Source organism: Caretta caretta, chromosome 1 (genome assembly GCF_965140235.1).
Source record: "Caretta caretta isolate rCarCar2 chromosome 1, rCarCar1.hap1, whole genome shotgun sequence".
Lineage (NCBI taxonomy): Eukaryota > Metazoa > Chordata > Testudines > Cheloniidae > Caretta > Caretta caretta.
This window is the reverse complement of record NC_134206.1, coordinates 288278028-288548403: the sequence shown is the minus strand read 5'-3', so window position 1 is coordinate 288548403 and position 270376 is coordinate 288278028. Positions and strand designations below refer to the sequence as shown.

Genomic DNA, 270376 nt, shown 5'->3' with positions numbered 1-270376 from the left:
GTCTCTCCCTTACTCTCACAGATATTGTGGAGCGCACAGCAAGCAGTAATAACAGTGGAAATATTGGTTTCGCTGAGGTCTAAGCGAGTCAGTAAACTGCGCCAGCGCGCCTTTAAACGTCCAAATGCACATTCTACCACCATTCTGCACTTGCTCAGCCTGTAGTTGAACAGCTCCTGACTACTGTCCAGGCTGCCTGTGTACGGCTTCATGAGCCATGGCATTAAGGAGTAGGCTGGGTCCCCAAGAATACATATAGGCATTTCAACGTCCCCAACAGTTATTTTCTGGTCTGGGAATAAAGTCCCTTCCTGCAGCTTTTGAAACAGACCAGAGTTCCTGAAGATGCGAGCGTCATGTACCTTTCCCAGCCATCCCACGTTGATGTTGGTGAAACGTCCCTTGTGATCCACCAGAGCTTGCAGCACTACTGAAAAGTACCCCTTGCGGTTTATGTACTCGCCGGGTTGGTGCTCCGGTGCCAAGATAGGGATATGGGTTCCGTCTATGGCCCCACCACAGTTAGGGAATCCCATTGCAGCAAAGCCATCCACTATGACCTGCACATTTCCCAGGGTCACTACCCTTGATATCAGCAGATCTTTGATTGCGTGGGCTACTTGCATCACAGCAGCCCCCACAGTAGATTTGCCCACTCCAAATTGATACCCAACTGACCGGTAGCTGTCTGGCGTTGCAAACTTCCACAGGGCTATCGCCACTCGCTTCTCAACTGTGAGGGCTGCTCTCCTCTTGGTATTCATGCACTTCAGGGCAGGGGAAAGCAAGTCACAAAGTTCCATGAAAGTGCCCTTATGCATGCGAAAGTTTCGCAGCCACTGGGAATCGTCCCAGACCCACAACACTATGCGGTCCCACCAGTCTGTGCTTGTTTCCCGAGCCCAGAATCGGCATTCCACAGCATGAACCTGCCCCATTAGCACCATGATGCATGCATTGGCAGGGCCCATGCTTTCAGAGAAATCTGTGTCCATGTCCTGATCACTCACGTGACCGCGCTGACGTCGCCTCCTCGCCCGGTATCGCTTTGCCAGGTTCTGGTGCTGCATATACTGCTGGATAATGCGTGTGGTATTTAATGTGCTCCTAATTGCCAAAGTGAGCTGAGCGGCCTCCATGCTTGCCTTGGTATGGCGTCCGCTCAGAAAAAAGGCGTGGAACGATTGTCTGCCGTTGCTCTGACAAAGGGAGGGGCGACTGACGACAGAAGGACTGCATGCCATCCACATCTCATGGCTGCTCGGCAGAAGATGGTGCAATAGGACTGCTAGCAATCCGTATCGCCTGTCTGCTCACCATAAGACGGTTCAATAGGACTGACTGCAGGACTAAAGAAAATGACCTGGTCAAGTCACTCCAAATTTAGTCTCTGCGCCCATGTCTGCCCAGGCGCTCCTGGCCGACGTGGCCAGGAGCACCTCGGACATGGCGATGATGGCTACCAGTCGTACTGTACCGTCTGCTGCCACAAGGCAAGGGGTTGCTGCTACTGTGTAGCAATGCAGTACCACGTCTGCCAGCACCCAGGAGACATACGGTGACGGTTACCTGAGCAGGCTCCATGCTTGCCGTGGTATGGCGTCTGCACAGGTAACTCAGGAAAAAAGGCGTGAAATGATTCTCTGCCTTTGCTTTCACGGAGGGAGGGAGGGAACGGGGGCCTGACAATATGTACCCAGAACCACCCATGACAATGTTTTAGCCCCATCAGGCATTGGGATCTCAACCCAGAATTCCAATGGGCAGCGGAGACTGCGGGAACTGTGGGATAGCTACCCACAGTGCAACGCTCCGGAAGTCAACTCTAGCCTCGGTACTATGGAAGCACTCTGCCGAGTTAATGCACTTAATGCACTTAGAGCATTTTCTGTGGGGGGGGACACACTCGAATATATAAAACAGATTTCTAAAAAATCTACTTCTATAAATTTGACCTTATTCCGTAGTGTAGACATACCATAAGTGTGAAACTTGCAAGCTGCTAATTGCGTTAGTACATTCTAAGACAGAGTCTGAATTCACAGAGAGAGAGACTCAAAGCAATACTCTAACAACAGAAACAGCACCCAGAGACTCCCCGCCCTTTTGTTGTATTAACAATTTTGATTAAAATAGAGATAGAGGATGTATGTGGATGGATGCTTGGTGTGGATAATAACTGAATGATCACGAGGTGCCAGCCTAAGAACGCAGTGTCCATTGGCTGAAGGAGGCGTCAAGTGGAAATATCCAGAGGACCCCCCGGAGGGCAGACTGGAATCCACCCAACAGCCTCAAGAATGGGAGAACAAAAGAACAAGATAACATCTAGCAGCACAGAGCCGTCAGGAATGTGCCATCTGCTGATTGATTCAGCAACAGCATGATGAAGCAATTCCCATAGACTGGCATAGGAAGAAACTCCTATAAAAATGGACTCTAGAAAGTGAGAACTTTGTGGGGTCTGATTCTGCAAACCAACTTCCAGGAGCATCATATGAGCATCTGACAAGGCCCTGGTCCCTCCTCATGTCCAGGCCACCTGGCCAGTGGCTTGGCATGAGCAACTCTAAGGGTATGTCTACACTATGGAATTAGGTCGAATTTATAGAAGTTGTTTTTTTAGAAATCGGTTTTATATATTCGAGTGTGTGTGTCCCCACAGAAAATGCTCTAAGAGCATTAAGTGCATTAACTCGGTGGAGTACTTCCACAGGACCGAGGCAAGCGTCGACTTCCGGAGCGTTGCACTGTGGGTAGCTATCCCACAGTTCCCGCAGTCTCTGCTGCCCATTGGAATTCTGGGTTGAGATCCCAATGCCTGATGGGGCTAAAACATTGTCGCGGGTGGTTCTGGGTACATATCGTCAGGCCCCCGTTCCCGCCCTCCCTCCGTGAAAGCAAGGGCAGAGAATCGTTTCGCGCCTTTTTTCCTGAGTTACCTGTGCAGACGCCATACCACGGCAAGCATGGAGCCCGCTCAGGTAACTGTCACCCTATGTCTCCTTGGTGCTGGCAGACGCGGTATGCCATTGCCACACAGCAGCATCAACCCCTTGCCTTGTGGCAGCAGATGGTACAGTACGACTGGTAGCCATCATCATCATGTCCGAGGTGCTCCTGGCCATGTTGGCCAGGAGCGCCTGGGCAGACATGGGCGCAGGGACTAAATTTGGAGTGACTTGACCAGGTCATTCTCTTTAGTCCTGCAGTCAGTCCTATTGAACTGTCTTATGGTGAGCAGGCAGGCGATACGGACTGCTAGCAGTCGTACTGTACCATCTTCTTCCGAGCAGCCATGACATGTGGATGGCATGCAGTCCTTCTGCACCGTCTGCTGCTAGCCAAAGATGTAAAAGATAGATGGAGTGGATCAAAACAAAAAATAGACCAGATTTGTTTTGTACTCATTTGCTTCCTCCCCCTCCCCCGTCTAGGGGACTCATTCCTCTAGGTCACACTGCAGTCACTCACAGAGAAGGTGCAGCGAAGTAAATCTAGCCATGTATCAATCAGAGGCCAGACTAACCTCCTTGTTCCAATAAGAACAATAACTTAGGTGCACCATTTCTTATTGGAACCCTCCGTGAAGTCCTGCCTGAAATACTCCTTGATGTAAAGCCACCCCCTTTGTTGATTTAGCTCCCTGAAGCCAACCCTGTAAGCCATGTTGCCAGTCGCCCCTCCCTCCGTCAGAGCAACGGCAGACAATTGTTCCGCGCCTTTTTTCTGTGCGGACGCCATACCAAGGCAAGCATGGAGGCCGCTCAGCTCACTTTGGCAATTAGGAGCACATTAAAGACCACACGCATTATCCAGCAGTATATGCAGCACCAGAACCTGGCAAAGCAATACCGGGCGAGGAGGCGACGTCAGCGCAGTCACGTGAGTGATCAGGACATGGACACAGATTTCTCTGAAAGCATAGGCCCTGCCAATGCATGCATCATGGTGCTAATGGGGCAGGTTCATGCTGTGGAACGCCGATTCTGGGCTCGGGAAACAAGCACAGACTGGTGGGACCGCATAGTGTTGCAGGTCTGGGACAATTCCCAGTGGCTGCGAAACTTTCGCATGCATAAGGGCACTTTCATGGAACTTTGTGACTTGCTTTCCCCTGCCCTGAAGTGCATGAATACCAAGAGGAGAGCAGCCCTCACAGTTGAGAAGCGAGTGGCGATAGCCCTGTGGAAGTTTGCAACGCCAGACAGCTACCGGTCAGTTGGGAATCAATTTGGAGTGGGCAAATCTACTGTGGGGGCTGCTGTAATGCAAGTAGCCCAAGCAATCAAAGATCTGCTGATATCAAGGGTAGTGACCTTGGGAAATGTGCAGGTCATAGTGGATGGCTTTGCTGCAATGGGATTCCCTAACTGTGGTGGGGCCATAGACGGAACCCATATCCCTATCTTGGCACCGGAGCACCAACCTGGCGAGTACATAAACCGCCAGGGGTACTTTTCAATAGTGCTGCAAGCTCTGGTGGATCACAGGGACGTTTCACCAACATCAACGTGGGATGGCCGGGAAAGGAACATGACGCTCGAATCTTCAGGAACTCTGGTCTGTTTCAAAAGCTGCAGAAAGGGACTTTATTCCCAGACCAGAAAATAACTGTTGGGGACGTTGAAATGCCTATATGTATTCTTGGGGACCCAGCCTACTCCTTAATGCCATGGCTCATGAAGCCGTACACAGGCAGCCTGGACAGTAGTCAGGAGCTGTTCAACTACAGGCTGAGCAAGTGCAGAATGGTGGTAGAATGTACATTTGGACGTTTAAAGGCGCGCTGGCGCAGTTTACTGACTCGCTTAGACCTCAGCGAAACCAATATTCCCACTGTTATTACTGCTTGCTGTGCGCTCCACAATATCTGTGAGAGTAAGGAGGAGACGTTTATGGCGGGGTGGGAGGTTGAGGCAAATCGCCTGGCTGCTGGTTACGTGCAGCCAGACACCAGGGTGGTTAGAAGAGCACAGGAGGGTATGGTACGCATCAGAGAAGCTTTGAAAACCAGTTTCATGACTGGCCAGGCTATGGTGTGAAAGTTCTGTTTGTTTCTCCTTGATGAAACCCCCCGCTCCTTGGTTCACTCTACTTCCCTGTAAGCTAACCACCCTCCCCTCCTCCCTTCGATCACCGATTGCAGAGGCAATAAAGTCATTGTTGCTTCACATTCATGCATTCTTTATTCATTCATCACACAAATAGGGGGATGACTACCAAGGTAGCCCAGGAGGGGTGGTGGAGGAGGGAAGGAAAATGCCACATAGCACTTTAAAAGTTTACAACTTTAGAATTTATTGAATGCCAGCCTTCTTTTTTTGGGGCAATCCTCTGTGGCAGAGTCTCTGGTTGGCTGGTGGCCCCCCCACCGCGTTCTTGGGTGTCTGGGTGAGGAGGCTTTGGAACTTGGGGAGGAGGGCGGTTGGTTACACAGGGGCTGTAGTGGCAGTCTGTGCTCCAGCTGCCTTTGCTGCAGCTCAGCCATACACTGGAGCATACTGGTTTGGTCCTCCAGCAGCCTCAGCATTGAATCCTGCCTCCTCTCATCACGCTGCCGCCACATTTGAGCTTCAGCCCTGTCTTCAGCCCGCCACTTACTCTCTTCAGCCCGCCACCTCTCCTTCCGGTCATTTTGTGCTTTCCTGCACTCTGACATTATTTGCCTCCAAGCATTCGTCTGTGCTCTGTCAGTGCAGGAGGACAGCATGAGCTCAGAGAACGTTTCATCACGAGTGCATTTTTTTTCTTTCTAATCTTCACTAGCCTCTGGGAAGGAGAAGATCCTGTGATCATTGAAACACATGCAGCTGGTGGAGAAAAAAAAAGGGACAGCGGTATTTAAAAAGACACATTTTATAAAACAGTGGCTACACTCTTTCAGGGTAACCCTTGCTGTTAACATTACATACATAGCATATGTGCTTTCGTTACAAGGTCACATTTTGCCTCCCCCCCCACCGCGTGGCTACCCCCTCAACCCTCCCCGTGGCTAGCAGCAGGGAACATTTCTGTTCAGCCACAGGCAAACAGCCCAGCAGGAATGGGCTCCTCTGAGTGTCCCCTGAAGAAAAGCACCTTATTTCAACCAGGAGACCATGAATGATATCTCACTCTCCTGAGGATAACACAGAGAGATAACGAACGGATGTTGTTTGAACGCCAGCAAAAATACACTGCAATGCTTTGTTGTACAATGATTCCCGAGTACGTGTTACTGGCCTGGAGTGGTAAAGTGTCCTACCATGAAGGACGCAATAAGGCTGCCCTCCCCAGAAACTGAAGGGTTCATGTAGCGTTCATGCACCTGGAAACAGTCAGGGCACACCCTGACTGTTGTGTAGGAGCAATGCGCACATTGCTCTGTTCTATCCAAGGACATGGACCATGAAAACATGGACCATCTGGGAAGTCAAAATAAGGACAGCAGCCGTGGGAAGCTTCCTCGGCCGAAACTCAAGGCCTGAGAATAAAGATTGTAGTAGATAGAGGCTAGTAAATAGGAATATTAATCAAAGTCATACTATTTCCTGAAGGGTTAATGTTTAGCTATTCCACCTGGAAGCAGGCGGGGCACACCCTGACTGTTTCGTAGAAGCAATGCACACATTGCTCTATCCAAGGACAAGGGCTAGATATGAACCATGAGAACTTGATTGTTTGGACAGCAACTGTGGGAGGCTTTCTTAGCCTGGGCTCAAGGCCTGAGAACCAGGATTGTAGTAGATAAAGGATGGTAACTAAGTATATGAATCAACGTCATACATTCCTTTGTGTAGCAGTGTGTAATGCTTAGGGGGAGAAATATAATAAAAGGAGAAGGTGGAAGGCGGGGGGAGAACAGCCCATCTCCGCTGACCAGCCTGTTTGCTTGCATAAAGCTGTGTTCTGTCTCATCACTGAACCGCCACAATTTCCTTTGTTGATGCCTTTTGCGGTCGGTTGGGGTATGTGATGCGCAGGGGGGAGAGAAATAAAAGAGGTGGAAAAGCTGACAGGGAAAATCCCATCAGCAGACCAGCCTGCTTGCTTGCCTAAAGCCGTGTCCTGTCTTGTATTGAACTGCCACAAGAAACCTTTTGCAAAGGCTTTGGGAGTACATCCAGGAGAGCCGCGAATGCCAGGGCAAATTAATCCTTTCACATGCTTGCTTTTAAACCATGTATAGTATTTTAAAAGGTACACTCACCGGAGGTCCCTTCTCCACCTGCCGGGTCCAGGAGGCAGCCTTGGGTGGGTTCGGGGGGTACTGGCTCCAGGTCCAGGGTGAGAAACAGTTCCTGGCTGTCGGGAAAACCGGTTTCTCCGCTTGCTTGCTGTGAGCTATCTACAATCTCATCAATCATCATCATCTTCTTCGTCCCCAAAACCTGCTTCCGTGTTGCCTCCATCTCCATTGAAGGAGTCAAACAACACGGCTGGGGTAGTGGTGGCTGAACCCCCTAAAATGGCATGCAGCTCATCATAGAAGCGGCATGTTTGGGGCTCTGACCCGGAGCGGCCGTTCGCCTCTCTGGTTTTCTGGTAGTCTTGCCTCAGCTCCTTCAGTTTCACGTGGCACTGCTTCGGGTCCCTGTTATGGCCTCTGTCCTTCATGGCCTGGGAGATTTTGACAAAGGTTTTGGCATTTCGAAAACTGGAACGGAGTTCTGATAGTACGGATTCCTCTCCCCATACAGCAATCAGATTCCGTACCGCCCGTTCAGTCCATGCTGGAGCTCTTTTGCGATTCTGGGACTCCATCATGGTCACCTGTGCTGATGAGCTCTGCATGGTCACCTGCAGCTTGCCACGCTGGCCAAACGGGAAATGAGATTCAAAAGTTCGCGGTTCTTTTCCTGTCTACCTGGCCAGTGCATCTGAGTTGAGAGTGCTGTCCAGAGCAGTCACAATGGAGCACTCTGGGATAGCTCCCAGAGGCCAATACCATCGAATTGTGTCCACAGTACCCCAAATTTGAGCCGGCAAGGCCGATTTAAGCGCTAATCCACTTGTCAGGGGTGGAGTATGGAAATCGATTTTAAGATCCCTTTAAGTCGAAATAAAGGGCTTCATCGTGTGGACGGGTGCAGGTTTACATCGATTTAACGCTGCTAAATTCGACCTAAAGTCCTAGTGTAGACCAGGGCTAAGGCTGGTAACTATGATAACAACCTTGCAGAACCTCTGTGTGTGTGTTTGTATGAATGAATGTGTGAATAAATATGAGATTGAATGGAATGTTATAGCTATAACTAACTGCTTACTATGATTCTTTCTGTATTCACAATAAATGGTGTATTTTGCCTTTTCGCCTTTAATAAGATCCTGCTGGATTTTAATTTATTGGTACAACATTTTGGTGGAGAATTGCGAAAGGGGGAATATTGGTAAAAAACCTCAGTTATTGTAAATATTGGTGTGCGCACCGCCAGCTCTATTGAGCTAGGCATTTCTATTAGGTTAACCAGACCTGCTGGCCTCCGGGAAGGTAGCAAGGGGACCTGCTGGCCTCCGAGAAGGTAGCAGGGAAGAACAGGTTAACCAGACCTGCTGGCCTCCGAGAAGGTAGCAAGGAGAAATAGGTTAACCGGACCTGCTGGCCTCCAGGAAGGTAGCAGGGGAAAAACGCATAGATTAAGCTATGATTTCAGAATCTAGGCTGTGTCACTTGCTAAGTAATACCAGCAGTGACAAAGAGATTGAAATATCCATGTTAAAAAGAAAACAGGGTAAGCCAGTACCAGAGGGAGGAATGGAGTCAGAAGGAACTCCAACCTCACCTTTTGTTAAAGAAATTACACCTTTTAAACAAATCCTTCAAAAATTTGGGTACAGTCCTTGGACTAAACAAGCCCTAGCCGATGTCTGCACTATTTTGGACCTAGAGGATAGACTGGCTCAGTATATCCTCATATACAAACCTTCTAGTGCTGCCAAAAGAGATGCAGCAGCAATTTGGTTGTTGTGGGAGGCATGTAAGGATTCTTCCCTCCGCTTGTCTTCATGTAAAGAGGAAAAGGCACAAACGGAAAAGGGAGCAGACAATTGGAAAGTGCTGGCTACAAATACCCAAAGCCAGCTGAAAATAGTGAAAGAGGCACTCCAAGAATGCAAAAAGAGAGTGAAAAAGTTAACTCTGCAGAGGCTGGAGGGACGCAGGTAAAGGGGGAGAAGGTCCTATGTACAGCACCCCCAGGCATAATTACAAAGAGAAAACAGAGTAAAAAGGTTAACTCTGCAGAGTCTGGAGGGAATTAAGCAGCTAAACTTTGTGAAAATGTTAAAAAGGAAAAGTGTTAGAGAAAGAGCATTCTTGGTTTCTTTGCAGCCATTCTGAAAGAAAAATGTGCCCTTTTCCAAAGGAATGTCTGTAAATTAGCCAGGCAAAAATAAACTATCTGATTAAAATCATTTGACTGGACAATTTAGTCAAATTTGCTAAAAGAACATAAGAGGGTTCTATTGGAACTTAACTGCCTCAAATGTAAAAGGGGAATGTAAGATGTAAAAAAACAAAACAAAACCAGAGCAGTGTGGAAGGGATGTTAAGGAAAAGAAAATGTGTATGTATCTATCTGTGTGTGTGTAAATATGTAAAGTTCTGAGGACCAATTGGTTTTGTTTTTGTTTTAAATAATGCCACTAAAAATCCATTTGACTCTTTAATTCAAAGTTGCAAAACTGACAGACCTTTTTGCTAGACACAGGTAATTAGTGTTGTTTGACTTTGGGATTTGGCATTTAACCTTTAAAAGGTAACTCAATGCTTTACAAAATTTAAAATGTTATTAAGTTGTGGCTGCAGCAGGGCAGTCAAAATCAGAAGAAAAAAAAATTTGGATTCTTTTTGTTTGGTTGGTTGGTTTTTGTTTGTTTGTTCTTGTAACAAAATAGCAGATGAGAGCTATAGTAAAAAAATAAATAAATACGAAATTTAAAAAAGACAGTGCCCCTCTGAAGCAACAGCAGGGGTGAGGTGCACAAAACAAAAAGAAAAGGAGTACTTGTGGCACCTTAGAGACTAACTAATTTATTTGAGCATGAGCTTTCGTGAGCTACAGCTCAAAAGCTCATGCTCAAATAAATTGGTTAGTCTCTAAGGTGCCACAAGTACTCCTTTTCTTTTTGCGAATACAGACTAACACGGCTGTTACTCTGAAACAAAAAGAAGCAATGTTAGAAACACTGAGTCTTAAAATGGCTCTGAGTAATCAGACTGTCACTTTGATAAAGATACATGAAAACTCTAAGCAAAAAAAGAAATAGTTACACCATATGTAAAAATTGATATGGATGTTATAAAAGTTAAACGATGGAAGGAATGTGCATTTGCCCCAGAACATGTGCAAGGTATATTGTAGAAGGGGCAAAAGAAATGCAAACATACCATGCTACTTAATTAAAATGCTATTAGGGCTCCAAAGGGAGCCACAATAGGTTGGGTTTTCTTTTTCAGATTGCTGTGTGTTTTGGAAGCAGAAGTTAAAAGTAATCAAAACTCTGGTGAAAGTTGATTGTGTCCCTTTTAAGATAGAGTCTCTGAGCTGCTGATGGCTTTAAATCCAAAAGCAGGAAGCGTCTGTGAAAATGCAAATTACCTAACTGATAAAGGAAGGAAAGAACTAGCAGCACCAAGGAACTGCAGATAAAGGACACACCTGGTCAGCAAACAAATTGTCTAAATAAAAGGCATGGGATAACAAGATAATTTTAATAAATTTAATGATAATCAGTACCCCTGTAACAATGTATAGTGTGTATGATTTTTGGAAAAACCCTTTAAGGTCGTATGGTAATGATGCTTCTCAGCTATTACCTGTAAATAAACTTAAAGCTTAACACAGCAGGAAAAACATTATAAACTTGATCTGCTGTATAAGGAGGAAAACTGAGGTACCCCACCTCAGGGATTTAATGACTAAACAGTGGGATAATTTCCCCATAATCCTTAAAAGATAAAAGCCATTGAAACCTGGCCTGCCTATAGAACAAAAACAGGAAAATGTGGGGGCAATTCCTGTTTTGCCTGCAATCAGCCAGGGTATTTGTAAAAGAAATATTTTAAGCAATAATCTGCCACCCGGAGCGCCCAATGCCGGCTCAGGCTTCCTCGGTGCATGGTGTCCCAGAGCCGTCGAGAGACCCGGCACTGGCTAAGCCCTGTAAACTGTCGGCCCCAGAGCACCAGACTAGGCCCCGGCACCACTCATCCTCCCCGGGGCGGCCCCCGGCGCAGCTGACAGGAAGGCGCTGTCATTCCCTGCACAGGAGGCCGGCGCCTCCCAAGGCCCCGAGTGCCGATAAGAGCGGGAAGGCCGCGGTTCCGGCAGCACAAGCCCCACCGAGCCCAGACCTAAGTGAGCTCAGTGTGGACGATGGGCTCGAGGGCATAACGGATCAGCCCTCCACGCCTGGCACCTTTGAGGCTGCAAAGGACCTCATCGAGCTGTCGGCGGCGAGCCCCCTCCCAAATGGGGAGAATCATCCAGCACCCCATGCCTCGGGTGCCATCGAGGGATAAGCCAGCAATGGTGTGCCGCTCGAGGACACCGTCCCGGCACCGCTCCTGGAGTTGGTCACAGTCTAGCTCCAACTCCGCGGACTCACAGTTGCCAGCAGCCCAGAAGGCCGGTCTCCGGCACCACCCAGAGACCGGCACTGGGAAGAGTCAAGAAGGCCCTCACCAGAGGACTCCCGCCGATGGTCCTGCTGCCGCTCGTTCTCCCGCCGGCACAGATCGTTGGCACTGTCGTAGCCTTCGCGATCAGCGTCACTGCAGTCCTGAGCCAACTCCGGCAGCTATAGCTACTCGCACCGGGCCCCAGACAGCAGGGACCCTCAGGTGGGCTGGCAACTCCAATGGGGGCCGCCAGGCCATTGGGTCTTCTGGACCCCCTGGGCCTATCAGGAGCACCAAGGGGCTCCGTCCAGGGCAAGTTACTCAATGCAGCGGTCCCAGTCCCCGCACAGATGCCAGACGGTGCAGGAGACTACAGTATCCAGGCCTCCAGCATCTCCCCAGGATAAACCGGAGAGACCGGCACCGATCCCGGTGCCGTCGCATGGACTCACATCCCGGCTCCAGGCGGGCCCATCCGAGGCGGAGGTGCGGGGCCATGTGGAGGTGGCCCTGAGATTGTTCCGCGAGCTGGGGCTCCTGGTCAATGTCCCCAAGTCCACGCTCGTACCCACGCAGAAAGTGGAATTCATAGGGGCGGTCCTGGATGCGGTGCAGGCCAGAGCAAGCCTTCCGGTATCCCGATTCTAGGTTATCCAGCAACCGGTGGCCTCCTTGCGCCAGTTTCCAATGACAACAGCCAGGTGCTGCCTGCGGCTGCTGGGCCACAGGGCAGCATGCACGCACGTGGTCAGGCATGCCAGACTGAGACTCAGGACTCTGCAGGCGTGGCTCGCTTGGGTGTACCGCCCAGGCAGGGACCCCCTGGACTTGGTAGTGACAGCCCCAAGGGACGTGCTGGACTCCCTGCTGTGGTGGCAGTCCCAGCCTGCGGTTTGCGAAGGCATCCCCTTTGCGGCCCCACAACTGGACCGGATGCTGGTGACGGACGCGTCACACCCCGGATGGGGGGCTCACCTGGGGGACCTCATGACGCAGGGGTTATGGTCCGGAGCAGAACAGTTGCTCCATATCAATGTGAAGGAGCTCAGGGTGGTTCGTCTCGCCTGCCAGACCTTTCACGTGATGCCCTCTCTAAAACTCCCTCAATAACATCTCGGGAGAAATTAACCATTCCCAGAAAGGATCTAAGAGCTGTGGCATCTGTGGGAATTGGTAGTTTAAGTATCAGTTCCACATTCTGTTGATCAGGGGAAATCTCAAAATCACTCCAAAATAGTCTACTTGTTGGGACCACGATTGGGTCTTTCTTTGGATTTATTTTAAACCCAGCTTCCTGAATCTTTTGTAACACCCTGTCCAATACTTCCAAATTCTCTTCCTTGGGGTCTGAGTGAAAACCAGGTTGTCATCCACATAAGAAATCACACTGTCTCCTTCAGGCATACCATCCCACATCTTGACTACAGGGGCATCTTGACAAATAATAGGGGCATTGTTCCAGCCCATGAGGACCGTGGCAAGACACAACTGTTTCCCTTGAAAGGTAAAAGGGTATATGATTCAGCCTTCAGGCTGGATATCTCTTTGTCTTTCTCAACTTTATCTTTCTTTAACTCCTCTATTTCTGTCATTAACTGATCTATCTCTGTACCTACTATCATCACTACCATCCGCTTACAGAGCCACAGGAAGCTCCCAGGCTTCCAGAGACCAATACCATGCTCCTGTACAAAATCATTCAAGCTATTTCCCAAGATCATTTCCAACTTTTCTTTCTTTCCAGATGTTCCCTTTCCTTCTAACATGTCTTCTTACCCGATCAGGCTGTCAGCCTGAGCCCTGAATCAGAAGCAGAATGTAACCATAAATCAACTCATGGGCTACAACATGGAAAATTACAGCTTGCGATCCTGTTCCACCATTCCCTTCCCTTACTGCAAACAAAAACTACTTGTATCAATTGTCCCCTCCTCTCCATCACTCCTGGCAACTGGCTCACCAGATCCATTACCCAGGGTTTTCAGAACCCAAACCAGTAGTAACTTAACTGTTTCATTCCAGTCAGTGTCAGGAATAAATCAATGGGAATACAGCGCTTCCAGCTGATGAAAGATTGATATAAGTAAGTGGGCTCTTACCTAAAACTACTATTTATTAGATTTAAGCACACACAGACATAAGCAATAGGTTTAGAACATTCCAAATAATTACCTAAACTCTGAGATGGTATTGAGTGATTAGCAGCAGATCAGCAATGGCCAGGCGCTTCCCTGCCAGAGAATATGGTGTTGGGAAAAAGTCTCTCAGGATAGCTTCAGAGAACTGCTCCAAAGTATACTCCATTATCTAGTTTTTTTATAATTAATTTTTACAAAACTCATAGCTCATTGTGACCCCTAGTGGGTCATCACTTCTCCTAACTTCAAACAACTACTTATTAACAAAACATTCCTAACAATCTTAGCCATAATAAGCTTCTATATCAAAAGCGCCCAAGCTCAAGGTCTGCATCCACTTATTTTCTTTCAGTCTCATAATTTGTTGATGCTTTTCTCCCCTCCTCCCATCACGATAAATAGAAACTGTAAGCTTGGAGCCTGTATTCTCCACAAGCCCTGCTGGTGCAAATTAACCCTTAACTATGTGGTGTTCTGTTTTATTAATTCATGGTGGCTGAATACACATAATATGGCTGTAATTAGCATAATCAAATTCTGGAATAACACACCTCTCAATTCTCGGGTAATACAGCCACTGGAAACCCACTCTAACTCCTAACCTCCCATGTCACATAGAGAAGAGCCATCAACATTAAGAAACAAAGGGGACTCAATACCCAACCAACGATCAACACAGAAGGGACATCACCCCAACCTACCACAACTGCTGCCTGAAGAAGCCACAGGCAGGCACCTGACATCATTGCTATTTCTGTGAGGAAGAGCTGTCATGTAGGGGACCCACCTCAAGGAGCCTTCTATGAGAGGGTGGTTTGGGGGAAAACGTGGTGACGCAAGAAGTACTGGGCCAGGAAAAGGGTAGTGTTGTGTCAGCTAGGGCTGTTTGTTGAGGGAAAGGGTGTAGAATTGAATTTTTTTATATTGGGGGCACGAGGAGGGTAAGGGGGAGTATTTTACCCTGGGAATGGCACACTTTTGAGGGAGCCCATTGTTAAAATATTGGCGGTACAGCCCTGCTTCTAAAGACCTAAGAAGAGTTAGCAGTCATAGTTTAAACTCGAGTCAGATTCCAATGGGGTGATTCCATTCTGGCTATCTATGTTCAGCTAGAACTCACAATGGACACAGAATTCTTCAATGTCATGCTGCTTTGTACTGTTTAAAGGTTTTCAGTGTCAGAGGTAGCTGCATTCAGGGGCGGGTGGAGTGTTCTCTGATTGCACAGTTTTATAGCTAGTCTGGTGCTTTGGCTTTTTTGGAGAAAAACACTATATAAATGTCTATCACACACAAAGACTGAAAGATCATACTAAAAATACCCCCAAAATCAACATTTAAAATGACAGAGTTGGGGTGTTATCTTCACTAAATTGCCACAGTTGACATTTTTTATACTTTCTGAAGTTAGGAAATCCTGAACAACATCGTTTAGGGCTCTCCTGTCTGGCCATACATTGTATGGAAAAGAACTCTCCAACTTTGGTCCAGATCCTCAGCAGATGTAAATTGGTGTAGCTCCATTGAAGTCATGGATTTGTTCCAGCTGAGAGTCTGGCCCTTGCTCTTCTGCTTTTGGGCCAGCCTGGGAAAAATTGCACTCGATAGCATTGCTGTGCAGAACATACACTTAGGCCCTGATGACGGAGACTTGAGGAAAGGGAAAAGCATCTTGTACCAGCAATGCTTCTGGCTGCACTGGTGCTGATGGCTTCTGGGGAGAGCAACCTTCAGCCCAGCATAGATTTCAATGGGAGTTAGGCACTTAAATACTTTTGAGCATCTGGGCCTAGGACTCCAATGTCTTTTGGATAGCAGGTTGAGAAGAAAATGTGAAAGTAGGAAAAATCTTGTGGCTCCAAAAATGGCTCCTCTCCCCATCAAGGAAGAACCTGTGATTTATAATGGAGACAGTGCTGAACCTGGAATTACACTGGCACAAATGGGACTAGAGATATATATTTACACCTCTCATTTTGTAAACTTCTGCAGTGCTTTGTTAAAATCTAATGGTTGACAGATGAATGAGGAAACGAAACAATGTATGTTTTTCTTTGAGTAACAGAAAACCACACATTTCTTAACAAGTAGTTAAAAATACTAATTCGGTATTTCCCAAAAGGGCTTTCTTCATAGTGCTGTTCTCTTCTCTGCCTGTATTTGCACAATTCTCCTAATTAAGATAAAAATCAATACAGTACTGTTCTGGTGTGTGGGGTTTTCCTTAACATATATAAATTGCATGTGCAGTAAGGTAACAATCTAGGCCTGGGGCCCAAGAATGGAGCATTTTAGCTGTATTTGTTATGGAAAAACAGAGGCCCATAGCACATAGAGTCCATCTATGGCATTTAAATGGCTCCCACCATCAAAGTATGTGAGCACTGCATGCCACCTCCATAATGTAGGGAGCGAAGACACACAGAGACCAAACAATAGAGGAAATCTGTGGCAGAAGAGGGAACTGTGTCCCCAAGCCACTGCCCTAACCACTGGGCCATCCTTGCTTTCATAATAATAAAGAACAGGGTGTGGGCTCTGGGAGGGAGTTTGGGTGAGGGAGAGGGGTCAGGCTCTGGGCAGGAGTTGGGGTGCACAGTGCAGGCTTTAGGTTGGGGTGCAGGAGGGGGTTGGCACTTACCTCAGGTGGCTCCTGAAAGTGACCGGCACACCCTGGCAGCGGCTCCTAGCCGGGGGGGTCTAGGGAGTCTCCGTGTGCCACTTCCCACAGACACCACCCCCAGTGATGGGTGCGGGGGGCAGTGTGCGGAGACCCCTGTCCCCTCCAGGGCCGTAGAGCCGTTCTAGCCAGGAACAGTGTGGAGTGAGGGCAGGCAGGAAGCCTGCCTTACCTCTGCTGCGCTGCCGGTGGCAGCGGCCGGGGCCCCCACGGGCCCTTTTAAACCACCTGGGTCCCTGGGCAATTGCCCCATTACTCCCTCGCTCCCCCATCGGCGGGCCTGGGTAAACCTAGGAAATTCAGGGAAACTCACACACTGGAAAGTTTGGAAAGTCATCATTAAGAAGCACAAACTAGATTTAACTCTGGGCCAACAGGCTAGCACACAGATGTACTCAGTAACCTTAATGTGATCTCTCCTCACTTTATTTTACTACAGAGGGACAAATATATATACACTAACCCCTCCTCCTTCCCCAGCCTCCCCCCACCCAAAAGAAGAATGTTTGTTTCTGAACTTCTGCGCTTAGGGTGTCCAATTCATTTCAGCTTTTTAGTAAAGTCTTCCCTCTCCCTCAGGCCTCTCCTACCGGTTTCGAAGCTGACACTCCTCTGGTTGGGCATTTTAGATGGAGTAGCCCAAATCAGGCTTGTAATGGGAAACTCAGTCACAACATTAACTACAGAGTCACTATTGTCATTCTGCAGTGTTACAGAAACAGAAATCTTAGCATCTGACCTTGTAGTTTTTACAAAAACAAAATTCACATTCATATTAATTTTTTTAAATTTACACATCAAAGTCAATGTCTGCAAAGTGCTATTGCGAATTTAGGTCTGCTGAGCAGGCCCTGTTGGTATCAGTAGTTGGTAGACAGCGCCAGGGCCCTAATTTAGCACACATCCCTGTAATAAAGGTGTTCTCCCACCCCTGGAGAAAAAGATATAGTATAAACTGTTCTCTTAGGGTGTAGAAAGCCAGTCATTACTGAGACTTATTAGTGTAAGTTTAAAATAGCACTTGCTCAGCATAAGAATACCTAGCAATACCTAGACAGAGCATATAGGCCACAAGCGAGGTATCATTATCCCCTTTCTGCATATGGGGAAACTGAGGCAGAGGTAAAGTAACTTGTTCAAGGTCACCCGGCAGACCAGAGGCAAAGCTTGCACTACAATGTAGGTCTGTTGGATCCCAGTCCAGTGCCCAGTCCACTAGGCACACTGCATTTCCAAAGACATAGCAGAACTTACAGATGCCACAGAGAACTAGACAACCTTTTAACCCACCTACCAAAGTATTTGCAGTTTATCATTCAAAGCTGAGAGCTGCAGGGAGGGGCTGCTGCTTTAGCTGCCCAGTGTGGCAGGAGGGACAACTGAGAGCTAAGGGAAGGGCCACTGCTTTCCGGGCGGAGCGTGATTTGAGCTGTTCCCTGTTGTTCCTCCCCACTATTAGCAGGCACACATCGTCTCTAGTCTCAGTGATAGGAGCCTGGGCTTGCTACACCACCAGCATGAAGGCTTTGCTAATCCTGGGGCTTCTCCTCCTGCCCCTGGCTGCTCGTGGGAAGACCTATGAAAGGTGTGAGCTGGCAAGAGCAATGAAAAGGCTTGGGCTGGATGGATACCAGGGCTACAGCTTGGGACATTGTAAGTCTGCTGCCTTGGAGGAGATGTCTATGTGATTCAGGGGGCGGGGAGGGAAAGGGGATAAGTTGACAGGTGCCCATTTTCCTTTGGAAAGTCCAGTCAAAAAGGGGACCCAGCAGTGTCCAGTCAGATGTACTGACTGGAGACCAAAAGTCCGTTTACCAGAGAGGGTGGGAGTGGGAGGGGAGGTACTGGGTCATCAACCTTTGACAGCCCCTGCTCAACTAGGGTCGCCTTCTATCTGCAGACAACCGTGCGGTAGGCTCTGAGTCTGACTGCAGCTCCTGTCCAGGCCCCGGAGCAGAGGGAGCCCAGCTGGTGAGGGAGGGAGGATGAGACAATCCAGCAACAGGGAGTGGGGAGAGCATGGAGCAATAGGGGGAGGGCGAGAGAAGAGTGAGTGGGGGCAGGGCTTTGGGGGAAGAGGTGGGGCTGTGGCAAGGCCTCAGGAGTTTGATTTTCAGCAATTAGAAAGTTGGCAAATCTACACCCCAAAACACTCACTGGTGTTTCCTTCAAAGATATTGGCCCCATGTGGTGTTCACATGACAATCAAAAGTTTTACATGTAGAATTTTTTTTCTTACTCTTCATATTAAATAAGGATTGTGAATCCGATCAATTTAATGGGAAGCAAAACTGCCTGTGTGTATTTTGTATTAAATAATCATTTACATCATCTACAAACCAGTGATATAGGGGCATTTAGATTCATATTTCTGTAAAGTATCAAGCTATGAGGAGTTTGTATCACCAGAGAAAATACATCAGTCTGTGTGTGGTTATTTTTTTTAAATAACAGGGGTGTGCGCAGCAAGATACGAGAGCAACTTTAACACAGGAGCCACGAACTATAACCCCGGTGACCAAAGCACTGACTATGGGATTTTACAGATCAACAGCCACTGGTGGTGTAATGATGGCAAGACTCCAAGAGCCAAGAACGCATGTAAAATCCAGTGTCATGGTAGGTGCAATATGTTCCTACAGGTAACACTATGAAGGGCAAATTCTGCCTGTTTGTGTGAGCCTATAGCATTGCAAAGTTATAACTGAGGCCATATTTTGCTCCTAGTAGCCCTACATTAAAAAACCAACCCCTTATTCTACAGACAGAAGGGCGAGGTTGCAATGTGTGGGGATGCATGTGTGCTATAAAAGGGGGATTCCCAAAGGATTTTTTAAAAAGGAATTGTGTTCCTTCTTTTCTGACTTTCTGTTTTATGTTTCTTTAGTAAAAACAATTCCCTTTTCGAGAAGCATTTACTACTTACCGGTTATGTTGATTTGAGTACATGTAACTTTGTTCTCAGAGGATGAAGTTCACCGCTGTGCAGAAGGCCAGCACAAATGCCGGTTCCTGCCCTTGCTTCATTATAAAAAAAAACATTTTAAAGTTTCTAATTTAAAGAGACACAATCAACTTGAAATCTAGTCCATTTTAAGAAAGAATTAAAAATAGTTTCAAGTACTACAATATACCTTCCCGTCCCCTGACAGTTTTTGTATTTTTACAATCCCTCTTTTTTTTTTGGACTTGTCTCCTCTGTTGCTGTGTGAGAGACCCACACAAACAACATAGAAAACTGTCTGTCTGACTATACACAAAACCAGCAAAATAGCTATTCAGAAAGAGTAAAACCAACCCTTTTGGAGAGGGTTAGCACAGAATTTATGGTCTCACCTAAGACATATTACACCCAAAAGCTGTCAAGGGCACCAAGGAAAGAAGATGGAAAAAATACCAAACAATATTTTTCTCTCATTTCTTTCAATTTCTGGTGACTTTTAGGTGCTACTTGTGGTAATAGTTGATTTAAAATTTTCAGACAAGTGTGTTATATTGAAGCAGATGGTGTGGTATCCCTTTATAGTACTAGAAGACATTTGTTCTGAAATAAAACCATTAAATAGAATTCAGCAAAGTCTAATAGAAACAGATAGAAACTTTAAAGAGAGAAACAGAGCAATTGCCATACTGGATCTAACCAGTGGTCTTTCTAGTTCAATACAATGTCTCCAATAGCCTCTTTACTCCTGGGGGAATTCTATGCCAAAAATTAAAAATTCTGTACACAATATTTTAAAATTCTGCAAAATTCTTCATATTTTATTTGTCAAAATAACACAATATAATCACATCTGTTTCAATCATTTTGGTAATTTATTTTGAAATACCTGTCAGCAAGTATGTCTGTAACAATACAGACAACAAAAAAGATTCAGGAAATGTTTTCTGACAAATAGATTCCTTACTAGGCATATTAATACAGGACTCTGAGTAATAACTCATTTAAACTATAGTACAGAACCATATTTCCTGCTCCCCTCAGAAGCAGTGCAAAGACTTGGGGGAGTCAGGGGTAACAGAGGATCTGAGGGAGAGGGAAGTAATTGCTGGGAAGGAGCCTGGGTGTGAACTTAGAAGGTTGTTGGGTATGGGTGGGAAAAGTATGGAACAGGTGTTTTTGGGAGGTGGGGAGGGATTGTTAGGGAGCTTCCCCCATGCAGACCCTGGCTGACCCCTAGCCTCTCCCATTCAGTCAGGCACTTATGCCCCAGTCCACATGTGTCCCTCCACCCCCACTTAGCCAGGCCCCATACCAATGTGTCCCTGCACCTCCTCCCCCTGTACCCATGTGTCCCTGAACCCCCTCAGCCAGCCACCTCCCCCCATCCTCATGCAGCCCTAAACCCCCTCCCCATCTTCATGTGGCCCTGCAACTCCCTCCCCACTGTGGCCCAGCACTTCCACTCCCATTCAGGCCCTCCCCCAGCTTGTCCTCCCCAACTAGCCCTTATGAGCTCCTGTCTGTGATCCCGCAGCAGCCCCATGATGTCTGTCTCCCCATGTCCCCTGTCTCCTGACCTGGCCCGACAGGCGCTGTGAAGAAGGCATTGCAGGCTCTTTCTCTTCCCTAATTGGCCGGGAGCGCCACAGCACCCTTTGGTGGGTAAAAGGTGGAACTGTAGCACCTTTCTGGCAGGAGCTATTTTCTGGGGGAAAAAACCCTAAAAATATGCATAGCACATTAATTATGCATGCACACAGTGACATAGAATTCCCCCAGGAGTGTATAATAGCAGTGACCATTATCACATGTGCCAGAGGAAGATACAAGACAACTTACAGTAGTTGCTTATGCTATAACTAGCCCACAGACCTACAGCATTCTAAAGCTAAGATCAAATTGTGGAACTAACATGATGCTTGACACCAGAAAATTGCTTACTCTGTTTGTGTGTTATATCCCTTTTCCCTACCCTGGGTCTATCTTTCTATTTAGATTCTAAGATCTTCAGAACACGAACATCTACGATTCTATGTTTGTACAGTGCCTATCACCACAGGGTCCTGTTCTTGGTTGGTCCTTAGATGCTACTGTAATCAACTTGATTAATAAACAATAATACATAAAATATTATTTCAGCATCCATTTTAAGATGACTGATTTTAAAAAAATGAAGAGGAAAATGTTTTTTTCTTCCTCCGCTTACCACTGTATTTCTTTTTTAGAGTTACTGACAGCAGACATTACAGCGAGTGTAAATTGTGCAAAGAGAGTTGTTCACGATCCTAATGGCATGGGTGCATGGTACGTCTAAAACTCTTACAAGAACTAATAACAGTGACATACTTGTGTATATAGTTGGGGGGAGGCTAGTTAAAAGAGAGAGACTACACTCTTCTTTTGGATAAACAAGCTTGTAGAGAAGCAACAAGCAGGTTGCTAATATTTGCATGCTTAATTATTAACAGATTTGAACTCAGAACTTGTACACTAAGGATTCACAGCACAATATATTTATGGACATTGAGGCGTCTCAGTTGTAGCTCTGATACACATGAAGGCGACTTGGACCTTTACAGCAGCAGTGGAGATAGCTCTCAGATCTTCCTCCTCGAAAAACTCCTACACTTGGACTGAAAACAACTCCCTATTCATTATTAAAGGTGTACGGTCTATGACATAGAGTTGACCAGTTTGGATTTCATCCAGTATAGAGCACTGGCACTGTGAATGGCAGTCTATCCCATTTGCTCTAAACAACAGTCCAAGTGCCCTCTCTAGGTTCACAACTCACCTACTTCTGGGGTTTGACTTTTCTAATGACCAATAAAACAGCACAAAGTCCAGTCTAAACCTCCTCCGCAGACTTGGCTGACCTGACAGTTCCTAGCTCAGGATTGCTCAGCCCACCCCTTAGGTCCTCTCGGCCTCAGACCCAAGATCCCTCTGTTAGGTGACTGGCTCTGAAGCCTTTTTCCTCCATTTTAATTCCCTCTAGACTTGTTACTTCTGGCAGGTGAAATGGGACCGGCTTCAGCTGCTGTCTTCAGGACAGACAATTAACCCCTTCCTGCCCAGGTTCGCCCTGCTTGTCCACCACATCAGAAGCACACACACTCTTCTACTTAGAGAAATGTATTTGGTGAGCATCTGTGGTTCCCAGGAATTCAAACACCAAAGTAACAAATCCAGAACCACCAAGGACTTCAAGATTACATCTATGCTGCACAACAGGGCCACTTGATCCTTCATATGGCAGTGGGGATGGAACTTAAATCACCTTTCTCCAGAAGTTTAGTGCCCTCCAGCTGGAGATAAAAGGAAATGTTCATTAATTTTATTTAGCAGGATAGTGCTTATGGCACAACACTGAACAAATTTGATTCCATCCAGTAGAGAGCAATTCACACAGGCCATCTTCCAATTTTCCCCAGGGGTGCTCAAACCCTGCTTAGCCCCAGGCCCTACCCTCGCTCCACCCCTTCCTTGTAGCCCCCACCCCCACCCAGCCTCTTTCTGCTCCTGGCGCACCTTGGCCCCACCCCCATTCCACCCCGTTCTCCAAGGCCTACCCCACCCACCTCTTCCTGTCCCTGCTCCACCCTCTTCCCGCCTCTTTCTGCCCTCCCCCCAGAGCATGCCCTGTCCCCACTCCTCCGCCTCCCTCCCAGCATCTCCTGCACGGCACGAAACAGCTGATCCATCGGGGCCGCTGGCGGACGGGAGGTGCTGGGCGGGGAGGGGGAAGCTTGGCTGTCAGTGGGTGCTAAGCACATGCTAATTTTTTTCCAAGGGTGCTCCAGCCCTGGAGCTCCCATGGAGTTGTTGCCTCTGAGCAGCGTCACAAACACACCAAATTTATGTGGCAGGAATAGCAGCTGGTAAGTGGGCCTTTTGACAACCATTTGACAACCTTTTAGGAATTGTTGGTAGACTCAGGATTTATTCAGGCATGGATAGCTCCAGGATCCAGCTGGGCCATTCAGACTAGGCAGGTGCTCTGCTGGGATTGGACCAGTAGCAAATTATTTGTTATATTAGCTCGGATCTCTGCAGAAAAGTTAATCATACAAAAATGTAATTGGTTGTTTTTTTCTTGGGTGGCTTTGCACTAATTGATGAGATGGCCATAATCAACTAATGTGATTTTTAACTCAACAGGGTGGCATGGAGAAAGAACTGCAAAGGACGAGATGTCTCCCTGTGGATCCGTGGCTGTGGGCTATAAAGTGATGGGGTTTATCGCATCTTGGTTCCCTTATAAATAAGGAGCTTTTCACATAGAGCAAAATATTCTCTTTGCTTGCTTCCCTTTTACAATTAATCATGTTCAGAATAAAAAAAATTCAGGAGAAAGGTTTGCAGGGCAACTGACTGGTAAAATGCAAATATTTTACTCCTTGCTGTGGATCGTTCCATGTGACCAGCTGCAGTAACTTATTTTGTGTTCTACACAGTTTTAAAGAGCTCCTATTAGCTCTGTATTATGTATACACATTAGAATAAGCCAGATCTGTTTTTCCTGTGAGATCCTGCTACTACTTTGTTCTGCTAATTAGTAATATTATGTCATCTTGCTTTCGAGCTCACATTCATTACACTCAATAAAATTACTTACTTTGCGCATCATTTTTGTGATTCTTGGTTAATATACAAAAGAAACTGAATAAGAGATTATGAACTTGGGCCCAAGTCTTCAAACATATTTAGGCTCTTAACTTCCATTGATGTTCATTCAATGGAAGATAAGAGCCTAAATACCTTTAAAGAACAGGGCCTGGTACTATGAGATAAAGATTGTGGGAGAAGAACATAATCAGGGAGACCTACATGTTTTATATTGACTATCATAGTTTGTAAAAACATGGTGCGGAATTGTAATCTGTTATATATAATTATGTTCCAAAAACATGAATTTGGGCTTAAAAAATATGTTAAGATTGTAGCAACTACACTGATGTCACTCATCACATCATTTACACAACCCAAGCACTTAAAAGCAAAGAAATTAATAGTTAAGAACACTGGTCCTCTTACATTGTCAACATGACAAACACACACGCTGGTCCCAGTTCAATAAGGTATTGAAGCACGAATCATCCACTGTCAGGTCAGAGGGAGAGGAGAGGTACTTCCAGCACTCCGGCAAACCCCAGCTAGCAGATGCTCCTTTGGAGACGTTACCAACTGGCAGAGTTAGCTCTCCATTGGAGCATACCAGGCAAGAGAAATCAGGGAGCTGACAAGGGCACTGAGGAACTATTGGGATTGCAGCTAGCGGTGTGCCCAAGACAGAGGTGCAGCTTCACAGCAAGGTGATCGTAGGAAGGAGCCCAGGGTACCAGACGATAGTCCAATTGTGTTGCCAGAATTCTGGTCAGCGTGTTGTGGTGGGATCCCCACTGACCACGTAGTAGAACCCCTGGGCTGGGACTGGGAGGAGTAGGGTGAAGCCAAGGTCATGCATGGATTCACCAAGGGCAAGTCATGCCTGACTAACCTAATTGCCTTCTATGACGAGATAACAGGCTTTGAGGATGAGGGGAAAGCAGTGGATGTGTTATTCCTTGACTTTAGCAAAGCTTTTAACACGGTCTCCCACAATATTCTTGCCAGCAAGTTAAAGAAGTATGGGCTGGATGAATGGACTATAAGGTGGATAGAAAGCTGGCTAGATTGTCGGGCTCAACGGGTAGCGATCAATGGCTCAATGTCTAGTTGGCAGCCGGTATCAAGCAGAGTGCCCCAAGGGTCGGTCCTTGGGCCAGATTTGTTCAGTATCTTCATAAATGATCTGGAGCAGTGTTTCCCAAACTTGGGACACCGCTTGTTCAGGGAAAGCCCCTGGTGGGCCGGGCCAGTTTGTTTACCTGCCGCGTCCGCAGGTTCGGCCGATCACGGCTCCCACTGGCCGCGGTTCGCCGCTGCAGGCCAATGGGGGCTGCGGGAAGCGGCGTGGGCCGAGGGACATACCAGCCGCCGCTTCCCACAGCCCCCATTGGCCTGGAGTAGTGAACCGCGGCCAGTGGGAGCCGCAATCAGCCGAACCTGCGGACTCGGCAGGTAAACAAACTGGCCTGGCCAGCCAGGGGCTTTCCCTGGCCAAGCAGCATCCCAAGTTTGGGAAACACTGATCTGGAGGATGGCATGGATTGAGCCCTCAGCAAGTTTGCAGATGACACTAAATTGGGAGGAGAGGTAGATACACTGAAGGGTAGGGATAGGATACAGAGGGACCTAGACAAATTAGAGGATTGGGCCAAAAGAAATCTGATGAGTTTCAGAGTCCTGCACTTAGGACAGAAGAATCCCATGTACTGCTACAGCCTAGGGATCGAATGGCTAGGCAGCAGAAAAGGACCTGGGGGTTACAGTGGACGAGAAGCTGGATATGAGTCAACAGTGTGCTCTTGTTGCCAAGAAGGCTAACAACATTTTGGGCTGTATAAGTAGAGACATTGCCAGCAGATCAAGGGACATGATCATTCCCCTCTATTCAATATTGGTGAGGCCTCATCTGGAGTACTGTGTCCAGTTTTGGGCCTCACAGTACAACAAGGATGTGGAAAAATTGGAAAGAGTCCAGCGGAGGGCAACAAAAATGATTAGGGGGCTGGAGCACATGACTTATGAGGAGAGGCTGTGGGAACTGGGATTGTTTCATTTGCAGAAGAGAAGAATGAAGGGGAATTTGATAGCTGCTTTCAACTACCTGAAGGCTGTGGGAACTGCCCTGGACTACTTGCTGTCTGGCCCTGGCCTAGGCAACAAGAATCATGGAGACTGCTAATCCCTTTTTGAGCCGGTCCTTCCAGAAATGCAGAGCTAGGGGCCTGGCCTCCCTCCAAGTCTGATGGGGAGGGACAGCCACAACCTCCTGCACCTCTGGTGAGAGCCTCCTCCAGCCCCATAGATTTCAACAGGAGTAAGGTGCCTTAGGGATAGCTCAGTGGTTTGAGCATTGGCCTGCTAAACCCAAGATTGTGAGTTCAATCCTTGAGGGGGCAATTTAGGGATCTGGGGGCAAAGATTGGGGATTGGTCCTGCTTTCAGCAAGGGGTTGGACTAGATGACCTCCTGAGGTTCCTTCCAACCCTGAGATTCTATGATTAATACTTTATAGGATCTGGGCCTAGGACTCCCAAGTCTTTGGAATAGTAGATAGAAAAGAAAATGGGAAAGTAGGGAAGATCTTGTGGCTTCACAAATGGCTTGAACGATTCCCTCCTCTCCTCATCAAAGAAAAACCTGTGATTTATATTGGAGACAGTGCTGGATCTGGTATTACACTGGCACAAACGGCACTGGTCACATACATTAATACACACAAGCCTGGCAAACTTCTGCAATGCTCTGTTTAAATCAAACTGTAGACCGATGAATGAGGAAATGAAACCAGCCCCTTCCCTGCTGTCCCCCCACCCCCGCAGCCATGCCAGCATGCTGGCAGTGTGGCTGGCTCCATCCGGGCAGCGGGGCTGTGAGCTCCTGCCGCTCTGAGCGGCATGGTAAGGGGGCGGTGGGGGTTTTGGGTTGGGTAGGGGGTCGTGGGGGGGGCAATCAGGGGACAAGGAGCAGGGGGTGGTTGGATGGGGCAGAGGTTCAGGGGGCCTGTCAGTGGGCAGGGGTGTGGATAGGGGTCAGGGCAGTCAAGGGACAGGGAGCAGGGGGGGTTCGATGGGGGTGGGGTCCCAGGGGGGCGGTTAAGGGTGGAGGGTGCCGGGAGGGGGCGGTCAGGGGACAAGGAGCGGGGGGTGGGGTTGGATGGGTTGGGAGTTCTGAGGGGGGCAGTCAGGGGCCGGGAAGTGGGTGGGGGTGGATAGGGTGCGGGGGCCAGGCTGTTTGGGGGACACAGCCTTCCCTACCCAGCCCCCATACGGTTTCGCACCCCGATGCGGCCCTTGGGCCAAAAAGTTTGCCCACCCCCGTCTTAGGGTGTAGAAAGCCAGTCATTATTGAGAGTTATTAGTGTAAGTTACAAAATACTACTAGATCAGAATAATAATACCTAGCAGTTATACAGAGCATATAGACCACAAGAGAGGTATCTTTATTCCCTTTCTGCATATGGGGACACCGAAGTGGAGGTGACGTGACTTGTCCAAGATCACGCTGCAGCCCAGTGGAAAAGCTTGCACTACAATGTAGGTCTGCTGGATCCCAGTCCAGCGCTCTGTCCACTAGGGCACACTGCATCCTCAAAGACCTAGCAGAACTTACAGCTGCCACAGTGAACTAGACAATCTTTTAACCCACCTACCAAAGGATTTGCAGTTTATCGTTCAAAGCTGGGAGCGGCAGAGAGGGGCGGCTGCTTTAACTGCAGGGAGCGGTAGGAGGAACAGCCGAGAGCCGCAGGGAGGGGCCGCTGCTTTCCGGGAAGGGTGGGACTCCAGCTGTTCCAGGTTCTGCCTCCCCCATGAGCAGGCACGCTTTGCCTCTGGCCTCAGCGGCAGGAGGCCTGGGGTCGCTACGCGGCCAGCATGAAGGCTTTGCTACACAGGCACCGACTCCGTTGGTGGCTTAGCATCCACCATCAGCCGGTTCCTCCCCGTGCCTCCCCCCGTCCTGCCCATTGCAGAGCAGCTGTTCTGCGGCCTCCAGGAGGCGCTGTGGTGGGGGAGGGGAAGGAGCGGGGACGGGGCGCGCTGGCAGGAGGCAGGGCCGGCTGCCGGCACCGGCGTGCCAGGCGGGCGCTGGGGGCGGCCCCGTGAAAGGGGCGGCGGCCCGTGTGCCGTCAGGGTGGCACTTGTCTTTCCACGGTAGCGGCAATGCGGCGGCGGCCCCACTCTTCAGGCCGCACCGCAGCGGCAGCTTCTGTCTTCAGTCGTCCTGCTTGGGGGCGGCAAAAGCTGTAGAGGGGGGCCCTGGGAGCGGAGGGGGTGGTGGAATTGGCCCCCCCAGAGGCCGGTCAGGGGGTGGAGCCGGGCCAGGAAAATGCGGGGTGGGGCGGGGGCCTTGTGGAAGGAGGAAGTCGGCGCCAGGGCTTCGCTAAGCCTGGGGCTTCTCCTCCTGCCCGTGGCTGCTCGTGGGAAGATCTGCGAAAGGTGCGAGCTGGCAAGAGCAATGAAAAGGCTTGGGCTGGATGGGTGCCCGGGCTACAGCCTGGGACGCTGTCAGTCTGCTGCCTTGGAGGAGATGTCCGTGTGTGGTTCAGGCGATGGCCAGGGAAAGGGGATAAGTTGCCAGGTGCCTGGTTTTCCGCTGGAAAGTCCAGATAAAAGGGGGACCTGGCAGTGTCCATTCAGATGTATTGACCAGACACCAAAAGTCTAGTGACCCGGGGGCGGGGGCAGGGGTGGGGATGCCGGTGTGTGGGGGAGAACTGGGTCATTAACCTGCGCCAGCCTCTGCTCAGTGAGGTTCGCCTCCTACCTGCAGGCAACGGGCAACAGGCTCCGAGTCAGACTGCAGCTCCTGTCCCAGGCCTGGAGAGCAGAGGAAGCTCACCTGGTGGGGGAGGGAGGATGAGAAAATCCTGTGACAGGGAGGGGGGAGATCAGCCAGCGATGGGGGAAGGGGGAGAAAGGAGTGAGTAGGGGGCAGGGCTTCGGAGGAGGAGGTGGGGCAAGGGCGGGGCCTCGGGAGTCAGGTTTTCAGCAATTAGGAAGTTGTCATCCCACCGCAAAACACTCACTGGTGTTTCCTTCAAAGTTATAGGCCCCATGTGATGTTCATATGACAATCCAAAAGTTTTACTTGTAGAATATTTTTTTCTTACAATGCATATTTAATAAGGATTGTGAATCTGATCAGATTAAAAGGAAGCAAAACTGCCTGTGTGTACTTTGTATTAAATAATCATTTGCATCATCTACAAACAAGGGATACAGGGGCACTGAGAACCATATTTCTGTAAAATATCAACCTATGAGGAGTTTTTATCACCAGAGAAAATACATCAATCTGTGTGTGGTTATTTTTTTTAAACGGAACCTTCCCAGGGTGCGCACAGCAAGATACAAGAGCAACTTTAACACACCTGTCATAAACTATAACCCAGGTGACAAAAGCACTGATTTATGGGATTTTACAAATCAACAGCCACTGGTGGTGCAATGTTAAAACTGAAGGCAGGTTTTGACCACAGTTGCCAATTTTCACGGGGTAAAGAAGCACCCCGATTTTCACAATAAGCCAAAAATCAAGCCAATCCCATTTTAAAACAAGGCCAAAACAAGCCAATCCCTAAGAACCACAACACTCTATGTGACTAGATCCCCCCAGTGTGCAGTCTGAGACTGTGGTGGGCCTGCTGTGCACTCCTGATGCTCTTCCCCCCATTGCCCCCGCTTGCCCCTGCTTGCCGGAAGCTGATCAAAAAAAGAAGCAACAAGCTACAAGCCAAAAACTAGCCAACAAGCAACTCACAAGCCAATTAAGCAAAAAACAAGCCCAATTTCTGTGTTGTTTTTTTTGGTGTGGGTTTGGCATGTCAGGTTTTGACCCTAGTAGCCCTACATTAAAAAACCAACCCCTTATTCTACAGACAGAGGGGCGGGGTTGCAATGTGTGGGGATGCATGAGTGCTATAAAAGGGGATTCCCAAAGGATTTTTTAAAGAGGAATTGTGTTCCTTGTTTTTCAGACTTTCTTTATTAGGTTTCTTTAGTAAAAACAATTCCCTTTCGGAGAAGCACTTATTACTTAGCAGTTACGTTGATTTAAGAACACTTAACTTTGTTCTCAGAGGATGAAATTCACCGCTGTGCAGAAGGCCAGCACAAATGCCAATTCCTGACATTTTGAAAATAAGCATTTTAATGGTTGTAATTTAAAGAAACCCAATCAACTTGAAATCTAGTCCATTTTAAGAAATAATTAAAAGTAGTTTCAAGTACTGCAATTACCCTTCACTCCCCCTACCAATTTTTGTATTTTTACAATCAGTATTCTTTTTGTTTTGGTCTTGTCTCCTCTGCTCCTGTGAGAGATGCCCATACAAAAAACACAGGAAGCTGTCCGTCTGACTATACACAAAAAACAGCAAAATAGCTATTCACAAAGAGTAAAACCAATCATTTTGGAGAGGGTTAACAGTAGCACAGGAATTATGGTCTCAGCTAAGACATATTTCATTCAAAGAGCTGTCAAGGGCACCAAGTAAAAAAGATACCAAACAATATTTTCTCTTATTTCTTTAAATTTTTAGTGGCTCTTAGGTGCTACTAGTTGGTTTAAAATATTCAGACAAGCATGTGACGTAGAAGCAGATGGTGTGGTATCCCTTTACAGTACTAGAAGACATTTCCTTTGAAATAAGATCATTATGTAAAACAAGCAAAGAAAGTCTAATAGAAACAGATAGGAACTATAAAGAGAGGAACATAGAAATTGCCATACCGGATCAGACCTGCGGTCCTTCTAGTCCAATACAGTATCTCCAATAGGAGTGGCCAGTACCACATACTCCAGAGGAAGGTGCAAGACACCTTACAGTAGTTAGTTACGGTATAATGAGCCCACAGACTGACAGCATTCTAAAGCTAGGACCAAATTGTGAAACTAACATGATGCTTGACACCATCACATAGTTCACTCTGCTTGTGTGTTATAGCCCTTTCCCCCACCCTCTGTCTGTCTTTCTATTTAAATTCTAAGCTCTTCAGAACAAGGACCATCTGCTATTCTATGTTTGTACAGCATCTAACACCATGGGTCCCTGTTCTTGGTTGGTCCTTAGATGCTACCATAATCAACTTGATTATCAAATAATAATAAATAACATATAATTTCAGCAACAGTTTTAAGATGACTGATTCAAAAAAATGAAGAAGAAAATGGTTTTTTTTTCTCCCTCCTGTTACCACTCAATTTCTTTTTTAGAGTTACTGACAGCAGACATTACAGCAAGTGTAAATTGTGCAAAGAGAGTTGTTTGTGATCCCATTGGCATGGGTGCATGGTACATTTAAAACTCTTACAAGAACTAATAACAGTGACATACTTGTGTGTACAGTTAGGGGGGAGGCTAGTTAAAAGAGAGAGACTACAATCTTCTTTCGGATAAACAAGCTTGTAGAGAAGCAACAAGCAGGTTGCTAATATTTGCATGCTTATTTATTAACAGATTTGGACTCAGAACTTGTACACTAAGGGTTCTCCAGAAGCCTAGCCACCTTTATCTGGAGCTGAAAGGGAATGAGCAGTATTTCTGCTTAGCGAGACAGAGCTTATAGCACAAAACAGAGCAAATTTGATTCCATCCCATAGAGAGCAGTTGTGCAAATACACCAAACTTCTGCAGCAGGAATAGCAGCTGGTAAGTGGGCCTTTTGACAATCGTGTTCGTAGACTCCAGATTTATTCAGGCAGGATGCAGGATCCAGCTGGACCATGCAGAGTAGGCAGGTGCTATGCCAGGATTGGGCCAGTGGAAAATTACTTGTTATATTAATTTTGCTCTCTGCAGAAATATTAACCATGTACATACATTTAAAATTTTTTTTAAGTCTTTGCACTAATTGATGAGTTTCCATAATCAATTAATATGATTTTTAACTCACACAGGGTGGCATGGAAAAAGTACTGCAGAGGATGAGATGTCTCCCAGTGGATCAGGGGCTGCAATCTGTAAAGTGTTGGGGTTTATCCCAGCTTGGTTCCCTTGCAAATTAGCAGGGATTCGCATAGAGCAAAATGTTCCCTCCACTTGCTTCCCTTTTACAATTAATCATGTTCAAAATAAAACAAACTCAACAGAAAGGTTTAGGGCAACTGTCTGGTGAAATGCAAATATTTTACTCCTTGATGGTAAATCTGTGGATCTTTCCATGTGACCAGCTGCAGTAACCTATTTTGTGTTCTATACAGTGTAAAAGATCTGTTATCAGCTCTGTATTATATAGACATATCAAGATAAGTCAAATCTGCTTTTCCTGTGAGATCCTGCTACTATTTTGTTCTGCTAATTATAGTAATATGTCATCTTGCTTGTGAGCTTACATTCATTACAATCAATACAACTACTTACTTTGCACATAGTTTTTGTGATTATTCGTTAATGTAGAAGAGAAACTGAATATGAGACTATGAACTTGGGCCCACTGAAATCAATGGAATTTAGGAGCCTAAATACCTTTGAAGAGCTGGGCCTAGCACTACGAAATAAAGAGTATGAGAGAAGTGCATCATTAGGGAGACCAAAATATTTTATCTCAACAATCATAGTTTGTAAAAACATGGTGCGGAATTGTAATCTGTTATAGATAATTATGTTCCAAAACCACAAATCTGGGTTTAAAAAATCGTTTTAGGTTCTCATTCAAACACGCTGAGTCACTCATCACAGCATTTACAACCACCCAAGCACTTAAAAGCAAAGAAATGAATAGTTGACAACACTGGACCTCTTACACTGGCCACATGACAAACACAAACGCTGGTCCCAGTTTAACAAGGTATTGAAGCACATGAGTAATCCACAGAAGTCAGGGGAAGAGAAGAGGTACTCCCAACACTCCTGCAAACCCCAGCTAGCAGATGCTCCCTTGGAGACCGTTGCCAGCTGGCAGAGTGAACTCTCCACTGTGTTGCCAGAATTCTGGTCAGCGTTTTGTGGTGGGATCCCCACTGACCACGTGATGGACCCTCTGCTACTATTAGGGACCTGGCTGGGACCTGGTGGAGTAGGGTGGCCCAGGTCCCCCATCCCGTCCTGCCAACCCTGCCCCTGGGGTGGCAGCCTCCCCGCCTTAGGCCAAGAGACCTACGTTTGTCGGCCATCTCCCTGAGCCAGGATATCAGGTACTAGACTGCTTCCTGCTCCGCCCCGCCCAGGGGGCCAGAGTTCCTAGACTGCTGGCTGCTCCGCCTTGCCCAGAGGGTCAGAGCCCCTAGATTGTTGGGTGCTCCGTGCTGACCAAAAGGCCAGAGCCCCTAGACTGCTGGCTGCACTGCCCTTTGTGAGGGCCTGTGCCCTGGACTACTTGATGCCTGGCCCCTGCCTAGGTGATCAGGATAGTGGAGGACTGCTAATCCCCCTTTGAGCCAGTCTTTCCAGAAACGCAGGAGTGAGGAGGCCTTCCCTCCCTCTGAGCCTGATGGGGAGGGACAGCTGCAACCTCCTACATCTCTGGTGAGAGCAACCTCAGCCCCATAGTTTAAATGGGAGGTAGGCGCCTAAATACCTTACAGGATCTGGCCCTAGGACTCCAAAGTCTTTCGGATGATAGGTAGAGAAAAAAATGCGAAAATAGGAAAGTTCTTGTGGCTCCAAAAATGGCTTGAAGGATTTCCTCCAGCCGAATCATCAAGGAAACACCTGTGAGTTATAATGGTATTAGTCACATATATGAAAACACACAGCTTGGCAAACTTCTGCAGTGCTCTGTTGAAATCAAACTGTAGACAGATGAATGAGGAAATGAAACAAGGAGTTAGAAATACGAATTTAGGATTTCCCAACAGGACTTTCTTCATAGTGCTGTTCTCTTCCCTGCCTGTATTTGCACAATTGTTCCGATTAAGATGAAAATCAATACTGTCGTGTTCTGGGGTGGGTTTTGTTTTTAACATCTATCAATTGCATGTGTAGTAAGGTACAAATCTAGGCCTGGAGCTGGCAAGAGCAGTGAAAAGGCTTGGGCTGGATGGATACCGGGGCTACAGCTTGGGACACTGTGAGTCTGCTGCCTCGGAGGAGATGTCCAGGTGGTTCAGGGGGCGGAAAGGGAGGCCCCGTCTACACTGGCTAGTTTCTGCACAGTAAAGCAGCTTTCTATGCTGTAACTCCCGAGGTGTACACGCTGCCAAGCCACTTAGTGCTCAGAAGCTGCTCAGTTGTAGCATTCTATAAAAACCACCCTGATGAGAGGCGTAGAGCTTTCTGCGCCAGGACTACAGTGCCGCTGTGCCAGTGTAGACACCATGGTGATTACAGCGCTGCAATTGGCCTCCGAGCAAGGGCGGCCTGTCCATACAGGTGAAGTAGGCGGTTGCCTAGGGTGCCAAGTTGAATGGGGCACCAAAGTTGAGGAAAAAAATCAAACTTAAAAAAAAATCAAATGAAAAAAATATGAACAACGTGAAAAATATACAAATAAAATAATGACGATATCATTATTTCAATTCCCATGCACGTACGGAGGGGATAGGAATTATAATTCATTTCTCTACATTTCTGAGAATTTATTTATATGTCAAATCTTTTATTTACTGCAAAAATAAATATTTTAGCGAAAAAAATTTCAATTTGCAACGTAGGGTTAAGATGACCCACTCCGCAATTTTGATAAGCAATAACTCGGCCACATTGAAACAGAAGAGCTGCAATGCTAGTGACGCTTAACTCGAATATACATCAAGGTCGCATAGCCGGAAATTCATGTTGAGTGGAGATATCGTGAGTTGATACATGTCAAACGGTCATTTTAACATACGTCGCAGGTAGATGGTTAAGAATCAAGCGAATACTGTGGAAAATTGTGTTTCTTGGTAATAAAGAATAACATCTTTCAGCATTATCAATCCAAAATGTGAGTATCTTTAAGCGTTATTAAACCTTAGCGTTATTATCGGGCTGTATAATTATGAACTATGCTTTGTTATAACTGATTCACATGTAATAAATAAGGTCCATAAAAGAAAAGTAACAGCGTTAATGCTTAATAGACTACGAAAGTGATGACGTCACACTCCAAGCAGGTAACCTTGAGGAAGGGGATTACTTTCCAAACAACCAGTGTCGGGTTATAACGTCGAAAAGGTCATTTTGTTTCTGTGTAAACGCTGTAACTAACTGTTTTAATAGGTAAGTGAGTGTATGTTACTAATCACTGAACCTTTAAGCAGTGAAAAGACGGGTTGGGATGGCTGCAATGTGGTTTAAATCGCCAACCATGTGGTGTGTCAGTCATCCTTAACGCTATAATGTTTGCAGTCGTGAGCACAGTACATAACAATATTCAAATGTCCCATGGCAGAAAGAGGAAAAAGAAAACCCTCAGGAGCTGAGTATCATAAATGAAAGGCTGAGAAGGAGAAGGACCAAGCAAAACAGCAGGGATCCTTCCTGAAATATCTTCTCTTTAATCCAAATAAATCTGGAAGCAGTTCACAGCATCCAGATTAAGGAATTTTATTTGGAGAGGAGGTTAGCTCACATCCGCATGGAAACAGTTTGGAACATCAAGATGAAGTAAACTTACTTCTAGATGAAGGCAGCTCACAGCATCAGATTGATATGGAAGTGGAGAAAATTTATTCACCTTCAGAGACACATGCAGAAATTGAAGTAAATGAAGTAGAAAGAAGAAAGGATGAGGAAGTTACAAACAAGTCACAGTATGGGGATCCAGCTTCATAGCCCAGATGTGATGACAGTGTGCGGCCAATTCTCATGGAACATAGACCCGAACAAGTTCATGAATTTCCCTTCCCTAAGGATGGAAATAAAAGAAAATTCTCTGCTCAGCATTACAACAGGAAACTCATTAATGGGGAAGAAATTCTTCTAAACTGGTTACAATATTCAGTCAAAGGACTCTGTGTTTTGCTTTTGCTGCAAGTTGTTTAGAAATGAAGCAATTGGTACATCACTTACTGAAAATGGTTCGAAGGACTGGAAAAACATATCTTCAATTCTCTCCTCACATGAAAGAAGTACAGAACATTTGGAATGTTTTCAAAATTGGAAAGAACTTGAATTACGATTGAAAAAAGGAAAAACTATCAATGAAGAAAATTAACGTGTGATCAAGGAAAAAGAAGAATATTGGCAACAAATATTAGTGCATCTGATTGCTTTATTGAGAGTTATTGGTGGGCAAAATTTAGCATTCCGCGGCCGTGGTAAAAATGAAAAATTATACACTCCAGATAATGGAAACTTTTTAAAATTTGTTGAATACCTAGCTTTGTTTGATCCAGTCATGAAGGAGCATCTATGTAAAATAACAGATCATGAAACACAGGTTTATTATTTAGGAAAAAATATGCAGAATTAACTGATTCAAATCCTAGCAAATGCCATTAAAAAGAAAATTGTAGAAGCTGCCCATTCTGCAAAATACTTTTCAATAATACTGGACTGTACACCAGATATGTGTCATGTTGAACAAATGATGATGATCGTTCATTTTGTGGACGTGGAAAAGTCTGCAGATGAAGATAATATTGAAGTGCTCATAAAGGAACATTTTTTGGGGTTCATACCACTGAAAGAGACCCCTGGAGCATTTATGACTAAAACTATTCTACAAGAGCTTGAAACAATGTCATTATCTATTGAAAACTTACGTGGCTAAGGCTATGTTAATGGGAGTAATATGAAGGGGAAAGACAATGGTGTGAAAAGGAGAATGATGGAAATCAATCCTAGGGCCTTTTTCGTTCCTTGCAGTGTGCATTCTCCAAATTTGGTTGTCAATGATGCTGCTAGATGCGGTTTGGAGGCAAGCAGTTTCTTTGACCTGTTGCAACATGTTCATGTGTTTTTCTCAGGCTGAACACGCCGTTGGGAGATTCTGACTCGCCATGTGAATTCTCTAACTCTGAAACCACTTAGTCAGACAAGATGGGAGAGTCGCATTGATGCTTTGAAACCTCTTCGCTGTGAACTTGGAAATATTTATGATGCCCTAATTGAAATTTCTGACGATACTACCTTTACTGGATCATCTGGCAATACGGCATTTTCAGATTCAGAAGCTCTTGCAAACGGCCTTTCCAAGTTCAAATTTGTGACTTCACTCATTTTGTGGTATAATATCCTTTTCAAGATTAACCTCACTAAGTAAGCAGCTTCAGGAAAAGAACTTGAACATATATTCTGCTATTCAAAAACTGCAGCAAACTAAAAATATTCTGGAGGAATTCAGAAGTGATGAAGAGTTCGAAAGAACACTGGTAGATTCTCTTGAGCTTACTGAAGAAATAGAATTTCCGACAGAATTTGAACCAGAGCCAGTTCGCATTCGGCAAAAGAAACAGCAGTTTTTATACGAAGGACGAGACACACCCATTCAGAACCCAAAACAAAGGTTCAAAGTGAATTTCTACTTTGCAGTCCTTGGTACTGCTATTCACTTGGCTGACAAAAGATTTCAAAGATGCAGCAGCTCGAGTCAGTATTTGGCTTTCTATATGATATCCACAGCTTGCAATAGAAAACAGCAAAACAGATAAGAGAATTTTGTAGAAAACTGAAGTCGGCATTGACTCATGAAAATTAAAAGACATTGATGCTACAGATTTGTGTAGTGAGCTTCAGGCTATTTCAAAACGACTTAAGAAACATTCCACTCCTGAAGAAGTACTGAAGTTTGTTTGTGAAAATAAACTCACAGACAGTTTTCCAAACATTTTTATAGCTCTACGCATTCTTTTAACTTTGCCAGTTTCCGTAGCTAGTGGGGAACGTAGCTTCTCAAAGTTAAAATTGATAAAAACGTATCTGTGTTCAACAATGGTGCAAGAGAGACTTGCTGGACTTGCCACAATGTCAATAGAGCATGAAATAGCTGGAAAACTGGATCTAAAAGAACTAGTCACTGAATTTTCAAAACTTAAAGCAAGAAAAGCCATGTTTTAAGAGCACAGAGTGTTTTTTATTTGGAGTGTTTTGTAAATACAGGTTAAAGTTCATTGAAGAGTTTTCTTATTTCTTTCTATATTGGATGTGGTGGTAATGGCAGTTAAAGCAGGATAGTATAATGGATGATTTTGGATTTGTAATAATAAAAATTATAATTAACACTTTTAATGCATTTTTATTTGAAATCAGACTGAAATATCATCTATCTGTCGTGTACAAATCTATTCTGCAAATTTCATATCTCTATTTTATCTGATCTCAGAAACATTGGTTGGACAGATGGACGGACAGACAAACCGAATAATTAAGCCTCTGTTTAAAAAAAAACACTTAAAAAACATTAAAAGGAAAAAAGGGGCAAAATGTTTCCCAGTTTACCAAAAACCTCAGCCTAGATCTGCCCTTGGGGATTGGGGGTGGGGGGCGCCAATTGCGTGGTTCACCTAGGGTACCAGTTGCTGGCAGCTAGTCTAGGGCCACCCCTGCCTCCGGGAGTGTCCCACAATGTCTGTTCTCACCTCTTTGGTCATCGATTTGAACTCTACTGCCCTGCCCTCAGGTGACCAGCTGTCATCCCCACCCCATACATTCCTTTGCAAATTTGAAAGTCCCCTTCCTGTTTGCTCAGTGATGCGTACAGTGGTCTCAGCGTATCTTTCCAGGTGACCATGCCTGCTCCATGCACCAGGCAATCCCCAACTTGAAGCAACGCTGAGCTGCTGGACCTCATCAGCATTTGGGGAGAGGAGGCTGCGCAGTCCCAGCTGAACTCCAGCCGTAGGAATTATGATACCTATGGACAGATTTCACGATGCATGATAGAAAGGGGCCATGACTGGGACACACTGCAGTGGAGGGTCAAAGTGAAGGAGCTGCGGAACGCCTACCACAAGGCGCAGGAGGCAAACTGCCGCTCTAGTGCTGCGCTCATGAGCTGCCGGTTCTCCAAAGAGCTGGACGTGATACTCAGCAGTGATCCCACCTCCACTGCGAAAGCCCCTGTAGATACTTCGTTGGTTCGCGTGCCAGTCGAGAGTGGACCGAGCCAGGTGGAGGAAATCTTGGACGAGGATGTGGAGGGGGACCCAGAGATGGAGGATGGCTTGGAGGCCAGAGATGCATGCAGTCAGGAGCTCTTTTCTACCCCGGAGGAGCCTAGCCAGTCACAGCAGTCGGATCTTGGCGAAGTGCAAACAGGAGAGGAGGCCTTGGTAAGTGGATCTAAGCTGAAGCGATCTGCTGGGGGTAGGAGGGTTGCAGAAATCAGGCTTTTCTCCCATCGCATGCCTATTCTGAGTGATGGAACAGGCTGTTGATAGAGTCCCTCACTTCACGGGAATCTGCCAAAGAGATCTCCAGGAAACTCTCGTGGAGATACTGGGCAATCCGCTGCCGCAGGTTCCTCGGCAGAGCTGCTTTGTTTCTTACCCCATTAGCAGTAACTTTCCCATGCCACTGTGCCATCAGCAGGGTTGGGGGAGGGCATTGCTGCACACAGGCGAGCCACATAGGGGCCAGGAGGAAAGCTGCTGGCTTGGAGAAGACCCTCCCTTGATTCCCTGCTCACCCTCAGCAGCAAGATATCTGCCATAATAATCACATCCTGTGGAAAGTGTGGGGACAGGAACGATTATCAAGCCCCCACGCCCCACACAGTGCTAGCTTGCCCCAAGAGCCACATGCCCAGCTTACAGCAGGGTCTGGGAAGAGTGATTCACCCTGCCCCTGCAGCTATTCACCATTTTGGGGATCTTGTGGCTCATGTGTGCTTGCCTGGGGTCAGCCAGTTAGTGACAGGTGTGTGAGTACTGGCTGTGTTTTAAAGCATTGAATCAGTGTTGTCTGTGTTGCAAACAATAGTGCTTCTGTAAAATGTTGCATTTACGTTTCACAGAGATGACCTTGGGAGACCAGCCTCCCTTATCTGTGGCAGAACGGCTGCGCAGAATTAGAAAGCAGCCATGAAGAACTAAGGAGGACTTTCTCTGTGAGGTTATGATGCACTCCGCCACTGAGAAACAAATTGAAGGAGTGGCAGGACAGTGAGAAGAGGGACCGAAAGGAGAATGCAGCACACCAGAAAGAAGCCACGGAACGGCTTTTAAACATTATGGAGCGCCAAGTGGACATGCTCCAGGCGATACTAGCTCTTCAAATCGAGCAGCTCCATGCCCGCCCTCCCCTGCAGCCGCTGTCGCAAAACTCTTTCCCATGCGCCCTGCCCCCCACACCGCCAACACACTGTTATCAACCTCCTGGCTCCATTCTCTACCTACAGCATTCCACTTCTCCCTCCTCACAGTCCAGCACTGTGGACGTCCACTACCCACTGCACTCAACACCCATCCCTCTGCAGTTTGGCCCTGCTGAAGTACTGCACCCGCTGCACTGTACTCCAAAGAAGAAGGTTGGGTATGATCCCTGGACATACACAAATCTGTAGCCATCCCGGGACCCCTCCTCCTCGTGAAACCTTCCCTTCCCCCATCCCTGCTGATGATTTTTTTCATTTGACTTTCTCCTCCGGTTGTTGTCTTTTCATAAAAGAATTGTGTGTGTTTGTTTGAAAGCAATCTTTATTCTATTAAGCGAAATCACAAAGAGCACTTCAAAGCTACATACAATTATGTTAAGGTCCCTTCTTGCATCCTGTGCACCAATCACCTCCTAGCATTACACGCACTGCAATCCCAAGCATAGCAACGAATATTAGTGGCTTTCAGCCTCAGATTGCTTCCTCAAGGCATCCCTGATACTTACGGCCCCACGCTGTGCCCCTCTGATAGCTCTGGTCTCTGGCGTTCAAACTCAGCCTCCCGGCGCTGAGCCTCTGCGGGCTCTGAATGAAGCTTTCACCCTTCCCTTCACAAATATATGGATAAATAGCACGTGGCTATAAGCATAGGAATATTGTCATCAGCCATGTCGAGCTTCCCACACAGGCCTCGCCAGTGAGCTTTTAAACGGCCAAATGCACACTCAACAGTCAATCAGCACTTGCACAGCCTGTTTTTGAACTGCTCCTTGCTGCTTCATAAGCCATGGCATTAAGGGATAGGCAGGGTCTCCCAGGATCACAAAATGGGCATTTCGACTTCCCCTACGGTTATCTTCTGGTCCGGGAAGGAAGTCCCTGCTTGCAGCTTCCTGCATAGGCCAGTCTTCTGAAAGATGCGTGCGTCATGCACCTTTCTGGACCAGCCTGCATTAATGTCCATGAAACACCCACGGTGATCCACAAGTGCCCAGAGAACCATTGAGAAATACCCCTTGCGATTAATGTACTCAGTGGCTAGGTGGTCTGGTGCCAGAATTGGAATATGCATGCCATCTATCGCCCCTCTGCAGTTAGGGAAGCCCATTTGTGCAAAGCCATCCACAATGTCACGCACATTGCCCAGAGTCACAGTCTTTCAAAGCAGGATGCAATTAATGGTCCTGCACACTTCCGTCAACATGAGTCCAACGGTTGACTTTCCCACTCCAAACTGGTTAGCGACCAATCAGTAGCAGACTGGAGTAGCCAGCTTCCACAGTGCAATCGCCACGCACTTCTCCAATGACAGGGCAGCTCTCATTCTCATGTCCTTGCGCCGCACGGCTGGGGCGAGCTCATCACACAGTCCCATGAATGTGGCTTTTGTCTTCCGAAAGTTCTGCAGCCACTGCTTGTCATCCCAGACGTGCATCACAATGTGATCCCACCACTCAGTGCTTGTTTCCTGAGCCCAAAAGCGGTGTTCCACTGTGGTCAGCACCTCCGTGAACGCCACAGCAATTTCATGTCACAGCTACTATGTGTGGTGAGATCAACGTCGCATTCCTTGACTTTGTAGTTTAAGGAATAACTCCACTGCCCCTCGTGACGTGTTAGTGAGAGCGAGCAGCATACTGGTCAGCAGTTTTGGATCCATTCCTGCAGCCTGAAAGAGGCAGGGCGCGCAGTACACAAACCGTTGAAAGATGGCGCCAAATGCGGACAGAAGCACAGGGACTGCTGGGATGTGAAGCAATGCATCATGGGACATTGGGACTGATCCCAGGATGCCCCGCAATCCCCTCTGCCTTCCCACAAGTCTTAACAGCAAAAGAGAAAGAGGTGCTCTGTGGGATAGCTGCCAGAGTGCACCACTCCAAATAGCGCTGCAAGTGTGAACACGCTATTGCGCAGGCAGCTGTCAGTATGAACATACAACTGCGGTTTTCCTTCTGCCCTCTCTGAGCGGCGCTGTAACTGCTGGCGCTGTAACTTTGCCAGTGTAGACGTGCCCCAAGTGTGGCAACAACCACCACCACAACAGCCTTGCTCATATGGGAGGCACACTTCACATTTTTAAAGCCAGTCATCTTCCCTAGAGCTAGAACACACTGCTCCACAGAGGCAGAGTCTGGAGGCAAAATCCATAGCCCCCAGCCATGGATTAAACCCTCAGAATCCACAATAAACTGCGGTCTATTCCCACTGAACTGGCCAGAGGCCAGAAAAAAGCCTGCTAAAACAAACAAAACCCTTGAAATTAATCCCACAACAAACACAAAAAACCAAAAGCCCATTTCCCAACAAATAGAAAAGCAGAGAGAACAGCAAACCACACACACTCTCAGCCTCCCTCCCAAACATCCCACCCCAACAGTCCTCTCAGAGAGAGAGAGAGAGAGACTGAAGAAACAGCTGAAAGCATGCGGTGGCTGACCCTGGAAGAAACCTAGGTGGGGTTCTTGGGTCAAAGGTACAGAGTTCTCTTGGTGCTGTATGCATGTAAGCAGAGTCAGGATGAGCTCTACCCTGACATCTGGTGGCGAGTTGTGGTGGGTTGTGGAAAAGAACTTCATGGGCTAATCTCATTTGCATAGGCACACCCACCCCACCCAGATGGTCACTTTGGCTGTTGTAGGAGCCCCAGTTTCTCTGTTATTGGGGCAGAAAGAATAAACTGTTATTATCCTGATTATACGAATCAAGGACAGTGGAACTGTACTTGGCCTTTTGTTATGATGGAGGGACTCGCCATCAACTGAGCAGCACTCACTAGGCAAGGGTCATGGGTTCCAAAACCCAGTGAATTGAGAGAGAGGTTGGGGGGTAGGTATTAATATCTTGTGCTATGGACTTTGCCCTGCCCACCTCCTGGATCCCAATAAGGCTATGGACTCCTAGGGAAGGCTCTATATGCTAGTTATACACCCCCTGCCCTGCCCTTGTGGAATATCAGAGCTAGTTTTGATTCTACTGCAAGTCTAGTTACAGGCTGCTTAGCTGAATTCACTTTGGGTCAATGGTGCACCAGCAATGAGGTTCCCCTGCTACAAGCTGAAATCACTAAAGAGCTAAAATTATTAAGAGCTGAAATCACTGAGTGTTGTGTTAAGTAGTGGTGGGGTCTGAAGATATACTGTGGGACATATCACAGGATGGCTGGCAGAGCGAACTGGTTGGTGGAGTGGAGCAGTTAGCGGGATGGCTGGTGGAGCAGAATGGCTGGCAGAGCAGAGCAATTCATGGGACAGCAAGTAGAGCGGAGCCACCTAAGAGAGGTGGAGCAGTCGACTTTGGATCACATAAGGTGCCCCTTCACCCCCTCCCCATTTCCACCCAGGCTGGGAAGTAAAACTCTGCAGATAAACTTTTGAACTCTGGGGCTGCACTTACCAGGGACAGAGACTTTTGGGTTGTTGGACTTTTGGGACTTTGGGTGACTTTGGGTTGCTGGACTCCAGAACCAAAGGGAAAGGACATGGCCCAATTTGCTTGGGGTGGGTTTTTGCTCATGGGTTGTGTTATGAACCCTTTTGGTGGTGTTTCCCCAACATAATGCCACATTGTTTCTCTCTGTTATTAAAAGACTCTGTGCTTGCGAGAGGGGAAGTATTGCCTCTTAGAGGTGCCCAGCAGGGGTGGTATATATTTGTCCCAGGTCACTGGGTGGGGGCTCGAGCCGGTTTTGCATTGTGTTATTGGAATGGAACCCCTAGATACTGAACCCGGCCCTTGTTGCTGCCAACTCTGACGGGCAGAAGGGTTACATGCATCCAATGAAGTGAGCTGTAGCTCACGAAAGCTTATGCTCAAATACATGTTAGTCTCTAAGGTGCCACAAATACTGCTTTTTATGCAAAAGAACCTGTTTCCTGATATTTGATTTCTTCTGCATTTGAAGATACAGAGCTTTGTACATTTTTTGTAAATAAACTGCCTCAGAGAAATACCTCTCTCCAATTTTTGCCCAACTGGAACACCAACAGGGCCCAAGACTTTGACTAGCTGCTTGGGTCAAAAGGGGCAGCAATATGTACAGGAGATTGTCAGTGATCCCCCTATACTTGCACATATGTACATTTTAAACTGTTACAATATGAAAAAAGTAGTGGCATACAATGACTATTTTTCCTACAAAATTTGGCCAATTTTCATGAAAATTTAAACACAATACAGACACACTAATTTCAAGCATTTCCTATTATTCTGTGAATATTTCACAAATGCTAATATACAGCCCTCTCCATTATAGAAACTATAGGTGAAAGCCTGGCCCTATTGAAGTCAATAGGAGTTTGCTGTTGATGTCAGTGAAATTGGGATTTCATTCTGCGGAATTAATTCAGCCCTGCCAGTGTAAGCCAGGGCACAGGATCCCTCATGTGAGAAAATCCTGGAGTAGGAGTTGCAGCTACACAAGGCATATTCAACTTGAAACATAGTGACAAGCCCTGGCCATGCAGAACTGAAAAATACATTATCCCCTTTCCACCATTAATGCCATACTGTAGCTACTCCAGCCCGTTTGATCCTAAGGAGAGTTACGGGATGTCTACACTGTTAGTGGTTTGTGTCAGGTAACTTGAATTTGTAGGACTCAGGCTGTGGGGCTGTAAAATTGCAGTGTCGAAGTTCAGACATGGGCTCCAGCCAAAGCCCAAATGTCTCCACTGCAATTTTATAGCTCCGGATCCCGAATTCCATGAGCCTGAGTTAGCTGACATGGTCCAGCCATGCAGACATACCCTTAGATTTTATGCAGAAGAGGGCGAGAGGGGCTCCTTGCCCACTTTATGTTCTGGACATGCACAGCTGCTATGGGAAAAGAGAGCTTTGCTGGTTGCAAAGTTGGTAAGGCATTTTGATATACTCAGTGTCATCCACAGCATCATCCCCCAAAACCTAGGTGGCGCAAATGTATGGACTTCACAGCGGAACAGTTAGTAAAGTGGGGTTAGATTAGCACAAGGTGCTGTCACAACACAAATAACAACAAATAAAGCATCAGCGATTCAGAATTGCAGAGAAAGAGATTTGCTTAAAAATAACTATTGAAATTATATATGTACAAATAAAAATAAGCTTGAATCTGTTTTGTTGGATTATTTCTCAGGTAGTAATGTATAAATGACACATTTTATTCACATTTAATAGGGTGATTATTGTAATAGTGTGGGGAGAACCGAACAGTATTGATTAGTTCCTTAAAGAAAGCAACAGTTGAAACATTGATTATCATACACATTTTAAAGAGAGTGGTCACTTTGGATGGGCTATTACCAGCAGGAGAGTGAGTTTGTGGGGGGGGGGGGGGGGCGGAGGGTGAGAAAACCTGGATTTGTGCTGGAAATGGCCCAACTTGATCACTTTAGATAAGCTATTACCAGCAGGACAGTGGGGTGGGAGGAGGTATTGTTTCATGATCTCTGTGTGTATCTGATGAAGTGAGCTGTAGCTCACGAAAGCTCATGCTCAAATAAATTGGTTAGTCTCTAAGGTGCCACAAGTACTCCTTTTCTTTTTGCGAATACAGACTAACACGGCTGTTCCTCTGAAACCTGTGTGTATATAATGTCTGCTGCAGTTTCCACGGTATGCATCTGATGAAGTGAGCTGTAGCTCACGAAAGCTTATGCTCAAATAAATGTGTTAGTCTCTAAGGTGCCACAAGTCCTCCTTTTCTTTTTGCGAATACAGACTAACAAGGCTGCTACTCTGAAACCAGTTGAAATATTGCAACATTTTGCTAAGTACATTTCACTTAACTATGATATAAGGCAGGTGTGTTAAACAGACTTACCCACAGATCAACAAGACAAATATTTAGCAATCACACTGTTTCAAGGGCTCTGTGGTTAGCTGCATCTGTGGCCAGGTTACCCCTCTGCCGCCCCCCGCGTATGACCCCGCTCTAGCTTTCACCCCCAGCCCACCTGCCTTCTGGCCAGCCTCGACTCCCCGTCCCCGCTCCGCCCCTTTCTCCTCTTCCCCTGGCGGGCGGGGCAAGGTGACATCACGGACCCGGTGACACCCGACTAGTGTTGGCGGCGGCTTCTTGCCATAGGGGGGCGGGGTGACCTCGCGCTGCACGCGGGCGGGCTGCCTCCCTGGTGACGTAGAAGCGCCAGGGGCACGGGCCGGGGTCTGGCGGGTAACCCACCCCCACCTGATCTGGCGGCGGGGAAGGAAGGCGCGAGCCGTGGCCGGAGCTGCGCGCGGGCCTGGCCTCGCTGCCGCGGAGCAGGGGGCTGAGCGCGAGCGGCCGGCGCGGCCCCGGGCGGTTCCCCGCGCTGCAATATGTTCAAGAGAATGGCTGAGTTCGGGCCTGACTCCGGGGGAAGAGTGAAGGTGCCGGCCGGGGGCGGGGCCGGTGCCCGGGGGCGGGTTCCTTTCTCCGCCGGGGGCGGGAGGGCGCCTGTCCCCACCTCCCCCGGGCGCGCTCGGCTTGCTGGGGGCTCCGCACGGGGAGGGGCTGCGGAGCTGCGCCCAGTGCCCGCCGCGGGGTGCAAGCAGCCGCGGGGGGTGGCGGCCCCGGCGCGTTCACCGCTTGGCAGCCCCCCGCCCCAAGGGCCAGTGCCGCCGCCACCGCCGCAGCAGCGCGGGTAAAGCCCGCGTCCCCGCCAGAGCCGGCCGGGGTGAGGAGCAGCAGCAGCAGCCGCCGGGGGCCGGAGGGAGCCCCGCTCGCAGCACGCGGTGGTAGAGACCAGCCTTAACCCGCGGGCGGGGCACCGACGTTTCCTGTCTGTACCACAGAGCGGGTCCCGCCATGCCCGCTCTGCGGGGCTGGGCGGCTTGAGCCGGAGGGCAACTCGGTCTCCCAACGTCACCTGGCTCTTGGCCTCTGCTGTGGGGCAAAGAGATTGGTTCAGCACGCTGCAGGCGCTTCATAACTGCTGTGCTGGTCTTTTGGAAAACGCATTTTTCACCCCTTCTTTTCCCCCCTTGCCACTGGTAGCCTCCATACTGGAAGGTTTCAGAGGAACAGCCGTGTTAGTCTGTATTCGCAAAAAGAAAAGGAGTACTTGTGGCACCTTAGAGACTAACCAATTTATTTGAGCATGAGCTTTCGTGAGCTACAGCTCACTTCATCAGATGTTTACCGTGGAAACTGCAGCAGACTTTATATACACACAGAAATCATGAAACAATACCTCCTCCCACCCCACTGTCCTGCTGGTAATAGCTTATCTAAAGTGATCAACAGGTGGGCCATTTCCAGCACAAATCCAGGTTTTCTCACCCTCCACCCCCCCACACAAATTCACTCTCCTGCTGGTGCTAGCCCATCCAAAGTGACAACTCTTTACATAATCAAGTCGGGCTATTTCCTGCATAGATCAAGGTTTTCTCACATCCCCCCCACCCCCATACACACACAAACTCACTCTCCTGCTGGTAATAGCTCATCTAAACTGACCATTCTCCAGGTTTAAATCCAAGTTAAACCAGAACATCTGGGGGGGGGGGGGGTAGGAAAAAACAAGAGGAAACAGGCTACCTTGCATAATGACTTAGCCACTCCCAGTCTCTATTTAAGCCTAAATTAATAGTATCCAATTTGCAAATGAATTCCAATTCAGCAGTTTCTCGCTGGAGTCTGGATTTGAAGTTTTTTTGTTTTAAGACAGCGACCTTCATGTCTGTGATTGCGTGACCAGAGAGATTGAAGTGTTCTTTATGCGGCTCAGAAACGTTAATTTCTCTGTCAGATGGAGTCTCTCAGATCTCAGAATGATAAAATACATGTTTTAAACAAAACAGATACAAATGGCAGAATAGCTTAAATTGTGAAGTAAAAATAGCAGCTGTTATATATCATGTGGCTTCTCAACAGGATTAGTTTCAGTTATCATTTATGAGCTGCTGATCATTTTTCTTTTTTAAAGGGTGTTACTATTGTGAAACCTATAGTTTATGGAAATGTTGCACGTTATTTTGGAAAGAAGAGAGAGGAAGATGGACACACACATCAGTGGACAGTTTATGTAAAGCCCTATAGAAATGAGGTAGGCAAAAAGTTGATTATTGACCAAAAGATGAACTAGAAATGTTTACCATAAATTGTCATCTGTCTAGATATAGGCCTTAATTCTGCAGACACTTAAGGCATGGCTACACTTGCAGATGTAGAGCGCTTTGAGTTAAACCAGCCTTTGTAGAGTGCAGTAGGGAAAGCGCTGCAGTCTGTCCACACTGACAGCTACAAGCGCACGGGTGTGGCCACATTAGCAGCTCTTGCAATGACCACAGAGAGAGCAGTGCATTGTGGTAGTTATCCCAGCATGCGGGTGGCTGCAACATGCTTTTCAAATGAGGGGGAGGGGTGGAGTGTGACAGGGAGTGTGTTATGTGTATGCGGGGGGAGAGAGCATGTCAGCATGCTGTCTTGTAAGTTCAGACAGCAGCAGACCCCCCACACACACACACACCGCCCCTCTCTCTCTCTCACAGCATTCCACAGTCATGGTTGCTTTGTTTCAGAGCACATAAGCAGCCGGCTGTCAGAAACGGAGCTTTCAAAGGGCATATCCGCATTCCTGCAGCGATTCCAAAACAATGAGAAGAGTGACCACTTGACTTAAGGGGATTATGGGACGTTTCCAGAGGCTGATCAGAGCGCAGTAATGCAACACCTTGTTCACACTGACAACCGGGCGTTTCAGCCAAGGCGCAACAAGTGTTTAATTTTCTTGCCCAGGTGGAGTACCAGGAGCACTCTAGCCGTGGAGTCAGAGCACTCTACATGCCTTGCCAGTGTGAACGGGTAGTGAGCTAGGGCGCCCGGGGCTGCTTTAATGCGTTCTAATTCGCAAGTGTAGCCAAGCCCTTACATTCATATTTAACTTTAAGCATGTTAGTGGACCCATTGACTTCAAAGTTAAGCACATGCATAATTGCACAATTGGGGCCTTACCTGTTAAAATATAGCAAATGTTGTAATGACAGTGTCACTCAAGAAATGCCAGAAAGGCCCTTAGCATTGTGTTGGGTCAGAAGAAAATACAGGCACAGTTAGAATAGCTTCTTCATCTCCAGTATAACACATTAATTATATGTACAAATTTAGAGCTGGCATTAGGGAAAAGGTGTGCAGATAAGTGTTTGGCAAAAAGTGAGTTATATAGACTGGCAGTTAAAAACAATCTATATTTCTGCAAGGATCATATAGAAAATAAATTACATTGATGTCATCAGAGAGAAATGTAGCAAGAGATTTAAAAAATCCACATAATCTGGAGTATAGCTTGGTTTTGGCAGATAGGTTGCCACATTAGTAAACATAATAGATATGTGGAGGGGAAGAAACAATGAGAGAAACTGTTCAGTGTGCTTTAATATCTGGAAATAATTGGCCACAGTGTTTACATTTTAGGATATGTCTGCTTATGTGAAGAAAATTCAATTTAAACTACATGAAAGCTATGGTAATCCTTTAAGAGGTAAGTTTGTTTTTTTATGGTTTGTACATAGCTCTCACATAATGAGACTATAAGTCATCCGTCATCTGTGTTCCTGCCACTATTTTTTCCACTGCAGTTGTTACCAAACCACCATATGAAATCACTGAAACGGGTTGGGGTGAATTTGAAATCATCATCAAGATATTTTTTATTGATCCCAATGAAAGACCTGTAAGTACATTTTTTGGCTTTTAATAAACCTTTATTTATGTGTAGTGTATTGTGCATTTATAAAACTTTGACATGGGATGCAGTTGACCAGAAAAAGTTCTAATACTAAGTCTCAGCATGTTTAATGTCTTCATTACTGTATGCCTACCCTTCACTTTTGGATGCATCTTCAAGATAATGTGTGCTATTACTCAGCTTTTGGAGTCATTTTTTATTGTGCATTGAATCCCAGTGCATAGCTGGCTTTCACACTTTTAAACTAAGTTTAGATAGGGAAAGCACGTGTCAAATAGCACTGTGGTGCCTGAAGGTGGGAAGGGAATGCCTACTTGTTGAAAACAGAATTTGTAAATTACCATGATCACAAGAGCTTAGTCCTTTCTCCTTGTCCAAAACTCTCAAACTCTTTATGCTTTCCTTGACCTGATTAACACTATGGAGGAATATGATGGATTACACACTTTTTTGAATGGTGTTGAAGGAAGGAAAAGAACTGTAAGGTGTTCCAAAGAGGATCAAAGTAGATAAAATAGCCTGGATTGTCTCTTTTTTCCCTCCCTGCCCTCCATTATGTACAATTCTTCCAACTGGAAGCAGGTATCGGCCATCTCTGTGGCACTTAACTGGTTTGCTTAAGGGAAGGAGTGGAAAAGGCAGAGTTGTTGGGATTTGTTGATTAGAGCCAGAGCCATTGTGAATCCATGTTGCTTCCACATGGATGGTCCTGGCCTCCCATGAATAACCAGGGGTTTGTAGGTAGGCTCACAGCCTATTCCATTACCTATCACCTCCCACAGAATAATAGAAAAGGAACTCTTGGAGAAGAACTTCATCGAGGGGTGATATAAATCTAGATTAATATTGAGAAGCACTTCCTAACTGTGTTTTGTTAGGCATCCGTATGCATAGGGTCCCACATGAACCAAGTGATCTTTTCTGTGCTCAGAGTTTGTCTACATGGTGAGCTGGTGCACAGAAACCTAGCGTGTGAATCTATAGCCAGCTACATCATGCTTGCAAAGTTCTGTAGTGTGCTTTGACTTACTGCTGTTAGTGCTGTAGCTGTGTCCACATGGGATATTGTTGTGTGGCTAGCTAGTGTTCTGCAGATGCACTTCCTGGCTTATTGTGCACCAACTCATTGAATGCCTTAAAAAAGGTAATTATTATAGTAGCATTTATAGATCAATCTTCGTTTATCTTATTTTCTATTTTACTTTCCCTAGACCCTTTCCAAATCCAGCCAAACATTTGGCTTCAGGATGCTTAAGTTGTTTAACAAGTAATATAACAGAATAACTGAATTTAAAAGTTTAAACAGTATCAGAAGATCGGTTTAGTTCTTGAATTCTTACAGGGTTTTAAAAATCCTATATGCTTGCACAGCAAAAAGAGCAATGAATGTTTTAATTCCATTGTGGTGTATCACTTATTTTTTCTTAAAGTGCATATTACATTTATTCAGGTCTATCTGTTTTCCTTGCACAGGTAACTTTGTACCATTTGCTGAAGCTGTTTCAGTCTGACACCAATGCAATACTGGGAAAGAAAACTGTAGTATCCGAGTTTTATGATGAGATGGTAAGAAAAGAGAACATATTAAAGGTTTTGTTTTTAAATAGTGAGATTGATAACAGGTGTGTATTTTTCTCCTCTATTAGATATTTCAAGATCCTACTGCTATGATGCAGCAGCTTTTGACAACATCTCGTCAGCTAACACTAGGAGCTTATAAGCATGAAACAGAGTGTAAGTGCCAACTGATAATTCTAATGTCACACATGAATTTTAGAAGTTAAGATTAACCATTAATGTTTTTAATTATCTTTGTCTGCTGCTGTAAAGTGAAATTTGTATGTGGAAAGATCTCTATATGTTTTTGAAAAATATCTCTACAGACATATCTATTAAGTATTATACTAATTTTAGGATCTGAAGGTTTCAGATTTGTACATTATTCACAATTGTTTACTTGTGAATAATTCTATATGAAGGCTGATAGAAATATTTATCGTTCATGTAATTCCAGTGAAGTCGGAGAGTAACACAAGGAATGAAAAAACCCCTGAGGGGTCCTTGTGCTACAAGGACTCCTTGTTGTTTTTGCTGGTACAGACTAACACAGCTACCACTGTGAAACCTCTCACAAGGAATGAAGTTGCCCAATAGATTTGAGGTGTGAACTTCCCCCGTTCATCTAAATAGGATATTAACTGAACTCAGAGATTGAACTTAGAATTGCAATATTTAATGTTAATATTTCAACACCTTTACCTGAAGCGAGCAGCTATTTTGGGATGGAGTGAATAGTTACCATTACTTGTTTTCTAAATGAAGTTCTCAAACTTTCATGCTGTAGACCATTTCTTAAGATAAGACTTTTATAGAGTCACCTCCCTATCCAACCTCTTTCCTAATTCTTTGTTTCCTTTGCAACTATAATGCTTTCTTTAAGTATTGAGGGCATTAAGGCGATAAAATGAAAATAAACTTTATTAATATTGACTGGTGTGGCTATTTGACTTATCCCCTCCTTCAGATTTTGAATCAGCTTTCTGATTTCCTATACCCAGAGCATAGATTTAATATATATTCATTCCAGATCTCACATTGCTGTCTATAACTCTGCTGCTCTAATCTCTCCAGGACACTTACGCTTTGGTTCTGTCCTCCTGTCTGTATGTTACCCCTCCCATTTAAGTATTGTCAGTAAATTATATTACTTAAGATACTTTTGAGATACCTAAAACTGAGGACTAAGGGAGTACATATAGCTTTGAAAGCCAGAAAATGCTGGATTCTAATCTCAGCGTTGCCACTGTAGTGCTGTGTCGACTTTGGTAAATCACTTGACTTTCCTGCCTTAGTTTTATCATCTGTGCGGTGGAAATAATGTCTTTACCAGTTTCCTCATTTGTAAAATACCTATCTCACAAAAGTACTGAGGATTATTTTTTGTATTTGTAGCTTGTTACTTTGTTAATTGGACAGTAGAAAATGTTTTATGACTTTACTTTTGAGCATGTCAAACTTTTACATTTAAACTAAAAAAATGGCTACATGTTTCTACTAGGCATGGATAGAAGTGATTTATTGCTCTACAGCCAAAGTATTAGAGGTGTTTCCTTATTTGCATTTCTCATAAATATGCTTGTGGAAGAAGATATCGAGTAGGACCTTCCTGGAGCATGGGCTGTTTAATTTAATATCCCACAAATGGGAGGGGTGATGTTTTTGCGATGCAGTGGAGTGCCAGTGTTCTATTCAGATTTCTGTTGCCCTGCCAGCCCAAAAATGGAGATATGGGGAAAGTAACATTCTCACAATGTTTTTGTGCATAAGCTAAAAGCTGGAATTTACAGTATTTCAATACTGCAATTTCTGTAGGATACTTGGAAAGACAGATTCTGTGCCACTGTATATCTGAGACATGTAGAATAACTATTATGGTAAGGCATTGAGGGCAAGGTGCTTTTTTTGCACCTGGTAGGGAATAGGAGCCCAACTTCCAGCCATGCAAACTCCAAAATGGGATCTGAAGGTCCTTCTGGATTCTTTTAGGGTCCATGCATTACCAGTAGTGAAGATTCTGTGAAACAGATTCTGCCCTCTGTTACATTATATTGAGTAATTGCAGTTTTGCAGTGCACTAAAAATTTTTTTTCTTTGTCACCATCCCAGTTGCAGATCTTGAAGTTAAAACCAGGGAAAAGCTGGAAGCTGCCAAAAAAAAAACCAGTTTTGAAATTGCGGAGCTTAAAGAGAGATTAAAAGCAAGTCGTGAAACTATCAACTGTTTAAAGAGTGAAATCAGGAAACTTGAAGAAGATGACCAGTCTAAAGATATTTAACAAGTTATCAATTTGATAGAGACTTAGCTGTAAATAAAGGGACTTAGATCATGGAACAATGTTAACATATTCCCTCAAATTCATAGAGGGGACTATGTACAGTTTCATCCTTGAATTTCATTTCAAAAGATGGGTGTACATGAGGCCAGCTTTATAGATGAAAAATGTCTAGTGTTTAAACTATCGAAGTATGTGCAATTTTTACTTTTCTATCGTTTTAAAGAATGTAATTCTTTGAGATCAGACTTTTTTAAAATTGCATTGAGTGCAGCATGGTAACTTTGTAATAAATCTCAGGTTACTATAATTTACAAAATGTAATCCGTTTTCATAATCCATTTACTCTTTCTAAAGTATTGGAGACAAATCTTTAAAACTGAACATTAAAATAGTAGTAGCCTTTTCACTGTTGGGAATCTGAAATTCCTCTGCTTAGTTGTTGGCTTCACATCCAGTGTGATGAGTAAATTTGAAGGGAGAGGTTAAAATCTTTGGTATGCAGGTAGATTAAGCCTGTCAGTTTAAAATTACATCTGCACTTCTGTTTTCTGATATTGGTATTGGTATGAGGAAACAGTGGGCTGGCAGAGATTCAGGAAGATGAGATTCTTTAAACTAGCAGTACTACTGTACAAATGTACAGAGACAAACTATAAAAATGTAGATCAGACTTATATAAATGCAGCAACCACATTACTTATATTTCAAGATGTAAGTTGACTTGTCATGTTTTGCAACTTTTTGTTGGCCTAATATATTATTATTATACTGTATTATTTGTTACCAACTCCAGTAACTCTAGCATACGTCCTTACCGAAAAAGCAGTACATATTCCCCTTGACAGCTCTGACTTTATTCATAGGAATAAAATGTGACCTTGGAATGAAAAGGGTTATCTTCCCTGCTATTTTTTAAATTACCACTATACAATAAAATCACCTGTTAAATACACACACAAACCCCAGGAATTAATGTGAGATTTTAAAGACTCAAAGCATTGGGATTGCTTTAAATTTGAGATTAATATGAACCGCCTGTTGACCATGACTTTAGTAAACTAAATACATTTAAAACAGTTTCATAGAAGTAATTTACTTCAAATAATGCAGTTTTTTGATATCTGCACTTAATATAGAATTGGAAGGATTTTTCCTTCATTCTCTGACCCCACAGTGCAGCTAAGATACGTGGGAATCAAATGAGAAGGCACAAGCCAAGACTCTTTGTTTAAAGGTGTTTCAAAGAGTTATAACTCCCATGGAACCAACTACTGTCTAATGTTCAAATAAAGCTGGCTGACTCTAAAAGATGGTCCAAGTGGCTTCCGTCTACAAATTGTTGCTGATCTGATGCCTTTCAAGACTCATGAGAGGAGAATAGGAGTGGAAATGTACTAAACTGACGGGAAGTAAAATAGATGTCTATATTCCAGAACAGCAGCTCCTCTGACTCCTTGCAGCTGCTAATCTGGGTTTGAGTGTGGGCTGAAGTTGGAAAGATAGGATTTAGATAGGGCAAGGGTTCTCAAATGGGGTTGTAAGTTTATTAAATGGGGGGGGGGGTCGCGAGCTGTCAGCCTCCACCCCCAAACCCTGCTTTGACTCCAGCATTTATAATAGTGTTAAATACAAAAAATATTTTTTTAATGTATAAGGAGGGGTCGCACTCGTAGGTTTGCTGTGTGAAAGGGGTCACCAATACAAAAGTTTGAGAAATATGGGGCCAATGGCTTACCCAAGCCCCATCAGCTCAGATGATGCCTTGTCACTCTCCCAACCTCTGAGTGAGGGGTGACCCTTAAAAGAGCCACTATCCAGAGGAAGGATGGCCCAGTGGTTAGGGAACTAGTTTAGGATTTGGGAGACTATGGTTCAGTTTCTTGTTCTTCCACAGTGTGTGACCTTGAACAAGTCACTTAGCCTCTCTGTGCCTCAGTATCCCTTGTGAAATGGGGATAATAGTATACCTGTAGCTCATTAAGGATTATGAGATGCTCGGATACTACAGTGATGTGGACAATGTAAGCAGCTTAGGTAACTTTTCCTGACTGTGATTGTAAAGGGTTCTTGGAGCTACTTGCTAGATTTGGACCTGTGAGGTGTCACTAGAATTTCAGGAGTACCATCACACAAGATTATGGGGAATTGCATTCCGTTTCCTGAGGTAGCTTTTAAGACACTGGAATTTTTTTCTATTTTGGGAATAGGATGTAGATGGGGAGGTAAAGGAAACCTGGGAATTTGCAGCAGTGGTGGGACAAAAATGGGTTTAGAACACATATTGAACCAATACTTACTCCTGCACAGCCCTGCCACACGAGATTGTGGGGGAATGAGGAAATCCTCTCAATTTTTTTAATCTTCACACTGAGCCAATATGTGTGACATCTCCTGGTTTGAGAGTTGAAGTTGTGAATCCTAATTCTGGAGTACATAAGTCAACATAATGAGACTAATGGGAATATGAGTAACTTACAGTCAGAATTCTAGAGCCTCCAAAGTGTTGAAACAGATCTTGAAAAGCTGTGTCATAAGTAGCCTAGCACAATTTGATTTTTATTTTTTATAATTTTGACATATCAATGTTTAGTTTTAAGCATTTTTAAAATTTTTATTAACTTAAATTTTTAATTGCAGGAAATTGGGGTGGGGAGGAGGGGTCAGGCAATAGGTGAGATCAGACCATAATTCTTTAATGACAGTAGAGATTTGAGATTTCAAAAAGTTAAAGCTTTATTGCCATCAAAACACAATTGTCCACATCACATCAAAATATACAAAATAAATATTCTTAAATCAAACTCTTCTCAAGCAGCATTTTTCTTATTTTGCCTATCTGTAAACTCTGGTTATTACAGATGTAAATTTTTGTTAATGTGTCTGGTGAAATGAACATCTACTGTCACTTACTGATGATCTAATCCTCCCAAGCCTAGTGAGAAGAAAAGCTATGATTCAGATATTATTTCTTCTTAAGAACCTATAAACACTATCCAGCTGTGTTTTTATACCATCATTATCACCATAGTATTAGAATACTTTATTTAAGTGCAGAACTCGGCCTTAAAAATGGACCCAAGACTGGTGCTTTCATAATACACAGCATTCCCGTAATAGACCAGTGATCTTTTTTTTTTTTTCCTCCTTCTGAGGCAATCAAGATTTTTTTTCTTGTCACTGTTCCCTCAACTTCACTTTTTATGCTTTTCTTTCTCTCCTTCCTTCCTTGCTGTTCCTATGGGAGGAGGAGACAGAAATAATACTCTTAACTTGGAGGGAAAAAAAATAGTCACAAAATCTTTTCCTGAGCAGATATGACTGTCTCATGGAAAACAAGAAACTATTTCATATTACACTGTTCAAATTCCTTGTGTGTATTCTGTATTTTTCTTCAATAGTAGAAAATTGTTTCTAAGGATGAAGAAAACATGCTTGAATTCAGCAGTATCAGGAAAATTCAGTTTTCCAAAGAACCTGTCTACAATTTTCTATCAGAATTGCAGAGCCTAAGCATTATGATTTTTATTGGATTGTAAGCAGTATGAGAAAACAAACTTTTCCAAAACTTGTGTGAAACTAAATATTGTGCCTGCATGTGACTACATGTGCATATATGAGTCATGGAGTTGGTTGGACACATGAATATGTATTCACCTTTCTAATCATGTGCCCATCTAAATCCCCAAGCTTGCATATAGTGTATACACCTAAAAGTCAACACATTTGAACTGAGATGAAGCAGCACATGCTGGGACCTGTAGTCTGCATGATCTACATTATCTGGAGAAAGCAGCTGTGGGTTGTAATGGAAAGTTAAGGTCCATAGACTGTACTTTGGCCACCCCTGAGTAAGATGTTTTTCACATTATTCGAGACAAATAGTTATGGTTCATGATTTCTGGGGATGTGAATTTAAGTGGTAGCTATGTACATTGTTGACTCTGACTTTCTGCCTTCAGAGAGTGGTTCTATCCTGAATTATAATGATGACACAGAGTGGTATTTTAAAATCTCTTCAAGAGGGGGAAAAAATCCCTGATTGTGCCATATGTAAAACAAAAGACTTCTTGATCTCACCCAGATGTATGATAATTTAGTCTCAATAATTGTCTAGCACTAAAGCTTCAGACTCTGTTTAAACTAATCCTTTGGTGGGTGAGGAGAAATATGGTTTATTTCCATTGTCTTGCTAGGTAAAATGTTCTGGATTGGGAGATAAACTTGTCCCATAATAAATCATGTTACAAGTTAACTAGTCCAGATCTGTTATCCTACTTCATGCATCAAACAGGTAGCTTTATAATTAAGCACAGTTTGCTATTTCCATTGCAAACTCCATTTCCCCCCAACCCCAAGAATTTTAACCCATTTTAACTCACAGCTGTCCGAGATGTGAGATCTAAATATTTACGTTGGATGAGAGAGGAACTGCCAACTACCTTCCATGATCACCTTCCCTTTCACTACTTTTCAGTAGTAAAGAAAAACTCACTAAACTGCTGATCTGAAAGTTTTATGCTTCACTGTCCCTCAGCTTTTTCAGCATGGGGATGGGGTTGATTCTTCTGAGGGGGTGGTGGTTAGCATATCAGCCCGTTTGTTAGTCTGAGATAGAATTTTGGGTTTGACTTTTTCATATCCATATATCTTACGCTGATATGTGTGAAGAACAATGAACAAAGATACTGTGTGTTGAACTTCCCACAACCAGATGGGGTTTTTAGTACAATGGGAAGAGATAAGGGATAGAGCAGTTAAAGTGTTACCAGGCATAGTGGGAGTGTAATATATGAGCTCCTTTCTCAAGCCAAGGTCAAGCAACCAGTTGCGGGGAGGGGGTGGAGGCATAAGAAACACTAAAAGCCAAAGAAAAGCCTGGCATTGTCTAGAACACAACCTCACTCCTTACCCCCACATGGGATACAAAAGAGGTGGGACGAAGACCCATGACCCTGCAAAACAGAATGTGACCATAAGTGTAAGGAGTGTGATTAGGGGTGTGCACTGCAGGTATATTTGGGCCTGCTAAGGAGGAAGAGGTGGGAATGGGGAACAGGGACATAAGCAAGACTCTGCAGTGTCAGAGCTGGGAAGGGGGACATGGGGTAAACACTGCGGCGTCAGAGCTGGAAATGGAACACTGGGAATCAGACTATGCTGACATGTAGAACTATGGTATCCATGTTTGCTTGGAACTAACCCCAGTAAACATTGTATTGCCTGCACTTCGGACTTCTGGTCTTCTGCTTTCTGTCTGTGTGACGAGAACCAGGGGAGAGGGTGACGGGAAAGCCCTCTAACAGTGGTAGCTAGACAAGAAGTGCAGCTCTGTTGGGGCAGCCTGCCCGGCCTCATCCAACAATGCTCTAGGACAGTAAGTAGGTCACTGGTGGCCAAGACCCATCCTTGTTGGAGGGGGCACCCAGACTGGTGGTCAGAGGCCAAACTGAAGATATGGAAGCAAAGAGCCTTGTTGGCATGAGCCAGAGCGATGGATACTATTCTTCAAATGCAAACCTGGTGAGATCTGAGACCTCTGAAGTATCTAGATATAGCAAGGTGAAGTATCTCCTCTCCCTCTTACTCATTTTCTTTTGTTGTCCTTCTGTATTCTGTCTGTATCTTTTGCATTCTCATATTCTTTTATCCCGTTTCATTCATTTACCCTGCCTTGTCCTTCTTTTTAGCAATTTAGGACTGGTAACAGTTGTCAGATTGAAAGCCTTGAAGAATAAAACCCAGCACAGGAATAATATGGATAACTAACTACCTGGTTGTTGTAAGAAACATTGCTTTATTTAACTTCTTCCGGAGAGTTATTCTTCCGGCTACACTAACTCATCTGTCCTTTTGGCATGTAAACTACACTGCTGAACCACTTACAACTTTATATCATTTATCACCATTCATTTTCAGACCTGCTTAAACCTCATGTGTAACTTACACCTCCATTTATATCACCGTTCAGTTTGGTCCTAGTATTCCCACATCTTTAATACCAAGCCATTTAGAGCTGTACCCTTTGTAGATTTCACTTTAGAATGCCTAGGATCTGACATGAAGTCTATTTCAGGGGTTTACTCTAAGAATTTTCATGGTCAAAGGGAGAGATGGGGATGGTGTTGGGAAGTTTTCCCCTAAATGTATGTTTAATGACGTTAATGTTTATGTTTGAATTAATGTGTTTGCTGTAATGATTAGTATAAAATGTGTTAATTATGGAACAGAAATCAATGGAGTCCATGATTCAAGATGGTGTGCCTGAGCATTCTTGCCATCCACCAGAGCGGCAGCCAGGTATCACATTGATTCCCGTGGATGTCGAGGATCTCCTCAGTGACTTCGGGCCCACACCGTTGGCCAAGAAGGCATCACTTACCATCACTCATGAACTATAACACCTACCTATATCCTGATTCCAGCGACTCCTTTATCTGCAATCCTGGTTCCAGTAGATCTTCGCTGAGGGTCCTATGCTCCTCTCTCCCGTAGGCCAAGTCAGGCTGCGAAGCTTGGTTTGGGGTCCAGGATTTGGAACCCACAGTGTCAAGCTACAACGAGATACTCCACCATCAGTTGTTTTGTCTTACCTGAAGTTGTCTCCTCTGACTCAGTACAGTCAGGGCCATTCCTATCCATACGCAAAATTCGCAGCTGTGCAGGGCAATGGGAAATTTGGGGCACCACATTTCCTGGTGCCCTACGCAGCTGCATGCTGCTCCAGCCCCTGCTCTGCCTCTTCCCACCCCAGCCCTGCCCCCCACTCCCTTGAGGACTGCAGCAGGGGTTGGGCCTACACTCACCGGCGGTGGGAAGTGGAGCGACCCGGCCCCAGCCCGCTCTGCGCTGCTGGCTCCCAGCCGCGCCACCGGTGAGTGCTGGGGGGGCGGTAGCCCCCTGCCCCCCAAGCCGCAAGTCTGGGAGCCAGGGGAGCAGAACAAAGCAGGCTGGGGCCCGGTCGCTCCACTTCCCACCGCCCCGTGAGTGCAGGGTCGGTCCTGCCCTGCACTCACCGGGCGGCAGGAAACGGAGGGACCCGGCTCCAACCCGCTCCACTCCACCGGCTCATGCTGTGGGGGCGGTTTCCCCCCGACCCTCAAGCCTGCTCCTGCCCCCCCATGGAGGCCGCCCCCCCCGTGGAGGCCTGGGACCCCACATCACCCCCCCCGGGGGGGGGGGGCTGAGTAGGGCACCAAAATGGCTAGGGACAGCCCTGAGTACAGTATTGGGGTAGATTGTGTTTTCCTTTAGTTTAGTTTAAATATAGCCACGGTTAAGGGTTGTATGGGTCTCCGGGCTTCACGTCCAACTGGGGGCAGCCACACTTGCATTTGTATTGGGTTGTTTATTCTAGTTATCATTCCTCTTTCCCTGCTATTGTCAATTTCCTTAATAAATCTTTAACTGTTTTCGAAGCATACATATCTCTCTGTCTCTTTTCTGTCATACACGAGAGGTGTATGGACTGACAAACTGCTTCCGCAGGTGATCAGATACTGTATGCCAGCTCAAGTTCCTAACCCTGTGGGCTAGGTTGAACGGAGGGAATACTCGGTCACTCTCTTTGTTGATTTGTTCCTTCCCACATTGGCTTGAGGTCACTTTCAGCGATGTTGTCGTGAAGACTATTTTGTTTGGGGTTTTTAATATATTTGTCATAAATCCTGAGTCCATTTCAGAATAATATTACCTTGCTCCTTAAATAGGAATACAATTTCAATAGCACTCCAGGCTGCTTTCCAAACACCAACAGGCAAACGTGTGCAAAATTGTCCTAACCATCTCAATAACAACTTAATAATTTGGTTTTGGGCAGGGAAAGGGGAACTTCTCACTGGGCCCATAAAGTAGCTTTTTACACTGAAGATTTTTAGCACTTTTTAAAAAATTCTGGAAGGATAATCAGTAGTGACCTGTGTCCAGGGGCCACTGGCAGGTACAGAAAAAAAATACTCTTGAGTCAGACAACTTGCTACAATCTTAGGAACTATTTTCCCATTTGGGCAATGTTTTACTGCTCTTGGCCTTCAAACCAATACATTTTTGTGTTTATGGGCTTTAGGTATATTCATATATCTTACACGTTTTTATCCCTGAGCAACATGAAGGTCTGAATATATCATGCTCAGGGGGTGGTCATTGAGCCAGACCTTTCAGTATGATTTGTTCTTGCTTCTGTAGAGGGGATGAAATCACATCTAGCCTGCTGTGAAACTTTTACAGCCCTGTGAGCCAGCAATGCCAATTCAGACATTTCTTGGAATGGGGGGCAGATTCCAATCCACATCCCTACAGCTTCCTCAGGGATCCCTGGACAGTTTCCCATCTCTTACCTACAGAGCGCATGATCAGCCAATGCTGCCATGGGTTGAGTTCTCAGTGGACTCTCTTACCCTCTGGATGGAGGGGCAGCTGGGTCAAATTTAGTGACAATGTAACCATGCACTCAAATCCATCTTCTGGATTGCTGCAGCAGCAGCCATACTGTACTTACCCCTGCTACTGAAATTAATTAAAGGACAAATCCTGAGGGTGAGTGCAGGGGGGAGGACGGGGCATTTGCACCTCACTGCTGTGAGCTGAATTTAGCCTCAAGTATTTGCCTGACTGCAGGGCTCAGTCATAGGAATTGTGTCTGGGTCCAAATGGAGATAATTATTGCATGACAGGGACTGCAACTCTCATTTATTTGTCAGGGTCCAGTTTTTATAACCCATGCTCCCTTTTTGTGTGCTTTTTCAAGGGGATATTATGTACCTGCAATTATATGCAGACAAAAATGATGTCACACAGATGTCCTATTACATGGCATAATTTGCTTGTGCACACAAGTATTTGCATCTATAAGAAAACCAGGTTTTAAAATTTTGACTTTAACATTCAATTGTTGGCCGCTGAACTTGTCTAATAAGAACTTAAATAATAAATAATGCCATAGATGTGTGTAGGGTGTGCAAAACTAATAGATGGAGTCCCTGCTCTGCACAGTTTGCAATCTAAGTTGAGATAAGTGTAACAGGAGTAAACATAGGTGGATTCACAGGAATATAGGAACATAAGAACTGTCATACTATTTCAAACTAGAGTCCATCTAGACCAGTATCCTATCTAACTGTGGTCAGTACTCCATACTTCAGAGGGAAATGGTTAAAAAACATTCTTTATTTAAGTATGGAAGATATGAAGTAGACTGATGGCAGGAAAATGGTGACAACAGTGAAAGATCATGAGATGAGCTTATTGTTTCATATGCATCTTGTTCCTCTTTGGACTTTTAAAATATAATGAATTAGTATGGATTTCTTTTTTTAACCTGGGGTTTACGGTACACAGCATGCAAATAATTCATAATGGAATGTTTCAGTTTTAAGAGGGTCTAAGCCAGGACTCTAAATGATATAAGCGTCTAGTAAAACAGTTCTTTTACAAGGAGATATTACATGACAGAAACTGAAATTTACATTTAAACATTCAGGGGAAAACATCTTGGAAGTCCTGGAGAATAAGTCACAAAAAGAGTTCATCAACATCAGGATGGATAGCTCGTCTCCTTTTTTCCTGGATAACTACTTTAAATTCTAAGTCACTTGAGTGTTGAAATAATAGTAGTTGGCATCTTTGCTCCATCTTCTACTGCAGTGTTTCCCAAACTTGGGACACCGGTTGTTCAGGGAAAGCTCCTGGCAGGCCGGGCCGGTTTGTTTACCTACCGCATCCGCAGGTTCGGCCGACCGCAGCTCCCACTGGCCGCGGTTCGCTGTGCCCGGCCAATGCGGGCTGCGGGAAGCGGCACGGGCCGAGGGACGTACTGGCCGCTGCTTCCCGCAGACCCCATTGGCCGGACACGGCAAATTGCGGCCAGTGGGAGCCGCAATCGGCCGAACCTGCAGATGCGGCAGGTAGACAAACCGGCCCGGCCCACCAGGGGTTTTCCCTGAACAAACGGCGTCCCAAGTTTGGGAAACACTGTTCTACTGTATTCTCACAGCAGTGGACAACTGCTATAATTTATAGCACAGAAAACATCTATCTGATGTTCTTCCCTCTGCTGCTTAAAGAGTATTTTAATCTGAAATGTTGGCAGTTTTTCTAAGGGTCACAGTTGAAGAAATATTTCAGCTTATTCCTATTTTTGTGGTGTTTCCCTTTCCAGTGTTCTGTACATCTTTTGTACATTTTCCTATAGAAAATATTGTTGGTGACAGCTTACGGTACAATGTAACTTCAGTTTAAAAACTCATATTTCAGACAAACTGTAGCCTAAAACGTTTTAATGCATTCAGAATTGTGTGTTCCTAGTATATGGTATAAGTTGCATAAAAGAATTGTGTAGAGACATTGTTCGGGGAAACAAATTATAGTATTCATTCATGAGCCCAAAAACAAAGAAAGAAAAAATTTAAGAGGCATATAAGCAAGAGTTTTTCAGCTGATATTTGAAGTAAGATGAGAACTGGCAGGCAAAGCTACTGCTACTACTACTAATTCTATATTGATGTAATGACTTTAATGCCACAGGATCCCAAAGTGCGTCGCAGGTTTATACCCCGGTTTGTAACTTTGCATCTGCCATCACCAATATGGTGGCTGATTACCTATTTTTGCTGCAAGTACAGTATTTTTATTAAGTTATAAGAGGATAAGAGTTATAAATGGGGGGAAAATCAGGCTCTATGCCTTTTGTCTGCATGTTGTATAAAAAGAAAAGGAGTACTTGTGGCACCTTAGAGACTAACCAATTTATTTGAGCATGAGCTTTCGTGAGCTACAGCTCACTTCATCGGATGCATACTGTGGAAAGTGTAGAAGATCTTTTTATACACACAAAGCATGAAAAAATACCTCCCCCCACCCCACTCTCCTGCTGGTAATAGCTTATCTAAAGTGATCATAGAATCATAGAATATAAGGGTTGGAAGGGACCCCAGAAGGTCATCTAGTCCAACCCCCTGCTCGAAGCAGGACCAATTCCCAGTTAAATCATCAATCATCACTCTCCTGTTGGTAATAGCTTATCTAAAGTGACCACTCTCCTTACAATTACTATTACCAACAGGAGAATGGGTTTTGGGGGGGGGGGGGAACCTGGATTTGTGCTGGAAATGGCCCAACTTGATTATCATACACATTGTAAGGAGAGTGATCACTTTAGATAAGTGTGTTGGAGTGCATGGTGTGGTTGGAAGTGATCAAGGAGCAAGCTGGAGGTGGAGAGGGAAGGTCCGTGACCATGTGGTCCTTCCCATTCCCTGTAGAAGGGATTCACTAGCTCTGTGCTGCTTGGGGGAAGGATTGCTTCCTTCCCTGCCTCTTTCCAACCCTCTCCTCTTTGGAAATGGTCATTGTACAGCAGAGTGAGATGAGCCCTGCTTGGCACTGGGTCTCTGCTGGAGCTGGAGAGTGGTAGTAGTCCACACAGGTGATCTGGCCTCCAGGCAAATCCCTACTCCATGCCTGCCTGTGGGGCTGGGACCACTTCTAAAGGTGGGAAGGTAGTTCAGCTTCTTAATGTTCAATCTTTGGCCTGTCCGCTGGTGCTGAATTTGGCAATGTGGACTGCCCACTAGGATCTAGACTGAAAAAATACTCTAGGTCATTACCTACCTGTTTTGGATTCAACCTGATGCCTTAAAAGTTAAAGGTTGAGTCCCATTATCTTCTGAGTGATCCATTTCCCTGAGAGGTAGATCATCTCTGCATGTATTTAAAAAGTTTTACTTTCAAGAGAACAAAGACTAGCAGACTTTTGTCAGGAATCTTCACAACAGTGTAAGTATTCTCCATTGTTTAAACTGCTCTTCTCTGAATCTTTGATGTGCAGGCCATCTGCTGGTCTTGTGCAAATCTGTGTATTACAAATCTGCCTCTATTATTGTCTAGTAATTTATTAAGCTCACATCAATGTAAATAACATAACAACCATTAACATTTGTATATGTGGCTTTCCTGTGGAAAGACTTGAAATCATAGAATCATAGGACTGGAAGGGATCTTGAAAGGTCTTCTAGTCCGGTCCCCTGCCCTTAAGGCAGGACTAAGTATTATCTTCACCATCCCTGACAGGTGTTTGTCTAATCTGCTCTTAAAAATCTCTAATGATGGAGATTCTACAACCTCCCTTGGCAATTTATTCCAGTGCTTAACCACCCTGATAGTTAGGAAGTTTTTCCTAATGTCCAACTTAAACTGCCCTTGCTGCAATTTAAGTCCCTTGCTTCTTGCCGTATCCTCAAAGGTTAAAGAGAACAATTTTTGAAAGAGAACAAGTTTTCTCCCTCCTCCTTGTAACAACCTTTTATGTACTTGAAAACTGTTATGTCCCCCCTCAGTCTTCTCCTCTCCATACTAACCAAACCCAATTTTTTCATTCTTTCCTCACAAGTCATGTTTTCTAGACTTTTAATTCTTGATGAGATTCGAAATGTCAAGTATTTTTCAGTCATTGTTGATATCACTCCAGATTGTTCTCACAAAGAACAGACTACTATCGTTATTCGATATGTTAAGATTGTAGACAGCTCAAAATTTTCACTTGAAGAAAGGTTTATTTTGTTTGATAATTTTAAGAGAAAAACTGGAAAAGAAATTGCTGCTCGAGGCCTAGCAATTCTAAAAGGTTTTAAGTTAGATTTTCAAGTCTGCATTGGTCAAGCCTATGACAATGGATCTAATATGGCTGGGAAGTACAAAGGTGTACAAGCAGTTCTGCTTGAGCATAATTCAAACTGTATTTTCTCCAGCTGTGGAAACCACACACTAAACCAGAGGTTCTCAAACTGGGGGTCAGGACCCCTCAGGGAGTCGCAAGGTTGTTCTAGGGGGGTCGCGAACTGTCAGCCTCCACCAGAAACCCCACTTTGCCTTCAGAATTTATAATGGTGTTAAATATATAAAAGGGGTTTTTAATTTATATGGGGGGGGTCGCACTCAGAGGCTTGTTATGTGAAAGGGGTCATCAGTACAAAAGTTTGAGAACCGTTGCACTAAACCTTGTAGGTGTTGACTGTGCTGAATCACGCAAGGAAGCAATTACTTACTTTGGAACTGTTCAGCAAATGTACAATCTCTTCAGTAGCAGTCCACAAATGTGGGGAATTCTGAAGCAATATCTTCCTGTTTCACTGCATGGGATGTCCAAAACTAGATGGTCTGCACGGATTGATGGTGTTTAACCAGTTGTGCATCATCTGAATTCAGTGAGAAAGGCTTTAAATGAGCTTGAATCTCTCAATCTCACTGCACAGGCTCGAACTGAACTTCAGTCTATTCAGAAGCACATGTTCAAATTTGAATGCATTCTGTTGTCATCTTTGTGGATGAAGCTGCTTACAATGATCCACCAAACTAATCTGGTAATTGAAGCATGCAGTGTTACACTTGATGTTGAGAAGGATAAAACTGAAGGTCTTATCAATGACATTCAACTGGTTCTTGAACAATGGGATGCGATCCTGACTGAGTCCAAATTAGTAGCACAGAATATTGGCATTTCATCTGAGTTCTCCACCAATCGCAACTTACCTACTGAATCCGATGCCAAGCAGCTTTATAGGGTCAATGTCTTCCTTGTCATCATTGACTATATTCAATCAGGTCTTACGCGTCCATTTGAATCACTGCGACTAATCTGTATCCTTTTGGGGTTTCTTTGACAGTTCCACAGACTGAGTAATGAAGATCTACTTTCTGCAGCTGAACAATTTCAGCAACAGTACAACAAAGAAATCTCAAAAGATCTCAGTGACGAGATCATCTTCCTCGAACGAATCTATTCCACGAACTTTAAATTGGATTGCAAGCCAAAGGAATTGCTTCAAGAAATAATCAAACTTGGACTCTCTGGGGTGTTTCCTAATATCACAATTGCATTGTGTATTTTTGTCAGTTTGCCTGCATCAGTGGCTTCAGGTGAATGCACTTTCAATGTATTGAAGCAGGCAAAGAACTATTACCATTCAACTATGGGACAAGAGTGTTTGAATGGGCTCGCCATGCTTAATATCAACTGTGACATTGCATGAAAGCTAGATTTTTCCTCAATAATTAGTGCATTTGCACAGAAAAAGGCTAGAAAAGCATTTGTTAAATAAAAAATTATTCAAATTATGTCTCACTCTTTTTTTGGTGCCTTATTTTGTTTTCATGTGTCGTCATTTTTTATTTTTATTATGGCTAGGGGGCCTCAAAAGCTGGAAGTGGCCCGGGCCCCTTTGGACCTCTGAGAGGGCCTGAATGGATGTTAAGACTGAATCACTTTCTGAGGAGGTCTGGCCAGGTCAGGGCAGAGACGCATTGATGAGGCAGTGGAGGGAAGCTTGCACTGTATCTGCCTGTTCTGTGGGACAAAGTGGGTGAGGTAATATCTTTTATTGGACCAACTTCTGTTGGCGAAAGAGACAAGCTTTCAAGCCACACCGAGATCTTCTTCAGGTCTGGGAAAGGTACTCCCAGAAACCCTCATGCTCAGAGCTGGCAATCTTGCACCTTTCACAACCGCTAAATTCACTAACAAAAAATATTCAAAATTAAAAAGTAACACAGTAGTATGAATTTGGCTTCCCTCTGGAAACTTACTGCTAAGCAGACAGAGTTATGAAAAAGAGAGAGACAGCACTCTGTTTCTTACTCTGTGATATTGGTCTCTTTGGGGAAGTTCTGCCTTTTTTCATAAGGGGACTTATCCAGCCCAGGGAAACTTCCAGAAGGACTTACAGGCCAAATTCACGTTGGTGTATTGGCACTGACATCAATAATTACATCAGGGTTAATTTGGCCCAATATGTATTCCTTCTTCTCTTCTAGATTACTAACTCCTGAGTGAAAACAAAAGGAGAACTATCTAATTTGCACTGAACCAGCTGCTCTGCTTTTGCAGAGTCACAACAAGGAAAAAAAAAATTCTTGACCACCATTTAAATATTTCTTCCAAAACACACCAAAGGGAAATGAAAATCAGGGCAGGGAGAGATGCTTCTCTGTGTATCTTAGGGGAAATGAAAGTAATTTTGTACATTAGGAGAGGAATGCTATATCAAAGCTTAAGAAACCTAGTTATAGAGAATTAGATACATAAAGTACGTCAGAATATACAGTAATACTAAGAAGAAAAGGAGGACTTGTGGCACCTTAGAGACTAACAAATTTATTTGAGCATAAGCTTTCATGAGCTACAGCCATTTCGCAGAGATACCTCTCTGATTGTGCTGGCTAAAACCTCCAAATGCATGTTCCAACCACCACAATAGAGATATATACGTTTTTGTGGGCACACCCATTACCCCCCTAAAATCTTGGCCTTAGGAGTTTCCTGACACTTTGAATTACTTTAACAATCCACAAGGACTAGAGAGCGTTTATTTAAGTGCGCTCTTTGATTCTGGAACAGTAAATCCAGCCACAAAAGATAAATATCAGCAACATGCCTACAACGTTTTAAAAAAACAAACATGAAAATTCTGTATGTAACAATGCAAAATATATATCAATAATGGGTATTTCAGTAAAAGTTCTCTTCACTTTCTCAGCTCCAAAGAGTGGCTGTGCTATGGTTGGACTTTCTGCTAGCACAGAGATATCCCAGTACGCAGTGTACTGTTAACCTGAGTAGCACCTCTTATTCATAAGGGAACAGGGACAAGGAAGTGTTGGGGGAAATAAATCAAATGTTATTTTTAATATTTTCTATGTAGTAGTCGTCATAAAAGCATACAATGTAAATACAGAAGATCTTAGAGATCTGTTGATGATTCATTTAAATTTGGCTTACTTTTTCCCCATAAGCAAACACCCCATGCCTGATCAATCATATTCAAGCATGCAATTGTCCATACAAATCCCTCGTTACCAGTTGCACAAGAAGCTTAAACTGCTGTTGCAAAAATATTTAGATTTGCATATAACCACACCTTATGGAAAAAAGAAAAGGAGGACTTGTGGCACCTTAGAGACTAACCAATTTATCTGAGCATAAGCTTTTGTGAGCTACAGCTCACTTCATCGGATGCTGTAGCTCACGAAAGCTCATGCTCAGATAAATTGGTTAGTCTCTAAGGTGCCACAAGTACTCCTTTTCTTTTTGCGAATACAGACTAACACGGCTGTTACTCTGAAACACACCTTATGGTTTCCTCTGAATACATAGCCCGTCATCTTAACCCCACTACCTGTCTACTCTCCAACAAACAGACAGACAACTCCTGTTGTTTTTATTCAGTCCTTACTCCAATTGAAGTCAAAGTAAGTTTGGCTTTAGTAAAGGCTGCAGGACTTGATCCACTGCGTCTGAACATTCCTAGCTTCTCGGACAAGATCATTCTCAAGGAAGCTAGCTCCTCCTGCTGCTCACCCCCTGCGGCTACACTTCCATTTATAGTGCAATTGCTCAATGAGAGTGAGCATGGATATGTCTCCTTGAGGTAGAAATTACACTTCCAATTCTAAGTGTGGACATTCCCTAAGTATTTTGTGTGAGTGTATTGTTGTACCTCTGCTGAGCACTAGCTGATTCAGGCCTTGCAAGTCAGTTTCCTGTTAGAGGAGAAATCAATGATGCAGAGCGTGGGTGTTTTCTTAATGCACTTTGTTTATTACACTATGTATGCCTGTCCTTGAACAGAAGTGGACATCAACAGCACACAGGTAATCCCCTCTTTCAGAAATCTCAGTCCAGATACCAATGCTCAGTTCCCAGGAATCAACTTTGCACTATGAATTGACTTCAGTTAGAGAAATTAAGGTAGTGAGCCAACCCCTTATTGTCAACATTTTCCCCAAAGAACATACATCAAAAAATAACAATATCACTTTTCTTCAAAGACTATGCTGCTCTCATGTTAAGAAAAATAATTTATGTGCAACAATGCCATTAAGGGACTTCTGCCATAGCTCTGTTATGGAAGGTGGGGGGAGGGCCTTGTAGTGACCCATCAGGTTAAGTTACCCAATACTTTCCCTTATAAAAAATTCTTGTAACTTTTTTTGAAAAGCTCTAATGTAACCCATGTGCCTAGTAGTGAGATATCTCTTTAAGAGACCCATTGGGGGGAGGTAGGAGTGAGTTGTGTCTGAGTCATTGTTGTGAGGCAGATTTAGCACTCCACATCCAGAAGCTTCTGGAATTGGGTCTGGTAGTTTTGGGTATGCTTCAATAGGTTCCCTGTTCCTGGGGTCAGACTCCAGGAGGGCAAGCAGTCAGGGCAGCTGCTTTGCAGAAGGCCAAGTGCCCTGTGTGAGTTGGGAGAAGATGAGCCCAGGAGCAGAAAGCAGGCTGTTGTCCCTAACTCTGAAGCATTTTGCAGCAGGCTAGTGATATTGTTAACCCTCTAACAGGGAAGCATGGGCAAGGCTAATTATAGCAAGGGGAAATTGGGAGGGAAAAATAACTTCTATTTTAGTTGTATGCTTTGAATGTTTTGATTTTAGTCAAACTGTTCTAGTTATATCAACTAGTCGGATTCACCAACTTTTCTTTAAATGTAGTAATGGGGAAAGAGTCATTTATATTTTGCTATTCTCAGTTTTGTATTTTCTTGTAACAGTTTTCTTTAAATCTATACACTTTAACTGAGTGATTGGTTAATCAGTTAGCTGACTGACTAGCAGTGATTTCAGCAGAGGAAGAGTCTGCATGGATTCCAACTGAAGATTCCTACAAGCAAGTGGAAGGAAGATGTTGTTTTAGACTCAGCAGACTGTATAGATTTGGTGCTCAAAGTGAGGGTCAATGCTAACAAGGCCAATTCAATCAGGGTGGATGTGGCCCATTCCCAACAGGTGACAAGAAGGGGTGAACATCAACAGAGGGCAAATTACTTTTTGTAGTGACCCAGCCACTCCCAGTCTTTATTCAGGCCTCATTTGATGGTGTCAAGTTTGCAAATTAATTCCAGTTCTGCAGTTTCTCATTGAAGTCTGTTTTTGAAGTTTTTTTTGTTGAAGAATGGCCACTTTAAGTCTGTTATTGAGTGTCCAGGGAGATTGAAGTGCTTGCCTACTGGTTTTTGAATGTTACAATTCTTGATGTCTGATTTGTGTCCATTTATTCTTTTATGTAGAGACTGTCCAGTTTGGCCAATGTACATGGCAGAGGGGCATTGCTGGCACATGATGGGATATGTGCAGGTGAACGAGCCCCTGATGGCTAATGTGGTTAGGTCCTATGATTGTGTCCCTTGAATAGATATGTGGACAGAGTTGGCAACAGGTTTGTTGCAGGGATTGGTTCCTGGGTTAGTGTTTCTGTTGTGTGGTGTGTAGTTGCTGGTGAGTATTTGCTTCAGGTTGGGGGCTGTCTGTAAGCGAGGACCGGCCTGTCTCCCAAGGTCTGTGAGAGTGAGGGATGGTCCTCCAGGATAGATCCTTGATGATGCCCTGGAGAGGTTTTAGTTGGGGGCTGTAGGTGATGGCGAGTGGCATTCAATGACTTTCTTTGATGGGCCTGTTCTTTAGTAGGTGACTTCTGGGTACCCTTCTGGCTCTGTCAATCTGTTTCTTCACTTCAGGAGGTGGGTATTGCAATTGTAAGAATGCTTGATAGAGATCCTATAGGTGTTTGTCCGAGCGATCGGAGCAAATGTGGTTGTATCTTAGGGCTTGGCTGTAGACAATGGATTGTGTGATGTGATCTGGATGAAAGCTGGAGGCATGTAGGTAAGTATAGAGGTCAGTAGGTTTCCAGTATAGGGTGATGTTTATGTGACCATTGCTTATTTGCACTGTCTGTGGGTTATAAAATAGCCATGTTATGCTGTAAAAATTAGGTTTCAGAATGGTAGCCGTATTAGTCTGTATCAGCAAAAAGAACTAGGAGTACTTGTGGCACTTTAGAGACTAACAAATTTGTCTGAGCATAAGCTTTCGTGGGCTAAACCCCACTTCATCAGATGCATGCAGCGGAAAATACAGTAGGAAGATATATATAATATAAATTAATTATATACACATATAATATAAATTAATATATACACATATAGAGAACATGGAAAAAAATGGGGTTGCCATACCAACTCTAACGAGAGTAATTGATTAAGGTGGGCTATTATCAGCAGGAGAAAAAAAACTTTTGTAGTGATAATCGGGATGGCCCATTTGACAAGAAGGTGTGAGTAACAGTAGGGGGAAAATTAGCATGGGGAAATAGTTTTTAGTTTGTGTAATGACTCACCCACTCCCAGTCTTTATTCAAGCCTAATTTAATGGTGTCCAGTCTGCAAATTAATTGCAGTTCTGCAGTTTCTCATTGGAGTCTGTTTTTGAAGGTTTTTTGTTGAATAATTGCAACTTTTAGGTCTATAATTGAGTGTCCAGGGAGACTGAAGTGTTCACCGACTGGTTTTTGAAGTGGGCTTCAGCCCATGACAGCTTATGCTCAAATAAATCTGTTAGTCTCTAAGGTGCCCCAAGTACTCCTCATTCTTTTTGTAAAAATTAGATTATTATTTGTTTCTTTATCATAAGATTTTATAAACTTATTTAATTAAATTCATTTCTTTAGTTCCTTTTGGGACTTGAATGTGGGAAGGTTGACCCTGTGCAATTCTTGCTGAAAATCCTTAGAGACTAAACTCTGGGTCTCCAGCTACTTTTCTATGGGAGTTGGGGTTTTTTTAGACACTGGAGAAGGGCAATGAAGTGAACTCTAGCCCACCACCTCCGTTTCTTCTGAAATGCCATTGTCACTTTAAGTGTCAACAAAACTTTGGCAGCATGCCACAACAATAACTCAACATAAACATTCAAATTTAAGGTCAGGCCCACACAACTGCTACTGCAGCATCAGCAGACCCAGGGAGAGAGCTAGACTGGGCTCCCCATGACAATCTCATCCGCAGATTCAGCACGTGGTACCAGTATCCCATCCTCTTCTCTGAGAACACCACATGGAGAAGGAATTCCCCTCACTTTCTGGGGTTGGAAAGAAGAGAGTGATTTGGGCCATGCTTTTCCCAAATACATGCCGAGACCCAACATGTGGTGCCAGCAGCTCACTTCTCCCTGGGATAACAGCTTTTTCCTTCTGCCAGCTAAGGTAGTTAGTACAGGTTTCAGAGTAACAGCCGTGTTAGTCTGTATTTGCAAAAAGAAAAGGAGTACTTGTGGCACCTTAGAGACTAACCAATTTATTTGAGCATAACCTTTCGCGAGCTACATCCGATGCATCGGATGAAGTGAGCTGTAGCTCACGAAAGCTCATGCTCAAATAAATTGGTTAGTCTCTATGGTGCCACAAGTCCTCCTTTTCTTTTTGTAGTTAGTATAGTAGCTCAAGCTGTGCTGAAGATGTAGGATTCAAATTCTACCAATAATGTGTTTTGGGGGAGGGTTTGGTAAGTACAGCAGCACATAATAAAATTTGTTAACCTTTAAAAGAATTCTAAGAAATTAACTAAATTTAAAAAAACATTAAAAAACACATGTGGCAAACTCAAGCATTCAGAAGTTAGGAAATGCCAGATCTAAGGTTGCCCATACAACCTTACTCTTGGGGGAGTTCTGCGCCAAAAAAATAAAAATTCTGCATATTTTATTTGTCAAAATCACACAATATAATCATGTCAGTTTCAATTATTTTGGTAATTTATTTCAAAATATCCGTCAGCAAGTATGTCTGTAACAATATAGACCCCCCCCCCCCAAAAAAAGATTCTGGTAATATTTTTGTTTTGACAAATAGATTCCTTACGAGGCTTATTAATACAGAACTTTGAGTAATTCATTTAAATTACAATACAGAACTGTACTTCCTGCATCTGTCAGAAGCAGTGCAAAGGCTTGGGGGAGTCAGGGGTAACAGAGGACCAGAGGGAGAGGGAAGGAGCCTGGGAGTGAACCTGGAGGGTGTTGGATGTAGGTGGGAGAAGGGTTTATTGGGGGCGGACGGGACTGTTAGGGAGTTGTGGAGCCTCCCCCATGCAGACCCTGACTGACCCCAAGCCTCTCTCATTCAGTCAGGCACATCTATCCCTGTCCCCACAACCCCCCATCCCCATGGGTCTCTGCAGTCTTCTCCCCCATCCCCATGTTCCGCGCAGCCTCCCTTCCCCATCCCCAGGCTCAATGCTGCCACCCCACGAGCTCCTGAGCCCAGGCGCCAGTCTGTCCCCGCCCCCAGCCATTCTGAACCCCAGTCTGAGACACGCCCCCAGCAGCCGTGTGTGCCCTACTCTGTCCTAACCTGGCAGAGTGCTATGATGAACTTCTGCTGCTGGGGGAAATCGGCAGCACTGGGCACACAGAGAAATTTCTTTCCCCCACAGAAAATACATTCTGCCCCAGAAGTGCTGCGGTTCTGCCTTTTGCCCACACGAGGCCGCTGTGGTGGCAGAACAGCCGGGTGCATTCATGTAGCTGTCTGTTCTGGCCCCACAGCAGCCTCTGGTGGGCAAAAGATGGAACTGCACCACTTCTTGGGTAGAATGTATTTTATGTAGGGGGAAAAACAAAATTATGTGGGACAGATTAACATCTGCAGATACACAGAATTCCCCCAGAAGTAACAACCTCAGTTCTGCCCCTTGTGCATATGGCATTATGACAGAGTCTCCAGTTTCATTATCATATACTATTTTTCAATAGGAGTTCTTGCTCTTTCAGTGCACAGGATGGACTGTGCTAAAGGCATGAATCAGGGTTGATAGTGAATGAGGCTGTTTGTAGGATCTCTGCCTCATTTGCTCTAGAATTTGGAAGATGTACAGTGAGCAGGTAGGGGACTGCAGAAAGAACATGCGCTCCCAATGTGATGTTGTATTTAGCAGGGTGAATGCAATCCTTGGATGTATGAAGAATATCCGGTAGGAACAGGGAGATGGTGTGACCTCTGTATACAGCATTAATAAGGCTGTTACTGAACTACTATGTCTAATTCTGATCACACTTGAAAAAAGATGTTGAGAATTTGGAAAGGGTTCAGAAAAGTGCTATACGAATGATTAGAGATCAAAAACCATGCCTTCTACCGACAAGCTAAAAAAACTCTGTCTGTTTAGTTTAGCGAATAGAAGGTTAAGAAGTAACTTTTTCACAGTCTATAAGTACTTAAAGAAAGAAGAAATTTCTGCTAGTTGTGGACTCTTTCATCTAGCAGAAAAAGGCATAATGACATCGAGTTTGGATGCGGAAACCAGACAAAATACAGACTAGAAACCGGGTTGCAAATTTTTAACAGTTAGTGTAATTAACCATCGCAACAACTTTCCTAGGGATGTCGTGGATTCTCCATCCCATTCAGTCTTTAAGACAAGAGTGGAAATCTTTCTAGAAGATACGCTGTAGCTCAGGTAGAAGTTATGGGCTTGATGCAAAAAATATTCATGATGCTCTATGGCTTGTGTTATGGAGGTCAGACTAGATCAGGGTCGGCAACCTGCGGCTTCAGAGCTGCATGTGGCTCTTTGGCTGCCCCCTTGTTGCTCTTTGGCTGCCCAATTGCTGGCTGCCATTTTCTGAGGGGGTGCGAGGTGCAGGCTCTGGCCAGGAGGCGCTTACCACAGACTGCCTGCCTGCCCTAGACCCACGCTGCTCCGGGAAGCAGCTGGCTGCTGGCATGTCTCTGCGCACTCCCTGGGGGAAGGGAGGTAGCCCGCAAGCACCACCCCCGCAACTCCCATTGGCCAGTTCCCAGCCAATGGGAGCTGTGAGGACGGTGCTGGGAGTGGGGACAGCGCGCAGAGCTGCCTCCCCCCTGCACAAGGGGTGCGCAGAGGCATACCAGCAGCCAGCCACTTCCGGGAGCGGCATGGGGCCAGGGCAGGCAGGCAGCCTGCTGTGCTGCCAGCCGGGTGCCGCCTGTGGTAAGCGCATCCTGGCCAAAGCCTGCACCTCGCACCTCCTCCCGCACCCCTGCCCCAAGTCAGAACCCCCTCCTGCACCCAAACTCCCTCCCAGACCCCACACCCTCTCCTGCACCACAGTCCCCTGCTTTGTAATCAAGGAAGACTGGCACTCAGCAGAAGAGGTGGGAGGTTTGCATGAAGGGGATTCGGAGTCTGATACAAAGCCAGGGTGAGGCTCTCATAAGCACATAATCCACCGCAGCACGGGTGTAGTTATTGTGTCCTCTCGGGTACACAATGCTCCAAGCACCCTGTGATTCAGAAGGGCAGAGACCACTCAGCCTCCAGGGAGCTCACATATTGTACAGTGACATCGCATTACTGTGACCCCCTGCCAGAATACTGGCCTTATTCAGAGCCTCACTTGAGGGACTGTAGCCCTGCAGGCCCTGTAGAAAATGCACTTTAACAAACCCAAATCTGAATGCAAGTATTTTCCAGAGAGCTGGGTCCAAACTTATTTGAATGTCAGTAACATCAGTAGGCCCCAACTCAGATCAGGTCCTGATTGTGCTAGGTGCTGTACAAACGCAGGGGATGTGCCTACATTGCATTCAGAAGCATGACTGCAGCTCTGCTAGCTTTAATCTAGCTCCCCTGGCTAAAGATATCAGTGAAGATGCAACGGCATGGACCCAGCATGGTTTAACACTGCAGCTACATACCCTGGCTGTGGGCAGTCTGGTATAGTCCTCGCTGAAGCACCTAGATTCTAGTCAGATTAAAAGTATTGGTGAGTAGTAATAACTTTAACATGTTCAATTATTATTAGTTGATAAATTCTAACTCTACAAGTAGCTTTGTGTGTGATACGGCTCTCGAAATATTTTGGTCAAAGACAAAAACAAAAAAATAGCTCTTCTTCGAAAGGTTGCTGACCCCTGGACTAGATGATCATAATAGTTCCTTTATAATCTATGAGCAAAGATTCCCTTGTAGTTAAGGAAGGTGAATAATAGAGTATAAAGGAAGATTCAGATCTATCTCTGCTGCAGCCTTCATATGCAATGCAGAGCAAATCATTCAAACAAAAATTTTGCCAGGTGACCACTAATTGTATACTTCTGATTTTCTGTGTGCACAACTTGACACAATGGGGGCCTGCTTTGCAGAAATGCTGAACACTTACAGCTGGAATAGAACTCAGTGGTGCCACAGATGCTCAGCACCTCTGCCAATAAGACTGTTTTCACGGACACAAAGGTGTGGGGGTTTGTACAGCGAGATAACAAATATAGAGTGGTTATCCTGCTATAAAATCCTAAGAGAGACATGTAGTGTTTGCTGTGAGGTACCTAGCTGAGGTCAGCATTATATACCTGTGTTTGATCTCGTGATAAACACTACAGGTGTCTTTTCTCCACTATGGTAAAGCAGGATAGTTAATGTGGTTAGGTATCCTATTGGTAAAAACATACCTTTTTGTCAGTGACATCATAGTACAAGAGAGCTTGGTATGGAGATGTGGGCACAGGCTTGGGAATCTTGTGGTGCTGAGCTCTAATCCTAGCTCTGCCCCTGATTCACTGTGTTCCTGCAGAGAAGTCTTTGTCTGTTTTTCCCATCTATAAAATGAAGATAATACTCTTATCTTGCAGTGGCGATATGGAGATAAATTCATTAATGTGTGGGAAGCACTCAGACATTACAGTGATGAGTGCCCTAGAAAAGACCATAAGAAAATTAATAATTATATATTCATTGCATGGTATACACTAAATAAGGCAGAGGATACTAACTGTATGTTGAGGATAAAAATATTAAACAGCAGCTTCATTCTCTGAACCATTCGTTTTTTAAACAGGTTTACAAATCCTTGCCATGTAAATATCAGAGACAAAACACTCATTACAACAGTGAGCTTTTGGTTAGTGAAACAGTATACAGTTAATATAATCATCAAATCTCTCCATTTAAGCAGGGTGTTACCATGTGACAGAGTGAGCATCTTTACACTACTCATGACCTAGCATTTCTAGTGAATTTGTTAAATTGAGTGAAATCTCTGATTACACATATTTAACAAGCCAGGCATGTCTATCAAATGCTAATATTCAAAAAGATTGGACAGGTGTGCCAAGAGGTTTTTTGCAGGTGAATGTTCTTTTGTTTGAGTACTGAGTGTATATAGTAACCAAATATCTAAGTATCTATTTGTCCTCTGTCTATTATCCTGAGCACGTAACTGGTGCATTAATTTTTCCATAACAACCTCTCATATTTTGTGAACCATTCCGCTAGAGTTGGACCATTTTTCTTTTCCCAATGAGAGGCTATCAGGAGCCTAGCAGCTACTAGCAGATGACAGATTAATTCTTCATTTCCTTTTGTATGACCATTTCTGACAGGAAGCCCAGGAGGATTACTGAAGGATCATTGGGTAATAAATATCCAACAATTTGTGATAAATTATTATGAATTATGTCCCAGTACTTTCTAATGAATAGACATGTCCACCCTGTGTGTGTAAAATCTCCTCGTTCACTGTGGTTTCTCCAGTATTTATCCACATTTAATTGCTATATATAGATTTTAACCTGACTGGCATGAAATACCATTGAAACACTATAGTAAAGAATTTTTCTTTTATCATGCTGAAGACTGAGGTTACTGGTCCTCTTGTATCATATCAACCTTCATTCTTCTGGGGTAATTTGTTTATCCAGATCCTTTTCCCATCATGTCATATATAGACTTCTTTGGTTAGGAAAGTTGTCTGCAAAGATTGATATAAATTAGTTGCAATTTTTTGTTTCCTAACTGACCGGATGCTATCGCTTCTATTAAAGTCAGCTTTTTGTATAAAACAACTTTTCTAGGAAGTTGAGCAACATAATGGCTAATTTGAAAGTACTGTACCAGTATCAGGGAAGAATGGGCTGGTTAGGGTTTGTTTTGATCTCTACGTAAATTAGAAAAGTTTCTTTATTGAATAGCTGGGAAATTGCAGTCTTTAAAACTCTCTGGTTCATGATTTGGGTTAAGAACTGGATTATTTGAAATGGGTGTCATTAGTGAGGGAAAAACACTTATTTTTTATCTCTAGTTCTATCCTAAACCCATGGAGTAGCCTTTGCTAAAGATGTATGTACATTTCTGGAGGGCATGTTCAACCTTCATTCTGGCATTTTCTAACTTTTGGGAGCTTGACTTTGCAACCTTAATAATGTTCTTTTAACACAGTGATTTGTATGTAGTGTGTGTTCACGCATGATTGTGCACACTGGCATGCACACAGCCACAACACGTGTGTCTATTATGCACAGTTCTGAGACCCTGCAGTTCCAAAGTACAGCAGGGTGAAATAAGGACAGAATGGGAACTTTAACTTGGAATTTCCTTGCTTTTGTCAGTTTAATTCAGACCATGAATGTTATTGCAACATACGGCAACTTTTTGTATTTAATTAGATTTACATCCCACTCAGTTACCACAGGCTGGTTGGAAACAGATGTGTGTGTACTTTCCTATGGTCAGCACATTGATGCTGCCACTGGAAAATAGCCAACAAGAAGTTAAAAAGAGAGGACTGCATGTGGCAGCTCCTGTTAGGGGAGTGAAAACAGTTGAATTTGGTTAAGTATAACGTTCATTTTGTGAGGCCACCTGGGCTTGAATATGGTTTTGGAAGCCTCAGAAAAAGCTTCATTTGTAATTATGTTTTCAGTCTTTCATCATTAATGTGTCTGAAAGATCAGAAAAAGCAGAGCATGACTATCTCAGCAGGCTCAGAATCATTTTATTATAACACTAAATAGGTCTTCTCTGACCTCATGAGCTTTAATTTACATTTTCAGTTGTTTTCTCATTGTCACTGTGTGTTCAATTCTTACAGCTGAAATACCGCTGTGCCTGGAGCCTTAAAAATACTATAACAGACAGTACATTGTTTGTATGCAGCAGGTAGATCTTTTCAACAATTCCATTGCTCGCAGTTCAATATGCATAAGGCACTTTACTTATTAGGCAACCCAATTCAAATATTCCCAGTATGGGCACCTATCTCAAGGTCCCCTAATGATGTGAGTACAGTTCTATTCCACCTTTCTCAAAAAGCCACATCCATTAAACGCAACGGATTTATCACTCTCAAGCAGTCACTTAGGACAAGTTTTACTGTGTAAATAAAAATAATCTGTCAAGATGTAGGAAATACATTAATATTGATTTTTACATACACAGCGGCAACTGCACTAATGATTACAATATTCAGTGATACAGTGGACCAATGGTTTAAGACCAGGGCCCAATCTTGTATTCCTTACTTAGACAGAAATCCTATTGACTTCAGTAGGACCTTTTTCCTAATTAAGAATTGCAGGGTCAGGTGCTAGGTGCCTGGAGCATATCATCCATTATCTGGGAGGGTTTGTTCTATCTTGTTCAACTGCGGAGAACAAAAACTTCTTGAACCTTGATACACAAAGGCTCATTCTACTGAGCATACCCACCGTGAGGGGAGGCAGACTGACCTTACACTGTTCAACTAGCACACTAAGTACAACTCATTCTCTCTGTAAACCGGTCTTCAAGCTTCTGAAAGGTTTGCTATAGACTCAGAAATGTGTGTTTTAAAAGTTGTATTTGTTAGTGTCAAATCGCATTTGGAGACGGACACAGAAAAATTACACAAGAGGCCGCCTCCTACAGTAGAGAGAGGGAGATTTTCTGTATAAAATTTCAGCCAAGAAGTGCTTTTAATGGCTGAGTCATAAACACTGCAAAACACAGTTCATAACAGACTCGCAACACTGGTCGCATACTCATCTATAGCTGTGCTACCAAGCACTACTCTAATGAATGCAATAATAATAAAGGCCTATCTTAAACAAAAGTGATTGCAAAGTTTTGTAAAAGTGCAGATTAGAAACAAGAGAAATTAACTTTTTAAATTTAATTGAAAATGTCTTCTCAGCCTAGCATAAAAGACTAGCTTTAGGTCCTAATCTGAATCTTTAAATACTGTGTAAATGAGTCTTGCATTGTGTGACAGGGTGTACCAACCCCGCACTGGGTCAACGGGGCCTGACCAATCACTGTGGGCCTAGGAGACAATGCCCCCTCACCCCTGTTGCACATGCTCCAGGTGGAAGGGACAGATAAAAGGAGGCAGCCCAGTTCAGTGGGGGCTGACTGAGGAGGAGGAAGGACATGTGCTGCAGGTTCCTGCAGAGGAATCTTCAACTCTTCAGGCTGTTGAGACCATGGACTCAGACTATGCTGTGGATGACCAGCTGACCATGGAGACTGACTGGGATGCTGAGCCCCTGCCAGCAGAAGAGATGCCCTAAATGGGCCTTATGGTAGGAAGTACCCAGGGAATGTGTTAGGGGTTCAAGCATAGGGAATTTACCAGCTTCTTAGGGCCCTGGGCTGGAACCCAGTGGAGTAGGGTGGCCCCAGGTTCCCCCTGTGCCCTCCTCTGCACTTGCCACTAGGCAAGCTACCTGACAGCTAGCTGGGAGGAGGAGAGAGTTTAGGTGTGTCCATGTAAATACAGTTTGCTCTTGCTCTGCTTAGATATCCATCAGATAGAGCAGTGTTTTGCCCAAAGTAATCAACTTTGACTCATGTTGGGTTACAAATCACTTTACTACTGAATGCAGGGGTAGTGAAATGCTGTTATCAATGTGTTGTAATTATTGTATGAATAAAGGGGAACAGAACCTGTCCCAAATGAGGGGGTCACCCTCAGCTGAAAGGACCTTGTTAAGCCAGGGGCTCGAATGCCAGAGCCCTGTGAAAGTAAGAGGGGTGGGGACAGGTGTCCCAGTCAGGAAGTGTAGACCTTCCCCAAGGATCTTCCCTGGACTAGTTTAATGTGTTTCTCTTCCCCTGCTGCTCAAAGAAAGAGCTAAATTATTTTTTATCAAGGTCCAAATTTCTTGGTCAAGGTATAGTCAAGATCCAGACTCCAGAGAAAATAATAATAATTTAAAAAATGACAATAAGTTCATAAAAAGATTTTGGAGTCTGTTTAAAATCATCAGGTGGTCTGGATTTGGCCTGCCATCTGCCTATTGACTATCCCTGCTATAGACTGAGTGTTTGCTCTGCTCCACCCCAGGGGCTGATGACTGACTTTTTGCCGTGACCTGCCCAGAGGGTCAGAGCCCTCCACTATTGTCTGCCCCAGCCCAGAAGGCTTACGAGCCATAGACTAAGTGTTTGCTCTGTCCTGCCCCCGGGGCTACAGACTGGTTGGTTGCTTGGCCCTGCTAGGGGTCCTGAGTTCTCCAACTGCAATTGTTTGACTCAACAGGGAATCCCAATGACCGTGTGACGGTGTACCAAGCCCAAGCTTAATATTAAAACTGCAACACTGATCAATAGATACAAGCCTTTCCTAGCTGCCTTCTTTGTCCAGTCCCCAATCCTAATTTTTTTTTCTGGAAAGTCTAAATCTTGTCGTTGGGCTGCTGCTGTGGTTTTATTTTTTAAAATAAACTGTTTCCTTTTTTGCTTTTACCTCAAGAGCAGAATTTACAATAGAAAAATTAAGAACATGAGAACTAATACCCTTACCAAAAAATGTACTCAGTCTTAAGAGAGTTATACAGTAATACATATGTTAGAATTATGGAAAGGTATCCCATCCTCCTTTAAGTAGACCAAGTCGCATACCGATAATATTGTATTTATTTTGTACATTTTACCTCAAGATATCAGGCCACATCCTGGTCTGTAATATCCCTTTGCCTCTCTCTGGCCCTTAAGATCAAACTTATGATTTTTCCTTTCCACCAAAGTTGTCTTTTTCTTGGCAAACACTTGAAGTGTAAGGTTGTCCATATTAGCAGTTCTCTCAGCTTAACAACCTTAGGCCCCAATTCTACATATATACTTAACTTCATGTACTTTGAACAGAAATCAATGGGACTACTCACTGTGTATCCAGTTAAGCAGGTGTGTTATACCCAATGTAACTCATTCTTGCACCAAAATTCAGAGCGATACCCTCTGGCTATTCTCACTAAAAATGAGAGAGAGAATATTTGGTACAACCTGAATGTCAGAAGGGCTAGGAAAGATATTGTTACCTTCCACCTGGCCACTTTGCAGGCCATATGCAAGGACCACAGGCAATCATATTCCCTACATTTGCGGAGAAAATAAGGACCGCTCCCTCTTTGCACCTCTGCGGTGGCAAGTGGCAGGATCCATGAAGTTACTTGGGTACTTAAGTCCTGTTTTTTAGACACCACTGAAATCCACAAAACTCCCACTTGGCTGCTGGCTAATCCTGTAGGCATCTATGTATTTTCCCCTAGGAATGTACACTACATGCATGCTGCAGCCTCACTATAGGCATTGTAATAGAATAAGAATGGCCCTACTGGGTCAGACCAAAGGTCCATCTAGCCCAGTATCCTGTCTTACAACAGTGGCCAGTGCCAGGTGCTCCAGAGGGAATGAACAGAACAGGTAATCATCAAGTGATCCATCCCATGTCCCTCATTCCCATCTTCTGGCAAACAGTGGCTAGAGACACCATTCTTGCCCATCCTGGCTAATAGCCATTGATGGACCTATCCTCCATGAACTTATCTAGTTCTTTTTTGAACCCTGTTATGGTCTTGGCCTTCACAACATCCTCTGGCAAGGAGTTCCACAGGTTGGCTGTGCATTGTGTGAAGAAATCTTACTTTTATTTGTTTTAAACCTGCTGCCTATTAATTTCATTTGGTGAGCCCCTAGTTCTTGTGTTATGAGAAGTAGTAAACAACACTTCCTTATCTACTTTCTCTACACCAGTCATAATTTTATAGACCTCAATCATATCTCCCTTTAGCTGTCTCTTTTCCAAGCTGAAAAGGCCCAGTCTTATTAATCTCTCCTCATACGGAAGCCGTTCCATACCCCTAATTTTTGTTGCCCTCTTCTGAACCTTTTCCAATTCCAATATATCTTTTTTGAGATGGGATGACCACATCTGTACACAGTATTCATGGATTTATATAGAGGCAACATGATATTTTCTGTCCTATTATCTATCCCTTTCTTAATTATTCCCAGCATGCTGTTCACTGTTTTGACTGCCGCTGCTTATTGAGTGGATGTTTTCAGAGAACTATCCATAATGACTCCAAGATCTCTTTCTTGAGTTGTAACAGCTAATTTAGACCCCATCATTTTATATGTATAGTTGGGATTATGCTTTTCAATGTGCATTACTTTGCATTTATCAACATTAAATTTCATCTGCCATTTTGTTGCCCAGTCACCCAGTTTTGAGAGATCCTTTTGTAGGTTTTTGCAGTCTGCCTGGGTCTTCACTATCTTTAGTAATTTTGTATCATCTGCAAATTTTGCCACCTCACTGTTTACCCCTTTTTCTAGATCATTTATGAATATGTTGAATAGGACTGGTCTCAGAACAGATCCCTGGGGGACACCACTATTTACCTCTCTCCATTCTGAAAACGGACCATTTATTCCTACCCTCTGTTTCCTATCTTTTAACCAGTTACCAATCCATGAGAGCACCTTCCCTCTTATCCCATGGCAGCTTACTTTGCATAAGAGCTGCCATAGCAACTCAGCCAGCGTCTTTGCCAGCAGCAGCTACCAAACATCTGCAGTGACCAACAGGCTTCCATATTTGTCACCAGAGGGCAGCTTTCGCCTCAGCAGCATTGGTCTCTCTCTGGCGGCAAACAATATTAAGCACCAGCAGACAGCGTTTCCTTTTTTCACAGATCAGAAGGACCTTATTGATGATTCAGAGGAATCTAAGAATAGTAGAAGTAAGTCTAGTCTTCTATTCACTGTCAAGGAACGTATGGGTTTCTCCTGTAAATAAAGTTGTATGCCAGTGGTCTTAGTGAGCTCTTCCTCTACCCATCTAATAGTCCCTTGGCCAGTGCTTATTGGATGTTCAGTGCTACATGTTGAATGTTAAATGTTAAAAGTCAAATAGAGTTAAGTGAATGGTTACATTGTTATAATTTATATAGTCTACGTTTTTACTTGCTGCATTGCTTTATTTTAAACTGTAATTCTATTATGTTTTATCATGCTTTACTCATTTCTTCTTCTTTTTCTGTAAATACCTAATTCCTTCAAGAAACAATTATTTCTGTTTTTGAAGAATTACTGTTTGTGTGTCCATTCCTGAGCGGAAGGCTGTATTCATGTCCTTTCAGGGGTTAACAAGACTAGCTTGCTCTGGGGAGCTCTCTACGAGTCAGAGACAAGCCCCCCTGGTAATATTCTGGTAATTCCTTTAGGGCAGGCCACAACCTTGTTTACCCTTTTTATTAAATTTAAAAAATTGTAGGTAATTTAATTAGCTTCCAATTTTTAGGGTAACAGTTGGGGGAGAAGAGCTTACGAACACTTTTACAACGTTGATGCTCAATTAGAGAACTGCTGAGCCTAGAACCTGGTTACTGTGTCTGTGTTCAATTGGATGGAGAAAAAGGATGGATAACTCCAGCAGTCCTAAAGAAAAAGAATTCGCCAACCAGATCATTTGTGATCAAGACCAACAGTAGAGAGTTCAACAGAAACTGTCAATATCTAGTTTGTGCCTCAGAAAGAACAATCAACAGAACAAACTCTACATATGGCAGATGACGATTCAAGGATTCCAAACTGATCACAGGCTGTTGTTACAACTAATGGATAGCCAGATGATCAAGTTGTTACATGTTTGGGCTGTGTAGTGAGAAAACCAATCCGATTCAGATACATTTGACAGACTAGTCTGTATCAAACTTCAGAAATAGCGTGACAGTGTAAATTTTGTAAATGGTAGGAATATAGAACTTTTGGGGGGAGAAGTAATGGAATGCTAATTTGTATTCCACTGTACAGCCACAAGGTGGCAATATGTGTAACATACCTTATTTAAGCTAACCTCAGCCATGCTTGGCAGAGCATTAAAGGATCTTATAGTGAACACATCTGGTGTATATCTCTGAGGGAAGGAAGTTCTGTAGCCAGACCATATCTGATATAGAAGCCTGATCTGTTCGTAGCAGCCCTGCAACCTACTGGTATACATGACAGGCAACCAGACCCTGTTTCCTGCCTAAGCATGCATTCTACTGTTTCATGATAGGCATCCAGACACCTATCTCCCACCTAAGCTCAGAGCAATTGTCAACCCAGGAAAGATATGCATTTGGCTGCTCAAGTTGCATGTGAGGGCACAGTCAGGTACGCGGTCTCTGAGCACACCTACTGGACTGGGTCCCTCAGGCAAGTTCACACAAAATAGCTGCGGGGAGGCCAGCAACCTCCCTTATCTTTAGCCTACTGGCTAGAGTATTCACACAGGGTATGGGAAACCCCCAGTTCAAGTACTCCCTCCTTGTGTGGGAGAAGGGATTTGAAATGTGATCAGCCATAGATGCCAACTTCTCCTGGCACCAGTAGGTGGTCCCACCCTGACTCCGCCGCTGCCCCCATTCCAAATCCTTCCCCAAAGTCCCCTCCCCAACTCTGCCCCCTCCCTGCCCCTATTGGGACCCATTCCCCAAGTCCCCACCTCTTCCCAGCCTCCCCCCCGAGCGCTCCATGTTCCCGCTCCTTCCACTCCTTCCCACAGCTTGTTATGCCTTGAAAAAGCTGTTTCCCAGTGGAAGCCTGGGAGGAGAAGCGGGGACATGGCGTGCTCAGGAGAGGAGGCAGAGGTGAGCTGGGGGGGGGCGGTGGGGGAAGCTTGGCTGCTGGTGGGTGCAGAGCACCCACCAGTTTTCCCCATGGGTCCTCCAGTACCGGAGCACCCACAGAGTCGGCACCTATGTGATCAGCCACTTCTCAGGAGAGTGTCCAAACTGCTAGGCAATGGAACAGTCTGATGTGGGGCTCCCTCATTCTCTCCTGTTGAAGTTGTTCCACTCCAGTTGAACAGTGGAATACTGAAATGTTAATGGTATCAAAGAAAGAATTAGAATAACTCTGTAGTCTAGTGGTTAGGCACTCCCACTCAGGAGGAGGGGAAACTTCAACTGGGGGTCTTCCACATCTTGGGTGAGTACCCTAGGCTAAAGGTTATAAAGGAGGTCCTCCTCCTTCTTCTCCCCCACTCCCTGGCTGTTTTGTTTTGGGTTCTGCACAAGATAGGTGCCTCTGTGATGCCCAGATTTAGGCACCTGTCTCTGAGAGAGGGGCAGAGCTTAGCATACACCCGTCTAGTTGACATGTCCCATTGACGAGCTTAGATGGCTTCCCACCTAATGTACTGGCTTTGAGGATTGTTTTCTAAGCTGTCTCTCCCCATTCATTGTATAGGAGCCTAGCTGTCTAACTCGGCCTTGTCGATCAGTGTTATTCCTGTGATATTTTTTTTTCTAGGCCCTAAAAGTTAGGCGCCGTGTGATGCTCAGCACGGCAACACTAACGTCCTGTTGCAGATCTCACCCTAGGTGCCAGGCTTCTTCCCTTCACCCCTAAAGGCCAGCAAAGCAAGTCAGATGCACTGGCAGAGCAGGCTGCATGCAACATTGTGCATGCAATCTGCTCACTTTCATGTGCACTGTGGAGCTGAGAGGAACTGGTTTTGTCTGTTTTTTTCCTAGGTGCAATTCCACACCTCTGGCTCAGGCCTGTGTCTGAATGGGTGAGATTGTGCTAAACACTGTTTTACCAAAAGCTTCAGCCTTTTCACTGAGAAATTTAGAAATGGTTCCTTCTGTGTTTTAAATAAATCAATCGTATTTCTCATCCCAAACATTCTTTTGCATGACACTGCTGTTACAAGGTCTACCCAAAATGCTTTTATACTTAATATTCTTTATCCTTTCAGTGGAAGGGATTTACAGGTATGAGACAAACTATACAGTAAAAGGAAAACGTTCAGAAGTCCTTGGTATTCCTTCACCTCTCCCACTCCTCCTCCCACTTTACAAGTTTCATTCTCAGGAATCCCTAAGCAAATAAACAGAAGGAAACTGCAGGAAACCCCATTCTCTGGTGTGCAGTTCTCAGAGATTCCCTTCTTCCTCAGACCCCAGACAAGAATTGGGAAAGGAAGGGGGAACAATTTCTTAAACAGATAAATCCCACTGTTATAAAACCCTATATACTGCTTGACTGCTCTCTTGAGTGCAGGATTGGCTACTTGCTAAAACAGGTGAAAATGTTTAGTCCACCAAGTAAATCTAATTTCCATCACAATACCACCACACAATGGCAGTCTTTTCTCTAAAAGACTAGAATAACAGGAACAGATATTGAGATGCTTTTGGAGAGCAAGATTCAGATGCTCAGATAGTACCCACCTGCAGGATACCTGGCTCTTCCAATATTATTAGCGCTTCAAAGAGCAAAACATGTGAAAATATATCTTTAGTTCAGAAGAAGAAAAAAAACTTTTCAAGAAACAAACAGGTGGTACACCACAAACTGATAGCTGGGGTATAGATTCATTGTCAGTAAAATACTTAATTCTCAATTGTAATCAAATCCAGCACATAAATACAATATTTAATAGAACAAGCTGGCCTTAAATCAGAGCGAGAGCAGTGAAGTTGTGTAACCACTCCAGTTACCTCAGAAAAGTCATCATGGTTGCTGGATGTGCTAAATCGCTTGGAAAATTTGTTTACCTGGACATTTTTTTCATCCTCCCAAAATATTCTGAGTGATTAGCACAAAGGCTATTAGCTATAAACTCATAAACTACAATAAGATTAAGCAGTGAAAGTCTTTAAATAAAAACAATGGTTAGTTTTCATTGCCTTAGGCTCTATTCTTGCAAAGACTTACACGCATGCTTTACTTTATGCACATGAAGAGTACGACTGAACATTTGGGTAAATCTTTGCAGGCTCAGAGTCTAAGAGGCATTAGAATAAATCAAGCTATTTTAATGTAAAGACTTACAATGTTTGATCTTACTCTGTAGTTCATGTATGTATCAGTTTATGTGTAGTATGAATGGGACTGCTCACATATGTAAAGTTAAGCACATGCATAGGTGTGGCGGGTTGTACCAGCCCCGCTCTGGTTTCGCAGGGGTTAATTCTACTATGTGGGCTGAGAAGGTCACCCCGGCCTGGCTTGCTGGGCATGCTCCATCTGGAAACAGAATATAAAAGGGAGTAACTCTGCTCAGTCTGGGCTGACTGCTGGAGGGAGTGGAGGTGTGCTGCGGATTCTGGCACTTCGGGACACGAAGGCCAGCCAGACTGTGCTGACCCACGAACCCCAGGCTCCTGATACCACAGAGGGAGGAGAGACCATGGGAACCCCAAGATGCCAAACTGCAGACTCACGGAAACTTTGCAGGGAATCGGTTGTAAAACCATAATTAGATTAGTGTGTTTCACTTGCTGAGCTGGTGGCGGGCAACCCTGCCACCGCAAGGGCCCTGAGTTGGGACCCAGTGGAGTAGGAGGACCTGGGTCCCCCTACCCTGGCCACTGCCCACCCTGGGGTGGCGGCCCACCTCTCCAACCCTATTGACTCTGGTTGCTAGACCACACAGCTCGAACAGTAAGGGCAATCCTATTGACTCTGGCTGGTAGGCCACATAGCCTGGCATAGGAGGACCACCTTGACGAGCCCCAAACATTAGGCCACACTGCCCTGAGACTAGGGGTGGTCATTCAAACTCAGCCGTGAGGCCATAATGCCCCTTCACCTCTCCCCCAAAATGTGACTGGGTGAACCAGCTCCAGGACAACAGGTCTTTAAAGTATTGGCGCTTAGAATAGTTAAGTAGATAGCTGATAAAATATGTTTTAAAAATAATTTTAAACCTCCTTTTTCAGAAATATATTTTTTTGTTGAATTGTTTTGGCTAAATGCAGCACCAGACTTCTAATAAACATAGCTAGAATTGTAACCATGAGGCTGCGGTTTATTTCTGTCATGAGGGAATGAGTATATTGGTAACTGAATGGTTCTGGCGTGTCTCAATAGGACAGGAGGTGCCATTCTGCTGTTACCAGTACCTGACAGCATGAAATTCTGTCTGCTGATGCGTAAGTCTCTGACAAAGAAATTGCTGTGCAGTGTATGATTGTATAATGGAACCGGAGACTTTCACATTTATTTTAACACAAGTTCTATTTTGGGTAAAAAAAACCAACAAAACTAAGTGGATTACGTTCAATCCTTTTTCATACTAAACCAATTTCAACAAACTTATTTCCAATAAGTAATACAATTTACCTTAAAACATCTGGGAGAAGAGCCTCAGAAACAGATAGTAGATAAACAAGATTGCAACTTCTTGTTTCTTTAGAAATCTTTGTTTTTTATATGTAACTGTACATATTTTTACAATTAGATAACGTAATTGTCAAAATATTCTAATTAAACTCTGTTCATTTTTTTAAATGGCATCTTATCCTTTCTATACTGTCAATAGCTTGGTGTGCAGTTTTCTAGTGAATAGCAAAACTACTAATTTTAAGCATGCAGGGCTGGGCCCACGATTAGAAGAGACAGTGATTTCTTTCTTTTTGTCAGGGACAATACATAAACACTTCATTCAGTGCTGTGGATATCTATTTAAGGTTTCAAGATTTCCACACATTAAAATTGTGGTCAATTGGTACCTACAATTTACAGCCCTTTCTTTCTGGCTGTTACCAAATTCAACCCTAATGTTTGAGAAAAATGTAATAAAATGGGGGGTATTATATAGCTATATCTCTCTAAAGGAATGAAAAAGTGGATAAGGCATGTGTACAATGTCAAATGTTTGATTAATATAGCTTTGGATTCTAGAATCAGTCATCTGACTTTTTCCCACTATTTATTTATTAGAGTCCATTATGGAAACATACTAGCTAACATATTAAGAGCTTTATGTATCTGGTAACTTAGTGCATAAGCTTATTTGCTTCTGTACAGCCAATAAAATGCTACTTCAAAGGGCAAATTAGAGTAATTAGTTTTAGCATTACACATATCATCCAAAGCTCCACAGGCTCCTAGGGAAAATGAATGGGAAACCTGGCCAAAACAAAACTTAAAGAGTGTTCCGCACACATCTGCCAAGACAATTTCTCAGTGTAACCTCAGAGCAAAGATCCTTCAGTTACACACGTTCATGCATACTTTTAGTGCAATCTCAAGAAAGAAGGGAACATCACGTTATGATGAAAGTTGGGAGAAACCTCATTGAAGTTGGTGAGAGAGAGCTGCTATTCGTTCAGGATAAACGTAAGTCGTAGTTAAGCTCCCTTTTGGATAAGATAGCTGAAACAATAGGAGCTACTGCCCAAAACACAGGCCACATGCAAGGCCAGTTAGTTACAGAGCTAGGTGGGTGGAGGGGTTTTGCTGGGGGCTGAATGCAAACACAGGGAGCTGGATATTGTTGTTTGTAGGAGTTCGCAGCCAGATCCAGACATAGTAGGCAGCAAGAAAGCCAAGGAGACAGTGAGAGAAGTACTTGTCAAGTGGCCCTGAGAGAAAGACAAAGCTTTTTGCGCAGAGCATTGGCTGGAATGAGGCTTGTAAGTCCCGGCAAAGAAACTGCCTCCTGTTGTTTGTTTCCCACTCTGTTCAGTGAAACAGGACTTGGTGTACATTCTTTGCAAATAAACAAGATTGCATTAAAGAAATACTTGCTTCCATCATCAATTTCTCCTAAGAGAAACAACCTGCAAGATCTTCAATACTGGCTAACTGCTTGAGTCAAAAGAGGTAATAATTTCACATGCATTCATAGTCCATTTTAGATTGTAAAGAACAAGCCTCCTTACAGGATGATCTATAAGTAAAAATAGTGTGATCTCAAAAAAGAAAATTTTGCTTTAGCTGCACCTCACAGAGCTGCACCTTGCAAAGGAAATTAAAACCAATAGTGAAAGGTTCTTTAGTCATATAAATAAAAAGAAAACAAGGAAAGAAGTGGACTGCAGAACACTGAGGACAAGGTAGAGATTAAAAATAATCTAGGTATGGCCCACCATTTAAACAAATACTATGCCTCGGGTTTTAATAAGGGTAATCAGGAGCTTAGCAACAGTGGCAGGTTGGCTAATGGGTACAGGAATATGGAAAAAGAAATTGCCACATCTGAAGTGGAAGTCAAACTCAGACAGTTTAATGGGAGAAAACTGGGGGACGATCCAAGAATATCGAAATAATTTCATGTGGCAGTTCCAAATCCAACAGCAAGGATTTTTAACAAATCTGTAAATTTGGTGGGGGTACTGTGACGGAGTAGGGCGTATTGACCTGGGGATGTTGCGTGGAAGTTTTACTGGGACTGTCTGCATTGGTGATGGGGATATCAGGTGTGACTTCACTTGAAGGAGGATACCTGAGCATGTAACCTGAGCCCAGGAGGGGGGTTGGGGCCAGGTTACACCTTTGCTCAGGAAACTGGACAAAGGCTGGAGGAGGAGCCAGGGGGAGGCTGGGCAAGACTGGGCGAGATGACTAGAGGGGGTTTCAGTTTGGAGCTAACTGGGGAAATGGAGGGAGGCCCAGATGTGGCTCTGGGCTCCCTACCCCCCAAGACGGACCTGACTGAAAGGTCCTGTTCTCTGTACCTACAAGCTCTGTTTTAGACTGTGTTCCTGTCATCTAGTAAACCTTCTGTTTTACTGTGTCTGGTGTTAACAAATATCTCCAGCTATGAGACACTAGATGGGGAGGGCTCAGAGTTACTACAGAAAATTCTTTTGCAGGTTTCCAGCTAGTGGGTCTTGCCCACGTGCTCAGGGTCTAGCTAATTGCCGCATTTGAGGTCAGGAAGGAATTTTCTTCCAGCTCCATAGGTACTGACTCCATGGGTGCTCCAGCCTTGGAGCACCACGGAAAAAAACTAGTAGATGCTTAGCACCCACTGGCAGCAAGCACACCCCTCCTCCCACAGCGCCTCCTGTCTGCCAATAAACTCCTCCTCCTCCCTCCCAGAATCTCCTGCCTCCCGTGATCAGCTCTTCCGCAGTGTGCAGGAGGCTCTGGGGTGGGGAGCGAGGACAAGTGGGGATGGGGCATACTCAGAGGAGCAGGGGTGGGGACTTGGGGGAAGGGGTCAGGTAGGGCAGGGCCTAGGGTAGAGCAGGGGGTTAAGCACCCCCCGGGCCCAGAGGAAGCCAGTGCCTGTGTCCGTGACCAGGTCAGATTGGCAGAGATCCTAGGGTTTTTTCCATCTTCCTCTGCAACATGGGGCACAGATCATTTGATGGCTTGAACTAGAGGAAATAGTGGATTCTCTGTAACTGTAAATCAAGAATTGAGGACTTCAGTAACACAGCCAGGCATTATGGGCCTGCAGCAAGTGTAACACCAACAGACTTTGGTTGGCAGCAGGCAGGATTGAACCTGGGACCTCTGGAGCTAAATGCATGAGTCTCTACTGCATGAGCTAAAGTCATGTAGCTGTTAGCTAAGGCTTAATCTCTAAGTGATCTCAGTGCCACTAGAGGGGACAGAATACCACACCCAGCAGCAGCAGGGGTGGCAGGTTTGTATAATTTTTGGTGGTGCCCAGAATGGTCCAAGTTCTGCCTTCCTCCCTCCACCTCCGGGAGGGAGTTTGGGTGCAGGACGGGGAGGGGGTAAGGCTCTGGGAGGGAGTTTAGGTGTGAGCTCTGGGCTGGGGTGCAGGAGGCGGGCTCTGGGAGGGAACGAGGGTGCAGGATCTGGGCTGGGGCAGGGGTGTGGGAGAGGGTAAGGAGTGCAGCGCTTACCTTCAGGCGGCTCCTGAAAGCAACTCACACCCCCCTCTGGCAGCAACTCCTAGGTGGTGGGCTAGAGGGGTCTCCATTTGCCGCTGCCCGCAGGCACCATCCCCACTGCTCCCACTGGCCGCAGCTCGGGGCGGGGACAGCACACAGAGACACACACCTCTCCCACCCCCAGGGGCTGCAAGGACATGCCAGCCACTTCTGGAAGCAAAATGGGGGGGGGGGGAGCCGCCTTAGCCCTGTTGCACTGGCGGTGGGGGCCCCAAGCCCTTTTAAATTGCCCAGGAGCGGCAGGCAGGGCCAGGGGGGATACTCCCGGAGTGGCAGGCCTGGCTGGGGAAGGGACCTGGCCCCAAACTTTGGTTAAGCTGGACCCCCTGCTCTCACATTGGTGAAGCACAGGCACCATGGGCCCATAGAACTCGCCGCCCCTGCCCAGCTGTGTGGTGTGCACTTTACCTTTGACTCTTTTTTGTGTATGTCTATACTGCAATTAAAAACCGATGGCTGGCTCATGCAGGCTTGGGCTAAGGGACTGTTTAATTGCAGTATTTGGGCTGGCACTAAAGTTCTAGGATCCTGCGAGTTGGGAGAGTCCTAGAACTCTGGATAAAACCAGAGCTGGAACCTCCCTACACCAGTAGTTCTCAACCTTTCCAGCCTACTGTACCCCTTTCAGGAGCCTGATTCGTCTTGCATACTCTTAAGTTTCACCTCACTTAAAACGTACTTGCACTGCTTGAAGATGGTACAGTGCTCACAAAAGCTTTTTTCATTTTAAGCTGGCAAGTCTGGAACTCAAAGCTTTCTTTGAAAAATCTACTGGCTTATCCGCATACAGAGGTTGTTTTGTCTTCAGACGTCATGGCAAATGTGCCAGCTTCAAACTGTTGTTTGACAGAGTTTCTTTGCAAAGGAAACACAAAGCTTGAAGTGGATTGCTATTTGTAGACATGAATCCAAAAGCAATAGATTCCTTGCAGAAGCGACAATTTTTTTTCCCCGTCATTTTCAATTTCTTACTATTTTCAGTCGCCACTACCACTGCTTCCAGCTTGTTTTAAAAAATTCTATCCATTTTTACATTGCAACTGCATACACTCCATGACAACTTCAATCTCATTAACGTGCTTGCCTGCATAAGTAAATGACATAGAACATGTCTAATACAGTGCGTATACATGTTACTTTACCGTATAATATAGTATATAGAGCAGCATAAACAAGTCATTCTATGAAATTTTAGTTTGTACGGACTTCGCTAGTGCTTTTTATGTAGCCTGTTGCAAAACTAGGCAAATACCTAGATGAGTTGACATACTCCCTAAAGGACCTCTGCATACTTCCAGGATATCCCTGATTGAGAACCAGGGCTCTACACCACACTTAAACAGCCCTGAAGCTAGCTGAGGGTGTCTACTGAACTGCAGACATACCCATCATTTCTATTTTCATCATTCCTCCTTTTTCATCTTCTTTTATTAATTATATTGCTCCCTCTTTATAATTTTCTATACATCAACAGTTAAAAAAGAACATGAAGATACATTTGTACAGTGTTTGAAGACTATAAAGCAACATCTAAACACGACAGAAACCAACTTCTTGGTGCCCAGTCACAAGTAATAAAAAAAGCAAATTAAAACCCCTTGTACCTCATCTTTTCAAACTTGCAAAATCAGGAAGTTTCTACAAGGAAACTGCTGGCGGCCCTTCTCGGGAATGGGCCTGGCAACGCACTTCTCTGGTGCCCAGCAGAAAACAAGTATTTGTGGCACCTTAGAGACTAACCAATTTATTTGAGCATGAGCTTTCCTGAGCTACCGCTCACTTCATCGGATGCATACTGTGGAAAACAGCAGCTGACACACACAGAATTCCTAGTTCTTCCTCCCAGGCCGCTGAGCTGTTTTCTTTAGCAATTTCTTTGAGGCATGGGCTGCGCCTTTTACACCACCAAAGCCACTGTCAAAGCCACAGACCAGTCTCCAGGGGCGGCGGCTGCATGAGATGACCCAGCAGCCACTCGCACAGCCCAAGCGCCTCACTGCGTTTTGCACTGCGAGTCAGGCTGCGCCAGCAGGGCAGTGACACGCCGGCTCCTGGAGCCTGCCCGAGCCCAGCTGGGGCGCGACGGCGGCGGGGAGGCTCAGCCCCGCGCGACGGCCGGGGCACGGGAGTTCAGGGTTACGTAGGAATATGTAAATGAGCTCAGGCAGGCCCCACTTGGGATAAACCGTTGGCGTGAGAGCGAGGCTCCGGCTACCCAAACGCGTACTCCCAACGAGCGGCTCCTCCCGCCCCGCATGAGGCCAGCGCGCTCCCCGCCAGAGACGCCCCCGGCCCCCTCCCAGGACCACGCCCCCTCCCTGGCCCCGGAAGTAGTTGTGGGGCTTGCCCCGGAAGTTGTCCCGGGCAGAGTCCGGCCCAGAGCGAGGCCCTGCGGCTGCCGCTATCGAGAGTTGCAGTTGTTCCTGGGGCTGTGAAAGGACCCAGCGCCGCGGTCGCCCAGCCCCCGGCTGCTCGGCCCGGTCCTGCCCCTACCGGTTTCGCGGCCAGTCCTGGGCTCATGGAGAATGTAAGTGCTGGTTAGGGCCCGGCTCTGCGCCCGGCGCCTTCCCCCGGGTGTCGGCAGCCGGCTTCTGGGGGCGGGGGGCGCAGCGTCCTGGGGCCCGGCTCGGCTCGGCTCGGCTCGGCTCTGCTCTGCTCTGCTCCGCTCTTCCTGGCGGTGACTCGTGCCAGCGGGAGCGTCCTGGGCTGCGGGAGCCGCTGCTCCCTATTGGCCCTGTTCTGGGCTGCCCTTGGGGAGAGACGTGCCGCTGGGAGAGGGGGGCCGGGCTGGGGACGTGTTTCTGTCAGTGGGGGGAGGGGGCGCTGCTGGGACCTGCCGCCGTGCTTGGGGGCCTGGGCGTGGGGTTGGCAAGTCGCTGATGCGAGCGTAGGGCTGGAGACCATCGCCGTGTAGGGCTCAGGTGAGGGGTTGGGTTTGGTTTGCGGGGGGGCTAACCTGCAGTTGCGTGTGTTGCCAGTGGGGATAGAGTGTGTGGGGGTGGGGGGAGAGGTGAGAAATGACTGTGAAAACAAAGGTGAGCCCTTAAAGCTGTCTTGACTGAGGGCTTACTGGAGGCAGCTCCTGTACGTTGTGGTCCCTGAGCTTGCTGACCATTCACCAGCTGATTTGCCTGCTGGGTCAGCCTTATCCTGTGTGTCCTGTCAAGGTTCCCTCTGTAGCTTTAACTGCTTCTATAATGTGCGTTTTAGGACTAGTATATTTGCTGTTGCATGCCCCTGATTGTGGTGTATTAATGCCCAGTAGTCCTGGAACTTTAAAGGTGCTATTCCTGACTCTCAAAACTAATTCTGAGTTTGGCTAGATTGATGAGTTAGTGCCAAAATAACACAAGTGTCTGATATATGTGGGTGGGGAGGGGAGAGGAGAGGATTCTGAAAATTTACCCAAAAATGATCCTCTGTGGGTGAAAATATATTAGACGTTATACTTAACAGAATATATTTCAAGAAGAAAATTCCCTTTTTGTAATCTCCTGCTAGGATTAGTTTGGTGGGGATTGGCCTCAGAAAGTTAAACAGTGCAAATGGTGCCTCACATCCTAGTTAATTATAGTGGACCACCAGGTCTGCTATAGCTAAGGTTTAGACCAGCTTTTTGTTTAAATCAGTTCTCTGACAGTTTTGCAACTTTGTAAGTGCTATGTCTGCAATACTGAGCTTTAACATCTTGAATTTTTTTAGCTAATTTTAATCTTCCTTTCGTTGGCAATTCATAGAAAGCAATGATCATATTCAGGTATCACTTAAAATTTTATTTGACACTTAGTCATAGAATGATATACCTTTCAATTGCGGTGCATGTAAATAATAGAAGTCAGGCTTAATATTGGGAAGAGTTTTGTATTTGTCATTTTCTCCAGTGTAACCACAATATTTTGTATTAGTATTTTTTTCTGATGATTTCATTTCCTAATGACACTTTTGTAACTATACTTCTCTAAAACTACTTAATTCTTTTGTCTGAACACTAATATGTAAGTGACATCTAGCATAATGTGCATATAGTTTTTCTGAATAACTTATTTTGATCTTAAACAGTTTTAAAATATTCGTAGCCATTCTACATTAAAATACCATTTTTATGATCTGATAACTATGTTGTCATTTTTTTCTTTTTGGGAGATGAACTGTATACATTATTGCATGTTTTTGTGGTGCATTTGTGATGCTCTGGTACTAAGACATGTGGGTTCAGATCCAGTAAATGCCCTGTATTCCTACTGAAGTCAGCAAGAATTCTGCAAGTTGACTCTGTTGTGTATTTTCCTTGGTTAAATACTGCACTGAAAACATACAGTGCTTTATAAATGTATTTGCTGGGTTTTTTTGTTTAAAAGGAAATGTTTATATTGGAATAAATTTACCAGTCCAATGCTAATATTCATAAATTTAGTTCCCTTCCTTATTTGACTCTAATTTGGATGTCGCGCCTTACCTAACAACCCCTTAGTTCATATGATTCTGTGTCAATAAAAAATGAAAATGCTTATTGAAACAACATTCCTGCAAATATATGTGTAGCTAAACGTCTTTCCATGATTTTTGCTTACTTTCATGCTTGTTTATTTTAAACACAAGTTGGTCAATTTTGTTGTTTAAGATTATACTGCAGTTTTTCTGTGGACCATCTCTTTGTAATGTCGTCAAGGCTTCAGATTTGAAATGAGTGTGGTGGAAAGAAGTTTAATCTAATTTTACCTGAAAATGTGGTGAAATTATGTATGCTCAGAGTAGCAAGGCTAATCAGCTCATTAGAGGGCAACCTGATCCTTCCCAGGGTCATCCCCCTGCAGAGCTGCCCGCAAGCACTACTTTGAGACTAAAAGTAATTCAGCACTCAGACTGATAAGTGACAAATAACAGAGTCATCTGACTTAGGTAGGTGGGGAGAGGATTTTCAAGATGTACCAAAAAGTAATCCTGTATGTACACATGTATGAAAAGACATACCTAACTGAAATATATTTATAGTGGCAAATTCCCCCTGTCTGTTTATTAAGTAGTCTATAAATAGTTCTAGCTTGTTTTGACTTACTATGTTCAACTACTTCATTTCTTTGTCTTCACAGGTACTCTACCACTGATTCATGTTTGCCATTTTGCCATCTTTTAACATTAAAAATAACTCAAAAATAAATAAGTGCTGATCCTGTCTGTTGCCAATCATTTTTGTCAGGAAAAATAAAATATTTGACACTTAATGTATATTAACATTTGTGTTAGTATAATCTGTCCTGCAAACACTTTTACATATGTGTTTAATTTTACACTGTAGTTCCTTTGAAGTCAGTCAGGCTATTCGGGTTCGTAAAATTAAGCATGTAAATTTGCAGGATTTTGTCTGCTTGAATTCATATGCTTATACATGTCTATTCTGTGTTCTGTACTGTTAGTGCTCAGTCAGTGAACTACATGGAAATTGTACCCTCCTAAATCTAATGTTCTAAAAATAATAGTTACTTTTTGTAACATAATTTAATCTTGCTGTATAGATTCTTTATTCTTATTCAGTATTCTTAGAGACTTTCTGGTGGTTCCAAACTAATTATGAATGCAATTACATCCATTTCACTGTGTGTCCTATTTAGAACCTGTTGAAATCAGTTCATTCCCATTGACTGCAGTGAGCAATGGATCAGGCCTTATAGTTTAAAGAATGCAGCTCATAAGAAAGATAGTGGATGAAATTAATGCCTGATTAGAAGGGCCAGTTAACAGGGCACTTCCTAAGGCAACATTTAAATCCCATATAACTTTAATTTGGAGTTGAAGTGGGCATAAATGGTGCATAGGGCCTTGTGTGGATGTTCGGCACATTAAAAAACTGCAGTCAGTTTGAGCTGTGACTCTTTGGATCTCTCAGTTAGGGGTATAATTGTTAACTCAACACTTACGCTGCTGCTGTTTTGCATTTTATTCAACATGGAGAGTGAAACTAAAACAGTGAAGTTGATCAATTTGTAGATTTCATTTTCTGGGTTTTGCACACCAGCAGTTGTTCTTAAGTCTCCAAAAATTTAAAACAACACTTAAACTTTAAATTGAAAAAAGTTTATTTTTTAACTTACTAAAATAATGAATAGAGCTCTATTTGTGTTAAGTTTTGATAAACTTTTTAGCAACCTTATACTGAAAAATACTACATCTCTTTAGTTCTGGGGTGTCAAACTCATTTGGCTCAGAGGACTGAATTGCAAGTTAAATTATTGTTCATGGTCTGGGGCATAAATAGAGGACTTCAGACTCCTCTTGATCCAGAGCAGTCTGACATTGATGTCACTAGGAGCTTTGCAGTGAGATCAAGGGAAGGATATGGCCTTTGTGTAGTAACTAAACTTATATATTCTTCATTTAGTACCTTATTGTCATATTTAGCAACGTTCAGTGGGAAAAATATGTCCTCCTTTTAGAGCCACTGTTATTTCTGCCCGCTGTTTTTTTTCCCAGTCTCCTTTCTTTCTCTCTCCATCTTCCCTGTGTGTTTACTCTGTTTTTCCCTCTGCATTTTCTTACCTGAAGCAGCTCCCAGTTCCCACCTCCTTGTAAGCTTAATTTTCACACCTCCTTCCCCATTCTATCCATGAACATGATCAGCTGAAGATAGTTGGTGTTAACACTGAAATGTTGTTGCTGGATTTTAGATCTGAGACACCAGCTCCCCTCCATGAGATTAATAGGAAGAAGGGGAGTTCATGCTCCTCAGTCACTGTTTCTACCTGTCTGCAGACTCAGGCACCTGGCATTGCAGCAGTTTAGCTAAGTTCACATTTACAAACTTTTTTTTAACCATTAGGGTTAGGAACTTATTTAAAGAAGAAAAAGAGAGCTGAAATTCTACAGTCTGAACATGTCCTGTGGGAAATGTAAATACATCAGGCAGACCATATCCAGCCCATGGGCAGTATGTTTGACGCACCAGCTATAATCAGTTTAACTGAGAAACTCTTGGTGGTGAGGTTAGAAGGGACAAATCTGTTGAACATGTGCATGTTCTTAAGGGCATGAAGAATCACAACATCCCTACCCCCTAAATTAATAAGAGGCTTCAGTATAAGTTGAACTTTTCAGTGTGTTGCTACATTTGTTATAATTTTCTATGTATTTACATTAGTGTGGTTTAATATTTTGGCAGTGATCATTCATAATGCAAATAGGTTCCTGAAACAATGACTTAGTTTAGCATTTATGGCAGATGCAGCAGTGAATTAAAACGTCTACCAAGGAAATGGTAAGACTATACAATGTGGTAAAGGGTGTGTGTGTGTGTGCGTGCTCGCTCTCTCTCAGTAAAATTGATCACATTGACATCTTCAAAATAATTGAAATGTTTTTCTGTGTATGTGAAAGTTAAGGTGATAAAAAACGATGGTCAAATTTCTTGGTGTAGACAGAGATTAATATTCTGATTGTGTGGAAGTTGAAATACAGCAGCTTCCACTGTAAAAATGTTTAAGGGGGATAGATTTTAAATTTTCTGTTAATAGACTTTTTCTGTAGTAATCAGTGTATACAAACTCATTCTCTTTATACTTGGATCTGTGATGTATTCTCTGGCATACTACCATCTTCATTGCTTCTAGCTGAGTTGCAAAACAAAAGTTTCTAGTTGTCATGGTTGGGAAGAAGAGTTTGAAAATATGAATGCTAATGACTCAAAAACCAAAGGGTAAATAAAAAGAACCCCACATTTTATTAATTTTTTTTTTAAATCTCATGATTTGTTTGGGGGCTTGGCTCATGATTTTGGTGTGGTTGGCCTTGGCAATATTCTGTACACTGCTTGGTGAGGACAGAGTGGTGCTCCCGCATTGTTGTGACCAGCTGCTGCTTTTCTGTCCAGGACATCTGCTACCTGGACAACTTGTTTTGCTTTTACCTAAATCCATGAGCATGGTTCAACGGTTGGACCAGAGAATTGGGTGTCAAGACCTGGTTTCTGTTCCCATGTGTCACTGAGTTGCTTTGTGTCATTGGACTGTCCCTTAAACATTTCTCTGCCTGATTCCCAATGTGCAAAATAGAGGTAGGACCCATCTTTATAGAACCTTGAGAGCATTTGTGTCACTACAAAGTGGTGGTGGCATTGCAAAATATTGTAGCTTCAACACTAGTGTTGCCTGTAATTTGGAGTAGATTTTTGGTTAGAGTCTGAAGTTGCATTAATTTTCCTTTCCATTTACCCAAATAGCAGTGTGCATTTAAGTTAGGGATGCCTGGTTTGTGTGGAAACAGTCCTATTACAGTACACTTCTGAATCAAGGTCTCCAGTACATTTTTAGGTTTTTTTCTACCTTCTCTTTCACACTACTGTAAGTGAATTAGTTTGTTGGATGTAAGCTTCATTTTTTAAGCTTATGTTCAATAGGCATTTGGCTTTCTTTCAGGTATTCAGATTTCTTTCTGTGTATATTTGACTTCGTGACTCTTGTTCAGGAAAATGTGTGCTTCAGAACTACTATTTTTTTGAAATATCTATAATAAAAGCCAAGTACTATACGGCAGTTGGCATATTTGTAATACTGCAGGTTTTTTGGATGACTACTCAAATTCAAGAGGGGTTTGATCATTACATTTTTAGTTCTAAGAGAAGACCTTTTTTCATTGACTCCTCTCCGTTGGTTTTTCTTCATGGTGGTATTGGTACTGGCAGAGCTGAGATGCTGCTGCAGTCATTCATATAGCAGATGACGGTTAGTGTAAACCACTGATCCATTACTGTGTGCTGGCTCAATGGTGAAAAGTTGCTGCAATTTCCTGCCTCTCTTTCAAAGAGAAAATGGACCCTCTATCCTGGTATGCTGGAATCTGGAATTCTGTCGTTTGCAACAGTTAATCAAAGTTTTTAAACTTGTCTTCAGAGCTGTAATTTAAATCATTTTGCCTTGCTGATAATTCTGGTGATTACTATGGTGTGGCCCAACAAACTGTTACGTCACACCACAGACTTATTTGCCAAATTGCTTATCCTTGATTGATCCTATAACTGCTAACATTATTTTTCAAGCAAGTTGGTCTGTAAACACTGTAAACATGGAAGGCCATGCCTTCCAACATGTTTGTACAGCATCTATCACAATGTCATCCCATTCTGGGTGGAGACATTTCAGCATTACCGCTATACGATTACTAATAATGATCATAATTAATTGCTTAAACATTTGGATGATTGTACTTAAATGTTAAAATATGGATGTCAATCAATATAATACTAGTTAAGAACCTGACAATTGTACTTTCATCTTCATGCTTAATCTAGTTGACAACATATCCTTAATTTTACAAGTATTCCTAGTATGGAATGGCTTTATTTTATTTTTTGTGTGGTAGAACAAGAGTTCTAGAGGAAATCTTGAGTGTGATGCAGAGTTGGCTGTTTTTGCTATGTCTTTAGAAACTAGTGACACCTTTGCCCCGCGTGGAGACATTGAAGCAATAATTTTAGAGGATCTCCCACTATACTTCACAGAAATGCAAACTACAGTTTTATATATAAACTGTTTCAAGTGAAGAATGAATGATCTAGTGTTTGCTATATTCCAGTTCAGTACAAATGCATCGTACGCTGAGCTTACTTGAAGTGACAGCAATAGTTCTTTATTTAGTTGCAGAGCAGAGCAAAACAGAGCTGACTGTACAGCAGTTGTCTTTCAGACGTGTCTAAATTTTTCAGTCTATTTATGACTATCAACAAACACTTTGTACATAGTTTTGCCACGCATTGAATGCTTCTATTTTCCTTTAATTTAGCTTAAAACTAGTAATGGAATTCCTGAGGTTTTGAAAGGAATAGTTCTTGGCAAGCCTACAGTTTTGAAACCAAAGGCAAATTAAGATACCAAGCAACACGGAGGACTAGGATAGGACTACTTCAGAGAAGAATGTTAAAATTCTTCTGATATTTTAGAGACAGTTCTTTCATATAAAAAAAGACTTCTCTTCTTTTAAATAAGTGTTTAAAACTGCAAATGTAAATATTATAAAAATGTTTTTTTTAAAAAAATTAAATAAATAAATCCTCTAGCTCTATTCAGTGTCACTTAAATGTTAGGGCTTTTCAGCCAAGCATTAACACTACAGAGTATTTCACACTTTTGAGGTTTTTTCTCTGGTGGACTGTATTAAATATTTCAAATATTGATTTGCAGATGTAATTATTTCCTTAAACTATAGTATGATATTGCTTTTAAATTACAGCAAAATGGTAACTGAAAAACAAATCTAATCCTCCTCGGTCATAAGAACTGTACAACTATCAGAGGGGTAGCTGTGTTAGTCTGGATCCACAAAAACAACGAGGAGTCGGTGGCACCTTAAAGACTAAGAGATTTATTTGGGTATAAGCTTTTGTGGGTAAAAAACCCACTTCTTCGGATGTATTGAGTGAAAATTACAGATGCAGGCATAAATATACTGACACATGAAGAGAAGGGAGTTACCTTACAAGTGGAGAACCAGTATTGACAGGCCAATTCAATCAGGGTGGATGTGGTCCACTCCCAATAACTGAGGAGGAGGTGTCAATACCAAGAGAGGGAAAATTGCTTTTGTAGTGAACCAACCACTCCCAGTCCCTATTCAAGCCCAAATTAATGGTGTTAAATTTGCAAATGAATTGTAGTTCTGCAGTTTCCCTTTAAAGTCTGTTTGTGAAGTTTTTGTTGTTGAAGGATGGGTACTTTTAAATCTGTTTAATGTCCAGGGAGATCAAAGTGTTCTCCTACTGGCTTTTGTACATTACTATTCCTGATATCTGATTTGTGTCCATTTATTCTTTTACATAGAGACTGTCCATTTTGGCCAATGTACATGGCAAAGGGGCATTGCTGGCACATGATGGCATATATCACATTAGTAGATGTGTAGGTGAATGAGCCTCTGATGATGTGGCTCATGTGGTTGGGTCCTCGGATGGTGTCGCTAGAGTAGATATGGGAACAGAGTAGGCAACAGGGTTTATTATAAGGATTGGTTCTTGGGTTAGTGTTTCTGTGGTGTGTGGTTGCTTGTGAGTATTTGCTTCAGGTTGGGGGGCTGTCTGTAAGCAAGGATTGGCTTGCCTCACAAGGTCTGTGAGAGTTAGGGATCGTTTTCCAGGGTAGGTTGTAGATTGATGATGCGCTGGAGAAGTTTTAGCTGAGGACTGTACGTGATGGCCGGTGGTGTTCTGTTGTTTTCCTTGTTGGGCCTGTCCTGTAGTAGGTGACTTCTGGGTACCTGTCTTGCTCTGTCAGTCTGTTTCCTCACTTCCCCAGGTGGATATTGTACAGTTATCAAGCATTCTTAAAACTACAACTATTAACCAGTGCAATACGCCAGTCCAAAATTTATTTAAAACAGTTAAAATGCACTCCTACTCTTTAAAGTGTAGGTCCAGGCACCCTATCAGTGGGTGAGACACACATGACTGCCCCTCTACACACCCCTTTATGCACCATTTCTATGAATCATTTACGCAATACTCAGGCTTTTTTGGTGACTGCATCTTCTCAGACAGCTTCAACTCCTGATTTGTGTGCCACCATCCAGTCTTGTTTCTCCTTCTCGATTTCTTGCAGTCATCTTAAGACTAGTGTGGCCTAAACTGGAGTCCTCTTCCTTTCCTGTCTCTGCTCATTTCCCTCACCGTTCTCAATTACTTCTGACAAATACCACCATCCTCCCTCTCACTCAGGCCAGTAACCTGGGAGTCGACTTTGGTTACATCCTCTCCCTGGACCTGGACAAAAAACATGGATGTGCAAATACAGCTGCCTGTTTCTCCAGAATGTTTCCAAGATGAGTCCTTTCTTTTTCTCTTCGCAGCTAAAGGTCTCGTTCAGGCCCTTATGTGACCTTAGGTGTCAGGGTAACCCATACTGAAAATGCCAAAGGCAGGGCAGGCTGCAAAAAGGAGAGCAGATTCTCCCCAAACTGGTGGCTAACTAGTTAGTCGCCAGTCAGTCACAAACTGAGCTCCTGATCCCTCATACTGGTTATCAAGAAGCTTAGAAAAAAATAAATCGCACAGTCCCCTTTATTGCATTCCAGTCGCCGGCTCCCAATCAGCAGATAGGTCCAGTAAAGTGCGAAGTTATTTAAAGCTCTAGACACTACAAAATGTTCTTCTGATCCCGAAGGGCCAGCCACACTACCAGTTCAAGATGAGTCTGGATCTTACCCAAAATACCACACTGCCAGACGATCCTTGAGTATCTAAAACTAAAGGTTTTATTGTAAACAAAAAGAAAAGGAAGAAGACAGTTGTTAAATGGTCAACACAATCAGATACATATATATGACTTCAGAGTCCATATTTCAGGTTCTTAGCCGCATTGGTGAGATTGCTGTTGTGTAAAGTCCCTTTGGAACATAGACCATCCAAACTTTGCACATCAGTCCTTTGTTCAAAGCTTCAGTTTGTAGGGAAGTTACTCCAAGGTGAGAAGCAGGCTTGAAGACAAAATGGAGAAGATGCAGCTGCCTTTTTATATTCTTTGCTATGTGGCTTGTACATCATCTGTCTCAAACATAAGCTCTCAGCAAGTGGAAATGCACTTGGAGTCGTGTGTCCCCCCCCACTAAGAAGCTTCTCTCAGTGGGTTCATTGTACAGGTGATTGCCCTTGATGGGCCATTAAACAGGCTGGATAGTGCTGATGCCAGTCTGTTTTGGTGTGCCACCCAGATCCACAGCACACATTTAAACTCGTGATACAAAGATGATACATATAAATAAGCTTATTTAGCAAATCATAACTTTTCCACTGATACCTTACATAGCACCTCTTGTAAGACTTATTGCGGTCACCCATATTCCATATAGCGTCACACCTTGACTACTGTAAGTGCCTCTTCCCCAGCCTTCTTGACATCCATATTACTGCAGTCCACACAGAAGAAAGATGTTAAGAATCACTTCTGTAGTTGCTAGGTCCTCCTTGTGTACTGCATCAAGTTAGAGCCCTTTTTCCTTACCATGAAAACACTGTTTAATTCTTATCCTCCCTCCTTCTCTGCCCTTGTCCTTTTGTGCATAAACCCAACCCCACTCCTCTGCCATTGATTTCACTCACCACCCTATGTGTCTGTTTCCTTTCCTTCCATGCCACATTTTATACCTTCAGAAAAGGGACTATCACTTAATGTGTTGCACAGCACCTATCAAAGTGGAGCCCTGATCTTAGTTGGAGGACTGTTAAATATTAATAATAATTAAAATATATCTATGCTTATGCACAACAAAAAGACCAAGTTGTTGTCCTAGCTATCTCTCAACCAAGGGTAGGTCGACATAGCTATTGTGCTCAGGAGTGTGGATTTTTCATGCCCCTGAGTGGGGTAGTTATATTGACCAGACCTCATGGTGTTCAGGTACCCTAGCTTGTCAGTCTGTGTTTATAAAGCACCGAATCCTGAAACCTGCAATGGGCTGCCACCTTGCCTCCTTAAACTGATAAGGATGCAGGCAAACTATGCACTTCCGATTATAGACACACATCTGGTCTCTGTCTTGTGAGTGCAAATTATTTCTACTATTAGGTGCGTCCTACAGTCTTATGCACATAACTAACCTGCCTGAAAAAGTGTTTGGGTGAGTCTTCCAAACCTGGTTTCCTTTCCTAGTGATTCAAAGTGCTTTTAAGCTAGGGGAGCTCATTGGTGACACTATGACAATGCCATACAATAAAGGTTTTGTGGGAGGGGAAGATGACTTTTTCTAACCCTAAGTAAATGGTTGCGAACAGTGATTTCTTGCATCTGGTTGGTCTCTGAAACACTTTTGAGCCCAGGGTATATGGTCTGGTGAAAAAAGTAATACAGTAGGTTGTCATCCCTGATCTGCTGACCTAGGTGAAAATGACCTAAATATTTGTCTAAAACTTGAACAAAATCAATATCAGTAGGTTGTCCTTAAAATGGTCTTACTGCAGAATTAATGAGGGAAACACATTTTTTGAAATTGGGAAGGCCAAGTAGGTATTTTGGTCACAATGTTGCCAACTCTCATGATTTCATTACAAGTCTTATAATATTTGGTGTTTCTTCTTAAAGTCCTGAGCTCTCGGAGTTAAATGATTATGTTTAACTCTCTTTCTCTCTCTCTCTTTTTTTTTTTTTTTAAAGTTCCTAGACCTCACATTTGTGGAGAAAAGATTAAACATGAACACTAAAGGCTCAAAAAGTAAAAGGTAAATAAAAACATCAGAATATTTTTTTTAAAGTTTTAAATCCATTCCAATTACTGTAAAGAGTTTGAGGCCTGAATGTTTGCGGTGCACTGACGGTGAAAAGATGAATTTATTGTTAAGCTGTCAGTTGAAACATAGTTACAGTTTCTAAACTCATTTTAAAAGCAGTTTGGTTCCTTCTACAGTAGGAGGTCAAACTGTTAGAAACAAGACCTACTTTTAAATCAAATTAAAATCTGTTAAAGGCCCTCTGTTAGGGGTATAAACAAGATAGACAAATGCTACAAAAGTTACTCCAGCAGTAGCTTTTGAAGATGTCCTCTTGTTGCCTCTTTCTTCAGGAATTTTCATTTTGTTGACATTCAGATTGGTTGGGACCTAGATTCATTAAACATCTGACAAACTTTACCTCTCATATCTACCTTTTTATAACTTAACTTAAAGGGACAGATCCTGATCTGTGTTTGCCTTTTGGGTGCTTAAAACCTTTAATCAATTAGGATAGCACTTAATATCTCAGCATTTATTGTGCAGCATTTAGGCTAGTCATTGGTTTGGGAGTTTCCAGATAATAAATTGCAAAACTATATAAGACATTGGTCATTTGAGTGTAAATTTTCTTTTTATACACAAAACATGACCAAAAAAATCTAACTGGGTTAATATGGTAAACTGGATGGTCCTCATCTCCCTACACGATACTCATATTGGTACAATGGATTATAGTTAAAACAAGTAATTTATTCTTTAACCTCTGCTCTAAATTTTTAAAAAGTATTTAATAAGGCATGGTTGGTCTGAGAGGATGCCAGCTTTTACTGCGTTCTGGGATCTTGCCGTTATAACTGACTGCTGTTTTTCTTCATTCACTGTGGGGTTTTTTTTTTTAAGAAGTTCTGATATCCCAGTTCCTGATTTCTCCCCCGCCCCCCTGAAGTTGGAGTTTGTGGGACAGATAAATACTACATGAGCCTTATTAGTTAATGAGGAGAGCTGAGTTATAGACACTTCAGATATTAAATAAGATAGTTTAATTTTAATCTTAAACTGGAATTTTAAAGTAGCGATGTTTACTTCTAGGTAGGTAGTTGTTTAGGGTATTTGTGGGTCCCACTTCTGGAATGGGTTGAAGCATTGCCCAACTCTGTACCAGACCTGTATGGCATAGATAACCTGATCTTGGCAGATATTTAGTATTATACAATTAAGGAAAGGAGTTGCATTAAAAATGGGGATTGACAAGGACAGGACACATTTATGCTAATAAATGGAGTGACATTAACCAGCTTGTTATGCCTTCTGTATGTTGTAATATAAAGTGCTTTTCTGTTAATTATATAAGGTGAATGGATGAAATGGAACTCTACAGATCAACTGGCTTCTATACTGATTTAAAGTCAGAATAGGATTGAGTGTAATACTTTTCTGAAATGTTAAATCCTAGGCATAAGTTACTAAAATTTGAATGAATGCAACAGTGTATGTATAAAGCAAGTAGTTATATTGTTCAGTAGGAATGTCTTCTGCTTTATGAAAATTCTGAAAGTTATTTTTGTTCCATTTGCTATATCTTTAGGTGCCGCAATGTTTGACAACCATATACAGTTGCATTGTTCCTTTCTTAAAATAACAGTCAACATTTTATTCCAAAACCTGTACTCTGTTCTTCATGCCATAAAATCTAGAATGGATGTTCAGATTTTTACTTGCAGTCTCAAATATTCTACGTAAAAGCTTGTGGCTTTTTTTAGACAGATACTTTATTCTAGTTATGAAAGGTAATTGTCTTTATGTAGATTTATATCTAAAATTATGGTTTTGTCAAAAGAGGCAATTTGCTACAATTTAGATAACAAATTATCTTCTGTTTTCTTGATAATGCTGATAGGTTAATGATTGTATACTTTTTTTCTGTAAAACAGATTTTTAGCTTTCTCTGTTTCATCATATGGGTGCATTCAGGCTTAAATAAATTCAGCTCTTCCACTACTAGAGTATACAAATGCTAGTCATTCAAAATGTCAAAGTTTGGATGTAACCCAGGAACTGAAAAGAATGTAACCTTTCATGTATTGAGAGATATTAAGCCTTCCTAGTGGGGAGGGATAAGTGAGATACTGTATTTATGAGGTTATTTAAACAGTTAGGCTTTAGAGTTGTTGTGTGCCAAATGTCTTTCTGAAGTGTGTGGCATACTGTACCAATTAAAGAAATGTAGCTGCAGAGTCCTTCAGTATTCTCGACTTTTTAAGATTAATCATGGAACCACAGCAGAATACTTTGAAAGAATGATGGAACGCTAAAAACTAGCAATTTATGGTGAAAAGTTGCAGTATTTCTGTGTCTCTGCCACTAACAGTAAACATTTTGGGCTGTCAGTTGGAGTGCTTTGAGAATGAACTTTTTTTACTTACCACTACAAACGTTTGATATTAATCAACTCCAGCACCAAACAAAGCATTAGTGGATTTTTCAGTCAGACTACCTTCCATGAATGTTCTACTTGAGGTATCAGAGTAACAGCCGTGTTAGTATGTATTCGCAAAAAGAAAAGGAGTACTTGTGGCACCTTAGAGACTAACCAATTTATTTGAGCATAAGCTTTCGTGAGCTACAGCTCACTTCATCGGATGCATACTGTGGAAACTGCAGAAGACATTATATACACAGAGACCATGAAACAATACCTCCTCCCACCCCACTCTCCTGCTGGTAATAGCTTATCTAAAGTGATCATCAAGTTGAGCCATTTCCAGCACAAATCCAGGTTTTCTCACCCTCTGGCCCCCCCCCCCCCACACACACACAAACTCACTCTCCTGCTGGTAATAGCTTATCCAAAGTGACCACTCTCCCTACAATGTGCATGATGATCAAGGTTATGGTCATTTCCAGCACAAATTCCCCCCCCCCACACACACACAAACACACACACAGCAGGAGAGTGAGTTTGTGTGTGTGTGTCGGAGGGAGGGGGGTGCATTTGTGCTGGAAATGGCCCACCTTGATTATCATGCACATTGTAGGGAGAGTGGTCACTTTGAATGAGCTATTACCAGCAGGAGAGTGGGGTGGGAGGAGGTATTGTTTCATGGTCTCTGTGTATATAATGTCTTCTGCAGTTTCCACAGTATGCATCCGATGAAGTGAGCTGTAGCTCACGAAAGCTTATGCTCAAATAAATTGGTTAGTCTCTAAGGTGCCACAAGTACTCCTTTTCTTTCTACTTGAGGTAGCTAGTCAGGTATGAAACTTCAAATTATAAAGTGACCATGTTTAACATTGTGGCATTTAGGAAGATTATAGTAATGGAAGGAATGAGAAGATGTCTTGTTTTGCTCATAAACCTATAGTTGCTGTAAATAAAACTATAGCAAAGACTGTTAATAAAGTATGGTGTTTAAATTCTTTTACATCAAAGGAAGCCTGCTGCCAGTGCCTCATAACTTAACCCTATTGACAAATGTAAATTAACTCTCTTCTTGCAAACTCTAATTCTGGATTGATTGATTGGTTGCTTTTTCCCAATCTAGATTGACAGGGAGCAGAGACTGGTAATCTCAGGAGTTTTGGTTCAATTTCAGTCCATTTTCCAGTGCCTCAGGAGACAGTGGTACCACACTGCTGCCCCTTCACATTTAATTTCAGCATGAAGAGAAAAGCTGCATATTTAGTCTTGAGAAAAGAAGGCTGGTGTGGGGGGAAGTTGATAACACATTTCAAATAGGGCTGTTATAATGAGGATTATAATTCACTGACCTCCATGTCCACTGAAGGTAGGACGGGAAGTAATGGGCTTAATCTGCTGCAAGAGAGAGTTAGGTTAGGTATTAGGAAAAACTTTCTAACTATAAAGGTAGTTAAATTCTGGAATAGGCTTCCAAGGGGGGTTGTGAAAATCTTTATCATTGGAAATTTTTTAGAACAAGGTGGACAAACACCAGTCAGGGATGGTCTCTGTTTACTTGGTCCTGCCTCAGTGCAGGGAGATGGGCTTGATGACTTCTCATGGTCCCTTCCAGCCTTCCATTTCTATGATAAAATGGTCTCAATCTGAGTTTTCAGCAGAACAGTTTACAGTTCTGGCATTTGGGACTCTGCTTTTAGTGCAGGAGCCCAAGTTAGAACTGAACTTTGAGATTTCCTAGCTTCATGTTCAATTTCTTTTTGGTGCTACTACAAGATGAATCCCACTCATGCTTCCGCTAGATGAGTTTCTGTTTTTGGAAGTTAACCTTTTGTCCAGCACCCTTTAAACGTTAGCAGCTGTTCTATGAAAAGGGGTAAACAGAAAAGGTTTTTCAGATGCCATCCATTTAGTGATACGATAGGCAGCATCTTGATTAGATCTCCAGCTATAGCACTAGTTATTTCCTGGAACCTCAGTTTGGCTCAGAGGAAACTCTGAGAGCTGCCGTTTTAATTGCCTGGTTGTGTATATTAGACTGCATCTTCCATAGAGAATTGAATGAGTGGGATATGTGGTACTATATATACCATGGTAGCTCTGCCATTTTAGGTGCAGTTTTGTCCTGAATCTGCACTTTCACTTAATTACTCCATTGCAGTTGCATTGGTTTTTTGGGTACCTATGCCATAATTTCTGGCACAGGTCTCTGAAGCAGTGATCTGAGAGAGATTTTGAAAGGCTTTTAGGGAGTCGCGTAGAATTGAGGAAGATGTCAACCTCCCATGATTCTAAGGAAACTTCTGTAATTTAATGGCCACTATGGAACATTCACTTCTGTTAGTTGCACTGACAGCCAGTCATAAACCAAAATGATCCAAGTGACTAAATTCAGGTGGGCCTATCGGCCAACTGACAGTAGTACACTAAATAGGAAGGTTGAAATGGGCTATAGGTTGAAGCAGAACAAAATCTAATGCAGTTGAAGAAATCAGCCACTCCTTAAATAGTGCATAAATGAATTCCAGTGTTTGTACAGGGAAATGTCTTCTACCTAACTCATCCCCTGTGTAGTAGAAGGTTGAAACTATACCACAGACCACGTTAGCAATTTGGGGTAAATGCACGTGTGGTAGGGTGGTGGGAGGGTTATTTTACACTATTCGTGCCCATCCAGACTGGCTCAATGCTGGTGGATGTTAGTATGGTGGAGGATTATTTGCTGATTAGTCTTGCTTGAAGAAAGTCTAAATCAAAATAGTGGTATGACTGCCTGTCTGCTGTTGGAGAATTTTATGTGAATGAATGGAGCCAGATCCTTAGCCTATTGTAGACTGGCATAACTCCATTTACTTTAGTGGAGTGACAACAGTTTACACCAGCCCACGATCTTGTCCAGTTGGTGTTACAGGTGTGCTATAGGAACCAGTTGCTGATTGTCATGCTAAGGTTTTTTTTTAGGATAGACTCAGATTTAGGTTTCCTACTTGAAAAGTGACTCTTCTGTTAGTCCTATGCTTACTTATAGAATGATAGTTAGGTACTTTATCATATAGATTACAATTTATAGTTTTATCACTGGTAGGAGGACATGGCTTAAAACTTCTGGGAAGTTGGCTGTTTGAAACTCCCAAGATATTGCTCTTCAGAGTTTCAGCAGTCGTTCTACTGTAATACTGAAGGTAGTCATTTAGAATACTCTTAATTGCAGTATCTCGGTGCCTTTCAGAATTCCTATTAACTGAACCTTGATTTGTTGGTGTGGAAGAAGCAAATAGGTAGTGATGAGCAGCTTGTATGCTTTCTGTTTGTATGGAGCAGGGAGAATACAAATCATGATTTAAAAAATCAAAAATTTTATTTAAATTTTTCTAGTTTAAATTTGCTAGTTCTTTTCTTCCCATTATATTGTCTTAAATTAATATGGATATCCTGTTCTTGTTCCTTTAGTTTTCTAATGTTCAGATTTTACTTAGATATTTTTTCTACTAAAAAGTTTCAAACTTAAAATGTTCGTATATGCTGAAAAAGATGAGTCCAGAAATTCAACCCCCATCTTCCAAAATATTGAACCATCACAGTTCAGGAAAGCCAAAATGCATTGATCAGGCTACACTCCTGCATCAGGGTTTGCAGTTTGAAGTCAATTAAATTTGTGCTCCTAAATCACTTAAGTGATTTTGAAAATCCCACTAATGGGTACCTAAATATGAGTTCAGGGGCCTTGCTTTAGGCTCCTGTTTTTGTTAACTTTGGGTTGTGCATATATAAATCATTGTACAGCAGATCTAAGTAACTTGAGCAATTTTGATCTGAAGTGACAAAGATTTTTGTCACTCAGAAGTTTTTAATAAAAATACTTCACTTTCTGATGCTGGAAGCACTTATTTGATTATTGTACTTTAAATACTTAAATAATCCCATTGGAATCCACAGGACTGTACATGTGAGTAAAGTTACGTTCTAGTTTGTGTTTGTGGCATCAAGGCCTTAATTTTCAATATAGTGTGTTTTGCTTTTGGCCTATAGCAGTTTTGTAAAATTCAAATAAGAGACTTTCTGTCAGTATTGGCATTTAAAAAACCTCAACAAGATATAATTGATTATACCTATTAATCTAAAGTTGGTATAGCAAAATTTTCAATATAGTTTTACGAAGCCCCAATCTGATTTAAATCAGTCACTTCAGTTGCTCCACCCAGTTATGGATACTGAAAGTTTTAATAGTAAACTGCCAAAACCATCATGACACACTACTAAATCAGTTGAAGACATCTCCATTGAGCAGAACAACTGTCCTGTGCCAAATATATCAGAATATGTGAGGAAACCTTTGTTGAAGGAGTTCCATCTTCTAACATCCTAAAGGCCCATTTCACTATTTGTACTTTTTATATATTTTAATACAGTATCATTCTGAGCTCTAACTCTGGTAGAAAATTAAACACCCAACAAAGATAAATAGTCAGAATTCAATAACAATACCTATACAAGGACATATGGTCTACATAATAGTGTGGTTGTATGACAAGCAGCAATGATCATGGATCAAAGAACCCATATGTAATGTACCTGTTGCAAGGTTAGTGAGCCTTTCAGATGGTTCACATCCCAGCTTTCACTTGTGCTTAGGTTCCTCCCTGATCATGTGACTGTTGGCCTCAGCAAGGCCTGGACTGGGCTAGAAAATATCTGCCTCTTGCTTCTTACTGTTAGTACTCTTGTAGCAAGGGGTCTGGAGCCAAGACTGGTGTGGTTCCGTGCTGAGAGAGAGCTGTAGAGAGAGCCATAGAGGTCTCTGCACTTAAGACACCTAGGAAGAGCCTGGGGAGAAGGTCTAAGAGGATACGAGCAGGTATTTGAAGTGCCCTGGGGAAGAGTAAAGTAAAGCAGTTTGGAGTGAACAATCACTTCACGGTTTTGGGTCCTAAGGCCATAGATAAAAGAGAGAAGCTCCTCTGTAATGCCATAGATAAAAGAGAGAAGCTCCTCTGTAATGCCACATGTAGGTTGTATGAAAACCCCTGTAGTTTAGGGGAAGGACTTGGAGGAAGCTGTGGCCCACTGACAGCGAAGTACTTGTTTGTGAAAGGCTTTGTTGTGTTTTTGGTCTTTCCTTTACTCCAGAAAGGAACTTTTTGGTTTGGCTGCAGTCACAGGGAGCCCAGGACTGGTGGGGAAACCAATGCATGGCCGTCCGGCTCAGATAAGGTAAGCTATATCCTTATGGTGCCCAAATAAAGTGAAACAGACCTCTAGAAATAGGGCATCATACAATCGCTCCACATCTTTCATTGTATACTTCCTAGGAAAGCCTAGAAGAATAGATATGTCTTGCATCATGCCTGGGAAGTTAACAGACTTGGGGTCTCTTGGACCAACAGGAGAATTGAGTTCGAGTCAAGAACACATTCTCAGTTGTAATTAACTTTTTTAATGAAGTGGCTGTGAGCTTGGTTGCCTCTGATCGCAGCTTCTGGAGCAGGTATCGGCAACCTTTGAGAAGTGGTGTGCCAAGTCTTCATTAATTTAAGGTTTCGCGTGCCAGTAATAAATTTTACATTTATAGGGGCCCCCGACGGAACCCCAGACTGGCAGTGGGCTGAATGGGGCTGGTGGCCAGGACCCAGGCTGGCAGCAGGCTGAGCGGGGCCGATGGCCAGGACCCTGGCTGGCAAGAGGCCGGTGGCTGGAACTCCAGACCGGCAGCCTGCTGCCGGTCTGGGGTTCCCACTGCCGGCTCCTGCCAGCTGGGGTCCTGGCTGCCAGCCCCGCTCAGCCTGCTGCCAGCCAGGGTTTCCATTCGCCCAGGCAGGCAGCGGGCTGAGTGGGGCCGGCGGCCGGGACTCTGGCTGGCAGCAGCATCCGAGTAAAAATCGGCTTGCATGCCGCCTTTGGCACTTTAGGTAGTCTGGGCCCAAGCATTTGGGCAGGGATTTTCAAAAGAGCATATATGGGAGTTAGGAACCCAAAACTCATTGAAATTTGGGCTTATGGCTCACTCACTTATGGTTTACAAGTCATAACTAATGCCTTAAATTCCCGCTGGAGATTAATTTGAAGCCAGTGCAGCTCTGGGGGCATGCTAATGTACTGTCTGTATAAAGCGCTGCTTGTTTGTTTTCTGCAACTTAAATATCACCTCAGTCTTCATTGAGTCTCAGCTGGCTAGCACTTCTCCATCCCTCGGTCTCATAAATTAGGTAAGTAACTCAACTGCTTCAAGTTCAGATGAGATTGAGAAATAAGGGTGGGGTTTAGTATGAGCTACAGCAGATTTAGTACACTATCTCGCTAATTCTCCTAGCATCCTCGCATACATGCTGAATGTGACCAGCTGAGAATCCTGTAGCTCTGTAAATGAAAAAGCTTTGGGGAGCGGAGTTATTATTCAGCATAATCAAAGTGACTCCATCAGTCGCTGCTAGTGACTCCAGGCATGTGACCAAAAATCTCATGATCAGTAGTAACAAAGGCAGTATCTGCTTGTATAGTTGATCGTAATCCATCACCATAAGGAGATTTACCAACAAATCCATTCCAGTGACTGTATTATCTAGGCTTTAAACCAGGGATATTTGAGGATCCCAGATATAAAAATGCTGTCTATCTTCTCCCAAAAATATTTCTGTAGTTCCTCCATATTACCTTTCCACAATGGTAGGCTTATGAGTTGTGCCTAAAGGGATCTGGAAATACCTGAAGTGAATTTAAAGATACTTTACCATATGAAAAGAGAGTTGCCCATTCTTCAATTCAGAATTGTTAAGATGAAGTAATCAAGCAGGTAGAATTTTCCTTTTTGTACTTTAGATTCACTAATCTGGTACCATATTTCTGTGTTGAGGGTTTTTTGACTGGGGGTGGAAGGAAGGAAGTGTACGTTTTTGTATATTTTTCTATCATATTTTTTGTGAAGGAAGGTTTTATGTGAACTTCCTCGTAGCTATCAAAATCAGGAATAAATGTAAACTATTTCTTAAGTATACTGTGGAAGCTGCAATTTCGGATGTCTAGTGAAGGCAGGAGTGAAAGTTCCTAGGGTACATGAGAACCTTTCTGAGGCACTGGTTTTGCTACCTTTCGATGTAGACAATAAATGCTAAGCTGACTAGTTTCTAAGCTGGTATACTGATATGCAAATGGGACAAAATTCTACTGGTTCTCCTCTAACAGCAGTTGGCCACCATATTTTTATAGTTGCTGTTCTAAACTACTTTTTTAACTTCTTTAATATTGCTTGTACTGTTAAACGGCTGCTGTGCTCTATTTTGGAGGTAGCTGTCTTCCAGTAGAGGGCAAAATAATCACAATATAATTTGTAAAGCATCTTTTGGATCTATTTGGATGAAAAGTGCTATGTAAATAAATTTCTCTGAAAATAAAGTACAATACAATGGTACATCAGGTGTTTAAAATAAGAAATTCTTATGAATGCTGAATGAAAGGGCCAAAAGTTGTCAACTGTATGCATATAATGCTCGTGGTGGCTATGAACTATAGAGCTTTATAGTCCTGTTTCAGTACAGAGCTTTATGTCAAGAACTATTCTTATAAAGCTTCAGAGGGGTAGCTCTGTTAGTGTGGATCTGTAAAAGCAGCGAAGAGTCCTGTGGCACCTTTTAGACTAACAAATGAAGTGGGTATTCACCCACGAAAGCTCATGCTCCAATACGTCTGTTAGTCTATAAGGTGCCACAGGACTCTTTGCTGCTTGTAAAATTTGCTTCCATCCAAGTGCAGTCCTATTAGGGGAAAAATTCTTTTCAAGCCACTGAATGGGAAAAAATTGTTACCTTCTTCCTCTATAAAAATGTGCTTGCTTGCTATTGTGAAGTATCTGAAATGTGTGGTTTTACTACTAAGGCTTAATTTCCTCTGTGAAGAATAATACAGAGAACTTTGTTTGCTTGAGAGAAGGGAGAGCGGAGGGATGAAAATCTTCCCCATGTTTGTAACCACCTTCATGTTGGTCATAATTGGACAGACGTAACAAATACAGAATTTCCAAAGGGAAGGTCTGTTCATTAATGCCAAGTTTTACATAAATGCAATTTTTACTGAGTCAAGTCAACATTTTTGAAGGCAGCCCTTTAAAGGTTTGGCTTTAATTTCAAAGCTGCTGAGCACCCACAGTTCCCATTGACTTTTTAACGATGTTGGAAGTGCACAGCATATCTGAAAAATCAGGCCAGTAGTTTCATTTTGATGGGCAAAGGTTTGACCAGAGCTTCGTGTTTATTCAGGTGAGAACACACTCTTACTTCAGAGAAAAAAAAGTTTGGAGCATTTAGCTTTATCTGATAAACATCTCCCTACTAGTTAAGTGGGCTATACTCTAATTCCTAGATATCTGGAATTTTGTGTTGGTGCTGTCATTTTTGCATGGTATATAGTTTTTGATGCTTCTAATGCAACATAAATATAAGTTAAAATATAGACAGTGACAATTTGAAGGGTACCATGCTGTTCACATATGTCTTGATTTGCCAGTTTGAAGGGTACCATGGTGATCACATATGTCTAGATTTGCTAAGTTTTAAAAAATGTATAAATGCCATTTCTGATATCAGAATTTAAATTTCTATCATAAGCCCTATTTTTCAGGAGTTTATAAATGGAGTTTCCAGTATTTGTTTGAAATGAAACTTTGTTTATGTGACTGCAGATTTGTGCAAACATAGAAAAATCTTATTAAGCAAGTCTAACAAACTGGATATTTTTATTTTATTTTGCTGTAAGCTTAATATATTTTGGTCAAACTCTATTTGAAAAGTCTAAACTACAAAAAGTCCCAGTTTTTCTTAAATTTGATTAGATGCCTCTTGGTATCTTTCTAAACAGTCCTAGTTATTTTTTGTTTTTAAACAAAATGAGATACTGAACATTCATAGTAACTTTTAAAAGTAACTGCTCTGGGGGAAAAGATAAAGCCTTAATTTTATTCTTATTGGCAGTTGATCAGCAATAGATGATTCATCAACACAAAATACTTTAACCGGTCTTTTAGAATTGTTAAGATATGTCACCTTGGGTCTGCTTAATAACATCCCTATATTATAGACCAAGGTGCTTTTTTGTGTGTGGGTACTCTGTTTCATGTAACTGTCTTAAGAGAGGTTTCAGAGGAACAGCCGTGTTAGTCTGTATTCGCAAAAAGAAAAGGAGTACTTGTGGCACCTTAGAGACTAACCAATTTATTTGAGCATGAGCTTTCGTGAGCTACAGCTCACTTCATCAGATGTTTACCGTGGAAACTGCAGCAGACTTTATATACACACAGAGAATATGAAACAATACCTCCTCCCACCCCACTGTCCTGCTGGTAATAGCTTATCTAAAGTGATCAACAGGTGGGCCATTTCCAGCACAAATCCAGGTTTTCTCACCCTCCACCCCCCCACATAAATTGGTTAGTCTCTAAGGTGCCACAAGTACTCCTTTTCTTTTTGTCTTAAGAGAGAAACTACAAAACCTGTTTTAAAACATTTAAGGTTTCTGACACGCATCCAAAGCAAACTATTTCAATGCTCTAGCCTTCTTTCTAGGTTGTAGTAAAAACAGTATATAAAATCAAATTTTTAGTAGATCCATGCAATACTGTTAAAAAATCAGTGAGATAAAGGAAAGAGAGCCTTAATGTAGAATTTCCTGACTTAAGATTTTGACATGAGTGTTTTAGCATTTTAACATTTATTTTCATTCAACCCTTGTATGTCCTTACCTGATCTTTTCTATATGGTTGGAGTATCAGACCCCCCACAACCTCAGCTACAGTTTTGTTATAAATTTAATTTGTATTACCATAGGAATAGAAGAGTTTACCTTTTGATATGTGCATACTCATAATTACTGAAGCTTGTATAACGTACAAAAGTTTCAATATTTTTTGGTATACTGACTTTCCCTAAATGTCAATGCTGACCAAAAAACCACAACCCCAGCAAGTTGTTTGGGTGTGACTAAAGTATGTAAATATTAATCCTGAGTCACTTGGATTTCTTTTGAAGTATTGAAGATTATAGCAGGAAAACTACTCTGAAGTTAAGGTAGAAAAAAGAGCTGGTAATATAATGGTTTGCTCAGTAGCCCTCTGCAATATTTAGTCTATGAGCTGTATTGCATCTTTTGTCTCTTATAAAATGCAGTTGTTGGGTTGTTTCTGGAAATTCACAATATTTTGGCTTGGTTAGAATTGGCTTTATAACATATTTTCAACTTTAAAATATAGTACTGGTGTTGCTTTTATTGAGTAATATCAACTGCTCTTGTTGCAGTACACAGATTATACAGTAATGGGTGTGATAAAAGAATAGCATATCACTGAATTTCCATTACAAACCTGATTTTGGTCCCTTCCTCATTCCTCCTTGCTGTCAAACCACCATCATCACCACACATTCTTCAAAATGGCCAGATTTCAGATAGTTTGGCTTCCTTAACTGTGAATTTCCAGACCTTTCAAACGTTTGAGTTTCGTGTATGTTTTGAACACTGAATTTATGGGAATTTAACTTTTTTGCTAGCGCTAACATTTTTGAAATAGAATATATGGTTTGCAAAATTAACTTCACTTGAACAAAACCTTTTTGTGGTAGGGGTATAAAATATGCAAGCTGCTCAGCTAAATTATGAACAAGAGCAAAAGAAACTTGTTTCTGGAGTCTTTGGTATTCCTCTTCCTCTCGCCCCAATATGATGACTTGTTCCTCTGGATAAACTTTGGGTGCCTTTGCAAACTAGATGTTGTTCTACCTTGAAGTGTGAAAGATCATATAGCCTGTAATTATGTTTTCCTGTTTTTTAAGATTTCCCTTTGTTAGCAGAGGTCAAGTTTGCATTGCATGGTGTCCGCTCACTCACCTTGTGACTATAGACCATTAAATTTTTTTGAAGGGATCCACCTATCAGTGAACCAGGCAGAGTGACCCTTATGTCAGATGCAAGATGGGTACAATGGTGGAGGCCCAAACAAATCCCAGTTCAGTCCAAGGAATAGGTACGGGAGAGTGTGTGTGTGTGGCATCCTCCAGCTGAAGTACTGTGTGCAGTTCCGAGCACCACACTTTGGGAAAGATGTGAACAAAATGGAGAAAGCGTAGAGGAGAACAACAAAAATTATTAAGGTTCTACCAGATACAATCTATGAGGAAAGATTGAAAAAAAAATGGGCTTGTTTTGACTGGAGAAGAGATGAATGAAAGGGGACATAACCTTTTATGTACTTGAAGACTTGTTATAAAGAGGATGGTGATACATTGTTTTCCTTATCCACTGAGGACAGGGCAAGAAGCAGTGGGCAAATTGCAGTAAGGGAGATTTAGATTAGGCATTAAGAGAAACTTCCTATCTGTAAGGGTAGTTAAGCCCTGGAGCAAATTACCTAAGGAGGTTGTGGAATCTGTCATTGAAGGCTTTTAAGAACAGGTTAGACAAACACTGTCAGGGATGATCTAATCTAGATAATATTTGGGACTGTCTCAGCGCAGGGGACTGGATTAGATGACCTATTGAGGTCCCTTCCAGTCCTACATTTCTATGATTATATGACTGGAGGTTTGCAAGCACTTTTCCTTCCATGGATATAATGGGCTTGGTCTGGTTTTGGCAGTCAAAATGGTTGGTGCGGTTTTCATAAATCAGCTAGGAAAAACACGATTGGCCCAACTCCATAGAAAGTAACTCTGCTCTGCCCAGGACAGAAGTTTCCTTTCTCTGTGTACGCTACCCCCAAAAGAGACATGGAACACCAAGGCTTATGTAAATCAATTTGATAGGCTGATGATTGACTTCTTTGCATCTGGAAACAGCAGTGAAGTGCCCTGTGGTCTCTTCATATGTCAGAACTGGATGTGAGGAATTGAATGAACAGTTCTAAAACTGGGTGATGTCTCTGTCTTACCACCTCTTCCACTACTCCTCAGGACCATACATGCATAGTAAGGAGAGAGCAGCAGTCCTACTGTTTGCTTTTCTGGCTATAGAATTTATGGCTCTCTAGCCTTATGAACCTACTGTGACCATTTGGAATCTCTGTGTGAATTCATGAATTCCAGTTAGATTTTATGAACTCTTTATTTCTGCCTAATGAATTTCCTGACTGTCTTTCACTATATCTCTTGCATCATATTTATTGTAATAAAGGGAGGGCATTGGCACATTGTGTCTGCTCCTGAATGGGACAGTGGGAAAGGACCATCAGCAAATGAAAACTTTGCCATAGACCTGAGGAAGAGTTCTGTGTAACTCAAAAGCTCGTCTCTCTCACCAGCAGAAGTTGGTCCAATAAAAGATACTCACTCACCAATCATGTCTCTCTAATTTGACATAGCAGGACAGATAGTGAATGCTCAGTGTAACCTGTTCTTCCAGGTAAGCTGGGTAATCAAGCAATGGATCACTTGATGAGGGATTGGGAGTCACTGAAAGAGGTCACCTGACAAAAGAAACTGCAACTTTATAAAGGGGGGCCTTCTGACTGGACACTTTAGAGAGAGAAGTGAGCAGATCAGGACCCGAAGCAGGTAAGGTGAGTAGGAGTAGAGGAAGTATCCTGCTCCCCTGAAAAGGCAATACCATATCCCAAAGGGCTCTTGGAATTGTTAAGAAATCGAGACAGGGTTTTGTTGTTTTTTCATACCTCTGTATATCTCTTGTATTTTCTCCAAGTGCATTCACTGTCACATTCCATGAATGGGGGAGAGTGAACTGGAATGCAGCAGCTGCTTGTCAGGTTTGGTGCCAGTTTCAGGGCCTAGGCAATTGGACTATAGGATCTCTGCAGCCAAGAGGAGCGTCACTCACAGGTTCTGCACCTAGTGAGTGTGCCTAGAGGCACAGAACTAGAGAGATGGTGTCTAAAGTCTGCCAAGCCGCAGCAATCCAAGGGCACGTGGGATCATGGTTCCACCAGTAAACAAGTAAAACATAGCCTTGAGTTTCTCTAGGAGGGTCTTAATGTAGTTATGAGTATCCAGGGAAAAAGTCACATCTCCATAGCGTATTATCAGCATGTTCAAGAAAAGGAAGTTTTGTACAAATCCCATCCTTAAATGCTTTATTTGGACAATGATCCTTATTCCAGCCCCATAAGGTCATACAGAACGGCCTTGGAACCTGGTTCTGCTCCTTACAGCACTGCTCTAATTGAGTTCCTGCAGGAGGTGTCATATTTCCTGTCCATTACGGAAGACCTCCCAATTGACACTACCTCCAATCATGAGGTGTGGGGTTTTTTGGTGGATTTTTTTTTTAAAGTTGGGAGCTTTCTTGGAAACTGGGTTTTCTTAAAACCCAGTATTGTACTTCTAATTCCAATCAGTAGTCCTTTCAACTGTCATAACATTAGTTTGCAGAGTAAATCAAGAAATATTCTTCCTTTGGCTAAGCATCAAAGTCCAGTCCTTTGGAGCACTGAATCTCAGAGAAGAATAGTCATGTCTCCCCTATTGAGAATTCCAGGTGGCCACCTGGCCATGAATACAGAAGTTCACCTAATTCTATACATCTGTCATCCAGTCTTTAACCAATGCCATTTTTTGGCATAACTCATTCCACATCTTAATGCCAAGTGGAAGGTAAGGGGATGTATAAACCTTATGTGCCTCAGTTACTCCATCTGTAAAATGAGGATAATGCTACTGACCATCTTTGTAAAGTGTTTTGAGATCTGTGGGTGAAAAGCACTATATAAGAGTTGTGTTATGTATTATTATAATATACTTCACTTTAGATTTCCATTTTTTAAATGATGATCCTGCTTTCCATCCTGGAGATGTGCTGCTTTGAGAATCCCATTGTAACAAATCTGTTGACTTCAGCATGATGAATAGGAGAATATATCTCTGCTTGTCTGAAAATTTTCTTCAAGTATTAAGGTCCACCGATCTGGGCCACCTGGAGACAAACGGAGCATTCAGAATAGAGATGGAAACTGACATCCAAACTTTTGAGAGAGTTTTCCACACTCTACAGTAGGAGAAATTATTGTGCTTTTTCCTAAAAGTATACTTAAGTATACTTAAAAAGAAAAGGAGTACCTGTGGCACCTTAGAGACTAACCAATTTATTTGAGCAGAAGCTTTCGTGAGCTACATTGTAGCTCACGAAAGCTTCTGCTCAAATAAATTGGTTAGTCTCTAAGGTGCCACAGGTACTCCTTTTCTTTTTGTGAATACAGACCAATACGGCTGCTACTCTGAAACCTTAAGTATACTTACACAATTTGTAAATTAGGAAATGAGAACTGAATTAATCTGATTGTGGAAGTTCACAACAGTAATGAACCTTAGTGGTGGAACGCTTTTGTTTCTAGTGACTGACAGTTCTGGTGCTGTTCCAGGAAGTACCTATTGCATCGGTTCTCAAACTTTTGTATTGGTGACCCCTTTTACTTAGCAAGCCTCTGAGTGTGACCCTCACCTGCCATATAAATTAAAAACACGTTTTTAAATATTTAACACTATTATAAATGCTGGAGGTGAAGCTGGGTTTGGCGATGGAGGCTGACAGCTTGTGACCCCGCCCCCCAACGCAATAACCTCGTGACACCATGAGGAGTCACAACCTCCAGTTTGAGAACCTCTGACCTATTGTAACAGATTTGTGGACTTCATTATTCAAAGGAAGGAACTTTTCAGATAAGAACCGATAAATTTCCCTATTTGGCGTACATTTTTATGTTTATGTGAATTAAATGTTGCACAGTAATTCTCTCTTCTTACTCAATTGGAGCAAGTGATTTTATTTTCTCTAGATGAGGGGCTTGATTTTTTTAATGAGTTTTCCCCCTGCAACTGGGTGGATTGATTTTAAATCAAAGCTATTTAAACCATCAATTGTAATCACAATTTAAATCAGCAAGCAGGAAACCTTGATTTAAATAAACTATTTTAATCATGTTGTGCAGTAGTACTTTTTTAGTTATTTTCCAAAGGAAAGGTTGATTCTCATTGGTTGGTAACCATTAAAAAATGTTAATTTGCAACTAATTACAGTTTTTACTCTAAATTTGGTGCTGCTTTTTACGAACCAGGAGGATACATTATATCTATAGACTTTTGTAGTTTAATATATATTCATGCACATTCTTAATTTTTATATTGCTAGAAAGTGGTGAATGATGCATTTCTTTAATTTTTTATTCGTGATTTGTGTCAAGCGCTGGATGGAAATTCAAATTCAATTAATGCACAAAACAGAATTTTTAAATAAAACATTAAATGTGCTGGATACATTAAAAATTTATTAAAACATGTTTTGCATTTAAATTGATTTATTAAACAAGGGAAGTATTGTCTGTAGTTGGTGAATGGAACTGATTGTTTCTGGTCACTAGTCCTTTTTTTAGAACTACTAGATCTCATCCTTTCACACCTACTTTTTACTCATAGCTTGGAAGGGGAAAACAAGCGTTCCTGATTTATTTATTTATTTATTAACTCCCATTGGCTTCTTAACTTTGAACAAGCTAGTTAAAAGAATGGAAGAAAATATTCCTTCTGCATCTGCAGAAGAGTCTGCTGTTGTAACGTGGTTTAATATGTCAACATGCTCTGGTTACCAGCTACTTAGTCAAAGTTTTCTACCAGACTTTCTTTAAAATTTTGACAGCGAACATGTACTGCTTTAATATATTTTTTTATATAACTTAATAGACTATAGTTAGTTCAGGCCTTAACATAAATTGTGTTAATTTCAAATATAATTTTAAATAGGTTTATTTTTTAAAATCCGATTTAAATAAATCCAGTTATTCTTTTTAAAATAATCTCCTCCCTCCCCCACAGTCCACTTTACCAGGCAGTAATTAATCAGATTTGTTTGTTCTGGACTGGAATGTGTGACAATAGCAACATTCACCATATTAGTTGAAAATATATGTTTAAACACTTTTTTTTAACTCCTGCTATCCTATCTTTGTATCCACAGAGGTATACTTTGAGTGATAGTCATACCATTATTTTATCATACTTAAGCCAGTATGTCATGAATCTGAAGTCAAAACTAGTAGGCATCAATCATCAATGGAAGGTAATCTCATGTTTTTAATTACACTGTACATATACATAGAATTTTCTTGAGTGTGTCATGCTTAACAAATATATAGTAAGAGTCTTTCCCTAGTAAATCTAGTTTTATACTGTTCAGGCCACCCCCCTACCCCCCCCCCCCCCCCCCCGGCCACACAAATAACCTTGATAGAAGAACATTTATGAAGGTTTGAAAGTCAAGGATTTAGAAGTTAGGGAATGCCAGTATTTTGTCTTATTGATTTTACTCAAAACCTACAAGTGGTGTTGGGGCGCACACATATATCGCTAGTCCGTCTCTAACCACATTTCTGTTGCTGACACCTTGTCTTCCTTCTGCATCCTTTGACTGTACAAAGAGGGTCCTCTGCCATTGCTTTTTCTCTGTCTGCTTTGCTACTGTAGCCATTTAAATTAAAGGGAGAAAAAATTGAAGCTACTGTCAACTCAAAGTTATTGAAACAATACAGTATAGATACAGATCTTCAAAAGTCTAGACTAAAGTGAATTCAATGACTGTAGTTGTACCAGTTACCTAAATGCATCAGCTATTCATTTGGCACTTTTAGAATTGTGGTCTTCAGTGTTTTTATGTGCATACTATAGAATTTTAATATCTGTGTCAACTGTTTATCTGTAGAATTGCACATAAAATCTCCTCGGTGCTGCTATTTCAACGTGAGGTGAACTTTCAGAAGTGTGATCAACTTAATAAATGGAACCCTTTCTAACATCAGTGGAAATTACAGCCTGCTTAACAGCAGCTGTTGCATACAACAAACTTTTACTGTCTGGGTAGTCAAAGGCAACAGGTTACTCCTGTTGTGAGGAGAGGAGTGCAATAAAATGGGCCAGCCCAGTTAAACAGACCTAGATTGATGGAAAGCGCTGCTCCTTAGGGAGCTAGATTTTCAGGGAATTTTGACTGTTGGCACAGCTCATCGACGAAAATAGTCACCAGTCTGATGCACGTCACCCCATTGATTTGCTGAAACCTCCATTTGTTATAGGGGAGCCAGTTGCTGCTGCCAGGTATCACTCAGCTGAATCGGAAATTCCCTTAGGAGAAGGAACAGTGTGTTTTCTCTTTTGAGGAAAAACAGAGGAAAAACATGTATAGATAGGGCAAGGGTAAGAAAGAGAAGGAAATTGAAGAGATTACTGTTCTCAATAGTTAAGTTTAAGGGATCAATTATTACATATATTATAGCTTAGTTGGAATATGCACTTCTTGAAACTGTTCCCTTATTTGTAATTACAGTGAGTCTTGATTTTTATTTATTACTGTCTGAACACACTGTAATTGGCAAATTTGAAAATAAAGGCTTGGGCATGCAGTGTATATATTTAACTTTTATAACCTTGCTGCTTAGTGAAGACTTTATGTATGAAATCTGTCTAAAATATATATTTGGTACTCTTTCAACATTGCCTTCCCCTAAGCTAACAGTTTAATTTGGTCGTCCAGTGGCCACTTTTATGTTTAGTCAGTCTGAGAAGTCTGACAGTGGGATATTCCAAATCTTACTGAACACAACAACATATAAGGTAATTTAATGTTGCAGTGTAGTCACAGACTATTCAACCTTGCAAGGTAAAATTTGAAAGATAGCCTTTACTTTTATGCATCAGAATTCTTTAAAAAGCCTGCGTGTAGAAGTTCAGTAGTATTTTTGTCTTATGGTCTTTAAACATTTTGAAGCACGATAATGAAGCACAATTGAAGTTTCAATAATGTAGACTGTGTGTCAGATTCAGAGTGTTTAAGGTCAGAAAGGGCTATTATCTAATATAGTCTGAGCTCCTGGTTCTCACAGGCTATTGCATTTAATCATTTACCCATTTATGGAGCTAAAACAGGGGTGGGGAACTTTAGCTTGTTTGGCTAAAACAGATGGGGAGCTTACAGCCAGCGGGCCGGATCTAGCCCATTGGTTAATGTCATTCGGTCCATGGCAGACCCCCACTCCCTCCACAGGGCTGGAGCTGTGAGCGCCTGCTCTCCCCACCACGGGCTGAGGGTGGAGAAAACCCTGAGTCTCTGTGTGCCCCCTCTCTCCCCCCCCAGGGCTGGAGCCACAAGCACCAGCTGGCCCTGCTGCAGGGGGAAGCCTCGAGCCTCTGCGCCACCCTGAGCCGGTAAGTGTTCCGCGATTAATTTCCCCAAATACGTTCTTCCTGAGTTCTTAATTACCAGATTGGACTGTTCCTCTCTATTTTGTTACCTCCCAGAGGTGTGAAACCAGTCCCCAGTTATCGGTTCACTTTGGGATATGGACTCCACACAGTTTGCACATCAGAGACCTGCTTATGATAAAATTAAACAAAAACCTAATTTAATACAAAAACCACAGATTCAGAGATGAAATAATGAGGAAAAATAAACATATACATTTATGCATAAAGTCAATGTTCAAGATGCAATCTCAGGCTTTACAATTTCATATTAGATAAAATCACTTTTCTAATAAGAATTACCTATTGCCTTAAAGTAGTTTCATAGCATAATCCTAATTATAAGAGGGATCCACTGTTCATGGACAACCTTCTGCCTTGACTGTCCCCCCAAGTTCTGGATACTCTTTAGTTCAAACCCCTTCCATTTTAAAAGGCTTTACATTTTTTTCCCCTTTAGTCACTATAGACTGGGGTTTTCTTTTCAGTTTCAAGCTGTTCCTGTTTGCTTTGATGATTCCTCACTCTTCTTTTCTGCTCTGGACAATGTCTAGGTGCTTGCGGCTAGTCTCATTGGGTAGGAGAGGTAGCCCTTCCCTGTCTGATTGCTTCACAGCGCTGTTTTGAGGTGATGCTGAAGTTGTATCACAGTTACCATTACAGGTGTGTGTGTGGGGGGGTACACATACATTCACACCATCTGTATACATATCTCATAATGACTGTTAAGTTCTGTGCATTACAAGCTTTCATAAGAGTTTACTTGATGTACTTTTACAGTAAAGTAGTTGGTTTAGCTGCTTACTTTTGGAGATTTAAACCTTCTGATCTCCCCTTGGTGTCTGTACCCTGATTGTCATAGTTGTCTTTTTAGAAAACATAGTGTTTTGGTTTTTAGTTATTTGTGTTTTTAAATGACGCTTACTCTTAAAGGTGCTACCGTGATGCCATGGGGTGTAAGCAAAGGAGCAGCTCTGTCTCCATTTCTAACACATTTGAACATTTGGGGTTGGCAATACTGTCTAGATTTCTAAATCTAGAAATCTATTGCCAACATCTTATTTAGGGCTCATTTGCTCATACTGGTGACATTCACATGGGCTATAATATTGTACATCTCCTGTGAAGACATTATAAATCGTTATTGCCCTCCTTCACAAAATAATACAAAACCAATGTACATTTCTCACCTGACAATGTTCAGCTGGAAAAGGCTACATGCAGTGGCTCCCTAGTAATTGCTGTTAGATTAGTGTACATAGTTACTAAAGTCAGCTAATTATTCCAGTTAAAATCACTATCTGTATTTTGAATGCTGTTTAAATTTGATTTTAGGATCTCTGAACCTATATTTGCTGATGAATGGTAAAACATGTTACCTAAATTGTCCTTTGTTCTGATAGATGGACCACTAGATCTGGGTACCTCTATCAAAAGCAGAGAGAGAAATCTAGTTAACTGTCTCTATTTTGAGTTTAGTTTTCCTGTCTCTTCATTAGAGCCTTCTATTTACAAACAAAACCAGTTAATTCTGTTAAATGTTTGATCTGTCATAACATAAGATATACTAGCTTTCACAATTGTGGCACTGAGTCATCAATGAGTGAGGCTTAGCACCACGCTAGTAACCTACAGATGTCTCCCTTGAGAGCTACCTAAAGTAGTGTCTGTGGATCTGCCTACTAGAAGAAAGGGATTTTTGAGATAAGTAAACACATTTTCCTATTCCAGTTAGCACATGATCGGTAAACTGATATAAGATCCATGGTGATACTTTCCATTTCTAATTTGATTACTTTGATCAGAATCTCCCCATCAAAAATAAACAATGCGTTAAAAGAGCAAAGCCCTTCCTGGTTTCTCATGGTCTTAGTTATATTTAATATCACTGGCTTTCCTGGTGGACTGAAAAATGTTCTGGAGTGTGAAAAGGTGTGGATATTAAAATAATGACAAGAAATTTCTTTTAATTGAAACAATTTTAGTTTTAACTGTACAGCTTTATTTCAGAAATGGTAATAAAGATAGAAGCTAAGGGCTTGTCTGCACTAGCGAGCTTACAGCAGAGCAGCTGTGCTGCTGTAAGATGGCTCATGTAGCCGCTGTAAGCCAATGGGAGAGAGCTCTCCCGTCGACATAATAACACATCGCTATGAGCCATGGTAGCTATGTTGGCAGGAGAAGCTCTCCCAACGACTGTCCACCCTGCGCTTCTGTTGGTGTAATTTATGTTGCTCAGGGGGTGTTTTTTCACATGGGTGATGTAGACAAGCCCTAAGCCAATGAGTGAGTCCACTTTTGATTGTAAGCTCTTGAGGCAGGGGCAGTCTTTGTTCTGTTTGTACAATGCCTAGCATAGTGGGGTCCTGGTCCAGGACTAGGGCTCCGAGGTGCTACAGTAATACATACATTAACAGTAATTCAGAATATATGCATTCTGCTGCTATGCTTTCTCACCTAGAATAGTATATATATAGAAGACAATTACTCTTGAACTTCTAAATTGAAGTCTGAATTTTGTCTAAATTTGACTTGATTTATGTTTAACATTCTTTTGGATCTTATCTTTGTATATTTCTTTTCTTGAATTAATGTATAGCTAACTGAATTCTAGTATAATTTTTGGACCATGTCATCTAGTTTTAAATTATGCTGGTATTAAATGGGTGTGTTAATGTTAGGCACATTTGAACTTGTTTCTTTGAGCAGACTGCAGTGCAAACACTTATTACTTTGTGTGTGTGTGTGTGTGTATATATATATATGCAGGCTTATGTTTTTTTTAAAAAATACTTTTACTACTAAAAATATTTTAAACCAGTGTGTTAGGTCTTGAGTCGATTAAAACAAAAGTCTGGCATCTGCTTTGCTCCAAACCCTTTGTCTTCAGTCATACGATCACATTGCTGAAGCTGTGGGAGCTATTTTGTGTGGAACTTGGGGCAACTTTTAATAATGCCCTTAATATGTAACCGACTTATTATTCAAAAAAAGCTTGTTTAATTGGAAACCTCTAAATTTTCTAGAAAGTGACTGTCATAAAAGAAAATTGCACCCACTTTGTTCATTCCCGTGGCTCAAAATTCAAAAGATGAAAGGATCATTATGAATGAAGTGTGAAACTTGTTTGAGAATAAGTTTTAAAATATAAATTCTATTCCCCTTTTCATCAAGACAGCAACCAAAAATAGCAAAGCATTTATCATACATTCATAGGAAGAGACATATGCGCAGTGGAAGCAAATAAGGTTTGGGCCTCGACGGTGGAGTGTACTTTTGCCAACTCTTGCAATATTTGGTATTTTTCTTAAAGCCCCAACTCCTGGAATCATGTAATTGATTACATGAAAATCTCAACATACATTTAAAAGAAAAGTATCTAGCTCTCCTGGTTGCAGAGGAAAAACTTGAAAATGTGACCGTAAAGGCTCAAAAAACAGATGGTAAGTAAAAAGACCCCAAATTTTATTGTTTTAAACCAAACTCATGATTTTTAGCACCTTTTGGAACTGGGAGTATGATGTGTGAAGCTTCAATTTGATGCAAAAGAAAAGGGGATTTGAAGAGGCAAATTAGTGTATTGACTATGTCAATCCTGCATATTGTGTATTGACTGTCAATCCTGTCAATAGGGCCCGACCAAATTCACGGTACACTTCAGTAAACGTCAGTCATAGGATTTAAAAAGGGTAAATTTCATGATTTCAGCTATTTAAATCTGAAATTTCATGGTGTTGTAATTGTAGGGGTCCTGACCCAAAAAGGAGTTGTGGAGGGTAGGGGTCGCAAGCTTATTGTAAGGGGGGTTGCACTATTGCTACCCTTACTTCTGGGCAGCTGCTGGCTGGGAGCCCAACTCTGAAGGCAGAGCTGCTGCCAGCAGCAGCATAAAGTAAGGATGGCATGGTATGGTATTGCCATCCTTACTTCTGTGCTGCTGCCTGCAGAGCTGCGCCCTTAGTCAGTAGCCGCCACTCTCCGGCTGCCCAGCTCTGAAGGCAGCAGCGTGTGGTATGGTATAGCCACCCTTACTGCTATGCTGCCGCTGGCGGGGCGCTGATTTCAGAGCTGGGCAGCGTCCAACAGTCACTGCTCTGCGGTCGCCAAGATCTGAAGGCAGCACCAAAGACAGAGTGGCAATACTGCAACACCCCTAAAATAACCTTGTGACCCACCTCCCCCACAATTCCCTTTTGGATCAGCACCCCCAATTTGAGAAATGCTGGTCTCACCTGTGAAATCTGTATAGTAAAGTGTAAAAGCACACGCACAAGACCAGATTTCATGATCTGTGACACGTTTTTCATGGCTGTGAATTTGGTAGGATTCTATGCATAAATCCATGCAGATGATTTGATATTTAAATTTATTTTAGGATTTTTTTTTCTTCTGGTTAACTGGGTCCATCTCTTCTCCCAGTACCCTCTGGGCCCAGAACTATATTGAAGAGACCCCCACATACTATGGTGGCTCTAGGACCCAGGTGGTGCCTCCCCTCCACCCCACAATCGAGATTGGGAGGGGCGGGGGAGGTTTGTAGAGAGGAGCCAGCTAGAGACTCCAGATGGTAGGATAAGGAACAGCTAAGCTCTTTGGGGTAGGGACTGTCTTCTAGCATTGTGTTTCTACAGTGCCTAGCACCATAGTGCCCCATTCTTGGGTGCCCCTTAGGGAGTGCCGTAATAAACACAATTAATAATAATTTATTATTAAACCAGTATTGTGGAATGTTGTAATCTGGCCTACATTTTGATTCTGGGCTTCCACACCACCAGACACATGAATGATGTCACCTCTTAGCCATAGAGTTGCTCTGAGTAGTGGCTTAAGAAATGCCAGTTATAATTAAAGCTTTTATTTTTCTAAGTAACTTGTGTGTGTTCATGCAGAACTTTTCTTACCTTTTGAACTTTCAAACTGCTGGACTGAGGAAAATGAGCATCATTTTCTTTTATGCTTGGGACTATAAAAGGATTCTTCAATCCTTCTATGCAACCTAAATTGGCTGCATAGTTGAATATGTTTAAAGGCTATTTTTGAGTCATAATCATATTTAAATAAGCTGTTTTTAGCCAATTGCCATCTAATTAGATGTTCTTTGGATTGAATATGAAAATAAGTGCTGTTCTAACTAGAAAACTGTACTTCACTGTTTTTCTTAGTGTTGCCTGTCCCATGATCCAGATTTTTTCAGACTACTGTTTTGTTTGTTAGAAACCATGCAAATCAGAGAACAGTTACTCTGTATACAAGTAAATAATTAGTCCAAAAATTCTTCTCTTATGGGCTTAAATTTCAGCTTTTAAATGTTTTTTTCATGAATCAGGAACTGCAGTGGAAAAGGTTGTCTCATATCCCTCCCCTCCCCCCCGAGTTTCCTTACTGGTTCTGCACCACCTGAATCTAGTGTCATTGTGAATGTATCTTTCATTGTAGTACAAGATGGTGTGATGGCATCTTCCATACATCTTTGTTATGTATGGAGGGTTGGAATAATACTGTTGTGATGTTGTCCAGTGGGGGGCAATTTGTTTATGGTACTCCTTAAAATGAACATAATGGTATTGTTTCTTTATTTTAGGCCTGGATGTTATGAGTATAAGCCAGGAAGGAACAGATTTGTTCTGAGGTGTGCTCGCAGAATGTTTTGGTCAGGTACTTAAGAATTATTTGCGTAGCCCTCCTGGCTAGTATAAGATAATTAGGTTTAATTGGGGCTTGGGTTTCAATAAGCTGGCTGGGAGTCGGTCCTAATAAGACTGAGGTGATGCTGGTTGTTTGAGAGAAGTAGTGAGTAGGTATGAATGGTGACTGCCTTCATGATTGAGGCATCTTGCCTGTTCCTAGTCAATGAAGAGCATAATTTCAGGGTATTACTGGATCCCTATTAGTTCCTGGAATTCCAAGTGGCTTTGGTAGCCAGAAGTGCCTTTTTTGGTGTCTGCAGTAACTGATTATCTGATGTGGACCGTGCTGTAAGCATCTGTGCTTTTGTAACCTCTAAATGAATGCGTTCTATCTACAGCTACCATATGAAAATATCTTGGATATTACAGCTGACACTGAATGCAATGAGTTGTCTCTTTGCTTACTTATATTAAGTGAATAGAACATAAACTTGAACGCTGGCTGTATTATTTAGCTGGTGCTTGTAAACTAATTTTTGTACTATTTTAGCATGTCCTCTCTGGCTGGCTGCCATGGGCCGACAGCAGGAGTCCCAGAACAAATGCTAAATAGCAGCTATGAAACTGACAAGAATGACAGTTTCACTGCTAGTGGGCTCCCTGTTGTGAAGCTGAGCCCTGCCCCTCATCAGGCTCACAGTTTAAGCTGTCAGCTGTGGGTGGGGCTCCTGCTTTGAGCCCTGCTGCCAGGGTAGGGAGCCGGGCTCGGGCTTTCTCCCCTTCCTCACTGGGAGGTGGCAGCGGGGCTCCAGGCTGCCAGCCAACAAGCGATATAAGTAGCACAGGGTCTACATGGACACTGCGTTGCCCTAACTACGTGGACCTAAGCACTACGCTTCTCAAAGAAATGGAGTTATTAGATTGATGTAGTGGGCAACTTACATCGGCGGGAGCACCATTCTAGTGTAAACACTTACATAGTTAGGTTGAGTAAGCTGACTTACGTCAACCGAACTCTGGAATGTAGACCAGGCCTGAGTACCTTTCCCAGACCTGAAGAAGAGCTCTGTGTAGTTCAAAAGCTTGTCTTTCATCAATAGAATTAGGTCCAATAAAAGATATTACCTCCCTCACCATGTCTCTCTAAAGTTACTATTTGTTAATTTGTACATTATTTTGTTAATTACATTACATTACTAACTTTGATCAAATTTTCATGTGTGTACATCTGTTTTAATTTTGGCATATACATTCTGTACAATAGTTCTACAGGGGATAAAACATGGTTTTAAACTGCTTAATAAACAAATGCTTAGAATAAATAAAACATTGGATAAGACACAGAACCTAATTCCTTATTTTTAATAATAAAGGCAGAAGAGTGAAATTAGAGGGCTTTGAGACCTTACGTTATTTTTGAAGTATTTTGCAGAATGTTAACACCCACTACCAAATTTAATTTTTATCCATATGAAATATTGTTAGAAAAACAAGCTGTTTTTTTCTCTTCACCTGCAGAGCAGTTAATTATTATGCACCCCCTTAAAAATAGCAAATAAGGAAATCCCATCTTGCCAAGAATAAAACTGGGTCAATTAGAATAGCAAGGTTATTTCAGTTCAAGATTATAGCATGTGTCCAAGTGAATAAACAACAAATGAAAGTTTCTCTTAATTTGCAGTTTTTGACGTATTCTTCTCTACTCTTTTCTCTCTTCTTCCCCCCCCTGCCTCCTCCGCCCCCGGTCCTTTACCAGCTAAGAACTGGAAACCTTTGCATCTTATAGTAATATGTATTGGACTGTGCAGCAACCTTCTTGGAATGTTGGACTGTCCAGCCAATGAAAGGGTGTGTGTGTGTGTGTGTATACACACCCCCTTCCTCAACCCTGAATTGCTTTATTTCTTTAAAAAACGAGGAGTCCCTGTGGCACCTTAGAGACTAACAAATTTATTTGGGCATAAGCGTTTGTGTGCTAGAACCCACTTCATCAGATTCATGCATGCATGAATCTGATGAAGTGGGTTCTAGACCACGAAAGCTTATGCCCAAATAAATTTGTTAGTCTCTAAGTTGCGACAGGGACTCCTCGTTGTTTTTGCTGATAGACTAACACGGCTACCACTCTAAAACCTTTATTTCTTTAGTAACTTGTGGTGATGCACACTAATGCTAAGGTCTGCAGCTCTGTTACAATGGGTATTGCAACTTAGGGACAGAACCAAATCTGTCAGAATTGACAGCATTTGAATGTCCTACCACAGTAGTTCACTACAGCTTTATTTGCCTCCACAGTGACAGGCACAAACAAGCAGATCTCTCTGCTTCAACGCTTTTTCTAAGGAAAACGCTAAACTTTATTTCAGTTTCCTGACTATTTGGCTCAATAATTTGGCTGATTAATTCCCAGCTGGTTGCCAGGGCTGAATTTCCCTTTTCTCACAGTGCAGTTGGGTGAATGATTCGCAGCACCTGGTTACATTGTTCACCTTCCTGGAGTGTAACATGGAATATAAATGAAGAAAAGACCAGATTATTTCTGTGGCATATGTGCATACATATAAATAGGAAAATTCTTCCTTTGGGGAGGAAGGCCAGCAGAGTACCGTTTTAACCACGGTCAGGTCATCTGCAGCTGTCCTAAACAATAGTTTATATACCCCTCCTCATTTTCTCTAGTAAAATGTAATAGAGGGATGGGGGGAAATATTGGGCTGTCATCACCTGCCGCTTCTGTGGATTTCCATAGGCTAACTACTGGGCTGTCATTTCCAACTGACTCTGTGGGTCACCACACTTTAACGTCCAGGATATTGTCCCCAGCGTCTGCCTTCCCTTCCAATCTGTAAGCAGCTGGCCGTGAAGTAATGAGAGGGCCAGTAACCCAGGTGTGGAAAAACAAGTAGGCAGTAGGAGGCCCACCATTTATCTTTCTAGTCCCACTGTACACCATTTTATTAGGCCAGAAGATTCCTTTGTGTGCGCCAATCCATATTCAACGTGGTGTCACTAATGGAATTAAACATGGCTGTCTTTCCTGGTGACCAGGGTTCAACATTTCTAAGTGGGGAAGACTTTCCGTTGAAAGTCTGCTGTACAGGCCCTTCTCAGGCAGCTAACACCAGGCAGGCATCACCTCCGCCCTCTCCTTTGGCTATGAAAGCTCTGAGGTGGCATCATACCAACCCAATAAAAAAGAAAATATTCTGAACTGCTGTCTGACACTGTGAGTGCCTCCACATGCTTTCACAAGGAGGGATAGTATTGCAGGTATGGTCCCCCTCAACCTAAAGATCTTATGACCTAACTGGGTTTTTCCTGGGAAACTGTGTGGGTTACAAATGTTACAAGGGGCTTTGAACCTTGAGATTAGGCACTTAGGCAAATGAGTTTCTAAGTCTTAGTGCTACAGTGGGAAGCTTCATGGACAGCTGAGGCTTCTCACAGTAATTGGAAATGTCTGTTTACAATTTTTGGCTCCTGACAGACACTATAGAAAGAAATACATGTAATATAGCTAGTTGAAACTGAAGTACACAAGAGGAAAGACCACTCTGCAAGTTGTAACTAGAATAAGTACAGGGTGCTGAGGTAAAGTCAGCAGTGGCTCTCAATTGGCAGACGGAGGGGGAACCAATGGATGGAAGGAAAGAGAAGGGTAACATGCTGAAAGAATTCATAGATATTTGGGTTTTTTTATAGTACATATCAAAATTACACTGCCTTATTTTTGGTAAATTCTGCTGCATTTACTGAATCTTCTAATAAGAGGGTAGAACTAACATTTAAAAAACCAAAGATCTACTGTGGTTTTAAAAGACTGTGCAGACTCTGCTCAAAAAATTAAAACAAAGTTTAAAGAATCTTTATAAAAATGTTTGGATGAGTAATATTCATCCATTAAAATATAAAAAATAAGTCTTTTCATGCCACTTTTATTATGAGATTTGGCACTCAAGTGGCCTTGGAGAATCTGCCTGGGCTGTGGGCTCAAGTTTGGGAGGCATCTGACGTAAAAGTATTGGAGAGCTAACTCACTCTTTAAGTCTTTGCAGGCCATTTCTTCCCCCCCCCCCACCCCTGCAAATAATTAATTTAGGCTCCATTGTTTTGCCCTGATAAGTGTAACCTCCTCCATTCTCCCTACTTCTTTCTCTCCTCCCTCACAGTTTACCTAAAATGCGGCTTCTGAAGTATAATATACTACTTCCCTTTCTCCAGCCATGGCGCTCACTACTTGAATCCTATCACTGCCTCTCTTACTGCAGAATATTCATGCTCCTTGTCTTCACGTAAACCTCCACTATAACTTCCTCCTCCCTGTATTTTGCTCACTGCTTCCTTCTTTTCTTTCTCCCACTACTTTGATTTTATGGGTTCATTTCTGCTATCCCTATACTTGGAACAGTCTGCCAAAAGCTTCTTCTCCTTATCCCTTCTTAAAACTTACTTCCAGGAAGTCAGCATATGTCAACCCTCGTCTATGCCAGGAAGATGTTTTTTTTTTTTCCCCTTTATAACCTAAGGTTTGAATTTAAACTGATATACCTATACTGGTATCATCCTTTGTGTGGATAATCATCTTCTGGCGTATGAGTGGCTTTTTTCAGTTTAGTTGTTTGCTTGGGAAAGGGTTTAAGCTAAACTGAAAAGAGAAATTCTGATACCAGAATAATACTGTCCATACAGGGATACAAGCTATTTAACTGCATTTGTTTTCCCTGGTAAAATTTTCCTGCGTAAGGAAGGTCTTAATTTCCTCACCAGCATTCTCTGTTGGTTGACCTTTAACTGGATGGTTTTGGTATATTTAGGATTCTTTCACTGCAGATGGGGGAAATGAAAAAAAATTGAGGTCATAAAAATATCTAGGTAGCTTGAATTAGCTGGTAGATTACTTCAGCATATACATAGTTCTTTATTTCTTTCAGGTATTCACCTAAACCAGCCACTGTGTCCTGATGCATGAGCTCCAAGGAGAAAATGTTGCACTTTACATATAAATTATCATGTTATATTTGAAGAGGACCAAGAATTTCCAAAACTAAAATAATTTTAATAGTGCTTCCTTGGTCAAACAAACCTCAAAAGCCAACATTGAGGTTTCTCTTCTGGCCTTTTCTTTCAGAAAGATATAGTTTAAACTGACAAGAATTCAGAGGAGACTAATACAGTGATTAGGGGTCTGGAGGGATTGTTCTATGAATTAAGATTAAAATAGTTTACACGGGTGTGGACTGGCTAAATAATTATATCAGATGGGGTGGACCTGGACATATTGGTCTATAAGTATCTTGAAGATGTGAACACCAAGAAAAAAGAGTAAATTGTTCAGAGTGGCACAAAGGAGTGGAACAGGGCATAGTGTGACTAAATTAAGCAAAAGAAAATTTAGACAGAATATTAGGAAAAACCTTCCTAACAGAAAGATGTATTTGATTATGGAAAAGTCTCCCAAAATAAGTTGTGGAAAGATCATTGAGACTGTTAAAACTAGGCGTACAGAGGACTGAAAAACAGAATGCATAGAACAATCCTACGCTACAAAGGAGGGATGGGCTACATGACCTAATTGGGTCTCTTCTGTGTCTAACTACTGGGACAATAGTGTGGCTTAAACAGCTCAAAATCCTCTTGGAGTTGATGTCCCCTGGCTCACATAGAGGATGGACCAGTCCAGCAGCCTACAATGGTGTAATCAAATCACAGGAATGAATTGATTATATTTTATAAATTTTGTTGTGCATGTTCCCCCAGTTCTCACAACAAACTTGTCATTAAGATTAATTTAGATTTCCTGCTTCATATATAGGATTTATTTTAATTATTTCTATTTTTATCCCATTTAATTTTTATGATTTGTATTGTGGTACCATCCAAAAACTGCATTCAGGATCAGGGTCTCACTGTGCTAGGTGCTTTACAAACACAGGACTCCAATCTGCAAGTAGTTATTTCCCCAGTCCTGTACTGAGGAAGTAAATGGGGACTCCACATGTGGTCTCTGGGTGGATAAATGTGAGTAGCTGTAGGGTCCTGTGTCCAGTTCTGGTGTCTACATTTTAAAAAGGATCTGAAAAATAGAAGGTGCATAAAAGAGCCATACAAATTATTTGGGGGCTGGGCTTTACAGTGAGACACTTTATATATAGTCTTTTTTAATGAGTTTTTAAGTCTTGACCCGTCTTAGTATTTGTCTTGCCATTTTCTACTTTTATATTTAATCTTATCCTTATCTAGCTGTTCGAAGTATACCCTTTTTAATGTAATCCTTGTCTTTTACTATTGCATATTTTACCCAAGTCATTTCTATTTTTAAATTTTGTTTTGAACTCTTGCCTGTTTTCAAGGTGGATGACAGATGAATGATGGAAAGTTTGTTGCTGCTGAAGGTGTTTGAATTGCTGCTGAACTTGATAGAATGCAAGGTAAATCAGAAGAGTAGATTAATAAAGTCCAGAATCAAGGTGCTGTGCCACTGGGGAAGCCGTGGCCTTTGAAAATTGTCCTGTAGTATATTGCCTATGTTGTACTGAAGTATGATGGAATAAATGAGTGAGTGCTGTCATCTGAGGACTTTAATAGAAACTCTGTGTATTTAAGTAAAATTTTAAACAAATAGACTGGTGAAGATTGAAAATTGTGTTTAACATAGAGGAACTTCTGCATTGCTATTGAATATAAAAATTCATATCCAGTTCTCCTCTCAAATCCTTGGAATTCTGAAATGAAAAGAATGGTTACCTCTTTTACCACCTGAAGATATGCCAGAATGTATTTACCTTACTTGATGTATATATTCCCTGTGGTAGAATTAAGGGAGTAAATGTTATGCTTTGAGTGGAAAAAAGAATCATAAGAGAGATCTTATGAAAGAGATGTCATATATTTGATAAGTTCAGCTGTGCACAAATCTTGGTTTTTATTAATCCTGAAGTATTTTGAGATTAATCTTAAATTTTGTCATCAATGGCCAGTTCGCCACACACTCCTATACCAACCCCTTGAGACCCTCTCCCCCCCCCCTTTTTTTTTCTTTTTTTTTTTTTTTTTTACAAGAATACAAGAGCACAAAGGCATCTTCCAAGTGATTGCCCTTGCATGGGTTAAGTATGTGTTTGTAAATGGTCGTTAGTCAGGAATAGTTACGGAACAAAAATGTAGATAGCTTCTTGCAGGTTACTAAAATCATTATTTTCAGCTTTGAGAAAAATGCTTTGGGTGTTTGCAGCTTTACAATTTAATATACTGGCACATCAAGATTTTCAGTTTATTTTTACAGTAGGATCTTCAGAGATCTTTCCTTACAGCTTAGTCTGTTCTCTTTCCTTCCCTCCCCCAAATATTTTCTCAAACTGTGTTTTATGTACTATGACACTTACTTTGATTAACAATGTTTGAAAAATACATAGGAAATAACTCCTCAGGTTTTTTTAGCTCAAACAGATTGAAATGCTGCACAAATCTCTGGAACTGAACAAAAGTGCTAATCAAGTTTCAAAATTTTAAATCAACCCCTGTGATTAGTAGTTTGGGAATTAAGAGGACGAGCTCTTCCGAATTTGAGGGAACAACCATTTTCGTTGCCAACTAGGGCTGACTCTAAATGGACCAGCTGTCCATATTAGGAGCAGAGGGTTGCTAAGGTTACAGTGGCTGTTTGAAGAAGAATGCAGCTGAGAGGGCAAGTTCTTGATGTGTGAGCTGAGGGAAGGAATTTAGTGTGATCATGCATCAGCCCTCCTAATCACATGTTCAAAAAGTGCTGTGTGGGCGGTATGTAGAAACTACAATTCTGTGTGCTGGCACTTGTGTGTGGTTACAATAATTTTGTTTTTCTAGGAGTCAGATTCATTGTAGTTTTATCATAAAAATGTCATGGTTTTGTTTTGGGCAAGGGGTAGAGAGAAAAGCAGTCTAAATTCAACATAATTTGAATAATTAGTCTGTGAATGTATTTAATTTAATTATAAAAAAATTCTTATACTTAAACACTTATCATAGACAAATATATAAAGTACACTTTTTTTAATACCTTCAGCTCCACCATTCAGGATTGTAGATTTTATTCACCTTTCATATTCAGGCCACAGCTCCAACCAAAACAATTTTCCAGTACCGTTACTTCCCACTTGCATCTCCTTCGCTGTAGTTTTTGGTCTGTTTTAGTTTGATATTGGCAACACTGCTTTTTTCCCCTCAAGTACTTGTTCTCTTTTTGTTATGACTGATGCCAGATAGATGAAAGTGCAGGATTATGCTCAGTGACCCAACTCAGCTTTCTTAACTGTTAAAATGCCCCTACTGTCTCTCAAGTAGTCAAAATGGGAAGCTAGTTGCTGTTAGATCTTCATGTGCTGGAGAATGCAAGGCAAGGACTCAGCAAGACATCTTGAAGAAACAGTTAATTTGAAGAAAGGCTGCATACGTGGGGATGTATGGGAAAGAACATCATGACCCTTCTGAATCTTCTTTCAAGGGTTTCTGTCTTTTTAAACTACTCTGTTTCCATGGGAGAAGTTTCCTCCTCTGAAACCTGTTACTTTTTCTCTGTTCTATTTCCAGACTCCTAGTGAATTTTCCAGTCTGGGCTAATAAGCACAAATCTGGTTTTTCCTCATTAATTCTTAAGAAGTTCACCCCTGTGGGCCAGCTCCAAGAGGCTTGCCTGCACAGCCAGCAATTACTGGTTTGAAGCAAAATTTTGATACAGAAGAGATGTTGCATGTGATGCCTTATCCCAAGATAACCTCATAGCAGCAACACATGCTCTCATGACCGTGAACTCAATTGCAGTCCCCTTTACACAGGGCTTCTCCGGAGCTTGTGCAGTATGTGACGGCACTTACCTATTTTCAGCATTTTACACCAGCCCTGCCGCCTTTATATTGCCCTAAAGTGGTGAATGGACTCTAAATCGATACTGTTGTTGTTTTTTTCAGACTTCTACACCACAAATTGTAGAAAATAATCTAAAGAATTTGGCATCATTCTAGGACAGAGGTGGGCAAACTTTTTGGCCTGAGGGCCACATTGGGGTTGCAAAACTGTATGGAGGACTGGGTAGGGAAGACTTTGCCTCCCTAAACAGCCTGGCCACCCTTCCCCCCCCCCCCCCGTCTCCCCTCCCGTCTCCTGACTGCCTCTACCCCTATCCACCCCCCTGTCCCCGGTCTCCTGACAGGCCCCCGGGGACTCCCATGCCTATCCAACTGCCCCCTGTCCTCTGACTGCCCCAGAACCTCTGCCCCATCCAACTTCCCCCTCCCCCGCAACCTTCACATGCTGCTCAGAGCAGTAGGAGATCGCCGCCCAGACAGAGCCAGCCGCGCTGCCCAGAGGAGTGGCGGGCCAGAGCGCTGGCAGCGCGACGAGCTGAGGCTACGGGGGAGGAGGGACAGCAGCGGCGGGGCTGGTGGCTACCCTCCCTGGCTGGGAGCTCAAGGGCCGGGCAGGACGGGCCCGCGGGCCATAGTTTGCCCACCTCTGTTCTAGGAAGCCACTCTAGCCAGAAAAAAGACAAAGGTCAAAGTAAGAACTACTTAAGCCTAAATAGGATACTAGGCTTAATAGGATTTGCCACATCTGAGCAACCAATGGTCCTTCTTTTCTTTCACATTTTATTCTACCACAGTGTCTACTACTAAATTATTCAGCTGAAGCCTAGAGAAAGAATCTAGTGCCAACAAGTAAGATAGACATCAACTAAGTTCAGAGGGTTGATTGCATTGTCACCTTATCTTCTGGAGGGAATAAGGTGCTTCTTAAAGGCTGCTCCCTTTGTTTTACTCAATAGCATTTTTTTCTATATGGTAGGTTTCTCATCTGTTTCCGTCTATCCAATTGCTGACACTAACTTAGTGTCTGGAGGGCTTTCCAGTTCTATCTGAACATGCATCTGTGTTCTGTATAGGCCACCCAAAAACGTCCGCATTTAGAACACTAGTTTCTTGCCCAGAGAACTGAGTGGATTCCCATGCAGCCTATCTGCTGCATTATATAGCAGGAATCTGACATAATGTAGTCACACAATACAGCCCCTCATTTTGCAGACCTTCTTTGAGGTGTCAGTATTTCAGTGGAAACCCTGCGTTTCACTGAATATTGATAAATGCCACAGTGGAACAGTGATTTTGGTGGGAGTCGGGAAAATTACAAGATTTATTTTAAGTTACATAGAAGCCTGGCTGTATTTTCTCCAGACACTACAGAGTTTGCACTTTTTTTCATTGGGCTGTTTTTGGTAATAGGGTCCTTAAAGCACATGGACTCTGGGTATAAATCTGTCCCATCTAGGTTTCATAAAGTTGGGGTTCCAAGTAAAGACAATGTTAACCACTATCATAATAGTCAAACAAATAAAAAGCAAATAAGGCAATTAAAAAAAAGTTGCTGGAGGGAAAGGAATGAGAGAAATATAACAGATGTGGGGCCAACTATGATTGTTCTTTTCTAAGGGAGGAGATGATAACTTACACTATTTGCAGGCAGATAAAAATATTTTAGGCATTTAAAAAAAGAAAAAGTGAAATAAGTACTGGGATGAATTTCAGGGTATAGTAGATTCCATACTCTGGAACCCTCCTCAGTAAAGGCATGTTTGTTTTACCAACCTGAGATGCAAAGATGGTTCACTGAAAGGCTATTGGTGTATGACTGCAGACACCTGTCAAAATGAGGCCTCTGCGTCTAATATAGCTTGGGCCTATAGCATTAAAAGTTTGAAAAACCAACATTGTCAGTTTATAGTCCATCCGTCAACTTAGGGCAATGTAAAGAAGGCAGGACTGGTGTAAAATACTGAAAATAAATGTGTGCTGTTGCATACTGAACAAACTGGAAGCTCTGGAGAAGCCCCATGGACAGGGAATTGCAATTGAGTTTATGGTCATGCGATCATGTGTTGCTGCTACAAGGCTACCCTGGGATAAAGAAAGATGTAGTCTGTGCAAATTGTGCAACTGTAAATTTGTTCCATGTATAATATGGCAACTGTTGTGGCAAACTGAATGTACCTTAAAAGGGGAATGTTTGAAATGCGGATTTCATAACTCATTAACTCAATCCTTTAAAAACACATTTTTTCCTTAGCTCTGTGAGAGCACCCAGTACTCAAGTATTTTTCATTAAGTATGTAGGTTGACTTATAAAATACACTCCTTATATGCTACTTAAGTATTTTTGCAACACAAAAGAATTTGGTGTTAAACAAGGTTCAGTAAAAGGGATGTAACTAAACAAATAGCAAGTAATCTTAATGACTAAAAAGTCTAAGACAGTTGTGGATGAAAACAAGAGATGTCAAAACTGAAGGAAAATCAATTACAATGTAACTAACCTCTAGATAATTTTAAAAAAATCTTTTTTTAGGCACGACCTATTACATAATCCAAAGCCAAAACAAAAAACCTCTTGCTCTCAAATTTAATTACTGTGTTATTGGAAGAAGTCAGCTAGTGGTGATTTGAATCAGTAAATGCTGTTAGTGATGTGACATTCCATATTCTTGAGATCAGAGCTAGTTTACTGTTAGAAAACTGATTTTAGAAGTATATGAGAAGCTCGTTAAGGTGGGACAACAGTGGGGATTTCACCCTCTGAAGCCAATCATCCAAGTACGGTAGAAGTGTATTTCTTGTCATCTTGGATGTGCTGCTACTACCATCAGATATCTTGTGAAAACTCTTAGGTTGTAGGCAGACGGTAGTGATAGTGGTTGAACTGAAGAGATATTCCAGTGGTTCCAAACCTGCAGCCTAATCAGCACACAGCTGTGGCCCATATGACCTCCTCAGAGCCATACAGGTAGTATTGGATGAGGCCCACAATGGTAAATTAATTGAGAACCACTGATGTATTCTGGGGGCTGGGTGAATCACTACTTGAAAATAAGCTTCCTGAAGGTTAAGAGCAGAAAACCAATTCTGCTTCCAAAGAGTTGATTATGGAAGCTAGTGTCAACATTCTGAATTTGAGCTGGTGTATGTATTCTAATTGTCTGAGGTCTAGGATAAGATGCACTCGCACGCACACCTTTTCTTTTTTTTTAATAGGGAAGTAGTGTGAATAGAATTCTTGAGTTGGTACTTCTGTTGCTTTCTAGTTGAAATAAGGAATCCACTTTCATCCCTCATTTTTTTTTTTCCCATGTAAGGTTGGTTCTTGAAGAGGAATGGGGGAGGGGACTAAAAAGGGGGCAAGGACTATAATGTAATGTTTTCATGCATAAGATACCTACATTTAAGAATATTTTATGCAGGAATTGTTTGGCAGAGAATAAGCCCTTTTTTCAACATACTGCTCTTTAAAAGAGTTCTTCAAGAGGCAGTGTCCAAGCAGCAATAGGGTTGTCATTTTTAGAGCTATGCTAATTTGAGTTCTCAATAATAGAGTTAAATATTAAGTATTAAAAATGGTCCATTCTCAGGCCCCTCCATGGCATTTTTCAAAGTGGGATGTTCACCATCTCCATGACAACTAGAGCCTTTGCTCTAAGGCTGAGCTCCAGAGCTGTCTGCCTACAAGCTGCGTGCACATGAGATTATTGCAGAAGCTTCTGCAGGATTCTTAAAAGATTATCAACAAGTGTGTCTCAAATTCTTCAATGGCTCTGAGGCTTTTCCTCAAAAAGACTAAACTTAAAAAAAAAAAAATTAGGTTGGCTTTCTGAGGAGGGTTTGGAGAACAGCACCTCGCCTTCTCACCCTCTCCAGAAATGGCAGACAGCAGACCACAGGAATTCAGCTCCCAGCCAGCACGTGGGCAAGGTCCATGTCAAGACAGTTGAGCAGACTGCATGGAAGCTTCTTTCATGGAGACCAGGCCAGAATCATTGTCAAACTTGGGGGTAAGTTTTTCCCCTTCCCCAAAATATGGGATCCCTTTTCTTTTCTGCTTGTCCTGAAGGCTGAGAGTTTTCACTGGAGACTCCTGAATCTTGGGGTAAGACATGGTCTCACCCCATGACAACCAGGAGGATGAAATTCCTGTTTCAAGCTAGTTAGTAGGTGTGGATTGTGAGATGGCTGAGAAGGCTACAAAGCATCTCCCCTTTCACACAAGCTATTTTACTTGCAAGGCCACAGCTGTCTCATTTCCTGTTGCCTCCCTGATACCAACGGGTCCCTTGTCTCCAGTGGCTCCAGCTCACACCTCATTCTGTGCAGTTGGTTCTTGCTCAGCTTGGACCCAGCAGCAAGGAGCACGGGGTAAAATGATTTGAATTCCCTCCTTGGGAGATGAGCCTACTATATCTCCCCTTCTATCCTCCAGAATTCACACAGGAGGTCATAAAGTGGCTACTCTTTTTTTCCTTGTAGAGAAATGAGGGATATATGCCTGCAGACTGTCCTTTCAATCTCTCTGGTAATGCACTTTCCCCCTCAGAGGGCTCCTCCCCACTTCTCTTGAAGGTTTGATCCAAGGTCTGGTGAAGAATGTTTCTCACAATCAGATCTTAAAAGGAAATTGCAAAGTCTTAACACGTCTCATGAGTGTCCCATCTAGGTCTCTAGGAGAAATCTCTAAAGTTGAGGCTTTTGAGCAAGATGCTCAGACTAAGCTTTCCATAGTTAAGCACAAATTGCACAGGGAGAGGATCTAACTTCACAAGTGCTTATGGATTTTTAGAAAATGAAACACAAACAAAATAACTTGCAAAGTTGAAGAGCCGTGTTGTTCATCCCCTTATTTGAGGGTGTGATTTTAAGATGGAGTGGCAATTCCCTACCTAAAGTCTTCATTAGTCTGCCTAAGGTTAAGCCTGTTGTGACTTTGTTAAAGGGCATAGTCATACCAGTTGAAGAGAGTAATCTTGCTAAACCCACAGATGAGAATAAAATCACTCAGACTAAACTTGGATACAGTAGTCTCAGCCTGAGCGTCTGGGTGTAGTCTTATTGTGGAGGTCTATGCTTAACTGTTAGCAGCTTGTGAGCATGTAGGGGAAAAAGAAAAACAATCTATTCTAAACTAGATTTCTTTATTAGCTTTTTTAGGACTGATGCTTCACCTGATTCTGACTTGCTGTATGTAATGTTGTAGCCATGTTGGTCCCAGGATATTAGAGAGACAAAGTAGGTGAGGTAATATCTTTTTATTGGTCTGAAGCTCTGTGTAAGCTCGAAATTTTGTCTCTCTCACCAACAGAAGTTGGTCCAATAAAAGAGATTACGTCATCCACCTTATGTCTTTGACTTGCTGAACATTCAAAGCTTCAAAGTTGTGTCCCGGGGGCAGCTATGGCTGCACTTGAAGAAACTGGAATTACAGGCTAAACTCTGATACCCTTCCAAATACCTTGTTGTGAGCATTTTGGGAGCATAGAAGCAAAGCAGACACTGAGACTTTAGACAAGGGGTTAAGTCCTTGCCAGTGAGAGACACTTCAAATTACCTTATTTCAGCAGATATTTCCTTTGAAGCAAATCCTCCTCCAGATTCCAGCATGGATATTACAAATTGGGAAGCGGCCGTTCTCTCTTGTGGACTTGGAAGACCAAGACTGGGATTCTCTGGAAAACCATCCAGCCTTCAAAGCTTCTTATTTTTTGGGTTTCCCAGTTTTGGGAAGAACTCCCTCCCCTGAGCAGGGATGCTTCAGGGTGGGCCCTGATCTAGAAGTGAATCACCTCCAGAGAATAGGAGCTTGAGATAATCAGGGAAGGATATTCAGTAGAACTCACTTATTGTCCTAGGGAGAAGTTTATCCTTTACTCACAGTAAATTAAAATAAATCCACACTATCAGCAAGAACCTTTATAGCATCAGAAGATGAAGCGTGCATAGTCCATCTCCCACACATTGAAACAATAAGAACCAGTTCTGTGAGAGATGAATATTTTGGAAGAAGTAAAAGATTCTTTGTGGTACAAATTTTAGATCTCTGGTTCCTCAGAAAGTCCAGAAGGAGATCATATATTCCAGTTAGAAATACTAAAATCCATCATTGCAGCATTTTCTTTCCAAGACTTTGGAATGTGAAAATAAAGCTCCCAGAGATCTACTGAAGATGTGATTGGGGAGACTCACCCAGAGATACTTTAGTCTCTGCTACAACAAAGTATTCCCTTTTTGGACTTGTAACGTCTACATGGATATTCACAATTCATCCCTTCCTTCAAGTGAAAGGGATACATGTTTACCCTTGTCTGGACAGCCTTCTTGTCATATTACACTGGACCCAGCAACCATTGCTAAAAAGCCATCAGAAACATGGCTTTGAGCAAACAGGTTTGAAGAGCCAATTACAGCCCTCCTAAAACTCCAGCATCTAAGTTATTGTCCGGGACAATCTCTTTATTTGGGGGAGGCAGGAGGGAGAGAAAAGAAAATAGTGTCTTATTTGCCAAACATTAGCACATTTCTCATAGGAAAAATCTGACTCAGCTCCTGGGCTAGTTGGTCTTGTGCGTATGCCTGGCACAATTCTTGCTTTGCTTCCAGCCAGCAATTGCAGCAAAATAGTATATAAAGTTCTTGGTCCAGATCCAGTATTGGTATCTCAATGAACTCATTCTTAATATTATTTAACGGCTGCCTGATGTTGAGTCTGGACGAACTTGTCATCTGCACAGATACCAGACCCCATGTAAAGGGAACATAGCTGGACCCCTCATTGACTTGGGAGAGGGATATAGCCCAGAGACGAGATATAGAGTATAACCTGTCTCGTTCTGTGAGCCATCAAGCATACACCTGCATTTCCAGCATTTTTGATTCTTTGGAAACAGTCTGTATGTGCCTGCAAAGGCTGAAGATCTTCAGCCCTGCTGGGAGAAATATTCTTGCTTGTGCCCTTGGCAGAAACATGCGTGTATGCTCACTTGCTCTCCTTCCCTCCCACCATGGTTCTACACAAAGAAGGAAAGTTGGCATCTGAAGATGAACTTAGAACCAAAGGAATGCAGTTTACAACAGCTAGCCTTTCTGTGCCTCACGGGTCAGACTTAAAGCCTATTTGTGAATCCGTTTGCATCCAACTCCATTTGGAAAGCCAAGAGGTACCATGTGAGATGCACACTCACAAGCGGAGGCTGTGGTCCCCATATCTTTGAAAGTGGGCTAAAAGTCTCTTTTTTTTTGTTTTCTTCCTATCCCCAACTCCCTGCAGCCACTGAGGATCAAAATGGTAACACAGATTGTGAAGGAGCAGACTACAGTGATTACACCTCATTAACCCTCACGGCTTGGTTCTTAGACCTGACCCATTGGAACATCGTCTCAGATCCCACCCCTGCCCTTCCCACCCAATACTGCAACAGGGACCCATCTTGAACAAATATCCAGTGCTGCCTAATCAGTCAGCTGGGAAACAGATAGGAAAGAATTACAGGTGCTCATTCTAAGAAGTTGATAAACATTCTCCTAGAGAGATAAGGTGGGTGAGGTAATATCTTTTATTGAATCAACTTCTGTTGGTGAAAGACACAAGCTTTCAAGCTACACAGAATTCAAGTCACATTCTGGGGTGCAGTCCAGCCCAGTGAGGGGTTGTCACTGTCTGCCCTGTTAGTGCCTCAAAATGCCTTCCTGCTTCTCAGCTCCTCAGAGCTAAGATCAAGCATAGGTAGTCTCTTGGCTTATCAAAGGCTGTGATCAAGCGTCTTGATGTTTTTGGGCTTTTGGCCCTGAGATGAAAAACCTTGTCTGTGTCTCTTGGACCGTGAAGTACAAACATTATCTCCTAAACTAATATCTGTTCTTATCAGTTTAATGTCTGCTGTAGCTCTCTTGACAGGGTGTTTCCAGCCAGCATACAAGCATGCACTGAGTAGCTGTGTTAAGGAACTCTGGTTCAGCGCTCTGATTCCAGTAGCCTGCTTGTTATACCACTGCCACTCTCTGGCTTCCATCAGCCTTGGTTACACCTGGGAAGATGACCTGAAGAAGAACTCTGTGTAGCTCAAAAGTTTCTTTTTCACCAACAAAAGTTAGCCCAATAAAAGATACTACCTCACCTACTTTGTCTCTCTAATGTCCTGGAACCAGTGTGGCTACAACAGCAGTGCAAAAAACCATTCTCCTAGCATCTCGGAGGAAATTCACAAATGATGTCTATGTATCACATGATGATTATATATTGGTGTTACAAGGGATACATATCAGGGAAGGTCAGATGATGCAAAGGACACAGTGGTTTTTTTTGCAAGACACCCTGACCATGGATGTCAAGGGCAACACTTTTTTGTTTTAGAACAGTGGTCCCCAAACTTTTCATGGTTGCCCCCCTGACCCCTGTTGCCCCCCCCCAAGCTGAGGCCACTTCTCCCGGGGAGGGAGGGGGGGGAGGAGAGAAGGGCACAGACAAGGGTAAGGGGAGCCCCGGCTGGGGTCAGGAGCGGAGCCAGGATTGGGGAACTGTGGTGGTTGGAGACCAGGACTGGAGCAGAGCTGGGGATAAAGAGGGGCTGGGTGGCACTCCCTCCCTGCCCCCCATGGGGGCTGGCCCCAGGCCTCACTGTGATCCCTGAATGTTCCTCCATGCCCTTCTAGGGGGGCGAGCCCCACAGTTTGGGGACCACTGTTTTAGAAAGACAAGTCAGTTTCTGTTGGTATATCGCACTGTAAGAAATGCATAAGAATTTCTCATTATTGCCATGTAATAGATTCCTGACAGCCGCCACTCTTATCAGTCCTCTGGCAATATGCAGGCTCTTGGCATGATCTTGATCTATGTCCTACAAGTTCGAATAGAACTACCTTTCAGTCTTGCAGGTGCTTTTCCCTTCTCACTGAAAGTATCTTGCTTATTCACCACTTTCTTGTCGAACAGTGTTTGTTTTTGGCAGGCTCTCGATGAAACCTGACTTATACTTTCTCTCAAACATGGTAGTTCTGTGAATTAGCCAGCCCTCCATCCCCAAGGTGACTACAATCTTTCTTATATAATAGGAAGTTTTATGTTGCCCTTCTGGTTGAATCCAGACATCCTAGGGAAGTAGAAATGCATAAGTTAGACATGAACAGAGCCTACAGGTAAAGATATTCATAGCAGAGACATTCAAAGCTCTTCTCCTTTTGTTTCTATGCACTCTGTGAAAAGAGCAGTGACTTTTTTTGTGGATGGAAATCTTAAAAGGAAATCTGTAAGGCTACTAAAGGGTTTTCCATCTGCTTTTTCAGACACTAGACTTGACATCCTGAAGCATTTGGTAGCTGTAGCTCACAAAAGCTTGTGCTCAAATAAGTTTGTCTATAAGGTGCCACAAGTACTCCTTTTCTTTTTGTGGATAGACTAACACAGCTGCTACTCTGAAACCAAGGATTACTGGGGTACCCTGTTCTGTAAATTCCTTTTCAGTTCTACAGGAGAAAATGGAATCCTCCCTCCCTAGGGATGATTTACTGCTTCCCACTATGAAGACTGCAACATGGAGGGGTCTGAAAGGGAAAATTCTGTTTTATCCATGAATTTTCATTTGAGGAACCTCCATGTTGCAGTCTGACCCTCCCTCAGAGAATTGATTAATGTCCATTTCTCCTTCCCTTCCCCCCACCACACACACTTCTTTCTTAAGAAGTTTGAAACAGATGAGGGTATTCTTCCAGGAAACTCCTAAATTTCTTGTAAAGGCTCTGCTGCAAATGGTTTGTGTTGACTAGCACTTACAAACTTTTATACAGCTTCCAAAGCTGGAAAAAAAAAATCTCCAGAATGATCATTAGTTCTTCCTGAGGTGTGCCGAAGCCCACGCTCCCGAAAGAGATTTAGTATGCTTCCCCTTGCCATAGAGATGGGGACTGCCCTACTACGAAGACTAGCTGACATGGAGGTTTCTAAAAAGAAAACTCACAGGTAAGACAGAATTTTCCCTTTCCAGTGAAGGGACTTGAAATACTGTACACTAAATCTGAAGTCTGAACAGGTTGCAGACTCAAAAGCTTGTTTTTTGTTTTTTTCTTGTTTCAAGAATTTAGAAAAAATAATCAGTCACTTTTTTGTTTTTTCCCTTTTGTAATTTGGTGCTGGTGTTACCACTGGTATTTTCAGCAGAATGCTTCTGTTAAATAATTGACAAGTGGTTTTTTTTTTTTTCCCCCACATAGTTTCCCAGGATTTTTAAATGATTTCCAGTTTTAAAAATCAAGTTATGATTTTACCAAGAAGAACCTGAGAGCAGAAAATATGTTTAGTCATCTGCTTTGTGATGGTGCTACAGTCTCATACTTAATTTAACCTGAAAAGTGAGCAAACCAGACACTTAATAAAAATGTGATTAAATGGCAGAGATTACTCTGTAGCTAAAAGAGCAATTTTGTAAAGTGAGTTTGAAAATTATTTGAGGGATTGTTGTATTTCAGTTTAAGTAGAAGTAACTGTCCAGCAGGCCGTGACTTGAATTCACTGCCCAGAGGGGACGCCATGAAATTCTTCCCAGGTTCAATCCACATCACAAACATAACATGTTTTTCCAGTTATTCAACTTTCCTCCTTCAAAATCTCAAGGATTTATCCTGAAGCTTCAAATTAAACTAATTTCCAAATTTTTTGTTTAATGAGCTGGCCCTAGAATTAAACTATGGCATTTAAGTGGGGGACAAACAGAAATTGGACTTACTGAGGATGAAACCTTCAATGTTTCTGCTATTTTAAGAATGTCTTCATAAAGTTCCAAATTGACTATAGTCCTTTTTCTTGGTTTGACAGCAGGCAGTTGTGAAAACCCAGTTAGGTATTTCTGAAGCCTTTGACCATGGTAGTACTGTTTCATATTGTTTCATATTCTCTGTGTGTATATAAAGTCTGCTGCAGTTTCCACGGTATAAATCTGATGAAGTGAGCTGTATCTCACGAAAGCTCATGCTCAAATAAATTGGTTAGTCTCTAAGGTGCCACAAGTACTCCTTTTCTTTTTGGTAGTACTACTGCAACTGAAAAGTCTTAATTGTAACATTCAGAGAGTGCTTGTAAGCTTTTTTTTTGGTATTGCGCATTAAATATTTGCTTTCAACTCTGGTACAAATGTATTATATTAAATTCATTGTTGGCTAACTAGTTTAGAGTTTAGACAGACCATGACTTTCATTTTACTGTTTTAATATGATACTTATTTTGAGAAATAATATTTAGGAATGGGAAGAATTAAAACTGAGGATTTGATCCTTGTTCTGTTACATTTGTATTTTCTTGGATTTTAGTACCCAGGTATCCCAGCATTAGTTCTATTATTAAAACATGTACTGTAATGTAAATTAGTGATCTCAAAAACATTCTGTTTATCCAGTATCTCAAATTAACTGTTAAAGAAATGTACATAGTGGAAAAAATAGTTTGTTAGCTTCATTCTCTTCACTCTTTGGTCACAAATTTGTGGCCCTAATGGAGATCCTAAGTTTAAAAACCAGCAAACAAAAAACCTCACACATCACACACAGCTTTAAGCTAAAGATGAATTAATGCATCTCAGGAACAATGGAATAACTCTAGCTATTCTGTTTTTTGGTGCTAGATAAGTTAATGTTCAAAACCACTTTAATTTCACTATCCTTTATCTTCTCTACCTTTTTAAAATCAAATACATATGATATGTAATGTTAGAATTTAGGGTAAGCATAACATTACAATGTTAGAATTTAGGGTAAGCATTAAAATAAAAACACAGCAGTTCTGTGTTCTAGTTTCAGGACTCAGGGTTAAGCCCCTTCTTGAAGAAAAATATAAATTAGAAAGCTAGATTTTGTGTGTGTGTGTATACATACATGTGTATACATGCATGTTTGCCCTTTAATTTTAAGGTTAAAAAGTAGACGTGGTCTGCCAAATTGTTGCATTTAGAATGCTCTAGGTGAAAATGATGGATGTAAGTATATTTAGCTTTTAGCTGTGGTCAGCCGTTCTCATGACTGAATACAAAATCTACCGGCGGGAATGGTTAAAAAAAAAAAAAAAAAAAGGCTAGACTTCCTTGAGGTAAAAGAATGTGCTAGAGAAGGAAAGGTATCTTTCAATGTCTTTTGACTGAAATAATATTTTATAGATGTTTTGAAATGCAAGAATTTAAAATTGAGTTATTGGGCAAAGTGTGTATGATCACAGGACTACTCATTGCTCAGTCAGAACTGGAAGCTAAGAGCAAATGGACCTAGCCATGTTGTAGCTATTGGATTTGAAGAGCCATACTCTCCTTAACCAACTCCCAACCAGATGATGGGAGAGCTTGCAAAGGGTGAGGGCTAGAGAAGGAAGGCTCCTTTTCTTTCCCTTCCCACACTAATCACTTTATTTTTTTTTAACTTACTTCCTCCCCTCTCCCCAAAATTAACAGGTTGCAAAGTCAAGCAATCAAAAATTAGGAATTGCCAGATTTAAGGTTGCCTATTCAACTTTAACTCTGCCCCCTTGTGCATCGAATAAGGTGGAGGTCTTGTGCAAAAATTTGTGTAATTTAAAACTGTATCATAATGCATGGATGCAAGGGGCAGGATGAAATTATATCAAGACTGGAAGATGAGACTCATGGAGGGCAAAGGTAGTGAAGTTTATATAGTCTAGTAAAGAAGATTGTGAGGAGGACATGAGTTTACAAATCACTAAGTTACAGTAAAAGCTAGAGTAGGCAAACTTCAGGTTGGGTGTTAGGCAGTTGTCCCTGAAAGAGCGCTTTGACTGGAAATTTAGTGCAATTATAGAAATAATTTATACATCCTCACTTGCTGCAAGGCTTTGACATTGACTACCACATGTCTTTGCAGCAACAACATAGCCATGTTAACCGTGTTTGCACTCTATAAATTCCTTTCCGTGTATTTGTGTGTCTACACACACCTAAATGTACAGCATATGACCAATGGTCATCCTACATCTATGCACAAGTCAAATTTGATTGAAGTTCAGCAAAGCTTGTGCAGTTTTGTATGTGATTTGTAGTGTCTTAAATGTGATCACAAGTTTTTGTTATAGCCTAATGAAAAACATAGGCAGCGTTATGATAGTCTGCTTTTGAATGTCCACTGTAGCTACTTTACTTTTTAATCTATATAATTTAAAGATGGGTTATCCATACTATCCCTAATTATTAACTTGTATTACCTTGTCACCCAGGAGCCTTGCCATGGATCAGGACCCTGTTGTGGTAGGCACTGTAAAAATACAGGACAAAATGATAGTCCCTGCCCCTAAGAGTTTACAATCTAAGTATAAGACAGCAGATGTCTAAAGATATATAAATGAATACAAGGGAACAATGACAGAGCATTGGTCAGCTTGATAAACAGTGCTATCACCAGCCTCATCATTGTCAAGTATTTGTAGGCATCACATCAAAGGAGGTAGCTGAAGGTAGTTAAAGGGGTAGCTTTACAGATGTTCCCAGGGGGTACCTCCCAAGAGTGAAGGACAACATGGGAGAAAGCACAAAGGTGCTTGTTTGAAAACAGGTGAGCAGTGGAAGTTGGCATCATGGCCCGACTGAAGGTGGGAGTCAACCTTTCAGTATTCAGAGTAGCAGCCGTGTTAGTCTGTATTCGCAAAAAGAAAAGGAGTACTTGTGGCACCTTAGAGACTAACAAATGTATTTGAGCATAAGCTTTCGTGAGCTACAGCTCACTTAATCGGATGCATTCAGTGGAAAATACAGTGGGGAGATTTATATACATAGAGAACATGAAACAATGGGTGTTATCATACACACTGTAACCAGAGTGATCACTTAACGGTGAGCTATTACCAGCAGGAGAGCGAGGGGGGGGGACCTTTTGTAGTGATAATCCAGGTGGGCCATTTCCAGCAGTTGACAAGAACGTCTGAGGAACAGTGGGGAGTGGCAGTGGGGGAGGGGGGGGGAGATAAACATAGGGAAATTGTTTTAATTTGTGTAATGACCCATCCACTCCCAGTCTCTATTCAAGCCTAAGTTAATTGTATCCAGTTTGCAAATTAATTCCAATTCAGCAGTCTCTTGTTGGAGTCTGTTTTTGAAGTTTTTTTTGTTGAAGTATAGCACTTTGAGGTCTGTAATCAAGTGACCAGAGAGATTGAAATGTTCTCCAACTGGTTTTTGAATGTTATAATTCTTGACATCTGATTTGTGTCCATTTATTCTTTTACGTAGAAACTGTCTAGTTTGACCAATGTACATGGCAGAGGGGCATTGCTGGCACATGGTGGCGTATATCACATTGGTAGATGTGCAGGTGAACGAGCCTCTGATATTGTGGCTGATGTGATTAGGCCCTATGATGGTGTCCCCTGAGTAGATATGTGGACACAGTTGGCAACGGGCTTTGTTGCAAGGATAGGTTCCTGGGTTAGTGGTTCTGTTGTGTGGTGTGTGGTTGCTTGTGAGTATTTGCTTCAGGTTGGGGGGCTGTCTGTAAGCAAGGACTGGCCTGTCTCCCAAGATCTGTGAGAGTGATGGGTCGTCGTTCAGGATAGGTTGTAGATCCTTGATGGTGTGTTGGAGAGGTTTTAGTTGGGGGCTGAAGGTGATGGCTAGTGGCGTTCTGTTATTTTCTTTGCTGGGCCTGTCCTGTAGTAGGTGACTTCTGGGTACTCTTCTGGCTTTGTCAATCTGTTTCTTCATTTCAGCAGGTGGGTATTGCAGTTGTAAGAACGCTTGATAGAGATCTTGTAAGTGTTTGTCTCTGTCTGAGGGGTTGGAGCAAATGCGGTTGTATTGTAAAGCTTGGCTGTAGATAATGGATCGTGTGGTGTGGTCTGGACGAAAGCTGGAGGCATGTAGGTAGGAATAGCGGTCAGTAGGTTTCCGGTATAGGGTGGTGTTTATGGGACCATCGCTTATTAGCACCGTAGTGTCCAGGAAGTGGATCTCTTATGTGGATTGGTCCAAGCTGAGGTTGATGGTGGGATGGAAATTGTTGAAATCATGGTGGAATTCCTCAAGGGCTTCTTTTCCATGGGTCCAGATGATGAAGATGTCATCAATGTAGCGCAAGTAGAGTAGGGGCATTAGGGGACGAGAGCTGAGGAAGCGTTGTTCTAAGTCAGCCATAAAAATGTTGGCACACTGTGGGGCCATGCAGGTACCCATAGCAGTGCTGCTGATTTGAAGGTATACATTGTCCCCAAATGTGAAATAGTTATGGGTGAGGACAAAGTCACAAAGTTCAGCCACCAGGTTTGCCGTGACATTATCGGGGATACTGATGGCTTGTAGTCCATCTTTGTGTGGAATGTTGGTGTAGAGGGCTTCTACATATATAGTGGCCAGGATGCTGTTTTCAGGAAGATCACTGATGGATTGTAGTTTCCTCAGGAAGTCAGTGGTGTCTCGAAGATAGCTGGAAGTGCTGGTAGCATGGGGCCTGAGGAGGGAGTCTACATAGCCAGACAATCCTGCTGTCAGGGTGCCAATGCCTGGGATGATGGGGCATCCAGGATTTCCAGGTTTATGGATCTTGGGTAGCAGATAGAATACCCCAGGTCGGGGTTCCAGGGGTGTGTCTGTGCAGATTTGTTCTTGTGCTTTTTCAGGGAGTTTCTTGAGCAAATGCTGTAGTTTCCTTTGGTAACCCTCAGTGGGATCAGACTTCAAAAACAGACTCCAACGAGAGACTGCTGAATTGGAATTAATTTGCAAACTGGATACAATTAATTTAGGCTTGAATAGAGACCGGGAGTGGATGGGTCATTATACAAAGTAAAACTATTTCCCCATGTTTATTCCCCCCCCCCACTCCCCACTGTTCCTCAGACGTTCTTGTCAACTGCTGGAAATGGCCCACCTGGATTATCACTACAAAAGGTCCCCCCCTCGCTCTCCTGCTGGTAATAGCTCACCTTAAGTGATCATTCTGGTTACAGTGTGTATGATAACACCCATTGTTTCATGTTCTCTATGTATATAAATCTCACTGTATTTTCCACTGAATGCATCCGACTAGGTGAGCTGTAGCTCACAAAAGCTTATGCTCAAATAAATTTGTTAGTCTCTAAGATGCCACAAGTACTCCTAACGTTTCAGTAGTAAGTGAGATGATAATTCATGAAGGGCCTTGTAAGTGAAGACAAACCGCTTATGTTGTGATAGAGAAGGAGAAGCCAGTGGAGGGTTGCAAAGAGGGTTGACATGCTAAGAATACCCATTGATACTATCCTACGCGTTCTGTAGGATATGGAATAAGAGACATATTGCTCCTCTGTGCAGCCTCCCCAATGTGTCTGCTATACCCTACATGTCTGTGTATCTGGTACTTCCCTTCTCTCAGGTAGATGGGGTATCGGCAGAGAGTGGGCATAGTCCCCCATTGCAATGATTCTCAACCGTTCCAGACTATTGTACTCCTTTCTGGACTCTGAATCCCAAACCCTGCTGCCTGGGGCTGAAGCATGTAGCTTAGCTTTGCGGGGCCCCATGTGGCATGAGGCCCCAGGCAGTTTCCATACTTGTCACCCCCTAATGCCAGTTCTGCACTTTTAATCCCCTCAAAACCTCTCCCGTAACCCCCCTAGGGCTCATGACTCCCAGGTTGAAAAACACTGATCTAGATGAATTGACGTAACCCCTGGAAGACCTGTGCATACCCTCGTTGAGGACAACTGCTCCAGTGCACCAGTATTAGCAGATTTCTTCTCTCTGCAAGCAAGATGGGAACAGGAAATGTATTGTGATTCTGAGACCCTGGGGTCCATGACATAAGCACCATTGCGCAAAGATTTGCCTCTTATACAAAACTATAGCAGTCTAGCCCTATACAGTGCCTCCAAAATACACTGTTGACTATGTATAAATGTACATTAATAGCAAGTTTTTGCTGAAGGAAAGTATGTATAAAGACAAGTTGTTCAACTTTCCCCCCCCTCACTTATATTTTTAGTTCAAGTGGTTGCTAATGTGAGAAGACAACATGCCATTTTGAAGTATGACAGAAGTCCTGATGCTGCAGCAGAGGCTAGGAATATTAATGGCCAAATCTAGGTGAGTGAATTTAGTTAAGTTCCATCAGTTCTCAAAGTTCCATACTGTGGGCCTTTTAACCTCAATTCCACATTGTCTCTTAAACAGCTTTAAGTGCTTTGTGTCCTAAAACGTTAAGGAGGTAAAACCATAAACTCCTCTGACTATTGAATTATATTTCCCTTCTCCCTTTCTGTATCTGTTTCCTCTTCTTGGGAGGGTAGTGTTGAAATTTAAGTACCAGATCTCTTCACTTCATCTACAACTCCCTTTGCTCTATATCTGCTAGTCACTTTGCAGGTTGATTTTGTTGTCCTTCAAAATCGCTCGCACTGGCATCCCAGTTCTGCCGTTTACAGCTTTGATCAATGTAATTTTTACACCAAAGAAAGAAAGAGTGAGTGCATCACTGCTGCTTAGTTCTGTTATCAGTTTGTCAAAAAGGTTAAAGGAAGCCCTAAGACTGGGCATACGTAGCTACAGTATCTCTGTTTAAAGACTGACAAACACTTCCCCAATGTAACTGAAACAGCTCTGCATCCATCTGGAAGCGCTCTGTGGACCACAGAGCGAGAACTTCTGTTTTAAATGTGTTTATTTGTATTAACTTTAATATCTAGGTGCACTATAGCTACCTTTCATAATTGTTTTCAAGAGTACTTCCTCAAAATAAATGAGCAGGATCAATAGACTACAGGACCCCTGCGCCCCCCCCCCCCCCTTTGTGTAAGGATCCATAGGCTGTCTCCACAGTTCCTGTGCTGGGGAAATTCTCCCTGAGCCAGAACTTGGGCTTTTAGAGCCTTTTGGCCCAGTGTGAAGAGTTTGGAGGGGGGTGAGGGTCTCACCACAAAACGTTTCCAAATGTCATGAGAATTCAATTCACAACTCACATGAGTTGGTTACTGCAAGTTTTACTTATGGCAGGATTCTCACAACTTTGTATTGAGAGAGGTTTTTTTTCCAGTCAAATTGTAAGAAAATAAAATTTTAAAAAGTGGAATGTTATCATTATTTTAATATTTTTATAATAGCTTGTGTGATTACTGCAAAATACTTCAGACATTTGTCATCTCAAGGAGAACTATTAGTGCATTTGGTTTTGTTGTGTCAATGAGATGTGTATTTATAGGTTTCAGAGTAGCAGCTGTGTTAGTCTGTATTCGCAAAAAGAAAAGGAGTACTTGTGGCACCTTAGAGACTAACCAATTTATTTGAGCATAAGCTTTCAATGAAGTGAGCTGTAGCTCACGAAAGCTTATGCTCAAATAAATTGGTTAGTCTCTAAGGTGCCACAAGTACTCCTTTTCTTTTTGTGTATATATAGTTAGTGGATGTTATTGGGGTGTATGAAAATTTAAATTAAATTCCTTTTAAAACTTAAAATTAATAGGTATATTTAAAAATATATTTAAAATTGACAATCTAGCCTAAACTTACTAAAATGTATTAAATCATTTAATTAAAAAAAAATCAAGCAGTACATATTAGATGCTGACGTTTAAAAGATAGAACACTGACTTGGTGAAAGCCACTGATTAAGTACCTAGAACCAAAGTGTGTTGAAATGTGAAACCAACTCTTGATAGCAGTAGTCTCTTCTGCAGATAAGAGAAAATATTTTCTTCAAATCAGTTTATTCCACTAGTTTTAGTTCAGTGACAGGTTCATTCAAAGTTAAGAAACTGGTTGGTAATCAAAAAAACAGGAAAACTTGTTTTCCTCTTCCAATCTGTGAATAAAAATGAGATACGAGAGAGTGAGTTGACTAGTTTTAAAATCTTGAAAGACATGATGACCAGAAACTATCACTTCAATTCACTAACTCAGGTACTTATTTTGTTTAATAAATCAAATTTAAATACAAAATATGTTTTGGTAAACTTACTTTCTCCCTTAGATATCTATCATATTCAAGGTAGTTTTATTTAATTAAAAACAGAATTTTAAAATTATTTTATTAATTGAATTTCAATTTCCGTCCAAATACAACTTGACTCAAATCACGAGTAAAATATTAATCTAGTAAGTAAATTCATCATTAACTATTTTCTAGCATAACAGAATGTAAAAATTAGTAATCTGAAATGTTAAGCTATATAATTGCTTAAATAAATACAAACAGATATAAGGTATACTCCTGATTAGCAACAAGTACCAAATTTAGTGTAAAGGTTATATTTAGTAGTTGCAAATGAACACGTTTTTAATGATTACATCAACCAGTAAGAATCATCTTTGGTTTTTTTGCATTTGTTCTTTTTGTTTTCCTAACAATGACCTTAAATCAAGGTTTCCTGTTTGTTGATTTAAATCATGATTAAAATTGTTGATGTAAATGTCTTTGATTTAAATCAGTCTACCCTGGGTATTCTTGGGTTCCCTTCCCCCAAGTAAATTACCACTTCCTTTTTTGGCTCTAGAGATTACATGGTCTTCTAAAGAAGCCATGGGTAGCTGTTGTAGCTGTCCAGATAAAGAGACTGTCCCAGACAACCATCGAAACAAGTTTAAGGTAAGCAGTTGATTTTTTTGTGTTGCAATCTATTTTGTCATTCCCTTGCAAAATAGAATTCAGATATAAGAATTGGAATGAAGAAAGTGTTAGTAATGTTTATGAAAATCAAGCCATCAGAGACGTATCAGTTTGTAAGGCTATGAATTCCTCTTTATCCCTAAGGATATATTAGGTCCAGTAAAAGGAATATTTTAAAAGGTCTGATTTTCAGTAGTGATGGATATTCATAGACCTCTGATCTTCTGTAAGGTGAAAAGCCATGTGTCTTAGGCGGTGAATCTCCATTTAAACAGAAGGTCAGTATTATTGTAGCATTTTTCAGAAAACGTCTTTTATTTGAAGAAGAATAGTCCTTGTTGTCACACGCAAAGAATTCCTAGGAGTTTTAGACCTGGAAATACATGTGCTTAACCTTAACCACAAGTAGCCCCATTGACTGCAATGGCCTCATTTTGCCCAGTTACACAAGATTGATATTTGATTTTCTGTCCCTGTCTGTCTCACCAAGATCCTAGAAGAATGAGGGCAAGTGGCTGTGCTTTCCATCATGAACAATGACTCTTGCAGACAACTTAAGGGGATGCTGTTATCTTAAATACCACATTAATGTCTGGACTTTTTTACATAGTTTTGTTACAAATAACACCTAATAACCGAAAGATCAGAGACTTTATTTCTGTTTTTCAATTTGTGCTTCAACAGCATTTTGTTTGGTGGTCAGTTTCTCTTTTCCCCCTATACAGTTAACTCCCTTGTTTGTGTGAGTCTTACTTAAAAACCGGGGAGAGAAAAAAAGAGACTATTTTTGCAAAACCACAGAAAATGTCAGGAGCCTCAGTGGCAGGTGAAACTATTTCTCCTTTTTTAAAACTGACTAGATTTCAATTTGACTATCTCTTTTTAAGAAGAAAATTAATTATAACCAGTCTTTCTATTGAGTAAGGAGTGGTTGGGACAAAAGGCACTGAAATAGGGGCTGTTACAGTGTGAATAAATGTGGCGATTGTCCAAGTTCTATCAGAGATAAAGAGGATGTGGTGACTGTTTGTTTTAATGCACATATTACATATAAAAAATACAGACTCTTAGATTTATTGGACTTACCTTCAAACTTCTGTAGTGTTGAGGTAACAAGTCACATTAATGATTTGCACCCTTTGATACACACTGCTTTAAACATACACTTTTTTTAAAAAAAAGAGGCAAATACTCTCATCTAGAGAATTAACACTTCCTGACTTGCTCTTATACAAAAATGTTTTGTTTTCAAAAATAGTTAAACCTGTAATGTTTTGTATCTCACCAGGAGCTATAAACTCTTTTCAAATTTGTATTTGATGGGTCAGATGCTTTATGTTAATGAAATGTCCAAGAAGCTTATATAATGGTATAAAACTCTTATTTTAAAGGTCATTAATGTAGATGATGATGGTAATGAACTGGGTTCTGGCGTAATGGAACTTACAGATACAGAACTAATTTTATACACCCGTAAACGGGATTCCGTAAAATGGCACTACCTCTGTCTCCGTCGCTACGGCTATGATTCAAATCTCTTTTCTTTTGAAAGTGGTCGAAGATGTCAAACTGGACAAGGTAGGTAGCATCTATATGTTTGTATATATAAGTATTTTAGCAACCTGTTCCACAAGTCTTTAAATGAAATACAATTCACTCAGTTTTTTCTTCCTGAGAGCAAGAGTGGAAAGCGTGGGCTTTTTCTCCTTGAATGTAGGCATCACAGAAAAATCTTATAAGTAGCCCTTTGGGGAACAGTTCTAGTTAAATGGCCAGCATTTTAAATAGGATGGGCCTGATTGCTCTGGAGCAGTTTGTCTGCACTATATGAAAGAAGATCTGGGAGACTTCTAGTTTCTGAAATCACCAAAGACGTGGAATACTTTGTACTTCTTTGCAGTGACATCACTAATCAGTTTAAGAGCTGATTTAATGGGTTTTGTAGAGGGTTGAATCCAACTCTCCTGGCTCGAAGTGTTGACTTTCCTGATGTTTCTGCTTTTGGGGAAGGAGAAATGTAAAAATGAAGATTTCAGAGAAGCCTTTCTGAAAACTAACAGATTATTTTAGCTAAATTCATCACTACACCTGTTATGAGGGCAGCAAATGGGGGGGGGGTAATAATAAACCTGAGCACTTGCAGGATCAGGTCTGTCTGCCTTGTTTATTTTTAAACATAGTATTTAAATACATACTTGCATTTTCTATCCTTCTCCCTAAAAAAAAAAAATCACAAATGTTTGTTTATAAAAGCCAAAACATCAGTGAAATCATCCTGTTTCCTAAATTCTGTTTTCATTTTAAATATGAAGCACTTAATTTCAGCACATTTGAGAAGAATGAGGGATAGGTGGCTCCTACTTTCCGTTCCCTTAATCGTGAGCTGACTGGGGAGTCAAAATGGCTCCCAGTTGATGGGCCAAACAGCTACACTAAATTACACCCACTGCAGCAGTCCCTATGCGACAACTGCACTGGCCAAGGAACAGGTGAAGTACCATGTGCTCCATGACACCCTTTCTATGCTTCCCTACCCCTGATGCACCACCTTCATGAAGATATTGGGTGGTGGCTACCCCATCTCCGACATTCAAGAATTCCTCTGTGTCAAGGGTAATCTATGGCTGCCTGATCATTGCAGATTCCTGCAGCACAGTGCAGCCAGACTGGGGCTGGAGATCTGGCTTGAAGTGTTGATTAACTTAACCTTTTAAAAAGCAACCACTATTTAAAGCAGGTGAGAGTAGTTAGTCACCCATTTTTATCATTTTGTTAGGTTAAGTTGCATTCTTAACTGCCGTTAACATTGTTTACTCACTATTTTTTTTATTATGAGGCTCGTAAAAAAACAAAACAAAAAAAAAACACCACAACTCCATACTCCTGAGCGACGTAGTTATACCGATTGAACTCCTGCTGCAGACAGCACTATGTCGATGGGAGGTCGTCTTCTGTCAACATAGCTGCAGCCTCTTAGGGAGTTGGAGTACCGATGCTGACAGAAGTTCTCCAGTCAGCAAGGTAGCATCTTCACTTAAGTGCTATAGCAGCACAGCTGCATCAGTACAGCTGCACTGCTATATGTGTAGACAAGAACCAGATTATTTGTTGTCTTTCTAAACTTGAAGCCCACTTCAGAACTTCACTGACCATGCAACATTGTTTCTGTGTCGGTAAACTGGGTATAGTAAGTACATGTTATGAAAAAACCCATGGCATCCTAGCTAACTTGAGTGGGGGGAAGGGAGTTGCTTTTTCATAGTATGGCTTTTAATATGAAAATATTTGAGAAATTGCTGCAGTAAGAAGTCTTGATTTTTGTTTTTCTTTCTTTCTATATATGCAATTTAATTGCACCTCATGTTCCGAAGTACTAACAATTTGGGAACAGAACGTGTTTTATTCTTCCTTTTTAATAGAAGGGCAAATTTGAATTTCTCAAGCGTACACAGTTATTTTCTGAAGTATATCAAGCAAAATGTCAAATTTTTGGAGAGGTTTCACAGAAATTGTTTAGACCAAGAGTACTGCACATCTTGTAAGCTTCTACCTTTGGAGCATTTTTTAAGTGATTAACGCCAAAATATAGTCGATATGTTAGATTGCTCTTTGTTCCATGGTATTCAAATCAATCAAAAGTTTGTAGATAACAAGAAGTGAATGTCATGATTGATTGCATTGTCAAAATGTAGTAGGATATAGGTATCTTAAAATAAAGATACTTTTTAGATGTATCCAGTCTTCTTAAAAAAACAAAACCACATACACACTCTTCTTTTAACAAGAATATGTCAACTTTAAATTAATGCTTTCAATGGAAAGAATAACCAAAGCTGCGACTTCACTGCTTGTCTCTTTGCTTGGGATGGTAAGTTGGGCTCCCTCTACTGTTCAAAGACAAAGTGGCACAATACTTGGACAATATACATAGTATTGATGCCAACTTTGTATTTCGTGTCTATCCCTAAGGCAGGAAAAAAATGGTTTGTTGCTGTTTATTTCACACAATCTGTCTTCTAGCCCTTCATTTTAACCTTCTTTAAGAACGTGGACTTTTACCCTGTGTCAAAACCCTTCTTCCCTGTTGTGCAGGTATTTTATTTTTTATGGTAACTCAGTATAAACCTGATAAACACATAACCTTGCAGCACCAAAGTTCTATTCTTTTTACAGGTCTACTTATTAGATTATTCATTTTAAAACTTCGCTGTTTCATGAAGTGTTTTTCCTCATTTACCCAGAAATTTTAACAGATTTTCTCTTATTGGGTCTGTTTTATTTTCCAGTCTGTCCTTTGGTGCATTGGAAGCTTATTCATTTATCAGGTACTAATTTAAAAGGGCCTCACTATATATTTTTGTTTTGGTTGGTGCACAAAAAAGATAATAGCTCAGTTCCTTTAACAGGTATTCGTTAAGTGGACTCCTGTTTAGTTACTTAAAAATTAATTACATAACTGTTTTTAGAAGCAGTTCTTGTTTTCACTTAAAGGGATCTAAAACAATTTGTTGTATGTTTATAGGAATCTTTGCCTTTAAGTGTGCTCGTGCGGAAGAATTATTTAATATGCTACAAGAGATCATGCAGAACAATAGCATAAATGTGGTAGAAGAACCAGTAGTAGAAAGGAATCATCATCAAACTGAGTTGGAAGTTCCAAGAACCCCTCGAACACCCACCAGTAAGCATGGTTCTGCTCTCAAAGTATAATTTCTGTGTGTAACGTGACACCTTGCTTTAAATTTGATTTAGCTCTTCAGTTAGCAGCATGCAAGTAATCTCGTTAATGAACGAATACTGATTTAAATGCTATTGCCAGCTAAAGTGTTTGCAGTAGGTTTTTTTCTTTAAATACCGTCACAGAATTCTCACTTCTAGATCTCCTTGCTCTGGGGCAGGACTGGCTAGGACTCCCAAAGCTGAAGAATTTGGCTAGGCTGTATTGGGACCTAACATCAGTGCACAAAAGCACCACTTCAGTATGTGCACATATGGTCGCTTTATGAGATCTTGTCTAAGGATTGCCTGATTACAACCACAGAAAATTATACGACAATTGTAAACGTCAGAATCCTTGTCCAAAATGTTCATGCTTTGTGTCAGCAGGCCCTGAGGGGCTGAATGAAGGTAGAACAGCAGAATTCTTCCTATCAGCTAAACAAGAAATTACTGACCTTTTCTTTATAGGGAAGGCTCCTGTAAGCATTTCCACCACTCTGTAGCAGCAAAGGGCTTGGCAAAGCTTGAATCTTCTTTGAGTATTGTCCCTTTGGCACCTTTGACTGGAGGTTTTCAGTAACAGTGCCCATTTGGCTTGTACGTGCATTCCAGACATCCTCATGCCCGTACCAACGATATATAGAGCTGCATAGGCAAAATGCCCTCTGTTCCTTTTTAACTGCCCTTACATTTGAGACTGAGCATCAAGTGTGCCTGGTACACTTTAGGTGTAATTTAGCTTGGTTTGTTCTTTTGTTAAGTAGTTTTCTTAAATTTAATCTAGTTGTTAGTATTTAATTTTGGGGGTTCTGTTTGTTTTATTTTCCCCTCTTCTTTCCCCTCTTGAGGGGTTATTTTGGAGATCAGCACTTCTGGGGTACACCAGGATCCCTAGGCTTTAAGCACTCTCTCTCCTGCCAGGAGGTAATCTGTGTCAGTGACGGCTATTCTCAGTGCCTCCGCTGTTTGGGAGACATCCATATACTGACTAAGTGTAAGATCTGGACGTCTTTTAAAAGCAGAACTCATTAAGAATAGTGTGAGAGAGTTTAGACTGCTTATGATGGAACAAGTCCTAAGACTGGCCTCTGATCCAGGCTCAGAGAACCCCCCTGTACACTGGTCTCCCAGCACACTTAATGGCTTCATCTACCTCTGAGTTCAGGTCAACAAGAGCCTCATGGAACAAGACTATGGGTGCCAACAAGAGGATAAGGAGTACTAGGTTTCCTACCTGAGAGTCCTTGTCTTTTCTTAAAAAAAAAAAAAAAAATCTCTATCACTGGTTTATAATTAATGTTCTGGAGACCTCTCCCAAAGGGAGTACCATTGAGGCGCCGACTGGCTCCAGTACAGAGAGGTCATCTCTAAGACATCATCTAAAAGCCCTGCCCAGTAGTGACACCTCCCTTGACATCAGGTCGTCATGTCCATTCCAGGAGACATTGTACTTTGAAGCAGTCAGTGCCATTAGACTCCTGCATACCTTCTCTGAGACTTTATACCAATGTCCCAGTCTACTTCATTGATATCATCTGAGTCTACTAGATGTATTTGTTCGAAGTGTTCCATGTGCTCAGTACTGGCACATTCTAGATGAGCACCTATCCTGGTACTGATGACAGTTTCTGCAGAATCCTATTCAACTTCTGCTCACACTCCATTGGTACCACAGGAATTTAGCTATTCAAAAGATCTTTTTGTCTCAGACAAGCCTGTCTCCACTATTTATTGGTACCATACAATTGCCTATACTGAGATCTTCTGGGTCACCAACACCACATCTCTTGCCCAGATCTCCTACCTCTTTGATACCTACCGTTCAGGATGAGCAGTTATCACCGCCACTGGATTATGGTGAGGAAAAGTCCGATTTCCAGATTTCTGTCCAGGGGACCCCTCTCTACTTGACAAGACATTTACTCTCTTGCCACCTACACTGAGGGGGAGAGAAAGGGGGTTTAGAGGTTGGGAAATGACTTTGACCTCCATTCCATTGGTGCTGCAGATGGATGCCTCCTCCCATGCCCTATGGGCCTCCTCAGTGGCAACATCAAGATTCCTCAGTCTTTTTTTCCTCCCCTCAGATTAAACCCCAATATGGGATTTGAACTTCATTCTTAATTGTTTTACAAAACATCTCTGAGCCATTAACTACATGTTCTTTACTTCCCCTCTCTATGAAAATGGCTACTTTTTTTTTTTTTGATGGCCCTCACTTCTGCTCGAAGGGTCGGAGAACTGGGATCTTTAATGGCAGATCATCCCTTTGGTGTTTTTCAAAAAAAAGTTTTGTTATGGCCCCACCCTAAGTTTATGCCTAAAGTATCTTCTGAATTTCAGATTAACCAGGTCACTTATCTCCCAGTTTTTTCCCCAAAACTACATCAGACCAGGGATGTCTTCTATACCTTGAATGTCAGAAGGGCATTAGCCTTCTATTTGGACGAAACTAAACCATTTAGAAAGTCTCCCAGACTGTTTCAGTTGTAGACAGATCCAAAGGACCCACAGTCTCCTCCCAAAGACTCTCAAGGTGGATCTCTAGGGGTATTATTTCATGTTATGAGTCTGTCAAATCCATCCTCCTTCCAGGGTGCTAGCCCATTGTACAGGGCCTCTACCTATTTCTGTGGCATTACTGAAACCTGTTCTGGCTATTGAAATCAGCAAAGCCACAACCTGGACCCCTCTATATGCTTTGGTTCGTGCCTATAGATCAGATGTTGGAGCTGGTAATGCATTTTTGTCTTCACTATTCGACTTCGCTCTGAAGCTCCCTCCTCTGGGTGAGGACACTGCTTGGGAGTCATCTGAAGTAGAGAACTTGTTCCAGGGAAACTACTCAATGAAGGAGAGGTTACTCACCTTGTGCATAACTGAAGTTGTTTGAGATGCCTCCCTGAGGGTGGTCTGCTACAAGCCCTCCTTTCCTTCTGTTTTGGAGCTTCCTTTCATGGAACTTTGTGGTAGAGAAGGAACTGAGGGCAGTTTGCCTGTGCAGCTCTCTGTATCCCCAGTACAGGCAACCAGGATGTTTGGAGAACATACATGGGCCAAATGGGCACTGCTACTGAACATCTCCGGTCAAAGGTTCATGGGGTCATGTGCACCTCAAGTGGAGCACCCATAGGGACACATACCTTGAAGAACTCCAGCCACTGCACAGTTGAGTTACCTCTCCTTTTCCAATATCCCCATATTAGCCAAGACTGTCATTTTTGACTTTATAAATATCTAAGATGAGCTTTCTCAGGCTCAGTGTGTGGCTTTGGATGACTGCTCAGAACTCCTGTGACCTTGTCCAGACTGAGCTGTCCTCTGACACTTTTTTTTTTTTTGACAGAATGTAGTTCTGAGGGCATGGTATGTATAGCTGAACAAATGGCTTGAATTCTGGCTTTTTGGAAGACCATTACCTCACAGATGTAGTCCATAGATGTCTGTGTCATTCATGGCTTGCAGTCAGCTTCCATCTCTCACGTCTGCAGAACATATTTCATAGTAGCGGAGCCCAAACTCTCCCATGCCTATGAGTTTTGTTTCTTAGGATATCTTTATCTGGATATATTTGTGGATAATTCTTGCTTATTGAGCGCTCATCCTCAAATCCCTCTGCATTGATGCTTCTTGGTTAGCAGGAGGTGACTCATCCTCCCTTTTTATTAAAGAAAAAAAGAGCTGCTTTGCATCTTGCCTAAGGTACATGTTAATCATTGCCTGATGCAGTGCCTTTGGTTTTATTTTGAAACATCACATCCTTAAGCTCCTTACTCACCAAGAGTGGGAATCCCATAACGATTGTATCTTTAAATAAGAGAAAATTCTTTCTTCATCTTTGAACATATCTCACATGATTCTCACCCATGCATCTCCTTTCAGAGTGTAGGAGTTCTGCCTATGAAGAGGTGTGCTCTGCTTTGTGGTGATTGTGTATTTCTGCATATTTATATACAAAAATAACATTGTCTACTGAATGTGGGTTTTTTAATATGAACTCACCCTTTATCCTTGCAGAGTTAATGATATGTTGGTACTGGTCATGTTCCAGCCTTTCGCTCTCTTTCGCTCTCGCTCTCGCTCTCTTTCGCTCTCGCTCTCAAAAGGGAATTGGCAGTTAAGCTGTACCTTTCGTGCTGCGGGGTTGGAATGTTTCTTCTGATGTGGGGAGGGTGTGTGTGTGAAGCCCTCCAAAACTCTGTTTGTGGGAGTTCTGGCCAATCTCAGGTTGGAGGCTTGAGATCGAACAGTGAGGATCCGGTGGTGGTGGTGGTGATTTAAAAAAGTAGAATTACAGGCAAGTAATTTTCTTTTCCTTAAGGAGACAGCTTCATGTTACTAATGGCAATATTGAAAAGAAGTTTGATAAGGGTTATGGTTCCTCCTCCATCGAGATCTAAAAATGTAAACTTCTTGTTTCAGTGTTGTCTATACATTCACTTCAGATAACCTAGAACTGTAAAACTGTGAATTTGAAAAGTGGTGGAATGAAGTTCTCAAAAGTAGATACTCTTGTGACTAGTGATGTTACAAGAATATCTCTTTTGACAATCTTATATACTTAACTGGAAAACTGCATTAAAATTTGGCAGTGTGTGAAAACCTGAAATTGGCTTAACAATTTTTCTGATGAAATACTTGTAACCAATGAAACTAACTTATTTTCCCATTGTATATTTAGCTTACCCTTTGTTGAATAAAGTAAATGAGTTTGCAATCTTTGCTGTCATTCTGTATCATAAATATACTGACAAACAATGCAATGCAATTATGAAAAACAAATTAATTTTTCAGTAGTGTTTATATCTAAGGCCTGGGCGACACTGGGGGGTTCGAACTCATATGCCACTTCAGCTATGCAAATAGCATAGCTGAAGTCGAACTATCTTAGTTCAACTTATCTGGCCGTCCTCACGGTGGCGAGTTGACGGTGGCGGCTCCCCCGTCAACTCCGTTTACTCCTCCTGCAGAGGTGGAGTACAGGCGTCAATTTGGGGATCGATTTATCGCGTCTAGATGAGACGCGATAAATCGATCCCCGATAGATCGATCACTACCCGCTGATCCGGCGGGTACTGAAGACGTACCCTAATATACATTCCCGTAAATGTATATTGTAAAATGTATATTCCCGTTCTCTTGTTTATGCATGCAGACAATACAGTTTAAGAGGGCTGAACTTAAGAAAATGAATGTTGATGCCAATTCCACTTTGTTACTCAGCAGTAGTTGCTTTTCATATTTTCTTGAGGGGATTAAAATTTTTGGCACATGGTTTGTCAGTTAAATATTGAGGAGATCCAATCTAGATATATATTTTTTTAGGCACATATCTAGCCCCGTGAGCATTTGGCATTTGTTAAATATATTTATTTTGATAGTGTCCACAATGTACAATGCACTTTCCAAAGACAAAAGAAAGCAGCTGAATGATACATAAGGGGGCACTTTGAATATCTTTTTAATGCATCTTTTCTTAAATTGAATTAGCTCCTGGGTTCAGTGCACAAAGTTTACCTAATGGGTATCCAAGATATCCCTCCTTTGGAGATGCTTCATCACATCCTTCCAGCAGACATCCCTCTGTAGGAAGTGCACGGCTTCCGTCAGTAGGTGAAGAGTCAACGCATCCATTGCTTGTAGCAGAGGAACAAGTAAGCATAGTCTTTATTTTCACATATTTTGGGTTCAGCATTAATTCTACTGCTCTTATACTGACCCTGTAGATTTGTATTTGCACTTATTTTCCTAGATCTGTTTCCATGATGGAAAAATGTGTGGTTTTTTCTGATCTTGGCTGTGTATATCTGCATAGTATGTTGTATTACTGTAAAATGTTTGCATGTGGTACCATTTTAGGATGATGATTAAAGCTAAGATTTTGTCATGGGTATTTTTAGTAAAAATCAGGGACAGGTCCCGGGCAATAAAGAAAAAATCATGGAAGCCCATGACCTGTTCCTGACTTTTACTAAAAATATCCATGATAAAATGGGAAGGTACTGGGGCAGCTGGGAGCTCTGGAGTCCCACTACCCATGCGGGCTCAGAGTTCCAGGTTCCCCCTGCAACCAGCAGTGGAGGGAAGCTGCAAGAATCCCCCCTCCCCAGCCGTGGAGAGGTGGGGGGGTCCCCCGCCTCCTCTCCAACTGTGGGGAGCTGCGGGGGTCCCCCTGCCCAGCCATGGCCATAGCTGGGAGCTGCAGGGTACACCCGCTGCCCATGGCATCTGAGAGCTTGGGGGCACACTGCCTCAGTGGCGGGGGTACCTCACAGCTCCCTGCCACCAGGGCTGAAGTCACGGGGGTCTTTAGAAGTCATGGATTCCGTGACAAAACTGTAGCCTTGATGATAATGTATATGGTGTGCATCTGGTGAAAGAGCAACTTTGTTTTCTTAGCTACTTGATTTAAAATACACATTATTATGCATTTATTTGTATTGTAATAGTGCCAGGAGTTCCCAATCATGAACTTAAGATAGGTGGGTAAGAGTCATATGGGGAGTCAGCATGGAAAAGTCACTGAGGATGATGATGAGAGACTGGGAGGAGAAAAAGTGGCAGAGCCAAAAGTCAGAGAGGAAGATAGATGGAGTTGAGTCAAGTGAGCACCTGCAGAGCAGGAAAAGGAGAGAACAAATGGTTGGAGTGTTCAAAGGAGCATGAATTAGGTGAGGGAGGGAGAACAGGGGTTGAAAGCAAGTGGAGTGGGAGAGAAGCTGAGTGCCTCACCATGGCTTTTTGAGCATGTCACTGGGTAAGTGTTGTGGGAGAAATTACATCTGTGTATTTGACTCTCAGCAATGCTCTTTGGTAGAAGCAAATAACTTGAAAAATGAAGAGACACATGACTGTTGATGTGTGAGGCAATCCAGAAAAGTAATAGTTATCATCTACTAGTGTGCCCTACACGCACTCAGCAGGCAAATCCTGGCAGAGATCTGGTATAGTGTGGAGCACAGAAGGGAGTTGTTCTCAATCATTACCTTTGCCCTCCAAGTTTCCAGATCCAGGAGTGGTATAGGGGATGAGAGAATTCCGTCTATCCATTCCCTTTAAAGCAAGGGGTTGGAAACACTGAAGGGATGAAGTGTGAAGCTAGTGGTGCACTTTTAACTCGCCCAAAGCGCATCTGCTACCAACACCCTGATCGGCACTTTTAATTCCGTAAATGTACAATTTAACATACCAGTCTGACCTCTTCAATCTTTATTTCTGAAACAGTTTTATAATTTGACAATTAATTGACTATATGCTCTTCGGTGGAAGTGCTGCTACCTAACCCTCCAAGTATACCAGTGGCTTTAGTCAGAGCAGCCCCAAGGCTGTTCTGACCAATGTTGGGGCTAGCCTGGCACTGGATCAGGGAGCTGTAACCTCAGCAGAGCTCAGACATAAGGTAGAATTGAGCTTATTAATAAATTTAATGGTAGAAATAGGTTCTCACTGGTTCGTCTGGGCACCTTTTGACATTATTTAAAACAACACTGCAAAAATAAGATGAGTAGCAAACCTCTGACAAAGCTCCATGCTCAACACAACCCAACAGGCTGGACTTTTACCCCAAAACTCTGTCCCCAAAACACAGTTTCCTTCACTCTTCAGACAGCCAGGCAAAAAGATTGCAAGTCTTTGAGGGAAGGGAAGGAGTAAGGAGATTAAGAAAAAGTGCAACTAATGTTTGAATTTGTCCTCTACAGGTGCACACCTATGTCAACACTACTGGTGTACAAGAGGAAAGAAAAAATAGATCAAGTGTGCATGTACCGCTGGAATTAAGGCTTTCTAATGTTGAAACAAGCAAGACAACAGAAGATCAGAATTGCACTGATGACAGAGATGCTCAGGTTCTTCTGGAGCCTGAAGGAGTCAAATTTGTTTTAGGACCAACACCTGTTCAAAGACAATTAATGGAAAGAGAGCAACTGGAGCAACTTGGGAGAGACCAAGTTAGTGGCAGCAGTACAAACAACTCTGAATGGGACACTGGGTACGACAGTGATGAACGTAAAGAAACACCTTGTGGTAATAAACTAGTGTATGAAAATCTAAACAGGTTATCAATCCCTAGTGCCTCAGGGGTCAGGAGAGGTCGTCTGACATCAACAAGTACCTCAGATACCCAGAATATTAACAACTCTGCTCAAAGGAGAACTGCATTGTTAAACTATGAAAACTTGCCATCTTTGCCGCCTGTTTGGGAAGCCCGCAAGCTAAGTAGAGATGAAGATGACAATTTAGGACCAAAGACCCCATCTCTGAATGGCTACCACAATAACCTAGATCCAATGCATAATTACGTAAATACAGAGAATGTAACTGTGCCAGCAAGTGCTCATAAAGTAGAATTTACACGACGTCGGGACTGTACACCAACAGTCTTTAACTTTGATATTAGACGTCCAAGTTTAGAACACAGGCAGCTCAATTATATACAGGTTGACTTGGAAGGTGGCAGTGACTCCGACAACCCTCAGACTCCAAAAACTCCTACCACTCCACTTCCACAAACTCCAACCAGGCGCACAGAGCTGTATGCTGTGATAGACATTGAAAGAACTGCTGCTATGTCAAGTTTGCAGAAAGCACTGCCACGAGATGATGGTACATCTAGAAAAACTAGACATAACAGTACTGACCTGCCTATGTGAAACCGGGAAGCATTAAATCATTTGCACCTTTTGTGAAGTTTATAAAATTGAAGATGCAAATACTTCATTTGCATTTCTTAACAGTAACGCTTTTTATAGAGTAATAGACTTTTTTCTGAATACTTCATGTGCTTGTCTAACAAAAGGGAAATAATGTAGAGCAGGTACTCATTAAATGACACCATTTTATTCTACAGTAATAGTAATTGTTGTGCAGAAGCATTGCCACTTTTCACAGTGCCTCTTTACTTGGTTAGAGCTGGAGTGACTGCTAGTTCTGAAGTTATCAATATTCTGGCCATGTGCCTATAGTCATTGTTATAACATTTTATAAAGCCTCTTGATGTGCATTATTAGCTGATAGCCCTAATCTTGCAAGGTTGATATTTGTACCTTCACTCTCTTCATTCATGTGGCCTCCTCCGATATGAGAGGTGTGAGTAATTCATTATTCAATCAGTTTGACTTACATAATACATATTGTCTCATGTGAAGGGATATAAACACCGTGCTTCCTTGTATATGTCAGTTCATTTTTTGAAGTAATTTGGACAAGCTTCAAATTCTTGAAGGTTTTTTAAATTTCTGTAACATTGAGGGGTTACATCAAGTTCACTTGGTCAGAGATAGAGTTGGGTCTGAAATAAGCCATAAGTCATTTCCACTAGAAAAGATATTTCCAAGTGGTAGTATCAAGCTTCCTGAACAGTTTTACCAAATTTTAATCTGAGTTTTCTGAAGGAATTCAAAGGTTGATTATATCTGTGATTTTAAGGTGTTCTCTAATTTCACAGTTCTGCTCACCTTTCCATCTTCATGTGTGGGATGTCTTTTGACCTATTTTGTATTGTCTGTAGCTTAAGAACAGTTAAGTTTTTGTGTATAACTTGAATGATTGTTTAGGGTTTTTATGTGTGTTGCTCCTATTCAGTCTGCACATTGTCAAAGAAAAATCTCTTGAAGGTTCAGTGGGAACCTTTTTTACTTAACAGGGTTGCTTTTGTCCAGTGTTCTATTGTTCTACTTTTTATGTCTGGCAGAAACATCCCAAAAGTGTTAGTGTCCAGCAGCATACAGCATCGCACAAGTGGAAAGGTGTATTATGCATTTTTGTCTTCCTCTGAAGCATCAAATATAGGTCACCATGGGAAGCAAGGTACTGCAGTTGGTAGTTCAGTGTGCCAAATCTTAAATTCTAACTGTGTGGATCTGTAGATGATGTATTTGGATTTAGACCGAATTAGTTACTTACAATATGTAGAGAATTTTCTGAAGGTAATATCTATGGGCATATATATTTTCCCTTTGCAGCTAGTTAAATCAGTTACTCTTATGGCTTAACTGCTGCTCGATGTTATGGTACATCCAAGTAGAACGCATCTGCTGAACGTGCCAGGTATGCCCTTGACAGTTCCTTGTTCTATACTGAATATTAATAGAATTGATAGCAGTACAGCAGGTGCAGCGCAGGACCAGAAAAAAAACAGATTAAGCTTGAGCCTGTGATTTCAAAGGAACTGACCACTATGTGAACTGGTGTGACGAATAATAATCCTTGAGCTGTGGGTGAGAAAAATCACATGCAAGAAACCATAGGGGAGGTCTGAAAAAATGCTTAGGGTCCTCATGTAATATTTGAGCTTTCATATAAAACAAAACACTATTTCCAGGTCTTTGAATTTTGTGGAAGGTGTTCCTGTTTCCCTATTAAATTTTCCTTTTGTCTTCAGCCAGATAAATAGTAGGAAGAGTGATAGCTGAAATACATTTTTCCTGTTCACCCCAGTGAGATAATGGCAGCCTCATTTATATAGGTCAGGCCTTTTTATCCTGAAAGATTTCCAGTGTTCTTTACAAACTTTATAATTCTAAAATGCATCTAGGTGCACAATCCATATGCTTCACAGTAGTAAGGGAACAGGAGCCTTAGTTGGGACGTTGTAAGAAAACTTCATTGAGATCAAGAAACTTTTCCATAATCATTTCACCATTAGTCTATGCACTTGTATACATTTTTTTTTATTTAGGTGCTCAAAAAGGTGAGGGACTAGTAGCATTTCACTAGAACCAGAGGTAGTGCAGATGCATGGTGCTATAAGTGTCCCTTGCTCCGCCCTGACATTGCACCTCTGTTGTGATTTGCATCACACCATGCATATACTAATCCTGGGTCTGTCTTGAAGCGTGATTGCCAATTGTTGCAAACTGTGTGGTGGGTGTGTGAAGTGGGCTAGGAACTAGAATCAGACCGACAAACTGTTGCGAATTTGTAAACTAAGACAAGATTTCAGCACTATATTTCAAGCAGTTAAAAAGCTAGAACACTTAACTCATCAGCTATCTTATCTAGAGACTTATATGGCTCCGTCACCATAATCTCTGAGTGTCTTAATCATTAATGGATTTTATCCTCAAACACCCCTGTAGAGTAAGTAAGTACTGTCCCCAATTTACAGATGGGGGAACTGAGGGCCAAGTAAACTATACATGACTTGCTGAAGGTCACACATTGAGCCAGGAGTTCAACCCCACTCTCATGAGTTTTAGTCCAGTGCCCTTTCCACTAGATCATCCTTCCTATCCAAGACCTACCATGGACCATTCAGAATAACGTTGTTGCCAACTCTTGCAATTTTATGAGTGTTGTAATATTTAGTGCTTTTCTTAAAGCCGTAGATCTTGGAGTTGTGAATACTGCAAAATCTCACTTTTTCCTTTTTTTCTCCCCCCTCCCCCCAAAAAATAAAGTTAAATTTCTTGCCCTTGGGGAGAAAAGCTTGAAAATATGATCCCTAAAGGATCAAAAACCAGAAGGCCTCTAAAAAGAAGCCAAATCCAATCTCATGATTTTTTTTTCTCATTCATGATATTTGAATTCTTGGGGTTGGTGATGCTTTTAATATGACAAATGCAAAAGACATCATACTGCACCTAAAGGGAAGAGTATCTCTAACATACAGAGTGCATTTTAGCATTAAAGATGTTAAGCATGGTGTTTAGGTTCAGGCTGATACCTCCACCCGCATATTTTTCAAGAATGTCCCTAAACCTCTTCCATTTCCCTAAGCAGGTAAGAGATAGAAACTACTCAATTCATCTATGGCATTGTTTTTATTTAATTTTCCTATGAAGTAGTTGCACTTTACCCTTGGAGACTTGGTTGTATCTCAGTCTCTTTGTGATGTTAGATTCACTGTCTGCAGATCTGGGGTTCAGTTTTTAGCTGAAATTTCTCAACTGTATTTTTAAGCATATTTATTTTGGACCCACAGGTGTACAGAGCAAGATGCAACAAATATGTAACAGTTCATTGGAAAATAACTGGCATAATATGTGAAGATTACCTAACCAATGCCCAGAAAAAGTGGCAAATTTTCTTTTAATTGTGTTTATCCACAATGTTCAGCTGGCCCCTGTCTTTCAGGCACATGACATATTCCACACTACTAATCCTCCAATGTGTAAAGCCTTTAAGCTAGACGTTGCTCCCCACCGATGCCATGACTAGTAAAAGGTGCGGAGCGTTCATATATTCTACTACGTTAAGTAGCTGCTCTAACCAATTCTTATTTGCAGTGTATAAAATCTGAGGAGGCACTGTCCAAGACTCCATTGTTGCATTGAAAATGCAGTTAAAGTGGGAATTTAATCCATGGGTTACACAAGGGAAAAACAAGTATTTCCTTCCCAAATTGATATTGCATACTTAAGAGGTGCAGAGTTCTATTTTGTGAAAGTTTTTTTTTTCCAGTGATTCTATCAAATACATTTAAAAATGACCAATTCTGGAAAAATTTGACTGGCTTTATAATGTTCTTTTGGTTTCTCCTCAGTGAAGTGTCTAAATTAAAAAATAAATAAAATGTACTCATGTACTGATAATTTATTCAGCATATGGAAGGTGTTGAATATAACAAGTGACACAGTAAGGCCCTAATCTTGCTCTCATTTAAATCCATAACAAAACTATTATCTTCAGTAGTGCAGTATCAGGCCCCTAAGTATTTATCTTTACATCTTGCACTTAGTCAAATGTCTCAGCATTTAAATAATATCAGTGTGTTCAAATCTCTGACATGAAAGCATTTTATTGCAACATAGAATGCAGTTAGTCTGGGCCAGAGCTATGATATACAGGGTCCAGGTCAAGATTTCAAAGCAGGGCCACTATGTGGCCCAGCTCCTTGCAACAGCTGCATGAGCAGCCACTGCAATATTGTTCCTTGGAGCCTCATTTCCTCCTGTACAAGGGCTAGTCTCACCCTCCCTAGTGTTTGATAATCCATCACCCTTCACCCAGAAAGGCTTTCATATTCACTCAGAGCCCAGACAGGCACTGAAAGAAATGGAGGCATCTACACTCAATTTATTTAACTTATGGTAAATTAAATAGTACTTTCATGGGCATGACAACCTGAAAGTGTTATCTAAGTGTGAGAGACAGAGACAGGTATCCTTGTGTAAATCAACAGTTGGTTTCAATGGAGTTATGCCAATGTACATCCACTGAAAAGCCAGCCCAGAATATTCATGTTGGTATCTGGGGTAGTTCCATTTTGCCCAGGATGAGGCAGTATCAACAGAGGACAGATTGCCTTTGCCTTCTTTCACTTCAATTAGAGCAGGGCTGTCAAGTGATTTTTAAAAAATTAATTGTGATTAAACAATAATAGAATATCATTTATTTAAATATTTTGGATGTTTTCTACATTTTCAAATATATTGATTTCAATTTCACCACAGAGTACAGTGCTCACTTTATATTTATTTTTGATTACAAATATTTGTGCTGTAAAAAACAAAAGAAATAGTATTTTTCAATTCACCTCATACAAGTACTGTAATACAATCTCTTTATTATGAAAGTTGGACTTACAAAGGTAGAATTATGTGTAAAAATAACTGCCTTAAAAAATAAAACAATGTAAAACTTTAGAGCCTACAAATCCACTCAGTCCTACTTCTTGTTCAGCCAGTCACTCAGAAAAACAAGTTTGTTTACATTTGCAGGAGATAATGCTGCCCCCTTCTTGTTCACAATGTCACCTGAAAATGAGAACAGGCGTTTGCATGGCACTGTTGTAGCGGTGTTGCAAGATGTTTGTGCCAGATGCGCTAAGGATTCATATGTCCCTTCATGCTTCAACCACCTTTCCAGAAGACATGCATCCATGCTGATGATGGGTTCTGCTCAATAACAATCCAAAGCAGTGCAGATCGATGCATGTTCCTTTTCATCATCTGAGTCAGATGCCACCAGCAGAAGGTTGATTTTCTTTTTTGATGGTTCGGGTTCTGTAGTTTTCGCATCGGAGTGTTGCACTTTTAGGACTTCTGAAAGCATACTCCACACCTTGTCCCCTTCAGATTCTTAAATCTTGGGTTAAGTGCTGTAGCTATCTTTAGAAATCTCACACTGGTACCTTCTTTGCGTTTTGTCAAATCAGCAATGAAAGCATTCTTAAAACTAACAACGTGCTGAGTCATCATCCAAGACTGCTATAACATGAAATATATGGCAGAATGCAGGTAAAACAGAGCAGGAGACTTACTGTTCTCCCCCAAGGACTTCAGTGAGAATTTAATTAACACATTTTTTTAACAAGTGTCATCCACATGGAAGCATGTCCTCTGCAATTGTGGGCAAAGCATGAAGGGGCATATGAATGTTTGGCATGTAGCACGTAAATACCTTTCAATGCCTGCTATAAAAGTGCCATGCAAATGCCTGTTCTCACTTTCAGGTGACATTGTAAATAAGAAGCCAGCAGCATTATCTCCTGTAAATGTAAACAAACTTGTTGGTCTTAGCTGAACGAGAAGTAGGACTGAGTGGACTTGCTTTTGTTTTTGAGTGCAGCTATGTAACAAAAAAATCTACATTTGTAAATTGTACTTTTACTATAAGGAGATTGCATTACAGTACTTGTATGAGGTGAATTGAAAAACTATTTCTTTTTATAATTTTTACAGTGCAAATATTTGTAATAAAAATAATATAAAGTGAGCACTGTACACTTCTTGTATTCTGTGTTGTAATTGGAATCAATATATTTGAAAATGTAGAAACACATCTAAAATATTTAATTTCTTTTGGTATTCTATTAACAGTGCAATTAAAACTGATTAATCATGATTTTTTTAGTTAATCGCGTGAGTTAACTGCAATTAATCGAGAGCCAGAATTAAGAGTGAACAAGTTTTCGTTGAGTTGTTACTGCATTGTGTGTGGTGTTGCATCCCTGATGTGGAGCTCTGTTTCTTAACAGAACTGCCTGCTTCATATAAGGTGGAATCTGTAGTAGAACTCCGTATCTGCACTGTACTGTGTTGTTTATGGCTGCAAATAAAGATGAATGTGAGGAAACATACTGTAGAGGCTGGTAGTGGATCTAATTGGTTTCTTAGAGGAAAACTACTTCTCTCTTAACCATCACTAGAAGAGGTCAAGAAAAGTTTGAGCCTGCTTGTTGGCTGATAGAAATTGATTTTTGGCATTTAAATGTAGGGGTTTTTCCATGAATAACAATTCAGGCATTCAAATTTGACAGTATTTACTTCATAAAAATATTTAATCAAACTCATGTAAGATGTGTTCATGTTGAATTCTTCATTTACAGTCTCTCAAAAAAAAAAAAAAGAGAGCGCCTAGGGGAAATTCCAGCACAAAAACTGCGTTAACATGGAGTTAAGGTTGCTAATGTCCATTCCTAAATAGTACTCATTAAAAAGATAGGAAATCTTGAGTTAAGGTTCTTTCACAATCTTTAGAAAATATTTCCTCTTCCAGGCAACACACACACACGATGAATAGGAAATTAAAATTTACATAGCAGACTTAACTCTGACCATACATGTGTTAATGTTCCTTGTAATTGTGCTTTAAGTATGACTTAAGACATTTGTCAGATGTATTATTAGGATATTATCCTAATGTTGTTTACTCCAGTTTAACGCAGTATTTTGTGTGGAAATATGTAGGTATATAGGTGAAAGTATGTCTGATCTTTAAAAGTCATGAAACAAGTATTGGACATTTTTATATTTTTTATATATTTACAAAGGGCATTTAAAATTTTTCTTGCAGTTTTAGTAATTATCTAGTGTGATAATACACATATTGTGACAAAGTTTCCTGATATATCCATTACCTTGGTGTATTTCTATTTAATGTAGCAAATATGTATATATACAAATGAGATGATGTAAAAATATAATTAAGAATTAGGTTGTATGCTCCTTGGGGCAGGGACTAAGTCTTCCTTTGTGTTTTGTAAAGCACCTAGCACAATGGGACCCCAACGCTGACTGGTGTCTGAGAATTACAGTGATAAAAATAAGAGGAGATAATGAAGATGCAGGGCCAGAACTTCACCTTTAATTGAGAAGCATGAGTACTTAGATGCCATGAAGCTCACCTTTCCACTCTCTGATTCTGGGGGCCACTCTGTGCCTGGCTATTTCCCAGGAACATTTTCCCCACTAGCTGCAAACCAGCCCAAAATCACAGCAGGTGAATAATAGAGCATAGGGGTATATCAACCTTTTATCACATCCTCTGTGCTTGCTGCAGAGGTGGGGGTGTGAGGCAGGAGCCTCTCTGTGGATTACCTTTGTACTGGAGTGATCTTGAGCTGGATACACTGTCTCTGGGCCCATTGAAGCCAACAGAAAGATTCATTGCCCACTGAAGCCTACAGAAAGATTTCTGTTGATTTTGGTGTCTGTTGGACCAGGTGCTACCTGCTCAGATTCTGCTGGCAATGAGTGCAAAATGGCTGTACTACACCAGAAGATCTGGTTGATCAAGCTATTCAGGAATGACCTAACAATATTGTAAAAATATAAATATATTACCTGTACTAAAAAAAATTCCTATTTGTGGTCACCAGAGTTAAAATTACAATATAAATTTTTATTTGTCATACATAAGTGTAGATTGATTGAGCTGTTATGTATGAAAGAGGAAATGATTCTGAAGTGTGTGAAAGAAACAGCTCAGGATTGCTTTTATTTTTAATGCTAGGAATGGACATCAGCATCCTTGACTCCAAAATTAATGCAAATTTTGGCATCGGATTGTGTAAGGGGGTGTATGTGGGTGTGTATGCGCGCACACACACAATATACTATATATTTGGTACTAACTTTGTACTTTCCCTGAAGTTGCCAAATCTTTAACACAGACATTCTCACTTGTAAGATATTGGTACTTAATTACTGAATGTATAGGATATGCTTCTGGTTTGAAAAGGAAAATTAGTGTTGTATGGTATCCCACAATGCAGTGTGTCCCAACTGTAAACGTTGCCTTTTTTTGCATGTAACACCTCGTTCTGTTGTTGCATCACCTAGAACTATTACTTCTGAACCATCGCCTGCATCTTAACTAAACTGCAAATTTGCAGTTACAGTACAACTGAATACAGCTCTAGCATGAAAGCTGACTGGTAGTAATAGTACAGCAGTCACCATTGTGCCACAAATGCATTTATTAAATGCAGAAATATATATTTCTATAAAAGCCAAAATCATGTTTTTATGTTCCTTTATGGTCATTACATTGTATGATATTGTAAGATTATGTTCTAATTTGCATTATAAAATGTTTTTTCCTACTTAAAGGCATAAATATAACAACTTTGTATAAAGGTAGCTTTCTAGATTTTTATTTCTTTTATAAAAATTATAAATAGTGGGAGTACCATTGCCAAATTGTTTATAAAATGTCCATGAACTTTGTCCTGTTTGGTTAATCTTTTACAGACATTCCATGTTTCTTTTTATGAGAAAATTGACACTTTCTGCATAGTACAGTATTTTTATGCTGTTCCAAATCAGCATATTAGAATTTTAATTTAAGTTGGGTTTGCATTTTCATTACTGATAGCTTACCAAATGTTCATTTTTAAAAAATGTATTATGTAATGTTGACAACATTGTCGTCCTCCCTCATCAGTGCCAACTTCATTTTTTTTTAAATTGTAGCATGGCAATAAAAATGATTTTACATTGTTGGGAGCATGTGAATTTCTTGTTTGAGACTCGGTTATGATTTTCATTATTTATTATTGGGTGTGTTGTACCTTCAATGGAAAAGATATTTGTCCTTTTTCACCATTGTCCCTGGCATACCAATAGCCTTATCAGCTAACATTGTGTATTCACTTAATTTTCTGAATCTCATTTATCACAAAGACCGCCTCTATTCTATTTCCTTTGTATTACTAGGATACATAATTTTTTAAGTTTGGAAATTTTCTGTGGTGGCCCTGGAAGTATGTGTGGATTTTTTTGAGTGGCGTTCAGGCCTTACATCTTTGTAATATATAGAAAGATGTTGCTTTTTCAGTGTGGTGCCATTTAAATTGATACATATTTCTTGAAGTAAATAATCAGTTCTATAGAAAATGAACTAAAAATAGAAAAATTAGGTCACGAATCATCCCCTTAATCACAAGACGTTAATGTGTCATAACTGAATTAACAGCACCAGTAAAAGTATTAAAACAGCCTTGTTAAATCACAGTGGCAAGGACTATAAATTTTAATCTGCAATAGCTCAGCATACTAAACTGAACTACTGGTTCAGCAGTAAGCATAGGTCATAAGACTGTATTGATGAAGCCCCAATGATGGTAATTTATGCTCTGACTCAACCGTCCATCCTTATGCAGCTAAGCACTTAGCCTGTGCTTAACTCTAAGCCCTTCCTTATGTTCCACTGACTTCATAGAAATATAGGGCTGGATGGACCTCACGAGAACATCTAGTCCACCTCCACCCCCTATTCTGAGGCACAATTGAGTATACCTAGACCATCCCTGACAGATGTTTCTCTAACAGGTTCTTGAAAACCTCCAGAGGGTGAGGATTTCACAATCTCCTTCTGTAACTTGTTCTAATACTTAACTTCCTAATATCTAACTTAAATCTCCATTGCTGCAAACTAAGTCAACTGCTTTTTGTTCTACCCTCAGTAGACATGGAGAACAATTGATCACCATCTTCTTTATACTAAGCTTTTTCATATTTGAAGATTGCTGTCTCTCCTCACTCACCTTCACTCTAAAGCAAACATGCCTTGTTCCTTTAATCTTTTCTCATAAATCATGTTTTTTAAACCTCTTAGCAGTTTTGTTGTTCCGCTCTGGATTGTCTCCAGTTTTTTCACATTTCTTAAAATGTGGTGCCCTGAACTGGATTCAGTACTCCAGATGAGGCCTTGCCAGTGCTGAGTATGGCGAAACAATTACCTACTTTGTCCTACATATGACATTCCTGTTACTACATCTCAGAATTAAATTTACCTTTTCCACAATACCGTCACACTCCATCATATCAGATGGTGATCTATTATAACCTTGAGATCCTTTTTCTGCAGTACTATTGCCTAGCTCAGGGGTCTCAAACTCAATTTACCTTAGGGCCAGTGCCAGTCCTCATTCTCCCAGCAGGCTAATAATGTTATTCATGCTGCCCACAACCCGCCCCCTGCCCAAAAAAACTCCACCCCCCACCTGTTAAGGCTGTGGGAAGGAGTTTGGGGGGGGGAGGAGGTCTGGGATAGGGGATTGGAGTGCAGGCTCTAGGAGGGAGTTTAGGTGCTGGGTGCAGGCTCTGGGCTGGGGGAGGGGGTGGGATTGCAGCCTCTGGGAGGGCGTGCGGCGCTTATCTGGGGCTCCAAGATAGGACGGGACAGGGGGCCCCGTGTGCTGCTGCCCCCAGGCACTGCCTCTGCAGCTTCCCATTGGCCGCAGGAGCGTTCAGGGAGGGGGGCAGCGCACAGAGGCACAGCCCTGTCCTGGGGCTGCGGGGGAAGGAGGGGCAGCAGACATCTGGAGCGAGCAGGCAGAAGACACTCTGCTCCGCTGTGCTGCGGGGGCCCTGGGCCATTGTAAATTGCCTGAGCTGGGGAGCGCCCGGGGCGGCAGGTGGGGCCAAGGGAAAGCCCTGGCCCAAAACTGCTGGAGCCCCACGGGCCACATTGGGGAGGTTCACAGGCCACAGATGGCCCACAAGCCACAAGTTTGAGACCCTTGGCCTAGCCAGTTGTTCCCATTTTTATTTGATTTTTCTTTCCTCTGCAGGGATTGTATTTGTCTTCATTGAATTGCACAGTTATTTTGATTTCTAATACTTTGACGGAAAGTATTTGCAACCCCTCCTTGCTTGGTGTCCTCCACAGATTTTATAAGCATACTCCACTGCATCATCCAATTCATTAAAAATACTGAATATAGTAACGCCTCACTTAACATTGTAGTTATGTTCCTAAAAAATGCTACTTTAAGCTAAACGATGTTAAGCGAATCCAATTTTGCCATAAGAATTAATGTAAATGGGGGGGCTTAGGTTCCAGGGAGTGTGGGCTCTGGGAAGGAGTTTGGGTGCTGGGTGCGGGCTCTGGACCGGGACAGGGGGTTGGCATGTGGGAGGAGGTGCAGGGTGTGGGACAGGGCTGGGGATGAGTTTGGGGTGCAGCAGGCAGGCTGCCCCAGGGCTGGGGGCCAGAGGACGACTCCTCCCAGCCGGCAGTAGCGACCTCTGGACAGGGTCTTCTCCTAGCCCGACACTCACCCAAGTCCCCCTAGACTGCTGCTCATGAGGCCCAGCCAGCATAAGTGTCTTCCCCCATACCTCCCAAGTCGACTTGGAGTAGCTTACTGTGGGGTGGGGGTGCTGCCATGCACCTCCTCCCCTCCTCAGGTGCAGCAGCTACCTCAGCCTAGCCTTGGTGCTGCTCTCTTGCAGCTGGCAGCAGCTGGTGAGGGAGCACAGTGCGGGGCAGCTGCCCGCTGCCCAGGGCAGGTAGGGGTGCTCGGGGGAGGCACACGGGGGTGGCAGGTGGGATCAGGGGAGAGACCTGGCCCTGAACATTGGTGGAGCTGGCCTCACCGGGCCCTGAATTTGCAGGAGCCCTGGCACCACAGACCCATACAACTCACTGCCCTTGTAGGTGGAGGTTAATACAACTCACTGCCCCTCTTGTTGGAGTCTGTTTTGGGCAATACTACAACAAAAAAAACTTCAAAAACAGACTCCAACGATGGACTGCTGAATTGGAATTAATTTGCAAACTGGACACCGCTACATTAGGCTTCAATAAGGACTGGGAATGGGTGAGTCATTACACCAAGTAAAACTATTTCCCCATACTTATTTTTCCCCCTATTGTTACTCACACCTTCTTGTCAACCCTTTGGAAATGGGCCATCCTGATTATCGCTACAAAAGGTTTTGTTTTTTTCCTCCTGCTGCCAGGAGCCCACCTTAATTGATCACTCTCCTTATAGTGGGTATGGCAACACCCATTTTTTTCATGTTCTCTCTCTCTCTCAATGTGTGTGTGTGTGTGTCTGTCTTCCTGCTGTATTTTCCACTGCATGCATCTGATGAAGTGGGTTTTAGTCCACAAAAGCTTATGCTCAAATAAATTTGTTAGTCTCAAAGGTGCCACAAGTCGTCCTCCTTTTTTCATCCTCCGAATGTCACTGTAATCAACAGTGAGTTGCTACATTTGTAACTGGTCACTTTGACACTTATTTTCTGGCTAAGGAAACCGAAGTCACTCGATCTAGTGACAAAGTAGCTAAGGTGGGTCAGCCTCCATCGGCCGGGTGCGACCGCGCCTCGGTCCAACCCGCCCTCCCGTCACCCTCAGGGGCTCCGCTTGGCCTGCGGAAGACTACAACTCCCAGAATGCAATATTCAATAGGGTGGATGTGCTCGGCCGAGGCAGCCTTTCTGCTTCCGGCCGACAGGGAGCGGCTGCGCCGCGGGAGGCAACGCAACTTCCGGTGGCTGCTGGGGGGTTAGCTCGTGGCCTGGGGACGGCTCGTGCGGCCGTGAGTGTGAGCGGGCGCGAGGCGATCGGCAGGACGCTGGTAGCAGATTCACCGTCACCATGGTAAGGCCGGGGCCGGGGCCGGGGCCGGGAAGCGAGCGGCGGGGCTAGGCGGGCTCGTGCCTGCGCCAGCTCCGCGTGGGAGCGCGAGGAGCTGTGGCTTTCTGCCGCCGTTGCCGCCCGCGGCTCCGGGCCCTCCCCCTCCTTTGTGCGGCGGCGGTGCCGCTAGTCACGGGGGAGCTGGACCCTGCCGCGCCCGGCCTAGAGCGGAGCGCTGGCCGAGAAGTTTCTCGAGCGGCTCCCCGTGCGGGGCCGCTGCCTGGCCTGCGTCACTCTGGGGCCCATCGCCACGGGGCCGCCGCCCCATCCCAGGGGAGCGAGGGGCGGGGCCCGGCCGGGCTCTGACGCTGTCGGGTTTGGGGCCGATGTCCCACGTGCCTGCTGGCGAGAGGGGCAATGACAGCTCTGGGACCGGACAGCGACAGCTCGGCAGCCGCTCTCCCGCGGGGCACCCGGGGGTGTGGCTGAGGCAGGCGGCCCTTGGCAGACTCGAGGTTAGGATTTACCTGGGTAACAGGATCATCCACCTCAAACAAGGTAAAATATGTTTAAGGGAGCTAAGTCTTTGTGTTTCTGCACACGAGGCTCCTAGTAACTGAGGGGGGCTTGGGAAGAAACTTACTCCTTGGGAAAACTATTCCAGAATTGGCCCAACCCTATATCAGAACAATCTACTGTGTTAAAAGTTTGCAGCGGTGTAAAATTGAATATACTGTAAGTATCCAAACATCCTAATACCACTGAATCATTTATGTTCCTTTGCGTCTGGTTCTGAGTTGACTTGAAGCTGCTGAAGAATCCCGAGTTCGCTTTAGAATGCAGCATTCGATGGTGTACAACTTAGTTCTAGATTGCTGCTGATTTCATGGGGGCCTTGATTAAGTTTAGATTTCTAATTTTAATGGGCTAAAAGATACCACTATTATGGTGTAATTGACATGGGAAAGGCAAGGAAGTAAAATTGTGATAATGTTAACTTAAAAACATTGTCATCTAACAACTTTTAAGTTTTTATGTTTGTTTTCAGTAATTCCACAAAACTTTGAAATGAGTGGCTCCAATTTTCTGCTGGGTGCAGCAGAGCAGTGGAGCAACAGAGGTTCTGGTTTCCTAATTTTCTGGTGGTTCACCTTTGCCCTGGTGTAATTAAGAGCTGATTCCTTTAAACTACACCAACTGATAATGCTCCTCTAGGGTTGCTAGCTAGTAGAAAATAGCTGTAATCACTCCAGGAATAGGGGTAGCAGAAAGCTAGTTCACTGCCAGCACAGGTGAAATCTCAGTCAGGGAGATCTGGTTAGTTTCCAGGCAAATCTCTGTGTTCTGCAGGGCAGAACAGGGCAGGAAATCTTATATTTGCTCCGTTAGTTCATCTCAGCAAAGTTGGAGACATCATTTGAGTTCTTTGGTGCCCCTGAGGTAATAAATATCTTTCTAAATTAAGAGGCTCTATATAATGTCAGTGAAGTGAAGATTAAAAAAAAATGTAGATAAAAAGTGTGTTAAAGATCCATTTATTACAATATACCTAGGAATAGGGGATATTAAGTATTGTAATTCAACCATAACAGAAACACAATGTAATTTAGCTTTATCACTTCATTTTCAAAACACCTCACAAACATAAGTTGAAATTAAATAATGATCACCATTATTTCAGGCATCCCTTTCCTTAGCACCTGTGAATATTTTCAAGGCTGGAGCAGATGAAGAAAAAGCAGAGACAGCTCGGTTGGTGAGTTTATTTAAATATCAGCAGAACTACTAACACCTTCTATAGGTATGGTTGCCTGACAGTTTCCATTATAAGTAAGGCCCTGTGTAAATCACACTGTCACGGAGGGCATGGAAACCATTAAATTGCCTCCTCTCCCCCCAAATGGCGATCTTTTAAATATTTATTTTTTAAAAAAAGAGAGTGTTTACAACAAAGTCTTCAATACAAAACATTACCTTTACTTGCAGTGGTGTGTGTATCCAGAAGAATAGAGTGCTCTGTGCACACACAGGAATAAGACTGCTATGTGCATGTGTGTGGAAGAAATTGATTAACTTGTAAAATTCATTCAGTTATTGAAATCAGCTAAAGTTACCTGTAAAATTAATTCCATGGAAGCTCCCTGAAAAGCAATACTTTGCCATTTACACAGTTGAGAATTTTCTTTAAAAAAAAAAAATTACAATTTACACCAAGCCCTAAGTATAAGACCCTGTTTTCAGTTGCATATAACAAGTTTTAAGCAAAAATGGTTCAGCTGTTTTCAAGAACGAGATTTGGGGTGGGGGAGTGTGTGCGCGCTCATATTAACAAAATATTAAAAAGTATCTGTTTTGTTGAGAAGGTCTGCTCCTTCCATGCTTTGGACTGAGGATTTGAAATCTGAGAGTGGGATTTCTTTTGCCACTCACATGAAAAACTGCCAAATTTGACCATATTTAATAATTTTTTTAAAAAAATTCAGTTTGCATTTGTTCAGTAGTAGAGACTTATTGCAGTATAATTCTTTGAAGATTTCATCTATACTGAGAATGCTCCAGCCTAAATTTGTAGGGATTGAGCAGGAGTTTCCATGGAGTTGCTGCTTCTAGCAGCTGTGGGTCGGTGGAGTGCTGGGTACAGAATGAGCAGACAGAGCAGCATCTCTTGTGCTCTGAGTGACTCCTCTACTGGCACCCAGGTTATTTGGAGAAGGGAGCTGCCTGACTGTAGAGCTGGACCAGGGGAGGGAAGGGGATGGGATATGGTGATGGAGGGAGTAGATGAGGGCAAGTAATTGTGATTCCTGACCCTGTTATGGTTTAATCTTTAGCTGCTTACTCTTATAAAAGAAATGATGAATCCTTGTCTGATGCTTGTTCACTTTTATTCCAGTCATCCTTCATTGGTGCTATTGCCATTGGAGACCTGGTTAAGAGCACTCTGGGACCCAAAGGCATGGTAAGATATCTGCAGGCTCTCAGATAACAGTTGTAAAGACAGCTAAAACTGTGGTAACACTATGAAGTACATGTTCAAGCAGTATCCCAAATCTTGCATCCTGTAGGACAAGATTCTTTTAAGTACTGGAAGAGACGGCACAGTGACAGTAACCAATGATGGTGCAACCATCCTAAAATCTATTGGAGTAGACAACCCAGCTGCCAAGGTTTTGGTTGGTGAGTTTGACTAGATGTTTTTCATTACAATATTTTAAATCATCCTTGTAGGTCAATTATTAGATAGTTTACTTTAGCAAACAAAACATCCTCTGTGCAAGTTTCTTTTGCTATGTAGCAGGTTGATAATATGATGCTCAGTTATTGCAATTAATCCTGCCCTTATGTAGTTTTTAAAAACCCTGTTTTTGATTTCCAAACTAGTGTGTATCCATAATATATAATATTTGTCATTAGTACTGAGCAGTACAGAATATTTGAATAAATAAACTAACATAGTAGTATTCTCTCTTAGACATGTCAATGGTTCAAGATGATGAGGTTGGTGATGGAACTACATCTGTAACTGTGCTGGCAGCGGAATTACTTAGGGTAATGAAACTTTTGTTTTTAAACATTTTCTTCTGTATCTGGCATTTGAGTGCTCTGGTACTATATACAGCATAGGGTGCCACCAAGAGAGTAAGCATTAGTGTATCACTTATCAAATTTTTAGAAACAGGAACAAAACTTAGATGATGTCTGTGCTGCTTCTTGGGAGTATCCAGGGTTGTGAAGCACCTTGCTACCTCCTACCCTTAATGTGAGGAATTCTTGTCTGTGTCTGCTGTGTATCAGTTCCTTGATTTCACCAGCCTCTGGCAATGCAGGTACTACCTTCCAGGCCTCTGCCAGCCTCACTCTCTCTGTACAGGCTAGCAATAGGCGCTCACCAACCCCCAAGTCCTCCAACCATCCCTCTGGAATGCCCACCCCCATCTCACTGAACACTTGGAGAACCCTGACTTGCTATTCCTAAAAGAGTAGTATTCACCAGCCACAAGATTCAACTCAAGATCACCACCTTACTTTACACATAGCACCTGGGGGAGTGTGGGGGAGATAGTGAAAACAAGAATAAATGTATCAAAGAACAGAGATTCAAGTGATAGGAAGGAAGAATATTGGTAAGAAATGGATATGGATATATCCATTTATATATATATATAAAAACCATCATAACGTGCGTACTAGAGCCTAAACTTAACTCACAAGGTCTCTGTGTCCTACATGATAGCTTGCCCCAAGTCCTTTTTCCAGTGTTTCAACCAAGTTGGCTGAGGTCCCTGCTTCATAAGACCAAGCCCACTGGTGGCTTGTCCTCACAAATTAAAGGATAACTGGGGGTTCATCTGCACAGGTGGCCAGGAAAACCACCCCAAAACAAGTCTGGTTCGTCCAAACCACAAAAAGACCCCACCAAAAAAATAGCAAGGGGTTAGCGGTTTGCACATGATGCTGAATGGGGCATAGTTCAAGGGGGGAAAAAGCAGTCCCAGAGATGAGTGGGCGGTGGGGGGGAACTGTGGGTGCAGCTCCATGAAAATGATCTCCCAACTGCACAAAAAGAAACCCAAAGCTATTTATTATATGCTGTTTACTCCTAAACCTTTGCTGTGTTTTCCTGCAGTCCCCACAATCTATTAAGTAACATTTTGCTCAGACTATAAATGGGCATCCATTGTGAGCCATACAACATTCGATGCACGTGACCAGGTGCACGCAGATAAGCATCTCGTCCTTCCTGCCTGTCGGGAGCTTGTGGATCATCTTCTGGTGGTCTACCTTAACTCTCAGACCTAGAGAACTTAACTTTTTCTTACATATTTTCTGTAGATACATCTCACAGTTGTGACCAGTGTGACACAGGCTATCATAAGAGACCTTGCATGATACTCTTTGGTTAACTAGTATGTAGACACCAGACCCAGAGGATCTCTGAAACCCTTATGTATTCCTGTTCCCTATACCAGTTGGCGTTAAGAGGTCCTTGGGTCACACTGTTCTGTTAATATTTATAGTATTTTAAACAACTGTATTCCTTATCTATTACTAACAACATCTTGAATTATTGCAATTGAAAGGATTTTGTCTTCCTCACGCAACTGATATGCAAAAGGTAAAAAGGCAATTTCATTGTTTATCATATAATCAGTTTCGCTTTCTGGCTCTTGCAGTTAGCAGACTGGTACAGTGTTTGATTGCAAACTGAGTTTTGACTCTGTTGAGCTACCTGTGGAGGGAGCTTCAGAGGCAAGGACCTCCTGCTAACAAAGCTCTTCAACAAGGCCTAGAGATTTTAGCTCCAGGAACTGACATCAAGACCACCTGCTGATCTTAACTGAAATGATAGGGCTTAAGATGAGAGATGATCTCTTGGGTAGCTGACTTACCAGGGCTTTAAAATTTCTCACCAGCCCCCTGAGTTACACCCATAAGTGAACAGGAAGCCAATGCAAAGCTTTGAGTAGATGATACATTTTTAGAATAACCTGCTTGCCTGTTCAAAATATAGCTATGGCTTGGAGTAGACAAAGCTTCCAGATGATCTTCAAGGGCCACCCTGAATAAAGCACATTAGTTGCTTAGGTAAGAAATACTAGCAGCATGAATGGCCACATCTGTATTTGTAGTATTAGAGGGTAAATACATATTTCCTAAATCATTCACGTTAAGATTATTTTGATCGTTTTGGCTGTCAGGTGGATTAAAAGACTCCTTTTGGTGTTGAAAAGATTCTAAATTATCTTACTGAATAAATTGCCTTCCTCGGTTCAAATTTGACGTTGAAGTAAATTAATTATATGTTTTATGTTAATAGGAGGCAGAAGCATTAGTTGCAAAGAAGATTCATCCTCAAACCATCATTGCAGGTTGGAGAGAAGCTACAAAAGCAGCAAGAGAGGCCCTTTTGAAATCTGCAGTGGATCATGGGTTAGTAAATATCTTACATTTGCAGTAGTAATCTTCTTTTGTTGTCCTGATTAATTCCTGTGTAAACTGTCACAGATGAGTAGGACAAACAGATGAGAATTGTTCAGCAGGAGGAAAACAGTTTGGTTTTCTTCATTTTTATACTTTAGAATATAATATGATCTAAGCAATATTTTTTGAATAGATGTTATCACAATTTTCTTTAGCTAAACTATAAAGGCTTTTTAAAAATATAGACAAATTATCTTAAATACTAAAAGATGTAGCTGTTTAACTAGAATATAGTTTGCCTTAAAATATAATTTTCCCCTTCAACAAAATTTGCAATTTTGTTCAGATTTTTCAATGTGTACTATAGACTTCTAGTTTCACTTCCAGATTCTCTACATCAATAAACCCAGATCCAAAGTTATTTCAATCTCAGATGGATACGGTTGACTTTAAATCTATTAAAAAATCAGAACTAGTTTCAGGAACTGTACTACTCCTAAGGGCATTCTGCGCCAAAAAATTAAAAATTCTGCTTACAGTATTTTAAAATTCTGCAAGTTTTATTTGTCAATAAATAAATGCAAAGACTCCAGCATGGCAGTGGGGAGCACAGGCCACTAACTGCAAGAAGTGGAAACTCATCCTGCAGCCCCCCACTCCCAGCACATGGATTCAGTGGTGAGGCTGCTCCCGACCCTGACACAGCACAAGGCCTGGGCCTGTCCCAGAAACATGCTGGGGCAATGCCCGTCTGCACCAGGTGTGGGGTAGGTAGGCTCAACCAGGCAGAATCCAAGTGTGATTGGAGGCTCCAAGAGGCTCGTTGTGGGGGTGCAGGGTCTTCGGGACTCTGCAGGGGCTTCCAGGTGAAGATTGTTGGGGCTCAGCGGAAGGGTCTGGGTGTGGGGGTCTCAGCAGCAGGATTCTGGCTGCTGGGGGAGTGGGGCTTGGTGGGGTGGGAGGGTCTGGGTGCAGCTAGTTGGGGGTCTGAAGGTGGGGGCTCAGGGTGGTGTAGGTGTGGGGCTCATCAAGATCAGGGTCTGAGTGCAGGGAGCTTAGTGGGGGGTGGTCTGGATGCAGGGGTGGAGGTCCAGAGGCAGAGGGTCTGGATGTGGGGGGATTCCAGATGCAGGGATGAGGTTCAGTGGGGTGGGGTTTGGGTACGGAGGGCTAGGGGGGGTTCTGGATGTACGAGGTGAGGCTTGGCAGGGGTGTCTGTGTATGGGATGTCCAGATGCACAGGGGTTGGGTGGATGGGGGAGCAGCTCTCCATACAGTGGCCCCTCCCCTCTACAGCTGAGGAGTCGGCAGGAAGCAGGGGAGGATGCTGAACTACCTGCAGCTGGGGGAAGTTTCTAGGGGTGGGTCTGGCACAGCACCAGCCACTCATTGCAGGGAAAGAGGAAGTCCCATCCTCTCCTGCCTCCAGCCCAACCAGGACTAGCAGCTGATCCTGGCTCAGGGTAGGAGCCACTGGCTGGGGTGTCCCCAGCCCCACGGTGATTTACCTCTCTGCTGGCTGCTTTGGATGCCTGAAACGTTGTACCTGCGCTGCTAGGGAGTGGTGCGTGACTGCTCTTGCAGCTTCCCTTTGCGAGTCATTTTTCTGCAGGGAAGCAAAGAAATCTGCAGGGGACATGAGTTCTGCGCGTGCGCAGTGGTGCAGAATTCCCCCAGCAGTATTCTACCTAGTCCTGAGTTCATATTATCTAGCCTAATACAAATGAAAAAGGCACCTCTGGCCAGCGATGCTACCTAGGGATTCAGAAGCCAATAGGGATTTCAGATGTGTGTGACAGAAAAGGAGGGTTGTTACCTTTAATAGGCGGAAACCACCCAGCCACCTTTTCCAAATTTCTCCAACTTTGCAACATCATGTCTGTATTGACTAGAAAAAGCTGCAAACAGTTTACTTTGGTTCAAACCAAATCTTCAGCAGGTACTGGGAAAATAGTTGCTGTACAAGCTATATCTGAGGATAACGTGTCGTTATGTAATGCATATTCTCCTGGACTTGGGGAGTTGGGCAAGAGATTTGGGCAAAGGTAGCGTTGCGTCCCCTTTGTGCTCACTGTATTCTGGAGCCTGCCTGACATAAATTAGAACCTCAGGGCACCTCCAGTTTACCCTGCTTCTCATGGACCCCATGTCTCTGGGAAGAAGAGAATAGTCATAGTATGGTACACTCCAACCATCCCCTTGAAACCTTCACTATCCACTTCTGTGCTGTTGCCTGTGAACAGGGTCAAAATAGAGTACTTGCCGTTGCTAGGGATCTGCACAAGGGGCATTCTTTGAGCCACTTAAGACCCCTTTATACTGTCAAGGTGGTGTTATGAGGCCTTAATGTAACTGAGAATTTAGCTCAGTAACTCTGCTCAAATGTTCTGTCCTCATCAAGACTCCTGTAAAGAAGCAGTTCCTCGTATTTGGTCCAAATGATCTGTGCAGTTTCTTGTTCTGTCAATGAGCAATATAGATATGAAATTATTCTTTACCAGTTTTCATAATCAAATACCTGAATGAAGCAGCATCTTGGAATATGAGTTGAAGGTACAACAGGCCCTCTGATACCACACCTGTCACCACGGTATCGGACCCTAATAAGAAAGGTGTGACCGCTCATTCGAGTAATCTGAATATTTGTTACAATAATCCCAGTTAAATTGAAGCACTTAAATACAGGTGTTTACATTTTATTCTAAAGGAGAAATAAAGATCAAAACAAAATACAGTACTGTGTTGGGGTTTCCTGAGACCTTTTCCACTCAGTTCCCCAAAAACTCAGTTTGGCTCCAATCTCATCTTTCATATTCCTTTATTTGGCATACAGCAAAGATATGTTGAGTTGATTAGATGCAAAGTAGCGGGGTGGATGCAGGATACAGCATAGATCCAAAGTCATACAGTAAAACTTCCTTATATTCATTTCTACCAACACTAGTTCCTAACTAGTGCCTAACTATATGCATCTTACATTTCATGATTGACTTGGTTACTTTTCAGGAACCAATCCCTGTACAGCATACACTGTTCATGCATAATCTGATCTTCAACTTTTCTTACATTTATGCTTGTTTGCTAATATCAGGATATTCCTACTAATCTTAACTAGCCATCCTGACTCCAGCATACTGTTCGTTACGACAACTTAACCTTCCATGCACCTTCCCAATCATGCCCATTAAGAAATGAGGCAAGTTGCTTATGTCAAGTCTACATACTGTTTCTGTCTGTGACTTTCTCCAACTGAAAAATGGGGGTGATGATTCTTACCCACTGTTAAGTGTTTTGAAATGTATAGGTGAAAGCACTATGTAAGTGTGAAGTATCAATAATATATATGTGCAGTAATGCAACAGGCCATATGTGGTTTGTTGTCCATTGAGCACCAACTCCTTTTCAAGAGGTGCTTTTATTCAAATTCATATCCTAAGTAGAGAGTGCTTCATGTAGTGAGGCATACAATGGAATAATCGCAAAGTGCAACTATTTTGCAACTGCACATCGCTTCAAAAATGTTGAGGAAAAGTATATAACAATATATCTGAGTGTAAATCTGAGTGTAGTGTAGTGTCAGTCAGTTGAATTGCTTCTTCAGTCCTGTCCGTTTAATTTTACTCACTTGGTTACATTGTGTTTGTTTTAGTGATGATGAAATAAAGTTCCGTGAAGACTTGATGAACATTGCAGGGACCACGTTGTCCTCAAAACTACTTACTCATCATAAAGATCACTTTACTAAACTAGCAGTGGAAGCTGTTCTTAGACTGAAAGGATCTGGTAATTTGGAAGCTATCCATATTATCAAGAAACTAGGTGGAAGTCTGGTAGACTCTTACTTAGATGAAGGTATGTTTTATTCAGTGACTGTGTATTTGAGAGTTGAAATTAATACTATATGTGAGATATATACATATGTCTGTATGTGCTTCAGGAAACATTGCTATGGTATTGGTAGGTGAATCTGTACAAATTTTTGACACATTTTAGAATAATAGTCCTTTTCCCATTTTAAGGCATGCTGAGTTTGTGCTACTTTCTCTTTCACTGTAGGCTTTCTGCTAGATAAAAAGATTGGTGTCAACCAGCCAAAAAGAATTGAAAATGCAAAGATACTTATTGCAAACACTGGCATGGATACAGATAAAATTAAGGTAGGTGATTAATATAACAGAAGCCTTCTTTATAAATTGAGTTAATTTTCAAATAAATCTTACATCTTTGTTTTTAATTTAGGTCTTTGGCTCTCGTGTAAGAGTGGATTCGACAGCAAAGGTAGCAGAAATAGAACAAGCAGAAAAAGAAAAAATGAAAGAGAAGGTTGAACGTATTCTTAAGCATGGAATAAACTGCTTTATTAACAGGTATGTATTTATTGTGGAAGGAATAAGGTATGTGACTATGTCCCACATGTTATATATTGTTAAAGGCTTGCTGCTTCATAACTTTTTTAAGATCCAGCTCTCTCTACCCACACACATAAGATTCATCCGGCTGTTTATCATCAGACTTCTTATTTATTGTAACATCTTCACTGAGTCCAATATCACTCCTTACCACCCCATTCCACTCCATGGAAAACACAATTGCTAAGTAATTTTCTTACCTATCATTCTGACTGCGCCATGCCCCCTACCTTTTAAATCCTTCCACTCACTCTCCCTACTCCCTTGCATTATGTTGAAGCTGCTTGTGATTGAGTACAAGAATCTACTTATATCTACCCCATGTTTTCTGAATCATCTTTGGCCCAGATCCTCAAAGCTATTTAGGCACCTAACGCCCATTGATTTCAATGGGTGATCGGTGCCTAAATAGCTTTGAGGATCTGGCCTTTGTTTCTTACTGTCATCCCCATCCCTTTTGTTGTCAGCCGTGACACCCCTTGTGACTGGTACTCCAGCTCTCTCCGTGTAGTGTTCCATGCCATTTGCTACATATAGAACACCTTTTCTGAGCTGGTCTGCAGAGCCACATTCTTCTTCTTTTTAAAAACATTCCTTAAGATCTTCTTCTTTTGTGATGCCTACAATAAACAACTGACTATAAGTTGATCTCTTTATTTATCCATTTCATATACTTATCACTGAGGACTTGCCATTTGAAGGCTGTGATCTTTTGAATAGTAAAACCAATGAGGCTATACTCTTGATGAAAGACTCACAAGTAACTCAAAGATCTCTGTGAGTCTACATGCCTGCACCAAGAAGGAAGCAGGCCAGACCACAAATGTAGTCTAAGCAGAGGTACCAAAGGAAGACACTCTGCCTTCCCTTCATTGGCTACTCGCCCTGTGGCTACATCAAGGCAGTTAATTTTACATCTTGGTTGAGAGCTGTTTACAACATCTGGAGGATCTTTACTCATCCTGTCGCATCCCGAAGGGGTGGGGTATTTGAAACAATTTCAGAGTCTCCCTACCTTGCACCCTCCTTCCCCATCCCTTTTTCAGGGATTTCTCTCATGAAAGACTTAAGTCTGAAGAAAAAACAGGACTGGTGCCCAATTCTAGACTCTCTCTGGTTCTTCAGATAGCCTCTATAATCCCTTCCTTAGATCCTCGTTTCATGTAACAATCCATTCAACTCATATGAAATGTTTGAGATTCCAAGTGATAAATTCCCACTGTCAATACAGAGTTCTGCCATTTCAACTGTCAACAACGGTAAGGGTCTTCAACTCCATGGCTGTGGTAATAGAAGCTCATGTGAAAAAGTAGGGAATCATTTGAGTGAAATCAACACATGTAAGTGACTCCATTCTTCAGCTGTTCACTATCCTGGGACTTGATCAATAAAAAAGTTGATTCTGTTGTCAACCCAGAGGGTAGACTTCATAGGGGCGTTGCTAGTTTCAATAACACCAAAGTCTTATCTGCTTTAGGACATATTCAGTACCATAGTCGATCTCATGAACCAGCTGCAGGCTCAGCCTTAAACATGAATAACAGCATAGGGGCCATGTGAGCCAGAAGTCACACGGACCCTTGGATATATGTCACAAAGCATGCCAGACTTCACCTATGCTCTATGCAAAAATCTGTGCATCTGCCCAAGAAAATGTCACATAAATGTTAAAGTGCAAGCCCCCCCCCCGCCCCCCCTCCAGAAGTCCTACTGTAACTGGTGAAAGAATCCTCTAAATGTAAAAGGAGGTACCCTTTCTGACTGTTGCCATCCAGTACACTAATGACACATGCTTGAACTCACCTAGATCATCTGCAAATCCAAGGCCTCTGGACTCCTGAAGACACTTGCCTTCACTTAAATGTACTGGGGTTGAAAGCAATTCATTGGACACGCACAGCATTCCTTCCCATATTGAGAGGATTGATGGTCTAGATATAACATGACAGCAATGTCTTGTATAAACAGGCAGGAAGGAGCACAATCATTTCCCTTTTGTCAATAAGCTGTCCAACTCAGCAGTTGGTGTGTCCCACAAAATCACTCTGGTTGCCTTTCATTTACCAGGCTTATGGGATGTCCTGGCAGACTGCCTCAGAAGGCAGTTCACAAATGATCATGAATGATCTTTTGAAGACACCATCACACAAGACATCAATAACTGGTCACTTAGCCATAGACTTACCTCAAATGAGAACAAGAAGTGTCAGGGGGGTCTGAGTCTGGGCTCCCTATCAGATGTCTTCCTCATTCCCTTGACATCAGGAAAAAAGTACATCCCCTGCCCACCAATCCCATTAATACCAAGGGTCTTAAGTGAGTTCAGACGTGCTCAGCTGTAGTAATCATGCTCACTCCAGCTTGGCCAAAGAAGTTTTTGTTATCAGACCTGCAGAATCTATCCACTCAGCCTCTGATACTTCTTCCAGACATAATCTTCCAGAATCAGGGACAGATTCTTCATCTGGCCCCAGCTTTGTTATCCCTGACAGTGTGGATATTGGCTGGCTAACCATGACTTAAGAGGAGCTGTTCTGCTGAGGTCCAGAATATACCAATTCACGAGTAGGAAAGACTACTATGTTTACTCATTCAGCCAAGTGGAAAAGATTCTCTATTTGGGCCCAACAATGCCAATTCTCTCCCTTAGAGACTCAGGTACTGCTATTTTGGACTACCTTCTTATTGCGGAAGAACTCAGGGCTATCTTGTCAGCTCAGTAAGAGTCCACTTGGCAGCATTATCAACCAACCATCTCTCCCATGCAGGGTCATGTGGTGGTCTCCCACCTGATGCTAGCTAGATTCCTTAAGGCTTTATGTGGATGTGTTTCCCCTCAATAAGGGGGTCTTCTCCTCCTTGAGACCTTAATATCATGCATGTGAGATTGATATGGTGGCTCTACCTTTTTGAGACTCTGTTGACCTGCTCACTTTACCATTTATCCATGAACACAGCCTTCTTGGTGGCAATATTGTTGACTAAAGGGTAGGAGAAATCCAGGCACTTATGACTAATCTACTGTGTACACTACATTCCATAAGGACAGGGAGACCCTTAGGCCTTATCTGAAATTCTTGTGGAAAGTAGACTCAAGCTTCCATATAAATAAAGTGATCCATCTGTCTGTCTTTTTTCCAAAACCCCACTCCAGCCAAGGGCAGGCCAACCTACACTCCCTAGATGTACTTAGGGCACTGTCGTTCTGTCTAGACACCACTAAACTTTTCAGGAATTCCCCAGACGTGTGTATATTTGCAGATAGGATGATGGGTAAGGCAGTATTTGCCCAAAGGTTATCTAACTGGATTCACAGTTGCCCTAGGGCAACTATGAAACAGCCAGACAAGATCTACCAGTAAAGATTGGAGCCCAAGCCAGGTCCCAGGCAGCTACTGTGTACCAACCTGAGACTTGTAGGGCAGCTGCATGTGTTTGGTACACATTTTATACAACACTACTCCCTTGTAGAAGCATCAAGGACTGATGTGTGCTTTGGCAGACCTGTTCTGTGGTAGGTGTTCAGATACTTAGATCACCCACCTCCTATGCTCCAGGTCACTGTATTTGAGTCATCTGAAGTGGAATACATTCAACCTGGTCTCCTTTCGTGCTACTTCAGAATCTTAAGCAAATTGGATTCTGTATTGGGGAAGGAACTCGGGGCATTTGGGACCACTTTTCCCTTTGGTCTCTTGGGTGGGAGATCATGAGGAGGACTACGGTGAAGGCGCAGCCCCAACAGGCACAGATAGCCAAAATAATTTGAATTTGAACCTTTTGGGTGTATGTGCATCACAAGTGGAATATATCTGGATAACCCATTTTGAAAAACCACAGTTAGAAGTTACTTTACAGTGTCTTAGTTTCCAGTTACTCCCCCAGAATTTGTGTGACTCTTCATGCTGTGTGCTCTTTGTGCAGGGACGTTTTCTCCATGTTTGGGAAGTGCCTCGCACCCTGAGTGTTTTTGGAATCTAAATAATTCAAAATCCATTTCTGTTCATGTTGAGAAGCAGGTTTACTTCTGTTGCTATCATGTAATTTTGATGAAAGATGCAGTCTTTCGATAGCATAAATATGTGTGTGTGCTTCAATTGTAGGCAACTGATTTATAACTACCCCGAACAGCTGTTTGGTGCTGCTGGTGTTATGGCTATTGAACATGCAGACTTTGCAGGCGTAGAACGTCTGGCTCTTGTTACAGGTATAGAGAAGAATGCTGCATCATAGCAGTATGTCCTGGGTGTTGACATATCAGTAATTCATTTTCTGCTAATGTTAATGCATGATTCCATAGTTGATACAACTTGCCTTTAACTTTTCATTTTAAGAAAATAAGTTAATTTAAAAAGTGGTGGAGTAATATGAACACAATTTACTTGGGAGTGTGGGGGAGTTAAATACAAAGAACCTCTAAGGATTTTTTTCTCAAGGTAAAATCTACCCAAAAGTAATTACTATTCATCAGAGATGAAACCTTGTGCTCTTGATGTCCTTAAACCTCTGATTGCCAGAAGCTGGGACTGGACAATGGGATGGATCACTCAATAATTGCCCTGTTCTGTTTGTTCCTCTGAAGCATCTGGCACCTGACCACTGTCAGAAGAGAGGATACTGAGGTAGATGGAGCATTGTTCTGACCCAGAACGGCCATTCTTATGTTCTTGATGGCTCTTGGCCTCTGTAAAATATGTTACTTTGCTAATAGACAGCTGTCTACGTCCCAGTTAGTACTATTGTCAAAAGGGAAGAGATGGAAACTGAGTTGAACTCTCTTCAATTTACTCTGCTTTAAATTTAAACTTACTGTTGTCATTTGGCACCAGCTCATGAGCCCTGCATTATCATAGCATGCTGATAAATAGGATCAGACTGTATTTTAAAGGTTACCTGTAAATAACTATTTTAAAAAAAAAATTCAGAATTATGTGTTTCGTACCCTAAGTAACCAATATAGAAAGTCTGGAAAAAAAATGGGATAGGCCTGCTGCAGATAAGCCTTGCTAGGTATAGCATTGTTTGGTTTTGGGGAAGTATAAGTATTCTAGTTACAATAGTATGGAAAATAAATTAAATATCCCAACAGAAGTATGATTTTTTTAAGGTTGTATTGTTTAAAGATCATATGGGTTTGTATGTAGTGATCATACTGTAGCTCTATATCACTTGCTTTGCATTTTATAAAACAGCGGCCCTAAAGTCTAAAAGGAGCTACACTCATGGTAGTCAAGCATTAGAGTGAAATAAGAAATAGTTGGGTACTGGATATGGTTTTCATGTAGGAGCTGAATCTCTTTAATCAAATAATTGGATTAAATTCAAAATTTTAAAGTAATACAGCTGTGTCTTCATCAGATCTCAAAGTGCTTTTGCAGAGGTGAAACAAACATATACTTCTAGGCTCTGTTCTTAATAATTTGGTGCCAGGAATCTGGAGTTTCACAATATATACTGTTGAATTTCCCAAACTCTTCAAAGCTGAGCCTCCACTTCAGGAAAATGAAACCAGTTGCATCCTACCATATAGTGATAAAGTTTTATGTTTTAATGTATACATCTTCCTGACTCCTGTGCCCTCCACATGCTTTGGGAAATGGCGGAAACTTTGTCACCGTTTCTTACATGGGTTGAGCAGTGAAATGCAACATTAATTGTCATCATTGACATCTGAGTTAGCACCCATTAAAAAGGATGGAACAGTCCAAGCCTTGGAGGTATTGTTTAGGGCTCTCTGTAAACTCAAACGTCTGTGCATTGTTTTCAGTTGTTTAACAATTTGGCGTTGTTGTTACTAAAGCGAAAAGGTGTATTCTCAGCTCAAGCTAGCTGACTAGTTGTCTAACAAGGTGAAATCCTAATGAAGAAGGGCAGTTTGTAGCTTTCATGTGAGTTAGTAGGTCAAGTTAGAAATTATGGGGAGCCTAGTCTTTAACTTGACCACCTAATTTGTATGTAGAAACTACAAACTGCCTTGTCTTCACTAGGATTTTACATCATGTTAGGTTTCAGAGTAACAGCCGTGTTAGTCTGTATTCGCAAAAAGAAAAGGAGTACTTATGGCACCTTAGAGACTAACCAATTTATTTGAGCATGAGCTTTCGTGAGCTACAGCTCACTTCAAAGCTCATGCTCAAATAAATTGGTTAGTCTCTAAGGTGCCACAAGTACTCCTTTTCTTTTTACATCATGTTAGGCAACTCCAGTTAGACCCCCCCACACACACCTTTTTTTCCCTTAGTGAAAATACACACCCTTTAAAGACTTACTTTGCGACCATAAAATAAGTCTAGCTTTTTTTTTTTAAACATGAAAGTGGAGACTCTGGGAATAACTGAGATATTCGGTCCTGCCACCTATTTTAGAAAACACTGGTGTAGTGTTGTTAGTAGCTAAAGGAAGCTTTAGATCTTCCCAGACTTGACGTAGACTGTAACCAAACAAGTAGTTTAATATGAACTTACATTCATAGGTGGTGAAATTGCCTCAACCTTTGATCACCCAGAGCTGGTAAAACTAGGAAGTTGCAAGCTTATTGAAGAGGTTCTGATTGGAGAAGATAAACTCATTCATTTCTCTGGTGTAGCTATGGGTAAGTATTTTACCATTAACCAACCATTATAATTTCATTCATTTATCACTAGAGCCCTGCCAAATTCTCGGCCGTGAAAAACGTGTCACGGACTGTGAAATCTGGTCTCTGGTGTGCTTTCACCCTATGCTATACAGATTTCACAGGGGAAACCGACATTTCTCAAACTGGAGGTCCTGACCCCAAATTAGGTTGCAGGGGGGGTCTCGGTATTACCACCCTTACCTCTGTGCTGCCTTCAGAGGTGGGTGGCTATAGAGTGCTGGCTGCTGGCCAGACATCCAGCTCTGAAGGCAGAGCCCCGCGAGGAGCAGTGCAGAAGTAAGGGTGGCAATAACATACTATACCACCCTTACTCTGTGCTGTTGCTTTCAGAGCTGGGTGGCTGGCAAGTAGCAGCTGCTGTTCTGAAGGAAGCCATGCAGAAGTAAGGGTGGCAATACCATACCATGCCATCCTTCCTTCTGTGCTGCTGCTGGCAGTGGTATTGTCTTCAGAGCTAGGCTCCCAGCCAGCAGCTGCTGCTCTCCGGCTGCCCAACTCTGAAGTGAGCACTGCTGCCAGCGGGAACGTAGAAGTAAAGGTGGCAATACCGCAATCCCCCTACAATAACTTTGCAATCCCCCTTTGGGTCAGTATTCCTACAGTTACACTGGGAAATTTCAGATTTAAATATTTGAAATCATGAAATTTACAATTTTAAAAATCCCATGACTGAAGTTGACCAAAATGGCATGTGAATTCGGTAGGGCCCTATTTATCACTAACAGTTATATTTAACTTGTTCATTAAATGGTTGTCATTAAAATAGATACTTTAGATGCACCGTGTGACAGGTAACATTTTGTCTTAAAAGCCTGGCCAACACTAAGGCTCTTGTCCTTGTGATATGTCCATAGGTTTAATTTTACTGTACTGTGTTATGTACATACATAAGTGTTTGCAAAATTGGGACCTAAGACTTTGTGTCCCCTCCCCACACCTCTTTTTGGTAAATGAAACAGTGGTGAGGCAAGTGGCAACCTGTTAGCAGGAATCTTCTAGAATAGATTTCAGTAACTTTCATTAACCAGAAAGTGCCAATACTTCTGATCTATATGTAGTTTATCAAGTTATTGCTTGATATTTGATGCTTCTAAATTAACTATTTAATTTGCAAAGAAATACAGCAAATTCTATAGTAGGACATGGATGAAAATGGCATGGTTAACGAAGTTCATTAGAAATTTTCATTTGTACTGTGAAATGCCAACTGTTGCATTTTTTCCTAATAGGTTAAACTTGTCCAAGGTGATGTCAGTAAAACTAGCATAAATGCTTTTGGGACTGTCTTTGCTTTTCATTCTGTCAAAGCTATTCTGTCAAAATGTTGTTGATGTTCTGTTGGCTATGTTCTTAGCTCTTTGGTTTTGCTATTTTTGACTTTAGGTGAAGCTTGCACCATAGTACTGCGTGGAGCAACACAGCAGATTATAGATGAAGCCGAACGATCTTTGCATGATGCTCTGTGTGTCCTTGCCCAAACTGTGAAAGATACTAGAACTGTTTATGGTGGAGGTGAATATTAAAGTTCTCTTTTACATTTTCTTTTCAACACTATGTATAACCTTTTCTTGTTGTCAGTCAAGACAGGTTGTAAGGTACTTACATTCTTTTAATATACAGGTTGCTCAGAGATGCTGATGGCTAATGCTGTCACAGAGGTTGCCAATAGAACACCAGGCAAAGAATCTGTTGCAATGGAGTCTTTTGCGAAGGCCTTGAGAATGGTAAGTTAATGTTCTTCTTCAAATAGTGTCCCTAAGGGTGCTCCACTATAGGTGCACTTGCATCCCTGCGCTGCCAATTGGAGAACTTTGGTAGCAGTGTCTGTTTGGCCAGCACATGCACTGTACTCCATCCTCATGCATTCCTCCTCCCATCCTCCTGCCCCTGCCCGTGCTCGGTTTGGAGCCCAGGCTCTGGGACATGAGCCTGGAAGTCTACACAGAAATGAAACAGCCTTGCAGCCCAAACCCCACAAGCTGGAATCGGCTGGCATGGGCCAGCTGTGAGTTTTTCTTTAGCTGTGTAGGCATATACCCTAAGGCTAAAGGCAGAAGAGAGCAGTAGAACGGGCAGCACGCATTGGTTCCAGCTGATTTAGGTGGCTGGTTCAGGGAGATTACAGTAATGCTTTAATAGAAAAAATTCTCTAGCACTGTCTGAACTTCCCTATATAAAATCTTAGAAAATATTTGCTTCATCTTGTGAAAAATGAGACACCACCACAGAAAAGTGAATACAATACACATTAAATGCTAACTTTGCTTGTATTGGAGCACAGAGTTGGGAAAGCCTGACTTCCAGTAGCAACATTTTAAACTAGGGAAAACTTTTTTCAGAAAGTCAAGTAATGTTTAATTTAGAGAATACTGTCTCTTTAATGACCCTACACAGTTTGCTCTAGCATCACTTAGACTGACATGTGTTGAGTAAAAGAACGTTTTGTTGAAAAATGCTCATCAGCAAGATTACATTGTTAAAATGGAACAAGTGCCACAAGACCAGTTTGAAATCATTAATGAGAAAATGTACTCTTGTGTTCATGTGTTAAATTGAAGGAAAAACCTACTAAAATATTGTAGCTAGCATTCCCTCTACTACTGCTTACAAAGATCTCAAGCCTGAGGGAATAGTATTCTCATAATAAATGTTTTGGTCTATTTTTTCCAATTTCTTTCTTACTGAAATATATACCTTTAATACAAATTAATAGGATTTTTTTTTAAGAGCTGCTTACTATCTGTTTCAGCATTAAGGTTGTCGTTTTGGACTTTTTCTAAGCTATATATTTTCAACCAATCTAAACACCTTTTGGCCTGCAAATTTGCATGTGTATTCTCAGTGTAGAGAATTATTTTGCACGGATCACAAGAAATCATGCAAACCATTTTAATTGCAGATAAATATTTTGTTTCAAGTGGTCATAGTATAACTTTGTGTACCTATAAATTAATGAAAAACATTTGTTGACGACCTCAACTGGGGAACTTCTGCTTATGTATGTTTTTTGTGACTATGCCTTTCTCTTTTACAGCTGTTTTTGTAACTGAAGAGTAAATAAGCAACCTTAAGTTTGTATAGAGTTGTTGCAGTATGGTTATTTTGTTGTTTTTTACTTGCTTTATTTGCATCCTCTGATCTGTTGTCATGCATATTTATTCTTTTAGATCCCAACCATTATAGCTGATAATGCTGGCTATGATAGTGCAGATTTAGTGTCTCAGCTCAGAGCTGCTCACAGTGAAGGGAAAACAACTTATGGACTTGGTGAGAAATTTGATAGCATGTGAATTGTATTGAATTTTTTGTCCTTTTTTATGGTGTGGAATGTGTGCCTTTGCATTGTTGTGACTTACTGAGCGCAAACTTGACCTTTTGATAAAGTCAAGGCAAGAGTTTACTGCATCACAAACAAAATAATTAGGATTTAAAGTATAATCTTAACACCCTACCTTGAAAAATAGTCACACCTATTTGCATCAATAGATGTCCAATTGGGTGGACATAAATCATGGTTTCATATGATGAATGAAAGTACTAGCTTTTTCCTGTACTGTCTTAACATGTAATTGTCTCGGTCCTCTGAGGTGGTTATGCTAGGAGACCAGTTCATGGTTTGTATCCATCATTTGGAATAGAGATGGCTGTATGGCTATAACCTATTCTTTTACCTTCCTGGTTAAAGTATAAGTAAAACATCAGTGAGTGTTAATGCTATGATTCAGTCAAGATTGAGTAGCAGCATTAGGAAGTGACAGTAAATAGATGAAGAATTTGAAACAAAGTGATAAGTAACGTAAGGTTGAAAAACTCCACTTTGACATGGTTGTAATAGAAAGGATGGTTATAGTAAATAACTGACTATTTTAAGTTCAAATATAGAAGACTACATCTATTCTATAGTATGTAAATGTTATTTTCAGGTTCTTAGTTAATAGTGCAAAAAAGTTACAAATATATCCTGAAAATTAAACATATTAATATCCTCATGCATGTGTTTGCATATCAAATATATACACATGCATAGCAAGAAAACATGGTACTCATGATGATGTGATGCAAGTTTTATTGGCTTGAATTTGGGATAATTGGTTCAGTGTGGATGCCCACTTTGAAACAGGGGCAGATCAAAGCGCACTGTATAACTTTGTGTGAAGGGTCCCATAGACAGTTAGCATGTGGCAGCCTAGTGTGAGGTAGGCTTACACCCCAGCTTGTCATAGACTAACTGTTCAAATACACAAGCCCTCAATAACAGCTTGTATGTACTTAATATATCGTGAATTTAAGACCACTATATTGCAGCTTTGTAGGGCATTTCATAATGGAAGATTCATACTGTTGGAAAGGGGATATTCACAGCTTCCCAAGGGAACCTAACACTCTCTTCTAGCCCAGGAACATCCCAAGATGGTGAATTTTGGAGTTGACATTTCTGTATGTAGAAAATCTATTTTAGGTCACTTGTGGAGATATTTTACATTATCTCCCTTTTAGCCCTGAATAGTTGGACTCATAGTCATTAAAGCACCTGGCTTTACAGGTGGAGGGAAATAGGTAATAAGTATTGACCCTTTTCTTTAAAATATATAATTTCTAAATTAGTTTTTCTGTAGAATCTATGACATATGGATAATACATGGTTGAGATGTAATGTTTTTATCTGCACTTGATTTAGATAGCTTTGTGCATAATGCAGGTTATTAGCAAGCTTTTCCTTTTAAAAAACAAACACCAAAAAAAAAACCCTTCTGGCAAAGTATCTTTCTTTTTAAAGATATGAAGGATGGTGTCATTGGAGACATGGCAACGCTGGGAGTAACTGAAAGCTTCCAAGTCAAGAGACAAGTTCTGCTGAGTGCAGCTGAAGCAGCAGAAATGATTCTTCGTGTGGATGACATTATTAAAGCAGCACCAAGGTATCCTAAACTCTGAATCTAAGTTTGGTGTTCTAGTTATACCATTAGATAAAACCCTTCTTTTCAAGCTAAATATTGTCTTTTTTTTCCGATAAAGCTATTTTTTGTTTCTACTCTAACATTTCCCACATTTAGTTTGCAATAGCAAAAACAATTGACTCTCCAAAGTCATTGTGATGTTTAAATTAGAGTATGTTCAAGCACCATCTAGCCAATGAAAATCCATTGCTGTGACGCAGAGTTTGATCAGAGCGTGTAGAACTAAACTCTGAGTTCACTGGAGAAATCTGTTTGTGGAGAAAAATGGGGAAGGCAGTTTTTGATTCTCTCCGTTGTTAAGAAACCCTAAAAGCTAAAATTGTAGCTGGATGCCCAAAATTTATCTGAAATGGAATCTGCTACTGCTTGTGGCTGTCTGTTTTCTATTATTTTGTCTACTTCGGTTGCTGATTGGTGTACTAGGAGTAAAGTTCATCTACCGATCTTAATGTATAACCCACGTTTCTTCATGTCATTGCCCGCATGGATTCCACTCTTGGGGCACATGCAAACCAAGAGTGGAATCCAAGTGTATGACACCTCTCTAAAAACTATAGTTACTGTAAAGTAAGTAACATCATTCTTTGGATGATTCAGAGGCTGTAACTTAGAGCATGTTGACATCTGTGTACCTGAAAATATTCTATAATTTTGTACGCCACCTTGAAGAGTCACTTCATATAATTTGTGGCAAAAGATAGTTCTTTCCCTGGTTAAGTCAAGTCCTGCACTGAGGAATTTATTGGAAATAAAATGACTGCTAATGAAGAATCCCTCATTGTTCCTTACCAGTAAAATTCATCCCTGTGGCAACAGCCTTGCAAAACTAATTTGGTGTTACCTAAAAGGTTTTGGTGACACAAAGGGCTTATGTAAGCCCTCACCATATTGGTGAATTTCAGCCTTAATTTTAATTTTGTAAAAACAGACGTTAGAAAATACTAGCGAATTGTCATGGGAAAAGTTAACAGTGGGGTGCCACAAGTTTCTACTAGAACTGCTGTGTGTTGATGTGGAAAAGGGAATGAACGGGGAGGTGGCAAAATGTGCAGATAACACAATTTGCAATTGTTAGCCAAGTCCATAGAGGATTCTGAGAAACTTCAGAGGAAATTTCCAAAGTTAGGTGAATGGGCAACATGAATGTTGTTGATAAATATGAATAACGCATCTTGGAGGGGAAAATTTGAACAACTTATGCACCCTAACGAATTTTAAATTTGCCATCAGCTGGGAAAGATTTAAAAAGTTGAAATTTTTTATGTACATAACATATCCAGTTACATTAGTAAAATTATTACTTAAAGTTTTAGAAGGTGTATAAAATCTAATGCTTTAGGTCTCAACTGAGTAATTATTAAGAGAAGATGCTTACTGGACAAATTAGCCCTAACAGTTTATCATTAGGTTGCTTGCACCTTCTCAGGAAGCATGTGGTGCTGAGTAATGTCAGAGACAAGATACTGGATTTGAGGGACTGGGGACACATCCAGATGGGCAGCTCATATGTTCCATACTTATGGAAGTAATTGGCATTGACTTTACAGTAGTGTGAAAAACTTAAGGTACTTTAAAAAATGTCTGCTGGACTTCAAGGAGAAGATACCACTCTAAATCATGTGATTTTCTTTCAGGAAACGTGTACCAGACCATCGCCCATGTTAACTGTTCAAACCATAAGGATGTGTGGACCAGATCTCGCCAAGTACTTAAACAAAAAAAAAAAACCCTGAGAGGTTATGGAACAGAAAGGGTGTGTTCATTACTGGCATGTCATTATTACATTTTCCTGCAGATTTAACTTATTTTGTTTTTGTGCTTTAAAAAAGGCATTTTACATTCAAATAAAACATGGGTTGTATGAAACATCTATATTCTTTTTGTTCCTTTCCTAGTTCCCTCAATAGATCCCTGAAATAAAGTTTCAAATTCATATCTGAGAGTGTTTTTTTCTTGATAAAGAATGAGTGAGTGTGATCTTGATATATTGAGAGAATTGCAATGGACTTTCTCAGCATCCGGAGCTGAGAAATATTTAATATTGTGACCAAGGAAGTGGATACAAATGACTGTCCTCTCACAGTGGAAGATTTACATTACTACTTTAGCTTGAAAATGATATTTTAGTGCCAACTAACTCAATATATGCTTTGCAGGCTGTGTATTTCCAGCCGTGGGTTTTGCTTTATAATGGGCACTGGCTACGCAGTGCGTTTTTTTGGCAATTAAAAAAGACTGGGTTTAACTTGGATGTTGAAGAAAATCTATTGCTGTTAAGCTTTTTTTAATCATTCGGTTAGCACTGAAATTTACAATATGCCATGGAAGGAAATGCAATGACAAGTTGCAGCAAGATTTGTCCTCCGATTGGGAGGTTCTTGGTTAAAATCCGTATTTTTATACTGAAACATTTTAATTTAGTAGAGCTGCTGCTTTTTTCATAATTGTGCGTAATAATAATAATTATTTTTTAGCATGACTGAACATTGGGGGAAGGGAGAACAGGATTACAGTCTTGGGTGATCTTTAAAATTATTTGTATGTAGCCAATCAAGTGAATGGATAAAGTTAAGACAGCTTCATGTGACAAAAGCAGACTGATGTTAATGGATTAGTAGGGGAAGCAAAAGTGGATGGGAACCTGGGAGGCAGTGACCCAAGAGATGGTCGAGTTCAGGATCCTGACACAAGGAAGAAAGGAAAGCAGCAGAATACGGACCCTGGACTTCAGAAAAGCAGACTTTGACTCCTTCAGGGAACTGATGGGCAAGATCCCCTGGGAGAATAACATGAGGGGGAAAGGAGTCCAGGAGAGCTGGCTGTATTTTAAAGAATCCTTACTGAGGTTACAGGGACAAACCATCCCGATGTGTAGAAAGAATAGTAAATATGGCAGGCGACCAGCTTGGCTTAACAGTGAAATCCTTACTGATCTTAAATACAAAAAAGAAGCTTACAAGAAGTGGAAGATTGGACAAATGACCAGGGATGAGTATATAAATATTGCTCAGGCATGTAGGAATGGAATCAGGAAGGCTAAATCACACCTGGAGTTGCAGCTAGTGAGGGATGTTAAGAGTAACAAGAAGGGTTTCTTCAGGTATGTTGGCAATAAGAAGAAAGCCAAGGAAAGTGTGGGCCCCTTACTAAATGAGGGAGGCAACCTAGTGACAGAGGATATGGAAAAAACTAATGTACTCAATGCTTTTTTTGCCTCTGTCTTCACAAACAAGGTCAGCTCCCAGACTACTGCACTGGGCAGCATATCATGGGGAGGAGGTGGCCAGCCCTCTGTGAAGGAAGAAGTGGTTTGGGACTATTTAGAAAAACTGGACGTGCACAAGTCCATGGGGCTGGATGCGTTGCATCCGAGAGTGCTAAAGGAATTGGCGGATGTGATTGCAGAGCCATTGGCCATTATCTTTGAAAACTCATGGCGATCGGGGGAAGTCCCGGAAGATTGGAAAAAGGCTAATGTAGTGCCCATCTTTAAAAAAGGGAAGAAGGATGATCCTGGGAACTACAGGCCGGTCAGCCTCACCTCAGTCCCTGGAAAAATCATGGAGCATGTCCTCAAGGAATCAATTCTGAAGCACTTAGAGGAGAGGAAAGTGATCAGGAACAGCCAGCATGGATTCACCAAGGGCAAGTCATGCCTGACTAATCTAATTGCCTTCTATGATGAGATAACTGGCTCTGTGGATGAAGGGAAAGCAGTGAACGTGTTATTCCTCTACTTTAGCAAAGCTTTTGACACGGTCTCCCACAGTATTCTTGTCAGCAAGTTAAAGTAGTATGGGCTGGATGGATACACTACAAGGTGGGTAGAAAGTTGGCTAGATTGTCGGGCTCAATGGGTAGTGATCAATGGCTCCATGTCTAGTTGGCGTCCGGTATCTAGCGGAGTGCCCCAAGGGTCGGTCCTGGGGCCGGTTTTGTTCAATATCTTCATTAATGATCTGGAGGATGGTGTGGATTGCACCCTCAGCAAGTTTGCGGATGACACTCTACTGGGAGGAGTGGTAGATACGCTGGAGGGTAGGGATAGGATACAGAGGGACCTAGACAAATTGGAGGATTGGGCCAAAAGAAATCTGATGAGGTTCAACAAGGACAAGTGCAGAGTCCTGCACTTAGGACGGAAGAATCCAATGCACCGCTACAGACTAGGGACCGAATGGCTAGGCAGCAGTTCTGCAGAGAAGGACCTAGGGGTGACAGTGGATGAGAAGCTGGATATGAGTCAACAGTGTGCCCTTGTTGCCAAGAAGGCCAATGGCATTTTGGGGTGTATAAGTAGGGGCATTGCCTGCAGATCAAGGGACGTGATCGTTCCCCTCTATTCGACATTGGTGAGGCCTCATCTGGAGTACTGTGTCCAGTTTTGGGCCCCACACTACAAGAAGGATGTAGAGAAATTGGAGAGAGTCCAGCAAAGGGCAACAAAAATGATTAGGGGACTGGAACACATGACTTATGAGGAGAGGCTGAGGGAACTGGGATTGTTTAGTCTACAAAAGAGAAGAATGAGGGGGGATTTGATAGCTGCTTTCAACTACCTGAAAGGTGGATCCAAAGAGGATGGATCTAGACTATTCTCAGTGATAGCAGATGACAGGACAAGGAGTAATGATCTCAAGTTGCAGTGGGGGAGGTTTAGGTTGGATATTAGGAAAAACTTTTTCACTAGGAGGGTGGTGAAACACTGGAATGCGTTACCTAGGGAGGAGGTGGAATCCCCTTCCTTAAAGTTTTTAAGGTAAGGCTTGACAAAGCCCTGGCTGGGATGATTTAGTTGGGATTGGTCCTGCTCTGGGCAGGGGGTTGGACTAGACGGCCTCTAGAGGTCCCTTCCAACTCTGTTATTCTATGATTGAAAGGTGGGATTGTCTGAATAATTTTTTCTTATTCTTTCTCCTAAGATACATTAACTGTTTTTGCCATTAGTCGTGCACTTAACGACCCCCTGAACGCCACAGACATAAGAGGTATGTCTTTTATTTTGAGTGGTAAAACCCTCCATACTTGGCTGTATTTTGCCATGTTCCCCCACTCCCAAATTTAAATAACTCAAGTAATGCTGCATCCGATGAAGTGAGCTGTAGCTCACTAAAGCTTATACTCAAATAAATTGGTTAGTCTCTAAGGTGCCACAAGTACTCCTTTTCTTTTTGCTGATACAGACTAACACGGCTGCTAGTCTAAAAGCTACTCTATCTGGTTCCCTCATTGGTCTTGTCTAGACTAGGATTTAAAGATGTGATGACAACACATTTAACATTATTTCAGTGGAGACAAATCATGGTGCCTTTTACGCATTCTAAAGAGTTCAGTATGTGTTAGACAGTATGTTTTCTTTACATTAGAATTTTAGAACATTACCACCTTTAGATACGTGCTGTTGTGTACGTTGAAATCCTATTCTAAATGAGAGCACTAACACACAACATTTCTCCACTTCTCATTCCATTTCCTTCTATGATTGGATAACAAATGTGAATTATGCCCCCATGTAAAGCAGGGCTTGTCTAAATTTCCTTTGCTGTGTCTTTTTCAATTGATAAGCAACAGAATGAGAACGGCTTCTAGATACAATAAGCAATGTTTCCGCTTGCCCACAAAGACCTTGCTTTAATTACAGGCAATTCTTTGCCTGAGAGTTCCAGCTCACGCTCTTATATATCCTGTTTGGTAGGGACAGTTTGGTCTAGCAGAAGTAAACTACTTGCAAAGTCTGATGCTGCTTGAGATGATGGTTAAGAATACATATATGGTTAATTGTGGCTGGCACTAGTATTGGTGTATGTAACTTGGGTCATTCTGCATTTATCTAAACATTCATTACATATAACGTGTTCAGACTAAAACTTCATCTTAGTTTAAATATTGGCACTGTTGGAAGTAGTGGTGGGAAGAGGTTCTTCGCTCTTGGCATTAGGGAGAATCTGAAGCTAACTGAGTTGCAAATGCAGTGTTGTGTATATGTAAACGGTGCTTACACAAAAGAAATCTTATTCTCCTTCAAGTGATTGTGTGCACACATATTACACTAGAGACAGGTGTATTTGTGACCGTGCACTAAATCAGACACTTTTGCCAGCAGTACCACTAGGTGGTGCATGTGCCCCTGCTCTCTAACTCTCAGGCCAGGGCATAAAAGGGACATATTTGCTGCCTCTGTCAGTTCCTTCTTATTGCCTGTGGAGACAGTGGGAGCTTCATATAGCATTTGCTTCTGTTAGCCAACATTCCATAGCTTCAGTGTATATAGGTATAGTTAGTATTTATTGAAGTTTAGCAGGTTTCTGGAGGGATTTTATTATGGAAAAAGTCCTTGGGTTTTAAACAACGTGCCACATGCTTGGCTGTTTTCTCTGTCAGGGATAGGCACAAGAGTAATTTGATCTCTCTTGGTGAGGGACAGATGCTCTATTTGTACCTCCTTCCCCATCAGGACTAAAAACCAGTCATCTTAAGATTCACTTTATGAAAGAGGCAATGTGACTTGCACCTGAGCTGGGCCCCAGCTGTGACACAGAGAACTCTAAATCTAGCATGCGTTGTCTTCTGTGTCAGCTTTGAAATGTTCCAAATATTCTAACTAACGAAACCTGTAAGTTTTGGTTTTCTCCCAGAAAACTTTCTGGTAAGTCCTCCAGTTTGAGACCTCACAAATTGAGGTGCTCACCAGTCCTTTCTGAGGCAGCACCATTGATTCCATCTCCATCGGGACCATTGAGACCAGTGTTTTCACCCATCCTGGGTCCTTCTTCCCCGGGTTGATTCAGTGTGCTTTAGCTCCACTGGCACCATCTGTGCCAATCCTTTTACCTGAGGTGTCTTCTTGTGGCAAGGGGCTTCTTTGTCTTTCCTTACCAGACACTCATTTGCTGCAGCCAACTCCAGTGTTCGCTCCGCTGTCAACACATTGTGGCATCTGACTTCAACAATGCTCCCAGTGCTGTCAGTGCACCCAGCACCATAAGTGTGTTCTGTGGGTATGCTGGCGCCAATCAATTAATTGACATTTGGAGTCTCGTTTGTCTCTGATACCCAGACCACCTAAAACCCCAATGAGAACTGTTCCTATTCTGAAGTGGCTTCTGTTTCATCTTTGGACTTCTTTCAGATCACCTTACAAGTCTTCCACTACCAGTCCTAAATACTAGGACCGGTTTCCCTACAGAGACACTCCAGCTTGGGGTCCCCTGCCCTGGATGACAGTCTGTACCGTATCTTCCATGGCCATACTGGTCTTGGGCTGTCCCAAGAGACTCTAGATCTCTGTCTCGTTCACTTTCTAGGAGGAAGTTCTCCTGCTTTCTTAGTATGAGTCTTCTCAGCGTCCTGCTACCATACATCAACCTGCTGTGCTGGATCCCATGGAGGAGAGAGAATTGTTGGAGGAAACACTAGACAGTCCCTTCCCCTCCATTTCTTCATCTTCATGAAACAAAGCAGTTAATCCAGAGCTGACACCCCACTCAATGATTTGAGTTTTCCAGGACCTCAAGAAGAGGGAGGCTACTTCCATAGGGGTGCAGGCAGAGAATCTGCACAGTCTTTCGGGTATTGTCCAGTCTCCTTCTCCAGGAAGCATTGCCCTTCCTATCAATGAGAACTTACTAGAGCCAATGAAAACTCTGGCAGTCCCCTCTATACCTCTTACAGCTAAACAAGCAGGCAGACGATATCGAGTTCCTCAACAAGATTTTGGCTATTGCATTACCCTTCCAGTTCCTGACTCCTTAGTGGTCACAGCTACTAATAAGCAATCTCATCAATCCCAAATTAAGGCCACTCCCAAGGATAAGAAATTTGAGATTGGATTTATATGGTCATAAGGTTTGTTCCACTGCCACACTTCAAATGAGAGCCACCAATTATCACAATCAGGCTCTTGTCAAAATAAATCTTAACCTTGCTGATAAGTTGCCAGAAGAATATAAAGACCAGTTTCTAGCTTTGGTTTCTGCGGGTAATCTTACGGCACATACATCCCTTCCGGCAGCAATAGATGCTATTGATAGCGCCTCGCTTTCTGTGGTCGCTGCAGTCTTCTGGCATTTCAAAGTTGCTGCACGATACAATAGAAGATTTACCATTTAAGTAGTCTAAATTGTTTTCTGCCAAAACAGACTATGCTATATGGACACACAGACTTTTGTGCAATAATTCATTAATTAGGGGTTTATACTCCAGTTGCGAAAAGGAAACTGTTTAGATCACAAAATTACTCCAGATCTTCCTTCCATCAGAGGGCTCAGTATGCTCCTAAGAGAAGGTCGGGATTGCCTTGACATCACTAGCCATCTTCAGCTGCAGCAGGTCCCTCTCACCATAGTACTGCAACCTTGAAGCAATCATTTTGACTTTTCAGTTGAGGATAGCATACTGATGGCATCTCCTTTCAGATCAGGCCTGTCTCTCTTTCTGTGTTTGGGAAAACGTCACATCGGACATTCAGCACAGTAAAGGAGGGATACGTTTTCTAATTTATCTCTTCCCCCCCCCCCACCTTTCCCAACCTACCTTCCTCATCAGACAGGGACCCCTCTCATGATACCATGTTACTTCAAGAACTATGGTCTCCTGTAGAACTGGGGGTGATAGAAGAAGTTCCTTACCAACATAGAGGAGAAGGAGAAGCCTTCTCTTCCTGGTACTTCCGGGCCCAAAGAAATCTGGTAGCTGCCATCCCCTTCTAGATTTAAGAAAGCTGAACCACTTCTTCAAGGAAGTCAAGTGCAAGATGGTCACTCTCGCTTCCATTATTGCTTCCTGGAAGATTGGTTGCTGCCCTCAGTTTACATGATGCATACTTCCATGTGGGGATACATCCCTGCCACAGAGATTTGTAGTAGGCACCAACCATTACCAGTACCCGGTGCTTCCCTTTGGTCTGTCATCAGCTGAGGGTCTTCACAAAGTGCATGGCAGTGGTAGCATAGAGGCATGGTAGCAACCTCTGCTCCTATTTTCTTACCTGGACGATATCAAGCAACCAGATCCAAAATAGCATTCTAGTAATCCGAGCACTATTTTCCCATCTAGGCCTGAAATTAAATTTGGAGAAATCACACTTAGTGCATAACTTTCATAGGAGCAGACCATGATGCCAGAACAGCCATGGCTTATCTTCCAATGGTGAGGTATCAACCTATAGCATTTCTTTCCAAAAGCCTCAAGTCCCCATCCCAATGACAACAGTGCATGTCTGCCTGCGTTCAGCTCCTGGGTCATATGACCTCGTGCACATACTACCTAACTCTAGGCTTCACCTTTGCTGTCGCAGGCCTGGCTCTGTTCAGTGTATGATCCTTCCAGGCACCCTCTGGAAATGCAAATTTGAGTACCTGAACAAGTGCTTCCATTTCTCTATTGGTGGTTGCATCCTTCCTCCTCTGTACAGAGGAGTTCCATTTTTGTCCCTAGAATTATGACTCTGTAACGGATGCATCAACCAGAGGTTGGGGAGCCCATCTCTGCCAACTCCTGACACAAGCGCTTTGGTCACTCCAGGAAGTTTCACTGCACATACATGCATTGGAGCTCAGAGCTCTTAGTCTGGCCTGTGAGGTATTTTGCCCACCATCGAGAACCAGATGTTACAAGTTCTTACAGACACCAACATTACCATGTTTTATCTGAACAAAGAGGGAGGTGCAAGATCACCTCATCTGTGCCAGGAGTCTGTCATCCTATGTAATTTGTGCATTTGTACCAAAGTTTCCAGAAGGTCTTTCACCTTCCAGGAGTGAGAAATACGGAAGTGGATATCCTTGGCAGGGTTTTCATAGACCAGGGATCAGCAACCTTTGGCACATGGCCCGCCAGGCAGGCCGGGCCGGTTTGTTTACCTGCCATATCTGCAGGTTTGGCCAATCGTGGCTCCCACTGGCTGCAGTTTGCCGCTCCAGGACAATGGGGGAAGCAGCGCGGGCCAAGGGCTTTGCTGGCCGCCCCTTCCTGCAGCCCCCATTGGCCTCAAACAGTGAACCGGGGCCAGTGGGAGCTGCCATCAGCCGAACCTGTTGATGTGACAGATAAACCAGCCCGGCCTGCCAGGGGGCTTACCCTGGTAGCCCATGTGCCACAGGTTGCCGATCCCTGTCATAGACCAACAGGATTGAGCAATTAGGAAGGATGTTCTCCAGATTTTTCCATTGCTGGGGGTACCTAGTATTGGACTTGTTCACAATCAACCTGAACAAGTGCATGAGATTTTACTCCAGGGCTGCAGCCCACATTCCATCACAGATGCCTTTCTTCTTCCATTGTCCAGTCATCTCCTTTATTCATTTCTTCAACTCTTCTACCTTGCATTCCCTTGTTCCCCCCCCCCCCCCCCGCCCGATGTTCTTGTTAAACCCTGGATTTGTGCTGGAAATGTCCACCTTGATTATCTTACACATTGTAAGGAGAGTGATCACTTTAGATAAGCTATTACCAGCAGGAGAGTGGAGTAGGGGGAGGTATTTTTTCATGCTTTGTGTGTATAAAAAGATCTTCTACACTTTCCACAGTATGCATCCGATGAAGTGAGCTGTAGCTCACGAAAGCTTATGCTCAAATAAATTGGTTAGTCTCTAAGGTGCCACAAGTACTCCTTTTCTTTTTGCGAATACAGACTAACACGGCTGTTACTCTGAAACCTGCCCCTGTATGTATATGGGATTTAAATCTGGTCCTCTCCAAATTCATAGATGGCCCCCTTTTTGACCCTATGGCTATAACTTAATTCTTTGTCTAAGATAACGAGAGTTTTTTGTGACAATCACTTCTATAAGGAGAGTTTTAGGACATAAGGCTCTAACTGACCTTCCTTTTGCAGTCTTCCATAAGGATAAGGTTTCCCTTTGGCCACATCCTAAGTTTGTCTAGGGTTAGGGTTAGAGTCAACTTTCTATCAAAACCAAGCATTTAATCGGTTGGTGTTTTTCCCAAAACCCCATTAATCTAAAGCTGAGAACATTTTTTTTATACTTGGGATGTTCGTAGGGCTCTGGCATTCTACTTGAACTGCACTAGAGCATTCAGAACTTCCCCCAGGTTTTATGTAGCCTATGCTGGCAGAACTAAGGGTCAATCAGTGTCCTTTTCAGCAAATCTCACACTGGGTTTTTGACTGCATTAAAATTTGCTATAATCTTGCTAAAGTCTCTCCTACACAGAGAATAACTGCTCCACAGGGCTGTACACTTCATTACAAAGTGAGCAAAGTTCCAGTAGATGGTGTACTCAAGGCAGCGACATGGCTGTCTGTGTGTACCTTTTCCACTCTATGCCATTGCGATGGACTTTCCGGAGATATAACCTGGAACTGGGGTACCGCTGTGCCCTCTGGCATACTAATCTGGACCCTCTCTCACACTGTGAAGCTGTGACCACCTGCAGACTGCTCCCAGACCTGCACTCATACAAACACTTACAAAGGCAGGGACACACCCCGCTTCAGTTACATTAATGCTACTCCTCAGCCACTAATGCACTAACAATAGAGAGGCTCCAGCCAGCTCCACTTCACAGCCTAGGACCCCCAGCACTTGCCCTAGTCAAAAGCCTGACTCGTGTAAGTTTATTATCCAGTCTGCCCCTCAATGCACCAGAGGACTATGTGCCAGTTTTTGTTCCTGAGCAGATTCCCCAAGCACGTCTAGCAAAACACACTTTTACGTAAAAAATATAAAACAAATTTATTAACTACAGAAAGATTTTAAGTGATAAGTAGTAGCATACACATCAAAGTTGGTTACCTAAGAAATAAACAAAATTGCAATCTAAATTCTATAAACTAGACAGGATTTGAATCAAGCAGTGTCTCACCCTAATGGTACAAACAGTCCACCCATCTTCCATACGCAGGCAGGGCTTTCTACTGTCCTGCCTGGGACCCTCTTCCCCAGTTCAGTCTTTGTTCCTATGGTGTTTCCAGGTGTTTAGAGGTAAGGGGAGTGAGGCCAACTGGTGATGGTACTTCCCCGTTTTATGGCTTCTTCCAAGTGGAGGGAACTTCATTGTCCCAAGCAAAGTCCCCAGCACAGTTAGTGGAAAAATACAGGCACAAGATGGAGTCCAGTATCACATGATCTGGTCACCTGCCCTTGCATGCTTTGATGAGTCATCGCAGCCATTACTTATACATTGGCTGAAGTGCCAACAGGAAAGCTCATCAGGTGAGGCTAAGCTTTTCCCATGGCCCATTGTTTTTGCTCAGGGGCCATTACCTTGAATAGACTCTGGCTAGATTAGATGTAAACTAACTTGTAGGAGTTACCCAGGAACAAGCACATTTGAAATATCGATGTATAGTCAATATTCATAACTCCAGATATAAAAATCATACATTCATACAAATAGGATAATTCATATTCAGCAACCCATAACTTTTCCATTGATACTTCACATGACATATTTTGTACAAGATGCATCATAATATCATAATCCTATCACTATGATGAATATGGGGTGCAGAGTATCATAGCCATCTCATGACCAGGGATCCTATAAATCAGTTTGCTATGGAAAAACACATAATTTGCATTTTTATAGAGAATCTTTAGTTTTACATTTTGTGGAAAAAATAAAAACATATACGGTAGAACCCTGTTTATCCGAGCCTCCATTATTTTGGTGCTCTGTATTAACTGAACTGGGATTGACAGTGAGAACCCCAGATTATCCAAATTTTTGATTATCCAGTCTGGCCTTGGTCCCAATTAGATCGGATATACAGGGTTCCATTGTATCAATAAAACATTTTGTTCAACTGATATCTATATATATTTTGGCTAGGGAAACTGAAGTTCAACGTTTCATTTTAATTTTGGAAAACCCTGGGTTTTTATGGGTTTCACATCCCTGCTTGTGACACGCCAAACTTTGGCAAATTGGTGTTAGTCTCTGTTCAGATAATCCAAAATCCCTCCACCTGTAAGGGAACTGCTGATGAGTCACCTACAGTGGAATGCACAATCACTTGAAGGAGAGAAAATGGTTACCTGTACAGTAACTGTTGTTCTTCAAGATACGTTGTGTACATATGTTCCAGGACTCTCCCACCTTCCCGGTACTTCAGACATTGCGTATCGTGGTGCGAAGGAACAGAGAGGGAGGCAGTAGCCCCTTTTATGCCCTCACCAGACATCAGGGGCATGTGCACCACCTCATTGTACTGCTGGCAAAAGTCTCCACCTTGAATGCACTGGGCATGTGTACACTCACAGTGGAAGGTATTTGTGCACAACACGTCTCGAAGAACAACAGTTTCTGCACAGGTAAGTACCCGTTTTTTCTTTTGTCTCTGTCATAGAGAGAACTAAATACTTCAGTTAAGAGAATGATTTGTTAGGACAGGAAGTGGACTCAATCATTTATGACAGGTTTCAGAGTAGCAGCCGTGTTAGTCTGTATTTGTAAAAAGAAAAGGAGGACTTGTGGCACCTTAGAGACTAACCAATTTATTTGAGCGTAAGCTTTCGTGAGCTACAGCTCACTTCATCGGAGTAGCTCACGAAAGCTCATGCTCAAATAAATTGGTTAGTCTCTAAGGTGCCACAAGTCCTCCTTTTCTTTTTTCAATCATTTATGGGCACTTTTAGTAGTACTAAAGTCTCCCTGAGTTGATCCAGTCTCAAGACTGTGGGCCAGGTTCTAGATGCAGGAAGGGCAATATTGTAGTGGTTGCTCTCAGTTCTGTCTTCAAGGTTTTCTTCACAAACGTGTGTCCTAGACAAATGGAAAACTGAAAGTGTGTTTTGTACAGCAAGGGAAGGGGCCTAAGGAAATTGTGCGATACAGGGGCCTTATTGGTTGATAACTTGGTTAGTAGTTCTGAACTCAGGCACTGGATTACAGTAACTCAGGGGTTCTCAGACTGGGGGTTGGGACCCCTCGGGGGTCGCAAGGTTATTACATGGGGGGTTGTGAGCTGTCAGCCCCCATCCCAAACCCTGCTTTGTCTCCAGCATTTATAATGGTGTTAAATATATAAAAAAGTGTTTTTAATTTATAAGGGGGGGGGGTCGCACTCAGAGGCTTGCTGTGTGAAAGGGGTCACCAGTACAAAAGTTCGAGAACCACTGCAGTAACTAGAGCAGTGACCTTTAAAAAGGAGCTGCTGCTACCTAAGTGCGGAAGGGAGCCTTCCTGTTGGCCCAGGGAGGAGGTGGGGAATGGTTTGCTCAGAAGCTGCTGTAATCTGGGAACAGGAGGAATTAGCATGACAGATAACAGGTTTCAGAGTAGCAGCTGTGTTAGTCTGTATTCGCAAAAAGAAAAGGAGTACTTGTGGCACCTTAGAGACTAACCAATTTATTTGAGCATAAGCTTTCATGCATCCGATGAAGTGAGCTGTAGCTCACGAAAGCTTATGCTCAAATAAATTGGTTAGTCTCTAAGGTGCCACAAGTACTCCTTTTCTCATCACAGATAAGTGGAACTATTTGTTATGTTTAGGCCTCCTGTCAAGAATATCTCGGTACATCCCCCTGGGCCCTCTTCACCTTCCTAGAAGCAATGCCAGAGACCCTCCCTCCCATGGCCATTGTTGTTGAACACTTTCATAGAAGTGGTTTTATTTTTTTCGTTTCAAGTTGCTAGTTCCTGGTTTTGTAATTTTCCTTGTTATGAAGGTTATTCATGATCAAAACTCTGAGGTGGCGCTCTTCATCACACGGTTACATTTGGCCCGAAAAAGTTATTCTTGCCAACTACAAGACAGAAATGTCGATGTTGTCTAGAAAAGGACACCTTGGAACCAGTTCAAAATAATCTTGCCCAGAGACTTGTGTGTTGTCTCATCCATTTCAGGGACAGGTGTTTAAGATAGAGCAGTGTTTAGCTGAAATGTACAAATCTTCTGATATGTATATATTGCACTGGAGTTCCAACACAACATCCTCTGAAAAGATGTGATAGATCAACAGGAAAAATCTTAGAATTGTTTAAATAGACTGAACTGTGTTACTTGCTATCTGTTACAATATTTGAAAACAATGTATCTGTAAGTACACTCTATGTGATGACATTCATGTGGTAATGACATTTATCATGCACTTCTGATGGTTGCATTTGTACTCTGCCCCTTACTCCAGCTCCACTGCGAGCTGTCTGATCTTTCAAACACTGCAGCTCTTACCACAGCTTACTAAATAAATATTTGTTCCCCCATAGGTGATGTGATCCTGCACAGTTACATGGCGAATAGTCAGTCTTGCAGTAGTGACACAGGGCTAAGATCTGGTAGTGCATTATCCATTACAGCTAGAAAGAAAAATAATGCGTGTGACATTTAAAAACTCAGATATTTCTATAATAGTTGACCCGCTTTATCTGTAGTGTCTGCTCAATTCTCACTCTGTTTTAAGCATGTAGCCATGAGATAAAAATGTAAGTCTGGTTCCGAAAGGTAGCACACACAGTTCTCTGGCCACCTTCATTTTCACTGCTGAGCTGCAGGCTACCAACACTCAGAATAGAATCCCAGCCAGCTTGCTTTAAGATGGAGCATCACATCCTCAGACTTGTCTCTCTCAGATATATCTGGAAACTAGCAATGATGATGGAATCTCTATTTAATTCAAATAAGGGCCTGATGCTGCTTTCTTTTGTATATCTGTCCAAGCAGGATGCTGCCTTCTTCTCTCTTCCATATGAAACTGAATTGATCCAAGAGGCTACTACTCTCTTCAAATCTCTCAGACCCACCTTTACTGTAGCCTATACGATTTCAGCCTACCCTGCTTGGGGCTTCCAGCTGCTACTATAATATAAATAAATACAAATTATCTAGATTTCCCACTGTTTAGAAATCTGCATCAATTTGGTTTATTCTACTCTGAGAAAAATAGTGAAGTGAAACTAAATGTTCAAGTGCAAGACTGTGTGTATGTCCATTAATTTTTTTTAATATGTATACTGAATATTAACTTCATAGAGCTGCCATTGTTACTGCCTACAACCAGCCTTGCACTTTCTTACCTGTAAGGACTTCTATAGGGAAAAAATGGCTCACCATTTAGTATAGAACTCCCTTATGTAATTATTGAAGCTGTAAAGCTTGGCTTGAGTCCAGTCTTCTGATTTGTTCACTCGGTGTGAATTTATCAGCACATCAAAAGATGGTAGTAAAATAAGTGACAGACGATTGGGTTGTGGCTCTAATAACTTTACATGAGTATCTGAAGTCCCATTTGCTGATGTCTGTATTAAACCCGCCAATCTATGTACAATACAGCATTTCAAAAGGTTACATCAGGGTCAAAATACAGACATGACTTTCACCGGCAGTGACTGGTAAGTGTTCGCAGTAACAATCAATGTCACCAGAGCCCCAGTGCAGCTATTTGTACATGCAGTGATTGTGGTCACTTAGGATGGGAGTCATAAACATAGTTAAGGATCCAACGCCTATAAATAGCTCTTGTGAATCCCAGCCTTAATGTCCAACTCATCAGTCGCAGCGCCGAACATCAAGGGGTCACCAGCAGGACTGAGAGGCACAGTCGCATTCCTGTATTGTTCAAAAATTGAAAGGGGAGTGGCAAGAGAAGGCAGAAATGTAGCCTTGTGATAGGGCTGATTTAAATCCTTCCATTTTTTTTTTGAAAGTTATGGGGTATGGCTTAGGGAACATACTTTCAAGTCACAAATAATTTTCAGTCACCCTCAAGGGCCACACGTTTGACCCTACTGATCTAAATTATGTCAAAAGGGCAGTGATGCCCAAGGCTGAATAAAATATTTCAACAGCTCTTCCTAGGGCAGCTAGTGAAAGGGCTGTTACAGAAAGCTATAGTAGACCGTCAGTACCGCCTGGGCTTATTTTATTGTTACACAGGTGTACAAAACAAAAAGTTGCAGTTTCTTGCCCAGTAATAAGATTTCGTATGTGTAGCAAAGGAAAGCTGCCCCCATTAGACCAAACAGGAAAGAGTCACATTAATTCTAGTGGAAACAAGAAGCAGGCATGCATCTTCATATATAAAATCCAAATGTTATTCCCTTTATTTCACGAAAGAAATGATTGTTAGTTTGGCAGAACAAGATTTGGCAAAGGCTTTGAGAAAAGTAATCCAGTTAACTCCAGAGCAGTATGGCTTCCCTCTGCTAAAGGCGCTTGAGTACAACTCCAATTCATTAGTTTAATAAATAGGAAGCACGCTAGGTGGGTACTAGCCAGATCCAAATCCAGATTTTACGTTAATTAGACAGCAAGGACTAACTGATTTTCTACTTTCCAAATATTCTTTCAAGAATGTAAATGACTTTAAACAGTCACTAAATCAAACCTTTTATGGAAAATTAACTGTCATTTTTGTGTATTGTGCTGTTAAGATGACAGAGACGGGTAGCTGTGAAAACCCCATTAACCTGTCAAGTTTGGTGCTGAATATAAAAAAAATACTATGAATCAAAAGAACAGTCTCTGCAAGTATAACTTAGTAGACATAACTTCAACCCATTTTGAGTCAGTCGTCATTACCCGGGACACATTAGCACAAAACATGCAATGTAGCCCATTTCCACATGTGGTGGCAGAAGTACAGGCCTCAGCTGTGCAAAGATTAGCAGGGGAGTAGTCCCATTGAAGGCTGGGGCTAGCTGTAGTTAAGCATAGGTGTGTTAGCAGGTTTGGGGGCATATTTAGGTATTACGCCTGTAAGTTGCTCTGCCAAATTTTTGTAGTTTTACAATCAGATCTTCCTTTAAAAAGACAAAACAAAACAACTCCTTTTGCAGGTGTGAAAACCCACCCCATGGAATGGAGAAATGACCCTGCATAAAGTGCTAGCAAAGGCACAAAGTAAAATAAAAACCTCATTCTCTCTCGGGCTTAGTCTAGTCATTTAAGGTGTTAGCTGGGGACAGTCAAATGATGTTTGCTACACCCTCTTTCCAGGCAGAAGAGGGGGTCTTGACAAGCTGCTGAGATCCCTTTCATCATTTGCATGAGAAACACTTCTTTTGATGCAGGCTACATAAGGGGTACGGCGGCCAGTGCTCACTTACAAGTGCTACAGCGTGATCAGGGGAAGGAAAAACTCACTCAGTCATGCTTTCTTAGGCGGCATTTGGAATAAAATGGATTTTGCTAGATGCAAATCCGTTCCGTCACTTCAAAGGGTCGGCTTTATACAGTATTTTTCACCTGCTCATCCTACAAAAGGAAGTGCTGGGTTTTAGCCCTAAGTTTGGAGGCTTTTGGGATAAGAGGGAGAAATTTGATGGCACATCTATTTAAATAGCTACACCTACTAAATGAGATCATACAGGCCTCTAAAATACTGTTGTGAAGAACAGTCTAGGCACTATCGTGTGCATTTAACAGCTGAGGTAGCAGGAGGTGAAGAAATGCTCTATTTAAAAGGCATTTTTGCTGTAACCAGCCAGAGGTGCGCAAATTCCGTGCAGCCAGAGGAGAAGGGCACAGGTGACAATTTGCCAGCTGCCCATGGCAGCACCAGCCTGGCTGATCCTTAGCAGGGCTGGGGCTGCTTGTCGGGGGGAAGTGGCAGTTCCTTGTCATCGGTCTCCTCCTCCCTGCCCAGCTCGGAGCGCTTCCTGGGCTCGGGGGTCTCCTCCGCCCACCTCCCCACTCTGCGCACCCCCTTGGCCACCTTGGGTGCATTCCTGCAGGGGTTGTGGTCGTAGATCACCAGCTTGAGGCCGGGGAGGTGAGCCAGGCTGGGGAAGGACCTGATGGCGTTGCGATCCACGTCGATCACCTCCAGGAAGGGCATGTGCAGCAGCACCGGGGGGAAGTCAGCCAGCAGGTTGCCGGAGAGCCAGATGGTGCGCAGCTCCTGCAGGCACCGCAGCCCAGCGGGCAGCGTGTACAGCGCGTTGGAGCCGGCGTGCAGGGTCTTGAGGAGGCTCAGCTCACACACCACCTCGGGCAGGTAGCTCAGGCAGTTGGACTCGAGCCACAAGGTTTTGAGATTCTGCAGGAGGCTGAGCTCCTGGGGCAGGTCGCAGAGCTTGTTGTTGCCCAGGTAGAGGATGCACAGCTGCTTCAGGGTGCACACCACCAGGGGCAGCGCTTTGAAGTTGTTGAAGTCTAACGCCAAGATCTGGAGGTTCTGCAGCTGTTCTAGCTCTGGGGGCAGCTGATGCAGGTTATTGTCGCTCAGGTACAGCTTGACGAGCTCCCTGAAGGAACAAACATGCAAGGGAAATCTCCTCAGCTGCCTGCTGCTCAGATCCACCGTTCTGTCAATTGGCATCTCTTCAAGGTCTCCCAGGAGGTATTTCTGACAGTCGTCAGAAGGGATGAAGGCAAGGATTGCTCTCAGCGTGTTGCCCATACTGAAACTGTCTGCATTTAAAATCACTGCTACCATGTGGAACCCGGAGCATCAGGAACTCTCCCTGGTTTCTACTTTGTGCACTGTCCTGCTGGTATTTCCTTCTTCCCGTTATAATACACAGTTTACATGGCAACAGTCATTAATCTCAAGAGCTCTGAAATGTTGCTGATAACCGAATGAGTGCTTGGTGATGGGAAGTGCAGACAGCATGACTTTCGGAGAACAGGTCTCTCTCACACACAGAAAAGAGGCCATCTTCCCCGTGAAGACTGTAAAAGTTCTAAAATTGCACTACACTTGACCAAAAATAGTTTCTCAAACGCTCCCTGCCTCCCTGTAGATACAGCCACACTGTCTGTGCAGCTGGTACCAGCGCTGGTGATTGGCTAAGGAAAGTAAACATCGCTGAAGAGTGAATTTTTAAACTTAATTTAAACTAAACATTTAATCTTGTAGCAGACTGAGTGGGACTGTCAGATGGAGTCTGATTCCTGTTTAGAATACCTGTCAAGACTCAACTAACTTTCCAGACCAGTGGAACTTTTATGGAGTTACTTTGTGAAGTGCCAAATACACATTTGAACAGTGTGACCTGCCACCCAATACTTATCTCATACATTTAAGATAAATACTTGGCAAAGTGCTCTTTAGCTGCCTCAGTATTTACTTTCTTAATTTAACTGTATTTACTAGAGCTGCTGGGACTTTTAGCTGTGTGCCGTCTTTTTGCTAAATTGCATTTGGGTTATACTGCCTGAATCCCATATACAACACATTCACCATCACAACATGCCTCCATTCTTCTAACCTCCTGCCACTAACTCCCAGTGTCTAGCTGCCCTTTCATCTGGCAAAAGACTTTGTCATTAAATCCATGGCAATGTTTTCATAGAATCTCAGAGTAGGAAGTACCTCAGGAGGTCATCTAATCCAACCCCCTGCTCAAAGCAGGACCAATCCCCAATTTTTGCCCCAGAATCCTAAATGGCCCCCTCAAGGATTGAATTCACAACTCTGGGTTTAGCAGTGCTCAGACTGCTGAGTTATCCTGAGCTTAAATGTAGCCAGTTATGGATTTGTACGCAGTAAAACCTGCCTTAGAGACCACCTCTGAAGAGAGATCACCTGTCACGAGCGACTGCTTGCAGAGGCCCCAGAACCATCACTCTCTGCCATGCAAACTTTTGAAGAGAGACCACCTCTTACAAGCGACCACTTTTGCTAACTCCGATGAGTGGTCGCTCTTGGCAGGTTTTACTGTAGTACATTCACTGTTATTACTAATTTAGATATTCAGTCTGCAAACTTTGGTGCATAGCATCCATTCATTTGTAGAGGACTTCCAATCTTTAGAGAGCAGCTCAATAGATGCTTCGAACTCTTGGGTGATTCTTTCTACAACACTCTTGCAAATCTTCACATCAGAGGTTCAGAAGAACTTTGATTTTTGAAAGAGCATTTCCAACAGATGGAGTTGGATGTTTGGTTTGATTTCAGTTCACACATCAAATGGCAGAGTTTGACTCTTTATCTGCATCAGTTGTGATCAAGGGAGGCTATTTTCTTTAAAGTGTGTACAACTACTTTCCAGTAGCACCTTCAATGTGCTAGGTGCTGTACAAACACAAAAGAAGTCATGGTTGCTGCCTTGAACAGTTACACTTAGTGGCGGTGGTGAGGAAAGTCAGAACAAACAGAAGATAGGGAAAAGGGGAAGAGCAAACAGTTAAAGTGGCCTCAGAGCAAATGTCTACATCCTGGTCATACAAATTTGCATTGATACTGTTTGTTTTTAAATGTACTGTACTGGCAATTCCAAATTATCCTACAGCCAATCCATCATAGTTAGTTGTGCATGTGTCATAGTAGAAGTTGGTCTGTAGCAGAGATTTGAATGAGGAGAGGGCAGTGATGTGGGGGACCAGGTCTTGAGGCATGTTCCATGCAGAAAGGGTGCTATGAAAGAAGGCCTGAAGACACTGATGGGAGAGACAGATAAGTGGCATGCTGAGGCTGGATCTACTGGCAGAGCAGAGCGGATGCTAGTACATCAGGGTGACCTGAAATGAGATTCAGGCTGATAAGCAGGAATGGGCAGAGTTATCAGGATCTTGAAGGCAAGGCGAGCTATTGCAAGTGTCTGTTGGCTTGCTGTAAGGATCAGTATTGAAAACATTGTCTTGAATTAGTACACCAGACAATGGCAAAGCAAGCGATGTACCATACATATGGCAGTACCACAGTAACAGTGGAGTTTCCACTGAGGAACCTTCACGTGGTTGCTGCATTTTTTTTATAATGCAATACTGTGCTGTATTTCAGCGAAACTGTGTAAATAGCATGTCAGCACTGTACTTTCATAATCTCTCCTTTTCTAAGCAATTATCATGGAAAATTTAGATACTTTGATTTTATGAAATCCCTTTAATCTGAAATACTTTGATGTATCCCAGTTTAGCATCTGCATTTTAATCTGTTTTATGACCCCCCCCCCGCAATTTTTATGAAAGTTTCAAAACCCTCCAAAATGTACCTGATTGTGTCTGTCAAAACACACAGAGAAAAGACTATATTTTGGTTAGTTGGCATACATCACTTTTTAGTGGTGTGAGCTATGATAGAGAACACATCCATGATATAGGTATTTCCATAATAATATAAGGGATTCAGATACTGTGGTGACCAGTGTGGTACAAAAACCTAGGTAATAACTTTTTAGTTATTAATATAGTTTGTTTGAAGTGTAATTTTCCTTTTACCAGTGTAGTATGGAGAAAAGAAAAAATATCTCTCTACTTTTTTGTCTTATCAGCTTGGCATTTGTATATGAAAGTATATGTTTGTAAATTTCTAGAGCATATTTCAGGAAGATTTTTTTTCTTTTTGTTTTTAACTAAATATATATTGGGAAAACTCTGGGGTATAGTTTAATCATTGCTATAGCTTATCAAAAAAAGTCAGAATGACCTTTCGTTGCTGTATTTTGTGCTTTTGTTGGCAAAGTTAAAGTCTGTTTGGAACACGCTAGTGAAATCAGAGTATTTGGAGAAAAAAAAAGGAACTCAACAATAGAAGAATGGGCTTTTGAGGGGACATTAGAAATATAATAAAAAGCCCTGATTCATTTAAGCAGTAATGATAATGAGGAAGGGCATTTTTAGGCAGCTAATGATTGAGTGGAGGAGCTGAGGGTGAGAGCAAGTTAACAAATACTCAGCCAGTCAGGAAATGCCCAACATAGTTATGCCTAATGTAAGATATTGAAGTCACTTTTCATACCTTGACAGTTAGTCTTACTGGCCCTGATATTTCAGTGGGGCTCTACCATATTACAGGGGTCCACCCCCTCGGACCTCATTACAGGACTGAGCTCATTGTCAGTTATGGTTCTGTTCAGTTCTTTGTTTTTGTATAATCAGGTGTGTCTGTCCCATAAAAATAAAAATATTGAGAAAAAAATTTAACTGTACTTTATGTTATCATGCATCTGGTGTTCTGCTGCTCTTAGCAGTTAGTGCCTACAACTGGTTCGATTGAATTGGGTGGGAAAACTCCCTTTCACAAATAAGAAATCAGGACTTCATTCTCAGTTATTTCTCTAGGTTTATTAAAAAAGCAATAAGATCCAATGAGAATATATTTTTATTACTGCACACTACAGAAGGTGGTGCTGGCATTTGACTTTAGTTATTTGAGAAGAGCAAAGGAACTATCCGGAAAAGGTTAATTCTTAATGTACAATGAGAAATACAGATCAGTGAGGAAAATTATCAGACTCATGGTTATTATTGGATTTAGCTGTCTGAGAAATGACTTCTTTCTCTGTGACTGACCTCCCACAGTAACTACCTCCCACTAGAATGCGAGAATGTCCACAACTAGTGCCTGTGAGCGCAGGAGACAGAACTTCGTGGGAGCTGGACCAAGACTATAGCGCACACTCACACATGAGGTAAAAATCACCACAGACCCCGCCAAGTTCAAAAATAAATACCAAACCCATCTCTTCAACTTAGCTTTACCTGGAGAAAGTCTATACACCTACAACTAAACTAATCAAGCTATTTTTCCTATGGAATGGGGTGGAAGAGAGAGAGAGACTATCTTTTATTCTAATTTGAAATACTTGACAGGTTCCATGGTGAGCAGGGCCAAACCTAGATAGACGGGCAGATAGATTCATGGCATGTTAAAAGCCTAATCCAACACCCCCTGAAATCAGTGGAAGGATTCACATTGAAAACAATGGACATTGCATCAGGCCTAAATGTAGTATGGACAATACTCATGGAATTGTTCTTTGAACACACAGGGGAGTGTTCTCTTTACCATCTGTCTCTCAAAGTTACATCCATAGGTCTGGTCTATACACAATTTTTCTACTGATTCAATTATATTTGTTAACAAGTGGTTACACTGGTGCAAACCTCTAGTGTGGATGCAGGTTTACTGACATAAACACCTTGACACTGGCAGAGTTTATTCTGGTCACTTTACTTAAATGTAAAGCATATAACTGCATCCATGCTAGAGGCTGCACCAGTGTAACTATATCTATTTCTAAACCAACATAGTTAAATGAGTTCAAAATCTGTGTGTGTAGAAAGGTCCCCTGCAGGAGGATTTCAGGACCCATCAAGAACTCTTAAAGAGGAGAGGAGATGGAGGAGCCCTCAGACTCCCTGTTTAACATGCTGTCCCTGTTGGCACCAGGTAGGGTGGCCTTGCCCCTCCATGAAGGGGTGGCTAAGATTTCAAATGCCCCGTGGCAAACACCAGCCTCGTTGGCCTCCATCTCTAAGAAGGCGGAACGCAAGTTCTTTGTACCCACTAAGGGGCATGAGTACTTCTATACCCACCTGGCTTCCAACTCCCTGGTGGTCAAGTCGGTCAACTACAGGGAACGGCAGGGTCAGCCAGCCCCAACCCCAAAGAAGAAAGACTCTCAGAGACTGGACTCTTTCAGAAGGAAAATGTATTCATCTTCGAGCTTCCAGTTATGAGTCGCAAACCATCAGGCTCCCCTGGGCCGGTACAAATTCAATCTGTGGGGCTCCCTGCCCAAGTTTGAGGACTCCCTCCAGGACCACAATAGGAAGGAGTTCAAGGCGCTAGTGGAGGAAGGGGCAGCGGCCGCTAGGGCATCCCTGCAGGCAGCCTCGGATGCCGAGGACATGGCCGCACAATCCATGGCCTCTGCGGTGTCCATGAGACGGGTGTCATGGCTCCTGCTCTCTGGACTGTCCAGCGAGGCGCAGTCTTCCATGCAGGATCTCCCATTTGACAGGAAAGCTCTATCTGTGGCGGAAACAGATACAAGGCTGCATGGCATGAAAGACTCCCGCACGACCCTACAGACTCTCTGTCCCAGCTCCGGCAAAACCTAAGTTCAAGCTGCAGCAGACTCCTGCCCAGCTGCCCTCCTGAAGTATGAGGCTGCCCATAAGAAGCAGTGGGACTATAAGAGACGCCCTTAGAGGCAGTCTTGGCCTTCCCCCCAGCCTGGGTCCTCCAAGGGCAAGCAGGCAGGGAAAAGGCGCTTTTGACGGGATGCTTGGGTGCACGCCACCAGTCCTCATCAGGGATCCACCCCCAGTAAAGCTTCCCTTCTCCAACCGGTTGTGTGCTTTCCTCCCGGAATGGTCGCGGCTAAGCTCGGACCGATGGGTCCTCAACACCATCTCCCGGGGTTACACCATCCAGTTTACTTCCTTCCCACCAAACCACCCCCAGCTCAAGCAGGAGGTAGGGCTGCTCCTAGGACTAGGAGTGATAGAGGCAATGCCCGAGGAGTTCATGGGCCAGGGGTATTACTCCTATTATTTCCTCCTCCTGAGGGCCAAAGAGGGGTTCAGGCCCATCCTGGATGTGCGAGGTCTGAACCAGTACATGATGAAACTCAAGTTCAGCATGGTTTCCCTGGCCTCCATCATCCCCTCCCTGGATCCCAGGGACTGGTACGCCGCCCTCCATCTACAGGATGCATGCTTCCACATCCACATATTTGAGGGGCACAGGCGCTTCCTCCATTTCGTGGTGGGACAGAATCATTACCAATTCACGGTCCTCCCATTTGGTCTGTCCACTGCCCCCAGGGTGTTTACAAAATGCATGTCGGTGGTAGCAGCCTACCTCAGAACAGGGGGGTTCCAGATATTTCCCTATCTGGACGATTGGCTTGTCAAGGGCACCTCCCGGTCGCAGGTGAGGGATCACGTGGTGCTCCTTCTGTCCACGTGCACCGCCTTGGGCCTGTTGGTAAACAACACCAAGTCTACGTTAATCCCGCTCCAATGCACACAGTTTATCAGGGCGCTCCTGGACGCAGCGTCGGCCAGGGCCTTTCTCCCGCCAGACAGATTCGGGACCCTGAAAGGTCTCATCGACTTGGTCACAAGGTTCCTGGTGACAACAACCAGGGTTTGCCTGCAGCTCTTGGGTCACATGTCGGCATGCATGTACGTGGTCCATCACGCCAGACCCAGGATGAGGCCTCTCCAGCTCTGGTTGGTCTCAAAGTTCTCTCAGGCCATGGACAGGATGGACAAGGTCCTCTCCATGCCAGACTCTGTGATCACCTCCCTACGGTGGTGGTCCGCCCCAAACAACATGCTCTGAGGAGTCCCATTCAGGGACAGGGCCCTGTCGTTGGAGCTGGTGTCCGATGCATCGGACCTGGGTTGGGGGGCCCATGTGGGGAACTTTCAGACCCAAGGTCTGTGGTTAGCTCAAGACCTGACCCTACATATAAACATCAAGGAGCTCAGTGCAGTGCAGCTGGCATGTATGGCCTTCCGCTCTCACCTGGAGGGCAAGGTAGTCAGGGTCCTCATGGATAACATGGCCTCGATGTTCTATATCAACAGACAAGATGGGGCCCCATCCTCTGCCCTCTGCCATGAAGCCCTCAGGCTGTGGGACTTCTGTATAGCCCACGACATCCACCTGAAGGCCGAGAGGGCGGATCACTTATGCAGGGACTTTTCCTCGCAACATGAGTGGTCCCTCCACCGGACGTGGCCCACCGGCTCTTCCGAAGGTGGGGAACTCCCCAGGTGGACCTATTCGCAACTCAGCAGAACCGGCGATGCCCCCAGTTCTGCTCCTGGGGGGCCTGGGGAGGGGCGCTATCTCCGATGCCTTTATCTGTCCTGATCCGGCTGGCTTCTCTACGCCTTTCCCCCATTCCCTCTAATCAGCAGGGTCCTGGAGAAGATAAAGACGGATGAGGCCTGGGTCCTCCTGATTGCCCCGGCGTGGCCCAGGCAGCATTGGTACAGGACCCTCACAGGCTTGGCAGTAGCTCTGCCGTGGCCATTGCTGCTCTGCCCGGACCTGCTCTCTCCGGACCAGGATCACCTCCTCCATCCTAACCTAGCGGCTCTTCACCTTACGGCGTGCCTGTTCAGTGATTAGGTGGAGAGGAAAGGATGTGTTCAGAACAGGTTCAGTACATCCTCCTCAAAAGTAGATGGCCCTCCACTCGCCGCGCTTATTTGGCGAAGTGGTCCTGTTTTCTAGGTGGGCGGCAGACCAGGGTGTCTCCCCTGTGGCCGCCCCTATCCAGCTTATCCTTGATTACCTCCTCCACCTGAGGGTCCAGGGCCTGGCGCCCTCGTCAGTCAAGGTGCACCTGGCAGCCATATCAGCCTTCTATCCGCTGGTGCAAGGGCACACGGTATTTTCCTATGCTGTGACTGGCCAGTTCCTTAAGGGTTTGGACCGTCTTTTTCCATATTCTAGAGCCCCGGTCCCACAGTGGGACCTAAACCTGGTGTTGGCTCATCTCATGGGGCCCCCGTTTGAACCACTGGCCACGTGGTTCTGGTCTCACCTCTCATGGAAGGTTGCAATCACATCAGCCAGGTGAGTCTTGGAGCTCAGGCCCCTGACCTCCTAGCCGCCGTACACGATCTTTTATAAGGACAAGGTCCAGCTTTACCCACACCCTGCGTTCCTCCCGAAGGTGGTGTCTGCCTACCACATGGGTCAGGACATTTTTCTACTGGTCCTCTGCCCCAAACCTCATGGGTCCAGTGAGGAGCACCACTTCCACATGCTCGATGTGTGGTGGGCTTTGGCTTTCTACCTCGAGCGGACCAGGCTGTTCAGAAAGTCCTTGCAACTGTTCATCACCTCGGCTGAGCATGCGAGGTGCCAGCCGATTTCCACTCAGTGGCTTTCCAATTGGATCACTTTGTGCATTTGCTCCTGTTATGAGCTGGCGGGTGTCCCCCTGCCACCCACTATGAGGGCACACTCGACTCGGGTGCAGGCCTCGTCAGCTGCCTTCGTGGCCACGTCCCCATCCAGGACATTTGTAGGGCCACGTGGTCTTCGGTCACACGTGGTCACACGTTCAGCTCGCATTATGCGATCGTCTCCCAGGCCAGGGATGATGCCGGGTTCGGCAGGGCGGTACTCCGTCCTTGGAACTTATGAACTCCTACCCACCTCCAACAGATATAGCTTGGAATCACCTACTGTGGAATACACATGAGCAATCACTCGAAGAAGAAAATACAGTTACCTTTTCCGTAACTGGTGTTCTTCAAGATGTGTTGCTCATGTCTACTGCACATCCTTCCCTCCTTCCCTTCTGTCGGAGTTGTCTGTCAAGAAGGAACTGAGGGTGGGGGGAGTGCGCAGCTCCCCTTATACCGCGTCAGGCAGGCGCCGCTCCAAGGGTTGTGGGGGGCGCTCCCCCCCCTACGGGTACTGCTAGGGGAAAAATTTCCAGCACCAGGGCATGTGGCAAGCACGCACACCTATTGTGGAATAGACATGAACAACACATCTCGAAGAACACCAGTTACGGAAAAGGTAACTGTCTTTTCTTTTTGATTTAATTTCTTATGTCTGTCCAAAGGTGAATTATTTATTTAGTGTAAATGCACCTTCATGCTGATATCAACCTGTTCTTTAGCTCGTTTTGAATGCTAGGAAAGTGTGGAAAAATACATTTCCCCCACTTTCTAACCACATTCTTTTGAACAAGATATAGCAAAAATGGCTCATATTTGGAAGTGCACCTTAGTGTAGTTCACCCTAAAGAGTATGCACTTTCCTACATTCTTTGTGGAGGAAAGATTCAAAATAAAACAAGTCATAAGCAATTGAAACATCACTTCTGAGCATGCTCAGTAGGCATCTGCTAGGATCTTTATCAGTCTAATGAAGCAGAGTCCCCTTATTACAAGATTTTACATTTTCCTTGTTTGGTCTATCCGTAGGCCTTGGGCATGGATGGGGGCTTCTATCTTCAGGATAGTCAGAAGAAAAAATTACAGATGTCTTGTTGAAACCACAGCAAAATCTCCATTAAAACCTGCCTTGACAATGTGTGAGAGGGAAAAAATCCTAGGCTATTTCGTGCATTACTTTGCATGCCACCATCTTGTTTGACGGATGACTTTTTTTGGATGACAGTCCATTTATTTATTTGAAATACAGCTTTCACATAAACAGCACACGTAGCTTAGTTTTAGCAAGGGCATTTATCTTCAGTTTTTGGGTGTGTGTGTGTGTGACTTGTGACACATAGGTGTTAGATCCTCTTGAAGCAAGTGCCACATAAAAAACTCAGCTGTTGGATATTAAATCCTGCCTAACTATCTTAGACACGTTCGAAATACCTGGTTTCAGAGTAGCAGCTGTGTTACTCTGTATTCGCAAAAAGCAAAGGAGGACTTGTGGCACCTTAGAGACTAACAAATTTATTTGAGCATAAGTTTTCGTGAGCTACAGCTCACTTCATCGGATGCATCCGATGAAGTGAGCTGTAGCTCACAAAAGCTTATGCTCAAATAAATTTGTTAGTCTCTAAGGTGCCACAAGTCCTCCTTTTTTTAAGAAATACCTGTCATCTATGCTTCTTTGTACAGCAAGATAGCCAGAAAATTCCTTAGGTTGCTTTGTGTTTTGCTTTCTCTCTCTTGCTCTCCCATAACGGGCTGAATTTTGCCTATATATATATAAAAAATGTTAACATGTATCTTTTCATATAGACCATGCCCTTGCTCAATGCGCTTTAATATCCTCAGGGGATGTCAATATTTACACAAACCAATGGTTTGTCCTCGAACACATTAATGAGGGTTCTGCCAAACTACTAATGACCTGGAATTGATTGACCTGGCTAACAGCCCTTTGTTGTCCAATGAAGTATAAAAGACGGTACTAAGTGTATGAATGTCATATAGATTCCCACCCACCTGAAACCATGAGGGTGCTATTAGTGGCTCTAGTGTATATTCCATTCATCTTAGCTATAGAAAGGTAAGAAAGCATTTCAAATATCACAGAATGGTCCTTATAGTGCATTTTGTTCTCCACTGATTTTCTGGAATGATCTTTGTGTGTTTCTGCAAAAGCTATTTTAAAAAAAAACATTGGCATTTGAGTGATACAGAAAGGAAGTCCAATTAAAATGGTTTGTATTTATTTTGTTTGCTTAGGATCCCTTTAGTTCGATTTAAATCCACCAAGAGGCAACTCCGGGAAAAGGGAGAACTGGAGGAATTTTTGAAAAATCATCAGCCTGACATTTTTGCTCGGCGATATCTGCATTGCTTCCCTTCAGATATTTTTCTACCAGCTGCTTCAGAAAGGCTATATGACTACATGAATGTGAGTATGTTCTTGTGTAATAGACTGTAAAGGGTTATTTATGGTACTGAAGGCAGGTTTTGGTTAGCACACTAGTTCTATTCTCTTGTAAAAAGTTTTGCAAGTTGAGATTAATTGTGTATCTGTTTAAACTAGATTCTTTGCATCCTTATAAATGAGCTTGCCAGTGTGCAAAAAACTGATCAAGTAACATAAGTAAAATTAGGATAGACATGGGACCTACTTAGAATTTCCCTCTAGTTTAGAAACTATGGCCCTGCAATGAGTCACACGAACCTCTGTTGACTTCACTGGGGCTCACATCTATGTGGGAGGCCCAGCAACATCCATCAGAAATCTGACATGTTACACAATAAACCAAAATGTCATATTGTTTGAACACGTTAGGTCACAAATAAATTCTTGTAAAAATCTGTGTTAATAAAGACATGTAGGTAATATGAATGGAGTTTTTGCTATTATTATTTATTGTCCTCAAAGTGCAAGAGGCACTTCGGAGATAAAAATGTCAGGCCTGCCTTAACCCTGAAGAATTTCCCATCTAAAGAGATCTCAGATTTGGGGGACTACGTTGGATGGGATATTATATCACACAAGTTTCAGAGTAACAGCCGTGTTAGTCTGTATTCGCAAAAAAAAGAGGAGTACTTGTGGCACCTTAGAGACTAACCAATTTACACAAGTGATTTGAGCTTGTGAACACCACGTTTCTTGGTTTAGAGTTTTGTTTGGTTTTCTAATTGATTGGTTATTTTGTTAACATTTATCAAAAGGACAGGGCTAGGTTATACAGGCTTCTTGGAGGAGATAGTGTTTGTATGCAAGAAGGTAGAAGCATGGCAGATTGGGTCAATGAGAGGGGGTTCCAAGATGGGGGGGGGGTACAAGGAAAAAGGCCCCAGAGGTGAGCATGGAAGAAGAGCATGAAGGGTTAAAAACAACTTCCTTTAGAACTAAAGCTGGCCAGAATTTTCCAAATGTAGAATTTCTGAAAACATTTTTGTTGACTGTTCGAATTTTTACAGAAAACATCCTGAAAATTTTTGTTGAGAAGATTTTGTTGGTTTTTTTAAACTAGCAGTTGAGCTGGTCAATAAAACCAATAACGAGTCAAAAAATGTCTGTGAAACCTTTTACTGCTGTTTTGACCAGCTCTGCTTAGAACACTTGCACTCTAGCCAGAGGGAAGTGTGGGTAGTGACCAGAGTAGTCCTGAGGTGAGCCCTGCCCTGGGGGGAGATAGCAAGAGGTGTGTCCCTGAGCAGGGCCCTGTCCTGGCCTGAGGGGAGGTAGAAGTGGGGGTAGCCTTGAGGAAAGCCCTGCCTGGGCCTAAGGGGGATGGGCAGAACTGAGGCCACCCTGTCAATTGCTAAATCTTTTTGTCTCATCTTACAGTTTAAAAAATGGAAATGATCAATTATTTAGTTTTTCTCAAAGTGGCAAATGCATGAGTTGACCATTCCAAACTCCCCCCACTACTGGCACTTTGACTATGAGCGCAGCTGAGCAGATTCTGTCTATAATCCAGCTAACCCAGAGGTGGTGCTAACACATTGGGAGTTTTAGGCAGGAATATTTTTGCCCTCCCCCCAACACATAATAAGTGAACAGGGGGCCCAGAGGTGGTGCTAACCCATTGGGAGTTTTAGGCAGGAATATTTTTGCCCTCCCCCCAACACATAATAAGTGAACAGGGGGCCCAGAGGTGGTGCTAACCCATTGGGAGTCTTCGGTAGGAATATTTTTGCCCCCCCCAACACATAATAAGCGAACAGGGGGCCCCGTTGAGCTGCTGGGGCCCTAAGCAATTGCTTAGTCTGCTTATGACTAGCGCCGGCTCTGAACAGGCCACTGCCCTACAATGAATTTCATATAGTGGGTGGGATCCCATGCACTCTTCCACCCACCAATAAAATTAAAACCCCCTAAACAATAGCATTTCTGGTTTTGCTTCCTGGGTCTTAACTGATGAGCATTTTTTGAAGATACGAATACTAGAAATACATTTGCTAGTAGAATGATTTATATCCTTACTATTTCACTTGTAAATGGAGGGACTACTTAATTTAAACAAAGCTTCCCTGCTTATGAATTATGATCCCTTTGCCCTCCAGCTTTGCATAATGATATATCTGTATCTAGTAGCAAGGGACCACAAGGAGGCCTGGGATGGGCACACTTTTCATTTTGTAGCATATAATAAATAAATAGTACTATGACCCAGTTAGGATAAAGTAAGATCCCACTTCCACCTGTTCTGATGAGGGGAAAGCTAGTGAATTGGAAATGGTGATCCTCAGGGTGAAGTTAAAAGAACAGAAGCCGAGGGGACAATTTAGATAAAATTCACCACAACGCACCCTAACTTTAGTTTACTATAGAAAAAATTCTTAAATCTTAATCTGCTCACTGAGTGACGTAGTTGGAAGGACCTGCTTAGCTCTGATTGAGTGCTTGTCATTGTATCTAGAGAAAGTTATGGATCATGCCCCAAAGGGATTTTCAGTTTTAAACAAACAGGCAATAACATGCTTCCCACAAATAACACACTAGTTAATTAATCTCAAAATGTTGCAGGTTTTTCCATTTAACCATATTATTTATTATTATTAATGCGCTAGGTTCTGTACAGAAATGGATACAAAGATAAGGTCCCTGCTCTCAAGAGCTTACAATCTAATTTTACAGATGATGCAATAAGGCGATAAACAATAGTGGCAGAGGACAAGGGTTACAGTAATAAATAAAATCAAGCTGCGACTTAGTGGAGGCATGTGCTCATCCAGGTGCTCTTTTACACATAACTCATGCTGCTGTTTTTACTGACTTGTCTAATGTAGAAGGTAAGTTCCTGGGGCAGAGACCATGTTCCAATCAGTGCTGAGCACATTAATAGCAACTAATACATTCATCATAAACATTCAAATATTTGCATCTATACAGAATATTTTGGCACCGGAGAGGCTTTTCTATCTACATCGGATGCCAGAAATGCCTATTCCTAAGAATAGGTCTCCTAATGCTGCAGTGCTATTCCATAGGCAGATATGGGCACTAAGCAGTTGGAGCCTGAAAGCTGATAAGCTCCTTCAAAGTTCACATGTTCACAGATTATCTCCTTCTGCCTTTTATAGAAAAGAGCCTTCTGTATTTTCTATATTCCTCTGATAGGTTTTGTGTGGTGCATCAGGTGGAGTCTTAAGCGGAGACTGAATTTGATCATCTTGTTTTAACTGACTAATTACTACTGACTAGAATACATTCAAACAAAAATATACAGCTGTGTGCCCCAGTGAGGTGATAGTTGCATTGCCAGTTGAGTTAATATTCAGAGCTTTCTAAAATCAGTAGGGCTAGATCTTGCATTTCTTACTAGGATGAAGCTCCTAGACCTTCCTGTTGCCTTCAACAGGAGTTTTGCTGGAATTTACTGTAGGATTTTGCCTATCATTTGTAAGAGTTTGGGGATTGATTTTGCTTCCATTTTAGCCAATGGAAAAACTCCAGGATTGACTTCTTGCACTTGAAGTGCTGAAAAGCTATGCCACATCCTGAAATCTGCCGTACGTGGCCACTCATGGGACCGGAAAGAATTGGTTGCCTGGTAGAGGTAGCATTTAATTAAAAGTCAAATAATTGGATTGGAAACACTGAGGATATTTTACATTGTACCTTTGTCTGTCTTTTCTTCAAGGATAGTTTGCATTGATATAGTGCTAAACTGACTGAGTATATTTTTCCCCCAGGCCCAGTACTATGGGGTGGTAAGTGTTGGCACCCCACCTCAGAAATTCACAGTGGTGTTTGACACAGGATCATCCAATTTTTGGGTCCCTTCAGCTTATTGCATCAGCGAAGCCTGCAGTAAGAGATGTTATGTTCCTTTGCGCTTCTAATGGTTTAATTCACCTTTTAAAGTAGCTCCCCTGCAATGAATGCACTTTGTTGGAAAATGTCTTTAACAGAAAACCAAACACATTTCTTGAGTGTTCAGCAGAGTCTCACATACCTTCACTTCACACCCCTATTTTACAACAATTCCACTGACAGACTCACTTGCAGTTTTATTCATGTTGAGCAACAGTGGAGGGAGTCGATAATCTCCTGTTATATTCAGATTAATTCCAGTTCCACGTGCTCTGGAATTTGTCACTGCTAGTTAGATACAACAGGGGTGAGAGAAAGTGCGAGGTGAAAGGATTAGTCCATGCTGGTGAGGTGGGTAAGAAAGAGGAGTCACTAGAAAGAATGTCTGTGTTGCTTATCTCAGAGTTAGCTGCTGAGCTACACTAATATGTCTGCTCTACCTCACACAACTTATGGTGTGGTGGATAAGCCTCAGAAACAGCATTCAAACTTCATGCTGCCAGAGACATCTGAGACAAGAGAAGACAGAGAGAAAATCTCAGAGTGAAGTACTGGAATCTAAAGGCTATAGATGTGCCCATTAGGGAGAAATGAACAGGTTAATATTTCAGTGGAATCTGTATTTAGGAGCACAAGCAGCTGGATAATATTCATAACCTCAGATATGGATCTCAGTCCGACTGGAGAATCCAGCTGCTGCCCTCCACATCCCTCAATAGGTCTGGGTGGTCTCTAAGTTGGTGCAATCTTCTAGGAGAAGATTTTTGGTCTTGCAACAACTCTTTCCCCTTCCTGACATCTTCAGATGGCAACCAGCTCATGCGTCCATCCTGCTACTAAACAGGGTGGGGGAGGAGGTACTACATGCACGGTCTTATTTACATCAATATTGAGACAAAGTGCTCTCAGGAACCTTGGCCATGATGTCCAAACCCTGAGTGTCTTTTCCTGGGGTGGGCATCTTCTCTCTGTTATGCAGCAGTGGAAGTGGAAAGGCTCCTCCACTGCAGCGGCTGCTGCTACACTGATCTTTTGACTCTGGGGTTGAAAGATGTCTCAGAGTTCACTGGGCTGAAGGAAAATGTGAAAGGATTTGTGGAAGGAGTAGGCAGACTTTGCTGTGCATCCCCTAGAGAAACAGGATGGGTAGAGCAGAAGAGAGAGAAGTAAGATTCTGCCCTCTAAATATGTCAGGAAGATGGCAGGGAAGGATAGGTTTGAAGGCCCTCATTGGCACTGTCATTGCATTACTATTTTAAATTCCATTCTTCCTGTGCCTCACTGTAGCCGTGATATGCACCTTCTGTTGCTGCAACAGTTGCTAATTGACAATTAAATACTATGAAAAATCAGAGGCAAAAGAAACATCAGAAAGTTAAAAAAAATCTGTGGAAATAGCTGGATAAAAAAAAATTTTTTTTGATACAAAAAGGAAATCAATCAATTGCTGAGATATTTTCAGAATAGGGAGAAAACTGCAGGGTTTATGGGATGCAGAGACTCTTGCCTGCTTCCCTTCATCTGTTATTTTGCTTCTCCAAACAATGTGTTTTGTTTGCCTATCAGCTAGTCCTGTGTCTCAGAAATCTGGTACATTCCTGATAACCTTATCTTCAGTGCTAAGGGTGAAGTTTATTTTCACAGGGATGCATCAAAAATTCAAATCATTTCTATCAAACTCCTATCAGCATGGAGGGCAGGCCTTTGCCCTACAGTATGGTACTGGGCAGCTTCTAGGCATTGCTGGCAAAGACACATTACGGGTGAGTGGAACCCTAACACCATCGTAATCATCGCTCTCTGTATTGGTTGTTTATGGCTTTCCAGGTGGTTAAGATGTTAGTATTGACCTACAAAGACCTGAGTAGATTGGGGTCTGCCTTACCTGGGGGGAGAGACAGTGACTCATGTCATATTGCCACAGATGCTATAAGTATAGAGGCTTGAGCTGAAGCCCCTTGGGGACGGAGTGTGGAGAGGGAAGTAGAGAGCCCTCAGCATAGTGTTCTCTGTGAGAAGCCCTGGTCTTCAAAAGTTCCTTCCTTTGTGGTCCAAAACAGCACAAATCTGCTGACCGTGAGCAAGGCCTAACTGTATGCCCAGCGTTTTGAGGATAAAGTTGGTATTGCTTGGGTTTGATTTTATCTTTGGCTTTGGGGTGAGGAGCAAGCTAGTTCAAGCTGACTGACTGTATTGTCAGTTTACAGCAAATGTGCCTAGAGCCTAGAAAAGGCACCTTTTCATGTATTATTGATGCCTCAAAACTTCGTTAACGCCGAGCTGTTTGATGATGGTGCCCCGTAGCCTTCCCGAACGTTGTGTTCAGCAAAACACCAACCTGTGAAACCCAGGAAATACAAAGTTAAGGTACAGGCCACTCCTGCAATGCAACCTTAACTCTGCCCCCGGGAGCTAGCAATAGCCATTGGGAATGGTTCACAAAAGGGATGCCATAATAAGTAGCCAGCAGGAAATTCTAAGAGGCTGTAACATTATTTGTGTTGTGTTCCACAGATCTGAATTCCAGCATTTATCTGCATTCATGTCAGCTGCGTTCACTGTGTTAGGTGTAGTTGTACTGAATGTTGGAGGGCTTACACTGGAGCAAGTTGGTACGATTGTTACTGTGGGCACGGCTACACGAGAGAGTTTACAGCTGTGCTGCTGCAAACTATCTAATGTAGCCACTCTAAGCCGAAGGAGAAAGGTCTCCCCTCAGCTTATCTACTCTAGTCCCTGTGAGCAGCGGCAGCTATGTTGGCTGGAAAACTTCTGTCCACACCAGCACTTATGTTGGTGTAATTTATGTCACTTGGGGGGGGGTAATTGATTCACCCCCCTGAGCGACACGCTATGTCAACATAAGCTGTAGCATAGACATAGTCTGTTGTATGACGAGAGGTGCATGAATATATCAGAGGATCACAAGTGCCTCATTTAAGTGCTGACTTCCGTAGATTGTGTCAGTGTCGATGCATGGGGTGATCTTGTTATCTGGGTTGTCAGAAGCATGGTGGCTCCCAGGGCTGGTGAGGGGTTAGTGAAGGCAATGCCTCAGAAGGAATTCTCAGGCTAGGATGAAGGGGAGGTAACAGTTAGTTAGTTTGGGATGGTTTGTGTGGAATTGGCTGAGTGTTTGAGTGTAGGCCAGGTGTAAGTAGCTCCTGTTTGCTACATCAGACCTAACCTGAGTTTTGTCTTAGCTAAGACTTTGTCCTACAGTGCTCTTGTGCTCTGATCCCAGAATATTCTATGGCATCTGTAGAACACTAGCATGTGGTGTTGGCATGTTGAGACATTGCTCAAAAAGGGCAGAGTTAGGTTGCATTGCCAGGGAGGGGAATGTGTACTTTAACTCTGTAGTTCTTGGTTTTCAGCAGTTTGAGTGCAGCTGAACTCAGAGTTCTGAAAGGGCAGGTGACTCGGCCAGGGAACCTTAACTCTGTGTTAACAAAGCTTTTGGGCACTTAATTTCCTTGCGTTTTTTAAAATAATTTTTCAGTATCCTCATGCATCGCAGCCCAGCTTTCCCCCTCCACTCCTGCTGGATCCCTGGCAATGATTACCCTGGCCACAGAATGCACAGGCTGCATGTGAGTCCCTTCACTGTCCCAGTATCATCTTCTCGTCTCCTCGCATGTCCAACTCAGCCCTCCTCCCCACAAAGAGGTGAGTGTTGGAATGGAACCCGCTGGTGGGGGAGCTGGGGAGAAGATGCAGGAACAGTGCAGGGACTAGCATGGAGTCAGTGAGGATGTTTTTTGAAAGGGAGGCGGACACGGGAGGTGGAAATGGACGTGGGGAGTTTTGGGGGACAGATGTGAAGCCCCCCAGCATCCTCCAATACATAGTTCTGACCCCTCCTTTCCACTCCACTCTTCCCTGCATTGCTCCAACCCCCTCCCCACCATAGCTCACTGCTCTTAACCACCATATTCCCCTACCACTGCTCCGACAGCTCCAGCATTCCCTCCATCACAGCCATTGTTCTGACCACCCAAATACCCACAATGCTCAGAGTCCACCCCCTTGCACACCAGATCCACCATCCTCCTTCCCACTCCATGCCCCTGGTAAGCTTGGAAGGGTCATGGGGAAGTGGGGAGTGGTGGGATTGTGAGGAGGGCATGTATTAGTTGGAGGAAGGAAGGGGCAGGAGAGTGCAGATGTAAAGTCTCTACTCCAGATGTGGACATAGTATATGGGCCCCTTCGTTTTCAGTTTAAACCGATTTTTACCAAAAAATTCTCAGGTTTACAAAAAATATTCATTTTTTTCCGATTTTCACCCTACTTTTGTATCATTCAAATATATATATATAACTTTTTATTAGGAAAATACAATACATTGCATGAGATATATGTATTATGATAATACATTAGGCTGTGTGTATATGCAAAGCTGTCTGCTGAAGTAAGGCTATGTATCAGTCTAGAAGATACAAACAGTAAACGAACAGGTACATACAAAAGCTCTGAAGTGTGTGCGCATCTGAACATACTGATGAATCTTATACCCACCACGTACACATTTAAATCTGCTAGCAGATTACGGTTTAAAGATTTGACACACTAAAATGGGAAGAAAATGAAAATCTTCATCAGAATACATTTCAGAACGCAAGGAAGTATTGGAAAGTTAAAAAAAAAACAGGAAAAAAGGAAGAAGTTGAGAGTGTGCACTGCAAATGGCGTAGCCTATTAAACATAAATATTTATAGGCTAATAGTTCTAAGTGTACAATAGTAAATTATTTATTCAAATGAAAAGTTTTATTTGGGATAAGGCTGTCGATTAATCGCAGTTAACTCATGCGATTAACTAAAAAAAATGAATTGCAGTTAAAAAATTAATCTCGATTAATCGCACTTTTAATCACACTGTTAAACAATAGAACACCCATTGAAATTTATTAAATATTTGTGGATGTTCTTCTACATTTTCAAATATATTAATTTCAATTACAACACAGAATACAAAGTATACAGTGCTCACTTTGTCTTATTATTTTTATTACAAAAATTTGCACTGTAAAAATGATAAAGAAATAGTGCTTTTCAGTTCACCTCATACAAGTACTGTTGTGCAATCTCTTTATTGTGAAAGTGCAAATTACAAATATAGATTATTTTTGTTACATAACTGAAATCAAAATCAGAACAATGTAAAACTTTAGTGCCTATAAGTCTACTGAGTACTACTTCTTGTTCAGCCAATCACTAAGACAAACAAGTTTGTTTACATTTATAGGACATAATACTGCCTGCTTCTTATTTACAATGTCACCTGAAAGTGAGAACAGGTGTTCACATGGCACTTTTGTAGTTGCCGTTGCAAGGTATTTACCTGTCAGATATGCCAAACATCCGTATACCCCTTCATGCTTCGGCCACCATTTCAGAGGACATGCTTCCATGCTGATGATGCTCGTTTAAAAATTTTGTTAATTAAATTAGTGACTCAACTCCTTGAGGGAGAATTGTATGTCTCACCTGCATTCTGCCATATATTTCATGTTATAGCAGTCTTGGATGATGACCCAGCACATGTTAGTTTTAAGAACACTTCCACTTCAGATCTGACAAAACGCAAAGAAGGTACCAATGTGAGATTTCTAAAGATAGTTACAGCACTTGACCCAAGGTTTAAGAATCTGAAGTACCTTCCAAAATCTGAAAGGGATGAGGTATGGAACATGCTAGTGGAGTTCCTCAGGGATCGGTTTTGGGACCAATCTTGTTTAATCTGTTTATTACTGACCTTGGCACAAAAAGAGGGAATGTGCTAATAAAGTTTGCAGATGACACAAAGCTGGGAGGTATTGCCAGTACAGAGAAGGACCGGGATATCATACAGGAAGATCTGGATGACCTTGTAAACTGGAGTAATAGTAATAGGATGAAATTTAATAGAGAAAAGTGCAAGGTCATGCATTTAGGGATTAATAACAAGAATTTCTGTTATAAGCTTGGGACGCATCACTTGGAAGTAAAAGAGGAGGAGAAGGACCTCAGAGTATTGGTTGATCACAGGATGACTATGAGCCACTAATGTGATATGGCTGTGAAAAAAGCTAATGCGGTCTCGGGATGCATCAGGCGATGTATTTCCAGTAGAGATAAGGTGGTGTTAGTACCATTATACAAGGCACTAATGAGACCTCATCTGGAATATTATGTGCAGTTCTGGTCTCCCATATTTAAAAAGGATGAATTCAAACTGGAACAGGTACAGAGAAGGGCTACTAGAATGATCCGAGGAATGGATCCATGTCTTATGAAAGGAGACTCAAAGAGCTTGGCTTATTTAGCCTAACCAAAAGAAGGCTGAGGGGAGATATGATTGCTCTCTATAAATATATCAGAGGGATAAATATCAGGGAGGGAGAGGAATTATTTAAGCTCAGTACCAATGTGGGCACAAGAACAAATGGATATAAACTGGCCATCAGGAAGTTTAGACTTGAAATTAGATGAAAGTTTCTAACCATCGGTTGAGTGAACTTCTGGAATAGCCTTCCAAGCCTTCCAAGGGAAGCAGTGGGGGCAAAAGACATATCTGGCTTCAAGACTAAGCTTGATAAGTTTATGGAGGGGATGGTATGATGGGATAGCCTAATTTTGGCAATTAATTGATCTTTGACTATTAGTGGTAAATAGGCCCAATGGCCTGTGATGGGATGTCAGATGGGGTGGGATCTGAGTTACTACAGAGAATTCTTTCCTGGGTGTCTGGCTGGTCAGTCTTGCCCACATGCTCAGGGTTTAGCTGATCGCCATATTTGGGGTCAGGAAGGAATTTTCCTCCAGGGCAGATTGGCAGAGGCCCTGGAGGGTTTTTGCATTCCTCTGCAGCGTGGGGCACGGGTCACTTGCTGGAGGATTCTCTGCATCTTGAAGTCTTTAATCCACGATTTGAGGACTTCAATAGCTCAGACATAGGTTAGGGGTTTGTTATAGGAGTGGGTGGATGAGATTCTGTGGCCTGCGTTGTGCAGGAGGTCAGACTAGATGGTCACTTCTGACCTTAAAGTCTTAAAGTCTATGCTTTCAGAAGTCTTAAAAGAGCAACACTCCAATGTGGAAACTATAGAACCCAAATCACCAAAAAAGAAAATCAACCTTCTGCTGGTGGTATCTGACTCGGATGATGAAAATGGACATACATTGGTCTGCACTGCTTTGGATTATTATTGAGCAGAACCCACCATCAGCATGGATGCATATCCTCTGGAAAGGTGGTTGAAGAATGAAGAGACATATGAATCTTGAGCGCATCTGGCATGTAAATGTCTTGTGACGCCGGCTACAACATTGCCATGGGAACGCCTGTGCTCACTTTCAAATGACATTGTAAACAAGAAGTGGGGCAGCATTAACTCCTGTAAATTGTAACCAAACTCGTTTGTCTGAGCGATTGGCTGAACAAGAAGTAAGACTAAGTGGACTTGTAGGCTCTTAAGTTTTACATTGTTTTGTTTTTGAATGCAGTTATTTTTTGTACATATGTTTTTTGTACATATTTCTACCTGTGTAAGTTGAACTTTCATGATAAAGAGACTGCACTATAGTAGTTGTATTAGGTGAACTGAAAAATATTATTTCTTGTTTTTTACAGTGCAAATATTTGTAATAAATAATAAATATAAAGTGAGCACTGTACACTTTGTATTCAGAGTTGTAATTAAAATCAATAGATTTTGAAATGTAGAAAACATCCCAAAATATTTAAATAAATGGTATTCTATTATTATTTAACATCACGATTGTGATTAATTTTTTTAATCGCTTCACAGCCCTAATTTGTGGATTAAAGATACTGTATATTGTTTTCTTAAACTCAGAAGTGTTTTGCATTCTGTTTTAATTCCGCAGGAAACCATATTGATGAATGGAATTCAAAGCATTAATCAACTGAATACTTTCCCCCCGTCTTTCCGTCCACCAAAATAAACCCCAGTATTTATCCAGAAAAATTATTTATAGTTTTTTGCACTGATTTTCACCTGTTTTTGTTGTTGTGGGAATAAATACTGATAAATTCCCGGGAAAAATTAAATGAAATAAAAATGGAAAATGAAGGGCCCCTACAATTACAACACTGTGAAATTTCACACATAAATATCTTAGATTATTAAATTTATGGTTTTTTAAATCCTATGACCATGAAATTGACCACAATGGACTGTGAATTTGGTAGGGCCCTAGGTATAGGTGTGCAGAGGTTTGGGGGGAAAGAGCTGACGCCCTTGCTACATATCCCACTACACAGCTCTGACCCCTTTCTTTCCTCCCCCCACTCCTCTGCATCACCCCTTCTCCCCCTAGAAGCAGCTGCATCGAGGGAAAGGATGAGCCTGGAGCTCCTTCCCCACATCTAGCGGCAGCATAGGGAAGCTGGTGGCTCCGTTGTCCCCTCATACTAGGGTGATCAGATGTCCTCTTTTTAATGGGACAGTCTTGTATTTAAGCCCTCCTGCAGGTGTCCTGACTTTTTCTTAAAAACGGGCAAATTGCCCCATAATTTCTGCCGCCTCCCCCCATCAGTACTGGTGGGTCCTGCTGCTGGCTGGATCCCTGCTCGCCAGCTGCCTGCTGAGTGGGGTGGTCCAAAGGCCAACGATAGGGGTTGTAAAACTAGAGGTGGGGCAAAGCTGCAGTGTGTGTGGCCAGGCCTCTCCCACTGCTGGTCCGTCAGCATGTGCCGGCTCTGGAGTGTGGGGGGAAGTGATTTCCAGCCTGTTTCCCCCCACCCCCATCTGCAGGCTTCACAGCAGCCGGGCTTAGCACCCTCTTCACCTGTCCCACTCCAACCCTGGGTCCTGCCCCCAGGGAGTGTGAGGCTGTAATGTCCCCAGGCACCCTCCCCTCCCGAGCCACCTCTCTGGGCAGGTTAGCTGAAGCCCCTGCAGTCAGGTTCCCTGGGCCCTGGTGCACAGTGGCTTTCCTTAGGGCTTAACCCCTTCCTGCCTGTGCTGTAGCTGGCAGGGGGGACAGGGACAGCACAGAAGGCGGCTGGGTTATGTTAGTAACCAACAGCAGCCTGGAGGTGTTAGCTGTCTTTTGGCACGGTGCGGGCAGGAAGGGACACGCTGCTTCCAGCCCATGGGGTAGGGGAGGAGGAGGAGGAGGAGAAGAGATGAGCTCTGCAAAGGCATGGGCCGGGTCATCCCTTCCTCCCTCCATCCCCTGCCGCTGGAAGTAGCTCCCGTCCCTTCCATCCTGCACAGTGCCGATAGGCTGCTGCTGGCCACATTCTGGTGTGAATCCTGGCAGAAATCTGTGGAGGGGGGCATGTGACCCTGTGTGCCTCCCCCCGCCCCCCAAGTATTCCCTTGGGAAGATGCGACACCAGGTACTGGGGGCCCAGGCAGGCATGGAGGGTGGAGCGTGCCAGGCAGGGAGGGTCAGTCACCTCTCCTCCCCCCGTGTGAGAGAGGTACGTGTGTGTGCGTCACCTCTCCCCGTGAGTGTGTGTGTGGGGGGGGTAGGGGTGTGTGTATCATCCCTCCCTGTGTGAACCTTAAAGCCTTAAAGGTAAGAAGGTAAATAAAAATAATCCAACTACACAGTATTTCTTTTTAACGGGGGCTCAATCAACTTAATGTTAATCTGAATGTTTGTACTGCATAGGTCTGCCTGATTGCCATTGAGCTCGCTTGAATACAAATAATTTTACCAGGTGCTCCTTATTCAGGAAAGGGAAATATGGTCACCCTGCCTCAAACCCAGCTCACATTGGGGCAGACAGAGGGGCTTAGCACCCAGAGGGGCAGGGCCCTATTGGATGCTGGCTGACATGGGGTGGGGGGGTGCTAGGAAGAGGAGCACAGACTTCCCTGGAGGGACGGGGTCTCCCTGGTCCTGCCTTACTCACAGAGATTCAGAAAGAGAGGCCAGACCCCTCCCCCAGAGAGGAGTAAAGCCTCCCAAATCACTTGAGGGAAAGGGAGAAGGGTTTGGACCCCCATAGGGGCAGGGCCCTCCAGATCCCAACTCACACATGGATGACCCCAGCCCTCCTTAGGTTTCAGGATTATTGCTGCCCTATTCTCCCACACCCTTGGCATGTGGGATATGTCTCCCCCCCACCCTTTGGCCCTTGCCCAGAGGGATGGGAGGCATCTCCACCTATTCCCCAACCACTAAGCCTGGGCAGGATGAGGAGAGTCGGGGAGGAGCAGGAGTGGCTGTGGTGATGGCTTCCAAGAGGAGGGGGGAATGTGGGGTTGACAGGCTGCCACTTCTCCTGTCACCCACTTTCATGTCCCCCACCCCTACTGCCCATCCCCACTTATCCTGTCTCAGTTTGGGGAGGATCAGACCCATAGTTTGAGCCCCAAGTGTGGGCAAAAAAGAAGAACCAAGTAATTTTGTAAATAGCTGTTTTTTTAGGGAGGCTGTATCTTGGGAACCTGCAGCTCATATTACCCCAAATTTGGACCCGTAACCCTATCGCACATTCCCTTACGGCACAGGAAATTTCAAGACAATCTGAGATAGCAAATAGATTTTAGAGCACTTAGAACTGTTATCTTTTAAACAGTGATTCAACCTTAACTATAGCAAAGCTGCTGGTTCACACTAGGAGAGCTGCCAGGCCACTAAAATAAATATAAAAACATAATTTTGAAATTAGAAAAGGATATGTTATTGTCTAGTGATAGACTTCTTCCTGAGAGCACAGTAACATACAGCACTCTGGCAATATGACATAAAGCGAAATGCACGACATGTGTAGTCCTGGAACAAGTGCATCTTGTTCCAGCATGGCCCTTCATGTCTCCTGTTTGAGGCCTATGGATTGACTAGAATTAGGGCAGATATCTTCCACCTTGCCTTTCCCTTTTGACTGTAGTTTTCTGGCATGAGTTTATGAACAAGTGACAGCAGAATTAAGCCATTAAAAGGGACTTGCTTTCTAAAATATAACTGTCTTCAGCGTGATGCCTGCTAATATTAATGCAACTAACACAATTACCGGAAAGCTCTGGACATTACATTTGATAAAACTAAAAATCTGATGGGTATATAAAATGTGGTTATTTCTGTAATCTGCTCAGACTTTACTTTTCATTTGTTCCCTTTTGTAATAACAAACAGATTAGCAACATTTCCATCCAGGGGCAGGACTTTGGAGAGTCTATCTTTGAGCCCGGCATGACTTTTGCTCTTGCACACTTCGATGGCGTGCTGGGTTTAGGATACCCTTCTTTAGCAGTTGGCAGTGCTCTTCCAGTATTTGACAGCATAATCAACCAACGTCTGGTAGAGAAGCCAGTGTTTTCCTTCCACTTGATCAGGTCAGTTTTTAACACTGAATAAAGGGACACTGTCAAAAGAAGCAAATTTTAACTGTAGATTAAGAAAACCATCCATTTGTATACGTTTCATCTCCAGAAAGGACATTTTCAGGAGTAGGTCTAGATAGAAGCACCAGTGGGGGAGCATAGTAACTAAAATCATATTTACAGAAATGCTATTAAACGTATATCGTTAAAATAAACACTTGTAGATGCACAATTAATGCGCAAACCACTGAGAACTCCAAAGAAGTGTCTTGATTTAATAATCTGATGAACGGTCTACATCTGAACTATTTTTAAAATCAAAAATTGACTTTTTAAAAAGATAAGATGCAAAAGGAAACTTTTCATTGTTTTGAAAATTTCCAATTATTGGATTTTAACTTTTTTAAAAATCCACTTTTTTGTTTGAAACAACAATAACAAAATAGTCAGTTTAATATTTTAGGCTGTTTTTCCATTTTTACACCCTCCCCTTTTCTTTTTTGCATTTTGTCACTGAAAAAACGGGTGAAAGGGAAGAAGAAAAAACTAATTTATTTTGTTGAATCAGAAAATTTAGAAAATGTTTACAAAGCATATTTACCGGCTTTTGACCAGTGCTAATAGGAACATCTGACTTTCTTACAGTGTCTTGGGCACTCATAGGGTTGCTTCATCAGTTAGTAGGAGATGAACAGAACTGCAGCCCCGCAGTTGAGCGACTGTATTTCAGAAGAAAAGGGGCTATGTTCTAATCTCAGTCACACCTAGAATAACTCCATTTCAATCACTAGATTTACCCCAGATTTATACTGGGGTAAACGAAACCAGAAACTGGCCTGAGGCACTTGTTTCTAATCTCACTCCTAAACCCTCTACAACCCCTAACATTTTTAGTAAGGGGTTTAGACTGGAGGCTCTGATTTGGGGCCATCTCTAGGTATAATTATAAAATTAGAAGTTTTAGACTTCCATTGCAACATACACATTTGAAAAAGACATGAAAGGGTTGGAATTGAAAGCTGATTTCTCCCCCCTACCCCCATATCCCACTTAAATTGTATGTCATCCAGTTTACATATTTATTTGTTTTACATTTTTAGAGGAGACGACCTTGAAAATGGTGGTGAACTGATACTGGGGGGTATAGACCAGTCGCTCTACAAAGGTTCAATTCACTGGGTTCCAGTTACTGAGAAAAGCTACTGGCAAATTCATGTTAACAAGTACGTTTGCATGTCTATAAATCTGATGAAACTGTGCCTCTCTGTGTAAGCCCATTAAAATCCCAGGACATCTGTGCTACAGTGGCCATCCTGGATGTACTGCCTCCCAAAAACAGTGCTTCTGGGAAAGACCTGAAGATAATTAGTGTATCCTGTGCTCCTACTAATATTACGGGAAGCACTAACTTTGGTGACTGGTACTCGGAGGAGTGTCCTTTATTAGCAGGTCATATTAAGGGCCTAATGGACATCCGTGGGAATTATGGGAATCCTTACTCTCCTGGGTAAGGGATATTCATGTGATCTGCTGTTCAATTCCTGGCTTGCCACAGCCTTCCTGTGTGACAGCAATCTAGTCACGTAGGCCATGTCTACACTAGAGAGTTTACAGTGGCGCAGCTGTACCTATGCACCTGGGCCGCAGTAAGCTCCCTTGTGTAGCTGCTCTGTGCCAACAGGAGAGAGCTCTCCTCTCGACATAATTACTCCTACCCCAGCGAGCGGCAATAGCTATGTTAGCGGGAGAAGCTCTCCCACAAACATAGCGCTTTCCACACTGGCACTTATGTTGGTGTAACATATGTCGCTCGGGGGTAGGGGTGGGGCGTTTTTTCCCATCCCTGTGCGGCTCAAGTCATACTGATATAAGTGATAGTGTAGACATGGCTTTAGCCTTGCTGTTCCTACTATTTAAAATGATTGTAATAATAACAGTTCCCAACCTTGAATACATTCATCGATGTTTGTGAGATGCTCAGAGGATATATTGGTTGGGGTCAGATCAGTGATAGACCTTCAACTCCTACACATTCAGAAGAGCAGATGACACACACACAAATTATTTCCAAAGCTCTCTTGCCCTAGTTTTCTGTGAATGCTATCCTTCTTTTGGAATCAGGACACCCTAAAGTTAGTATAAATTTTGAACCAGATGCTTGTATTTTAACTGGCAGCATAGACTTGCTTAAATTCCCTGATAACTGTGTCATCACTCTTAGTGTATCTGCACTCTCTGTTTAAAGTGTATGTGTTTTGGTTTTTCCACATGCAGCGTGAAAATCCAGGGACGGGTTGCGCTTTGCTTCCATGGTTGTGAAGCCATTGTTGATTCAGGCACTTCTCTTATTACTGGCCCCTCTTTACAAATAAGACAACTACAGGAGCATATTGGGGCCAGTCCAACACAAACTGGAGAGGTAAAAACCATAGAGCGGGACAAAAAACTCAGAGGAAGTGAAGTAATGATTTGATACAAATGCTCATGTGAGGGGGGCAGGGAAAGAGATAAAATGATTAAAATTAGGCACAAAGTAGGCACTAGGAGAAAAGCTTGCTGCTTGTACAGCTGAAATCAGGGCAAGATATTTGATTTGTATTGTTTTTATCCTTCCCCGCCACCTTTGTTTGCAAGATATCTCTTCCCTCATTAATGACACATGGATCTAGTAGAAGCATCTGTTTATGGTAATGTTCTGTTAAAGTTGCTCAGATGATCATGACATCATATGACCGATCAAGTTGCAGTGGGGGAGGTTTAGATTGGATATTAGGAAAAACTTTTTCACTAAGAGGGTGGTGAAACACTGGAATGCATTACCTAGGGAGGTGGTAGAATCTCCTTCCTTAGAGGTTTTTAAGGTCAGGCTTGACAAAGCCCTGGCTGGGATGATTTAACTGGGAATTGGTCCTGCTTCAAGCAGGGGGTTGGACTAGATGACCTTCTGGGGTCCCTTCCAACCCTGATATGCTATGATTCTATGATACTACCTTGTAAAACAAGAGAGAATTACCTTTCCTAGGTCATATGGCATGACTGTTAACTCCTTAAAGTCCAGAGCAGTTCCAGGCTGACTGACCGTCAGAATCCAGAAATTAAGATAAAAAGACATGTAATAATTCCATCGAAGGGCACAGGTGTCAGCTGAGCTTATGAGAGCTAACATTGTTGTTACCAGGGCCCCTAGAGGGGGACACAGTTCTATCATTCAAAATATTCTCGTTCATTTGCATGTAACATCCCAATCCCTGTCTTCCATCCCCCTTCTCTCCCTTGCCTCTCTCATTCCTCCCTTTCTTCCCTGCTCTACCCCTCCTCCCACTTTCTTCTTCCCTCCATTTTCCCTTTTCTCCTCCCTGCTGCTGCATCTTCACCTTCTACAGCATCCTGCTGCCGTCTCCTCCATGCTCCGAGTCTCCTTTCCTCTCAATCTCCAATTGCTCCCTGCCACCCCCTGCTTTCCACATGTGGCTCACTCTCGCCTATCTCCCTGCTTCTGTTCCACTCCCCGCTAGGCCACTCCCGCCCAGCTGCTGCCACTCTCATCCTCTGATGCTTTCTAGGGTTGCCAACTTTCCAGTCTCTGGAAGCTAGACACCCCTGCTCCACCCCCTCCTCTGAGGCCCGCCCCCTGCTCCACCCCCTCCCCCAAGGTCCCGCCCTCTGCTCACTCCTCCCCCTCCAGCCCGGCACCCAGCCTAGGGACTGCAGTACTCCCTCCTACCGCTGCGCCTGCCCCTGCCCCTCGGCCCATTCGGCAGGGAGCCAGACCCAGGCAGGGAGCGGAAGGGCCGGGGCCACGCTCTGGGGCGGCGTGAGAGTGCAGCCAGCGCGGTAGCTGGCTGCAAGAGAGAGTCTGGCCGCGAGAGGCGGCAGCGGCGGCAGTGGGTGGCGGACAGGGCACCTCTCCCCAACCTGGTGGGCCAGTTTTTTTTTTGGGGGGGGGCACTTGCTCGCCCATGTCCCCCCCCCCCCCACATGTTGCCCCTGCAGATGGCAACCAGACTTTTGGTGCCTGGTCAGTGTTTCCAACCAGACACTTTCAGGTGCCGTTTTTGACTGGACTTTCCAGTCGAGAACCAGACACCTGGCAACCCTCATGCTTTCCCTCCTATGTGCAGCTTCACCATCTCCTTCAGGGACCTCTCCTTTGATGTCCAAACAGCTTTGCTTCCTCACTTTGAGGCTTGTCAGTCTGCCTGCTTGCAGCCATATTCATTCCTATATGCATTGAAATGGTAGTCCCACATAGTCTGGGAGCATGTGTAATGCCATGGGCAAGTTAATGATAGAAAGGTAAGGGAGATGTCATTTGATTCGTAAAAATCTACAGAATCATAATTTCCATGGTACCACCCTCTGCACTGATTAGGGGGACTCGCTGCCCCCACCCCCACCTCTCTGGTTCACAGCTCCAGGTCCTCTAGTTGATGGAGATTTATTATACATGAAGATGGTAGAGTCTTTGCTGCTCTTTATTTGATCTGTCAGGACAGCTGATTGGACTTTGCACCTCACAGTACTGGAAGACTTTGTGAAATACTTTTTTGCTTAAGATTTAACGAATTATTATGTATGATTGCTTGGTACCTCAGTGAAATAAGAGGTGTAGAAAAAGTTTGACACTGACATATGGGAGGCATTTTGAAAAGGAAATTGGGTTGTTCAAAGATCACCAGTTCCCTTTTGTGGACTTGGTTCAGATGAAGCCCTAGAACAGTGGTTCTCAAACTTTTGTACTGGTGACCCCTTTCAAATAGCAAGCCTCTGAGTGTGACCCCCCCCTTTATAAATTAAAAACATTTTAAAATATATTTAACACCATTATAAATGCTGAATGCAAAATGGGGTTTGGGGTGGAGGCTGACAGCTCGTGATGCCCCATGTAATAACCTCTCAACCCCCTGAGAGGTCCTGACTCCCAGTTTGAGAATCCCTGCCCTAGAGCATGAAAACAGAGCAATGAAATTCACAGGAGGGATTGCTGGGCATAACACAACATCCAAATGTTCTATCCCAGTTTTTCCTGACAACCCCAGCACTCTGCTGAATTTTGAACGAAATATTAAGCAAGGCTGGGATGACTTCCCCAGAAGTAACCAAGCACCATCTGGACTCATTATATGCTGTTAAATGCCAAGAAGTGGTAATTTTAAAGCTACAGGGTGAGCTTACTTGCACAGGCCATTCATGTATGATGGACTGGAGCTCATTAATACCATGATGAAAGCAGTCTTCAGTGATGAGATAGCTAACGATGTCAGCTGAATGGATACTTTGGGTCATGACTTGTATGAAGCCTTCAAAACCTAAAGAATTATTCAAGGCTCCATCAATCAATGGGCTACAATCAAGAAGAACAGACTAAAGCTGTGGTTGAATGCAAAGAAGGAAGTCAGAGTGAAGGTAGCAGGGACTATGACGGAGCTAACCGCAGACAAGTTATCGCTTACTTGTTTCCTGGTCGTGTCCAGATCTCAGCATGATGTTGATCTAAGTGAGACTTTGGGAAATTACAAGTTCTCCATGGGACCACAATCGATGTTTGAATGTGATGGAATAATGCATCTGTGCCAGGCAGAAAGCAAACTAATTCACATTTTGCATGGTCTTCCTAAGCCAGTACCTACTAACAACGTGACAAGTATCTTATGCCAGCAGAGGCTTTTTAGCATAGCAATCACAGATGATATGGCTGAGGTACAACCTCTCAGTGAATCAGAAACAGTTAAAACCTGCCAAGATTTGGCTGTACATAAGAACAGCCATACTGGGTCAGACCAAAGGTCCATCTAGTCCAGTATCCTGTCTTCTGACAGTGGCCAATGCCAGGTGCCCCAGAGGGAATGAGCAGGTAATCATCAAGTGATCCATTCCCTGTCGCTCATTCCCAGCTTCTGGCAAACAGAGACTAGGGACACCATCCCTGCCCATCCTGATTAACAGCCATTGATGGACCTATCCTCCATGAATTTATCTAGTTCTTTTTTGAACCCTGTTATAGTCTTGGCCTTCACAACATCCTACGGCAAAGAGTTCCACAGGTTGACTGAGTGTTGTATGAAAAAATACTTCCTTTTCTTTGTTTTAAATCTGCTGCCTATTAATTTAATTTGGTGACCCCTAGTTTGTGTGTTATGGGAAGGAGTAAATAACACTTCCTTATCTACTTTCTCCAAAGCAGTCATGATTTTATAGACCTTAAGCATATCCCACCTTAGCTATCTCTTTTCCAAGCTGAAAAGTCCCAGTCTTATTAATCTCTCCTCAAATGGAAACCATTTCATACTCCTAATAATTTTTTGTTGCCCTTTTCTGAACCTTTTCCAAGTCCAATAGTATTCAAGAAGTGGACATACCATGGATTTACATAGAGGCAATATGATATTTTCTGTCTTATTATCTATCCATTTCCCAATTATTCCCAACATTGTTAGCTTTTTGGACTGCCCCTGCACGCTGAGTGGATGTTTTCAGAGAACTATCCACAATGACTCCAAGATCTGGTATTGCCCCTGTCCAATACAAAGTCACTGACTCCATGAACATTTCCAATGTCATCATGAAGAAGCTACTGTCTCGTATCCCCATGAAGGATGAACTAACCTCATACCTTGCAGGAAAAATACTCCAGTGTGCAAATAATTGTTCAAAGAATTTCACGGTCACATGGCATAATGAAGCAGCTGCCTCACACTGTTCAGTGCAGTTTCTTCATAGTTCCCATGAGGAGTCTGACACTAAAATTACCTTGCATGTCATCAGTGCCACAGAAAGAGATGCTACTAAACTCTAGGTTTTTGCACAAGACACAGATGTTCTAGAGCTCTCCATGAGTTGCTACCCAAGGCTTCCGCAAGATCCTGGTTTTGCACCTGCTGCTCGGAAACAGAATTGCAGTACATAGGTGCCACAAGTACTCCTTTTCTTCCTTCAGAGCTATGTTCCTATCATGCAAACCATTAAAAGCTGCAGCACTGCTTGGTTTCCATGCTCTTTCAGGATATGACACTACTGGAAGACGTGCTGGAAAGACCAGATTATCATACTGGAAGGCATCTGAGTCAGCATTCAAAGACTTTCTCTTCACTCTGAAGGTGTTCGGAATGGCTGACACAGTCACTGATGAGGTCATAAATGCACTGGAGCCATTCATATGCCAACTTTACCATTTGAAGACCAACATTATGATACTTGCAGAGCTACATAGGTGGATGTTTTCAAGAAGCAAGCAGAGAAAAATTGCTTGCTGATAAGGGGTGCATTTATATGTGCTATCAAGAGGGTGAATTATCAAGCAATGGAATGGCTTTAGGGTGATTGAGCATGTCCAAAACTACCTTCCTTTATAGGGCATGGATGGGTCTTGAAGGAGGGACTGATCACATCGGTTATGTGTAAAATACCACGTGTTCCCAAATCAGTCCTTCAGCTAATCAAATACCTGTGTGCAAAGAACAGATGCTCATTGTCCTGCAAATGTTTGGCCAGCAGCCTGCCTTGCACGGAGAGGTGCAAGTGCAGCACGGACGAGGATCAGCGTGACAATGTATCTAGCAGTGGAGTAGATGGAGATGACACTGATGATGACTTTGATGAATAAATGTTTTCAGTCCTTTCATGTCAAGGCAACTTACCTAGGATTACCAAAGGTCAATTTATCATAGAATCATAGAATATCAGGGTTGGAAGGGACCTCAGGAGGTCATCTAGTTCAACCCCCTGCTCAAAGCAGGACCGATCCCCGACTAAATCATCCCAGCCAGAGCTTTGTCAAGCCTGACCTTAAAAACTTCTAGGGAAGGAGATTCCACCACCTCCCTAGGTAACGCATTCCAGTGTTTCTCCACCCTCATAGTGAAAAAGTTTTTCCTAATATCCAACCTAAATCTCCCTCACTGCAACTTGAGACCATTACTCCTTGTTCCGTCATCTGCTACCACTGAGAACAGTCTAGAGCCATCCTCTTTGGAACCCCCTTTCAGGTAGTTGAAAGCAGCTATCAAATCCCCCCTCATTCTTCCCTTCTGAAGACTAAACATCCCCAGTTCCCTCAGCCTCTCCTCATAAGTCATGTGTTCCAGTCCCCTAATCATTGTTAAAGTATAATTTAGAAAGCATTGATTTTTAAATACACACACACACACACACACACACACACACACACACACACACACACACACACACACACACACACACACACACACACACACGTTCTAGGTTTGTCATGTTTGGTACCATTATGTTTGTGGGGGGAAAGGGCTTTCGAAATATACCCAACTCAAACCTTTTCCAATGACCTTGTATTATCAAAATTTCCACCAACCAGAGGACCTGAGGCAAGGGAGTCTCTTCTACCCTGGTGCAGAAGGTGACATCATTGAAATTATGATGCTATAGATTTTATGAATCAAATAATATTCCTTTATCTTTTAATTACTAACTTGCCCACAGAATGGGATTTTACTACATTGTGTTCCCAAACTAATATTGCTGAGCTGTCATGCATGGAGTGGTGTATGAAAACACTGCCACCTTGAGGTGTATTATAAATAGAATACAATGCCAACAAATTGATTATAACACATTATGACAATGCTATAAAGTCGAGTCCATTTCAGTGCTTCAGCTTCTCTCTCTGATGTGTTTCACATTTCCCATGTACTTCATGGGTAAAACAAAACTATGAGCTCACATGGCCTGAACTTGTTCTCAACACATTTGTGGTGTAAATGGAGCTACATTTTGGCTTGAGCTGGGAGAAAATTTTTCAGCGAAATTTTTTTTCTGTTAAAAAAAAAATTGAGATTCAGCCACATCAGAAGGTTTTGTGAATTTGTGTGGGTTTCACTGAATTGTTCATGTTGAGGGGGAAAGTTTCCAAAAATGTCAAACTGAAGCATTGTGATTTTTTCAATTGAAAAGACTTTTTGTTAGGAAATTGCCTTCAATTTTTTTTTTTTAAATCTAAAACATTAAAAACACTCAAAATTGAAATGAAACATTTTGGTTGAAATGAAATGTTTTGTTCGACCCACAACACGTTTTTTTTTAGACCTTTCAATTCACCAAAAATGAAAAAAAAATTTGTTTTGTTTTGTTTTGCAATTGGCAGTGAACTGAAAAATCTATTACTTGCCCAGCTCTAATTTATGACCCCCATAGCCCACTAGGCATTATCTTGGCTCTGTTATATTGTGTGTGTATATATATATATATCACAATATGCTCTGCAGCTCTACTTAGCTCTTGTTTTCCAGAATGCACTCGACAGACATACAAAATACTTGGGGAATATATTTTCATAAACTAGATTTTTAAAAATATTCCTTCTGTTGTAGAACAATAAGCCAAAACACTATAGCTTACAACAAAGCTCCCAGAGGGTATCAGACCATCCTTTGGAATGGTCAAAAGTTATTTTCATTTTTTTAATGAATGGAGCAACTGGAGAGGCAATAAATAAATAAAATAAAAAACCCAACAAAACAAAAACAACAACAACAACAAAACAAATCCCACACAAACACGCAACAAAACCCCCTCTCATATATTCACTGTGAATTAGTGTAATATTTACAGCAATGACTGGGCGGGCATTTTAGATTGTGATCTATCAGCTGTTCTTGGAATTCCACTTTAGTGTAGTATAATATAGAATACAATATGTCCCACAGACCTTCTGGATGGATTTCCTTCCTCTGAAAATATGATGTTCCTGCACAGTATGGGGAAAGTTGTGGCTGTAAGTCACTCACTGTGGAGGCTCTAAGGAGAGAAAACATACTGGAGGCAGCTCCCAGGACTGTGCCTGTGGCAGGCTTCTGGGAGCATTGGAATTGTGCACTTAGCAGCACCCATTACAAGAGGCAATGAGAACTCATGCTGGAGCCTGGGTTTGCTTGCATATGTGGAAGGAGGAGGAGCCATGTCCTTAGAGACCCCTCCATTTTGGACATCACTAGCCTTGCTGTCAGCCCTAGATTCCATTGGTCCTTGGGTGCTGGGAGTCTGAGAAGTCTGTGATCAACTCTGTGTATTAGCTCAAAGAGCAGGAGGCCTCCTTATACATTCCCACCACTTGCACTCCTGTGCAGGACTATAATATAGTCTTGTACGTTGACCATTAGGTCTGAAAAAAAATAAATGACAATACCAAACCGGACTGCAAAGGTTGATATTCTGGTTGCTAGGTTGATAGACTGATTATAATTTTGAATAAAAAGGCAATGTAAAAAAACCCAAACAAACAAACCCCAAGTCAACCAATATATTGTGTTATAGTTTGTTGTAGACTGCAGGAGACTGTCAAGCCTGCCACATATAAGTTTCACCATTGGACACAGAGAATACACGTTAACAGCAAAAGAGTATATAATAAAGGTATGTATATAAATTCTAAGAAATGGTATCTACCAAATTATGAGATGATAATATGTAATTCTACATAGAAATGTGTTTTTAATTTCAGGAAACCATAGAAGAAAAAACCGTGTGCATCAGTGGCTTTCAGTCTCTGGATATTGCCACTCACTCTGGCCAGCTATGGATTTTAGGAGATGTATTCATGTCTGCGTTTTACTGTGTTTTTGACCGTGGAAATGATAGAGTGGGATTTGCAAAAACCTCTCAAAGAAGGGAGCGTTCCTGAGGCCCTAATGGCATCAGTTCTGCCTTAAACACATGTTATTTCAGGGTTATGAGATGAGCCTGAACTAAAACCCTGGATCTGAATATTGCTCCCAACAAATTTCACATGGGTTTAGGGGGGGTTTGAAATTGAATTCAGAATACAAATTTTGTAGCTAGGTTCCATTTCTATACATTTGCAACAGACACATTTATTTCTAAATCAGTGATTGAAAGACCAAAAGCCCTAGGAAGGACTGTGTCAAAAAACCTAGTAAATGCCTGTACAACAACTTGCCTGTAGGATTTGCATTGGGGTGGGAGGGAAAGTGTGCTTGGGAGAAGACTGCTAAATAATGCAAAGATGATTGTGTATCAGTTGCAGTTATGGGAACCTAATCTGACTAGTGTTGGGTATTTCTCTTCCTTTGCTCGTCAGTTTCAGCCTTCTAGTTCCTGACTAAATATTTTCTTTTTATCATTTAATTATTGCTTTTATTTTTCTCATTATTTGCTGGGGTTTGTTCCACCCTTTCTCCCTCTGTCCTTTATAGATACTCTTTATGTGCACAAAGCCTCAATCCCTACTCTTTTTACTACCATCACTTAAATGTGATTTCCTGTTTCTTACTTATTCTCTCTGACTTGTCTTTTTCCTCAGGTAAATTCTTTTTCTACACTTTCTTTTTCTTTATTAGGCTAGAGTTTTGCAATTACTGGGTCTTCAGTCAGCAAAGATGCTGGAACTAGGGGTGCCGCCCCCTGGCTCAAAGTAGTTTCCATTCTATACAGTGTTTACAGTTTGGTTCAATGGTTCTCAGTACCCCCACTATAAAAATTGTTCCCGCACCACTGTCAGTCAGATGCTGTCTTTAGTGCCTGACATCTCCACACCTTGATGGATTGAAACAGCTGGGATTGGCATCCACTTGCATGGCAAGAAATCCAACAGTGAAGCTTGTATTGCACAATTGCTGCAAAGAGAGAGACTGTTATGTGGGAATGACACTATAGCATCACCTTGTTCCACGAAAGATACAAAAATAGGACCCCAATGTAGACCTGTGCTGTTCCACATTTTGAGAGACATCATTAGCAGCAGTTTTGACTGAGATGCAAAATAGTTCCGAGCCATAGGTAGCCAAGCTGTCCTCTGTTGTGTAATTGATTGAACAATAATGAATTCATCTGATTTATACCTATTTGAATATTCATCTTGCTTGTTAGATCTGATTCTAGCTATTAACATACAAATGAATAAAATTTGATCAAGAAAAATTGGTTTGAGTTGGTGCTTTTTTCATTTCATTTTACATTTTCTTTCAATGGAAAATAAGTTAACTAGGGCCATGTTAACGAAAAAAAGGAAGGGAAAATCCCAAAGACATCATAAGGGAGGGGAGGGAAGTGCACAGCCAAGCAACATGCTCCAAATGCCTCTTCCTCTCCTCCAAGAGCCATTGAATGTCCATTTGTGGCGATCCCACATGCTCAGAAGTCTGCTGGGGATGATCAGGCCTTTGTGGGGACAGGTTGTAGGGCGGGACAGCTGTTGTAGGTAACATATTGCTCACGCAAGCAGAAGGATACCTGTCCCCAAGTTGATTTTCAAGGATTACATAAATCCTTCAGTCTGTTTTTGCCTGCAGCATATGCCCAGGAAAAGCTTTGTTACTTTAGTTTCCTGATATGCAGTCTAACTGTTGGTCTAGAAGATTAAGTATTGTGAAGGGCTGATTTATGTGGGTTCTAAATGTGCTATGGCTCCCACTTGACCAGGAAGTGTGGAGTAGTCTCATACAGTGACTACTCTTTCTTGGCTGCCACCTGACATGATCAGGGCAGCTTCTCACTGGTTGCCGCACCCACTAGCATCACACCCTGTGTGGGAAGCATTCTGCAGAGAGGTGGCCCAGCAGCTGCAGGCAGAGGCAGATTAAGATTTATTGGAGCCCTGGTCACAAAGAACATTTTGGACTCCCAGACCCCAGGGGGAACTGGAACTCGGGGGGGGGAGGGGACAGACAGTAGGACATGGCCCCCGACTTTTTAACATGGGCATAGTAGCCTTGGGCAGGCATGGTGGCAGTGGTAGGGGCTGCACTTCACAGTGGGGGAGCTGATTAAGATGATTAGCTCCCCTGGTATGAAGCACAGCCCCTGCTAGTTCTTCCCAGTGGGGGGCTGATATGGGCCTTAGCCCTGCCCTCGCCATGGGACCCTGTCCCCTGCCCCTCCTCTCCCCCCAGGCCCCACCCCCTGGCCAGTGCGGAAGCTGGAACCAGGCAGTAGTAAGAGCTTCCCAGGAATCCCTGGACCCTCCACCTGCCATGGGTTGCACTCCCGGGGGGTGGGGACATGGACCAGGGTCTGCTCTTTGGCAGCCTAACCCCCTGCCCAGGACAGGTAGAAGGTCCGGGGTCCCTAGGCAGCTCTTACCATTGCATGGCTCCAGCTTCTGGCCTGGCCAGATGGTGGGGCCCCGGGGGCAGAGGAGGAACAGGGGCCAGGGCTACAGTTCCAGTGCAGGTGGTCCCCTCTACTTCCACACACATTCTGGTGCTCCTATAGGGGCCCACAAATTAGCCAGGACCCTGTGGGCTTGTGCGTTAATCCATCACTGGCTGCCGGCGGTTTAAGCAGGTACTGTTCCTCTGGGTAGGCGGGGGTAAAATGGGTCCCAGCTGGAGCCATCTTTTCCACCCCCAGAGCCTCCTGGCCCCAGAACTATATTGACCTCTTGGGGACTAGGACCATGTGGTGTCCCTCTCCCCACAGACATGTGGCAGGGAGGAGCCAGCCAGATACTTGAAGGCAGCAGAGCAGCAGCTGGATGTGTTTGTGCTGCGAGTGACAGACACTGATGATGTCAGCAGACTGCTTTCTGCAGTTCTCATTCTGACCACACTCTGCCGTGTGCTGACTGGCTGTTTGCACCAACTCTCTCCCTTCATTTGACTTTCCAGATAGCTACGCCCCGCAGAACACCACACCACTGAGAAGATTTAAATACACAGATAAATAAATAAGCATGATTCATGGAAGTAACATGACATTTGCCATTGTCACGTTGCTCACTTGGCTTGTGTATTCTACCCTTTCCCCTGCCCGGTCTGTCTTGTTTATTTAGACTGTAGGCTCTTCAATGCAGGGACTGTCTCAGAGTGTGTCTATACGACAATGGAAGGTGTGATTGCAGCTCTCTTGGCCCCACACTATAGCTCTAATCTACCTAGCACATCGTGGGTTCTACAAGTCTGCCTGGTCCCCCTGGCTCCATATTCGGCTTGCTAGCCAGGACTGAAGCCCATGCCACTGCATCTTCGCTGCCGGTTTTAACTCCAAGGTTATGCCTACCAGAGCTGCAATCACACCTGCCATAGCAGTGTGGACATATCCTTATTCTGTGTTTGTACAGTGCTTAGCATATCGCTTGGTCCCCTGGGCACTTCCATGATATATACGTGTTTGAAATGACGGACACAGTCATTTACAAATGACACTTTATGCCGTCACT

The 270376-nt window shown here is 42.7% G+C and overlaps 6 protein-coding genes, 2 long non-coding RNA genes and 1 pseudogene across 15 annotated transcripts; 7 read left to right on the top strand and 2 right to left on the bottom strand.

Annotated features, from left to right (window-relative positions):
- Positions 1–17882: 17882 nt before the first annotated feature.
- LOC125630206 (lysozyme C) lies at positions 17883–23996 on the top strand. Its single transcript, XM_048835822.2, has 4 exons — positions 17883–18076; positions 18878–19042; positions 21593–21671; positions 23529–23996. Exons 1-4 carry the CDS (start codon positions 17941–17943, stop codon positions 23593–23595), a joined length of 447 nt encoding a protein of 148 aa, XP_048691779.2. The 5' UTR covers positions 17883–17940; the 3' UTR covers positions 23596–23996.
- Positions 23997–26801: 2805 nt separating this feature from the next.
- LOC142068362 (uncharacterized) lies at positions 26802–32290 on the top strand. Its single transcript, XR_012666469.1, has 3 exons — positions 26802–26875; positions 31438–31629; positions 31878–32290. It is a non-coding gene; the product is annotated as an uncharacterized LOC142068362 (long non-coding RNA).
- LOC125635805 (lysozyme C-like) lies at positions 28305–29451 on the top strand (annotated as a pseudogene).
- Positions 32291–46231: 13941 nt separating the features above from the next.
- Positions 46232–54950, top strand: YEATS4 (YEATS domain containing 4). Its single transcript, XM_048835814.2, has 7 exons — positions 46232–46507; positions 48046–48165; positions 49533–49599; positions 49697–49791; positions 51280–51372; positions 51453–51540; positions 53473–54950. Exons 1-7 carry the CDS (start codon positions 46457–46459, stop codon positions 53640–53642), a joined length of 684 nt encoding a protein of 227 aa, XP_048691771.1. The 5' UTR covers positions 46232–46456; the 3' UTR covers positions 53643–54950.
- Positions 54951–56389: 1439 nt separating this feature from the next.
- On the bottom strand, positions 56390–96395 carry LOC125630204 (uncharacterized). 2 transcript variants are annotated; one of them, XR_007354590.2, is made up of 5 exons: positions 95739–96395; positions 83362–83447; positions 77893–78136; positions 60048–60193; positions 56390–56877 (listed from the first exon to the last, which is right to left on the bottom strand). It is a non-coding gene; the product is annotated as an uncharacterized LOC125630204 (long non-coding RNA). The 2 variants fall into 2 exon arrangements; XR_007354589.2 differs by having other exon boundaries at positions 77893–78039.
- An 84-nt stretch (positions 96396–96479) lies between these two features.
- FRS2 (fibroblast growth factor receptor substrate 2) lies at positions 96480–182083 on the top strand. 7 transcript variants are annotated; one of them, XM_048835803.2, is made up of 10 exons: positions 96480–96661; positions 108258–108322; positions 115857–115940; positions 140913–140990; positions 160338–160438; positions 162841–162932; positions 164345–164531; positions 167476–167634; positions 173163–173326; positions 175373–182083. In XM_048835803.2, exons 6-10 carry the CDS (start codon positions 162867–162869, stop codon positions 176321–176323), a joined length of 1527 nt encoding a protein of 508 aa, XP_048691760.2. In that variant the 5' UTR covers positions 96480–96661; positions 108258–108322; positions 115857–115940; positions 140913–140990; positions 160338–160438; positions 162841–162866; the 3' UTR covers positions 176324–182083. The 7 variants fall into 7 exon arrangements, with proteins under 7 accessions (XP_048691760.2, XP_048691766.2, XP_048691763.2 ...); XM_048835809.2 differs by lacking the exon at positions 108258–108322; XM_048835806.2 differs by lacking the exon at positions 140913–140990.
- Positions 182084–189081: 6998 nt separating this feature from the next.
- CCT2 (chaperonin containing TCP1 subunit 2) lies at positions 189082–213068 on the top strand. Its single transcript, XM_048835799.2, has 16 exons — positions 189082–189233; positions 190891–190965; positions 192103–192168; positions 192275–192386; positions 192682–192758; positions 195028–195140; positions 198781–198983; positions 199188–199288; positions 199371–199498; positions 203644–203747; positions 206013–206132; positions 207561–207689; positions 207798–207901; positions 209345–209444; positions 210955–211096; positions 212770–213068. Exons 1-16 carry the CDS (start codon positions 189231–189233, stop codon positions 212798–212800), a joined length of 1608 nt encoding a protein of 535 aa, XP_048691756.1. The 5' UTR covers positions 189082–189230; the 3' UTR covers positions 212801–213068.
- Positions 213069–227944: 14876 nt separating this feature from the next.
- LRRC10 (leucine rich repeat containing 10) lies at positions 227945–230732 on the bottom strand. The gene has a single exon (XM_048835813.2). The coding sequence runs from the start codon at positions 230476–230478 to the stop codon at positions 229615–229617; it is 864 nt and encodes a 287-aa protein (XP_048691770.1). The 5' UTR covers positions 230479–230732; the 3' UTR covers positions 227945–229614.
- A 9935-nt stretch (positions 230733–240667) lies between these two features.
- Positions 240668–266881, top strand: LOC125630200 (cathepsin E-A-like). The gene is made up of 9 exons (XM_048835811.2): positions 240668–240723; positions 240903–241074; positions 244821–244938; positions 246586–246704; positions 256043–256242; positions 257331–257453; positions 258505–258649; positions 266515–266613; positions 266702–266881. Exons 1-9 carry the CDS (start codon positions 240668–240670, stop codon positions 266879–266881), a joined length of 1212 nt encoding a protein of 403 aa, XP_048691768.1.
- The last annotated feature ends 3495 nt before the right edge of the window (positions 266882–270376 follow it).

Excerpts from the sequence above, each read along its gene's own strand:
- LRRC10 (XM_048835813.2), bottom strand. The coding sequence starts at position 230,478 with ATGGTAGCAGTGATTTTAAATGCAGACAGTTTCAGTATGGGCAACACG.
- LOC125630200 (XM_048835811.2), top strand. The coding sequence starts at position 240,668 with ATGAGGGTGCTATTAGTGGCTCTAGTGTATATTCCATTCATCTTAGCT. Across the intron at positions 258,650-266,514 it reads GTCCAACACAAACTGGAGAG|TTTGTTGTAGACTGCAGGAG; the intron begins GTAAAAACCATA and ends ATTGTGTTATAG. Across the intron at positions 266,614-266,701 it reads CAAAAGAGTATATAATAAAG|GAAACCATAGAAGAAAAAAC; the intron begins GTATGTATATAA and ends TTTTAATTTCAG.
- YEATS4 (XM_048835814.2), top strand. The coding sequence starts at position 46,457 with ATGTTCAAGAGAATGGCTGAGTTCGGGCCTGACTCCGGGGGAAGAGTG. Across the intron at positions 48,166-49,532 it reads TAAAGCCCTATAGAAATGAG|GATATGTCTGCTTATGTGAA; the intron begins GTAGGCAAAAAG and ends TTTACATTTTAG. Across the intron at positions 51,373-51,452 it reads CCGAGTTTTATGATGAGATG|ATATTTCAAGATCCTACTGC; the intron begins GTAAGAAAAGAG and ends CTCCTCTATTAG.
- LOC125630206 (XM_048835822.2), top strand. The coding sequence starts at position 17,941 with ATGAAGGCTTTGCTAATCCTGGGGCTTCTCCTCCTGCCCCTGGCTGCT. Across the intron at positions 19,043-21,592 it reads ATGTAAAATCCAGTGTCATG|AGTTACTGACAGCAGACATT; the intron begins GTAGGTGCAATA and ends TTTCTTTTTTAG. Across the intron at positions 21,672-23,528 it reads CCTAATGGCATGGGTGCATG|GGTGGCATGGAGAAAGAACT; the intron begins GTACGTCTAAAA and ends TTAACTCAACAG.
- FRS2 (XM_048835804.2), top strand. The coding sequence starts at position 162,867 with ATGGGTAGCTGTTGTAGCTGTCCAGATAAAGAGACTGTCCCAGACAAC. Across the intron at positions 164,532-167,475 it reads AAGATGTCAAACTGGACAAG|GAATCTTTGCCTTTAAGTGT; the intron begins GTAGGTAGCATC and ends GTATGTTTATAG. Across the intron at positions 173,327-175,372 it reads TGCTTGTAGCAGAGGAACAA|GTGCACACCTATGTCAACAC; the intron begins GTAAGCATAGTC and ends TGTCCTCTACAG.
- CCT2 (XM_048835799.2), top strand. Across the intron at positions 203,748-206,012 it reads ACGTCTGGCTCTTGTTACAG|GTGGTGAAATTGCCTCAACC; the intron begins GTATAGAGAAGA and ends TTACATTCATAG. Across the intron at positions 207,690-207,797 it reads TAGAACTGTTTATGGTGGAG|GTTGCTCAGAGATGCTGATG; the intron begins GTGAATATTAAA and ends TTTAATATACAG.